Source organism: Pelodiscus sinensis, chromosome 2 (genome assembly GCF_052426305.1).
Source record: "Pelodiscus sinensis isolate ZL-2025 chromosome 2, ASM5242630v1, whole genome shotgun sequence".
NCBI lineage: Eukaryota > Metazoa > Chordata > Testudines > Trionychidae > Pelodiscus > Pelodiscus sinensis.
In genome coordinates, this window is record NC_143053.1 from 253,376,391 (window position 1) to 253,664,748 (window position 288,358).

A 288,358-nucleotide genomic window follows, 5' to 3' on the forward strand; every position below is an offset into this window, starting at 1 on the left:
TTGCAGAAAATCATGCCAGTCTAGACGTAGCCTAATTGTTTATGTCTGCTGCTGTCCCACGAGCAAGATGTGGCTACCGCGTCTGATCTGAGCTGGTGAAATCACATAATATCACTAATGGCTTCCATGTGCCCTTTCAAAGATTCCAAGTGGTGATTAGTAGAAGGTCTCTTTCACACAGCAGTTTTGGGAGGAAAAAAATCAGAAAACAGCAAGACTACTGCTACTATTGTAGAGATAAGCTAATAAGTGTAAGGCAAACCCAGACAGAAGCCAATCTGGTGTTCAAGGTCAGCATCTTTCCACAGATGTTAGACAAAATGCATTGAAAGATTTACAGCAACCATGGGCACTCTGAGCCAGAAGGCTTGCAGCTCTCCAAGCTAATGAGGATTAATAGACAAAACAGCGGGTTTTAATAACAAGCAATTAGAGTAAAGAAACTTTCTCAGTAACAGTCTTCTAATAGTTAGTCAGCAATCCCTCTGAGTTGGAGGCTGATTGTCTTCCATGAAAGGATAGACAGCTCTCGCTGATGGAGCTGCAGGTGGCTAATAAGAACAATCCGGGATCCATGGACCTTATCACAATTTGGGCAGATGTTTCCTGGAACAAGGGGCAGACCTGGATTGTTGCACTGGGTTGCAGCACATGTTTTCCTCCATTCACTGTTTCTTCATTTCCTCTTGTCTTTCATCATCATCAACAACCATGGGCTCAATGCCCATTGGTGTCCGATGCCTTCCTCACTATTTCCTTCCATCTTTCCCTGTACAGGGCAGAGTGGCTTAGTTTCTGTAGACTAGCTCCAAACCAATCTACTATATCAACTACCTATTCTCTGTGGGGTCTGCCTCTCCTATTTGGACCATCCATTATGTCGAATACCAACGTTTTAACTTTTCGCTCATAGTTCATTCTGCAGATATGCCCAAATAGCTGTAACTTCCGTGGTATAACCTCCTGCAGTAGGTTCTGTTTTGGCTGTATCTTCCTATATAATTCCTCATTGTTGACCTTCTGCATCCATCCTATTCTCAGGATCTTTCTATAGCAACTCCTCTCAAATGCCATTATCCTTCTCTTCGAATCTTTTGTTATCACCCATGTCTCACATCCATACAACATGCTGCTAAATACACACATTTTCAAGACTCTCAGCTTCATTCCTAAGCTAATCACTTTACTTTTCCAGATCTTATCCATCGTCTTCAGACTCGCTCTTGCTTTTGCTATTCTAGTCACTATTTCCTTCTTACAGCCTAGGTCCCCAAATATGTGAACATCTAGCTTCCCAAATATGTGAACTTCTCTACGTTCTCTAATTTGATCCCATCTACACTGATCTTCCTTCTTATTTCCTTATCTCTAAATATCATTGTCTTTGTTTTATCGATATTCATAGTCAGTCCATACCGCTTCCCTTCCTCATTTAGCACCTGCACTATTCTCGCTAACTTCTCTTCATCTTCTTTGTTGTTCTCTTCATCTTCATGTTGTCTTTGCTGGGTCTTAAAATGCTGGGATCCTTGCCACAAGGTCTTTCTCCGTCAGGCCATCAAGGGCTTGGGCTCCTTGTAAGTTTAGGCAAAGTTGTGTTTCTTCATGTTGGTTTTGAAGGGGTCTTTTTGTCCTTCCCCCGTGGTTCATTGACTTTGGCTCAGTTGTAAGAACATGATTTGCTTCAAGAGCCAATTTTCTGGCATTTGAAGAATATGACCAGCCCAAGGGAGTTGGTGACGGAAATTATCCCTTTGTCCACCTGCTCTCTGGAGGAGTTGTGCGGAAAGGGAACCAGATTGATGTTCATCTGGCACCTCACCTTCAACCTTGCTGCTTTGGACGACCCTGTGCCATTGCTGGACTCCCAATGATGTCGCTTCCAGGATCCTGGGACCACACAAGCTGCTCCACCACATCCAGGTCGCAATCTGCTGGGGCAGTTTCTAACAGCAGCAAAAGACCAATGACTTGCTAATATGCAACAATAGCATCACATTGGGCCAAGTCCTCAGCTGGTGCAAATTGGCTTAATGCCACTGACTTCAACAGGAGCTATGACAATCTACACCAACTACCAATCTGGCCCTAGTGAAGATCCTGCCAGGTTCTCCCTGCATCTGTTGGAGGCAGGAGATGCATGCTAGACATGGGCTAATTTTTTCAGATCTATACGGAACTGACCTGAACTTTCACCCTAATTTGCAACTAAGCCTTAAATGACAGATTTAGGCTACGGATAGATGGAAGGATGCACAGACCCAGGTCTTGAGCTAGGAAAAGACACAGAGTATAACAAAGCTAATTTTTGGCAGTCCAATATAAAAAAGGCCCGGTGTTGGGGCTGGGCCCATGACGCCTCTCACTAAGGGTGTATCTACATGGCAGGCGGGGGGAAATGTGTTCTTAGCTTAGTTACTGTGGGTTAAAATAGCAGTGCAGGAAGACAAATCAGCTTTTTTTAACACAATTTCAGGTCAAGTTCAACTCCAGTTTCTCCTAAAAGATTTAATTGAAGCTGCTAACTCGAGTTCAGAAACACTGGTATTTGCCTGACGTGTCTAGAGAGCGGCTAGCACAACAGGGTTCTGATCTCAGCTGGAGCTTCTTGGCGCTGTGGTAATAATTATCAAACTGAGCACCATTTGAAGGTCACAGCCGTGTAATACATTTACAGAAAGTGCCTCCCACCTGGTAGGACTACCCTAATGCACTCCAAATGCTAAGTAACAGCGGGGGAGAGGGGCTAGACTTGTTCCTCTGATGCAGATCTCTTGCTAACCAATTCCTCATTCAAGTGTCACTGTGTAATCACTCTTCCGATTATATTTCGTAGGGTTTTTTTAATTTCTCTTTGTTCCAAACTATTGGGGAACCCACTGGAGCTACTAATAAGCAGATCTTTCTTGGCCATAGTCTGCTGCTATCGAGGCTCTGTTTGCTGCTATATCTGTTCCTCCAAATTGTTATTAAGTCGTTTGCTTTCTCAGCTGAGACATCCGGTCTGTCGTGGGTATGGAATATGAATTTCTGCTGCTGGTAATGCATTCCCCTCTGCAGACATGTTGCTAGCTTGCAATCTGGGGTCATTTCTCCTGAACTGGTGCATTTCCAACATCTTTCAAATGGATCGATGTCAAACAGAATCTGTTAGGCAAGGATGGGAAGAGCCAGACCTTGATGCTTATATTACTGTATTTCATGAAAGAATCCCATTCTATGATAATAATAATAATAAATTATTAATATCTCAAACACTTTGATCCTCACCTATAGATCTCAGGGTGTTTTGAAAAGGTGAGTGAAGACCATTACTCCTATTTTACAGCGTGAGGCAGTGGGGGAGCTGGGAATAGAACCTGTATCCTCTTAGTCAGCCTCCCATCCCAGGCTGGTTTTACTCTAAGAGGAATATGGCCGGAGCTGAAAATCTTCTTTGAGTTCAAGGAAGGATCAGGGGAAGGTTGCTATGTGCCAGTCTGTCTCATCATGATTCATGCTCATGAGATGGCCGGGAAGTCCTCTGGCACAAGATGGAGACAGGACAGGAAGTAACAGAGGAAGATTCCATGCCCACCATACTGCAGCCTGATGAATTTTGCAAGTGCAAAATAGCATTTGTCCAAAAGACAGGTTCTTTAATTAGATGGCTGCTTAGAGTCGATTCAGAAGATGAAATTGGTGAAACAACAAAGAAACTTCAAGTTTTAGTTAACACGGACGATTATAATTGAAAAAATAGAAAAATGAATATGCAAGCTGGGTCTGAATCACTGCTTCCAACACAGCTGGCTGGAAGGGGAAAGGAATCCTAGGTATGGTTATGCTCACTCAGTTGTTTAGCCCTGTAAGGTATTCAACTGTTGGTATTCAACTGTTGTTATGGAAATACAGTTCATGCTAGAATAGGAAAGAAATCTGGGGTGTAGTTATGGAAATACAGTTCAGACAGTGCTATAGGCCTGATAATCAATTGTTTGAATGGTGTTTTGCCTATTGTAATTAATATGGCTGTTGTGGGCTCACAAACCATGTTAACCTTAAATGTAGGAATTGTAAAATATGGCCACCAGTGCATTCAGGAGAGACACTGTCATTGTCAGGGCTCGACAAATCCACTTATCTACTTGCCTGTGGTGAGTAGATTTCTGCCGGTTGCCTCGTTCACCGGCGGTTTGTGCATGCGGGTCTCGCGCATGCACAGTGCAGGACCGGCGAGTGGTTTTCGCCGTGATCGTCGAGCCCTGGTCATTGTAAAGAATCTTGGATGAACAAGGCTTTCCCTTCCAGACTCAATGAAGAGAATTGGGGGGAAGAGAAGAGCTCGGAACCAACAGGCTACATGCCTTGCAGGCATGAGCTGTAAGATTGGTTCAACCTCTTATTCCCCTCACCCTTTCTAATGATAGAACTAAAACAGACTCCGTAAGGAGTCTCTTTATTTTCTGCTGGCCTGTGCTGTGGGTCAAGAGCTGAAATCACCGAGCAGCTGGAATCACAGAGAGCTGAAATCACTAGGTTTGGCCCAGATCCAAACCCATCACAAGGCCAGTGGCAGCAGGCAGATGACTGGCAGGAGCAAGTGGCTAGTAGGCAGCCGGTGGGAGTGGCTAGCAGAAGCAAGCGGCCAGCAGGCAGCTGGCAGGGGCTGTGGCAGGTGGCCAGCAAAGTGGTGCCAGAGAGCAGCAAGCAGGTAGATGGCGAGGGACCAGTGGAGTGGGCAAGACGCCTCCTACCACCCTTCCCCTCTCCCCCCCAGAATGGGAGGTGAGCTCTGCAAATCACCTCTGAGCTCTGGTCTACCCTGACCAAGGGCAGCAACTGTGAGAGGGATGCAGAGAAGGATTGGGAATGTGAATGGGACGCTTACATTGCTGGACTTGTGGGTCTGAGAGGCAAAGGACATTGCCCAACTACTTGAGCTGGGAGGTTTACTCGAGGTTTGGTTATGAACTCCGTTGGAGGTGTTTTCCCAAGTTAATGCCACATTGCTTCTCTCCCTCTTTCATTAAAAGTTTCTTATCTATGCTCAGACTCTGTGCTGGCAAGAAGGGAAGCATTGCCTCTCAGAAACGGCCAGGGGTGTGTGTGAATTTTCCAGGTTACTGGGTGGGGGCTTGAGCCAGTTCTGTGTGGGATGGATGAAAAGGGACCCCTGGATATTGAACCCGGACCAGGCGGCTGCTAGCGCTACCTGGCAGAAGGGTTACAAATATATGCAAGTGTAAGAATTAGGTACATACACTAAAGTGGTTTCCTATATTACCCATATTTACAGCCTTACATTGTACATCCTCATAGAGACCATTAGAGACAACGATGAAAGAAAAAGTAAGTGGAGGCTGCTACTAAAGGAAGGTGCTATGCCAGGCTTAGTGCCCTGTTGTTCAGTGTTGTCATCCTGGTGTCTTAGCTAGGGATGGATATGACACTCTTTCATGTACCTTTTTCCATTCCAGCCTGGTACATCCAAGGTTATATCTGATCAAGTAATGTCTCAGCCTCCTACTCATATTTGTTATTTCAGAAAGTCAACTTCAGAGTTCCTGTTGTCCAGATGGGGTGTTCCAGTTCATCATAATTACATTTCCAGAAGTTAATCCAATCACTCGCATCCATCCATTTCCTAAGAGTTTCCATACATAAAATGCATTTAGCCCTTATTACAAAAAAGCTCCTAAAATGCTACCATCTGTTCATCTCCGGTTTCCCTATTTGTTGCAAGATACATTGCTGAACTATTACAAGATACAGATTGCTATTTTTAACCTTACACCAAGCGCATCTCATAAGCACATAAATACAGTTGCTAGGCCTTAGCACTTAATGCTTGTTTTGGTTCTTGTAGTTGCTGTGCTAGCTTCAATAACTTCCATTATTATTTTACCCACATCTATAGGGCCTCCTAGATCAAGGTTGGGGGTCGATGGTCAATAATACAATTGGCTATCGCTCTTGGTATGCCCTTTGCTCTTGGTGTAAACACAATATGAAGGCATCCCATAGTGAGTGATGGCCCACATACCCATGTTAGCTAGCTATACACAACATGAATGGCCTAGTGAAGGAAGTTTTTGAAGCTTGCACAGCTTCAATAGAAGCCATTAACCATAACGGTTGACATGGCTGATTTCTGATGGCTTCTGAAACATAGAACACAGTGGGTGTCACTAAAGGGCCAGAAACGATTTAAAGGAATCCTACCCGTTCCCATATGCTACCGTCCTGGTAGCATAGGCCCCTTTGTTGACTTCCACGTTGCCCCTGTCAGCCCCCTCAGTGCCACCAATCGACTTCCTGAGTCCGAGAGGCTCCCACCTCTCCCTATCTCAGACCTACTTCTGCTATGATGCTCCCAGGGAATTGAGATGGGGGTGGCAATAGAATACGTCTGTTAGTTCCCTTCTCCTCACCTTTGTCTGTCCATATACTGTGAGCATCTTGGATCTGGGACCACCCCCTGCCAATGGCCAGGACACATCTAGGACAGTGTGTGGGTGCTATCATAACATATCCTAAGAACGGCCATATTGGGTCAGACCAAAGGTCCATCTAGCCCAGTATCCTGTCTTCTGACAGTAGACAGTGCCCATTGCCCCAGCGGGAATGAGCAGAATGGGTAATCATAAAGTGATCCATCTCCTGTTGCCCATTCCTACCTTCTGACAAACAGAGGGCGGGGACACCATTCCTGACCATCTAATAGCCATTGATGATCCTATCCTCTATACATTTATCTAGTTCTTTTTTGCACCCTGTTATAGTCCTGGCCTTCACAACATCCACTGGCAGGGAGTTCCACAGATTGACTGCGTGTTGTGGGAAGAAAAAACTTCCTTCTGTTTGTTTTAAACCTGCTGCCTATTGATTTCATTTGGTGACACCCTACCCCCAGTTCTTGTGTGAAAAGGAGTAAATAGCACTCCCTTATCTACTTTCTCTACACAGTCATGATTTTATAGACCTCGACCATAACTCCCTTAGTTGTCTCTTTTCCAAACTGAAAAGTTCCAGCCTTATTCATCTCTTCTAAAATGGAAGCCGTCCCATGCCCCTAATCATTTTTGTGGCCCTTTTCTGAACCTTTTCCAACTCCAATATATCCTTATTGTGATGGGATGACCACATCTGCATGCAGTATTCAAGGGATTTATATAGAGGCAATATGACATTTTCTCTCTTATTATCTATCATTTTTTTAATGATTCCCAGTATTCAAACAAATCAGTAGTTAATCTTTCAACTTCCCCAGCCCTCTTTGGTCCTTCCAGCCACTCCACTGCATCCTCTGTGATTCCTTGGCCCTTTTCCTCTGAACCTCTTCCTTGCGGTCCCCAAACATATCCATAGCTTCACCCTATTGTGTCTTATAATAACTGGGATGCTCCCAGACCTCACCTTAATACTGACAAATGTGTAGCTGGGAATCAGGATAGTTCAATGATTGTTAAAATAGATATTAGATTTATCATAGAATCATAGAATCATAGAATAATAGGACTGGAAGGGACCTCGAGAGGTCATCGAGTCCAGCCCCCCCGCCCTCAAGGCAGGACCAAGCTCCGTCTACACCATCCCTGACAGATGTCTATCTAACCTGTTCTTAAATATCTCCAGAGAGGGAGATTCCACCATCTCTCTTGGCAATTTATTCCAATATTTGACCACCCTGACAGTTAGAAATTTTTTCCTAATATCCAATCTAAACCTCCCCTGCTTCACTTTAAGCCCATTACTCCTTGTCCTGTCCTCAGTAACCAAGAGGAACAAATTTTCTCCTTCCTCCTTGTGACACCCTTTTAGATATTTGAAAACCACTATCATGTCCCCCCTTAATCTTCTTTTTTCCAAACTAAACAAGCCCAGTTCATGAAGCCTGGCTTCATAGGTCATGTTCTCTAGGCCTTTAATCATTCTTGTCGCTCTTCTCTGTACCCTTTCCAATTTCTCCACATCTTTCTTGAAATGTGGCGCCCAGAACTGGACACAGTACTCCAGCTGAGGCCTAACTAGTGCAAAGTAGAGCGGCAGAATGACTTCACGAGTTTTGCTTACAACACACCTGTTGATACAACCTAGAATCATATTTGCTTTTTTTGCAACAGCATCACACTGTTGACTCATATTCAACTTGTGGTCCACTATGACCCCTAGATCCTTTTCCGCCATGCTCCTTCCTAGACAGTCGCTTCCCATCTTGTATGTATGGAACTGATTGTTCCTTCCTAAGTGGAGCACTTTGCATTTCTCTTTATTAAACCTCATCCTGTTTACCTCTGACCATTTCTCTAACTTGCTAAGGTCATTTTGAATTATGTCCCTATCCTCCAAAGAAGTTGAAACCCCACCCAGTTTGGTATCATCTGCAAACTTAATAAGCGTACTCTCTATCCCAATATCTACATCATTGATGAAGATATTGAACAGTACGGGTCCCAAAACAGACTCTTGAGGAACTCCACTTGTTATCCCTTTCCAGCAGGATTTAGAACCGTTAACAACAACTCTCTGACTACGGTTATCCAGCCAATTATGCACCCACCTTATCATGGCCCTATCTAAGATGTATTTGCCTAGTTTATCAATAAGAATATCATGTGAGACCGTATCAAATGCCTTACTAAAGTCTAGGTATATGACATCCACCGCTTCTCCCTTATCCACAAGGCTCGTTATCTTATCAAAGAAAGCTTATAAAAATGTGATTAGTGGCTAGACTTTATGAAATGCTTATAAGTCGCTGCAGATATTAATCTCACTTACAATATCTGTATCCCATGGTCTAAGATAATAATCAAGTGTTTGCTCTGTGACTATAAACCACCAGTCAGGAGAGAAGCATTACTAACCGTGACATACTAGTGTGCCACAGAAGGTGTTATCTCCCACGCATTAAAAAACCCCATTAACACCAGAGTAAAAAAGATTTTGTTGATTGCACCCATCGCCACCACATGGAGACTTGTCCCATCAGTGTGAATTCTGGGGGAAGGGAATACAGATCCCTGAAAAGAAGAAACTATATCTTTATGTTGTTTGAACTGTGAGAGACAAGGATTACTAAGCATAAGCAGAAACTTCCCCAGTGCTTGGCCTCCAGGACAAATAGCGCTTGCTTTTTGTGGAATCTAAGACTGTAACTCATCTGAGTTTTCATTATTTGCTTTAAACTTGTAAATAACTTTCATTGTTCTTTCTCGGTTAATAAATGCATATTGAGCGTTTATAGGATTGGCTACAAGTGTTGCCTTGGGTGTAAGATCTAAAACACAATAAGGCCAGGTCTATACTGCAGCAGATGGTCAACCTAAAATATGCAACTCCAGCTACGTTAATTGCATAGCTAGGGTTGATGTATCTTAAATCACCATCCAGACAGCAGGAGGCTGGTGGAAGCAAATGCTCCCATCAGCTCCCCTTACTCTTCGTAAGGAGCAGAAGTACTGCTGCCAATGAGGGCACCCTCTGAGTTTGATTTAGCGCATCTTCACTAGACCCGTTTAATCAAACCTTAGAAGATTGACCATGGCAGTATCGATCTTTCCCATAGTGTGGACATGCCCTAAGTGACTTTAGGATTGGGAGAACTATAATATTGCAATGATTCTCATTATAAGGGATCATTGTGGCAAGACAGACCAGAGCTCTCAAGGGGGACTGTCTGTGACTCCATGCAAAGGCTGTTTTAGTGCCTGAGGAGTTTACTCTTGATACTTGGTTGGTGAAATCTTGCAATGTTTCTTGGCAGTCCCCCCTGAGGTCACACTCCTGAGCCCTTCCAGAGAGCTTGACATTAACAGCTCTGCATTTATTAGGTGCTCACAATGTGCTCAACACACAGAAGAGGAGACTGTCATAACTACCTAAGGGAGTCGGGAGCATAAGCCCCATTGGTTTTCAGCAGCGTTTGTGCTCCTATGGACCTGAAATGCATTTTAACTTTTTCCTCAGGTCCTGATCCTGATGCAGCATGTACAAGACAAGACAGGCCTAGCTCAGGACTTTCTGCAAAGCTCAGAGGAGGGATTAATGAGGGAGTTTCATCATTCTGAATACAATTCTAGGCACTGATACGACTGACTGACTTTATGAGCATCACATAAGTCACGAGCCTGTAGGAGGCAGTTAAATGAAGAGACAGCTCTGTGCTGCCTCTTATGTCATTAAAAAGGGATAGAGAATCAGACAGAAAATATCTTATTGCCTCTATATAAAACGGTGGTACACACACATCTTGAATACTGCATACAGATGTGATCGCCTCAACTAAAAAAAAGATATATTGGCATTGGAAAAGGTTCAGAAAAGGGCAACAAAAATTATTAGGAATTTGGAACAGGTCCCATATGAAGAGAGATTAAAAAGACTTGGACTTTTCAGCTTAGAAAAGTGGAGACTAAGGGGGGTTATGATAGAGATCTGTAAAATCATGACTGGTGTGGAAAGAGCGAATAAGGAAAAATTACTTACTTAATCCCACAATATAAGAAGTAGGGGTCACCAAATAAAATTAATAGGCAGCAGTTTTAAAACAAACAAACAAAAGGAAGTTTTTCTTCTTGCAGTGCACAATCAATCTGTGGAACTCCTTGCCAGAGGATGTGCTGAATGCTAGGATTTTAACAGGGTTCCAGAAAGAGCTAGATAGATTCATGGAGGTTAGATCCATCAATGGCTATTAGCCATGATGGGTAGGAATGGTGCCCCTAGCCTTTGTTTGTCTGGAAACGGGTGACTGGAAAGGGATCATGTGAGGATTACCTGTTGTTCCCTCCCTCTGGGGCATCTGTTATTGGCCACTGTCAGCAGACAGGATACTGAGCTAGATGGACCTTTGGTGTGACCCAGAATGGACGTTCTTATGTTCTTATGTCTTTAGTGGTCTTCTTCATCCCTTTGCTGAATTTGGTCCAAAGATTCTCAGTATTATCCAAGGCAGCCGCTTCACATGAAAGACATCTCAATGGGGCAGCTTTCATTTACCTTTCCCTGTGTTTCAGTGCAGTCAGAGCTCTAACCCAAGCCTCCATTGTGGAAGATTATTCGTGCTTCTGGAAGCATGTTCATTGCTTAAAAAGAACAAAAAGGTCTGTTTTTGATTACTCTTTATACAATCCCTTTGCCGTTACTGAAGGACTGTTAAAAGAACAGGGCGGCATCCATAACCATCAGCTTGTGGTTTTCTATGAGTTACAAACCTGAAAGTGGGACAGGGCAGGAGTTGTTCTCTCCAGGAAAATATTGATGTCTTACCGTATTTTAAAATCTGCTTTCAAAGGTATTTGAATTGACCGGACTTCTGTAGCTGATCATTTCATTGCAATGAGTGGATTTATACCAGTGTCTCATGGCAGTGGTGATATTGTAGTGGTAAATCTGGCCTCGGATTCCAAGCATCCATGTTGGTCATATATTTCTATTCGTTCTTGTCTCGCTCTTTCAGTATGTGACAGGACAACTCGTGAAACAAGATTCTGGCCGTGATTTCAGTGTTTGCTTTGAAACCACGCCAAAGGGCAATACAGGCAGCAATGGGCTGTCTGAATTGGTTTTCACGTTCTGGCTGTGTTTATTTTAGCTTAACAAATCAATACTACACACTGTGAAAGCTGTACAATTGTTTGCCTCCATTCATTAAACACATCAAGTCAAATGTAAAGCCTGGAGGCCATGGGAGTTGCATGTCCTCAGGACCTCTCAGTATATGGGCATGTAGCCATGAGATACAGTAGCAAACTTGACACACCAGTCCAGGAGAAAGAGTAACCACTATGGCTGTGTCAACAATAGGGTTAAATGCACTAGGAATGCAAGAATTCACAGGCAGATTCAGACCAGTGGTCTATCTCATCTAAGATCCAGGCATAGTGGGTAGGATCCTAGCTGGGAAATCTGGTCCCTGCTTCTCTACAAATTACCTATGGGTGTGTCTACACAGCAGGGCTAAACTCAAAATAAGCTACTCAATTTGAGCTATGTCAATTGCAAATCTTATTTCAAAATAGTTTATTTCAAAATCGCGAGCGTCTACACAGCACTTATTTCAAAAGAGACCACTCTTCCGCGGACTTCTCTTATTCCTCATATAACGAGGGTTACAGGAGTTGGAGTAGGAAGTCCTCCAGCTTGACAGTATTTTGACATTATTTCAAAATAACTGCCTGCTGTGTAGATGCGGACTAAGTTATTCCAAAATAACACTAGTTATTTTGAAATACAGTTGCTGTGTAGACATTCCCTAGGTGATCTTAGGCAAGTAACTTTTCCATTCTGTGCCCAAGATTCCTATTGGTGAAATGAGGACAATAGCACTTCTTAACTTTACCTAGGTACTGTAGAAATAAATACATTAAAATTGTGAGGTGCTCAGCTACAATGGCCATGGAGACACGTAATTGCCATGGGTAGATATTCTAGCTCCAACAGTGGCTTAGTTCCGCACACTGTAAAGGAAGTTTCTTCCTGTCCCTTAGTGGTTGCTTTATGGCTTGAATCATAGAATCATAGAATAATAGGACTGGAAGGGACCTCAAGAGGTCAACGAGTCCAGCCCCCCGCCCTCAAGGCAGGACCAAGCTCCGTCTACACCATCCCTGACAGATGTCTATCTAACCTGTTCTTAAATATCTCCAGAGAGGGAGATTCCACCACCTCCCTTGGCAATTTATTCCAATATTTGACCACCCTGACAGTTAGGAATTTTTTCCTAATGTCCAATCTAAACCTCCCCTGCTGCACTTTAAGCCCATTACTCCTTGTCCTGTCCTCAGAAACCAAGAGGAACAAATTTTCTCCTTCCTCCTTGTGACACCCTTTTAGATATTTGAAAACTGCTATCATGTCCCCCCTTAATCTTCTTTTTTCCAAACTAAACAAGCCCAGTTCATGAAGCCTAGCTTCATAGGTCATGTTCTCTAAACCTTTAATCATTCTTGAAGTATGAGTGTTACCTTATCATTCTTTTTATTCTACATACTGTAACAGTGAATGTTCTTATTATTCACAGATTTTCAATGGGATTGAAAATCTGTGGATAATAAGAACATTAGATGTTTTAGAACATTAGATGTTTTAGAAATGCCACTCCTAAATGCTTAACCTTTTTTAAATCATGCTTCTGACTTCAGCATTAGCTTGTAGCTGTGAATTGCACAGGTTAGTTGTGGAGTGTATAATTAAAAAGTGCTTCCTAATATCAGTTTCAAATTAGTCACCTTTCAATTTTATTGGAATGTCCTTATTGTAGTATGAGCTATCGACAGATATATGCCTGATTTACCTTATACCTTACATTATTTTGTACTCTCCTATCATGTCTCTTCACATGCATTCCCCTCTAAACTCAAAAGTTCCTTTTTGTATCTCCTCTTTTGAACGTCTCTGCTTGGTGCTAATTTTGAGCAACCATTCCAGAACTCCCCTCTTTCTTCTGTAACTTTTTGCACATGGTAACCACAACCAGACATAATGTTTCCTCTTGATATGTATAATGGCCTTATAATATTTTCAGCAATATTGGCTGTCCCATCTTTTATGCAGCCTAACAATGTGTTAGCGTGTTTTGGCTCATGGCAAAAGGCTTTATAGGGATGATCATTTTACCCCTTTAATACAGTTCATTTAGAACTAACTTATCAGTGGATATAAGTAGTTCAAATTAACCTCTGTCAAATAAAACCTGAAAACCTCGGGTAAGCAGCATTAATCTTTCAAACAAGATGCTCCTTCAAAATCAAAAAGTCTTTTGACATGTTGCAGTCAAGGGAACAATCTCCTGCAATTTCAAGACAGTGGACACTAGACAATCTCTCTGTTAAGATGTGCTCCACATTATAACAATATATGTGACAACATGATGCAATGTTCCATAGCTTGGGATCTTTTACATCTCATCGGAAAGACAGCAAGTCCATGGGCATAATACTCTCAAGACCATAGCAGGTATTGACAGAGAGGAAAGAGCACAATCTGCCTTTTGACGCCCCATCACCATTGTGCAATAGTATGCCATTCGGGTTATGTCCTGCAATACTTGAGACTTGATATCCTTAATGATCTTGAGACGGGCTCTGCAAAAGCACAGCATGCCCGGCCATAACCCAGGGAGCCCATAGGGAAGCAATGTTCTAATGGGCACAGGGTATCTAATTAAATGATCTAAAATGCAAATTTCAGCACACACTTAGGGCGCCCTGTTTTGTTGCAAGCAAAAAAAGCATCTCATTGAAAGGGCTTCTGTGTGTGGCATCACAATCATGAATGTGTAAGCAAATATGGCCTTGTAATACACTGGGTCCTATTGTTAAATGAATAATGAAAGGAGAGTCACAGCACGCTGCCACACAAAAGGAACCGGGGCTTGTCTGGAAGGCATGGATGGTGTCCCTAGCCTCTACCAGAAGCTGGGAATGGGTGACGGGATGGATCACTTGACAGTTCCCTGTTCTGTTCATTCCCTCTGTGACACCTGGCGCTGGCCACTATCGGAAGTCAAGATCTTAGGCTAGATGGACTTTTGGTGTGACACAGGACAGACGTTCTTATGTTTGTGATGGTTCCCTCCACGGTGTTACCTGGGACTGGGGTACCTCTGAGGTCTCTGAGGCTACGTCTAGACTGCATGCCTTTTTCAACAGAGGCTTTTTCAACAGTATCTTTCGAAAAAGCCTCTGTCGGAAAAGAGCGTCTAGACAACAAGATTTTTTTAAAAAGCAGCTCGCTTTTTCGAAAGAGAGTCTAGACGTTCTCTTTCGAAAAAGCCCTGTTTTCATGCAATAGCGCCTTTTTTTTTTGAAAGATGACTTTCAAGAAAAGGCGTTATTCCTCGTAGAATGAGGTTTACCGCCTTCGACAAAACTGCCGCGTTCTGTCGATTTGCTGTCAACAGAACGTGGCAGTAGTCTAAACACAGGTATAGTTTTTTCAAAAAAACCCTGTAGTCTAGACACACCCTGACTCACCAGCCTGGACTCCCTCTGAGCACTCTGCTGCTTTGACAAGCTATAGACCACTCCTGGTGCTACACTCCCACCAGCATTCACACAGGCAGGGACACACACCCCCACAGCTGCATGCAGGCTTTGGCCTGCTTGTGCATGAACCAGAAATAGGCTACCGCTAAAGTACTCCCAACTTCCTAGCCTAAGACTCCAGAGCTGTACTGTCCTGTTGTGGTCAAAACCCGACCCGTGTGAATTTATTAACCAGTTCGTCACCTCTACAAAGGAAACTGTATGTGCACCAAGTCTTGTTCATGAGCTGAGATTCATCCCCTTTGTACTTCAAGCAACACAGTGTTTAAGGGTAAATCTACACTGCAACACTATTTCAAAACAACTAGCGCTATTTCGAAATAACTTAGTCCGCATCTACACAGCAGGTGGGGTTATTTTGAAATAATGTCAAAATACTGTCAAGCTGGAGGACTTCTTAGTCTGACTCCTGTAACCCTCATTGTATGAGGAGTAAGGGAAATTGAAGGAAGACTGCTCTATATCGAAATAAGTGCTGTGTAGATGCTCCCTATTTCGAAATAAGATACGCAATTGACGTAGATCAATTTATGTAGCTTATTTCGAGTTAAGCACCCTTAGGCAAAATCTAAAATATTTATTAACTACAGAAAAATAGCTTTTCAGTGATTACAAGAAATAGCAAACAGATCAAAGTAGATTACCATAAAAAAAACCTCACTGAGCCTAGAATACTTGATAGGATCTGAAGCAGTAATCATTGATTGGTGATACAAGCAATCCACCAAATTTCCATACCTATGCTAGAAATTCTTTTCAGCCTCTGACCAACAGTTCCCTCAGTTCAAGGTTTTATTTTGGGTGCTTTCAGGTCCATGATGGTAAGGAGAGTGAAGTGTAGGCATGATTCCATTTCCCCCCTTTTATATCTTCTTCCAACTTGCTGGTAAGTGCTTTTGCTGTGACCTGGGTCATGCAGTTCCCATTATGTGTGGCTGTCTCTGAGAAGTTTCTGTTGTACACAGTTTCTGGGTTAATCTTTTTGCTTGTGTGCATTTCCTTTTGTTTGGCCTTTTAATGTTTGTGCCTGCAAGGCTGCTTGAGGGTGTTCTCAGCCTCACAACACACTTCATTCAGTAGCACATACAGAAGCCAAACTCAATAATGTCACAAACAATGACGGCACATACAATCTGTGACAGATTGGGGGAGCATCCTGTAACCCCATATTCCTCATTTGTATATCATTGTGATTAGACATGTAAAGCATGCTGTGTAAGGTATCGGGGGGAAAGGTTATGATCTGCTAAAAGTCATTTCTCTAGCCACGTATCTATATTTTTAGTACATATGAAGTTATGAAATTGTGGTGTGTGGCTGTCATTAAAACATGCTGTACATTGCGGAATCATCCAGATATTAGCTCCCCAGAGACAAGAGAGTAAGGAGAGAAGCCAATGCCCAGGGAAGGTGTTGAGCAGCGCTCAACAGCCTTTGTCCAGCAAAAGAGATACAATGTGATGACTCCCTGCATGAGGCCCAACCAACTTTGCCTGGAAACTCCACAATGCCCCAGACATGCCTGGTTTGTGCTCCCTGTACACATGGGACTGAGGGTATAAAAACCAAACACAGGGGCCTGTGTGCTGGCTTTCTTCAGCCCTGCCATGCTGAAAACAACAAGGACACTCTGAAGAGGGGACTGGCCCAGATTTCAAGGGTGAAATTTGTGTAGTATGGACTACAGCATCCAGGGGGGTGAAAAGAACTGTTTAATCTACTTGTTGCCCAGTATAATAGGGTGAGAGTTTAGACTGCATGTCGATATTTTATTTTGGTAATTACTCTGAGTTTTGCCTAACACTTACGGTCACTTAGGGTATGTCTAGACTGCATCCCTCTATCTGCAGAGGGGTGCAGATTAGACAGGTCGACATTGCAAATGAGGCAGGGATTTAAATATCCTGCACCTAATTTGCATAAAAATGGCCACCGAGTTTTGCTGACTGAGCACTTTGTCGGCAAAAAGCGGCAGTTTTGACTGGGATCTGTCGAGAAAGAAAGACTTTTTCGACAGATCCTGTAAACCTCCTTGCAGGAGACTTAAGTGATCTGTCGAAAAAGGCTTTCTTTCATGTCAGAATCCCCTCTAGACTGCCGCTTTTTGCCAACAAAGGGCTGAGTCAGCAAAATGAGGAGGCCATTTTTATGCAAATTAGGCACCGGATAGTTAAATCCCTGCCTCATTTTCAATGTCAACCTGCCTAATCTGCATCCCTCTGATGACAGAGGGATGCAGTCTAGACATACCCTTAAATTCTATCATTGTAGTCAATAAACTTATTTTACTGTTTGTCTTTACCAGTGAGTTTGTGTGAAATTTGTGGCAAATCTGCTCAGGTTTTACAAAGGCTGGTGTAGGTCCACATTCCACTGATGCAGCGGTGAACCCATTAATAAATTAGGCGGTATATTCCTGAGGTATAGTGCTGGGAGCTAAGGGAGGGGAAGGGAATGGATTTGGCTCTGGTGCCTTACTCTGAGAGATTTGGGAGAGGCTCTGGGAGGCAGTCATGTGGTAATTCTTTTGCTTGAGTGCATTTCCTTGAAATGGGCACCACATATGGTTATGCTGAGCGATAGCAGCAACTGGAGGGTTTGCCGATGATCACGACCAAGGCATGGTGAAAGACAGTGCATGCTGCAGAGTGTTAAGGGGGCACAGTGGTCCCAGACTGCACCCTGAGACGGGGGTCCCTTCACACAACTTAATGAGATATTAATGTCTAGCAGGTCCAGATTTTAAAATGATACCACACAAAGCATGTTCGATAGAAAGTGTATTATAATTATATGATTGTGGTGAACATGGGAGTGTCAGGGTGTCACAATGTTCTTATGGAGTGGGTTGCGTATTTTGTGGTGTCACCCTTGTGAAGCCATTGGAATCCAATTGTGTGTATGCACAGAAAGAGAGAAAGAGGGAGAGAGAGAGAGAGAGAGAGAGAGAGCTGCACTGGCAAATCAAAGCATTTATTTTGCTGTGTTGTGTGGCACACCCACCCTGTCCTCCTTGTGGGTGGGTCAGGGTAGTGACACCACCACAGTTACAGTCTATCAGAATGTCCAGAGGCTGAGGGCAGCACGGTTTCAAGGCCAGAGTCAATCTGACAGCCCTCAACTACAGAGCTGTGTGGCCTAGTGGTCATAGTTTATGTGGCTGCCCTTGGAGTCAGGGTTCTGCAGCCTAGTGGCCAGAGTCTATGCAGCTACCCTTGGAGTCAAGTTGGTGCAGCGCAGTGGCCAGAGTCAGGGAAGTGGGCCACCACTTAGAGATGGGCGGCAGCGTGATAGAAATACGCAGGCCTTCCCTCCCCACCATGTCCCGGACCAGGTCTCTGTCAGAGACTGGAGTGGTCACCATCCGGTCAGTGGGGCGTCTATCCCAACAGGCCAGCCTTGCTCAGGTGGTAGGTGCCGCTCCTTCCCCTCCCTTGACCACTTCCTACCGCCTCTCCAGAGGTAGCAGTCCATAGAGTCTCAGGGCACCCAGGTCCCCTGGTGGGGCTAACTCCCTGGGAGTTCAACTCCCGGTGGCCTGCTGGAGACAGTGGTTCACTGGTCTGGTGCCTGGGTTCTCTGCCTCCAGCTGTCGGTGGCTGTAGTGCCCCTCCGTGATCAGCCTAGACGGTGGCTGTTGGAGCATGCTGAGCATGTTCTGAAGGGTGGAACTTCCTTCGCCCATAATGTGGGGCTCACCTTCTCTTGCCCTATGCAGGGAACACACACACTGCCAGAAGGAGCAACTGAATTCCCTTGTTGAGCAAAGCCTCAAAGCCAGGTTCATCTTGCTGAGGGCTTTCCTGGCCTACATCCTACCTGAGGGTCCACCAGTGGAAAGTCGATTACAAAAAGTAGTTGTGTTGGCAGCGGATGAGTGCTGAAGTGGTTGTCACTTCCCTGGAGCATGAAGCAACTGATGGTCCACCCATACGCACTAAAGAGCTAAGGGTCACCCCAATGGACTGTCCCTAACCTATGGGCTTCCTGGAGCTCTGCACTTGAACATGGTGACTGAGCATGGTTTGCTATAGCTATAGCCCTCATCGGAGGTGAGGGGACGCTGAGGGGGGGGGGGGGGAATGGTGCTAACAACACCTGCCCTCTCTTGGGGTGAATTCTATCCTGGGCCTTTCTGGGGCATGGAGATGTAATTATATTCGCCTGACGTGGACCATCTTTGAGTTTCAGTCAAGAATGCACCAAAGCACGTGTTTCAATTAATCTCTGCACAGGAAAGAATTGAACTATAAATACATGCTTCTGCCCCATGGACTTCAATAGAACCTGAGCAGGTATGTTATAACCATAAGGGTTAGCCAGCAGCCTGGGGACTAAGGGGTTAACTATGTCCCTTACCTAACCAGGTAACAGGCAGCCAATAGAAATGTAGAAAGGAATTTCAAACTGGGACAAAGGAATTTTGGGGTTTTCCCTTCTTTGTCCCTGGGCAGTTTCTCTCCAGCTACTGAGGGGGACAGACAAAATGTCTCACTCCAAGAAAAGACTCTTCACTATCTGTAAGTAGGGTACAGTTTAGATAAATCCATTAGGTTTTATTGTTCTATGGTTTGGGAATAGGAATCTGATGTCTGTGCATTTAAGAATGGGTTTTCCTCTCCTTTGAACTAAGCTCTTGGCCCATGGGAATTCCCCCCATGAGTATATTAATTGATGACTTTTCCATCTAGTCATTATGCTTGTAACAGGAGTATTGTGGTGATAATAAAAGTTATTTTTCTTTCTTTTTTATTAACCTGGTATTGGTTAATTTTTTTGTGTCCTGTTTTTACTGTAGGGCTGAGATTTCTCAAGTGATCTCTCCCCTCGCTTTCTTATCATTACTTGGGTGGTGGCAGCGGATTTTTATCCCCAAAATCTAGGTTTTTAAGATTTTGGGGGGACGTTTTATACCAAAGCCTGGAAAGATAAGGTTTTGGGTACTTTTGCGGGCCCCCACTTCTGCATTGACCATGCCAGAGAGGGGGGAAAGCCTTGAAAATGTGCCTAAAGCTGAAATAGGCTTAAATGCCTTCCTGAAATGGGGCTGTAAGTCACTATGCCCCAACAAGTGCGCTTTGATTTACACTGAATTCTTTCTGATCTTCAAAGTCTGTGCAGATTAATTTAATTTTTTATTCTCTTCTGTGCTGGTCTGTCCTGTGGATTTTGTTTGGGATCAAGGATGGAGTAATCTGGTCCACCCTTTGTGATGCTGGAAGGATAGAATCTTGGGCTATGTCTAGACTGCAGGCTTCTTTCGAAAGTGGCTCTTTCGAAAGCATCTTTCAAAAGAGCCTCTTTCGAAAGAGAGCGTCTAGACTGCACGGAGAAATTTCGAAAAAGCGGCTTGCTTTTTCGAAAGAAAGCATCCAGTGAGTCTGGATGCTCTCTTTTGAAGAAGCCCTATTTACATTGAAGAACTCCTTCTTTCGAAAGAGGAACTTTCGAAAGAAGGCGTTCTTCCTCGTGAAATGAGGTTTACCGCCATCGAAAGAAAAGCCGCGTTCTTTCGAATTAATTTCGAAAGAACGCGGCTTGAGTCTGGACGCAGGGGAAGTTTTTTCGAAAAAAGGCTACTTTTTTCGAAAAAACCCCTGAGTCTGGACACAGCCTTGGTTCCATCCACATGGAGTAACAAGGTAACTCAGAACTCTGGACAGCTGTGATCTGTAAAAGCTCTTTGCATACCTGGTACCCTGTAGTGTTATTGCTCTCCTATCCCTCCACCCAGAAGGGTTTTAATGGACAGTACAGAGAGCCAGTGCTTTGAGGTTTATGACCTGCATGCTTCACAGCTCTGAAACTCATAAATAAACAAAAAAAATTTACTGTGCAGTTTAACAGGATGGGGATGACTCACTGCGGAGAGAATACAACCCACTCACCTACCCAAAGGGGATGAGATATTGCAAGGCTGTCTTTGAAACCACCTTTGGAGAACCACAAGCATTAAAGAAGGAAAAGTTTCATTAAGCCATCTAGCCCAACACCTCCTGCTAATGTGTGCGTTTATGTGCAAAACACATTGCTGCTTGCCAACTCTTCCTGGTAACATTGTCTGCTCTTTTGAGTTCAGATGATGTGAAAGGCTGATGACGACAACATTTCCAAGGCAGCTTTCTATAAAATGTCTGGCGGCCACTGTCATTTCCTGTGACTGATGGGCTGTGTCTAGACTGCATCCCTTTTTTGTAAAAGGGATGGAAATTAGACATATCGCAATTGCAAACGAAGCGGGGATTTAAATCTCTCCCGCTTCATTAGCATAAAAATGGCTGCCGCTTTTTTCCGGCTCGGAGCTTTACCGGAAAAAAGCGCCAGTCTAGACGCGGACCTTTCGGAAAATAAAGCCTTTTCCGAAAGATCCCTTATCCCTCATTTTAAGAGCCGGCAAAGCTCCGAGCCGGAAAAAATCGGCAGCCATTTTTATGCTAATGAAGTGGGGGAGATTTAAATCCCCGCTTCATTTGCAATTGCGATATGTCTAATTTGCATCCCTTTTACGAAAAAGGGATGCAGTCTAGACACAGCCAAGAGGTATGGCACATTAAATCTGACTTTCTTCTCAATGTACCCAGGAAGGCTTAATTCCGTTCTACATTTCTCTGTGTGACACAGTGGCCCATTGTCAGGCCTGACATACTCATTACACCTACCACACTTGTCATAATCACTGTCTAAATGGTATTATCGTGTAAGAGATCTTTGAAAAACGAATTCACTGATCAATAACAGTCTTGTGTGATACGTGTATGGGGTACTTACAGAGTTATGAATATATGCTAGAATTATGTTCTTAATTATATTTGGCAGGCAACACATAAGCCCAGTCTGCCTTTGATAAAGTAATGTGTATTTGTTTGTCTCACCACTACGGTAATCAGGCAACGACAACAAAGGTACATTTATATAAAAGTCTCAAAGGGATAGCTGTGTTATTCTGTAACTTTAAAACAACATGCAGTCCCGTGGCACTTTAAAGACTAACAATTGCATTATATCACAAGCTTTCATAGGTAAAACCCATTTCATCAGATGAGTTTACATGAAAGCTCATATAATACATTTATATAAAACAATGTCTTCAACCTAGCAAGTAGGAGACAAAGCCTCTTGCAGGGGTCTGAAACTCAAATGGTAAGCAATTGAAGCAATGGATTGTGTACAATATCAATGTATGATACGTGTGTATCAAGTAAGGTCTTTTATGAAAGTTAATGCCCCATGAGTTATTATTATCATTGTGAAATGCAAGTATTAACACTATAAGAAGAACTATGATGCTTCAAAGTTTGTGACCAAACAAAAAGACAGACAAGTTTTCTTCCAGCCAGGAGGGAAGGCAGCTACCTATCTGTTTTCATTGCAACTGATCAAGGCAAGATAAAAATGCTGGAAGCCCTATTTCCATAAAAATCAACGGGGGCGTTAGAAGTCTACAGGAATGGAAGAACAACAGGAGGTCATCCTGGCTATGTCTACACTACGTTTCTTTTTCAGAAAAAAGTATGCAGATTTGCTCCGCAATTTGCGTACCTTTTTCTGATTGTTTTTACAGTAGAGGCTTTTCCAAAATTGGCCAAATTTCAGAAAAACCTCCTCTTTTGGAAGAGTCCTTCTTCCTCATAAAACGAGGTTTACGGGGCTTCTGAAAGAGCACATATGCTCTTCTGAAAAAAAATGGAAGAGCAGACGTCTTCCATGGACACAGCAGAAGAGGTCTGGAAGAGACCTCAGGAGGTCATCGAGTCCAGCCCCCTGCCTGAAGAAGGACCAACCCCAACTAAACCATCCCAGCCAGGGCTTTGTCAAGCTGGAACTTAAAAATCTCTAGGGATGGAGATTCCACCACCTCCCTAGGGAACCCATTCCAGTGCTTCCCCACCCTCCTAGTGAAATAGTTTTTCCTAATATCCAACCTAGACCTCCCCCACTGTAACTTGAGACCATTACTTCTTGTTCTGACATTTGTCACCACTGAGAACAGCTTTGCTCCATCTTCTCTGGAACCTCCCTTTAAGAAGTTGAAGGCTGCTATCAAATCTCCCCTCACTCTTCTCTTCTGCAGACTAAATAAGAGAGGCAGACCAAATCCCTCAGCCTCTCCTCATAGGTCATGTGCTCCAGCTCCCTAATCATTTTGGTTGCCCTCCAGTGGACCCTCTCCAATGCATCTACATCCTTTCTATAATGGGTGGGGGGGGGGGCAGAACTGGATGCGATACTCCAGATGTGGCCTCACCAGTGCCAAATAAAGGGGAATTATAACTTCTCTAGATCTGCTGAAAATGCTCCTCCTAATGCAATCTGAGAAAGATGGGTTCTTCAGAAGGAGCTGAAGTATCTGGGAACTCAGTATTGGTGTGAAACTTACTTGGGCAAAGAACTGTCACCTAGGAAAACCAGGGAAATCAGTGCCTTGTGCTTCTGTTGAAGAAAAAAACATCAACTAGGGTTGGAAGGAGAAACATTGGTAAGAAATCTACCTTGAACAAAGAGTGTAGCTTGAGTTAAGTCTTAGCCACCAGAAAGCTTTTCTTGGCCTCTAGCCATTTTGTTTTTATCCCTTGTACTTGAACTCACTTAAAACCACTCTCTTGTGCTTAATAAACTTGTTTTACTTTTTATTCCAAACCAGCCAGTGCTGTGTTTGAATCAAAGTGATTGTTAGCTCCAGTTAAAGCAACAAGCTGTGCAGACCTTGTTATGCCTCTGACCATTCCAGGTGAGGGCTAGACATTTCAGGGCAGATGACTTGGAGGGAATGCAGGACAGGGAGTGTGTTGGGGCCACGCGGTTAGTACTAACCTAGGCTGGTGGTGACAAGTATGTGACTTTGGTATAACAAGCAGGCCATTGGAGTCATTGCTGAATCAGAAGTGCTTGAGGTACACAGATGCTCAGTGAATGTTTTTAGGCTTGCTAAGGCTGTCCATACAGGAAGATACAGCAGCGGAACATTTGAAGGCACTCAGGTTTAGAGGACAAGAGGTGACACAACCTCTCACTGGTTTGGATCCAATCCCCAACATGTGACACTGGGTTATAAACACTGAAAGAGCATTCACCAGCTAAGCAGATAGTTCAACTTGTTGGACACCCCTAGCCTAACTGTATGAACTGGTATCAGAGGGGTCTCTGTGTTTGTCTGTATCCACTAAAACAAAGAGGAGGCCTGTGGCACCTTAAAGACTAAGTCTACGGCTACACTGTTCTCTCTTGCGCAAGAAAATATGCAAATGAGGCGAAGCGGTGAATATCGTTGCACCTCATTTGCACACTTAATGTGCCTGGGAGTCCAGGCTGGTAAGTCAGAGTGTGTATAGACTACAGCGTTTTTTCAAAAAAAAGTGGCCTTTTTTCGATAAAAAGTGGCAGAACGGCTCTTGCGAAAGAGGGAGTTTTTACACAAAAAGGAGCCGTGTAGAAGGCTCCTTTTTTGCACAAAAGCCCCTTGCGCAAAATGGCGGCTCATTAAGTATGCAAATGAGGCACAGCAATAGTCACCGCTACGCCTCATTTGCATATTTTCTTGTGCAAGAGAAGGCAATGTAGCCATAGCCCCAAAGTACATCTACGCAGCAGCGTTATTTTGGAATAACTGATGTTATTCCGAAATAACGTAGCATGCATCTACACTGCAAGTCATTATTTTGAAATATCAAGCTGGGTGACTTCTTACTCTGACTCCTGTAGCCTCATTTGACGAGGAGTAAGGGAAGTCTAAGGAAGAGTGTTCTTCCCTCAACTTCCTGCTGTGTAGACAGCGCTAAAAGCCGAATTAAGCTATTTCAACTTCATCTACATAATTGACGTAGCTGATGTTGCGTAGCTTAATTCGACTTTTGCCCTGCTAGGTAGACATGCCCGGACAGATTTATCTGGGCATCAACTTTCATGGGAAACCCCCCACTTTGTCAAACAAAGTGGATCTTTGCCCATGAAAGCTGCTGCCCAAATAAATCTGTTAGGGTATGTCTACACTGCCACCCTAGTTCAAACTAGGGTGGCTAATGTAGGCATTCGAAGTTGCAAATGAAGCCCAGGATTTAAATGTCCCGGGCTTCATTTGCATCTTGCCAAATTTTTAAATCCCTGTTAGTGCGGACTCTGTGCCTGCAGCTACACGCGGCATGGAGTAGGTAGTTTGAATTAGGCTCTCTAATTCGAACTACCAGTACACCTCGTTCCACGAGGAGTAACGGTAGTTTGAATTAGAGAGCCTAATTCGAACTACCTACTCCATGCCGCATGTAACCGCGGGCACGGAGTCCGAACTAACGGGGATTTAAAAATGGCGGCACCTGGCAAGATGCAATTGAAGCCTGGGATATTTAAATCCCGGACTTCATTTGCAATTTCGAATGCCTACATTAGCCACCCTAGTTTGAACTAGGGTGGCAGTGTAGACATACCCTTAGTCTTAGTAAGATTCCACAGGACTCCTTGTTGTTTTTTTATGAACGGGGACACAGATTTCATCCTTGGATACTGTAAAAAGTTCTGTAGCAATAGACCTTGCCATTGCAGCTACTGGAGGGTGGGAGAAGGGTGGCTGAAATTTAATTTTTGTGCTTAAGTCCGTACAATCAACCAATATAAAGGTAGTCTTTGCCCTGAAGAGTTTACAGCCTTAAAGACAAACATAGAAACCAGGGCACACTGTGAAACGCAGAGGTAGGGATATGTTTGTGTGTGTGGAGATTAACGTCTACATCATGTGTTATGCATTACAGTTTTATGCCCACCTCCTTAGATGGTGTCAACCAGCATAACCCTAAAGGAATTGCTTGAAATGATGCCAGTTGATGCCAGCTGAGGATGCGGCCAGGGAATCAGTCATTGGCACCAAAATGCAGCCACCTCTGAGGTGAAGCACAACAGTGTTGCCAACTCCTATGATCTTCAGAAATACCTGAGTGCCGGGTAAGCTTACAGGAGGACAAAAAGATTTTTGTTTCTCGTCACCAGATCCTGTGGTGGACGTCATTGTGGAGCCGGCCAGTGGGAAAAGTTCCTCAATCTTTCTATTTGTTCAAGGCTATTATTTGGATTCATAATCATTAAACAGCAGAGCCTGATAGTACTTACCCTATCTAGACATGCATTGTGACATCTTCTTTGGTAATACAGTAAATCTCTGTCACAGGACAGGGTTACTATTTAAGACTGATATTTGCTAACAGGCTGCCAAAACACCCATTTTGTAAACCCTTTTTGTTGACGCACAATGCGTGTGCAAGTCTTCCATTGATAGCTGTGATTCATGACCATCCCTGTCATGCCATACCCTTTTCTTGATTGACCCCTTGACTGTTACGTTCAGCCATGACTGGTGTGATGCAGCATAACACAATAAAATTCCTTTGAAAAGCCACCTGTCTCTGATAGGCCACTCGCTATTGAAATTGACATTTATTGCAGTGGAATTATAACAGCTTAAAACTGAAACAATACTGTGATTAATCAGTTCCAGTAAGGCTAGGCAAATCTGACATTATCTATCATGTATTTACCCACAGATTAGTAGAAGATTTCCCAGTCTAATAGAGTCTTCAGTCAAGTATTTCTTTTTAATGCAACACAAAATTTGTTGTCTTTCAAGAAAAAAAACAACAGTGACTTGGACAAATAAAGTTGACGAAATAAAAATGAAGTTCACAGAAGACAAATTCTCAGTCTATTCTCTTTCAAGGGAACAAATTGTCCACTCAACTGTTATTCATTCTCTGAAACTATTTTCACTGGTGCGTGTCAAGACTTTATTCATACCAAGCAATGTAAATCTATCAATGGGCATAATGGTTTGGTCCCATGTAATAGTAATGTTTTCTTTGCTCACGCAAGTATAGCCTATGGGCAGGAGCGACACCTAAGAAACAAATCGGTCAGTGTCAGCCAACGGTCAGGGCAGTGAGTGGTGTGTGTGTGTGTGCTATACACCCAAGACTTCAACTGCTGAGACCAGGGTCCCTTGCAGCGGGCAACCTGTAGGAGGTTGACGAGTGCCCCAATAAGTTTACAGGGAGAGCTTATTACACTTCAGATTTTAGCTGCTAGAAGCTGTGATTCCTTCGCAGCGGGCAGCCTGGGGGAGGCTGAGAAGTGCCCCAATGGATCTGCCACCTGGGAGTGACACAAATCCAAACGCCCAAGCTCTCCCTATATCTGTCCCTTAAGACCGGCTGAAGTTCTTTTAAATTGTGCCTGGTTCTGTTACAGCAACTGAAGGAGTCAGGTTAAAGCTTAAACAGTTACAGGTTTATTGAGGAAGCTTATAAATCATATGGTTGCAATGGCTATTGTTCTATTTCTTAACTGCTAGCAAAATATAGATCTTAAAAATGGTTACAAAGAAGATAAAGATAGGAAAACAGAAATAATAGTACCAAGTAACAGCTTAATCTTTAAAGAGCTCTAAGTCTGTGTACACTTAAGACAGAGGACCACATCCAGGTACAATTTTTAACCCCTTCTGTGCCTCTCGACTCCAGCGTGTCAGGCCAGGGCCAGTCCCTCAATTCCTAGGAAAGACGAAAATAAAGCCTCGGGAGGTCAAACACCTAACCCGACCAGCAGGTAGAGGGTAGATTAACACTCAAAAGTGAGTGTGCTGCTGTACCCATCTTTATACCCATGGGGTCACGTATTTCTCTTTCTTATCTATGATGCCAAATAGTGCTGGTCTGCCTTTTGTGAGACCCGTTCTTACCAGGGAGTTGTGAACTTAATTTACACTTGTAAGAGAAAGTTGAGAGGATTAAATTGGAAGTACTGGGCATTCTTTTCTCAGTGGGGGATTCCTCTCCCAGGGACGGCTGTGTGTGTTCGTATCAACATGGGTGCCAGCCGGGCACTTCTTGCAACCTCGAGCTCAGCTTATTGCCTTAATCGTTCTCTCCTCATATCCATGTTTTCAGCTTACTCAGAGTCAGAGAAAACACGCATATCCTGATCTCGCATCAAAGCAGATCAAAGCTTAATGGCTATGCTGATTTTCCTTATTGTTCCTTCTCTGCCCTGTATACAGACATCTCAGAGAGCAAGCAAGATTGATGAGATGGGGCGGGGGCTGTCTGGCTATAGTCAGAGAGACGTGGACTACTAGTGCTATATTCAGCATCTAAAAAGAATTGCATCGCAGCAGACGCTCAGCATTACTCTAAGATCTAATTCATGGCAAGCAGCTAACAATAAGCAGCCAGGCTATTTGCAACCACACCACATGGCAAATCCACATAATGCTACACCAGGTATTTACAGAACAGCTTTGAATGCTGCCCTCTTGTACACTTCATGCCGAGTGAAGATATAAGTGAGGAGGAAGCTGCCTGGTTGTCATTTCCTCATTGCAATAAAGGGAAAGAGGAATTTTGAATAGCAGGTTTGACTAGCAAACACAAGCCACCCACAGATAGGCAAATAGAGAGAATTCCAGTAGCCTTACAAAGGGGTGTTAACGGAGACTATCCACTGAATTTGGCACTGTAAAGGCTGTCTTCAATCACTCAAAGGTTGGGGGCTTACAGTGAGATTACGAATGCAGAAAACTGAGCTCACTGTGAAATCCAAAATGGAGGCAAAGCACTGGTAGTGTCTAGCCCAAGGTAATGAGGTGGGGTCAGCAGCTCCACACCCATCTGTAGCTACATTGGGACATGGATTCTACTAGCTCATTGAATCCAGTTCTCCACTATTATAGGGAAACCGAGCCTATAATCTCATTCGTCAAGCTCCATCTTGAAAGAAACTGGATCGGTTGAGCTCCTGTCCTGTTCCTTGCAGTCAGACGACGGTGCCTTGTCTCCATTGTGTTTCTAAAGTGGGATACCAAAGGTGTGGTAGTTCCCCCCAAAGTGAAAACATACCTTTCCTGCCAGGGAAGACCTAACCATGGGGGTTTCCATTCTGCTTCTAGCCCCATAGCCTCATCTTCGGCCATGCAGCAAAGTATGGGGATGAGCTTAATCTTTCAAAGTAGGAATAAGAGCCTCCGGAAAAGGGCGATTTTTCCGGAGGATCGGGGCCAGTGTAGACGCTCTTTTCCGGCTTTTCTAAAAGCCGGAAAAAAGCGGCGGACATTTTTATTTAAATGCCGCGGGGGATATTTAAATCCCCCGCGGATTTCCCTACTACGATAGCTGAAATTAACATGCCCCTTCCGGAAAAGGGGCCAGTGTAGACGTAGCCATCGTGTTTTCATCAGAGGAGACCTACAAATCTGTGGATACCTGTTTTATATCTGCAGGCCTCTGCCTCTGCGGATGTGGATGCAGCTATCCACAGCTCATTTTTGTGGTAATGGCCATGCCCTGTGGGTCCCAAACTTCTGACAGACAGACAGAGACTCACTGTGACCTTCCACACAGCCTCTTCTTTTTTTCTAGAGGCAAGGGTCACAGTCTAAGGTGCCATACTCATCATGGGCTAGTCCACAGTTTGGAGTGAAAACCCCTCTGTCATGTTACTGGAATTTGAGGGAAGCAGCCAGATCATGCTGGCCCCAACAATGGTATAAAAGGGGGCCATGTGGGGTGCTGAATAGAAGCTTATTATCTCATAATCCCATGTAAGCTATTTATGTGGTTGTATAATGTCTGTGTGTGTAGTTAGGAATCTGTAGTCTGTGTGGATACTGAATACTTCTCTGCATGTGGTTGAGCATTGGGCAGAGCCCGGGCCTGTGGACATGCTAATTAGCGAGGCCCTGTGGGACATTGGCACTCAATGGGCCAAGGACACACCTAAAGCATGAGGGCGGACACCTAAGAGCGGCCAGCAGAGAGAGGCTGAGGACCAGGTGACCTGCTGCATACCAGAAGAGGCCAGAAAGGAGGTATAAAGAGGCCATGTGGTCAATGTCATTGGGTTCTCAGCTCAGCACTTCATCCCAGAGGCAGCACTGCAGGGATCGAAGAGCCCGGAAGACCTGTGAACCCATCCTGATGCTAGGATGCGCAACAAGAACTTTTAAACCTGCAGCTGTAACATCTCTGCTAGAGCCTGCATCGAAGACTGGGCGATTCAGTGCATGTAACGTACTATTCTTTAGCAACCTTACTCCCATACTTTTCTTGCTTGTGATAATAAACCTTTAGATATAGATTCTAAAGGATTGGCCCAGCGTGATTTGTAGGTAAGATCCAGAGGGTAAATTGAACAGGGATCTGTGGCTGGTTTCTTGGGACCGGACAGAACTTGTTCGGGGTAGGTGGGATTGGGTGCTAGGACCCTCCTCCCCCCCACTACCTGTGTATGAGGCCCGGGGCCATCTGAGGCACGGATATTGCTGGGGTGTCGGAGGGGTTTTGCTCGTGAGGCTTCAGGCAGGCAGATGAAGCGCTCTGTGGGACTGGTTTGTGGCCTGTTTGGAGAGGTCACCAGTCTGGGGACTGTAAGGAGCCCCGAAGTTGAGCAATTCACCCTGAGCGGACACCCTCAGCTGTGCCCAGACATGGCCCGGTCCGTCACACCCTCCATAGTCTTGGTCTCCAGGGATATACTCTGTGATGGAGTGGGGAGGTCTGGGGGGAAGCTAGGCCCACGCACTACTCCAGGTTCCGGCCCACGGACCCTAAGGCGACAGCACTAGACAAGGTTCCTTTTACTCCCATTCTGGCAGCTTTTTCCCTGGATCACTTCCCCCAAATGATCCCTCCCAGTACCTTTCCTCTGGTACCACAGACAGACAGGGAATCCAACAGCCGGAGCCCCCTCCTATATCCCAAAACTCTCATCCTCAGCCCCACCCTGGAGTCCACCCACTAGTCAAATTATATCCGGTGATGGGCATCAACCATTTTCTTCAACTGGGTCATGAGAAAAAAAGTTTGAAAGCCGCTGCTCTAGATTCCCCTTCCTCCTGGTAATATGAATGGGCAGCCGCCAAGCTCTAATTATACCCATTGGACTCCGCTGAGCATCCTTGCTAGAGTCCTATAATCTGTGCAGCAGGGTTGAAGGAAATGCAGGATGGCTTGGAGGCTGATAGGCAGCAGGCCAATTGCCAACTAAGTGGCTGGAGCTCATACAGACAATGAACTTTAAAACTATTGGAAAAATACCAGGCACGGCCATCTTGCCTTCAGTCAAGAAGAGAAAGCTCCAGTCTGCTAAGAAAGCCCGGGGCTAGTGGTTAACACTGACAGAGACTGATGTCTACCCAGGAAATCGGAGAAATCAGAGAAACCTACGTGATAGAGGAATCCTAAAGAGAGGTGGCACCTCTCCTGTGACTATGGAGACCCCAGTAATGCACACCTCTGTGCTTCCTTCGTTTCGCTTCTCCCCTGCTCCTTGCCTGTTCACTCACCTGTTCTGTGTTGTTAAAATCTAAGATTGTGATACTCTGGAGTAGTGAGACAGGGTGGAGCAGGCCCTGAGGCCACTTGCCAGAGGCCTTGTGGTCCTGCCAAACTGCCCCAGAAAGATAATAGAGAGGTCCTCCAAGCAGCTAGAGTGGATGCAAAGGAAACAGCCAATCAGGGGCCAGGAAGGCCTTATAAAAGGAGCTTCAGGGTCTGAGACAGTAAGTTCCTCTGGAGACCTCAAGATATGTAGACCAGGTGACTGACTGACTGGCTGGGAGAGCAGAAGCACTGTGGGGACAGCTTATTGGAGACAGATGGACTATTTTGGGGCTCTGAGATAAAGCCCTGAGGTAAGGACGAGGATGCTGCCTCCAGAAGGGGAAGACCTGGGGGGCACCTCTCTATTCCAAAGTGGGGGGTCAGACTGAGGGATACTATTGGCGTATCAAGATAGGCCACTATCAGATATATTCCCTGAAGGAAGGAATTTGTGTGCTTTGCAACCAGAGTATGTGATTTGGCTGGCGGCCTGAGTTGCCTAAGAGACTTCAAACAAGAGAGTGCAAGCACACGCCCTCAGCCAAAGAGGGGGGCACTTGTGAGAGATGAGTGGCACCCCATTATAAGTAGGAACTGTCGAACGTGTTATCTGTTTGGGGCAGGACATGATACAGGCTCTGATCCTTGTTTGGAGTCCTCTGGGGTTGTGCAGTCAAAATATCAGTGACCTTTCAGTGTGGAGTGAACTAACACAAATGACATTTTCCTAATTCATTCTGCCTCGTTAAACTCTTTGGGCCAGATTCCTAGATGGTGTAAGTCAAGATCCCTACTAGGGAGCTACATTAATTACACCTACTGAGAATCCTACCTACCACTCACATCCACGTGACTTTTTCATGCTACGGTTTCTCTCCAGACTGGTTGTTCTCTTTCAAGTGAATGTGAAAACTCATGTGTTGTGGGAGCTGTGTCAGTCCCAGGATATTAGAGAGACAAGGTGGGCAAGGTAATCTCTTTTACTGGATCTCGAAAGCTGCTCTCTCTCACCAACAAAAATTGGGCCAATATAAGGTATGATCTTACCCTCTCCTTGTCTCTCTGCAAACTCATCTTCTTTTGGCTAGTTGTCCATCGACAGCTACTCTAATGACTTATCAGATATAACTGCAAGCTATGAAATATGTGAACATCCAACGGACTGCAGACAACACCGAAGCTCCCCAGTTTAGGATACTTTAATGATACCTCCCTTCTACCTATCTCAGTTTCTACACACACACACATTTAAACCCCCATTTTTCTGTGTCCTTGATGAACTGCTAAAATAAATCCCCATAGCTCCGCCTATTTGACACGACAAAATTGGATGTTGTTCTTGGGTTGGTTATGCAGATGTTGAAAATAGGATCATGGGATGCTCTTTTGTGTTCCTCAAGCTTGGCTCCTCCCCCCTAAGGCTCAGATGCTCTGTTTGGTCCCTTGAGCCTAGGTTCCCCTTGATAAGGTCTCAGGTACCCTGTCAGATCCAGTGGGGTTTGGTCCTTCTTGATTGGACACTCGTGGTGTCAGTCTGAGTAGACTGCAGAGAGCTTCATAGCATGATGATTCCTCTCAAGGGGGCTGATAGGATTGCCCGGCCCTTGGGCATTGTGGGGGAGGGGCTATGGCTGCAGTCCCAGAAGGGGTGGGACTTTGGGCAGAGGGGGTGGGGTCGGAGCAGGCAGCCCCCAATGCCACTCAGATGGTGCAGTGCCGTGCACACACACACACACACACACACACACACCCCGGCCCTCAGAGAGGCTGGAGCATATGGTGCGAGGCAATGCGGTGCTCCAGCAGCAATTTTAAGGGCCCGTTAGAATCACCAGGCCCCGGGACGTTTGCCCTCTTTGCGCCCCTCCTCCTTTGCGCCTGCTTCCTCTCCTTTGAACAGAGAAGTCATTAATAGCACTGGCATTTCAAGTGTCCCCTTTGCCATGTGAGTTAGCACCCACTGAGACAAACGGGGCAGTTCATGCCTCTCAGTGCTCTTGTTGCTGGTTGTCTGCACACCCTTCCCATTACACTGGGTTCATGCTTTCGAGATTTTTTGGCACACCCGGAACAGACACAGGCTGACTTCTCAAAGACTGCCGAAGCTGAGATTCCAGAGGATGAAAAAGGCACCATGGGAGAAATTAAGTTCTGTTTTTGTGTCCCATCTTGTGTGAGGTGACCCAGACCCACGGTGGATTTGAGTCTATCACAGCCGGGAGTCTGGAAGGAGACAGGTACCTTTCTCTGGTGATCCTCAGGGCAACTCCTCACATTGGACACAATGGCAGCCACCACACACTGGGGACTCACCTCAGCTTTGAACTGTTGTGGACCTCAGAGGCTCGGGTGAGCTTTCTCTGAGCAGAGAGGTATGTAACTCCCTGCCAGTGTGTGTTATGCTCTTCTCTGTTACAGGACCCAGCTAGCTCTGGAGGGCCCCAGTTTAATGCTTGGTGTTAGCCAAGATGGCTGCCACCATGTAAGTTTGCTGATTACAAGTCCAGCTGGGCACAATCCCTAGACATGATTCTGCAAGAGTACAAGCAGTTTCTCCTGGGCATCAATAAGCTAGGCAGGAAACCACTCCCCCTCTATGAGTATTATACCTTAATACAGTGGTTCTCAACCAGAGGTACATGTGCCACTGGGGATACGCAGTGGATGAGAAGCTGGATTTGAGTCAACAGTGTGCTCTTGTAGCCAAAAGTCTAATGGCATATTAGGGTGCATTCGGAGGAGTACTGCCAGCAGATCTAGGGAAGTGATTATTCCCCTCCATTTGGCACTGGTGAGACAACATTTGGAGCATTGTGTACAATTCTGGACCTCCCATTACAGAAAGGATGTGGAGAAGAGTCCAGCAGAGGGCAACAAAAATGATGAGGGGGCTAGACCACATAACCTACAAGGAAAGGCTGAGGGATTTGAGCTTATTTGGTCAACAGAAGAGAAGTGTGAGGGGGGATTTGAGAGCAGCCTTCAGCTTCCTGAAGGGGAGATTCCAAAGCGGCTGGAGAGAGGCTGTTCTTAGTGGTGGCAGATGATAGAATGAGGAGCAACGGTCTTAAGTTGCAGTGGGGGAGGTCTACTTGGATATTAGGAAAAGCTATTTCCCTAGGAGGGTGGGGAAGCACTGGGATGGGTTCCCTAGGGAGGTGGTGGAATCTCCATCCCTAGCGGTGTTTAAATCCCAGCTTGACAAAGTCCTGGGTGGGTTGATTTAGTTGAGATTGGTCCTGCTTTTAACAGGGGGCTGGCCTTGATGACCTCCTGAGGTCTCTTCCAGCTCTATGATTCTACACAGAGCCAGGCAAGGTGAGCAAGGTGGTTGCCTTTGGCCCCATGCCTTCAATACCCCGCGCTGCCCGGAGTCCGCCCACCCGGCTGCTCGCTCACTGCCCTGGCTGGGAGCCGCCTGGCCATGCGGTGCAGCCAAGCATGCTGCCTTGGGCCCCACAAACCCTTTGACTTAGCCTGCACAGAGCTTTCCCAAGGGGTCCATCCACAGAGCTGGATATTTGCCTGGTGTACAGCACACTACATGAAAAGCATTAGCAAAGTCAGTACAGACTGAAATGTCAGACAGTGACTGATTCAATCTTCTCTCTGTGGTACACACTGGAACCTAAGTACAATATTTACATTCCAATGGATTTATTTTATAACTATATGGCAAAAATGAGAAAGTCAGCAATTTTTCAGTGGCAGTGTGATGGGAGCCCTTTGTATTTCTAGGTCTGATTTTGTAAGCAAGCAGTTTTTAAGTGAGGTGATAGGTGGGTGCACAAGACAGATCAGACTCCTGCCAGGGAAACAGTCATCTGGTAAAGTTGAGAGGCATTAGGCCCACCATTGGGGAAGGGACAAAGGAGGCAGCAGAGGCGGCTGCAGTCAGAGCCCTGGACCCTTTAAATGGCCACTGGAGTGCTGTGGAACATGGTCTGTACGACTTTGAGGGCAGAAGAGGGGACCGTGTCTCACTCTGTTTCGTAAAGAGGGTGGGCTGCCCTGGCTCCGCCCCTTCTGCTTCAGGCCCCGCCCCTTCCATGAGCATGGAGCCGGGACCCATCCACCATGCCCAGGGGCCCACGGAGGCTGTTGGCTCCCCTGAGAGTCATTGCCTTCAAATAACTAGTGCTGCCTGCACGTAGGTGTTCTGTGTCTGACACAACACTGCCCCATCAGTACTAAGTCTCATTTCACTCTGAAAGATTTACGGGGCAGGGAGGTTGTTTTCTTCCTTATCTACACAGCACCATGAACACCCTGGGATTTGCACCCATGCCAAGGATATAAATAATACCAATAATGAATCATCAGCTACTTTGCCTGATCTGTTCAACTTCAAACTGTTGGGGATGTTGTGCAGAGAGGGAGTTGTTGTTGCTATATTAAGTCAGTCATGCCGGCTGAGGTATGTGATTTACATAGCTCCAACACCTTTTTTTAAAAAAAGGCCTAAAGAGAACAGTAGTTTTGGGCCAGAACCCAAATCGTTAAGGTGTTTTAAAATTATTTTTAAGGAAATGGTTTTGGCAAAGAACATTGCGAATGAATAGTCCCCAGTGAATGCATGATAATTGTAAGCTGATTCCTGCTACAGCTGGCATAGACTATGTGAAGATAAATATAGCGCAACAGGAACATTAAGTAATTAATCCTCACTGCCTTCTGAGGTAGAATAAGTAATTATTATCATCCCTAGATTACTGGATGGAAAATTGAGCCAGAGATGTTGAGGGGGCTGCCCAGCATCACAAAGATGGTTCTAAAATGCTGTATTTCCTTGGGCACAGTGTTGTGGGCAAATCTTTATTCCACCTTTTCTATTGAACTATTGGGTTACTGTGGTTTCATGCTGTTCCAGTGTGTTCCCTTATATCTTGGCTCTTTTGATGGAACTTCTTTCTTCTGGTATGGAGAGATAATGGGCCTTGAATAAAAGTGGGTTCTATGAGTTGTGACCAACACACCCTGTTATTATTTATTAGTAGCAGAACGCCTGTGTTGTCACACAGAGCTGGCAATCAGGCCAAGTAATCCAGCATCTGCCTTGTACAGCCAATGAAACTGCTGCATGCAAATGAGTTGTAGAAGAAGTGTGGTGATTGGCTGAGTTACCTCTGATGTCACAATGGGGTAGGACTCTGGGCAAAGCACAGACACATGCCTTGCTGCCTCACAATTCATAATGGCTAAATAATAATAATATATGGAGATATACCTATCTCATAGAGCTGGAAGGGACCTTGAGAGGTCATGGAGTCCAGTTCCTTGCCCTCATGGCAGGGCAAAGTACCATCCCTGGTAGATTTGCCCCAGATTCCTAAGTAGCTCTCTCAAGGATTGAACACACATCCCTGGGTTTAAGCAGGCCAATGTGCAAACCAATGAGCTATCCCTCCCCTTGGCCTTTAAAAAATTGGACAGTAAGGGGCCACAAACCCCATTGATGATTGAACCTGAAGCTATTCTGGGGGGAAAAAAGGAACCCTCGACCAAGCTTGGACCTGTACCGAGGACACCACATTGACTCGACTCCACAAACAATTTTAGGCTTCAGAGGAACACAGAGACAAGTGACAGTCCATAGGACCCCAGTGATGGCCTCAAACCTCATTGGACTTGTTCTTTGTGAATGGAGACCCCCACCTGGGAATTGTGGGTAATTTCCACTTGTTGAGCACCATGGGGTTCAGCCTGATGGCCAGGAGACAGAAGGACCTAGAGCATGTTCTCTCAAAAGACCAGAGCCTTTCCTGGTGCTCCCTCTTGTGGTGAATGTTCTGCTTCTGGAGTTACGTGTGGAGTACATAGATGCCCATGTACTGTTGTAAGATGCTTCACTTCTTCTTCAAAGCCATGGCATTGCCCTAGGTAAAATCCCCCCTTAAAACTCTCCTTGGCTAAGATACTTTGTGTTGCATCATTTGTTCTTTGCATAACAAACGTGAAGAAACCACCCGGCCACAGCTGGGTCCCAGACAACCATGTTTATTAGCTGTACACCTGCTGTTCTGAGTTTCCTGGCAGCTTTGCAACATAAAATGCCGTGTGCACAATGAGCGGATTCAGCACTATTTAAAGGGACACTACTCTATTCCTAGACACTGTCCCTTCAGAATACCTGACAATGGCTCAATTGCTGGTATCCTGAGACCGCTGCCCATCAGCGTTGTCTTGCTGTTTCTTTGTGTTCCCTGTCTTTATGTATCCACCGGTGCCTGGTCTTAGAATATAAGCTCTGCAGAGCAGGGAGTATCTTGTTTGTGCTCTACAATGGAGCCCTGGTGCATGACTGTGGCCCTGTATGTAATAATCATTATTACTCTGCAATAGTGCATGAAAAGAAAAGAAAGCTCAACCTAGATTCAAAAAACCATATCCCTAGCTAGTGTAAACTGGCAAAACTCCAGGAAAGCTTGCAGAGTTAGGTTGATTTAAACCAGGTAACAACCTGGCCTGATTCCTCGCCTTATTGTTGTTTGCTTCAGTTGCTCATTAGGAATCATTAATTACTGTGATTTTGTTAGTTCGAATCCAGGGTTTATTATTCATTCATTGGAACAACTAGTAGATGTTTGAGCTTCCTGCACATGGGTAGTGTTAACTGCTGCACGTACCATATAAAAGGGCTCTCAGTTGGGTTTTTTTATAACAGGTCCATGCACCTTGATACTTATGTACAAGAACACTAGACAGATAATTTTATTTAAATGGCTCATACAGTCTTTCCTTGCACTTAACAGCTTCTTCAACATAACACGGCCACTTACCGCACATTCATAAAAAAAATCTCAGTTAAGAACCATGGCCTGGGGTTCCAGTTCCTTCCACTTTCTCTTTACAAATGACAAACTTTGTATGGAATGGAAAGGACAGATAATTCTGCAGTGACTGGTTGAAGCACAACACCCAAGTTGCTGTAGAAAGCACGCCCGAATGGTGCACTTTGCTACTCTGTGTATAAATGCCCTCAGGGCTGCTGGCAAAAGGAGACAAAGGGGGCAGTTGCTCTGGGGTCAGCAGGCAATTCAAAAGTGCCCGGGGCTTTCAGCCATCATCACCATTACCACAGGAGCGCCCCTGCCCTTTTGAATTGCCGCTCTGAGGACTGGGGGGGAAGGAATGCAGCATGCTCCAGGCGACCCTGACAGTTGGCTGTTCAGCCCCACTCCCTCCACCCAAAGCCCTGCTCTTTCCAGGAGCACAGAGCCAGGTCCCACTCACTGGAGTTGTTGACTTGAGTCCCACGACTTGAACTCGAATCTGACTTAAGTCGCCGAGGTGACTCCACTTGACACTCGACTCGGGTTCATTGTTTGTGACTTGAGACTCTCTAATTTTGTTAAATCGATGTGGTGAAAAAATTGTCCAAAAATATCTATATTAATGGCTTGTACAAAAGTGACTTGACATTTTTTAAATTAAGACTTGAGACTCGACTTGGGACTTGACTCGAAAGTGACTTTAGGGACTCGAGACTCGACTTGAGACTTGAACTATAGTGACTTGAGACTCAACTTGGATTTGACAATGATGACTTGAAGACAACACTGCCACTGACTGTGCCCAGGTTCCCATTAGGTCTGTTAACCCTCACTGCAAGTCCTCATAGGCTATGTATAGACTACAGGTTTATTTCGGAAGAAGCTTTTTTCAGACAAGATCTTCCGAAAAAACTTCTTCTGAAAGAGAGCATCTAGACTGCAAAAATGCATCAAAAAAACAATCTGCTTTTTCAAAAAGAGAGTGTCCACACTGAATAGATGCTCTCTCGCATGTGAGCTGTGATTACTATGGATGGAGTGGCCACCAGGGCACCTGGCTTTTTCCTTTTTCCTCTTCTTCCAAAAGAACTTTCTTCTCTGTCCACACACGCCTTTTTGCAAAAGAACTATTTTGCAAAAAGGCTTCTTCCTCATAGAATGAGGGTTACCAATGCCAGAAAAAACACTTTTCTTTCGATTTTCTTGTGGAAGAACACAATTGCAGTATGGACATTCCTCAAATTTTGTCGGAAAAACACATGTTTTTCCGACAACTCTGTAGTGTAGACATACCCATAGATTCAGAATTTAAGGCCCATAGGGATCATTAGATCATGTAATCTTACCTCCTGCCTATCACAGGCCATTAAACTCAGTATTGAGCCCAAGAACTTATGTTTGGCTAAAGTGTATCTTCCTGTCATCAAAAGATGGAGAATCTACCACTTTCCCTGGTAGCTTGTTCCAAGAGCTAAGCAACCTCCCTATTAAAACTTTGTTCTTTGTTTCTAATTTGCATTTGTCTGGCTTCAGCTTCCGCCCACTGGTTGCTTTTCTGCCTTTCTCCACTGGACTAAAGACTTTGTATTTTCTCCTCATGAAGGCACTCCTACACTGTGATCAAGTCGCCTCTTCATCTTCTTTTGATCCACTGAACAGATGGAGCTGAATAGTTTCTCACTGCAATGCATTTTCTCCACATTTTGCATCACTTTTGTGGCCAGCGTATTATCCCATGTAAATAAGGGATTAGCAGCTGGCCACATGACACTAGAATCATAGAATACTAGAACTGGAGGGGACCTCAAGGGGTCATTAAATCCAATCCCCTGCCCTCACAGCAGGATCAAATGCCATCTAGATCATCCCCGATAGATGTCTATTTAACCAGTTTTATTCCAATGTTTAACCACCCTGACAGTTAGGAAGTTTTTCCTAATGTCCAACCTAAACCTCCCTTGCTGCAGTTTAAACCCATTGCTTCTTGTCCAATGTAGTGAAAATTAAACTTCATATGGGTTGGTGGGTATCTCTAGCTGAGCCTCCCATCAGGTTTGCAGACATGGTGACCTATTAGATTTTTCCCAGTCCCTTCTATGCTCTACTTTTTGGCAAAAATGTGCACAGAGATCTGTAGGTTTCTGCCACTGACGTTAATATGGCATCGGATCAGCCTGATCTGCTGATGATGAGCCTGATCTGGTATAAATCAATGTACACACGCTAAGGATCTGGCCCAAAATATAGTCAAAGATAGTGGGCATGTCTAGAAAAACCCACTGGAGAGAAATAAAATATATAGTCACCTTAGATCCATCATGTCTTTCATGGTACCTGAACCTTAGAAGAAGAAGAAGAAGAAGCCACCCTTCCCCTCACCTATAGTATGGCTAGTGTAGCTGCTACCATGCAGAATTGAACCAGAGACTTCTGGAGCTTAGTTTAGGAGCTTCTACAGCTTGAGCAATAAAGCCAGCTGAGCTCAGCTTATACTGTAGAGCTCCCTTGTTCTTATCTCTGGCTGTAAGCGGTCTAAGTGCCACTATATGGGACAATGAACCACACAAAGTATGTGGGTTACACTAGCCCTGTAGATGGGTTGACCCATTTTATTTATGAAATAGTATTGGCTGCTAGTCTTCTGTCTCTAACCTCCATGCATTGCACAAAATAAAACGCCATGGTTATCTTATGGAATGCTATGCTGCTCCAGATTAATATGCCCCACTACAAATGCTTGCCATACTATGGGGATGGCAGTCCATGCACAATAATGGGCAAGGCATCTGCAGTCAAAGGGGCATGGAACAGAGACCACAAACTTTAGCAATTGGATGATGATGCTATGTATGGTTCTGAAGCTCCTTGTGGGATCTTCTTTCTGGCTATCAGGAGCAGAACACGGTTTCGTCCAGGCCCTGTCCTCAAAACCAAAGAGTTTAAGCAGGACTAAGCAGGAGAGAAATCGATGACATGGGGGGGGGCGGGGATTTCAGCCCAATAGAGCCCTAGGATCTGTACTAGGGAAGGAAAGAAGATTGAGTTAAGTAACAGAGCTGGGGAAGCCGGCACTGGACACAACATGAAGGCTTGATCCAATGCCAGCTGGAGTCAGTGGAAAGTAGGGATGTTAAAATGTGTTTCAGTAATGGTGTAATGGCTGAAATTGTTCAGCAGTTACACGCCCCTTGGGCAGCGGGGGGAGAGGGGGCAGTGGCTGCCCCCTCCTCCGCCACTTTGCTGCTTTTCTTTATCAGTGCATGGAGAAGCCGGTGCTCATGGGGAGCCGGCTTTTAAGCCAGTCCCTGTGCATACTGGAGGTCTGTGTGTAACCGTGCACATTAACCAATGAGCTCAAGCTCATTGGTTAACTGAGTACACTGTTACATTTTCACATCCTTAGTGGAAAGGCTTATCGGTCCCTCACTGGAAGGTTCATAGTCTCAGAGAAGAAGTCATGTAAATCAGTAACTTTAAAAATAACAGGACTAACAAAATATATATATATGGAACCATGAGCTTTTGTGGGGAAACCCCAGTTCATCAGATGAGTTGGAAAGGTTCATAGGAAAGAAAGAGCTAGAAAAGGACATCTCCTTCACTAAACTCATCTCTTTCAAAAATGCCCCCTTGCCTCCATTGGGGGTCTTCTGCTTAAAAAGTTCGGATATTCTCTCCCAGTGATTCTGAAGAGCCACATTTGCCAGCCGCTCCCCAGTTTTCACAGCTTTATCAGGATGCCTCAGGCCCACAGTTGGATAGGTGCACTGAAATGGAAAAGTTTATTACAAACTTGCAGATACAGTTACTAGCTAACAGGCCATCCCCTTGTCATTTTATAAGCAGGCCTCATTATTATGTGTTCAAAGAACTGTGCAAATAATGCATGTGATTAATTTCTCATCTCTCTTTGCTGTGCCCATGATTGTTATCCTTGGTGCAATCTTCCAGGCAAAACAGAGCCAAAAAGGCTGGCATTTGTGATGTCAAACCCAAAAGGACAAATGGGAGGGGGAGACCCCTCTTGAAAAGGCACCTACAATTTCAAATTGTATTCATGCATCAGAAACTGGGGGGGAAAAAGTCACAAATAATATTGTTTCCCTCTTTGCAGGTCACCTTCAGGGAGAAAAGAGATTGTTTTTCTCAGCATGTCAGTCACAGGGTATAAAAGCAATTTAAAAAAAAACACCCATCTTTGTTGACCGGAGCCAGCAAAGCTATTTCTTCATTTCATCTGCTGAAGCACTTGGCTGCAGGAGAGCCCTGATCCACCAAAGCCCTTCCCCAATAAATCACACTGGCCGTGGGAGTCTCAGTATGTGTCAGTGAGTGGTGCTAAGGGGCCAGGCTTTGGGGCTTGCTGAGTGCATGGGAAGCATGGCTCCTGGGTCCGTCTCGCCGTGTGTTTACAGGAAGGCAGCGGTGTATCCATTAGCCTGAACTTGAGCCGGCAGCAACATATGAACAAAGAAACCATGTGAAATAGGGGAAGCGTCAGACAGTGGCTGGCCCTAGATGGAGGAGGGGAGGGAAGAAGCAGCAAGATGTGAGCTGTCTCTATGCTCAGCAGGGCCTCCTTCCTCCTAACCAGGTATTTCCCTGCACCCCCCTATGGGGGTGTATACCCCCCTGAATTTCCCCAACACCCCCCCAGTTTTGTGAACTATGGTGCCATACAGCCTACCTTCACCCTCACAGTCTCACCCCTCATCGGCCCTGACACCTCACCCTGTAAATTCGAACACACCCCTCCTCATTTCAATTCCTGGGGAGGCTAATGCTCCTAACCCCTTCTGAAGGGCAGATCACTCCAAGGGGCACAGGAAGAAAGTCGGGGGAGTGGCTGTTGTGTTGACTGCCCCCTTCAGTCTGAGGGGGACCATAAAATTGTCAATTGCACTGTGGGTGGTGGTATGGAAAACCTGGCTCCCCTTGGAGCTCCCCTTGGAGCCCTGTAGCTTGTCATCAAGGCACCCAAAGTACTGGACAAATGTTCACAGATTTGCCCAGTGCTGCTGGAAGTAACCCAGGATGCCTAGTGGTGTTTTCCCCCCTTCAAGTCCCAGCTCCTGGAGTCACGTGATGGAGACTCTCCACTTCATTTCTGATGGAAGTTTCCAGTTCTGCAGGCTGCCTGGGAATTGTACAGGCTGCTCCAAGAGAGAGACTCCCCCCACCCCTGTGCTTAATCGCTGGATTTTTAAGCCCATCTCTGGGCAATAGGGGGGAGGGAGGCTGCTTCACCAAATGCTTTGAGGTGCTGAAACTGAGATTTCAAAGAGAAAAGCTGCCCCCTGTTTCCTAGCTAAGTGGAGGCTCCCAAGGTCCCTCAAACCATGGAGTAACAGACAGGTGGTCTCTTGACCACAGCTCCCTCCCTTTCCCCACAGCACGTACTCCCTCTATGGGGGGAGACAGCCATGCCAGCCCACTGGGTAAGGTTTGGGGGGGACTGGCTCCACACTCCTGGAAGAGGCAGGGCCTCAGGTGGAAGGGCAAAGCTGGGAGTAGCCCACCCTCAGTGCTGCCCAGGCTGTGGCATCCCCTCAATGCTGCCTGGAGCGTGCCGCCCCCCCAGGCAGCCCTAAGAGGTGGCCAGAGCGTGCTGTGCAGCGCTCCGGCGGAGATTGAAAGTGGCTTGGGGCAGCAGTGGCCAGAGCTCTGGGCCCCTTTGCATAGCCAGGCCTGGGGGCAGTTGCTTCTTTGTCCTCCCTCCCTCCCCCTGCCTCTGTGTGGAAGGCCCCCGCCATCGCTCTCTGAAATGGGTAGAACCCACAGGTGACTGGGTTGCAGGTCCCACCGCCGTGCCCAAACCACAAGGCGCAGGCGTTCCCACGCTCACCCCCGCTCATCAGCTCAACTGCCGCAGCTTCTGCTTTGTTCCCTGGAGTGTGGGAAGGTCCCCGACACAGTCAGCCAAGAGGAGAGCTCAGGCCATCTCCTACCAATCTCCTGAGCCTAGAAATCCAGCTCAGCCCCGGGTCACTTACAGACCCAGCACCGTGCATCTGACAAGGGGGGGTTACCCCCAGAAGCTGATGCCCTAATACATGTTACCCTGGCAGGTGCCGCAGGACTCCCGATTGCTTTGGCAGACACAGACGAACAGGGCTCCCCATAGGGCTAGAAGGGTCACCCAGGCGAACCCACCCCCTCCAGATATGCGGGCCCTCCCTGCCTCAGTTTCCCCCGTTATAAAAGGGGAGGCTACCTGAGCGGCGTGCCCCGAGACGCTGGGCGCACGGCTAGAAGGAGGGCAAAGCGCAGCCGTGTCTCGGAGCCGCGCCCGGTCCCGGCTCCCACGTGGAGCGGGCGGGTCTGAAAAGGCGCCGGGGCGCGCCCGGCTCTGAATTGTCCGAACCTCCCCCTGCTCCGCGGCACTTGCCTGGCTCCAGCGCCTCTCCCCAGCCCGGCCCCTGTACCGCTGCCTCCCGGGCACCTGCCTGCCCCCAGCCTCCGCCATTGGCCGGCGCGGCGAGCCCCCAGCCCGAGGGCGGAGTCGCTGGGTTCGGCGTCCCCACCCCGGCCGCGGCGCTCGCTGGTCCCGGCTTCGCTGCGCGCCCGGAGCGGCTCCCGGTGGCCAGGCGCGGCGCAGATGGCTCGGGCAGGGCAGCGCTGAGCCGGGACCCTAGGACTGCACCGCCGCCAACTTCAGCCCGGGAGCCGCCTGGACAGGAAGGGAGCGGGACGGAGCCAGCGCCTCCGGCATGGAGCGCCCTGCCGCCTGCCTCTGGCTCTCGCTGGCCAGCTGCCTCCTCTCCTGGGTAAGTCCGCGGCGCAGTCCCTCCGCTCGTCTCGCTGCGGCGGCGAGAAACTTTGGCTGGGTCCGGAAGGAGGGCGCGACGGGGTCCCTCCCCCTGGGGCTCGCAGCGGGCCCCGCCGAGCCTCCGCTTCCCGAAGAGAAAGGGGCTCCGGGGCTCCCTTAGATTGCGGGGAGGGGGGGGGGGGCGAAGGCTGCTTTCGCGTCTGCAGCTTTCGCTTCTTGGGAAGAGCTCAGAGAAACCCTGGAGCGAGGAGCAACTGGGGGGAACCCGGAGGAGACTGAATATGGGGGCAGGAGGCGCGACCTGGTGGATGCCGGGCGGCGGAAAAGGCACTTCAGGGCCCCCCGGGAGCAAAGCAAATACAGGACCGGTGCGCAGGAGCCCCTGGGAACCCGGTAGGGCTTGTCCGTGGGAATTTCTACCAGCCTTTTCCCAGGGTCCAGCCACTTGTTCGCCTCCCGCCGCCCGGCGGAGAAACCCCCCCGTGAGGCTCTTTCGGATCCTAGCAAAGCCAGCCGGAACATGCGGCTTGGTTCGGGGGCTGGCTAGTGAACGTGGCACCAGGCGCCTTCCAGCTCCTCTCCTCGCCCTGCAGGAAGCCCCAGGCAGGGCGAACAGGAGTAGCTGGGGCTGCGTTGGCCCCTTTCCTTCAAACCCGGTCTTGCACCCCTTGCCTTTCCTCCCCAGTCGCACGCACATTCCTTCAGAGCGCCCTGCTGGGTTGGACAGGTTGCCCGGGGCGACTGATGTCAGAGGGGTCGCCCTGTTCGTCTGTATCAGCAGAAACAACGGGCCGTCCGGTGGCACCTTAGAGGCTAACAGATTTATTTGGGCATCCGCTTTCGAGGGTCCAAAACCCCTTCTCAGATGCGGGGGATTGGGGCTAGCCGGTTTGCTGGACGGCAGCCGGTTTCATTTGCTCTCGGCCCCTTCCATTCCCCGACCCTTGATGCAGGGTCCCTCTTCTGCTTCTGCCCGGGCCAAGTCAAAGGGACGAAATGGAATTTCACAGCACGGGAAAAGCCACCCAGCCCTGCCTTGGGTTCCCCCCACTCTGCGACAAAGGTGGTAAATTCTGGGTTACTTCAGCTCTGAAGAGCTGGTGCACCCCCCCCCCACCCCCCCAGCATCTTCAGTTCCAACGCCCAGGTTGGTCGGCTGGGGTTTAAGAACTAAATTAAAGCCAGTGTTTTCCTTCTGGGAAAGGACAAAACGCGCCTGTGTTCCCCGCTTGAGCTGGGGAGGAATTGGGGAGGGCAAACGAGGGGTTCATGGAAGCACAGAGATCAGAGACCGGTCCTGCTCCTATCCAGATGTAGGGCGCAATTCTCATGGATTTCAATCCTAGAGACACGAGGAAATCTTTTGGGGGCCTGATCCTGGAGACACATAGTCAGGGTAGCAGCTTGGCTCCTATGAGCACTCCAAGAAGCTGCTGGGGATGCTAGAGCCATTAAACCAAACCACTTCAAGCCAGGCGGTGAGACAGCAGCCAACACGTTTAGTTCCAGCTCCTATAGCGGCTGCCCTAGTTACTTGTGCAATGATTGGGCCCTTAGACTGTCAGCCCTGTGGGTTGAGAGAGGATCTTTTCCTGGGCTTTGTATCAGCACCTTCCTGGTCTCTCTGGTTAATAAGGACAGCCCATCAATTAGCTCTTCTTCTGGATCAAACTTGGCTTCATTGGTTATAATTGTTTCTTTGTTTTGCTGCTGCATCCCTGTTTATTATCTTGCTGTAGTGCAATGATTATTTTTCTGTCCTACTTTCCTTATATTCTATAAAACTTTGCTAGATCTCCGCTTCTCTTGGTGGGAGAGGCAGAGTAGGGCCAGAGATCAGCTTTTGCAACCACCTTTGCTAATGCTGCGCCTACTGCTGTAGAATCTGTTCATGAATGCTAAGAACTCCAGAGAGCCAAAGAGTTGCAGTGTTTCCAAACCAAAGTTCTGCAATGGGAGCTGGGATTGCTTAGGGTTGTTTTAATTTCACTAGCGACGAGGAGTCCTTTAATTTCACTAGCGATGAGCAGATTCAGACTAACACGGCTACCCCTCTGATACTTTAATTTCACTGTTGTGATTCACTGGTCTGTCCTGAAAAGTTTTCAGGAGCAGCCTTGGGCTGGTCAGGAGGGAACAAAACTACTTGTAGCCAGGTGTTTGAAGTGCTCTTAAACTTCCCCCTGGATGCTGCATAACTGACACAGGGAAACTAGGATACAGTATCAGCCATTGTACCTCAAACTGCGTTGATCCTGCCTCTTGCAAAAGCCGGTGCTGAAGGCTTCAGAGAAAAGCAATTAATGGGTTTTCCTCTACCTTTGATTGAAAACGAGAGTAATGTCACTGATTTCAGCTTGCCAGTGCTGTAACTAAGATTAGAATCTGGTCCACTGAGCCATGAACATGGTGGTGTTTCCGCACGTATGCTAGAATGAGATTTCAGTCCTTCCAATCGCTCTGCAAATCCCACTTTCTAGCAGATCAATCTGGACTGGCCCAGTCAGAGAATGTAGCTTAAACTGTTTTTCCTTGAGGGCCTGATTCTGCTACAATGAATGGAATTACACCAGTGTAAAATTGATGTAAGTGAATGCCAAATCAGGCTCTAACTTTTTCCAGTGTCCAAATTACCACATAGGTGACCTAGGATAATTCCATATATTTGTAAACTGCACATGTAGACCCCTGACTCTTTCATTCCACTCCTCATTGGTAGGGGAGTTGATGTAAATGTATATAAACAAAATCGACCCTTTCAGGGAAAACCCATTGTATTCACTGTTTATAGAAACCTTTATTGCCATTCCAGCGCTCTTTCTGAAGGTTGCCGTGCCATCTGCCGCACACACGATACCTTTAAAGGTAGCTTCATGGTAACAGAACTCCTCATGATACTTAAAATCCTTGACTTCTGACAGTGCTACAAAGCAGCTCCAGTAGGTACTCAGTGTATGCAAACATTGATAATACACAGTGCGTGGTTGAAGTTTTTCAAAGATAATTGAGCACCCAGTTCAATTAATGATGTGCCATGACCATTCCAACCTATATGTACATGCATTGAAAATTGTTTGCATCATACGTTTGCTTTTTAAAAAATTGTGGCTAGAGATTAACACCGTGATTGAAGGTTCGCTCTGAGAGAATGAAATGCAAAGCAGAGTGCTAGGGGTCACCTATGGAACAGCCATGACTGTTCTATTGACAGGAGGTTACTATAGTCTGCAGGCCCCTCAGTGCTGGTTTTCAAAAGGTGATCATCCATCTCCGGGGTTGTGAGCTTTGTTTTCTGGGTCAAGAACATGAAAAATGCTGACAGCTGAACAGGGGGAGGAGGGCAGATGTGATGGTTGGAACAGACCAGCAGAGGAGTGGGTCCATGCGAGCGGCTCTTTCAAGACGTGGTCTGCAGGATGGAAAAAGCGAGAGGGCTGCTGAATTGTAGTCTATTACTGCGCCACAGACCACTGGCGCCTGGAGTCAGATGGGACCATGGACAGAGCATCCTGGCTGGTCCTCTGGCTGGCACGTTCTGTGTATGTTTCTGGCTCCATTTCCTTTGTAGGATAGCTTGAAACCGTTGTGAACCAAATTCATCCCCAGTGTCCCTTCGGGGGTGGTGTCACTGGAGATACAGCTATGCCAATATGATAGTTTTGCCTGGAGTATTAATTTCGTGACTGAAAACGGTGAACAAAAATGAACCAATTTCCTCCTCCTCTTATGCGTATCAGTTTACACTGGTGTAAATCCATTGACTGCTGTCCAGCTATAAAGTCCTTAACGCTGCAGTCTGAGTACCTCACAGTCGTTAATAGATTTAAAGTACAAAAGTATTGTCCTCATTTGACAGACTGGGAACTGTGGCCCAGGGTAGACTTTGACCCAGATCCTCAGAGATATAGGCATCTAAATCCTCTGGGAATCAACAAGAATTAGGTGTCTAAATACCTTTGGTCATGCCACTTTAAGGCCCAGAAGCCTCAGTGTCATATAGGAATTCTGTTTGAGCTAGGAAGTGACCCCAGGATTTCTCATGGCCCAATCTAGTATCCCATTGTCTAGGGCATCTTTCCTACCCTCCTGTGAAATTAGTTCAGATTCTTCCCATTGTAAGAGAGAGGAACCTGTGGCTCCATAATAGAATAGAATAATGGAAAAGGGTTCTGGTGATGGAGCATGGAGGCTTCACCTCTAGACTCTGGTTCAAATGCAGCCCAGACAAGTAGTGACCCAACTTCGCAAAGCTGATCAGTGGCATATGTGATCTTCCAACTACAGCTGTAAAGATGTTCTTGCACTCAGGCCTCATAAATGGTCTCTATCAGCCTCTACATAAGAAACACTAAGGGTGGTCTGTATTCTCAATATTTAGCCTGTAAACTTTGCAGAACTGCATTTTCTGTCCACCACAATACGACAATGGGCAAATGTCCACCCAGGGAGAAAACATCCCATCGCAAATGGTACTTGGTCTTTTTTGTTGACATTCTTAGAAGGGGCAACCAACTACAAAATGAGCCAATGAGATCTGGGCTTCAGACTGGAGAATCTTTAACGCCTCGTGCAATGAGTGTCAGACTCGAATCCTTTTTACAGACCCAATGCTGCTGTCATGCCAGCTTCGCACTATTGCTGACTTGGTTGGAATAACTCCTGACCTACAGTGGGTGACAGGGAAAGCAGGTCATGTATACGCTCTGGAGAAGATTGATGCTGCTGCGATCGATTTTTCCAGAGTTGATTTAGTAGGTCTTAAGTAGATCTGCTAAATTGATCTCAGAGGACACCCCTGTCAGCAGCCAGTACTCCTGCTCCTGTGAGGAGTAAGGGAAGCCAACGGGAGCGTTTGCTCCTGTCGGCCTCCCTCTATCGGGATGGCGGGGAAAATCGAATCAAGGTACATTATTAACATAGCTGCAGTTGCATATCTTGATTCAACTTTCCTCTTTAGGAAGAATCAGAGGCTTAGTCATTTTGCCTTAAAAAGGGAGAGGTGGTAAATGTAACCAAGAATGTGTCCCCGAAATCTGTGGCCCACTTCATTCTGAGGCTGGGTGACCCTATTTCAGTGATGTGTAACCTAGGTTAGTGAGTGGGATGCAGGAGTACCCGTCCATCACTTCAGTGGGTCACAAGATTGTCCTAACCAAGATGGACTCCTGGGATAGGGCAGTTTTGCTAACTGCGCTTGCGTACTTGGAATTTGAGGGGTTGGGCCAGTTGAACCGTGGCAGTGCTTTGATTGGATGCTGAAGTAGCGCATGGCTCTGCACACGACACTGACAGCAAATCAGCACACGCCTCACCTCATGTGCCCTTGTTTTCTGCATGTCACTTCAGTAATACCGGCAGGAGAAAAACTGTGCAGATGGAAACCAGTGGAATCTGTTAACCCTGCACGTGGCCAACAGAAAGCAACATGTCTTGTGGGCTACACATAGACCCATGATGCGGTGGAGGTTGCCCATCACTCCCCTAGTCACTGTCTAGCTGACTCGGGATGAGAAGGTTTTTCCTACAGAGAAAAGTCCTTTGTGACCATTGAAATCTCTCTTGCTTAGCAGAACTGAAACTACTTTGCAACAAATGCTCTGGAGCATGCCGTGATCACCGGTAAAATCGTGATTGCAAAGAGGGAGAGGGGCCAGGAAACTTCTCTGCCCATTGAATCATCTGCCTAGTGCTATGCACAGGTTTAGGGGAGTTCTTTCATCGTCAGGTGAACGTTTTTCCTCCTAACATGTCCCCAGCCTTGCATTCTCCGGGCACTCAAACTGCAAGGGCCTGATTGTGAAAAGAATGAACTGCCCATAACGTCCGTGGAAGTAAGTGGGAGCTGCGAGCGCTCTGAGAAAGAGGCTTTGGTTGATTTGTCTGGAAGCAGGATCTGACCCAAGGTACTGGATTAATACCTAGGAAGGGAAATAACAATCAAGATGACATTGGCCCTTGTCCAATATTAAAGGAGCTAGCTGTTTAGTAGAGAAGTACAGAAAGTGTAGAATTTTGTTTATAGCTGAGTTGTCTTCTGTTCCTCACCACTCTTTGCTTGCAAGATGCGGCAGGTTCAGTTTGTTTTATGCTTGGCTGCCACAGATTGCTGCATGGTTTGCTTTGCTTCCCCATGCCTCAATTCCCTCTTCTATACAGTAGCGCACCGAGAGGACAAATTCATTAGTGTTCATAGAGTGCTTTGGAGGGAGGTGGGAGTTTGAAATGTGGACTGGTTTTCTGGGAACTGCTAATTTATTGATTACTTTGCCAAATGCTTCCTTAATCCCCGGGGCAATCCCTTTATTCACTTAACTTGGAGAAAATTAAATTGGATCAGGATTGTGTTTGAAATGTTCTAGAATTGTAGCTCTCCAGAAGTGCTAAGTTTTATTCTAATGAGGACGTTGTTGATATAATAAAGGCATTAGAGTTTCCGTTACTGAAACTGTAACATGATTAGATGTCTTGACAACCTCCTCTTTTTCACAAATTACTTTTAAACTGCTTAGTCCTGTGAATAAAACTGTGAGGTGGCAGAAGCACAATGCCAATTACATTATAATAAATGCCATCCCCTGTGCTGATGTAAATGGCTTGTCAGCACATTTATGTGGCTGGGGAAGTGATCTTGGTTTGAGATGTGACCCCACGTACAGTACTGCTGTGATGTGCTGCTGATACTCACTCCTCCCTGACCTAATTTTCCTTTCAGTGAAGATGGTGTAAATCAGGCACCACACCCTGGAAATCAGGGTAGTTGCGCTGGTGAGAAGTTAATGCAGTGAGATTAGAATTAGGTCCTGTAATTTTCAGGCTGTTGGTTTTAGGACGTGCTTTCAGGGATACAGTTCATGTGCAAGGAACCGTGTGTGTTTGTGCGGGTGTGGGTATGTGTGCGTGTAGGGCTGGCTTAAACTGGCATACAGGCATACGTCTGGGATGGCATTTATACCTACTGCAGCTCCGTCTGCCAGACACATATTTTGGCCCATAAGAACTACATGTACTACAGGATTTTTCAGCATGAAAAAGAGGAGACTAAGGGAGGATGTGATAGAGGTATATAAAATCATGAGTGGTGTGGAATAAGTGAATAAGGAAAAGTTATTTACTTGTTCCCACAATATAAGAACTAGGAGCCACCAAATAAAACTAGTGGGCAGCATGTTTAAAACAAATAAAAGGAAGTTCTTCTTCACACAGCGCATAGTCAACCTGTGGAACTCCTTGCCTGAGGAGGTTGTGAAGGCTAGGACTATAACAGGGTTTAAAAGAGAACTAGATTAATTCATGGAGGTTAAGTCCATTAATGGCTATTAGCCAGTATGGGCAAGGAGTGGTGTCCCTAGTTTCTGTTTTGTCAGAGGGTGGAGATGTATGGCAGGAGTGAGATCGCTTGATCAGTACCTGTTCAGTTCCCTCCCTCTGGGACACCTGGCATTGGTCATTGTCGGCAGACAGAGTACTGGGCTGGATGGACCTTTGGTCTGACCCAGTATGGCCATTCTTATGTTCTTAAAACCTACATACATATTATTCTAGCAATAGTCAGCTGAAACAAGGTTATTGTAAACATTACCAGACTGTGTCATTAGTTGCTTTACATGCATTCTCTTATACCCAGGGAGTTACCTGTCCTCCATCTTCATCCTAGCGTTCATGGGCAGACAGAGCTTTTTCTCTGGATTCACGTTCAGGTGTTTGAATCAAATCTGAGTCGAGTGGGATTTTTTCTGCTAACGGATTTCACAGATGGAATGGAGGACCGACATGGAGATCCTGATTCGACTTTGATAGCAAAATCCTCTGAACTCCAGTAGGCACAGGATCCAAGAAGAAAAAGCCTTAGGCAGGCCTGCTGACAGCAAGGGCAAAGGGGGCAGTTACCCAGCAGTCAGGCGATTCAAAGGGGAGTGGACCCCCGAGGACTTATTGCTGCACGATCTTCCAGAAGCACTAAATTCTCTTGTGGGGAAAATGGTTAAATGAAGGACTCCTAGATTAGAGCAGTCAAGAGGAAATCAGCCTTGGGCAAGTCATTGGGACTTATTAACTCTCAGGAAAAGCAATGTATGTAGAACGGAAAATAACTGAAAATGGGGACAGAAAAGAGAGAGGGGGTGGGGCTTGGAATGACACCAAGGAGACATTCTTTGTGGTATTTCAGCCCCTACATGCCAACGAATGCAGTCAGCAACGAGCTGTTGATGATCAGATCTAGGCACGTGTCCGCGAGGTGCCAGGTTTGTATGTGGTGTCTCCATTTGTTACGACTGGAATGCAATCTTCCTCCAGAGGAGCAAAGCTGAAACTCATCGGAGAGTATCTAACGGGAACTCTGTCCGCTCCAGCTACGCGGGCCCAGATTCTGAGCTGGTTTTGAGCTCAAACAGGGGCACAAATAGCTTTGCAATACTTGTGCTCCCCTGATTCTGGGCCCATCCCAGCACTGGCTTGATGCCCACCGGAATCCTCCCATAGCCAGATCTGCCCCCCTTAAGGACGGCTTAGCATTGGGAAATCAGTACTACCGGATGGGGGAACAGCCATCTGATTGACTGGATTTGTGTCCTGGCCACATTCCCAGCAGAAAAGTCAGCCTTTTATCCATCTAGGTGCTGATTACGGTTTGTTACAGACAAACCAAAAGGCAACTGTGTGTTTGATTCCTGTTCCCTTCTGCTCCCAGTGTTTGTTTGATGACAAATCTATGGCACATTTTTCTGTAGTTGCCTGGATTGGGTGTTACACTCCTGGCAGCACAAAGTCCCTGTGTTCTGTAATTATTTTCTCTCTCTGCCAATACCACATCACCTTCCTAGACTGTCAGCGGGGAAAACAAACATAAAATATAGAACACGGCCATTGGACACAGCCCAGCCGGCCGGAGGAGGATGCAACGGCAAATAATGCGCCCCATCCCCAATGCTTTCCAAAGTAGCCAACAGACAGAACTCAGCAGCACCCAGCAGAGGTGGGTTTTAATGAATAGAGAGGTTGAGTGCTGAGCTCAGCCATGCTAGGGCTGAAGAGGGTACTGGGCTGGGTCTCAGAAGCTGTGGGTTCGATTCCTGCCTCTGCCGCGGTATCTGTGCTTTGGGAGCAAGTAGCTTCACCTCCCTGTGCCTTGGTTCCTCTTCTGTAAGAGAGGCCTCACCATGCTTCCTTTCTCCTGGCTCTGGTTCAATGGCAGGAGCCGTGGTGCAGAACACGTACAGCACCTTGCATGACGGGGGGAGCCCCCATCTCTGTTGGGGCCTTTAGGATACGGCCACGCAGCCTGCAGCAGCAAGCCACCCTGCCCAGGTTAACAGACTTGAGTTCACGCTACGGTGCTAAAAATAGCTGTGTACACGTTGCAGCTGCGGGGAGCTTGGGCTCTGAAGCCTGCGGGGGAGGGGAGGTGCTGTCTCCAGAGCTATTTGTAATGTGCTCGCATGAGCCCAAGTCCATCAACTCGGGGTGAGAGGTTCGCTGCTGTAGGATGTGCACATGTGGTGCCGACAGGCAGAATCAAACCTAGGACCTCTGGATATCTGCTAAGGCTGTAGAGCAGACTCATTGTCTCTGGAAGCCAGCTCCGTGCCACGTGATGGGCAAGTCCACCACACCCAGTAGGTGTGTGGGTTGCATACGTTCCCTAGCTGAGGAAGCGCACTCTGAGCTTCAGAGCCCCCCCAGTTGAAATCCCGGATGAGTCCCCACTTGTAATGCGGACAGGCAGAATTGAACCTGGGACCTGTAGAGCTTAGTGCACGAGCTAAAAGCCAGCTGGATCTCAGCTAAGGCTGCAGAGTGCACTCATTCATTCTCTCTAAGGGTGTGTCTAGACTACAGAGTTTTGTCGACAAAAGTCCACTTTTGTCGACAAAACTATACCTGCGTCTACTCTATCGCTGAGTTCTGTCGACATAATGTCGACAGAACTCTGTCGACAGAATGCGTTATGCCTCGTAAAATGAGGTTTACCAGCGTCGACAAAACTGCTGAGTTCTGTCGACAGAAGGTGTTATTGCATGTAGCGTTGTGTCTAGACTACAGGGTTTTGTCGACAAAGCAGTTTGCTTTGTCGACAGAACTGAATGGAGTTTAGATGCTCTTTGTCGACAGAAGCTTTGTCGACAGTATCTGTCGACGAAACTTCTGTCGACAAAACCCTGTAGTCTAGACGTACCCTAAGTCAGTGTTTCACAATTATTTTTTGACTACGGTTTTAAACTCAGAAAAATTTCAAGGAACCCCTACAGCCAGAGAATAAATGTGTCGCTAAGTCCAGTGGTAAAAGCAGAGCGACATCAGGGAATGGGAGGTGTCTGAAAGGGCAGTGGGTAACCAGGGAAGGAGCCAGTGTCTTTGCTCCTCTCTGTCTCTCTCTTTAAGGGCAGGGTGGGGGAGTGTTCGGGTTCTCACGGAACCCTTACTTTCACTTTGCGGAACCCCAGGGTACTGCAGAGCTTCATTTGGGAAACACTGCTCTAAGTAATCTCCGTGCTACATGATGGGACAGCACACCCCACCCAGAAGATTTGTGTGTTATGTATTCATACACTTATGGCAGCCTTTCTGTATGGTGTCCCGTAGTCTCTGTTTGTCTGTAAATGGGTGACAGAAGAGGGATCATGTGAGGATTCCCTGTTGTGTTCTCTCCCTCTGGGGTATCTGGCATTGGCCGCTGTCGGCAGACAGGATACTGGGCTAGATGGACCTTTGGTCTGACCCAGTCTGGCCGTTCTTATGTAGTGTGGCTCCTCCACACAGCTAGACAGCATGTCAATCAAGTGTAACTTTAACACTTCTTACTTGGTCATTTCCACCATCAGCACATCAAGAGGATTTAGCTGCTGTGTTAAGTAGACTCTTGTCAGTGACATCACCAAGTTTGTCACTGACCATTTTGGCAGAGCTCACTGTCCCGCCCTTCCTCTCAAAGGGAGCGTTTCCGAGGCTAAAACTGCCCTTCCCCAAGGGTGGTGGTCATCCCTGTGCATCTAGACACCATGCCCTACCCCTCAAAATAAGACTGAGCAGGGACCCATCAACAGAGCTGACTGGGAACTTTTTAGCAAAACAGTTTTTCATTTACAAATGCCGATTCATTGAGATAGAAACATCACGTGGGGATGTACCCACTTCGACAAAGCTTCTGTTGGCAATGTTTTCTCAGTGCCGGGATGGAATTTCTGATCAAAGCAAGAGAGAGCATGTATACAACCCTCCCCCCCCCCACACACACACACACTCCTCCCAACCCAGAATGTCTTACCGCCTGGTGATTCAACATTGATATGGGAGATGTAAGTTAGAGTTCGATTCCTTCTATTACCCTGAGTCAGCCTGGCACTGGAACGTGGGTTTCCTACTCTGTGGCTACATGCTCTACCCAGATGACAGTTGGTGGCTCCAGTTTGGTTTTGCTTGACCAAAACCACCTTAATTTTTTTTTTTTTTTGGTTTTGTCCCAAATATCAAAGGGCAGGATGAAAAAAACATTTCCTGCCTAGCAATCCTAATTGGTTCATGGTTGCTGGTGTGGCCCCTGCCTAGGAATGGGTTTCACTCAAATACTCCCACTCCAGAAGTCATAGAATCATAGAATAATAGGACTGGAAGGGACCTCGAGAGGTCATCGAGTCCAGCCCCCCGCCCTCAAGGCAGGACCAAGCTCCGTCTACACCATCCCTGACAGATGTCTATCTAACCTGTTCTTAAATATCTCCAGAGAGGGAGATTCCACCACCTCCCTTGGCAATTTATTCCAATATTTGACCACCCTGACAGTTAGGAATTTTTTCCTAATATCCAATCTAAACCTCCCCTGCTGCACTTTAAGCCCATTACTCCTTGTCCTGTCCTCAGAAACCAAGAGGAACAAATTTTCTCCTTCCTCCTTGTGACACCCTTTTAGATATTTGAAAACCGCTATCATGTCCCCCCCTTAATCTTCTTTTTTCCAAACTAAACAAGCCCAGTTCATGAAGCCTGGCTTCATAGGTCATGTTCTCTAAGCCTTTAATCATTCTTGTTGCTCTTCTCTGTACCCTTTCCAATTTCTCCACATCTTTCTTGAAATGTGGCGCCCAGAACTGGACACAGTACTCCAGCTGAGGCCTAACTAGTGCAGAGTAGAGCGGCAGAATGACTTCACGAGTTTTGCTTACAACACACCTGTTGATACAACCTAGAATCATATTTGCTTTTTTTGCAACAGCATCACACTGTTGACTCATATTCAACTTGTGGTCCACTATGACCCCCTAGATCCCTTTCCGCCGTGCTCCTTCCTAGACAGTCGCTTCCCATCTTGTATGTATGGAACTGATTGTTCCTTCCTAAGTGGAGCACTTTGCATTTCTCTTTATTAAACCTCATCCTGTTTACCTCTGACCATTTCTCTAACTTGCTAAGGTCATTTTGAATTACATCCCTATCCTCCAAAGAAGTTGCAACCCCACCCAGTTTGGTGTCATCTGCAAACTTAATAAGCGTACTCTCTATCCCAATATCTACATCATTGATGAAGATATTGAACAGTACGGGTCCCAAAACAGACCCTTGCAGAACTCCACTTGTTATCCCTTTCCAGCAGGATTTAGCACCGTTAACAACAACTCTCTGACTACGGTTATCCAGCCAATTATGCACCCACCTTATCGTGGCCCTATCTAAGTTATATTTGCCTAGTTTATCAATAAGAATATCATGTAAGACCGTATCAAATGCCTTACTAAAGTCTAGGTATATGACATCCACCGCTTCTCCCTTATCCACAAGGCTCGGTATCCTATCAAAGAAAGCTATCAGATTAGTTTGGCATGACTTGTTCTTCACAAACCCATGCTGGCTATTCCCTATCACTTTATTACCTTCCAAGTGTTTGCATAGGATTTCCTTAATTACCTGCTCCATTATCTTCCCTGGGACAGACGTTAAACTGACCGGTCTGTAGTTTCCTGGGTTGTTCTTATTCCCCTTTTTATAGATGGGCACAATATTTGCCCTTTTCCAGTCTTCTGGAATCTCCCCTGTCTGCTATGATTTTTCAAAAATCATAGCTAAAGGCTCAGATACCTCCTCTATCAGCTCCTTGAGTATCCTGGGATGCATTTCATCAGGACCTGGTGACTTACTGACCTCTAACTTTCCTAAGTACCAGTCTTGATGGGAATTGGCAGAACAGGAAGGGGGATGCGAAAGAAAACAAGATTAGAGATACAAGCTAGAGTCAAGTGATGTAGGGCTTTAAGTTCCTTCACCTCAATGGAGAGGGAAGCCAATGGAGACATTGGAAGAGGAGAGATGAGCTGACAAGCAAGTTGGTTGGGGAATTTTCCATCAATATTTTTCTTCAGCAGGCAACATGGCTTCTGCAAAATGGAAATTTTCAGTGGAGAAAATGTTGATTTTTCTTTCCCCGTCAGGAACTGTGAAATATATTTTGGGCCCTGACATCCTTAATCTCTGCATCAGCCTGAGCTGCTATGGTGCCTTATAGGAGTTGTAGTTCAAGTGGCTCATGTCCCCATTCTGTCATGTAGACTGGGCACCATAGTTGGACTACATCTCCCATGATGCACAGTGGCTCACTGAGCTATTTCAGCCTTTTCAAACTGACTTTTCTTTCGGGGCTTTTCATTTTGTGGCAAATCTCAATATTTTGACTTTTCCTTCTGAGTAGGGAGGAAAACAAATGTGAAAGCAGCTGATGTTCACTTGGGATGGAAATTCTGAGTTTCGATCAACATCAATTGACAAGTTCAAAATGGAGGGAGGGGAGAGGATCTTAGTGGCAGCCTTTCTGTCAATCACCATTTACAATGAAGGCTTTTGTCTCATGATCACAATGAATCTATCGGTATCTTCCTGTCTACTTGAACTCAGGTCACCAAATCCCCAGTGTCTTGCTGCTGTTGTTCTGCTGGCTAAATCAAGAAGGGTTGGTTGCTTCATAAGTGGCTTGCTTATTGCAGCTGATACCCCAGAGTGTTATCTCTTTCTGTGACTGTTTTATAAACTGCAATCTTGCTAGGGCAGCAGCTCTCATCAGCTCTATTTTTCTGTGGCAGGAAATACATAAATATGACAGGCAAATGAATATGATGATCTAAAAACCTTGGTCATCCCAATCAGTGGGTCTTCAGATTTTAACACGTGGAATTTTTTCATTTTTAGTAGATGCAAGGTTTGTTCGGGACCCATATGCTAATAAGGCCGGTAAGACAGAATAGGTAGTTCAGGAGTGAATGAACCTCCTTTTTCACCACTTCTGAATTGAAATGCCATAGGTCAATCAGGGTACGTCTACACAGCGCTAATTTTAAAATATATCCCTACCTCAGCATTTTCCTTAAGCCTCGTGCAACAAGGTTTATAGGAAGCTGGAATAAGAAGCCCATTCTTTCAAATGTATTTTGAAATACTAGGAGTGCTGTTAAGACGTGCAGAACGCTATTTCAGGATAACAGATGTTATCCTGAAATAGCACAGCTGTGTAGACGTGCCCTCGGGTTCATGGGGCCTCCTAAATGTATCTCCAGGTCTTTCAGAGGCTGACACCATTGTTATGATTCACATTCTTTTGCTGGTGTAAACTTGTGCCAAACGAGCAGCTTGGCCTACTTCAAATCAACAAGTGCTCATGAATTCGATACAGCGCGCTCGTAGCGTGGCGAATGCACACTGTTTCCTGCAGCTAGTAGAATAAATATGTCCCTTCAGTTCTCTAAACTGTCTTCCCCCCCAGTCTCAATGGCTCTTTGAAGTTTAATTGCTTTTAGTGCAGAGTGTTTCATGTCGTCCAACTCCACTGCCTTTGTTGTCAGGCACGAAGTGCAGAATCCCAGAAATGTAGGACTGGAAGGGACCTGAAGAGGTCACCGAGGCTATTTCCTGTCTCCTGTAGCAATCTACCAGCATTCAGGGAATGTAGAAAGCTCCCTGTTTAGAGAGGGGTAATGTCGCAGTTCTCTACTTTCTTCAATGGCTACACAGTGCTGCAGCGTCTGAGGGTCTCCCATCAGTAAAAACATCAACAATCATAGACGTATAGGGTGTGATGGATATGAGCAGTGCTGACCAGCACCTGGTGACTAAGGGGTTAAACTCAGGTAGCTAGCAGGGGTGTTGGCAGGGGGCCAGAAGAATCAATGGAGATAGTGCTGAAATCTGAATTGGATATAGATACCTGGTCTGCTCTTCCTTTGTGTAGTCTAAGGATATATCTACACTGCACACTTATTTCAAAACAAGCCATTCTGGAATTGTTATTCCGAAATAGCGTATTTTGAAAGAGCACGTCTGCAGGGAAGCCACAAAATTAGTCCGAAGTAGGCTTCCCTAATGTAGACGTGCTATCTCGATTTAGAGCCACAGGAGGCACTGGAGAGGAATAACTTAGAATGGTTCTTGTGAGGCACTATTTCGAAATAGTAGCAGTGGTGCGTCTACACACACCTTATTCCGAAATAGCTCTTTCAGAATAGGCCTAATTCCTCGTAGAATGAGGTTTACAGATTTCGGAATAAGCCGTCCATTCTTTCGAAATGATTTCAAAAAAACAGAATGGCTGTGTAGACGCTCGCATTATTTCAAAATACCACTAGTTATCTCAAGATAATGGTGCAGCGTAGACTCACCCTAAGTTCGGGCTGGAGGGAGCAGATGCAGTAATTAGAATGACCATGCCCATGGACATGGGAGTGAACTGGGGCTTGAAGTATGGATCAGCCCAGATCGTGAGTAGAGGAAAAAAGTACATTTAGTTGTGACCAGGGTAGTTGTCTTTGTTTTGGTTGTTTTGTTAAACTTCTCTGCCTTCCTTCCCCATTCACTGTCTAAGATGTTCTCTGTGTTTTAATTTGTTTCACTCAGTTGCTCTGTAATACCCAGCAACTAAGTATGCTTTATCAAGTAGATCTTTTTGTTTTGTTAATAAAAATCACCCTTTTTAAAGCGAAGATTTAAGTCTTGTGTCCTGGAAAGAAAAAGGGTGTGTGTGTGTGTGTGTGTGTGTGTGTGTGTGTGTGTGTGTGTGTGTGTGTGTGTGTGTGTGTGTGTGTGTGTGTGTGTGTGTGTGTGTGTGTGCGCGCGCGCGCTTCAGACTAAGAGGTCAGCTACCAGAGACTGCAGTTGTTATCTCTTGTGGTAAAGGAGCTTGGGGGTGCCCCTTTGAAAGAACTCCAGTTGCTTTCTTTCTGGGTTCAAGAAGAAAAGGGTTTTCCTTTTATTTCTCTTGGTGGCAGCTACACCCTTCCCCCTCAGTCAGTGAATCTGTGACTCTGGAGAGTTTTTATAAGTAAAGCCTAAAGAGGCAAGATATTTAAGTTCTCTTGCGGGCCCCCATCTTCTGCACGTGGAGTGCTAGAGTGGGGAACAGCCCTGACCTAGGATTTTTGAAGCGACCCTAAGAGTCGTCTGGTTCATCCCCTTGTGCTGAGGCAGAACTCTGTGTACCGAGGCCGGTGGTTTTCAAACTCTGGATCACGACCCAGGACTGGGGGGTGAAATATCAGACACTGGGTCTTGTGTTGCAGGGGGATGAGGTGACCAGTGGGGGTGAGAAGGCAGCTGCCTGCCTGACCTGCACTACAGACTGCCGCAGAAGCAGCCGGCAAGAGGCCTGGCTCCTAGGTGAGTGTGGGAAGAGCGCACAGGGCTCCACGCACTGCCCCTACCCCAAGCACTAGCTCCGCACTCCCGTCGGCTGGGAACCTGCTGATGGCTGTTTCTGGGGCACAGCATGATCTGTAGTGGCAGGAGAGGCCGGAAGCTGCCTTAGCCCCCTCCCCCCCACACCGCTGACTGGGAGCTAGGGTTGCCAGGTGTCCGGTTTTCTACTGGACAGTCCGGTTTTTTGTGGCTCTGTCTGGTAAAATAATCCAGAAAATTTCGGACATGTGCAATGTCTGGTATTTTCTGGTTTTTCCGATTGGGTGCCCGGAAGCCTGGCCGGGGGGGGGGGAGGAGTGGCTGGGAGGTGGGGTGCAATCGGCGCTGGGAGCCCTGGTTGCATGTGAAGAGGAGGGGCCACCCGGTCCATGGTCAAGCGCGTGGTGGAGCTGCAGCCGGACTGACTTGCGCTTCACCTGGACCATGCGGGGGGCAGGAGCGCCCTGGGATCTGCACTGCCCGGGTCAGTCCCGCTCCCCACCGGCTGATATGCTCCTGCCCCCCCCCTCCACCCCCTCCTGGCCAGCCAGTTGGTTCTCTCCCACTTCTCCCGATCTTCCCTGGCCAGCCCCGCTGCTTCCGCCGCCAGCCCTGCTTCTGGCGGCCAGTTCTCCTCTCCTCTCTCGATCACCCCCGGCCAGTCCAACTGTATCCGACCTCCGCCCCTGCCACCAGCTCTACCTTCCGCTGGCCGGTTCCTCCTCCCGATCTCCCCCTGCCAGCCCTGCTCCTGCTGGCTGCCCCCCTCCCCCCACCGACCAGCTCTGCTTACCATTGGCCTCCCCCCAATCTCCCCAGGCCAGCCCCTCCCCCCCACCAGCTCTGCTTCCCGCCCCCCCTTCCTCCCGACCAGCCCGGCTCCCCTCCCGGCCAGTCCCTCCCTCCCTCCATCCCCCTCTCCCCCCCCATGCAGTATGTCCGGTATTTTTTTTTAAGACTACCTAGTAACCCTACTGGGAGCTGTTCAAGGTAAGGCCTTTCCAGCCCCAGCACTGGCATCTGCAGTGTCGGACCCCCCTCCTACACTGCAAAACTCTCACCCTCAGCCCCACTCTGGAGCCCCCACTCAAGTCAAATTCTGTTGGGTCGCTGCATCAACAATTTTCTTCAACTGGGTCACGAGAAAAAAAAGTTTGAAAACTGCTGGCCTAGACAACAATACAACACTGCGCCTTCTCTACAGCTTTTGAATGTGTGCATGTCTCCACAATCTCCTCACTCACTCACTCTATACAGTTGCTGGGCCCCTGGACAGGAAGGGGGGCTGCTCTGTGCCCCCAGAAGGGGGCTGCTCTGTGCCTCTGGCGGAAGGAAGAGATGGGGCAGGATCTAGCTTCAGTCAGCCAGCCATTCAGCACTGCAAAGTAAATGCCACTCAGGCCCCAAGGCAGCTGCCTCCTTTTCTGGCAGCTATATACATACAGGCTGTGTCTAGACTGGCCACTTTTTCCGAAAAAGCAGCCACTTTTCCAGAAAAACTTGCCAGCTGTCTCAAGTAAGATTGTCAGTGCTTTTGCGGAAATACTATGCTGCTCCCGTTCGGGCAAAAGTCTTTTTCCGAAAAACTTTTGTGCAAAAGGGCCAGTGTAGACAGCAGAGAGTTGTTTTCCGCAAGAAAGCCCAGATCGCGAAAATGGCGATCGGGGCTTTTTTGCGGAAAAGTGCATCTAGATTGGCCACGGATGCTTTTCCGCAAAAAGTGCTTTTGCGGAAAAGCATCCTGCCAATCTAGATGCGCTTTTCCGAAAATGCTTTTAACGGAAAACTTTTCAGTTAAAAGCATTTGCGGAAAACCATGCCAGTGTCAACGTAGCCACAGAGAGGATGAAAGCACTATTATGGGGAAAGCAGAGGCAAAGAGACTGGTTTCATAGTTAGCTCTGAATGGGTCCAGAGTCATTTTTATTAGACCTGAACAAATAACCAGTTTTTCCTTCTGATGGCTGAATCAAAGATTGGGGGGGGGGGGAAAGGATTGTTTTGTGTTCACAAAAAAAAAGAACATTTTTTTGGCAAACCAACACCATCAAAACCATTTAATTTTGGGATGAATGAAACGTTTCACTTTGGTTTGGAGAGGTTTTAATTTTTTTTTTCTAGTGCTAAAATATGAGTGAAATTTAAAACCAAATCCTAAACATTTTGATGAAAAAATGACCGTAGGAATCATTTCATCTCCCTGAATGTGCTTGGTAGTTTTCTTCAATGGAAACAATTTGGCAAATTAAAAAAAAAATTACAACATATTTTGATTGGCTCAAATCTGCATTTTTTGCCAAAAAAATTTCCGTCCAAACAACTACATAGACATGCTGGGCTTGGAATATCGGAACATAAGAATGGCCGTACTGGGTCAGACCAAAGGTCCATCTAGCCCAGTATCCTGTCTGCCGACAGTGGCCAGCACCAAGTGCCCCAGAGAGGGTGGACCGAAGACCGTGATCAAGTGATTTGTCTCCTGCCATCCCACTCCAGCCTCTGACAAACAGAAGCCAAGGACACCATTTTAGCCCCTGGCTAATAGCCTTTTATGGACCTAACCTCCATGAAATTATCTAGCTTCTCTTTAAACTCTATTATAGTCCTAGCCTTCACAGCCTCCTCTGGCAAGGAGTTCCACAGGTTGACTACACGCTGTGTGAAGAAGAACTTTCTTTTATTAGTTTCAAACCTGCTACTCATTAATTTCATTTGGTGTCCTCTAGTTCTTCTATTTAGGGAACTAATAAATAACTTTATCGGCCCTCTCCACACCACTCATGATTTTATAGACCTCTATCATATCCCCCCTCAGTATCCTCTTTTCTAAACTGAAAAGTCCCAGTCGCTTTAACCTCTCCTCATATGGGACCCGTTTCAAACCCCTAATCATTTTAGTTGCCCTTTTCTGAACCCTTTCCAAGGCCAAAATATCAGGATGGTAATTGTGGTTCTGAATGCTTTTCAGTGAGTTGTCAGCACAAAGAGTGGTGAATTGGGGTGATATTTCTGGCATTCTATGTTACTGAGCAGATGGGCTTTGTGTCTTGTAAACCTTATGTTTCTGGAAAGAAAATATGAATCTTACGGAGTTACTTCAGACTCTTTCAACCCCTTCATGTTGTTCCAAAATAACAGCAATCCAATTAAAAGCGCTTCCCTCTAGAGAAACATGTGTTTCTTCTTTTTCACTCAAACGTATCTGCACGGGCAGAAAAGTACTCCACTTCCGAGCTTGATGAACAGGTGGTGGTGTTATGAAATCCGCTCTTTCGTGTAACGTAGGGCCAAGATAAAAACAAACGTGGACAGAATACCTTACACTGGAGAAGCCAAACACTTTGTTGTTGTTGTCAAAACATTTTCCTTTTTAAATAAAAATGGCCTTTTATGGGACAGTTTGTGGAAACTTCTTGTTCGCTTGACAACCTTCCAGGTTTTTGATGAGGAATAAATATCTTTGGAGGTTTTGTTTAAAATTATTTTGGTTTGTTATTGATACACTGGAAAATTTTCACAATTTTGGGGGAGAAAAACTCTGACAACAAAACCCAATGGGCTTTGGTTTTCTTCCTTTTTTTCCCCCCAGAAAATATTAACAAGTCTCTACTTTTATATCTTTAAAATCACGGCTCAAACTGCAACTAACTTAAATTTCTTGGCTCTTTTATAAGGTAGGTAAGTGGGTATCAGCTGTTTCCATATTACAGGATAATATGGTGTCAGGTGGCAGCAGTTCATCTCAGTGCTTAGAACCAAATCGTGAGCCAGAAATTGGAGCTGGGAGTCAAAGGTTAGAGCCAAAGTTGGAAATCAGAGCCCTTGGTTGGTGCTAGTCAGTAACTGGGAGCCAGGACCAGATGGTGGAGCCAAGAACTGGGAATCGGAGATCAGGAGCCAGGAACCGGAGCCAAGGGTCACAGCTGAACTCGGACACTGGGAGCCAGACCCAACATCGAGTGGCAAGAACCCAAGCCAGGTGTCAGAGCTGCAGTCAGGAGCTAGGAACCAGAGCAAGGATCCAAGCTAGAAGCAGCAGCCAGGAAAGGAGCGCAGGGTTGGTGCTGGAATGGAGCAGGACAGGAGCAAGGCAGAGTCGATCACAGCTGCAGGCCGAAGCATTGGGCAGCTGGGGAATAGATGCTGCTACTGTGCCTTAAAAACACACCTGCTGGCTCCCTTCAGCCAATCAGGCAGGCTGTCCAGTCAGGTGATCCTGTGGCAACTCAGCTGAGCTCATTAACCTGCCTGGAGGCTGGCCTGGCTGGTCCTCAGTTCAGCTGCAGGGCTCAGTCCTGACCCCAAAGGGGTACGTGACTTGCTCAAGTGTGCAGGGAGCAGTAGTGAGCCAGGTTTAGACCCCAGATTCCATGGCTCCTTCCTTGCTATTTTCTCCACAGAACACAACACACTGTGCCAGGCAAAGTCACAACCCCAAGCTGTTGGCTCACTCTGCCCTGCCAGTAACAACCTTCCAGGACACAGCCAGCGTTTGCCCAAAGTTGGTAATGCCGCAAAGCAATTTGGAAGCTGTGTTGGTGTTCCCAACAGGCATGCCCACTGCATCATTGCATGCTGCTGTGCACTGGATGGAATCAGAATGATTGACCTATGTACCATAGGCCCTACACTGCTGAGACCCAAAGGAGATTCTCCTGTAGCACAGTAATAGCTCGCCTGTGTTTTAGGCAGAATTTGGCTCTAATCTCGCATATGTTGTGAAGGTCTGAGGGGCTAGAGAGTGCAGCACAAATGGGAAGCCTGGTGTGATTTGTTCTGATATCTAAGCTCTGCATTGAGAGGGTGCCGGTGGACCTCTTCCTGTTTCCCTCTCAAAGCAACCTGACTCATTTTTAATTATGTCAATACTTTAGTCTTTCTTGAACTGCATTGGGCCCCCCCGAGGGACGCTTAACTGCAATTCCGATCTTAATGGGACTGGGAAGGACATTTTAAAAAACATTTTGATCTAAGGCAGGAGATTAAAGAACATGGCTCCTAAGCAGAAAATGTTGTAGCATTAACCAGAATTGCAATTCCCTCAGGGGGCAGGGGAAGAGCTACATTATTAGGGTATGTCTACACTACCCTCCTATTTCGAAATAGAAGGGTAATGTATGCATACCGCAATTGCAAATGAAGCCCGGGATTTGAATTTCCCGGGCTTCATTTGCATAAGCCGGGCGCCGCCATTTTTAAATCCCGGCTGGTTCGAACCCCGTGCAGCGCGGCTACACGCGGCACGAACTAGGCAGTTCGAACTAGGCTTCCTAGTTCGAACTACCGTTACTCCTTGTGGAACAGGCAAACGGTAGTTCGAACTAGGCTTCCTAGTTCGAACTACCTAGTTCGTGCCGCGTGCAGCCGCGCGGCACGGGGTTCGAACCAGCGGGGTTTTAAAAATGGCGGCGCCCGGCTTATGCAAATGAAGCCCGGGAAATTCAAATCCCGGGTTTCATTTGCAATTGTGGTATGCATACATTACCCCGCTAGTTCGAACTAGCGGGGTAGTGTAGACATACCCTCATTGACGAATAAGAACATAAGAAGGGCCATACTGGGTCAGACCAAAGGTCCATCTAGCCCACCAGTATCCTGTCTGCTGACAGTGGCCAATACCAGATGTCCCAAAGAGAGTGAACAGAACAGGAAATCATCAAGAGATCCCTCTTCTGTCATCCATTTCCACCCTCTGACAAACAGACTAGGGACACCATTCCTAGCCATCCTGGCTAATAAGTATTGGTGGACCTAACCTCCATGAATTTATCTGGCTCTTTTTTGAACCCTGTTAAAGTCCTGGTCTTCACAACATCCTGTGGCAAGGAGTTCCACAGGTTGACTATGCACTGCATGAAGAAAAACTTCCTTTTGTTTTAAACCAGCTACCTATTAATTTCATTTGGTGACCCCTTGTTCTTGTTCCTACGTTATGGGTATATTGTGCGTATCCCACACTTAGGCCTGGATATTCAGAGTTACGGACCTCAACCAACTCCCGCAGACTTCAGTTAGAAAAGTGGAGTCTTGGATGCCCCCTTCAAATGAAGTCTTGACATTATGAATAGTTGCTGTTGCTTTTGCTTAGCAACAGTCACTGGGCCTATGGCGACTATGCCTAAGGGCCCTGCCAATGGGGGGGGGTGTGCGAAAAAGGAATGTTCCTGGAGTCTCTACTGGTTCTGCCGGCCCAGTGCTCCTGCAAGAGAGAGGGGTCAGGGTGTAGGGACTTGTCGTGCTTGCCCACCAGGCGCTGCTGTGGGAGAGTGAGTGAAGTCACCACACTCTTGTCGTCTTTCCTCAGGAGCACTGGGCAGGCGGGGCAAGCCGCTGCTTCCTGATCCCATTTCCATGGCAAGAAATCTAAGGGATATGGGGGGGGAGGGGCCCCTATTACTCTGGCCCATATACCCCAGATCTGCTTTGCCATCTCTATACAGCCGCCAGATGATAGTAGCTCGCTGCCACCGACAGATTCAGGGCGGAGGTGAAGCCGTAGTTTGATATCTTGTATAGAATCAGTTGGTGGAGAAACGTGCTAACGTTAGTGGTTTACGTCCCCATCTCAAACTGACACCAGCGAATCTCCTATGAGCGACAGAGGCCTGGGTGAGTTACCATGCTGAAATTATCCTGTCCTCACCAGGAGGGACCCTGGAACAAGAGGTGGATATTTTTATGGCTGCTCCCCCTTTTTAGACCTGTTTTGTGTAGCGGAAGAAGGCGCCGATCAGCAGGGCTCGGATCCTGGCATCTTGCACCTGCACCACACTTGCTAACGCAGAAAATGGGGAAGCGCAGCCGATGGTGGCAGCAGCAGCAGCGCCTTGTTTAAAGCAGACAGGAATATCACTGGATAGTGCCCTGGATAGTGCAAAGTCCCGTAAGATTGCCTGCGACCTCTAGGGCTCCTGGCCTCCAAACGTGTCTCAGAGGGTATGTCTACACTACCCTCCTAGTTCGAACTAGGAGGGTAATGTAGGCATACCGCACTTGCAAATGAAGCCCGGGATTTGAATTTCCGGGGCTTCATTTGCATAAGCGGGGACCCGCCATTTTTAAAACCCCGCTGGTTCGAACCCCGTGCAGCTCCTCGTGAAATGAGGAGTAACGGTAGTTCAAACTAGGAAGCCTAGTTCGAACTACCTAGTTCGAGCCCCGTGTAGCCGCGCTGCACGGGGTTCGAACCAGCGGGGTTTTAAAAATGGCGGCTCCCCGCTTAGGCAAATGAAGCCCGGGAAATTCAAATCCCGGGCTTCATTTGCAAGTGTGATATGCCTACATTACCCTGGTTGTTCGAATTAGCGGGGTAGTGTAGACATACCCAGACTCATTCCCTTGTTGCGTGGGAGCAGGCACTGAACATGACAAGGTGCAAACCCAGGCCCTGTAGTAGTTCAGCCATTCAGGCTAGGTCTACGCTGCTGGGTTTTCGCACAAAAACTCGGAGTGTCCACACCGAAAATGTACAGTGAATCGTTAGAACAGAGGAGTGAGTGAAGTCTCTACACTCTCGTCTTCCTTCCTCGGGAGCACTGGGCGGGCGGAGCAGTGTAGGTACTCCTCTTTCTACAAGGAATAACTCCTCTTTGTGCAAGAACTCTTGTGCAAAAAGGGGTGTGTGGATGGGAAACGGGGTTTTTTACACAAAAAAACCCGATCAAAAGAAGCACAGGTGCTCTGGTGGCTTTTCCGATGCGCTTTTGCAGCTTGGATGCGCTGTGCAAAAACTTCTTGTGCAAGAAGATCTCTTCCACAAAAAGCTTCTTGCGCTAGAAGCCTGCAGTGTAGACACAGCCTCAGATTTAACTCCTCATGGTACTTGGATATAACTGCCCTGACGTTATCCCAGTCAGCTGATGTTAAAGCAGTGTAGCTCCACCAGTGCTAATGGAGCTGTGCCGCCCCATCTGAATCTGGCCCTTTGTGTGACTTTGGTGCTTGTGAGAGGGCCACGGTAGCAGCCTTGGTAGCTTGAAACCCTGAGTACTTGGGATTAAGAAAGCAGCCATTTAAATGGATAATTGATAAGCTCAGGGAACTGATAAGCATGAGCTTATTGGTTAACCTAATGGCTACATGCAGCTCCTGGTCCGGCTCCTGGGAGTTGGCTGTCACCCTGCACTGCTGCCTCTGATACAGAAGCAGCAGCGCAGAGTGGCAGGCGGAAGCCGCTACATGCAGGGGAGTCATCTTGAAAGCCTGCTCCTGACGCTGCAGCTCCTGGGGAGCCATCTCCTCCATGCATTGCTGCCTCTGTGTCAGGCAGCAGGGCAGGGCAGCAGCCAACTACCTGGGAGCAGGGTACTGGGTGTGAGCCAGCACGCACCAGGTTCTGGGGATCCAGCTGCCTCCCTGCACTGCTGCTTCTGATACAGAGGCAGCATCATGGGGCAGCAGGTGGTGTGCAATGGGCGCTGGTTTAAAAGCCGGCTCCCGCCGCGCACTGGGTTCTGCTGCGCCTGTCACCGCTGTAAATTTCAGCTGTTACATTGTTAGCTAGTTAAATGCATTTTAACATCCCTACCATGCACAAGTACAGCAAAGGGGATGGGAGCCTCCCCATATCCTCTCCCCACTTTGCCTACGCTTTGACCTGGAGGGGCCATGAGTCAGTCCCTTAAGTCCTTGATCTCTGCCTACCCTGGCATCACTTAGCCTGGCCGTGACTTGGCTCACGGTACGTGGAGGAGAGACGTTCACTGGCCCATTAGAATGGGACTCCAGGGATTTATTTCACAGAGGCCAATACAAAGGTTTGACGAGAGAGGGTGGCAGCCAGAGCTGGCTCCACACAGGAGTGCTTCAGTAGGATCCCCAGGCCTACAAGGTCTCAGCTGCTTTTCCCAGCTCGTAATCAGAGGAACTGATGGTGAGGGCCCTACTAAGGGTTAAGGCGTGTTTTAGGAGGATGGGTTGGCATGCAGTCTGGCTGGGGAATTAGGACCAGGATGCCAGAGATTAGCACATTTCCCTTGTAATCCATTAGTGTTGTTATTCCTAGATGCGAGGTACAAGTTTAATTAAAAAGCCATTTAGCTGGATTTAAATCTGATGCCACAGAAGAAGCAAATCTTTCTGTCCACATCCGAAAAGGGATAATCTTGCCATTCCAATGGCTCTTAGTCCAGTGCCATTTGAATCCCGCAGTAGGGTGCCCGTCCGTCTCTGCTCTCCTTCGTGAGTTGCATTTTTCACATTGTATGGCGGGTTCAGCCAAGCGTCTCTTGTTAGCCCATAAAAAGCCAGGACCCTGAAGTTCTGTGGCTTTGTGTAGACTAGTGATACGCAGGCTGTGGTTTGCAAATCGAAGTGGCCCTTTCATGTGTTGCCTCCAGCTCTTCGCAGCCCAGGGTATTCAAGTACTGCTTGATTAAATCATTCGCTAGTCTAAGTTGTTAAGCAATCAGGAGGCTTTTGCTGTGTAATTAATCAATTGTAGTTAATGAAATAAGACTTTGTCAGTCATTTTGCTGTCTGAATAATCTCCCCATAGATTATTCTATAATAATAATCACTTATATTTTAGAAACATGCATCTGTCTGGCTGTGATTCTGTTTGCTCATGAACTCCCTCTAAACGGTAATATCTAGGACCACCACATTTGGTGGGCAGCTTCCTCTTCTCCTAACTTAAAGCAAGGTCAGAGGCCGGATATGCTAGGAAAATGGGAAGTGCCAGGAATGGGACTGTTTTCCACAATTTGGAAAGGGAGGGGCTGTTCAGTGGAATTCTATACTCAGTCACCACTAGGGGGGGCAGCTGTCCTGCAGTGTGGGGGTAGCCGTACCACCAGGGGAGTGGCCAGCAGGGCTATGGCTTGCCATCTTGCTCGCCACCAGTCCAGGTAAGTCAGTCCCCCTGTCTGGGAGACAGCCCTGACTGCCCCCCATACATGGAGCGGGCAGAGAGGAAGGAGAGCACCCCCCTCCACCCTAGAAGGGTGGAACCCCTGAGTGGGGGAAGGGAGCCCCCACTGGCTAACATGGACAAGCTGGAGGGCAGGATGCCCCCCGGGGAAGCCAGCAGCTACCCCCTTCCCCTTCCCTGAGCTCCTCCCTCGCCTAACCTTCACTCTCGCACCCCTTCACATCCTCACCTCCTGTCCTGAGCCCCTTCTCAACCTCCCCCACCCTTACTCCTGCACTCCCAATCCTCCAGCCTCCTGCCCTGAGCCCCCCCCCCCCACATCCCTATGGCCCTGCTGTGACTCTCGCACCCCTACACTGCCAGCCCCCTTGGGCAATACTGGTTAAACCTGCTAGCATATAATAAATAATATATAATCACATATAAAAGAATATATAATCAAATATATCCATTGTCCTACTGTTTAAATCAGAATACAGTGAACTCTAGTAAATCAAAAATGAGTTCACACCACTGTGGGGTTTTTTGGGTCATGTTCATCACTAACTTGGCTCCTGAACCATTGAGGTCTGCCTATCACTGCTGTAGATCACCTTGTTCATTCTGGCCAGATTCGACGGGTTTCTAAAGATCTGGGTGCGACAGAAGAAACGCATGTGAAACAGCAATGGTGTAGATAGGTTCTCCCCGCTAACTTCGTCCCCATGTTTTCCCATTTATTGAGTCCAGTCTCAACGCCGTCCTTGAGCCACATCGGTAGTTCTCTTTCATTTGGACTAATTCCCTTTCTCCGTCTGGTTCATCTGCACTTGTTTGTCACATGCATTATTGAAACTAACTTGACCTACTTTTCACAGGCAGCTCCCAAGCAAGCAAAAAAATGACAGGCCCTGTTCTCACAATGGTTCTTGTTCCGACGGGGTCTGATCAAGAGCAAATTCACGGGCGTTCCACATCCAGCAGCTTCGGCACCAGACCGATGGTCTATATGTGGATGCCCTCCGATGTTGACACAGCACGCTTGATAGTCCTATGAATGATCATGTTGTTTCTAGACCCTGCTACACCTTTTCCTTTCCAGTCTCTTAAATCACCCCTCTTACCTGCCTCTCCCCACCCCTTGCAATCGGTTGGTTTTTGCATGTGTCTCAATTTTTTTCGTTCTGAGAATTAGGAACTGGAAAAAGAGGCAGAATAATTATATAAACAGAAATGTCAGCTCTTGGGGAAGCCACTTCCTCTTCCTTTCAGTAACACTGCTCTCTTGATTGTTCCTGAGCACTGTGGGCAACAGAAACACGTCTTAACTCTGGATTTACTATGAGCATTTAGCAGCCCACGCTTAAAGACCGAGTTGAGTGCTAGTTAGTGTTCTATCCTTATTCGTCAGTACTGTTAACTCTTAATCACAGTATGCATCGGGTGGCAGGTGAGGTGACACTTACAGGAAAGGACTCAAATCCTCTGAGCAAGACGTAGCACTCAAGGGAGTTGACCGTTGGAAAGGGACTACGCCCACCATCATCCATTACTGTGGTAGTGGGTACCTGATAAATGGTTACAATGATAATTAATAAATGCTAGAATAATTGAGGTTACTTTGGGGACTCCATTCTTCTGCATTCTGAATTGTTTCAACACCATATACTCATAGGCTATACAGAAGAAAAGACCTGTTAACTAGCACTGGAGAAAAATAGGTTGTGGTGAACAGCTTATTGTCGGAGAAATTCGATTTTGATCAACCCAAAACTGTTCTTGAATTTGAAGCTAATTTGCTAAATAGGTTTCACCCCAAAAAATGTGTCCGGAGATTTAGGGTATGTCTAGTCCAGGGGTGGGCAATAGTTTTTGGTGGGGGAGGGGTCACTCCAAGATTTTTGGAAAGTGGTCAAGGGCTGCACTTTTCTGTGGGAGTGCAGGGGGTGGGTCTAGGATGGAGGGTGGGTAAAGAAGGGTGCACAGGATAAGGGTCTGGGGTGCAGGAGAGGGTGTGAGGTCTGGGTGAAGGAGGGGGTCTGTGACCTGGGCGAGGGGATTGAGGTGCAGGGTTTGGGAGGGGGTATGGGTGCAGGAGAGGATTCTGGCCTGGGAAAGGGGTTCAGGAGGGGGTGCAGGGTCTGGAAGGGAGTTGTAATCTGGGGCAGGGAGATGAAGAGGATTTGGATGGTGTCCTGGGGAAGGGAGTTGGGGTGTGGAAGGGGCTGGGGTGCCAAAGGAAGGCTCTGTCTGGCAGGCGTTTACCTAAGTGTCTCCTCACCAGCAGCCCTGTAGCACCCCACAGGCTGCACTCCTCCTCCTCCCCCCTCCCCCCCGACAGCTTGAAACTGCAGGCTGCTCCCTCTGCGTGGCGCTCAGCTCTGGGAGCAGGGAGAGGCTTCCACTTCCCATGAACGATGGGGAGAAGCGCACACGAGTGTTATTTACCCTTTCCCGCACTACGGATGCTAGAGATCACCCAAATAAATGAATAAGCAGCAAGTTTAATGCAAGCAAGGGAATGTGCTTTTCCCCAGCTAACCTGTGGAACTCATTGCAGTAGGATGTTGTGATGGCAAAAGTATAAACGGGTTCCATGTCTTTCCATGAGAAGTGCATGTCTGGCTGCTTTTTGTGCCTTGCCAATTGTGCCCCAGTGTCTGTATGTGTTTGTACAGCACCTAGCACAACAGGCCCCCATCCTGATTGGGTGCGATTGAAATATAGCTAAGAAAGTTACAGCTGAGCAAGGCACAAGTGTGCAAAAATCTTGAGTCGTTTATTTAAAAAAGCAACATTTTTAAAATATACATGTAGGTTCTTTTTAGTTGCTTTTTTGTCTTAGGCTGTGTTATAAAAGTTCAATCAAGCTTTTTCTCCACAACCAGAAGGGCTGTTAACTTTTTTTTTTAATGAAACCTTTGGTTTCCACATAATCCCAGGATTCCAGATGCTGGTGCTTTAGGGAAAGCACCAAGCATTGCTAGGTATGCTGCATTCAAGAGTTGGCAACACCAGTAGCACCTAACAAAGTCGAGGTAACGTTATTTCTCTCTTGCTCTGTCAGTTGCTCTGGAGTATTTTAAAGTTTGAACTCTTTGTTCTGCCTTGCAGGCTTATGTTTCCTGGTACAGCCGGTCGCTGTTTATGTAAAGACGTTAGTCAAACAATAAGGACCATAAGGTGCAATGTGTGAGCATCATTCATGTCGTCATTTCCTTAGCTTCGAGTTCCTGGCGTTCTCCTTTATTTGAAAGCTTCAGGGGGTAGCCGAGTTAGTCCGTACAGGATACATTTAAAAAACAACAAATGGTCTGGTAGCACTTTACAGACTTGGGAGCACCAGTTGCTATGTCCCTGACAACAGCTCAGTTGCTAAAACATGTAAATGGTATCATGAGCTTTCGTGGGCACAGCCCACTTCTTCAGATGACCTGAGTTTTATTTATTTGCGTTTCCTCCAGACATATGCCAACCTGGACAAGTGCTTTGGACTGTGTGGTCGGAGACTGGCAACTATATAAGGAAAGCCAGTCATGCTGTAACGTGATTTAAAAGTGTTTCTCAACACATGGGCTGAGATCAGACCTCAGAAGTGACAGGAAGGCAAAGTGTGTGCAACTATAATTCAATGAAGATAAGAAAGTAAAAGTCTTATGTGAGAGCTACTTAGAGGAGGCTCAGAACGAGTCAAGCCACTCCCTCTGCTGCTGGAGCTTCTGAAAGTCAGGCAACGCCTTTACTTCATATTTGTTTTTAACTCTGGACATCTGGGAGGCAATCAGCAGCCTACTAAACTGATGCACGAGTCAGGCCACCTGATAACGTCAGTTTGTCCCTATGCCGAGTAGTTCATAAGGCAGCAGTGAAGATGCTAGCCTGACACATCCCTCCCTTCCCCCCTCTTCCCCCCCCGCATTCAGCAGCAGTTCCTGAGGGCTTGTCTCCACTACGCCGGGGATCGCTGCTGCAGCAAACAATTCACCGGCCATTGATTCATCGCGCCTGCTCAGGCATGCTAAATCAATTTCCAAGCACTCTCCCATCAATGCCAGTACTCCACCAGGACAAGAAGAGTAGCCGGCATCCATGGGAGAGCAGCCCCCGCTGACGTTACCACACTCAAAACACGGCGGTAACTACGTCAACTTCAGCTACGCTATTTGCCATAGGTCGACGGTGGGGTTAGTGTAGACAAGGCCTTAGAGATATGTGAGTCCTATTTCCCTTCCTCACAGGGGAGCTGGAGGCTAAATTAGTTACTCTTAGTTACATTCTAATTTCTGTCACTCCCAATTAGCCTGAGCACCATGTGCCTGCCATGCATCAGTTCACTTCCATACGTAGTCAATGGCTTCTGGATGTTCTTCAAGGCCTTTGGCTTTATTAGCCATCATCTGTGTATGGAACAGAAATGACATTAGAAGAATGACCAGGTTCCCTGGCTGGACCGAAGAGCTTCAAAGGTAATCCTTAGGGATGCAGCACTTGTCTAACTCTTGGTTTACAGGGTTTGATTGTGGAGCATTATATACTTTTAGAAGGACCCTATTAAAGTATTTTTACATGGTACCCAGTCCCCTTTGGTCACAGCTCATCTTCTCCATCACCACCATGCAGTGACTTCATTTTGCCAAGACCTTACTCGATAGAGTCACACAAGGTTCTTGACTTCCTTGCTCTTTCTCGTTTCCTCTGGTCATTAACCTTGAGTAGTGGGCACTGGTGATACTAGCATGTACGACTCTTTCATTTCCTTAGTATTCTCATCTTCCCACCCCTGTAGATTCTTCTGTCTGATGTCCCATTCACCTGCCCCTCGTATCAGATCCCATCTGAAAATGCTCTTTGCCTATGTGTTGGCTTTCCACGTACCTCCATAGAATTAGATTGGTTTCTTTGTTCAAGCCAACTCTCATATATTACTCCTCCGGCATCTTATTGTTCCTCTCCTTGTGACACCCAATCCCAAACAGGGATTCAAACTACAGGAATTCAGTGCCCCTGAATCAGGATGGGACCGATCCCTAAACACTTCTGTATGCATTATGGGAAATCAGCTGAAGAGTCCTGGATAATAGAAGCAGAAACGGCATGCGTAACGAATCTACTGTGGGTGAATCAGTGGTTGCTCTTTCCCTGAACCACAGAATCATTAAACCACATGGTAAGAAGAGGCCACAAAAGTCATCTAGTCCTGTGGCTTTCAACCTACCCAGACTAATGAGCCGTTGGCAGGAGTCTGATTTGTCTTGTGTGCCTCCAAATTCCACCTCACTTAATAGCGACTTGCTTGCAAAATCAGACATAAAAATAGAAACCTATTCCAGCACACTGCTACTGAAAAATTGCTGACATTCTCATTTTTCCCATATAATTATACAATAAATCAATTGGAATATAAATGTTGTACTTACATTTCAGTGTGTCGTATATACTATACAGTGTACTGTACATACTATACAGTCATATAAACAAGCCATTGTCTGTGTGAAATTTTAGTTTCTATTGACTTTGCTAGGGCTTTTATGTAGCCTGTTGTAAAACTAGGCCAATATCAAGGTGAGTTGGTATATCCCCTGGAAGGCCTCTGTGTATTCCCAGAGATACACATTCCCCTGGCTGAGAATCACTGACCTAGTCCACACACACACACACACACACACACACACACACACACACACACACACTTTTTTGTGTCTAAACCAACCTCCTTTTAAAAAAAAAAAAAAATCCAGTGAAGGAGAATCCACCATTCCACAGTCTCGCTAGGCATCTGTTCAATTGTTCTACTGTTCTTACATTAGGACATTTTTCCTGAGATTTAATCTAAATCTGCTCTGCTGTAGTGTGGTTTGAACCCAATGCCTCTTGTCCTGCCCTTTGTGGCAAGAAAGAACAACTTTTCTCCATCTTTCTTAAGTAGGGTTGCCACGTAGACCCCGCCAAAAAACTGGACACACTTGATCGTGGGGGGGGGAAGCAGATTTGGGGTGGGAGGTGTCCTGGGGCCACGGGGCTAGACGGGAGGAGAGGGGGACAGGAAGCAGAGCTGGGGGAGGGGTCGGGGACCGCGGGGCTGGACGGAAGGAGAGGGGGCCCGGAGGAAGGGGGGCGGGAGCAGACCTGGTGGGGGGGGTGCAGCCACTGGCCACAGCTGGAGTCCTTCATGCCGTGCCCCCAGCAGGCACTCCCTCTAGTTGTGAGCAGAAGCCGGGCGGGGGCAGAGGAGGGGCTGGGAGTCACTCCCCCCGCCTGGCTTCTGCATGCAACCAGAGGTTCCCAGCTGGGAAGCGGGGCTGCGATTGGCACTGGGAGCCTCTGGTCATGTGCAGAAGCCGGGTGGGGGGAGTGTCTAGGAGTCCGGGCCCCTACCCCACCCCATCTGGCTTTTGTGTGCGGCCCTGCCTCCCAGTCGCTCCCCTGCCCCCGCCCCCGCCAGGCTTCCGTCCGGTGCCTAGCCGGGAATTCAGAAAATACCAGACATTGCACGTCTGGTATTTTCTGAATTTTTCTACTGGACAGATGGTGCAAATACCGGACTGTCCGGTAGAAAACCAGACACCTGGCAACTCCATAACTTAAGGCAGCCTTTCTAGTGTTTGAGGGCCACTATCACATCCCCGTCAAACACCTCTCTTCTCTTTCAGATGTAACTCTTTCTTTGCCTTGCCTTACTTAATGTGGTGCCTACATGCTCAGGCTGTTCCCATGGATGCTTCCTTGGTGACATGCCCCTCCTTCCATTTCCCTTTTGGTTTTTAGAGAGCTAAAAAGTTCCTTGGGCAGCCATATTGGCCTTGGGTGGCTGCTCTTATCTTTCCTCTGCATTAGAATGGCTTGATACTGAGTTTCTAGTATTGCACCTTTCAGCTTCATAATGGCATGCAGCCGGAACTCCTCGGGTTGTGACTTCTGTCCTGCCTCCTAAACTGAACTGCATTAGTTGTGGTCAGTAATTGCATTAGAGACTGCCAACACATCCTGGAACTGCAGAAAGTAGGTTCATTAGGTAGCTCTCTTCCCTCTAATTCCATCCAGGTTCCTGTCCATCAATGAGGTTCTAATGAGTGCTCGGTCTCTAGAGGTCTTCAGGAGAAGATAGAAAAATTGATTTCAAAAAGCTTATCCGACAGATAAAGGTCTAAAGTGCCCTGAGGTAGTAGGTCAAATATCATCATGGATTAGTAAAAGGCAAGAGTAGGACCAGTTGCTTGCTTTCCAGCTCGGTCAAGGTTACTAGAGGGAAGCCCCAGGGTTCTGCATGGTAGCTAATGTTTAAACTACTTGTTAATGATGTGGAAAATAGGGCTGAGCAGCGAGACAGCAACATTGGCAGATGAGACAAAATTATACGGAGAGACACAGTGGGTAAGAAAATATCTTTTATTGGACCGACTACTGCTGGTGAGGACGACAAGTTTTCAAGCTTACAGGGAGGTCTTCCGGTGTGGGAAATGTATTGAGAGTGTCGCTGTTAAATACAAGGATTGTTTAGCAGAAGTAATGAACGTATATTTCAAGGGACCATTTTAGTCATGCAAGGAAAGGAAGGGATGCGAGGGGAGAAAGTTGATTCGGGGAGTGGTTAGTGGGTTATAGATGGTTGTAATAAGCCATAACTCCACTGCCTCTGGTCACTCCATGATTTTTATTTTTGAGCAGTTATGAATATAAGCTCTGAGGCATGTCTTTTGAAAGGAATGCTGATACCACGGAACATGCTCTGAGGACAAACTCCAGGACATACATGTTAACACACTCAAAAACAAGGACACTCCATGAAAGACCAAGCTCTCCATAGACCAGGACATGCCAACTCAAAGTCACTCCTGATCAAAGTGACGCCAGAACAAAAGATGTAAAATCTGCAGACCTATCTCCACTGCTACAGCGACCAACCTCCACCACATCTTTCAAATTTGAAGGATCCTATCCATCTGGTGTACCACATACAGTGACATAAATGTCCCACGAACAACTGTGTGGGTGCAACCAATCACTACATGCTTGAATGAACTCTCACAGGAAAATGCTGTGACCAGTTGTGAACACTTTTCATAATGTGACACTCTGTGGTTGACCTCTCAGTCCTCATCCTCCAAGGAAACATATACAACATAGGGGGAAAGAGAGCTCAGTTGTTTGAGCATTAGCCTCCTAAACTGAAGGTTGTGAGTTCAATCCTTGAGGGGGCAAATCTGTCAGGGATTGTACTTGGTCCAGTCATGGGTGTAGGGGATTAGACTTGATGATCTTTCAAGGTCCCTTCCAGTTCTAATGTTTTATGATTCTACATCTTCAAAAGGATGAGCCTAAGGGCTTAAATTCACCCCTTTGCTAGACACTAAGGCTGCGTCTAGACTGGCATGATTTTGTGCAAATACTTTTAATGGAAAAGGTTTTCCGTTAAAAGTATTTGCACAAGAGTGCGTCTAGACTGGCATGTGCCTTTGTGCAAAAGATTTGCTTTTGCGCAAAAACATCCGTGCTAGGGTAGACGCTTTCTTGCGTATGAAAGCTCCGATGGCCATTTTAGCCATAGGGCTTTCTTGTGCAAGAAATTAACTTGGCTGTCTACACTGGCCCTCTTGCGCAAGAATACTTGCACAAAAGGGCTTATCCCTGAGCGGGAGCATCGGAATATTTGCGCAAGAACCACTGGTTTTGTACAGTACAAAGTCAGTGTTCTTGTGCAAATACTTGCGGCCAGTGTAGACAGGCGGCAAGATTTTGTGCAAACATGGCCGCTTTTGCGCAGAATCTTGCCAGTCTAGACACACCCTGACAATGGTGGACTAATGGAAATACTGCAAGTATGGCTTATTACAGCAATCTGTCACCCACTACCAACCTCTCGTTCTCCCCTCCCTGTGTCTTTCATTCCCCCTTCCCATGATTGGAAGAGTGTTAATGACCCCCTCACCTTGAAAGGCCTCTTGAAATATGTGCTCACTACTTATGCTAAAAAATTGGTTCCACTTTGTGTCACTGTTCCAGCTCTAACATGCTGGGTACATTTGAAGAAGAGCTCTGTGAGTTTGAAAGTTTGTGTCTCGCACCATAGGCACACCCTCTATGGGGGGGAAATTAGCGGGTACTCCGATATCCCAGCTCCCTCTCTGCCCTCCCACTCACAGCAAAACAGCTTTTTTGTGGCATTTGGGACCCTCCAGGAGGAAGAGGAAGGAGCAATGATGCTGCACACTCACAGGAGCAGGCAGGGGCTTTGGAGAGGGGATGGGGCAGAGCAGAGACAGGAAGAGGTAAGGTGGAGACTTGGGGAAAGGGGAGGAGTGAAGGTGCAGGGGAAGGAGTCTATCACCGGGTGGCCAGAGGAGAAGTCGGTGCCTATGTGTGTCTCCAACAAAAGTTGATCCAATGAAAGATATGACTTCATCTGTCTTGTCTCTCTAATACCCTGGGACCAACAGGGCTACAAGAATGCTAGATAAAATAGCACGTAGGAACTGTGAGGAACTTGAAAGGCTATGTCTACACAGTCTACAGCAGAGAGTTTCCTAGGTTGGGTCAACACGCTCAGGCTTGCACTGCTGTGAGGAAAAATAGCTGTGTGGACCTTGTGTCGCAGGGTGGAGCGTGGGCTCTGAATGAGCATCATGGTGGCCGAAGAAATCCATCGTGGACAAATGCCACGTTACTGCACCTTGGAACTACTGGTGTGCTTTGCTGGGTTCCCAACGGTAACCCCTCAGAAAAGGTCTTGACGGGTACTGCGGACACCTCAATGGAGACTTTGTCTTAAAGTTCAGTGGTGCTCAAAGAAACAACTTAAGGAAGGCACATAAGGGATGGGATGGTCATTTGGTCAGTATGACAAAGGCTGTAAAACACACAAAGGGAAGCACTTCTTCACACCATGCACAACCAACCTTTGGAACTCATTGCCGGAGGATCTTGTGAAGGCCCAAAATATCAGTGGGCTAAAAAATGAATTAGATAGGGTTGTGGCGGATAGACCATCAATGGCCATTTGCCAATAGGGTCAGGGATACAGCCCCATCCACTGGGGTCCCCTTAACATTTGAGTACCTGAGACTAGCACTGGATGACAGGGATTGGTCATTTGATAATGGCCCTGTTCTGTTCATTCCTTCTGAAGCATTTGGCACCATCCACTGTCAGAAGACAGGATAGTGGGTGAGAAGGGTGGTTGAGTCTGAATCCCTGATCATTCTTAGGTTCTTATGTCACACTGCGACATCTTTGGTTCATAACCCACCATAGCCCCTCAAAGTTTTTTCAGAAACTCTGTTTCCCAGGATAGTGTGTCCCACCAGATATGTATAGCCTGCACCCTTTGTTCCCAGATGCATACAGTTGCTTTGAGCTGTATTAAAACACATATTGTTTGCATGTGCTCAGTTTTCCAAGCAGTCCCCATTACTCCGTATGCATGACCTAGCCGCCTCCTCCTCATTTACCCCTCCCGCAAACTTGTGTCATCTGCACCAGAGGCGGACTGGCCCAGCGGGATACTGGGAATTTCCCGGTGGGCCCTCGTATCCACCCGTGACGGGCCACCTTTGTGGTGCACGGAGCCTGAACTGCCACTTGTACTGTGTGCCAGACGTGACACAGGGAAAGGGGGCGGAGCTTGAGGGGCACGCAGGGGTGACATCATAGGAAGGGCTGTTCCCAGGCCTATTTTGATTGCCCGTCCGCTCCTGATCTGCACACTTGGTTAGTGATGATTTTATGTTTTTCCTCCAACTCATTGATTAAAAAAATGCTAATCTCTGTGGAAACCCGCTGGAAACAGACATTGCTTGTGCCACACAAGAAGTTGAGTGGTGAAATATTTGGTTAAATTCCCATTGACATCAGTGGTGTCCGAATTTCGCCTACTGGGCTTAGGTCAAGCACCATGCATGGAAATCTACCTTGCAAGCAGTGGCTGCTCTGATATTTAGCACAAAGGTAGGGGCCCACGGACAGTGCCATTTCTCACATGCGATGTCCTAGTTCGATCTGATGTCCCATTGATCATTCCATCTCGGCTTCCAAGTGAGGTGACTGGAATTATGGTGCAGGACTGCCTGCGAGAGCATTGCATTCTGGGATCTGGAGCCTTCCCAGGTGGCTATAAAGATGCGAGTGGTTTTAGCAGGCTGCTTCAAATCAGGTGTGGCCCTCCAGCTGCTAGCCAATTGCCAGTGCTCCTCCCGGTGGGTTAAGCTTTATGCCTTCCTGGTCTCAGCAGGGTGTACGGCATAGGGTGTTGCAAGGAATATTGTGTAACAACCTGCTTAACCTCTAACTTTAAATTCCTCTATGTCGGTCAGCTCAGAACCCTGCAGCTGTGATGGAAAGTATTTTTATGAAGACAGTTAAGCAGCTGGAACACATACACAAATCCTGTCTCACAACAGCCCCCTGGAAAATCAGTGGCTGGGGGTTGATTTAAGATGCAGTTTGCGGTTCTCTTCCAATAAATTCAACCTTCCTAAAGCCTCCATTCTCAGTCATTAAATGCAGCTAGCAAATCCCCACCCCTTTCTCCTCGGGCTTGGTTAACTTCTCCGATATACGCACTCTGCTGAGATTCGCTAAAGGGCTCCACTGTCCATCGGGTGGATTCACTAGTGTCTCAGATTATGACTGAAGCGAAGAGCTGAATCCAAATGAAAACAAAGATAGTGTTCAAAGTCTACAACAGCCTGTGGGGCAGACCCGCCCCCTCTCCTCCCCCCCCCCCCACCTCTAGCAAGTCTGTCCACCCCCAATCAAAATCCAGCATGTACTCTCCTAGGCAAAGATTTTTTTCTGAGTGCAACCAAAATCTTTTTTGTGGGCTTTGAATTATGACTGCAGCATACATTCTCCGTGGCTATCGTACCATAAATTGCCTAACAGGTAGCTCGAAACATGAGTCTGGTCCCTTAAAGATGCCACTTTTGGTCTTCAAAAGGAGTCAGAATCATTTCACACGAAGCCTGATGCTAAGCAATTCTATGAATTCCAGTTTTAAATATAGAAAATCTGGGAACTTTTTGAGTGCCGTGGCATTGCTTTGAAAGAAGAGACTGGGAGATTATTTGGGCTCTGACTTGCCTTTCTAAAGAGTTTTGCTGCTTTATAAAGAAACAAAAGAGGAATCGTCAGTTAATAATGGAGTCACGTAGCCATGTAGATTAAGCAAGTTTTGTTCCGTTAAAAAGAAAGAGGCGATTCTTTTTTTTTTTTCTGGTGGCAGAATAAGAATGTATCAAGTGTACCTTATCTCTTGCCAACAGCTTTGTGTGTCTTGGCCTCTCTTTTGGAGTTAATTGCATCTTTTGAGTCAAATCTTTTCAAATAATTTGAAGCTATTTCAAATTAGCTTCATTTATGGATTGCGCCGGGCAGGTGCCTGAGTTTGGAAATGTTACTTTTTAAAGGGGAAAGGCACAAATGACCACAGGTCACTTTGCAGGTCATTTCAGTGGAAAATGCACAGTCAGGTCCTTGGCTTGCATCGCAGGCTTGCTTTATCAAGAGGCAATCTAATGTTGTTGCTGGAGGACGGGATGGGAATATTGAGTCCCAGTATCCTTCCTGCGATGGAAGTCTTGGCCACATTTGCAAGCGTTCACAAATGTTGCGAGGCACCACTTTTGGGTGTACAAGCCAAAAGTCGCTCCACTCATGGTTGGAAAATCTTAGCAGGAACATTTTTGGCAGCCCCCGGGGGACAGCGCCTCCCAGTGTTTGACTCCACCTGGCAGCTCAGAGCAGAGTTTGTGCATACCTGCAGCTGATGAGTGAAACACCATAGTCACCCCACTTCCCCTTGGTTTGGTTCTCTGACCACTTTGCAGAATGCTCTGTACTAGTTTCCGTGAACTCCCAGTTGAGTAAGGGATGGTGCAAGTGTAACCCACACACCTAGTGTGGTTACTGAGCAATGCAAGTGGCACCTAGACCACAGCAATAGTTAAGATCAAGAGACCTCTACAGCATGGGCTGGGAGCCAGCTGGCTTTTAGCTAAGAGGGTAGAGGCTCCTATAGTCAGCTCCCAAGGTCTCAGGTTCAAATCCACCTTGGTGGCAGTTACACAAGGATGTTGCATTCCTCAAAGCTGCAGGTTATTCGGGGCAAGCTACCTCTATTCAGCAAGTGTGTAGATTAGCAGGAAAAGTGTCTGTTCTCGGTGTCAAAGGAGATGAGCTCCATTCTGGCCCCTGGTCCCTGTAAGCTGTGTGCTGGTGCAGCTGCTGAGGAAAGAGTCCAATGTTGCCCAGCTAATTAGCAGAGCGCCCACAGCTAGGTTTTGTCACAGGCAGAGCTGTTGGTGTAGATTCCTGTGTTAGGAAGAGTACTATCTATTGACTTTGATTCTTATCTGCTTCCTTTTAACTACCCAATCTTCAGGTGCTTACTCTGCCTTCCTGTTTTTCCCTTTGATTTTCCATACTCTCTGCTCCTTGTTTCCCGCTCCCTTCCTTTTTTTCCTCCCCCTCCTCTCCTTTCTCTCCTATTTATTTTGGGTCTGTGCATCCTAAACTCCAAACTCCGGTCATCTGAAGAAGTGGGCAGGGCCCACGAAAGCTCATGATCCCATCGACATGTTTTGTTAGTCTAGAAAGTGCTACCAGACCATTTGTTGTATTTTAAGTTTATTTTTATTAAGCCACCGAAAGCTTTCAGGGGCATTAGAATGGGCCGTGTTATTGTTGCTACTGATCCTCGGCAAAGGTGTCCATCCAGGGGAAAGTATCTTTGTGTGGGGGCCCATCCACTGGGACCCCCTTCTTGACACTCCTGCTCTTGCACAGAACAAGATCTGGCTAAGGCAGAAGTTTGTAGAGTAAAACTGAACTTTGGAGCACGTTTGTAAGCGAGGAATGATAAAGCGGTATGGACAGGCTCGAAGGAAATCTAGGTCTGGATTTTCCTTGCTGTAGGTCAGCATAGATCCACTGAGCTATCCCTTTTATATAGCAATGGGGACTCCCCCCCTTCCCCCCATTGCTAAGTGTCTGATCTAAAACTCACTGGTCTCAATGGGCTTTGGACCCCTGTATTATTTCAGCCCACAGCTCCCAACAGGTGTATACATTGTTCTGTGGGTTACAGCTATTGACTAGATTGGTAGCCAGAGAACTCCATACGAAAAGTTGCCTGTGAAATGGTGGATTCCTCCTCACTCTGAATGTGAAACTGTCCAGAGAGTCCTCCCTCCGCAGACAGAATGGCTGATCACAACGTGACATTGGAACTGTTCTGAGGCTTCTGACTCTCTTATCTTTTTAATGCAATCTTCCTATTCCATTGTTAAGATCTATAAGAGGATCACTCGGATGATGCTTACCGAGAAAACCAGCAGCCCTCACATTGTGACAGTGGCAATAGGTAGCCAAACAGGACTTGAAGGCAGGAGGGATGCAGGCTGATATTTTCAGTTTTTTTTTTTTCAGATTTACTTTTTTTTTCCCCCTTCCCTCTGTAGCAGACCCCAAGCCACATCACTGCATGTCTCACTGGTTTCCCATGACAATCCTGCGGGTGTATTTAATTGCAAGCACATATAGAAGTGGTTTTCTTTTTCCTGCCGCAAGCAGCAGCCTGCACAATAATCTCCTGACAGCTGATGGGACCTAAAAGGAAGGAATACCCTCATCACACAGAGCTGCCGTCATGGCATGATTTTACATTGACTGCACTGCAGCGAAAGCTGGATTCTGAGCCACAGGAACTCAGTAAGTTCCCCTCTGCTTTCCTGCTCAGGACTTTGCAGTGGCTGCAGGAGAAGCAGTCCGCAAAGAATCCATCCCAGGTTTTACATGAGACCGCACACAAGTGCTGAGAAGGGACAACAGTGAGCTGTGAGTTGTCTGGAGCTGGAAGGTGCAATTTCCAGCTTGGGCAGACACACCCAGGCAAGCTCTGATGGAGCTAGTGTGCTCAAAAGGAGCAGGACAGCTGCAGCAGCACATGCAGCCCGAGAGGCAGGAGGCAAGGTACATCCCAAAGGCTTCAGATGAGATAGTACCGTTCCCACCGGCCATGCTGCTGCGGCTGCTCTCGTATTTCTAAGGCACTAGCTTGGTCACCTTACAGCTTTTGGCTCCAGCATATGCATAACCCTGAGCGAGTCCATGCTGGATTTATCCAAGAAAGTGGTTTATTCTTTAACAGCAAATAGGTCTATCTAATAGAGCAGGAAGGGACCTTGAGAGGTTATCAAGTCCACTCCCTTGCCCTCACAGCAGGCCCAAGTACCATCTCTGAGAGATTTGCCTTAGACCCCTAAATGACCCCCTCAAGAATTGAACTCACAACCCTGGGCTTAGTAGGCTCATGCTCAAACCACAGAGTTATCCCTCCCTCCTGGTGATGCAACAAATTCATGTCAATGTAACTGCAAGGCTCAGGGGGCATCCACACCCCTGCACAACACAGTCGTGAGGGATGCGCAATCCCGTTTAATTAGTTAACCAGTTAAAAGGTATGTTTAACCTATTAACTGATTAAACAGGGTTGGCCTGGGGCGTTGCTCCAGCACACTCACCCACCGTGGCCAAGCTAGAGCAGCTGCTGCTCCTTCCCCTCCTCCCCCCATGGGTGAAGGCTGCTCCAGCCTGGCTGGAGTGCCCCCTGCCCATGATGCAGAATGCTGACTGCCCAGATCCCTAGTTAACCAGCTCCTCTCTTGGGGTGCTCCCTGTCTCAGTGCAAGGTCCCAGAATGACAACTCCGAAGCGCACTGTATATCCACCGCATGGGAGCGCTTCTGGAAGCCATCAGTGTCCCACCCCGTCGCCCCGCCCACGGGTTTCAAACCTCTCCTGGAGGGCCTGCCTTCAGCTCCTCTCAAAGCTTGGTCTGCCTGCCAATTGTTGGAGCAGTGACACTGGAGATGGGAAGTCCAGTCCATTGGGAAATGGTGGGCGAGAACCCAGTGCTATTTGCCACTGAGCATCCCTTCCTTGGCAGCAGCTTTCGCTCCCGGCTCGCTTAACGTAGTGCTCCGCGGATGTGTGAGACGAAAGGCTGAACAGCCATTGACTCATCCCCTGCGCCATCTGCTCCTTGCTGTAGCCTTTCGTTTGACTAACCACCGAGCCTGACCTTACAAGGTCCGTAGTATGACTGGTGCTATACAGCTAGGGTATGTCTACACTACCACCCTAGTTTGAACTAGGGTGGTTAATGTAGGCAACCGAAGTTGCAAATGAAGCCTGGGATTTGAATTTCCCGGGCTTCATTTGCAACTTGCTGGGCACCGCCATTTTTAAATCCCCGCTAGTTCAGACTCCGTGCCCGCAGCTACACGTGGCATGGAGTAGGTAGTTTGGATTAGGCTTCCTATTCCGAACTACTGGTACACCTTGTTCCACAAGGAGTAACGGTAGTTTGGAATAGAAAGCCTAATCTGAACTACCTACTCCGTGCCACGTATAGCCGCGGGCACGGAGTCCGAACTAGCAGGGATTTAAAAATGGTGGCGCCCAGCAAGATGCAAATGAAGCCCGGGAAATTCAAATTCAAGTGGCTTCATTTGCAACTTCGGTTGCCTACATTAACCACCCTAGTTCGAACTAGGGTGGTAGTGTAGACATACCCACAGGGAAGACTGAGTGGAGAGCTAGGAAAAGGCTGGAAGACAATGGGAACTGGTAGAGATCACATCCCTTCACCCTCTCTCTTCCCTAGTCCTTCTCACGGGAACAGAGAACAGCAATTCCCAAAGTCCAGAGACACACACAAGCCAATGTTTATTGGCGGTGAGCTTCCAGCAAGCATAAGTCCAGTTTCCTTTCCTTTTTCCCTTTGGTTCTCTCCCTGGTTTTTCCCACCCTCTTTCTGTTTGTCCCCAATGTCTATAGTAATATTTTCAGGTATATCTTAACCAATCATTCTACTGACATTTAACTAACCAATCCTAACACAATGTCTCATGATTATCTCACCAATTATGGCCCACCACCTTAATTGGTAAACACCCAGCAAAATTAATTACACAGGGGATAATTAAATAAACAATAGAGAGATGGGGAGAGAAGACCGAAAGCTTATCAACCTTTGTATCAGTGACTGGCTTGGAATGTATTTTCCTAGCTAAAGAACAAGGCCTCAGACAGATAGACTCTGATATTGATCCTTTGTTCTTATACCCCTGTAACTAGTAAAATGGTAGGAACACACCTAAATTCTTAAAGTATAGGCTTTTACAGGCAGGCCTGAATATCTATGTAACAGGAATAGTTATCCTGACCTTGTGGAGTACTGGATTGGTCTCTAAAGCCCAATTTTTAATGGTATTTAGGAATTTGCAGAGTCTAAATGTCATTTTTAAATGGAAATTAAGCACTTGAGATCTTAAATCAAGGGGATTTAATCCCCTAAATGCCTAAATCCCTTTTGGAAATGAAATTCAGGCTCCTAATTAGGTTTTGCCACACACTGCAGCAATATCTATATACTTTTAAAAATCTGGGTCTAAGTGACATGTTTAAAATCGTACAGCAGCTCACTGGTAGAGCTGGAAAAAGTACCTGATTCTCACGCCTGTGCATAAACCACCAGATATGCCTCTTCTGTATCATATTTTTAAGTTATGGCTGGCCACTCGGAACAGGATTGAGAGAGAGCCTGCTTTAAAACTCCCTTTTTACATATTTGCCGAATTCTGTCAATAGTCTTTAGAATACTAAGTACATATTGACTTAAATTCTTCAAGTGGAAATGAAATATTCATTCAACGGGAAATGTCATGGCATGCTAAGTAAATATGCAAGCCACAAATTTAGGTAGGCATATCAGTTTTCAATAAAGAAAAAAGAAAACACAACAATTAAATACTGTGATCTCTAGCTTGCAGGCAGCAAAGGCTAGGGTTGATACAAAATCACTGCAGTAGCATCATAAATGTACACAGTGTTTCAATAATTTGACTCAAGTGCCATTCCTTGCCCCAAAGTAATTATCCAAATAGTGGTATATCTGTACGATAGCCACTATTTTGACATAGCTACAGAGTTGCAGCAGTGACACTGTAGTGCTGTACTACAAATGCTTCTTATGTTGATAGAAGGGGGTTTTCCATTGCTATAAGTCAATCCACGTCTCCAAGAAGTTGTAGCTAGGTTGATGGATTTAGCCGCATCTACACCAGAGATTAGGTCAACCTAACTATGGTGCTCTGGGGGTAAACTGTTTTACATCCCTGACTGATGTAGCTAGATCCATCTAATTTTGAATTGTAGACCATGGACAAGTCTATGCTACAAAACTAAGTCAGCCTAAATTGCATCAATGCATAGTCACTGCAGTAATTGAATTGGGTTTACACATTCACTCTACGCTCCTTGTATCAACAATGTGCATCCTCATGAGGATTTAACGGATTCAACTGCCAGTCTGCAGCCTTGTGGGACACCTTCTGAAAGCCCACAACAGTGTGTTAAACAGCGCAGTTTCTACACTGACACCACATTTGCCTAACTACATTGATTTAAGTGCTAGGGCTCTCGTGGCGGTGGAGTTAGTAAGTCGGTGGAGTAGGTGAGTTACCTCAGTGTGAGCCAAACGTTAGGGTGGACATTTTCAGACTTGGATCCGTAAATGCATTTAGAACGGCTGCCATATGAAAAGAGATTAAAAGGACTTTTCATCTTCGAAGAGAGGAGATTAAGGGGGGATATTATAGAGGTCTATAAAATCATGACAAGTTTGGAGAAAGTAAATAATGAAAAGTTATTTACTTGTAGCCATAACATAAGAACTAGGGGTCACCAAATTAAATGAATAGGTAGCAAGTTTAAAACAAACAAAAAGAAGTATTTCTTCATGCAGCACACAGTCAACCTGTGGAACTCCTTGCCAGAGGATGTTGTGAAAACCAGGACAGAGTTCAAAAAAGAACGATATAAATTCATGGAGGTTAGGTCCATCAATACTTATTGGCCAGGATGGGTCGGAATGGTATCCTTTGCCTCTGTTTGCCAGAGGCTGGAAATGAGTTACATGGGAGGGATCACTTGATGATTTCTTGTTCTAGTCACTCCTTCTGGAGCACTTGGCATTGGCCACTGTGGGCAGACAGGACAGTGGGCTAGATGGACCTTTGGTCTGACCCAGTGTGGCCATTCTTATGTAGATCAACATAAGCCACCATACCTTGGCCTAACTCTAAAGTGTAAACCAGGCCCAAGAGGGGACATTACAAAGCAGTTCAGGTGAGGGAGGATGAGAGAATGAGGAGAAAAGGGGAGTTAGCCTGACAAGTGATGTGTTAATTAATTTACTCCAAACTGCATTTCCCAGGACCACATGTTAGTTCAAAGAATTCACTAACTCTCTCAATTTATAAACTGCAATTGGAATCAGTAATATGGGGAAACAAATGTCAGATTTTGCCAGTGGAGCAAGTAAACATCATAAGACAATTTGTCCTCCAGATTTTATCTTTGTTTTTAAACAAATAAAACTATATATTTTTAAAGAGTATTATTGGGTTATTCAAATTGTGAGGTCAGCCGTTCCCCAGCTTTTCCTTCCTTCAATCCTCCCCTTTGTCCTTTTGCCTACAAAACACTTGGGAATAGCTAGGCAGCTAGTGGGCAGGGGCTGCTGTTCATCACATGTTTATGGTCGTCCTCTTTTTGTCACACTGGGCTTTATCCGGCTCGTGTGTTGTACCCATTTGTTTTCTGCCATTGTAGACTGTACACGAGTCTGGCTTTTCTTATGTGTTGGTACAACACCTAGCACAATGAGACTCCTTTGAGACCTGTAGGTGCTACAGCAATAGGAAGAATTAAATAAAGTTAGGGATTTCACCTAAATTGAGAAAGTGCTGGTAATGTCAATGTACCTCTGAGTGCATGTGTGTGTGTGTGTGTGTATCCAATTCCTTATTCCTTTGTTAAATATAAGCCTTCATGCAATATATTTAGCTGTTATTGTTGTACCTTATGAAATATACAGGGCTCAGGGTCTGTGATTCTTTACCCGATCCTTTAGACTCTCCTAAAATATAAATCACGGTTTTCAGAGTGGCCAAGTGAAAACTGCTGGAACCATCTTAATAGTGGGAATTTCCATTTTTTTTTTGGATGCTTGAGCTGCGGAGCTGAGGCAGTGAATTGCCGCTCCCTAAGTGAGCTATGTAAACGTGGAGAAAGTGTTGTGGCAGGCACAGGCTCAGCTTGAATTTGTGATTTCCCAGTGGAATCTCCTCAGCGCCATTGTTGGGTAGAGTAGGGCTCTGAGGCTGCACCTGCCCTGGAAGAAAACACCTGCGGGCTGGTTGGAAGTTAGCTGGCTCGGGCAAGTGGAGCTTGGACTTGTGGGGCTAAAAATTGCTATGCGGCCATTTGGGCGGAGGGCTCTGGGATCCTGTGAGGCCTAGTGCTCGGTGTGTAGCCCAAGCCTGTACACAGCAATTTTATAACCTAACAGGCCAAGTCAGAGGATTCTGACTAGTTGCAGGTGTTAGCTGCTGTATAGATGCTGCCCAGAGTCCGTGAACAGGGAAACGTGAGGGCTGTCAATCAATGACGCCTAAACAGACAGCTAGCCCTGTTTAAGGCAGACAGGTGCAAAGCTGCCTGTTCTGAGCCATATTCCTCTGACGGCCCGTCGGTTACTTGGCTATTTCTCCTAAACTCTCATCACTTGGTTCAATCTGATCTTTTTGACTTGGCTCTGAGGAATGTCTTTAGCGGTAAATGTGCTGTCAATGGTCAAACTCTCTTTGTTTCTCTCTCTCTCTGCCATTTCTGTAGGCATCAAGCATGTCGCCTGAGTGCTCCATCGTGCTGGAGATCGAATACGAGCGGGAGAAATGTCTGGAGGACACCAGCCTGGAGAATCAGACTACAGGTAAGGGGTGGATCTTTGCAGTGACCAGCTTGCCGAGTCCATGTTCCCTGCTCCTCTCTAGACATAGAAGGCCCAAAGCTCTTGCATTCATAGAATCCTAGGGTTGTCAAGCCGGGACTTAAAAACCTCTAGGGATGGAGATTCCACCACCTCCCTAGGTAACCTGTTCCAGTGCTTCATCACCCTCCTAGTGACATCGTTTTTCCTAATCTCCAATTTAGACCTCCCTCACTGCAACTTGAGACCATTGCTCCTCATTCTGCCACCTGCCACCACTGAGAACAGCCTCTCTCCATCCTCTTTGGACTGTCCCCTCAGGTAGCTGAAGGCTGCTCTCAAATCCCCCCTCACTCTTCTCTTCTGCAGACTAAATAAGCCCAAATCCTTCAGCCGTTCCTCATAAGTCATGTGCTCCAGCCCCCTAATCATTTCTGTTACCCTTCACTGGACTTTCATCTTTTCTGTATTGGGGGCTCCAGAACTGGATGCAATATTTCAGATGGAGCCTGAGCAGTGCCAAATAAAGGGGAATAATCACTTCCCTAGATCTGCTGGAAATGCTCCTAGTAATGCCACACCCCAATATGCCGAAATACGGTGTGGTGTGGAGTTTGAGTATATTGGCCTCCCCTAGTACGCTAGCTGCTTAAAGCAGCAGGCGTTAGTCCAGTGGGCTTCACTTGTCTTCCTGGAGCGCCTCGCTCAAGTCGCCAAACCTGTTCTCACGATGAAAAGAGCAGCACCCTGCATGCCCACAATGAACAATGGGATCATTGTGGAAGGGTGGGGAGTGGAAAGAAGAGTACCTGGCATGGAATTCACCTCTTGCGGTGTGTCTGTTGGAGCCTGTGAAGTCATCCGGGTGTCAACGGCTTCCTTTGCCGCTGGGGCTGCCACCTGAAACTCTGCTGTCCCTGCTAAAAACTCCTTTCTGCCTCTCCCTGTCTGGCCCTGGCCCTTCGTGAGGCTAACGCCAGAATGTGACATTCCGCACACTGATTTGCTATATAAAAATGTACACCACATGCCCGGGTCATCCTGGGCCTCGCTCCATTGACTTCAGGGATGAATTTGGAGTCTGCCGACACCCGCTCAGGTTTTCGCTAATACTGGAAACATTAGAAAACCACAGAGCAGATAAGGCCTCTACTGAGCCATGGGCCACACCAGTGTCTGTAGTTATTAACGAGACCCACCAGAGAAGGTGGGGGGCAAAGCGAGCAACTGCCCTCGAGCTCAGCAATTCAAAAGGGCCCGAAGTTCCTCGCTGCTACTGCCACTGCTGCCCAGAGCCTGGGGTGGCGAACTCCAGCAGCCTCTGCCCCGCCCCTTCTGCCTGAGGCCACACCCTTTCCGGGAGTGCGGAACACCCCCCCTCCCCCATTGTCCCCAGGGCCCAGCAATTCTGATGGCCGCCCTGCTAGGACAGCGTCTGAGATCACAGGGTGTGTGCAGCATGTAGTGTTTTCATCTACACAGCGTGCCTGCGTTGGGAGTGCATGTGGAATACTAGTATGCCTGCTTGGCATGGCAGGAGAGTGGGCAAGTAACTGATTTGCTGATCTGCTGTCTGGTCTGAAAAATGGAAAAACATTTCAGGCCAGGTCAAAGCAATTGTTCCAGGTGTTTGTAATAAAAATGAAGGAAATGTAGGACTTGAGTCACAAACCACTGCTAGAGAGGAACCTCAAGGCTCTGTGGCTATGGCCTGGGACCTGTTGATTTGAGTCTGTACTAGAGAGCAGGGATTTGAACTTGGCTCTCCCAGGGGCTCTCAAACTTCCCAGATGACAGTGCCCCTGGCAGGGATCTGATTTGTTTGGCGTACCCCAAGTTTCACCTCACTTAAGCACTACTTGCTGGCAAAATCAAACATAAGTACTAGGGTTGCCAAACGGTTTCAACAAAAATACCGGACACGCTTGACATTACATCACAATCGACTTTACATCTTATTTAGAAAATACTGGACATTTCTATTTTCTCACTTTGTTTCCTGAACAGAAAGCTCAAATACTGGACTGTCTGGTTCAAAACCGGACACCTGGCAACCCTAGTCAACACACACAAGTGTCCCAGCACTTGAGTACCAAAAAATGGCTTGCTTTCTCATTTTTACCATATCATTGTAAAATAAATCAACTGGAGTAGAAATCTTGTACTCTATCTTTCAGTGTATAATCTAGAGAGCAGTATAAACCCACCATTGTCTGTATGAAATTTGAGTTTGCAATGACTTTGCTAGTGCTTTTATGTAGCCTGTTGTAAAGATCTAAGGGCGTATCTATTCTGTGCAGAAAATCAACTCTCCAGAGGTTGATCTTCTGGCGTTCAATGTAGCAGACACAAACACTGAACACTAAGGGCAGCTCCAGTCTGGTGGTACCCCTTTAGTGAGGAGTAAGGGAAGCCAACAGAAGCGTATGCTCCTGTCGGCCTCCTGCTGTATGGACGGCACAGAGCCATGATTTAAGATACAGCGACTCTACGTAATTAACGTAGCTGGAGTTGCATATCTTATTTGATCTTCCTCTGTAGTGTAGACAAGCCCTAGATGGGCTGAGGTAACTCCTCACAAGCCTCTGCATACCCCTGGTTGAGAAGCACAGTTCTAGATTGTAGGTAAGTATCCTACATACCAGGCTATTGTCTACTTGGAGGTGGGGGCAGGGAAGCTCCCAGTTATTCCTGTAAAAGCTGTTCCAGTTGACATGAACCACTTTAGTCATTGGGCCAGCAAGAGAATGCCTTTATCACCTGGTAGGGGAAGCATTTACTAGCCACCCTAATCCCTGTTCCTGTGCCACTGAATATTTAAGCAAGCAGCAAGTGAGCGTGAGCTTCCATACAGTTTATGTATCCCTGTCAAATGTCTTTCCTTGTGTGTAGTGGTAGAGATGTAGCCGTGTTAGTCTGGGGTAGCTGAAGCAAAATGCAGGACAATGTAGCACTTTAAAGACCACTTTAAACCATCTTGTTAGTCTTTAAAGTGCTACATTGTCCTGCATTTTCCTTGTGTGTGTGCACTTCGGGGCTCTTCAGGGCTTAGTGTGCAGGCAGTGAGCAAAAAAGCTACCCTCCTAGACAGGTGCTATCACATCAATTATGTAACTGACGGTCACACCGCCAAAATGGACTGTGCGAGAGAAATCTAAAGCAGCAACCACTATGTCTAACAGCACCCCCCGATATTAAAATGATTGCCATTTCAACTAGACAGAGCAGCCACACACCAAAAAGAATCCTAGCACATAACATCTCTGTTAAACCCATCATCAGATGGCTCCTTAGCTAGCAGGATTCTGGCACATGGGAAAGGGAGAATGAAAGCGAATACAGCGCCTTGCTGTCTTTAATAGAATCCATTGATTTATGAGTGGCTTTGTGTGTTATCTGTCTTCAGCACACCCCGCATCCTGTTGGCAGCAGGAAAATCTGCTGTGGCTAAACAGCTAATTTATTATCCTTTCTAATTAAATGAGTGGAATTAAAAACACACAGGATCAGTGGGAGACTGGAAATAACAGGGGATGGGAGGGGCGTTATCCATGGTATTGATGAAAGGGGATTAATCTGTTTGACTTGTTGGATTAAGCCAGTGACAAATGATTCATCAAGAACACCCCGCGTTGGCACTTGTATTGATCACTGTCTCTTACCTCTAGATGTGCAAGTAGTTTTCCACCAAAAAACAACAAGGGCTGCATTAACGCGCTGCTGGCTTTGGCGGGTCAATCATTACGCTGGGGGGGAGAGAGGGCTGTTGTGGTTGAATTCAAGTGGTTGTTTACATTGCTCCCACCTATGTATTTTCAGTGCTGGGGGATGGTGTTTCATTGTCCAGCCTGGCAGCAAAAATCCTCTAGGTTTCCACAGAACAGGTACAGAATGGGTCAGAGCAGAGCACCAATGTATTCCCAATGGAAAGACCACCCTGAAAACAGAGAGCAATTCGGTTTCCGTTAGGGGTATGTCCACGCTGCAGCTGAAAGGTGTTGTGATGGACTGAGCCGGATCTGGGCACTGCTGAGGGCATCCACTCAGGGCGAATTGCTCAAACTCAGGGCTCCTTATAGCCCCTGACTGGAGACCCTTCCCATATAGGTCACAAACCAGTCACACCGAGCGCTTCAGCTGCCAATCCGACCAGCAGGAAACCTCACAAGCAAAACCCCTCAGACACCCCAGCTCTCCCTGTGCCACAATCAGCCCCGGGCCTAACACACAGGTAAGGGGTTATAGAACCCCATCTCACCTACCCCAAACAGGTCTTTCCAGTCCCAAAGAACCAGCCACAAATCCCCAGTCAATTTACACTTTTGATCTTACCCGCAAGAGCACGCTGAGCCAATCCTTTAGAATATAAAATTGAAAGGTTTATGAATAAAAGAAAGAAAAGCATGAGAGTAAGGTTGTTAAGGAGAATACATCACATGCATCGAATCACCAAGTTCTTGTTGCAGGCTCTTAGCAGAGAGGTTACAAACTGCTAGCTTAAAAGTCTCTGGTGCACATCCTATGTCAGGATGGGCCAACGATTCTTTCCGGCTCACTGTTCCTTGCAAGGCTGCATCTGGAATCAGTAGCAGAATTGAAGGCAAGATAGAGTCTGCCTCCTGGCATTTTTATAGCCATCCCTGGTATCTTCCAAGCTGGAGCAGGTCACATGGCCCAGTGACCAACCCTGCATCCCAAGTCAGCAGTTATGATATTGGCTGGTTTGCAGGTCTCCCACACATTCCTCAGCTGTGTTTTGGCCTCTCTGAAAGCCTTGGCCCCGGAGCCTTGCTAATTAGCATAGTCACTGACTGAACATTTCTGGCCCATTGCTCTGTCACAGACAGAGAATCTTCCAGCATCAAAAAAGAGTCCATATTTATAACTCCACATACAGATACCACGCAAGTACATGAATAACATACATAAAATCTGTAGAACATAAGCTTTCATTTGACATCTCATTTGGCCCCCTTTGTACAGACTTTGGGGCAACCCCCCTTGGGTGCAGCAGTGACCTGTCTGATCCCCTTAAAATCCAGTAATGTGACAGGTGTGTCTGCAGCATATGGAGACTTACCTGAGAGATTTTCCGTGTACCCCTGACAAAACCATTCCCCACTTTCTGAACCCTTTCACATTACACTTGCTCGTGCTCTTGAGGAACTGCTCCAAGCTAGCTCAGGCGTGTCACACCCCCTGATTGCAGGGAAGACACACCCCAAGTCTCGCTGGGGCATAGAGCTAATTGCAATTGTACTTTGAGGCATACGCAAAAAGTGCCTGGAGAAGTACTTATAAATACAAGGGTGTTGTGGAAATAGTACTTATGTATTTATATGTAAAAGTACCAGCATAAGCTCAAGTACTTTCAGCTTCCATATTCACTGCAATTGTCTGTGCCATATATGGACAACTATCTAAAGAACATAAGCACATAGTAGAAGAGAAGGAGAAGGGGTGACATTTAAACTTCATGCACAGACACACATAATCGTGGAATAGCAATGCAAAGAAAACCTCTTAAAATATAAACAAACGTATACATTTCCTTATGTGTGTGGCAGACAGCACATCATTCCATACAGTGGGTATTTTTCTTCAATAACAGCATACGGTAATTACAGACCTAGCATCCTGATTCTGGCCCCTGCCAGTCCTACGGAACAGTCTCCCCGCAGAAGCAGAGCTTGGGCAGTGTAGTATTAAATTAGATAAAAAGCTTAGCAACGGCTGGGCATCTTTTCAGTTGATACAGATCCTGCCAAGGATCACAGAGGAATTGCCTCCCCACAGTTCTTAAGGCTGAGTCATGCAAATGCCTCTCCCCTCCCCACTACCCCGATCAATCAAGTTACTGTCATTTGATCTATAGCAATTGGCAGGGTGTTGGGGCGGGGGAGAGACTGCTGGGGGGCTGGCCAGCAGTACCTCTGACTGGTAGTACTCGGGACTAAGATGCCCAACGTTGAAAACCATTTGCTGATTTGCATAGCGTCTAGAGTCAGTGTGTGTGAAAAACAGGAACACAAGAAAGGCCATGTTGGGTCAGACCAATGATCTGAGGACACAGACTATGGGGTTACATCCCTGATTTTCTTGGCAAATAGCCATTGATAGACCTGTCCTCCATAGACTTATCTAATTCTTTTTTGAACCCAGAACATAAGAACATGAGAATGGCCATACTGGGTCAGACCAAGGGATCATCTAGCCCAGTATCCTGTCTGCCCACAGTGGCCAATGCCAAGTGCTCCAGAAGGAGTGACTAGAACAAAAAATCATCAAGTGATCCCGCTCCTGTCCTCCATTTCCTGTCTCTGACAAACAGGCTAGGAACATCATTCCTACTCATCTTCGCTAATTGCCATTGACAAACCTAACCGCCATGAATTAACAAAGTCCTGGTGTTCACAAAATCCTCTAGCAAGGTGTTCCACAGGTTGACTGTGTGCTGTGGGAAGAAAATCTTCCTTTTATTTGTTTTAAACATGCTACCTATTCATATAATTTGGTGACCCCTAGTTCTTATGTTATGGGAACAAGTAAATAACTTTTCATTATTTACTTTCTCCATACCTGTCATGATTTTAAAGAGCTGTATCCTATCCCCCCCTTAGTCTCCTCTTTTCTAAGCTGAAAAATTCCAGTCTTTTTTCTCTCTCTTCATATGGCACCCGTTCCAAACTCCTCATCATTTTTGTTGCCCTTTTCTGAAACTTTCTGGTATGACAACGTTGCCAGCAATGAGTTGCAAAAGTTGATTGTGCATTGTATGAAGAAGTGCTCTCTTTTGTTTGTTTTAATATAGATGCCTATCAATTTCACTTGGGCTATGTCTAGACTGCAAGCCTCTTTCGAAAGAGGCTTTTTTGAAAGATACTTTCGAAAAAGAGCGTCTAGACTGCAAGCGAAACTTTCGAAAAAGCAAGCCGCTTTTTCGAAAGAAAGCAGCGAGTGAGTCTGGATGCTCTCTTTCTAAAAAGCCCTGTTGGCATTCAAGAACGCCTTTTTTCGAAAGAGCACTTTCGAAAAAAGGCGTTCTTCCTCGTGAAATGAGGTTTACCGCCGTCGAAAGAAAAGCCGCGTTCTTTCGATTTAATTTCGAAAGAACGCGGCTGTAGTCTAGATGCACGTGAAGTTTTTTCGAAAAAAGGCTACTTTTTTCGAAAAAAGCCCTGAGTCTGGACACAGCCTTGGTGACTCCTCATTCTCGGGCTCTGGGAAGGAGCAAATTCCTAATTCATTTTCTTCACACCTGTCATGATCAGACCTGCTGACAGAAATGGGGGCCAGAGGGAAGTTGCCCCAAACCTGGTGATTCAAAGGATCCCCAACATAAGCTAAAGTCATGTATCAAACATGCTGTAAATCTTGCTTGTGTCTGTGTTTTATTAATTAAATTAGAATAAATATGGTATTAAAAGCTTTTTCTGGCCTAGTAAACCACAAGTTTGGGAAATGGTTACAGCACTTGAAGTAAAAATAGAAAGAAATAATGAATATGTCCAACTGAGCTAGCAAAAATGGCATGAACCTTGTTGAATTAATAATACATAATGATTTACCTACTAGGGATGTGAAATCCCATTTAATTAGTTAAATGATTTGTTTAACCAGTTAACTGATTAGATGGGGAGGTGGATGAGGGGGCATGCCATCCCAGCTAAGCTGGAGCGCCCCCTCCCACACCTGCTGCAGCCAGGGCTGCCCAACCAGGCTGGAACGCCCCTGCCCAAGGTGTCATTGAGGGTACAGATACACTGTGCGGGGAGGGAGGAGGTTTCGGAAGAGGTATGCAAATAGCGCTAGCATTTGCATACCTTCTTCCGTTTCTTTTTTTTTTCCCTGAATAGGCTTTTCCGCCATTTGGCCCCATCTACACTGTAGGTTTACAGGGGCTTTCAAAAGAGGGTTTTTTCCCCGACGTTTGGCCACGTGTAGACAGGAGCCTGAGTCTAGTCAAATAATAATAACCAGTGTTGTTGCTGCTGTTTAAATACAAGCCACAATGTTCACCTATTGTGAGGGTTGGAAAGTAATTCCAAGTGTAAGTATGTCCAGCATTGACTCTCGTTATTAAGAGTGATTTCCTACCAACTCTTTGACCGTATCCTTTTAAACTTGGCAGCTCCGTTTCTTGAGGCGTCACTTCAAAGTCGTTTTTCATAATTTTTGGAATCCCTTTAGGAGCTTTAGAAGGAAAGCTGGCCCTATGGGGAACCCCTCTTCTCCCCTCCCCCCCCCCCATCATCCCTGCTTGCTGGTTATCATAGAAATGTAGGGCTGGGAGAGACCTCCAAAAAGTGATTAAGTCCACCCTCCCCCACCCCCACCCTACCTAGTAAACCTGGACTATTCCTGTCAGGTGTTTGTCCAGCCTGTTCTTAAAAACCTGCAGTGATGGAGATTCCATATTGGAAGGCTGTGCCAGAGTTTTGATGCCCTTATAGTGAGAAAAATTTCCCTCATATTTAACCTAAATCTCCCTGGCTGCACATTAGGCCCATCACTGCCTTCTGTGGACATGAAGAACAATTGATCACTGTCCTCTTAATAGCCATCCTTGACATATTTGAAGACTGCTATCAGTTACCTCTCAGTCTCTTTTTCTCAAAACTAAATATGCCCAGTATTTTTTATAATCTTTCCTCATAGGTCAGATTTTCTAAACCTTTCATCCTCGTCGTAGCTGTCCTCTGGCCTTTCCAATTCAACCCCAGTTTCAGGAAGTGAGGCACCCGGAGCCATAGGTCTCTGCAGTGCTGAGTAGAGTGGAACAGTAACCTCCCATATTTCCTGTTGGTGCATCTCAGAATGGTAATACAAGTAGGGAGGGACAACATTAGAAAGACCAAGGCACAAAATGAGCTCAAATTAGCTAGAGATATAAAGGGTAATAAGAAAACATTGTGCAAATATGTTAGAAGCAAGACAAAAACAAAGAACAGGGTAGGACTGTTAGGGTATGCCTATACTACAGGCTAAGGCTGAATAAAGATATGCAACTTCAGCTACGTTAATTGTGTAGCTGAAGTTGAAGTAGCTTAACTCAGCTTTTGGCACTGTCTACACTGCAGGAAGTTGAAGAACACTCTCCCTTCGACTTCCCTTTCTCCTCGTGAAAGCGAGGTTACCAGCATCAACCGGAGTGCCCCTCTCATTTCGCATTGGCCGTCTTAACTAATTTGAAACTGGAAGATCGACAGTGGCAGCTTCGATCTTCCTCTGTAGTGTAGACCTACCCTTACTCAATGAAGAGGGGGAAACAATAATAGAAAATGTGGAAATGGCAGAGGTGCATAATGTCCTCTTAGTTTTGGATTTCACCAAGAAGGTTGGTGGCACTTGGACAACTAATATAGTGAATGCCAGTGAAAATGGGGTCGGTTCAGAAGCTAAAATAAGAAAAGGACAAATTAAACATTACAAGTTAGATGTCTTTAAGTCACCAGTGTCTGATGAAATGCATCCTAGAATACTCAAGGAACCCAGTGAGGAGATATCTGAGCATTAGCTATTGTGTTTGAAAAATCACAGAAAATGCGAGAGATTCCAGAAGATTGTAAAAGGGCAAATATAATGCTATCTATAAAAAGGGAAATAATGACAGGGAATAAGAGACCAATCAGATTAACTTCTATACCAGAAAAGCTAATGGAGCAAATACTTAAAAATCCATTTACAAACATCTAGAAGATAATAAGGGGACAGGTAACAGCCAACATGGTTTTGTACAGAACAAATCATGTCAAACCAGCCTGATAGTTTTCTTTGACAGGGTAACATGCCTTGTGGATAAAGGGGAAGCTGTAGATGTGATATATAGAGATTTTAGTAAGGCGTTTGACATAGTGTCTTGTGATGTTCGTATTAATAAACTATGCAAGAACAACGTAGATGGAGCTACAGTAAGGTGGATGCATAACTGGCTGGATAATCCTTTACAGAGAGTTGTTATCAATGGATGACAATCAGGCCAGAAGCACATAATGAGTGGGATTCCACAGGGATTTGTTTTAGAACTGGATCAGTTCAGTATGTTCATCAACGATTTAGATAATGGCATGGAGAGAACACTTATAAAGTTTGAGGATGATATCAAGCTAGGAGGGGTTGCAAGTGCTTTGAAAGATAGTACTTTAAGATGATCTGGAGAAATGGTCTGAGGTAAATAGGATAAAATTCAGTAAGGTCAAATGCTATTGAAGAGGATTAAGGAAGGAGCTACAATAAGGACAGAAGGATTAGAAAACCTGCCTTCTAGTGATATACTCAAAGAGCTCAATGTGTTTAGATTAACAACGAGGAGATAAAGGGGTGACTTGGTCACAGTCTATGGTAACTACACGAGGAACAGAAATTTGATGATAGAGGACTCTTCCATCTAGCAGACCAACTATAACAAAATCCAATTGCCGGAAGTTGAAGCTAGAAAAACTCAGACTGGGAAACATGGTACAATTCTTTTAGCAATAAGGCTGTGTCTAGACTGACAAGTTTTTCCGCAAAATCATCTGCTTTTGTGGAAAAACTTGCCAGCTGTCTACACTGGCCGCTTGAATTTCCGGAAAAGCACTGACGAACTCATGTAAGATCATCAGTGCTTTTCTGGAAATACTATGCTGCTCCCATTCGGGCAAAAGTCTTTTTCTGAAAGACTTTTGCGGAAAAGGGCCAGTGTAGACAACACAGTACTGTTTTCCGCAAAAAAGCCCCAATCACGAAAATGGCGATCGGGGCTTTTTTGCGGAAAAGAGCGTCTAGATTGGCCACGGACGCTTTTCCGCAAAAAGTGCTTTTGCGGAAAAGCATCCTGCCAATCTAGATGTGCTTTTCCAAAAATGCTTTTAACAGAAAACTTTTCCATTAAAAGCATTTTCGGAAAATCATGCCAGTGTAGACGTAGCCTAAGAGTAATCAACCATTGGAACAATTTATCAGGCATATGGTGGATTCTCCATCTTTGGCCATTTTAAAGTGAAGATTGGATGTTTTCCTGGAAGATGTACGGTCTGTCTCAAACAGGATTGTATAAATAGCAATCCTATGGACTGGGTTAGACAGGTGATCAGACTAGATAAGCACAGTGGTCCCTTCTAGCCTCAGAATCTACAGCTTGCATTGCTAGTAATAACATTACCCACAGCAGCAACGTGCTTTCTCACAGTAGAACAAGAGGAACATTTTGTCCTTGTTTCACTTTTGGAGCCTATAGATGTCGGCAAATGTCTCTCCATGTGAAGTGCTCTGGAGCCCCTGAGGGTGTCCTGGGAGGTGCCCCGCATAGCCTTTAGCAAATCGCTGCCCACTGACTTGTTTTCGTTATGCAACGTGCCCAAAAAAACCAATTCCTCCCTCCTCCACTGTGGCTTGCAAACAGCTTGGTTTAATTGAAAGAGCTTATCTAAAAAACGGAGGGGATTTACCAGTGAGACAAGCCAAAGCAAGCAGGACTAGGTCAGTCGAGTGTGTTCCTAATCTGATTATCTCATTACTGATAATCAATTTCCTTTATAATCATTCTTTCCTTAAGCAACATGAAAATTAGCGACGGAGGCCTGAAATCTGGTGTAAGTAATTTGTCAGGCTTCTGCACAAGGCGCTGTCAGGCAAGCTGCTCTCTGATCTAAAGGTGCTGCGCAGCAAGCTGTAACGTCATAGAGTAAACAGAGTTTATTCGAGAGGGCTGGGCGTTGGAGGTAGCACACTCATGCTTAGAAAGCTTGCCCGCTGCTTGGAGGTTGCCTGGAAAGCGTGTATGTGGGTATGAATGAAGTGAGCAAGAAAACAGAGGCAGCCATTAAATCTCCAAAACTAGCAGAAGATCGGAACTAATAACCAGAGCAAATGGAATGTGATTTTCTGCACTAACAGGATTCTGCGGCTTCCCCTGTTTATGGCTTTTAAGTATCGAAAGCGCCAAGGGCCTGGTTGCAAGGACACTTGGCTTCCATTCACTACAGAGGGAGTTAAGTGAGTTCGGAATTTGACTGCCGGAGCTCAGCACCCCACAGGACCAGACCACTGGTTTCCACATTTCATCCTGGAGACCCATATTTTGAATCTCGGTTGTTTAATAGAAAAAGTGATTGGTGCTACTTTCATTAAAGCACAAGGGGAAAGAGTGGCCCAGATTTCAATCTCACAGGCGCTTCCTCACACACGCAAGGTGGGATCTGCAAGCTCATGGGTGCATATGACATCATGGCACACAAACCAGTTTTGCCCATTCTACATGTTCTTGGTGTGTGGGACTTGTAGGGGATCACTCGCGTCCGTGCCCCCAACTGCCAGGCAATATACCCTTCCAGACATGCTGGGTGTCTTATGGTTTATTAAGTTACATACAATATTCACAGCGTGCTCGGTTGCCCTCCACTCGCTGGGGAAGGGGGTCCGGGCCCACCCTCGCTCCAAACCCCGACCCAGGCCCTAAGGTCAGGACGCGTGTCCTTACCTAGCGGAGGGGGTCGAGACCCCTAAACTCCCCCGCTCTCGGGGTCCACGCCCCTGCCCTGGGCCACTTCTTCCCCAGCCACGAGGTCACGCTAGTCTGGGGTCCCCGGGTTAAAACTCACCCAGGGCCTCCAGTGTCCGGATCCATCTGCTGCGGCGCTCCCGCTCCCCGGGGATCCGTCCTTTCCTCCGGTCCGGAGTCCATTTTTAAAGCCCCCGCTGGTCGCGGGGGATGATGCTCCCCCCGGCACCATCACCCTGCACCGGTCTCGGGCGTTGCACCAGTGATGTCACTATGGACGTCCTCCCGGCCGGCCTCCCCTCTCCGCGGGTGCATTCCCCCGCGTCGCTGCCCCTCTGGGGCGCCACTGTTCCCCACCTGGGGCTTTCCGCGGCTTCTCGCCCCGGCGCGGTGCAGGTTCCGCTTCCCCGGCTCCACGGGGATGCGGGCATTTTCGGGGGGTCGGGGCCGCCCCGCCACAGGACGTACAAACTCTAACCTCAGTGAAGACCAGCTCTTGTTTCCAGCTACATGTACGGCTCACCGACGTTGGCTTGCAAGGCCGGATTTGAGTCCTGGGTTGTTTTGTCAGATTTTGAAGACATCAAGACGTGTTTTACAAGAGAAAAATGCAGTGAACATATGGAAATTAAAAATCCAACTGGGAGGAAGGTTAATGCAGTTTTAAATGAGGAGCTTGTTTATACATCACTCTCTGTTTATAGAATGTCAAGATAAGAGATAATGAATAGCTCTCTTCATGTAATGACGGAAGTGAAGTCTGACCCTCTGAACTGATTCCTTTTCCTCTGAACTGATTAAGTGTATAAAACAGTCCAAGAGGGGCTTTTATAAAAAGGGTTGGTGGCAGAGTGACAGCCCTGAGGTTGATGTCTTCCAAATCCAGTATGGATAGTAGTACTACAAGCTTATACAAGCCAGGTTGTTCAAATGCCTCACAATTTTCACCCCAGGCTGAAGGGACTTCCTCCAAGAGCTTCCATTAGAGATGACTTTTCCCCTGTCAGATGAACACTCAAATAAAACACAAAAATAAAATCAAAAAGCTTCAACTGTTGGCCTGTTTGCTGGGACTGTCAACAAAAGAGGGCCGATACTGAGGGCAGCTTTGTATAAATGTCCAATGGGAAGTAGATGCACTTCAAATAGGCCACGACACAGCACATGGAATAGGCAGCTGCCTTCAGTCACTACTGGCCTGCATAAGTTTTGAACCTGGAATCTGGGACAATCAATAATTCTCCAAGCTATTCAGTTCCCAAAAGTGTGTGTCTTTAGCTGGTAGACTGGGGTGGATTCATTGTCAAGAAATGCAGAGAAATTAAAGTTAGTCCCTCTTTTGTGGCCCAACTTAATTTTGTTGTCTTGCAGGAGCTATAAACATTTTGGGGCAGTGTGGTAGGGCGAAGGACCATAGAGAAGTCCTCCAAGGAGGTTAGAGTGGCTGTGGAGAAACAAGCCAATCAGGGGCTAGGAAAACCTATATAAGGAGCTGCAAAGCACAATAGTAGTCAAATGTGCTTATGTTTTAGGCCTTCATCTTACTACACCTGGTTTCACAAAGGGGTTTTTGCATTTAGGTGGTGGCAGCATACCATGCAGGGTCAGGGAATCTGAACCTTGGGGAGTTTTTTTTAAAGAGAAGCCTTTAGTTCAAGGTATTTTAGAGTCTTTTGCAGGCCTGCACCTTCTGCACTTGAAGTGCCAGACTGGAGAATGCCTTGACAGAGTCACAGATGAACAAGCAACAGGACTTAGTTGGACAGTTTCCTTGAATGATAATGAAAATGTCCTGACAGGGAAAGCCATTCGTTGTAACTTTTAAAAGTAATTTGCAATTACTTTTCATCTGAAAGACTTGAAAGGTTTCTTATGCCAGCAAGTACAAATTCCCAGTCTAAGGGTACGTATAGACTACAGAGCTTTTCGGAAAAGTTCTGCTGTGTCAGAAATGCCAACATGTTTTTCGGCATCCTTGTAAACCTCATTTTATGAGAAAGAAGGGATGTTCTGAAAGAGGGATTTTTGGGCCGTGTAAAAATGTCGGAAAAGCCTCTTTTGGAAGAAAAGCAGAAAAAGATACGTAAGTTCACAATTTGCATATATTTTCCGACTTTTCTTTGTAGTGTAGACACAGCCTAAGATTTGATGAATTGTTCCCCCTTACCTGTTTTAGAGTAGAATTCCCATTGTTGGTGATGGGAGGCTTGCATAGGAACTGATTACTGATGAAGATACGCATAGCACAATCTGCAATGTAAAGAGCTCGATTTTGCCCTAAACTTGCCCTCAGAAATGCATAAAAGGAACAACATTAAGTACCCTGTGGAATTCTCTTAGGATTTTGGTAGGCGTCTGTGCCATGCCTGTTGAGGTTTCCCCATGAGTATCTTGAGTTTGAAGAGCGATTCCATAAGAATGGCCATAATGGCTCAGACCAAAGGTCCATTTAGAGTTCTGTTTCTGGCAGTGGCCAATGTCAGGTGCCCCAGAGAGAATGAAGACAACAGGGGACCATCAAGTGGTCCATCCTCTGTTGCTCATTCCCAGCTTTTAGCAAATAGAGGCTAAGGGCACCTTCCCTGCTCAACTTGGCTAATAGCCATGGAAGATGGGTCCATCGATGAACTTATTTAGTCCTTTTTTTAACCCATTGTCATCTTGGATTGCAGTTCCATCTATTTTCTGTTTCACTGCATCATTGAGTATGAAACTTTAATTTTGTCTTGAGTGTTGTAGAAATGTTCAACTTCCAGCCTTTTTTAGAAATGCCAGTATTTATTCAATTTGGGAACAGATGTCTTCTAGCTTTTTGGGATTAACAACTATTTAATGAACACAAATCTTGTCCCCAAAAAAGGCATTTTACTTTAGAGACACGTAACATTTGGAAATGCCTTTTGGTTCTTTTGCTGGGATTTTTTTCCAATAGGATAATATGCAAATACGCACAGTGTTAGTTATGCAAAGATTATGAAACTAAACTGAAGAAAATGCCATTGCTACAGACTAATAGCATGTTTGAAGCACAGGGTAATTGCTCAGATGTAATCCCCAGATGAACAGCTTTAATTTGTTTTCTGTAATGACTTACATGTGTTTTTCCCCTTGTCAAACTTATGGTTAAGAAACCCCCTTTCTGATGATGATGGAAGATTTAACCGATCAAAGATATCTGTGCTTTGTGCCAGCTGATGGACACACTGGCAACTGGCAGGCATTCCGCAGGCTGTATCAAAGTCCCACTGGGACCTTTGGTCCTTATTCAAAGCCAACTGAAGTCAGTGGGGAATCTTTGCATTGACTTTATTGGGCATTAGATCAGGCCTTTCAGCAGAGGCGTCCTTACCAATATGCAGAATACGCAGTTGTGTAGGGCACTTGAAAATTTGGGGCATTGATGGCTCTTAGGGTGTGTCCAGACTACAGAGTTTTGTCGACAAAAGTGGACTTTTGTCAACAAAACTATTCCTGCATCTATACTACATAACGTCGACAGAACTCAGCAGTTTTGTCGATGGCGATAAACCTCATTCTACGAGGAATAATGGCTTTTGTCAACAGAGTTCTGTCGACAGAAGGCATTATTGCATCTACACTGTCCTTTGTATCTACACTCTCATGTCGACAGAACTGGATATAGTCTAGACGGTCTTTGTCGACAGAAGCCTCTACTGACAAAAGCCTGTAGTCTAGACGTACCCTAAATGTCCATCCACCCACCTCTTCCTATCCCTGTTCTGTGGCTCTGCTTTCTCTGGAGAAGATCTAGTAAAGTAAAAAAGCTTGTTAGAGCTATTAGCAAGACATTGAAATGGACATTCAAGTGGTAGTGAAGACATTTAATGGGCATTGCCAACCCCAGGTAAGTACTGTCCATTTCTGAATTGACTGTGTTAGTCGACAGGAACTTAGTTTAAAATTTGTTTTTAAAATATTTCAGTAGCATGTTGCTGAAAATTATAAAATCATATGTCTAAAAAATCATCATCTCCCCCAGCTGCCATCTGGTGTAAGGGCACCAGTTCCATAGTACAGCATAGAGCCTCATAAATCCTAAGAACATCCCTCCATTTAAGTGTCTTATGTGTGCCTAAGGACTTGTTTTCACTGCCTTTCACAGTTCTGCAGTGGTAGATCTTCTGGTGGTTGATTTAGCATGTCTAGTAAAGATCCACTAAATCAAACACGGATGGAGCTCTCAGTGGCCAGGGTTCTCCTCAAAGTCATGATGAGTAAGGGAAGTCAACGGGAGTACTTCTCCCATCGACCTCCCACAGTGGGGCTGCCCCAGAAAATCGATGTAAGGTACGTCAACTCCAGCTAGGTAATTGTCATAGCTGGAATTGCACATCTCCCATTAATTTTTTTCGCCAATGTAGACCTGGCCTAGGGAGCTTATCATGGGTAAGTCTACACTGTTTTAAAATGTGCAACAGTGAGTCTCAGAGCTCAGGTCTACAGACTTGGGCTTGTTCTAACGGCACCAGAAACAACCGTGTAGACATTGTAACTCGGGCTGGAACTCTGGCTCTGATACCTGGGGGAGGAGGAAACTCTAGCTCTGAAAACTTGGGTGGGGAGGAGGAAGCCCACCCCACTCACTACATTTCAGAGCACAAGTTCCATGCAGAGGTGCAACACCTACACATCTATTTGTAGCACCATAGCTTGAGCCCCGTGAGTTAGTTGGCAGACCTGGATTCTGAAATTTATTCCTGTGAATCTTTAAACACAGTGTAGACATAGCTTGGTGTCTAGAGATATGTAGGGATGGGACCATGAAGCTGTAGAGGGTGCCCATAAGGGGACAGAAGTTTCAAGATGCTCAATCTAATTGTGGCTTGTATGCAAAGAGATTCATGAACAAGGAATGTCTTTCAGAACATCATCTTAACTAACCGGTAAATATTTGCCTTCGTACAGGCGAGATGCTGAACACCAGATGACAGTAAAATCCACCCTCACCTGCACAGCCAGGGGGAGAGACATCCCGCAGTCATTCCACTAATCTGCTTTGTGGGCTGGAATACCAGCCTTCATAACACTTATAATAAGATAGAATCCGATCCTGGAGATTTTGCTTAGGGAAAGCTCACTCACTGTAGCCAGTTGGTGTTGAATAGGCATAAAGCCTCCAGGAGTAGACCAAGATGAGCTGTACAGCTCTCGTTATGGGAAGAGGAGTTTGTAACGGCAGTTCCTGGAACTGTTTTCCTTCTATGTAGCCTGATGTGTATGTCATTTTGTAATCCAAAAGAAAAAAAATAGTTGAGTTATGGAAAAATGAAAGATTTCCGTGTTGGCATAGTTTCTCACTCTGAAAGGCCATGATTATAGAGCAGCTGATAAAGCCACTGGTTATTTATATACCTTAGAAAGCCATTTATATTTAGTATGGTCTGGTAGAAACCTCTCTTTATATATAACAAATGGAATGACAGAGTGACGTCATCATGTCACAGGATCCATAGGCTGGGGGGTAGGCATGGGCGGATGAAGCCCAGCCTCCAACCCACCTGAGGCCACATCCCTGGAGCCAAGCTCCACACACTGCCAGCCCGGCCCTCTCCAGCAGCCATGTGGAAAGCTGGGGCTGGTATGGGCCTTCCCCGGCCATCAGGGACAGAGCCAGGGCGGGAGCCCTTCAGCCTCAGCCTTCCCCAGCTGCAAGGGGCAGAGCCAAGGCTGGCACGGCCTCAGCCAGGCTGCCGGGGGGGCAGTTAGGGGTAGGCCTCGGTTGGGAGGGGGAGAAAAGGCCGGGGCTGGAGTGGCCTGGCCCTCTCTGGTGGCTGAGGAAGAGCCAGGATTGCCTTCCCCCAGGGAGAGGGGGGTTGGCGAACGTAGGAAGCAGGGGGTGCAGCCCCCTTGTGTTCCTTAAGGATAACATTTTTATCAGCAGACAAGAAATCAATCTATATATTAGTCAGGCAATAGCCTTGCTAGAATGTCCCATTCCTGGTTCAGCATTTGTTAGCCATAGTCGTAGGGTTGCTGGTCCCTTGAAGGGAATCAGGATCCAATCTGTTTGTGACAGGCTTCCTTAAGGAGAACAGCTAGCTTGGCCCACGGGCAAATGATTAACTGCTGAGGTGGCTGGCTGGCAGCTAATTGACTAATGAGCCGCTGGGCCTGTCAGAAGCGGAGCTCTGTTGGAGGACTGTGCTCTGCGAGGCGGTTTCAGAGGAGGGACAGGCTCACAGGAAGAGGGTGTCCACGTGTTAACTTGCCCCAGCCACGCTGGGCAGGGGGCTGGACTTGATGACCTCCTGAGGTCTCTTCTAGCTCTATGATTCTATAAGCAGCCTGCTGGGAAGATGCTGACTGAGGGTTGTAGCTGTCCTGACGTATAACCCCGTTCGAGGAGGAGGGTGGGAGAGTGCTGAACTTGGGGAGGAGGCTTGCTGGCCTTAGCCCGAGGGTCAGAAGAAGGACCCATGGGCTAGTATTCCTGCAGTTGAGCCTGGAGCTAGCTGGCTCAGGTCAGTTAATGAGTCCAGCTGAGCGGCAGCAGAATGGCTTGATTGGCTGGCCTACCCCATTGATGGCAAGGAGCCAACCGTCCTGCTTTAAGCTTAGCAGCAGTGGTACTTGGCCAGCTGCTCTGTGCACATACCTGCCTTGGGCATGTTCACCTGCCTCGTTCCCAGCCTGTCTCCAGATCTGCTCCTGCCTCACTCCCATGTGCTCCAGCCCTGCTCCCTTGCCTGGCTTCTGACACCAGTTTTCTCCTTTGGTTTTGCCTCTAACCACTAGGCCAGGCTCTGGCGTAACCAATTGGTCCTCCTGCCCACATCCCAGTCTCTGACAAAGTGGTAAATAATGCAGGCGCCAAGAGGTAACTGAGAGCTGCCTGGCTGCCAGGCCATGCAGGACCACAAGAGAGCGTGTTTGACACAGGTGCCTTCTCCTTGGTCCCAGCCGTCCTTAAAATCTATTAATTAGATTGATATGAACTAACAACAGTCCAGCATTTTCAGGGGTGACTAATGATTTTGCATGTTTCCAGGCTTGCCAGCTAGGGAGGCAAAGGGGCCAGTTGACCCGGGCCCTTTAAACTGTTACTGGAGCACAACATGGCACACTCTGGGCAACTGGTGGGGAAGGAGCCACAGCATGGCATGCTCCAGGTGGTGCTGAGGACTCACAGCTCCAGCCCCACCCTTTCATGAAGTTCCTGGTGTTACTCAGATAAAAAAAAAATCAAGCTATCTCTATACATCATAAAAAAGCAAAAATCTTCTCTATCTTTTTCCTTTGCAATGTTTGCAAAGTGCCTTGGGAGCTTCTGATGAAAGCCATGGCAGAGATGTAAATCAAAAACATTTTTATTAGTAAGTGTTGCTTACCCATAAAGTGAAAAAAAATCAATTTCTGGCTGAACTGGGAGACAGCATGATAACACACTGTCTAAAGAAGTCTCCTATAATTAAGATCAGTCTTGGAATCCTTTCCGCTTGCTCTGAGTGGCTGAGTTAATCTCCTGCAGAATGTAGATTTCAGAGGTGGTTTGGAAGAAATAATTGGCATCTTCATGCTGCGAAGAGCTAATTAGTGGTGGAAGCCATGCGCTGTAGTAGCTGGTACCTTACATGCTCAATTAGTGTTCTTGTTTTCCTGTGGCAGACCGCTTTCCTGGCCACATCCTTCCATTGCCCATAGCACCAGGGTGATGCAAACCAATGCGACAGATGAGAGCACATGAAGTGAATGTGAGGCCATGCAGAGTTGAAATGCAAACCTCTGGACTGATGGGTTTGCTACGAATCTGAGTTGGCGCTGAGATCAAAAGAATGATGGGATGAAGGCAGGGGAGGGGAGGTCAGCATCTACTATCCTGTAAGAATCTGCACCTAGGGAGAGTGAAAAGGAAACAGAAAGATTTGAATTTTGTTGTTGGGGGAGGGAGGAGTGACTGCAACAAAGATTGGGCAATGCCTGTCGCTAGAGCCCTGTGTGGATATAACATTTGTATCTGCAAAAATGAGCAGAGGACACCCATATCCATATTCGCGGGTGCAGATATGCAGGGATATAAATGGGTCTCACAAATTTACAGGGTTCTAGATACATTTATATCTGCATCCGCAAAAACAAGCTGTGGATAGCCGCGTCCATATCTCCAGGTTTGGAATACCTATGGATATACATGGATTTACAGGGCACACTGCCAGCCCTGCTGCAAGCCGAACTAGCCAAAGGCTGCTTCTCAAAAAAAAATCAAAATAAACCCTAGCCTGCAGCTCCTGGGTAGGAAACTGCAGAGCTGGCTAGGTTAGGGGAGCTTATGTACACAAATCTAGGGCTGGTACCAGGGTCTTATACAATTAGGATGCCTGAGCGCTGATCCAGTATGCCCACTGTCTTGCTCTAGCTTTAGGAAGTCTTTAAATTAAAGTGTCAAGAGTCTGAGATCTAAATTCACAGGAAAAGTCCAGCTGCCCTCGAGCAGTGTCACCTCTGGCTGAGACATCTGCAGGGACTGAATCTGGGATCTCAAACCACAGCCCCGTACTGTGGAAGCTAAAGGGCCGGGGTTGTTAGTGCAGAAGTGGTAGCAGATTCATATGCCACTGTATGTGGTCTTGCCATTAGAGCGGGACAGAGACTCATTCTGTCAATGTGACTTAAGGCACTGGGACTGTACCACAGAAGCTGCCTCTGTGTTTTTTCACCTCTAAAATGTAGATTATTATTATGATGGTACATCTGTTACCTGGGGTTCCTTCAACCCAAACCTCTCGGTAAATTTTACTCTTTGCGAGGTGGTGTCAGGAGACCATTCAGGGGAGACACGGTCGTCCAACCGATAGATGGATGGTACGAACAGGACAACACAAGAGTGTTTTCACTTAAAGCTAAATTTTACTTAGTCTCAAGCACTTACACACGTCCACAACAAGTTAGTAAAACACCCCCACTTTCGATAGTTAATGAAGTTGAGTGTGGCTCGCGAGTGACAGGATTCTGATGGCCAGTCTTCCGTCTGTCGGTGGGGATGAAGATGTGTCCAGATGTGAGGCATCCCTCCAAGTGTCCCCCAAAATTGTGCCCCTAACTCAACTATTTATCCATAACTTCCCTATTTATCCATTAATATTACAATAACATGCCACTCAAAAACTTCTTAGGCAAGCACTTTTTTAAAGGTTAGGCAAGAGGTTTTCTTCCGATCATCACTTTTTTCTTTTTCAGAGTCTCCATGCCTGGGGGCCCTGATAGATATCTGTATTAGGGCATTTAGACAAACTTCCTGTTTTTCTAAATGAATAGCTCAGCAATTTCACTAGAGAATTGGGCCTCAGGAAGGACGCGGGGTCAAGCTACCCTCTCTGTTGCACTCAAACCCCCTTTCTTCCTCCCTCCCTGGGCTGGTCATGCTGAAGTTGCTGTCTAGGCCTATTTTGGGGCCTGTTAGCTTGGTTGCTCAAGTTTAAGCAGTAAGCAATAGTGGTTCAGGCACTTTACTGGATTTGCCGAAATCTCCCCGTACACATCCCTTCACAGTGAGGTCTCCCCAGCTCACCTCAGGTAGTGTGAGGTCGGAACTTGGGTCATTCCAAACTGGGATGCAACACTTCTTATTTTCAAAAGTAGATCCTTCTAGTTAGGCCCCTATATTAAAGTGGACTGATTCCCAGATGGGATGGTTACCTGAAGCTCCCTTTGATTTCCCCAGGCTCTGTTTCTACAGCTTGCAGACAATTATAGAAATCACCTCCTCGCAGGTTCCCCTACCTATCTGGCTGGAATTGATAGCTGCTTGTTTGCAGCTATCATAGATCATTAGAGCTGGAAGAGACCTTGAGAGGTCATCAAGTACAGTCCCCTGCCCTCCTGGCAGGACCAAGTACCATCCCTAACAGACTTGCCCCAGATTCCTAAATGGTCCCCTTCAAGGGTTGAGCTCACAATGCTGGGTTTAAGCATGCTAATGCTCAAACCACTGAGCTACCCTCCCCCTCCATTTTGTAGGCATCTCTTTTTAACAATATGGCAGCTGGTGGTTTTCTGCTGGCTGGGTTGGCTGAATTAAAGTCTGATTCTTCCAACTACAGCAGTAAACACTCTGAGGCAGGGACTATCACTCTGTGTTGTGTTTGTGTAGCACTCCACACAGTGGGAGGAGGGAGGTCCTGGTTCGTGACTCGGGATCATCTCAGGCACTGGTGTAAAATGTCCTGGTCTTGGAAAAATCTGAAGATGCAGCAATACAAGTTTTTACGTCCTGGCTTGACAAAGTCCTGGATGGGATGATTTAGTTAGGGTTGGTCCTACTTTTAGGATCATTAATAACCAGACTGGGCAAACCATTGGAAAACACACCCTAGGCAAAACTGCTGCAGTGGTAACAAGGGATGTAATAAATATGACACAGCAGATCTTTGGCAGCCCTGACTCCTGTGGCTATTAGCTCTGTTGGATAGTTCTGAAAACTGCCTGTTGATGTCAAACCAGAGCAAAAACGTGCTTATTACAAACAGCAAAAATATGCGTCATGCGCCTAAGGCCTTACTTACACACAACAATATCTTCTGGTAGCATCTCCCCCGTCAGCAGAGATTGAGGCGTATTTTGGAATCCAGAGGTACTAGAAGAATTCTATCACAATAGTCTTGTCTACACAGGGGCCTAATGTGCAGCAAGCTATGGTGTGAATTTACACCGCACTAGCTTGCTACCCACTAACTGGCTGTTTGAACCCTGCTAGCGTGCACTAAAAGTCCCCTTGTGTACGTTGGCCAACTGCTGTTCGGAAGCAGCACCTCAGGGAACTTTTAGTGTGCAGTAATAGAGTTCATGCAGCCAGTTATTGCATGACAAGCTGGTGCACAGTATATTTACACAGTATATTTGGCTGTGCACTATATCTCCATGTAGAAGAGTCCTAAGTCTCTGGAGGTATGTCTACACTTGCACCCTAGTTCAAACTAGGGATGCAACAAGCTTTCGAAATAGTCAATGAAGCGGGGATTTAAATATCCTGCGCTTCATTAGCATGATCTCGACGGTGTGCTAGTTCGAATCACAGCTGATTCGAACCAGGAAGTACACACCGGGATGTGTTAGTTCAAACCAAGGGGTTTGGTTCGAACTAACGTTACTCCTCATTTTTTGGAGTTCGAACTAGGATGCAAGTGTAGATACATACCCAGGGTAAATAAGGATATGAAGAGCTAAATTTTTCCTTGCAGTAAGTGCACTGGAATCTATGGAGATATACCAGGAATGATGAAATCCTTTTTAGGAAGCACTTAAATAAGACCAAAACACATACTTAAGTGCTTTCTTGAATCAGTGCCTCAAATAGCTCTAACAATTTAAAACTTAATTATACAAACAGTTATGTGATATAACTGTTCCCCACCCTTCTTATACAAACCCATTAGCATCACCAAAATATTCTGCAGCAAACTTTTTGCAGAAAAAGACCTGGGGATTCCAGTGGATGAGAAGCTGGATATGAGTCAACAGGGTGTCCTGGTAGCCAAGCAGGCTGACAGCATATTGAAGTGAATGAGTAGGAGCATTGCCAGCAGATCAAGGGAAGTGATTATTCTCCTCCATACAACACTGATGAGGCCACATCTGGAGTATTGTGTCCAATTCTGTCCCTCCCCCCAGACAGAAAGGGTGTGGACACATTGAAGAAAGTCCAGTGGAGGAAAACAAAAAAGATGAGGGGTTTGAAGGATTTGGGCTTATTTAGTCAACGGAAAAGGGGGAGGGAGATGTGATAGTAGCCTTCAGCTACCTGAAGGGGGGTTCCAAAGAGGATGGGGAGAGGCTGCTCTCATTGGTAGCAGATGACAGAACAAGGAGCAATGGTCTCAAACTGCAGTGGAGGAGGTCTAGTTTGGATATTAGGAAAACTGTTTCACTAGGAGGGGGATGAAACACTGGGCTGGGTTCCCTAGGGAGGTGGTGGAATCTCCATCCCTAGAGGTTTTTAAGTCTTGGCTTGACAAAGTCCTGGCTGGGATGATTTAGTTACGGTTGGTCCTGCTTTTAGCAGGGGGTTGGACTCAATGACCTCCTGAGGTCTCTTCCAACCCTAGGATTCTATAAAACAGGAGGTTTCACAAAAGGATTTTTCAATATCTAGGACTCTGCACCTTTCAACCTCAGTACCTACAATGTATTCACATCCATGGCACATATTATTTAAAACTCTGGGCTAAGATGGAATCCAATATAAAATACAAGATGAATGTTCTGGATGGCTTCCTAAAGGAGAAATATTTGTTCTGAGCTTAGTTTAAATGTCTTCATCTAATGCTTACATTACAGTTCACTTGTTCTTGTTTGAAAAGCAAAGCATAGAAAGAACCACTGCCCATGTCCTTCAGTAAATACTTTTAGAACTATACAAGAGATTAATATATATATATAATGGCATGCACATATCAATGCACATCTGACCATCGCACCTGTGCTCTGTCCACAAATCCATCTCCACTGGGACTGCTTCTGTGATTCCAAACCTCCAAGCAGCTCCTAAGACATGGTATGCTTTTGTAAAAAGACAGAGGTATAACAAACCCAGTGGCTGGAAGGTGAAGCTAGACTTATTCAGACTAGAAATAAGGTGTACATTTTTAATCACTAGGCTAATTTACCAAGAGATGCGGTGGATTCTCCACTCTGGGGCATTTTAAAATCAAGACTGGATATTTTTCTAAAAAGCAATGTTCTGGTTCAAACAGGAATTAATAAAGGGAAGTCCTATGGCCTTTGCTATACAGGCAGTCAGATTAGATGATCACAAAAAGTGGTTTCTTCTGGCCATGTGACTTATAAAACAGTCTGTTAGAGAAATGTTTCCTTTGCTCCTTAATATAGGGTTGCCAGTTTTGGTTGGGCTTATACCTGGAGGTTTCAGCACATGACATAATCTTTAATTAAAGATTAACCTGTAATTCTTGGAGCCTCTAAAACAGTGTTCCCTGTAAGCCACTCAGGAGAGATTCAGATGTTGCCCAGTTGATAAGCAGGGCACCCACGGTTAGGTTTTTTGTTGCCACTGGTGGTGCACATTCACTCATGCCTCAGTGCACGTAAAATTTATTCAACACGTGGTTGGAAAAAATCCACACATGGATGGAAACGATTAGAGGCAACATTGCTCCAAGACAATTCTGGAGGGTTGGCAACCCTAAGAAAGACTTTTACCCCAAGAATACGGCGATCTGAGGCCTGCAGCACTGTCTTCAGTCCACTGGTGACAAGTGAGGGGCCCTAGGGGCCGTGTGCCCCCCCATGCTGTGGGTGGGAGGGGCAAGGGGACAGAGCCTTTAGGCAGCCCAGGGGACTAATAAGGGGGGCTGCTCCCTGGCTCTCAGCCGTGTCACTCAGGGGCGGGGCAGGACTGCCCTTTCCCACACTCACCCGTGGGAAGTGCTACAATGCATTTGGGAGCCAGGGGAGTGGAGCTCTGTCCCTCCACTTCCCTCTGCTACAGACGGTGAGTGTGAGGGGGCCCGAACGCTGCTGAAAGTGCCAGCCCTCCATTAGTCCCTCAGGCCATGTTACTTGCTAGAGGAGGTTTGGGGGAAAGTAGAGGGGTGGGGACCGGTTGTGGCCTGGGGCTAACGGGGCATTATCCTGGAAAACATAGACAGTGCCCCATGTGTATCCTTCTTCTTCCGTCGCCCCTGGTTCAGTTCTCCACCAGTGACAAGTTTAAGCCCAACAGGCTATAAGCTGTCAGGGCTAAAAACAGGTGCTAAAAGCCGTTGGAAAGATTTACCATCTTCCCTAATGGCTGCAGAGCACAGGACTTTGCCCTGGCGAGGTCCTGAGATGCTGGGTGGCAAGGAAAAATTGGTGTTGTTCAGCGTGGAAAAATTGTTTTCGGCAATGTCTAGGGGTTTTAAAATGCATCTCTTTTCCTTTGAAGCCTGGCCAGATGGACTTGTGATAATATTTGCCCCCAAGGTCAATTCAAGTCAATGGGGAATCACCTTTTTACTTCAAGGAGCTCTGGATAAGTCCCTAAGAGTATGTCTACACTAGCCCCCTAGTTCGAACTAGGGAGGCTAATGTAGGCATTCGAACTTGCAAATGAAGCCTGGGATTTAACTATCCCGGGTTCATTTGCATGTTCCCGTCCAGTCGCCATTTTTAAATGCCACTAGTCTGGACTAACTGCCCGTGGCTACACGCGGCAGTTAAACGGTAATTCGAACTAAGTCCTTAGTTCAAATTACCTGTTACTCCTCCTGGAATGAGGTGTAACAGGACTTAATTCGAATTACCATTTAACTGCCGCGTGTAGCCGTTGGCAGTTAGTCCGGACTAGTGGCATTTAAAATGGCGACTGAACAGGAACATGCAAATAAAGCCCGGGATATTTAAATCCTGGGCTTCATTTGCAAGTTCAAATGCCTACATTAGCCTCCCTAGTTCGAACTAGGGGGCTAGTGTAGACATACCCTATGAGATCCAGTTCATATGAGGAGTCAGAAAATCCTAATTTTCATTACTCCATGTAATTAAATGGTACCAAACTATTTGCTGCTAAAATTGTTTTTTTTTTCCCTATAACACGTATGGCACGTACGCTCTTCGTGCTAGGGAAATGCAAAGGTTTTATCAGCGCTCGCCTGAGGTTATTTGCATCAGTCAGCCACGACTTCACCTCTCACGAATAATGTGACCTGATTAAATATATGCTAACAAACCACTTTCATAGATTGAAGGTCAAATGAAACCACTCCAATCGTCTTGTCTGACCCCTAGCAAAAGAGTGGACAGGGAATTTCATCCAGTCATTCCTCTAGGAGAGGGGAAACATTCCTTTCTATTAGGTAAATGCCTGCTATAAATACATCAGAAAGATAAACACCACGTAGGGAGAGGAGTTAGTCAAGGGAAGGGCCAGTGTTGGCATAAGAACAAATGGAAAGAACCTGGCCATGAATAAGTGTAGGTTTGAAATTAGCTGAAGGTTTCCAGCCATCAGAGGAGGGACATTCAGGAATAGCCTGAACAGAAGAATTTAACTTGTTTACATCTGAGTTTGACAGAGGCAACAGTATAATGAAGTTGCCCACAATCCAGCCATGACTGCTGTAACTAAATATCTCCAACAGCCAAAGATAGGACACAAAATGGGACGGCTCTGAGACCTGGTCTACACTACAGCGGAAGGAAGATTGAATTAAGGTACGCAACTCCAGCTGCGTCAATTATGTAGCTGGAGTTGATGTATTTTAAATGAGTTTCTGCGCCACCCACACAGTGGGAGGCCAACAGGAGCAAATGCTCCCGTCAGCTTCCCTTACTCCTCTGAATTTGATTTAGCAGGTCTTCACTAGACCTGCTAAATCGAACCCCGGAAGATCGACCATGGCAGCGTCGATCTTCTGCATAGTCTAGACATGGCCTGAGTTACTAGAGACAATTCTTTCCAAGGCATACAGAATGTGGGTCTTGCCCACATGCTCAGGGTTTAACTGACTGACATGCTTGGGATTGGAAAGAAATTTTCCTCCAGATCAGATTGTCCAAGATTCTGGGGGTTTTTCACCTTCGTCGGCAATGTGGGGACTGAGTCCCTTGCTGATCTGAACTAGAATAAATAGTGGATTCTCTATAAGCAGAAGTCTTGAAATCAAGATTTGAGGACTTCAGTATCTTATCCAGAGGTTAAGGATAAGGCCCTACCAAACTCATGGCCATGAAAAACACTTTCATGGACCATGAAATCTGGTCTCCCTCTGTGAAATCTGGTCTTGTGTGTGTTTTTACCCTTCACTGTATAGAAGGGTAGACCAGGGTTTCTCAAATTGAGGGTCATCATCCTAAAGGGAGTTGCAGGGGGTTGCTTCTAAACTGCCTTCAAAGAGAGAGGGTGGAGGCTTGAGAGCAGCAGCTGTTGGCTGGGTGCCCAGCTCTGAAGGTACCACCCCACCAGCAGCAGCACAGAAGTAAGAGTGGCAATATTACTTCTGTGCTGCCGATGGCGGTGGTTCTGCTTTCAGAGCTGAGCTCCTGGCCAGCAGCCACCACTTTCCAGCTATCTAGCTCAGTAGGCAGTGCCACCGCCAGCAACAGCAGTGCCAAAGTAAGGACAGCAGTACGGCACCCCCCCACCCCCAAACGTGCACACACTAACCTTGCAACCCCCCCACAACTCCTTTTGGGGTCAGGATCCTACAATTACAACACCATGCAAATTCAGATTTAAATAGTTCAAGTCAAGACATTGACTCTGTTTAAAATTCTAAGACCATAAAATGCCTCAAAATAGACTGTGAATTTGGTAAGACCCTCGTTATGAACCTATTGCAGAAGTGGGTGGATGAGGTTCTGTGTTCTGAGATATGCTGGAAATCAGGCTGGATGATCATCATTTTCCTGTTTGGTTTTAAAGATAAGGACGTGTGGTTGAAAGTTAGGGTGTAACTTGCAGAAAGACATCTGCTGTTGACACAGGGCCTAGCACAATGGGGGGCTTGGTCCATGGCAGGGGCCCCTAAGTGCTTCAGTAAAACAAATAAGTAATCGTGTAAATGCTCCATGCAATGGAGTCTTTATCACATTCCCTGATAATGTGTTCCATGATTAACTACTATAGCGGTTAAAAAGTTGCTTCTCATTTGAAATGTCCTCATGTCAACTTGCAGCCACTGGACCTTAATAGGCCTTTGTCCGTTATGCCTTTGTCACTTAAACTAATTGGCCTCCTACAGTTAGATATTTTCTCCCTGGGTGAAGACATATAGATGTTGCTTCTTAACTGTCTGTTTGATAAGATAACTAGATTGAGCTCCTTGCGGTCTCTCGTTGTAAGTCACGCAACTTTATTTATTTTTAGTGGGTTAAAAAATGACAACACACTGGTTAATTCATAGGGGGCACTATCTTTCTCTGTGGTTTGCATACCTGGTAGATTAAACCTGATAAATGGCTGTTTGAGAAATGTCCATATTTTTTAAAAAATACAGTTGGAGCTTAACTATGAAGCATCAGAAAATAATGTACAGAAGCCAGGCATAGAATCCTAGGGTTGGAAGAGACCTTAGGAGGTCATTGAGTCCAACCCCCTGCTAAAGGCAGGACCAATCCCAACTAAATTATCCCAGACAGGATTTTGTCAAGCCGGGACTTAAAAACATCTAAGGATGGAGATTCCACCACCTCCCTAGGGAAACCATTCCAGTGCATCAACACACTCCTAGTAAATAGTTTTTCCTAATCTCCAACCTAGACCTCCCGCACTGCAACTTGAGACCACTGCTCCTTGTTCACTGAAAACAGCCTCTCTCCATCCCCTTTGGAACCCCCCTTCAGATAGCTGAAGGCTGCTCTCACATCCATCCCTCACTCTTCTTTTCTGTAGACTAAATAAGCCCAAATCCCTCAGCCTCTCCTCGTAAGTCATGTGCTCCAGCCCCCTAATCATTTTTGTTGCCCTCTGCTGGACTCTCTCCAATGTGTCCACATCCTTTTTCCATGGGTGTAATTCTGGTGTCTTTATCTTTGGCTACTGGCCGCAACTTCATGGGAATTAAATATCAGCCCTTGAGAGCTGAGCTTTGTAGCTTACATTAAATTGGAAAAATGAGTTTTAATTAATCTAAAAGCAGAGGTTACAAGAAGAAGATATTCTCAGTTATTTTCTTTACAATCTCCAATAATCCTACTTCAGAGTGGCATTTGAAAATTTCTATTGATCTCAGTAAAAACAAAGATACAGCTTTGGTTATAATGTCCAAAGGGAGTAGAGATTGCTTTTCTGCTTTCTGGTTGTTCAAAGCATTCTCGTTTGCTCTCTCCATATTGATCTGTGGTATCAATGATGCTGATGCAGTCTTGGCAGATCGATTGTGAAGGCAGACTCTTGGGTAACGTGAGTGAAAAAGTGTGGTATAAAGGAGCAGTTTCACATCAGTACATAATATTTATTGAAGAAATCTGCCTCAAAAGTGGTTTTCCTAGTTCCTTTTACTATAATTGGAAGTATATTTTATTAAGTGCCATTTTTGTTTGCAACCCAAGGATTCTACCTTCCGGAATGTTGGACTTAACCAGAGTCTTTTCCTAGCCTTTGGGGAATTGTTCTTTGCCACATCATGGGTAACTCCCAAACAGGATTGCTAGTGGGAAATGGCTCCAGCATTTTCATTCTCTGTATGAAATTCGGAGGGTTTTTATCTCATTACAAATCAAACTAAAAGGCAAAAATGTTCAACCCTCCCAGGAAACAAAAATTCTGAAAATGTTCAATTCAGGAACTTTGAAATATCTTGTTTCAATTGTGACAAAATGTTTATTTTAATGCCATTTTGCCATTTATGCTAAGAATAAATAGAACAATCTAGAAATTACATGAATTACATATTATATACAGGCAGTCCCCGAGTTACGCGGATCCGACTTATGTCGGATCCGCAGTTACGAACGGGGATTTTCTCGCCCCGGAGGACTGGAGCGGCGGGACGCCTGGTCCCGCCGCCCGCCTTCTCCGGGGCGAGAAAAGCTGCTCCCCGTCTCCCTGGTCTGCTGGGGGAGCCAGCAGACCAGGGAGACGGGGAGCAAAGCGGCGGAGGACCAAGGCCGGACCCGCGGCGCTGATCTGGAAGCACCATGGTCCGGCCCGGGTCCTCTGCCGCATTGCTCCGCGTCTCCCTGGTCTGCTGGGGGGGGACACAGCTAGTACCCCCCCCCAGCAGACCAGGGAGACGTGGAGCAAAGCCCGGGGCCTGTGATAGAGCAGGTGGGGTGCTGCCGGTTGGTCCCGAAGCACTGCTCCTTGGTGCTACTGGACCAATCCGGCAGCACCCCAGATGCTTTGCTGGGGTGCTGCTGGGTTGGTCCAGTAGCGCCAAGGAGTGGCCGCGCTACTGGACCAACCCAGCAGCACCCGAGCTGCTCTGCCCCAGGCGTCCCCAAGTCAGCCACTGCTGAAACTGACCAGTGGCTGACTACAGGAAGCCCGAGGCAGAGTTGCTCTGCCCCGGGCTTCCTGGAATCAGCTGCTGATCAGTTTCAGCAGCAGCTTAATCTGGATGCCAGTTCCGATTTACATACAGATTCAATTTAAGAAAAAACCTACAGTCCCTATCTTGTATGTAACCCGGGGACTGCCTGTAATACGTTAAAACATAATTGTTATAAAATATGCAAGTCAAAACAAAATGAGTTGAATTGGTGCATCAAAATGAAACATTTTAACATTCTCAAAATGAGACATGCTATCAAAATGTTGAAATCGACTTATTCTCACAAAATATTTTTGTTTCGATAAAGCTGCAATTGCAGTAGCAAAATCCTAATTGGACTTCTTGCACATCTCTGGTTTGGGGGATTAAAAATAATCTGCTTTGGACATAATTTGCGCTTTCCATCCAACACAGCTGCTGCGTCAACCAGCCTGGTAATTGGTAACTGGGTGGAGTTTGATTTTGCACCTGATTGTGTGGCAACTTCAGTGGCTTGGGGGATGGGGCAGTTAGAAAGAAATAGAAACAGCTTGTGCACAGCTTGGTGTGTTCAGATCAGGTGCTTTAATTTGGAGTGGGGGAGTGTGTGACTTAATCTGAGCATCTCTAGCATTTCCATCTCTAAAATGCATCATTCCCCAGTAATCCAGATTTGTCTCAGTCCTACACAGATCTGTCCTGTTTCTCCCTGCCAATTCCTGAAAATGTTGGATACCACAAATGCTTGATCTTGGGAGTGTGGTTATTGAAAACTGTGTGTTTAAAGAAAATAATCCCACGATATTTCACTCATTTCTCTCCGTTTGTCTGAGTTAAGTCCCTCATTCTGAGTTTTTAGCACACATTTCTGATAATGCCTTTTTGGTTTTGATCTAAGAGAAAGTGTAGTATTGTGAGAGAACCTCCATTTAGAGCACTAGCATGGGGGTGATATCAGTAATCTAAATAGCATTTTCCAGCTCTTACTTCTGTAATCATATGGTCTAGGTTTGGAAATTGATTGACAGAGTAAGAAACCGGAGGGAGCCACGGGAGGTCTAGGTTGGATATTAGGAAAAACTACTTCACTAGGAGGGCGGTGAGGCACTGGAATAGGTTGCCTAGGGAGGTGGTGGAATCTACATCCCTAGAGGTTTTCAAGTCCCAGTTTGACAAAGCCCTGGCTGGGATGATTTAGTTGGGGTTGATCCTGCTTTGGGCAGGGGGCTGGACTTGATTACCTCTGAAGTCTCTTCCAACCCTGGGATTCTATCATTCTATGGTTAGCCACAAGGTTGCCAGGAATATTGCCCGACAATGATTTTGTCTGCGTATTTAGCTCTACAGCTCAGACAGAGCAATCCCTGAACGTTGCAATTTGGTCACCTCTTTCTCTTCCCTTTCTGCAGGTTGCAGAAGTATGTGGGACAACGTAACCTGCTGGCCCTCCTCAGCAGTGGGAGAAGTTGTGGTGATGCCGTGTCCGACATTTTTTAGCTACTTCACCACTTCTTTAGGTAAGAGAATCTGCACAGTTCCTTTAGTAGAAGTGTCACTTGGTATTTTCAAACTGGATTCCCTCCACCTTCCTTCTGATGAACGGTGATCTTGCTGTTGTTTGAAAATTTCATGACATCTGTTCAGAAGTAATGGACATGAGCTACTCTCCAGTGACTTCAGCTGGAGTTGAAAAAATAAGAGGGGCTGTCAAGGGCTATCATGTTTGAATCTAAGCCAGGTTATCGATAACTGGGTGGTGTTTAATAGCCAAGGATAGGCAGCAGGTCAGGCTAGATGACTGGGTGCTCCCTTCTGGTCTGAAATGCTCTCATTCTGTATTAGTTAGAGATGAGTAAGTACTTCAGTAGCTAAGCTGCTTGACTACACTCTGGGATCTATCTCCTCACTGGTATGCCCAAATCCCCAGCTTACTGACAGGGATTCATGGTTATTATTTTTTCATTGTTTCTTTACATTACAATAGTGACCAGACACAAGACACAGTGACAGTTGATGCCCCCTTTGCTAGGTCCTATATAAAATATACAGAGTCCCCAAACCTTGTACTCCATGCATGGGATTATTACTGAACATTGGCCTAACTCTGCTGCCGCTGAAGTCAGTGGGAGTTTAACCAGTGACTTCAATGAGCAGTTATGTCAATGCTGTTCATTTTGAAAATCCCATTCTAAGGGTACGTCTACACTGTAATGCTATTTCAGGATACCTCAGGGTATCCCGAAATAGCTACCACGCACCTTTTGAACGCATCCGCTATTGTGAAATATAGCTGACGCGCTATTCTGGCATCCCTGTAAACCTCATTCCACAAGGGATAAGGGATGTCTTGAAATAGTGCTTTATTTTGAAATTTGATGCCATGTAGACGCACCAAATTTCAAAATAGCCTATTTAAAAAAATAATCAAAGTAAGCTACATAATTTATGTAGCGCAAGTTGCATATCTTATTTCGAGCTAAGGGTGCAGTGTAACACATCCTAAGAAGTCACGTATGAAGAAGAGATAAAAGAAAAATGTTTTCCCCTTCCCCTTAGAAAATTTTGACAAAAATGGAAAATTTAGTTTCCCTCTAAATTCTCCTCAGAAAATCTGGAGGTTGAAATGTTGCTGATGTGCTTCATGAGAGTTGTAGTTTTGGTACCTCATGTTCCCATTCTCCTCTTGAGACCAGGGTCTCTGGTCAGACTTCATCTCCCATGATGCTCCACAATCTTCTCTCATGGACTGGGGAGGCAATCTATCATGTGAGAGGTTGGTAATAATGCATCTTGGGAGATGTAGTCTGGCCAAAGTGACTGGCCAAGAGAGGAGATGGGGGATATGAGACAATTGAACTACAACTCCCACAAGACACTGCAGCAGCAGCATCAAATCAAAATATTTCTGGTTTTGAAAGAAATTTTGGGGCTTTAAGCATTTGACTTTTTGACTAAAATATTTATTTTCCACAGAAAGCAGATGCTTTTCTTAAAAATGATGTTCAATTGGAAACCGAGTTTTCCACTGCAAAGCACTTTTCTGGAAAATGTTCAGGTAGCCTTTGACAGAGCGGGAGTAGTTTACGGCTGGCTCAGCACTCTGCAAGAGAGATGTTAACTAACGAATAATTTACCACTCGAGTAGTTGATGGTATGTTGACTACTCGACTAGTCGATAGGCACTTCCGCATTCCTCCTTTAAAATGTATGAGCCCCCAGTGAGGCTCGTGTACATTTCAAAGGAGGAATGCGGAACTTTGCGAGCAGCTTGGGACCAGTGGGAAATCCTGCTCCACCAGAACGCTTACACTTTGAAATGAACAAGAGCCCCCGGGGGCTCATGTGCATTTCAAAGAGAAAGCACCTGTGTGGAGCCCGGAGTCAGCGGGACTTCCTGCTGGCCCTGGGCTGCATCCAGCGTGCCAGCTTTGAAACGTACAAGAGTCCCCGGGGGAGCGGGGGCTCTGGTGCATTTCAAAACAGAAGTGCCCTCATGGAGCCCGGGGTCAGCAGGGAACTCTGAGTTCCCCGCTGACCCTAGGCTCCATGCTGTACTGCCACTTTGAAATGCCACGCAGAGCCTGGGATCAGTTGACCCCGGGCTCTGTGTGGCATTTCGGCAGAACCCAGGATCAGCTGGGGACTCCCCAGCTGACCCAGGGCTCTGCTTGGCATTTCAAAGCGGCAGCACTGCACAGAGCCTGGGATCAGCTCAGGACTCCCCAGAGTGGCTCCGGGTTCCATGGAAATGCCACAGGGAACCCGAGGTCAGGCAGGGACTCTCCAGCTGACGTTGGGCTCCATGCGGCACTGCCGCTTTGAAATGCTGCCGTGGTGTTTCAAAGGAGCAGTTCCGCACAGCTGATCATGGGCTCTGTGCAGCGCTGCCCCTTTGGAACGCCGCTGCGGTGTTTCAACGGGGCAGCACCTCCTGGAGCCTGGGTGTGGGCTCTGTGCAGAGCTTCCTCTTTGAAGTACCTTCTCTTCCTGCCCCGTCTTGCTGCCTCTGTTAGAAGCAGCAAGGGCGGAGGAGGAATCAACTAGTCAGCTTGACTATCGGATAAGCATTTGCTTATCAGATAGTTAAGTAGTCGACTAGTCCTTAGCATCCCTACTTTGCATACTTTCTGTATATCCTGACCTGGGCCAAATAGGGAGATAAATGATTAAGTCTGGGTGATTAACTGGTTAACAAGTGTATTCAGCTCATCATTTGGGGTCTGTGAATTGGAGGCAGAAAGGGAGGTGAATGACAAAGAAGACCAGGATCTCAGAGAGGTACGAGCTCTTTTCCCCTTTACCTCCCCTCTGTGTGCCTAGTAGAAACTTGAGGAAAACCTTGTAGTGAGGGACCATGAAGTTGTGTAAGACACTTAGCACACTGTGATGAACTTACGTAAGAAAGCCCGAGGACTGCTTGCGAAGAGGAATCTTGTGTTAAATAGCCCATCCCGTGACAAAATATTGACACACAGGTTCAATAATGGACTAGAGAGGATGCATATTTCAAAATACACACAAGCTGAATGCATGCTTACATGCTTCTCCCCAACATTGTAAACAAATGAGGTAAGAGCCACTTGTCCCGCCCGGCCGTTAACAACCAGGCTGTTCCTGTATGAGGGCTGACGCAGAAGAAGACCTGGCAGGAGATGCTTGCACACAAAGTTGGCAAATGAGCGGTTATAACTGGCACCATTGCGGGAGCTGAGGCAGTGTGAGAGAGGCAGAAACAGGAGTGGACGGGTAGAGTTTGCGATGGGCCTCGAAGGGAAGGACGAGAAACTGACCTTGATGCCGTGAAATTTGGGAGCCTCTGCAGGGGCTCAAAGGAGGTCGTATGGTTGGAGCAAGACACAGGCAAGATAATCTTAGCAGCTGTGGATTATTGGACTGGAGGCCGGTGGGTGATAGACATGCAATCTTTGAGCCATATTCTGCTCTTGGTTACTCTGGAAACTGCACTGAAGACAGAACAGAACTGGACTACTGTTTCCAACTCATTGTAGTTCAAGGAATACTGTAACTACAGCGACCATTTGCAAAGATTGTTGTTTCAGGACTTAGATGTCATGGTGATGGGCTCCTGTGTAAGAACTTAGTTTGGGAGAGAGATCTGTATTTCTATAGGTAATATCATTTCAAGATGGAGCCTGCTGTGGATTCGGAAGAAGGGTCAGATAAAGGCTGGGATGCTGCCCTGCTGGAGGCTAATTTAAGGACAAGCATAAAAAAGTGGGAAATTCCCTGGTTTCCATTCACTGTCTTTGGGGGTAATGAGATGGATACAGCTCTGCCTGGCTGCCATATAAATGTCATTGCATTGCTAGGACAACTGCTTTCTAATGAAGGCGAAAGAATACATTTCACAGGATAGGCATTCCTCAACTATCTGTCTCTGTAAGTAAGTTTTTCTTCACTCAGCACACAGTCAACCTGTGAAACTCCTTGCCAGAGGATTTTGTGAAGACTAGGACTTTATCAGGGTTCAAAAGAGAGCTAGGTAGATTCATGGAGGTTAGGTCCATCAATGGCTATTAGCCAGGGTGGGTAGGGGTGGTGTTCCTAGCCTCTGTTTGTCTGGAATGGATGACAGGAGAGGGATTACATGATGATTACCTGTTGTGTTCCTTCCCTCTGGGGCATCTGGCATTGGCCACAGTTGGCAGACAAGATACTGGGCTAGATAGACCTTTGGTCTGACCCAGTATGGATGTTCTTATGTTCTTGTGTTCTTATGTAAAGGGTAGCTCTTGTTTTACTGCAGAGAGACTCAAGCCTTGTCTATAATAGAAGGAAGGCCGCCACTGCTGTAATCTATCTTCTGGAGTTCAGTTTAGCGAGTCTGGTATTAGACACTGTTGGCAGAGAGGATACTGGGCTACATGGACATTTGATCTGGCCCAGTATGGCTGTTCTTATGATACCAATGTGATGATCCCCATGACCGTAATATCTGAAGCTTCAGAGAGGTAGCTGAGTTAGTCTGTACAGGATAAACTTAAAAAACAATAAATAGCCTGGTAGCACTTTAAAGACCAATAAAACATGTAGATGGTATCATGAACTTTCATGGGCACGGCCCATTTCTTCAGATAACCCGTCATCTGAAGAAGTGGGCCGTGCCCACAAAAGCTCATGATACCATCTACATGGTTTTTTAATCTTTAAAGTGCTACCAGACTATTTGTTGTTTTTTAAATTGATCCTAATATGTGAGTGCCTCACAATCTTTACTGTGTTTATTCTCACAACACCACAGTGAGGCGGGGCAGTGTTGTTATCTCCACTTCACAGAAGAAGGAGGAGTCACAGAGAAGTGGTGTGACAAGCCATAGCAGGAAGTCTGTGACCGATCAGGCATTTGAACCCACGTTTCCCAAGTAGCAAGGAAATACCCTCCCACGGAGTCATACTTCATCTCTTCTCTGACCTGGGAAAAGCTACTCTGAAGTAGTTCTGACTCCAACTGGCTTTCAGTGAGACTCTCTAGTACAGCGGATCCCAACCTTTTCCAAATAGGGACCCAATTTGACAATTCAGGAAGACTTGGTGACCCAAGGCAATTAAAAAATTGGGGTAGGGAGCAGAGCCACCTGTGGAGACACTTGGCGACCGTTTTGAAATGTAATGGTGACCCTTATTTGGGTCCTGACCCGTAGGTTGGGAAACCCTGCTCTAGTATAACAATGATGCCATGAAAATAAAATTAGTATATGTAATAACACTTTATACAAGACCGATAACCAGGGCCTCTAGTTAATTAACTCTCTGATGTATAAAATGGACAAGCTGCTGTGGTCTGTAATAAAATCTTTTTTATAACAGATAGAAAAGGTGTTAACTTGACAGGTAACGAGCACAAGAAGGCCAAACGGGAAAATGGGTTAGTTCTCTGGTCTACAAGTTCTGAAAAGCTGAGTTTAGAGCATGACTCATGGGCAAATAAATTTATAAGCCTGTTGGTTAGTGTGTTGTTATTTTCTCTACAGAAACCCCTGCAGGCCTCAAATGAGTTATGCTGTTGGTTTCATATCTATTTAGGCTATGTCTACACTGCACAGTTACTCCAGAATGAGCTATTCTGGAATAGTTATTCCGAAATAGCTTAATTTGAAATAGCACATCTACCCTGCAGGGAAGCCTCAAAATGAGTCTGAGGCAGGCTTCCCTAATATAGTCGTGCTATCTCAATTTAGAGCCCCAGGAGGGATAACTTAGAATGGCCCTGGGGACGGGCTATTTCAAAATAGCAGCAGTGGAGCATCTACACGTGCCTTATTTCGAAAAAGCTATTACGGAATAAGCATTATTCTTCATAGAATGAGGTTTACAGAAGTCATCATAAGCCATCTGTTATTTCAAAATTACAGAACTGCTGTGTAGACACTCGCATAGTTATTTCAGAATAACAGCCATTATTCTAAAATAACTTTGCTGTGTAGATACACCTTTAGTAAGTGACAGTCCCTGCTATTAAAGGCATACAGCCTGAATAGACAAGACAAAGGGTAGGAGAAAGGAATCATTATTTCTTTTTGTTGCTGGTCAACTGAGGAAGAGGTGCTATGACTTGCCCAAGGTCACAAAGGAATTGTGTGTTAAAGGCAGGAACTGAATGCATATCTCCTGAGTCCCACTCAAGTGCTTTCAACACAAAACCAGCTTCTATAGATTTTTCCCCATGACTCAGAAACTTCCCTAAATTTTGCCATTGGTTAGCATGTCAGTTCCTAGGAAAAAGCAACAGCCAAAGTAGCAAAATGTGTCACTACACAGCTGTCCTGAGCTACAAGACTGTTTTGAGAAACTGTCTCCAAACAATGCTCTAAGCCAGTGGTCTCCAACCTTTTTACACCCAAGATCACTTTTTAAATGACAGACCAAGCCAAGATCTACTGTCCCGCCCCTTCCTTGAAGCCCCGCCCCTTCCTTGAAGCCCCGCCCTCTCTATTCTCCTCCTCTCCATCACTTGCTATCCCCAATCCTTATACTACTGCTTATTTTTTTTATTCTTCTGTAGGAAGAGGTTTTTCCAACATTTGGCCTGTCTACACTGGACCAAATGTCAGAAAAAAAAACCCTTCTTTTGGAAGCCACCTTATTCCTTGTGGAAAGAGGAATATAGGGGTGACCAAAAGAGCCTGTTTGCTCTTCCACTAAAAAAGCGGAAGAACAATCGCAACTCTGGATGCAGAAGAGTTTTTCTGGGATATCTCCAGAATCCTGAAAAACTCCTGCAGTCTAGCTGGACCCTTGCTGTGTTGAGACAGGATGTGTAGGCTCTGGGGTGGGAATGAGGGATTTGGGTGTGGGAAGGGGTGAGAGGTGCTAGCTCTGGGAGGAAATCTGGATGCAGGAGGAGGTGGAGAAAGGGACACTGGCTTGGGGAGGGGACTCCAGGCTGGGCAGTTTTGGGATACTAAGCAAGCCATAGGCTTGCGGATGTGAGGGTGCAGGAATTTGGGTTGGGGTATGTGAGGGGCTGAGGGCAGGAGGTTCCAGTGTTTGATAGGCTCAGATCTAGGGTCTGGGGAAGGGGGAGTGCAGGGCTATGTCTAGACTGCAGGCTTCTTTCGAAAGAGGCTCTTTCGAAAGCATCTTTCGAAAGAGCCTCTTTCAAAAGATCGCGTCTAGACTGCAGGCAGATCTTTCGAAAGAGAAATCCGCTTTTTCGAAAGAGAGCACCCAGCGAGTCTGGATGCTCTCTTTCGAAGACGGCCTCTTTACATTGAAGAACGCCTTCCTTCGAAAGAGGAACTTTCGAAAGAAGGCGTTCTTCCTCGTGAAACGAGGTTTACCGCCATCGAAAGAAAAGCCGCGTTCTTTCGAAATAATTTCGAAAGAACGCGGCTTGAGTCTGGACGCAGGGGAAGTTTCTTCGGGAAAAGGCTACTTTTCCCGAAAAAACCCCTGAGTCTGGACACGGCCCAGGAGTGGTTGTGGCCAGATGGGGGCTTGGCCCCAATTGGGGGTTTGTTGGCCAGGCTTCATTTTTAAATAGAATACTATGTTAAACACAAAAAGTTTCTGCATTGTCTTTATTTATGAGAATGGCAGGGGTCACTGACCCATAGAAAAGTCATTTGGGAGCAGGGGACACAGTACTGGGGAGGGGTGCTAGTGGATTCTGGGGCAGGGAACAGGGTGCCAGTAGGGGCAGGGGAGAGGGGGCAGGGTGCCAGGACAGGTTTCTGCAGCAGGGGACAGGGTGCTGGGGGGGACAGGTTTCTGCAGAGGGGAGCAGGGGGACAGGTTTCTGTAGTAGGAGACAGGGTGCCAGAAGGAACTGGTTTCTGCAGGGGGGGCAGGGTGCCGTGGGACAAGTTTCTGCAGGGGGGGGCAGGTTTCTGCAGCGGGGTCGGGGGGCAAGGGAGAGGGAACAGGTGGCCAGGAGGGCGGGGGACAAGTTTGGGGCAGAGGAGAGGGAACAAGGTTGGGGGCAGGGAGTTCCCTACACCAGCCACGGAGGGAAACCTCCGACCCGCGCTCCCTCCGGACTGACCGCAGGGCAGCCAGGCTGGAGCGAAGAAAAGCGGCTGCCCAGCCAGCTGGCCATGGAGCTCAGCCAGGGTGCCACCAAGCTCCACGTAGGCAGGCGCAGAGGGGAAGCCGCCCAATCAGCTGGAGCACAGTTCAGCCTCCTCTGGGCTGAACGCCACAGCCAGCAGGCCAGGCAGCTTCTCCTCTGCGCCAGCCCACGTGGAGCGTGGTGCACCCCGGCTGAGCGCCATGGCCAGCTGGCTGGGCAGCTGCTTCTCTTCCCTCCAGTCCGGCTGCCCTGCGCTTAGCCCAGGGAGGCTGCTCCTAGCTCCAGCTGTGGAAGCCACAGTCAGCTGGCTGGGGTGTTTCATCCCTCCCGATCTCCCAGCTCCCACCATTCCTGGCAGCTACTCACCTGTGTTGTTGCTCAGTGAGTAGCTGCTCCTCAAATGAGGAAATCTAATGTAAATGTACTGCGCAGGTGCGCCGTTCAGAGAGGGCTCAAGAGCTACTCTTAGAGCCCCTGAGATCTACCGGTAGCTCACGATCTATTGGTTGGTGACCACGGCTCTAAGCCTTCACCCTCGAAAATACAAAATTCACTCACTGTTGTTTTTTTAAAGACACTCAAGAGAATTAGTAAAACTGAGCTCAGATTACCTGCTTCTTGGAAATTATGAGACAATTTCAATGAAGAAAACTTCCAACTAGCATAGCCCCTGAGGGCGGAGCAAAGCAAATGTGTCTGACTTCATGTTTCCTCTTACATGGCAGAGGCTGGGGAGAACCTCATCTTACAAAAGTAAGATTGCTTGTGACTACATAATTGGATTGTCAGGGGAATGATCAGAATTCATTAAGAACATAAGAATGACCATACTGGGTCAGACCAAAGGTCCAACCAGCTCAGTATCCTGTCTGCTAACAGTGGCTAATACCAGATGCCCCAGAGGGAGGGAACAACAGGTAATCATCATGTGATCCCCCTCCTGTCATCCATTTCCAGACAAACAGAGGCTAGGTACACCATTCCTACCTACCCTGGCTAATAGCCATTGATGGACCTAACTTCCATGAATCTATCTAGCTCTTTTTTGAACCCTTATTGTAGGAATAAGTAAGTAACTTTTCCTTATTCACTTTTTCCAACCAGTCATGATTTTATAGATCTCTGTCATATCCCCCCTTAGTCTCCTTTTTTCTAAGTTGTTACGTCCAAGTCTTTTTAATCTGTCTTCACATGGGACCCATTCTAAACCCCTAATCATTTTATTGCCCTTTTCTGAACCTTTTCCAATGTCACTATTTTTTTTTGAGATGAGGCAATCACATCTGTATGCAGTATTCAAGATGTGGGCATACCATGATTTTATATAGAGGCAATAAAATATTCTCTGTCTTATTTTCTATCTCTTTTTTAATGATTCCTAATATTCTATTTGCTTTTTTGACTGCCGCTGCACACTGAGTGGATGTTTTCAGAGAACTATCCACAGTGACTCCAAGATCTCTCTCTTGATAAGTTGTAATTAAATTAGTCCCTGTCATATTGTATATATGGTTGGGATTATGTTTTCCAATATGCATTACTTTTTCATTTGACATTTTGTTGCCCAATCACTTAGTTTGGTGAGATCTTTTTGAAGCTCTTCACAGTCTGCTTTGGTCTTAACTATCTTGAGCAGTTTGGTATCATCTCCAAACTTTGCCACCTCACTGTTTATCCCTTTCTCTAGATCATTTATAAAAAAGTTGAATAGGATTGGTCTCAGGACAGACTCTTGTGGGACCCCACTACTTACCTGTCTCCACCCGGAAAACTTACCATTTATTCCTACCCTTTGTTTTCTCTCTTTTAACCTGTTATCAATCCATGAAAGAACCTTCCCTCTTATCCCATGACAACTTACTTTACTTAACAGCCTTTGGTGAGGGACCTTGTCAAAGGCTTTCTGTAAATCTAAGTATACTATATCCACTGTCTCCCCCTTGTCCATATGTTTGTTGACCCTCTCAAAGAACTCTAGCAGATTGGTAAGGCATGATTTCCCTTTACAGAAACCATGTTCACTTTCCCCCAGCAAATTATGTTTATCTATGTGTCTGACAATTTTATTCTTTACTATAGTTTCAACTAATTTGTCTGGTACTGACATTAGACTTACTGTCTCTAATTGCCAGGATCACCTCTAGAGCCCTTTTTAAATATTGGCATCATGTTAGCTATCTTCCAGTCATTAGGTAGGGAAGCTGATTTAAAGGATAGGTTATAAACCACAGTTAATAGTTCTGCAATTTCCCTTTGAGATCTTTCAGAACTCTTGGGTGAATGCCATCTGGTCCCGGTGACTTGTTACTGTTAAGTTTATCAATTTGTTTCCTCTAATGACACCTCAATCTGGGACAATTCCTCAGATTTGTCACCTAAAAAGAATGGCTTAGGTTTGGGAATCTCCCCAATATCCTCAGCCGTAAAGACTGAAGCAAATAATTCATTTAGCTTTGCTGCAACTACGTTATCATCTTTGAGTGCTCCTTTAGCATCTCGGTCATCTAAAGGCCCCACTGGTCAATTAGCTGTCTTCCTGCTTCTGATGTACTTAAAAAACATTTAGGTATTACTTTTTTAGGTTTTGGCTTGCTGTTCTTCAAACTCCTTTTCTTATTATATTTTTACACTTAATTTGACAAAGTTTATGCCCCTTTCTATTTTTCTCACCAGGATTTGACTTCCACTTTTTAAATATGCCTTTTTACCTCTCACTGCTTCTTTTACTTGGTTGTTAAGCCACGATGGCACTTTTTTGGGTCTCTTACTGTGTTTTTTAATTTGGGATATACATTTAAGTTAGGCCTCTATTATGGTGTCTTTGAAAAGTTTCCATGCAGCTTGCAGAGATTTTACTTTTGTCATTGTACCTTTTAATTTCTGTTTAACTAACTTCCTCATTTTTGTGTAGTTCCCCTTTTCCTGCCACAGGGATGTTAAACTTTATAACATTATGGTCACTATTTCCAAACGGTCCAGTTATATTTACTTCTTGAACCAGATCCTGTGCTCCACTTAGGACTAAAACAAGAATAGACTCTCCCATTTTGGGTTCCAGAACCAGCTGCTCCAAGAAGCATTGATTTAAGGTATCGAGGAATGTTATCTCTGCATCCCATCCTGAGGTGAAATGTACCCATTCAATATGAGGAAATCCCCCACTATTACTACGTTTTTTATTTTGATAGCCTCCCTAATCTCCCTTGCCATTTCATACTCATTATCACTGTCCTGATCAGGTGGTTGATAATATATCCCTACTGCTATATTCTTATTATTGGAGCATGGAATTACTATCCATAGAGATTCTATGGAACAGTTTGGCTCATTTAAGAGTTTTACCTCATTTGAGTCTACATTTTCTTTCACATATAGTGCCACTGCCCCACCAGCAAGACCTGTTCTGTCCTTCCGATATATTTTGTACCCTGGTGTGACTGTGTCCCATTGATAGTCCTCATTTCACCAAGTTTCCGTAATGCCTATTACAGTAGACTTTCAATAATCCGGCACCTTTGGGACCCAGGTGGTGCCGGATTATTGGATATGCCGGAGTACCAGCAGGTACAATAAGGGGGCATACTCCCAACCCAATCCCTCTTCCCACCCCCAGAGCCACCGGTACAGCTGCGCATCACTCTCCAGGCACTGGGGCACCTGCGTTGAGTGACTAGCTTTTCAATGAGTTGGCTGGGTTGCCATGCGCAACCCAATCCCCTCTCCTTCCCTTCCCCAGAGCCAAACACCTCCCATCCCTGCTGTCGCCCAATCCTCCTTCTCCCACAACCTTATGTCTGGGTCCCAAAGCAGCTGCCTGTGCTCAGTGGCCGGCTGCTAGTATGTGCAGGCTGGACTTGTGTGCGCTGGGGACCGTGAGTGGAATGGTACGGGCCGTGAGCATGCATGCGGCTCACAGTGGCTAAGCCGTGACAGTGGCTGACCTGAGCAGTTCCGGGTTCCAGTTGATTCCGGACTATCAGGAGTGCCGGATAACTGGATACCGAACTATTGGAGTTTTACTGTATATCAATATCCTCCTTTAAAAGTAGGCACTCTAGTTCACCCATTTTATTATTTAGACTTCTAGTACTTGTGTATAAGCACTTAAATGATGTGTCACTGTTTATCTGTCTGCCATTTCCTGATGTTAGACTCTTTTTCATTTGATTGTGTCTCATCTGATCTGACCCATACTTCCATCCTCTACTCCTGACTAGAACATAGAGCATCTCTATTAATAGAACTTCCCCTAATAAATGTCTGTGTCTGATCCATGTGCTCCTCCGCACCCGTTGGCCTTCTCCCAGCCCTTAATTTAAAAACTGCCCTGCAAACTTTTTAATGTTAAGTGCCAGCAGTCTGGTTCCATTTTGGTTTGGTATAGTCTCCTCTTATCCCAAAAGTTTCCCCAGTTCCTAATAAATCTAAACCCCTCATCTGTACAGCATCATCTCATCCACGCATTGGAACTCTGAAGCTCTGCCTGCCTATCTGGCCCTGTGCGTGGAACTGGAAGCATTTCAGAGAATGCCACCATAGAGGTCCTGGATTTCAATCTCCTTCCTAGCAGCCTTAATTTGGCCTCCAGAACCTCTCTCCTACCCTTCCCTATGTCATTGGTATCTACATGTAACACAACCACCAGCTCCTCCCTAGCACTACAGATTAGTCTATCCAGATGTCTTGAGAGATCCTCAACCTTCACACTAGGGGTGTGTCTAGACTACATGCCTCCTTCGACGGAGGCATGTAGATTAGCCAGATCGGAAGAGGGAAATGAAGCCGCGATTAAAATAATCGCGGCTTCATTTAAATTTAAATGGCTGCCCCGATCTGCCGATTAGCTGTTTGTCGGCAGATCGGGGGAGTCTGGACGCGATGCCCCGACAAAGAAGCCTTTCTTCATCGACACAGGTAAGCCTCGTGAAACCAGGTTTACCTGTGTCGATGAAGAAAGGCTTCTTTGTCGGGGCATCGCGTCCAGACTCCCCCGATCTGCCGACAAACAGCTGATCGGCAGATCGGGGCAGCCATTTAAATTTAAATGAAGCCGCGATTATTTTAATCGCGGCTTCATTTCCCTCTTCCAATCTGGCTAATCTACATGCCTCCGTCGAAGGAGGCATGTAGTCTAGACACACCCTAAGAGTAGCCTGAAAGTGACAACCTAATAACCCAGGGAGGTTTTCTTTCAGGTTCGCAGCTGTGTTGGAGATAAACTAGTGATCCAAGCCCCACCTAGACCCCTCGGCAGTTTGGCCTGTGGTTGTTCATGAAAACCCAAGGGTGAAATGTCAGCAGAGCCTGGAATGGGTTAATTGTCTTGAGTGGCAATGCAACTGGGGTTCAATAGCACACAAGGACAACCTGGTGTACATGAAAGAAGGAAGGAGAAAATAAGTGACCACAAGGCAGGGGAGGATGAGGATGGACATAGCTGAGGAAGAGGTATTGATGTCTCACTTGGATCTCAGAGCAGGTTCAGTTTGGTACCTGTTTGTGTTTTAGGAAGAGGTGGAACTAGAACTTCAGGGCGTGCTCTGTTCGCACTCATGAGATGGGAAAACTCCCTTGGTAACAATGTTATGGACAGATGAAAGTGGCCTGTTATCCCCAAGGGTAAGGAAATACACTGAAATTGTTTCCAAGTAGAAACAGTGGGCCATGCATTCTTCATAGATTGTTCATGGCCATGCATTTTATATAGTTACTGACACTCGTGCAAAGTGAATGTAAAAATACCACCATTTCCCTCTGTAAAGTGGGTATAGCAATACCTCACTGCCTCACACAGGTGCTAAATTTTTTGAGGATGATTGTGAAGTACTCACAACACGGTGACAAAGCCCCATAAAAAAGCCAAGGAGAAAATTAATAACTGGGCAGCATTTTATGTCCATTCTGGGTCTCTTTGCAGTGATATAAATGCTAAACCAAGGTACAGGGCAGTGGAGAATCAGAGTCATCTGTGTTTACAGTTGCAGTGGAAAATGTCAGGAAGCCAATATTTAGTGAATGAAATTTCCTCCTTGATAAAGAACTGTTTGCTTCCAGTGTCTCATATCCTGGCTTGTGGCAGATACAAGATGGAAACCATAAAATGTCTCGCACTGCGTTTATCTCACTTGTCACTTAGGGTATGTCTACACTACAGAGTTAGTTCGAACTAACGGATGTTAGTTTGAACTAACTTTCATAGGCGCTACACTAGCGTCTCCGCTAGTTCGAACTTAATTCGCGGAGTGCTTAGTTCGAACTAGGTAATCCTCATTTTACGAGGATTAAGCCTAGTTCGAACTAGTGGGAGGCTAGCCCTCCCCAGGTTTCCCTGGTGGCCACTCTGGCCAACACCAGGGAAACTCTATTGCCCCCCTCCCGGCCCCGGACCCCTTAAAGGGGCACGGGCTGGCTACGGTGCCCGTGCCAAGTGCAAGCCTGCCAGCACCCAGCCAGCAGACCCTGCACCTGGCACGGCTCGAGCCAGTCACCCGATGCCCCCCAGCCCTCCCCCTCTTCCCGGGACCAGGCTGGCGGCTCCCGGGAGCTTGCCCGGGATCGCAAGAGGCAGGCACCCGCCTGGGTTAGTGTGGACATCGTGGACTTCATCCACGATCTCCGCACTAGGCACAGGAAAGTGGCCGTCTAGGGCAGGAGAGCTGCCAGCCTGGCCACCCAGGAGCAGGTGTGCATGAAAATCAAGGGGGTCCACTGAGACCCCCGACCCTGAGCCCTGAGCTTACAATGGCCGTCCTGGGTCAGACCAAAGGTCCATCTAGCCCAGTAGCCTGTCTGCCAACAGTGGCCAACCCTAGGGACCTTGGAGGGGATGGACCGAAGACAGTGACCAAGCCATTTGTCTTGTGCCATCCCTCTCCAGCCTTCCACAAACCTGGGGCAGGGATACCACTCCTACCCCCTGGCTAATAGCACTCCATGGACCCAACCTCCATGACTTGATCTCACGTCCCTTTAAATTCTGTTCCAGTTCTAGCCTTCACAGCCTCCTGCAGCAAGGAGTTCCACAGGTAGACTCTTTGCTTTGTGAAGAACAACTTTCTGTTACTAGTTTGAAGCCTGCTACCCATTCCTTTCCTTTGGTGTCCTCTAGTCCTTCTTTATGGGAACTAATGAAGAACTTTTCTATATGCACCGTCTCCACCCAACTCCTGCTTTTAGAGACCTCTATCCTGTCCCCCCTCCGTCTCCTCTTTTCTAAGCTGAAAAGTCCCAGTCTCTTTAGCCTCTCTTCATATGGGACCTGTTCCCAACCCCTGATCATTGTAGTTGCCCTCCCCTCTCCCAGCCTCTCTCTTCCCCTCTCCCACCTCCTTTTCCCAGTCTCCCCCAGTTTTGTACAATAAAGACAGATTCCATTTTTGAACACAATTGTCCTTTATTTTGTACATCAAGAAAAGGGGCTAGGGAAGGGTAAGTGGAAGGAGGTGAGGGAGGAATGGGGTACGAGCCCCCGATGGGCGCCTAGTCCTGGATTTGGCCCTGTTGCTATGCACAGCCCCCCTGCCATACCGTGGCGGCACCTAAAGTTGCTCAGCCCCTACGTTTTTGCAGTCCGGGTTCCCTCATTGCCAATGGCTCTGCCTTTGGAATGTGCGTTGGTGCCTCCTTCTAGACATGCAGACGGCTGTCTCCCACCGAAGCATTTCCTAAATCAGGGTGAGAGAGGCATTCGGAGGCCGACATCGGGGGTGTGGCCTGATCCAGGAAGCGTGCTCATAGGCCCCCTCCTGGATCAGGTGAGTTCACACACGCAACAGGGGGCAGGAAAGGGAGGAGGGTTTACTTCATTATGTCTAGTCCCATGTTCAGAGAACCCACATGGGATATGGGAGACACCCCCCACACCTGCACGGGAGAAGGGATTTGATCTGCCTCTGTAACCAGTGGGCCACGTTTGGCAACATAAGGCTCTCTCAGCCACTTCAGCTGTTGCACTCTGGACACGTCGTTAAAGAGTCGTTTAGAAGCACGACTGGATCCAAAATTTCCCACCTCCTGAGTGAAATGTTCTACGCCCCCTCTCCTGCCCACTGTAGAGTCACTCGCATGCTTACACGCACACACACACACACACACACACACACACACACACACACTCTTACTTAATCTGGGACAAACTAATGCCTAACTCCATGTGTGCATTCAGGCCTAGCGAGTATATTTTCTTCTTCATTACGTGAGTTATTTCTGCTGGTGCCCTACACTAGCCTCTCCATCTGAAAATGGAATGCCCAAGTGTTCTTTTCAGCTGCTATTTGCTTGTACTGGTTAGGCCTTCCAAGCCCGGTATATTATCATTAGTTCTAGTGGTTTTGCTGCCTCGAATTACATTAGCATCTAGAGAGACTCTTGGAGACTTTGGTCAGATCCAGTGTTCCCTGTAAGCTGTGCGGCACAAAGCCCTGAGCCTCTGATTGGGCAGGTCTGATTAATCACCTGTGAAGCTTTGCTGCTACACAGATTAGAGGGAACACCTGTCAGATCCCTTTCTCCCACCACAATAGATGCAACCCTTGTGTTTCTCGCTTCTGTTCCCTTTCCCTCGTTCTTGCTGCTCATTTCTAGCCCTTTCAGATTTTCTCAGATACCTTTCCTGAAATATGGCCCTTAGCATTGAGCATGAGTGGTTCTAGGGCCTTGATCTGCATAGGGGGATAGGAGATTTTTAGCATTAAGGGAACCAACAAATTAAAATTTGACTAGATAATGGAAAATAAAACAATTAATGTTGTTCGTCAGTTTGTTCATGGTAGCACGGTAGCTCTCAGGTGATCCCCTGTATTCTTGGGTGTAGGCAGGCATCCCCCCCGTCTAGCAAGTTCTAGAGAGCACAACCAGCCAGCGAGAGCCAACATGCTCCCCATTTCACATCGTATTTAGAAGCACTGCCTCCAGCAGGTGGTTATTGTAGGAAGTGTCACAACAAGCCGAGCCTGAGAGTGATGCCACAGAAATGTATTCTTTGCAAGAAGGAAATAACGCAAGAAGGACATTGGGAAATTGATCCGGAGGCTGGCCTGATCTGTCAGACTAAGAAGCCTAATCCGAACTAGCTACTCCGTGCCGCGTGTAGCCGCGCGGCACGGGGTTTGAACTGCCGGCATTTAAAAATGGCGCCGGCCGGCTTTATGCAAATGAAGGCCCGGGAAATTCAAATCCCGGGCTTCATTTGCAAATGCGGTATGACTACATTACCCTCCTATTTCGAATTAGGAGGGTAGTGTAGACATACTCTGACAGATTCTTTAAAGCATTTGAATGTACCAAATCTACGACACTGCGCCTGTTCCCTCAGCTTTTACTTGGGTCGGCAAATATTTGCCTGCACATAGCAACGGCCCAACCCTGGTAGGCTGTCCCCACTGATGAACAAAGGAAGCCAGTGAGGGTAACGATCAAAATCACTAATGAACTCTGGACACTTGCACATGTCCCTGCTGTGGGAACCCAGAGTTAAACAAGGCAGCAGGAAAAAGTGATAATGGGATGGGGTTACCACAGAGCTGATAAAAAATGAACGCAGAAGGCATTCTAGGTCTGAATCATCCTTAGCAGCTTCACATCGATAATACCCTTGCAGTCTTCTGACCAACAGGGATGGTGACGCATGTTGAGAAGGCAATGGATATTCATAGCAAGTCTCCAGGGAAGGTTCATGAGCAGACCAGGGTTTGTGTTTTAGTGCAGGAAGTCTTACCGGGACAGTCCAGTAGAAAGATGCTGAGATACTACAGAAAGGAGAAGGATAAGAATCTACATACAATAGAACGGTGCTAGACCACTGTGGACAGACAGAGCCTTAGTCTGGAATATAGACCACCTCCTGACACCCGTTGTTGCAAATTTTTCCTCTTGGGTATATAGCCTAAGCTGCTCCTTAGCTTCGGGCCACTGCTCTTTGTCCTAGGAAACAGCCCAAACTCCCAGAGTGCTGGGATGCCTGCTCCAAGAAGCACCCAAAATACCAGCATGCTGAGGAGCCTGCTCCTCTTCTTTCTCTTCTTTCCTTTCCTTCTTACCCAAAGACGGGCTCTGGTTATGCTTGGAGGTGATGCTCTTGCTGACTGTATTGAAACCCAGCCAGTCTAAATGGATGACTGTCTTTCCCACCTCACTTTTACTCGATAGCTTAGGCTGTTTTTATTCCTCTTAATGGTGTGTGCACCTGATTTACATGAAAACGTAAGAGGGGCCATACTGAGTCAGACCAAAGGTCTATCTAGCCCAGTATCCTGTCTTCCAACAGTGGCCGGTGCCAGATACCCCTGAGGGAGTGAACAGAACAGGAAATCCTCATGGGATCCTTCCCCTGTCATCTTCTCTCCTGACAAACAGAGGCTAGGGACCTCATTCCTACACATTCTGGCTAATAAATATTGATGGACCTAACATCCATGAATGTATCCAGTTCTTTTTTGAACCCTGTTAAAGTCCTACTCTTCACCACATCCTCCGGCAAGGAGTTCCACAGTTTGATTACGTGCTGTGTGAAGAAAAACTTCCTTTTGTTTGTTTTAAACCTGCTGCCTATTCATTTCATTTGATGAGCTCTTGTTTTTATGTTATGGGAACAAATACATAACTTTTCCTTATTCACTTTTTCCACACCAGTCATGATTTTATAGACCTCTATCGTATCCCCCGCTTAGTCTCCTCTTTTCTAAGCTGAAACGTCCCAGTCTTTTTAATCTCTTTTCATTTCCATAGTGATTATCCTGGAGGCGTTGTGCAGTACTTTACCCAAAAAAACCAAAACAGTCAAAGGCCTGTGGGTACCCGCTGCATAAATTAGCAATCATATTGCACAGCAGCTCTGGGGTGTATAGGTGGGCCAATTAAATGCTTATGTGGCTCACGTTTTCTTTGTCGGCTTTTTTATCTGGACTGAAGCATTTTTATCAACAGTGATTGATGGTGGCAGGCCCCATGACTTTTCTGCAGAGGAAGCATGAGCGAGTGGTCAACCTAGCCAACTAAAGCCTCGTCCGTGGCTGCATCTACACTCTGTTGTGAGTATGATTTGCAGCACCTGTGCTAGCTTTCACCTTGCTCGCTTGCTAAAAATAGCCATGAGGGCGTGGTGGCACAGGCATCCGCACAGTCAAGCAGCGTGTGTACATACCCAGGGGCATGTTGCACAGCCCACACGGCTGTATCCTCCTCACGACTATTTTTAGCAAGCTAGATAGATCACAGCTAGCATGCAAATGTCCACAAGAGCTGCATATCACACTCATCCATTGCCACGTGGACATAAACTATGCTAGAAAAATGCACTACCGTAACTAAATTAATTAATAGTAATGGGTCTAATTAAACCCCAATGAAGAGGCACTTAAATGAATTTTACCCTCACTTATTTCTGTTTAGCTTATGTTGGTAGCTTACCAAGTTATGGAAAATCTATATATGCAACAGTCACCTTGGTTTAAGTACTTCAACATTAGGAGTTTCCTCTAGTTTAATTAGATTGAGTGTGAAGTCAGTTTAGTTACTCTGGTGCACTTTTAAGGCCTAGACAAGCTCTTATTCCTATACAGTGATTGCTAGGGGCATGTGTACACTGGTGGTAGTGTGTAGGGTATATGCAGTTTCATGCCACTAGGCGTGTGAACTGGTAACCGGTTACTCTGTAAGCATCATGGGGGTCAGGAGCCAGCTGCCTCATGCACAGGAGGGGGGGGGGGGGTCAGGCGCAGATGCAGGCACCTGCGGATATAAATTGGATATCCATGGATTTGCGGGGCTCTAATGATAGGGCAGCACAGGTTGCCTGGCACTTTTGATTATAAGCCCCTAGGTTTGATTGGGTATAACTTTGCCAAATTTTAAACCTCTGGGCTGAAATTTTCTATACTGGTTGCCAGCTCTCAAATTCCTCCTATCCTTGCATCCTACTTCCTCTGCTTCTGCACCCCTCCTCCAGCGTGTAGTCCCCAATGAGCTCCTGCCCCCGAGCCTCGCCCATTATCTCTTGCGTCTTTATCTTCACCCACATGTGGCAAGGCTGTTTCTTCCTCCTTTTATGTCTCCACATAATTACATTGGTCATTTTCAAAAGACAAAGAAAAGAAACAGAACAGAGTCCCCCCTTCATTCTTTTGATCACACCAACAGTCCCAGTTGCTCCTGATGTTTATATGCCCTTCAGAATGCTTTGTACCAGCTGTGCCCTCTTTGACGACTTACTGGAGCTGATGCAAAGAATTCTGGGAATTATCCATGACTGAAGGGCATTGGACCAGGGCATGGGTGGGCTGGCAGAGTGGGTGGCAAACAAGAAGGGACGGGAATGGAGAGCTGAGACTGGGTCAAAGAATACCCCAGATGCCTATTTGGCAAGAGTATCTACACAACCAGACCAATGCTGCTCAAGGCACAAACAAAATGAGAATTCATAACATTTTCAAACGGCCTATGAGGGGACTTCTCAACCCAGCTTTATCATTCTCCATCTCTCCGGGCCAATGGCTACACCACAGTGGATGAATACTTAGCCGCTAGGCCAGAAAGAGGGAAAGACGCTCGTTGAATGGGAAGGGCACCCACCTGGAAGATGGGACACCCGAGGTCCACTCCCCCTTCTCCAATCCCGTGTTCCTTCCTTTGCAGCTTCAGGAGAGATTGAGGAGTGCCCCCCACAGAATATCCCATATCTCAATGCATATAGTGAGTGAGCCTCTTCTGAGAAGTAGGAGACTCCCACCCCCCATTCAAGTGCTATCCCCCCCTGCTGGCAGAGAGGTGGGAATTGAACGTGGGTCTCTCACATCACAGCTAAATGTGCTACCCACTGGCTCAAAGATATAAGGTGGCCACCACAACCTCCTGCTGTTTTTTTGTGGAGCAAGGCAGGTGCCTGTCTCCTTTGTGGATCACTAAAAGAAAACCCTTTCGGCACCTGAGCCACCTAACTCCCGGTGGTAGGTCCCCCATTTGTGGATCACTAAGCAAAGCTAGGCACCTTCCTGCAACCTAGACTTCATCTCCCAGGGGCTGCCTCAGGCCACTCCTCTCCTCGTGTGCTGGTTTGTGTGGATCACATTGCTAGGCACCTCTCTCTCTCTCCAGCCACTGTCCAAGAGCCAAAGAGCTTAACTCAGGCTGCGCGGCTTGCAATGCGTTCCTGGGATTTTCTAGAGACCTAAAATTAGATTCTGTAAATCTGAGTGTTGCAATGCAACACTTTGTGGATCCCACCCTACGTGGCCAGAGGCAGGTCTGCCCTGAAAAGATTTGCTGGCATAGATGTGATGATCCAGAGCATGAAAAAAAATCCCCATTGCCGACATCACTATAGCTAAGGCTGGAGCCTTGCAAACCTGTGGCTCTCTGCTTTTTATCTGCATCTACTGTTGCAGATATCCATGGACAGGCCTGCCTAAGGAGGTGAGGGGGACAGGTCAAAGGGGCAACTGCCCCAGGTCTCAGTGATTCAAAAGGGCCCGAGTCTCCCAGCTGTCACCACTGCTACTGCAGCAGCCATGGAGGACGGAGCCCTGGCCTCTTTAAATCACCGCTGGAGCTCCACACCACATGCTCTGAGCAGCGCTGAGGACGGCCTGGGGGGGGGGGGGGTGGTGTGCTCCAAGCAGTGCTGAAGCTTCCTGGTGGAGGCTAGCCTCATCCCCATCCCTTCCACCTAAGGCTCCACCCCTTCTAGAGGCTCAGAGCCACGCCCCCTCTGCCTTCTTCAGAGGCCCTGCAAGTCTGTCCATGGACCATTTTTGCAGATTGCAACTGGATGTGGATGGCAATTTGGGATGCACACGAAGGTGGAGCAATCTCCTGTGTCAGCGCAGCTATTCCAGCAAAGAAGTCCATTTGCCGGTCTAGGTTTTGTCGTTCAGGGAGGTGGTTTGACTCTGTAGGTAGAAGAGCCAGTGTAAACTGGGTCTCCACGCAGAGGCGGGTTGCCAGTATAGATACACCAGCAAAAAGTGTGTCACCCCTTTGGATCTGGTATGTGCCAGAAGCTATTTTTAATGCATTCAGCCCACGTATCCTGGGAGCCTGTCTTCATGCCACACATCATGCTATTTTGGGTTTCTTACTCAGCGCTTTAAAACAAGCATAGAATGATTGATGGAAAGGAACTGCGTCTGTCATAACACACCTGCAACATGGCACTTCTCTGGAAATGGCGTCCTCTCCCTGCACTTGCTGTTTGTACTGCAGAGCTGAGTCATCCCACATAGCATTATCTAGCTTCACTATGCAGGGGAGAACGGTGCCAAGTTGAATATTATGTGAGAAGACCCTTCAGATATGAGTCAGTTACTGTTAGTGGCTGTCCCCACAAACACCTGACAGGCATGTCCACACTGCAGGGCAAAAGTCAAATGAAGCTACGCATCTTCAGCTGCGTAGCTGAAGTCGAAATAGCTTAATTCGGCTATTGGCGCTGTCTACGGAGCAGGAAGTCGAAGGAAGAACGCTCTTCCTTCAACTTCCCTTACTCCTTGAGGAATGAGGGCTACAGGAGTCAGAGTAAGAAGTCCTCCAGCTTGCCATTATTTCGAAATGAGGCTTGCATTGTAAAGACGCACTGTTATTTCGAAGTAATGTCAGTTATTGCAAAATAATGCTGCTGGATAGATGTACCTTTACAAGCTATATGCAAAGCAAAGGACCTAGCATGGAAGTACATGATATTAAGACCCTAACCCTGCAACCAGTTAGCCATGTGCTTATCTTTACCACTGTGCGTTGCCCTGTGAAATCAAGGGAACTGCTCAAGGTGGTTACATAGAAGCCTTTGATCAGGATCAGGGCCTCATGGCCTCAGTCTCCTTTGCTTTCTGTATTAGTTTACTCTTGTGCAAAGTGGATGGGAAATTGATCTGGTCAAAACATGGGTAAAGATTTGTATTGTATTTATTTTGCGCTATCATTTTCAATCCCAGCTTTCCAAAAGGGACAATTTTTCATATATTTGAGAACTTCCTCCTTTTTTCACTTAAAAAAATGTTGATTTAAAAAACGATCATTTTGAGGGTAGGTGTTGCTGATGATGCTAAGAACTCTTCATAGCCCCCTTTTTATTTTGCCACTTGAATGGGAAAGGGGGAGCAAGGGAAAGGGATGAGATGGAAGAGGAAAGAAAGGGCAAGTGAGCCCACAAAATATTTCATTCTCATAGAGAAAGTCAAAAATATTAAACACATTCTTTAGTAACATTTTTATTTTGGGGGGGGGGGAGGTAAATTTTTAGAAAAAACAATTCAATTGAAAATTTGCGACCTGCTGTAACACAAAGGGAAACCCTCTTGTTGCACAGATGTCAATGACTACCGCAGGCTCCAGGCAGTGCAGACTCAGACCCCAGATCTATAGATGAATGCTGATTTGTATAGTCCCATCTATCCTGGATCAGCACAGCACCCAAACCTGTGACCTGCTGCTCCTACACTGCACAGTATAGTTGAGGAGCTAGGTAGCTCTGGGTGCTTAACCTGTGTTATGGCCTTAGAGCTGTGGGATTTGTTTGTAACAAAGCCTGTTACGTTGCATTTGTCAGATTTCTTGGGAACTTTGGCAATCGGAATGTCCATTGTTTTGTTAAATGCATTTGTATGGAGCCACTAGAACATGCCTGTAAACTGGGCTATGCGCTGCCATTCAATGGTTAGCCACCATGAAATAGAGCAGCCTAGGTATACCTCCAGCAACTTGCGTTTCTCCTTTGGATCAAGTGGTAGATGTGTGCTTCTGGATATGAAAGTCCAGGATTCAAATCCCACTGACCTCATTGGGGGAGGAGGGAATTGTTATTCTTCCAGTTGGTAAGCACTCGTGACTTTGCACTTGTTAATATTATTATTTATTATTTCGTTGCGCTAGAGTGTAAAAACGCGCATCAAAATTGAGTTGCTGTTAGCTAGTTGCCATTAAATCCCTTCAAACCCAGGATAAACTTGGCTTGAAGTTTTATAGGGTAGGTAATTTAATATGAAGCAAACGTGCAGTTTTCAGATGGGGGGGGGAGTTATGTATATTTATTGAAAGAGCAGAGATCTTGTCCATTAGCGACACAAAACTGTATGGGAAGGATAGAGAAAGCAGATAAACAGCTTAAAAATTCACCAAAGCAGGGATGTAGCAAGGAACTGTGTGTTTGGTTAAGGTCAGTGCCATGAAGCATGGTTGTGATAATGATTAGTGGAGACCCAAATGATTTTAAAAAAACAATGACAATTGAAGATGTCTGTATGCCCTGCAATGTTTTGATTCCATATAATTAAGCTTGGCAGAATCTGATTTTTATTTTTGTATAATTTTGACAGATACTATTGCTGTTTAGTTCTTTAAACATACTTTTACATGCTTGTTGATTTTAAATGTTCATAGTTGGATAAATTCTCAGTGGGAATCAGACAATAATTATTTAGTGGCAATAGACTTTGGTCTTCAAAAATTTAAAGGTTTAAAACTGTCAAAGCACAAGCTGTCGATATCTCATGTCAAAATATACGAAGTAAACAGCCTTAGATTGAACCGTAATAAGTTCTCCAGCACAATTTTAATACAGCCGCTCCCCGAATTGACAACAGTTGAGTTATGACCGTTCACACTTACGACCAAAGCTCCCATGGAGCGGTCGTAAAGACGGTCCCCGAGTTTTGAATGTGACCCGTGCTTACGAACAGCGCAGTCACATATAACTCAATGGGGTCTGAGTTACGAACGGATCAAGTTACGGGCAAGTGTTTGGTCCGTAACTCGTTCATAACTCGGAGAGAGGCTGTACTTTGCCTGTCTGTACATTTTGATTATTATTGATGGAAATACTTTTTGTCAAATTGTAGCTGTACAGCGAAATCGATGTTTACTAATATTTACCAATAAGAATCTGTCTTCAACGCCAACATACTTTCTTGTTTTGCTTACATCAGCTATACCTAAGGAATGATTCAGTCAGAGATAGAAACAGTTTTACTGGTAGGAGGCATAGCTTCTGAAAATAACTTCTAACCCTATCTAACCCTAAGCATTTTTTCCAAGATCTAACTATCTCTGCATATGATTTCCAACCTTTTTATTATTGTGGGTCACATATGCAGCTCTCTGTGTGTTATGTGGGTCACAGAGAGGTTGAATCACTCTGGCCTGCCACTCTCTGGTCTGGCAACCGCTCTAGTCCAGCACTCTCTAGTCTGGCAACAGCTGTGATCTGGCATGATTGTAGTTAAGCGGATGTCCATGTATCATGGGTGTGGTCAAGTTTCCTAAAGCCCCATAAAGTTTGTTTACAGTTTTCTGAAACCTCATAATGTCAAGTTTTCTGAAGCCCTATAATGTCAAGTTTTCTGAAGCCCATAAAGTTTGTTTACAGCCACCTGGACCTCAGTGTTCTGTGCTATTATTTAGCTCTAATTTACCTGCCTTCTAAGAGCCCAGTAAGCAGTGGGAGTGTTGGTAATGCTGCTAGACAATACTGACTTTCCGCAGTTCAGCAAATTCTCTGGTTCAGCCCCAGTCAGGTCCAGAAGGTGCTTGACAAGAGAGGTTCAACCTGTACCTGTATGGCTCTGAGGATGTCACATGGGCTGCAGCTGTGTGCTGATTGGGCAGCAAGTGGACCACAGGCTGAGAACCACTGACTTACATACTCACTTTTACAAGTTCTGCTTAATTATCTGCAAATATTACCTGGTGGTTCCTAATAGTATTACAACTCCCTGGTGATAAAATTCCAGCTATAAAGTTAGTAAAGGACTCAATATAATCCAAAGAATCTGGAAGAATAAGTAGTAAAAAGTACCATTAATGTGGGTGCAACTGTATGGAGAAATATATTTCAGCTAAGGGGAATACAATGGTGGGGAAACAACAGAGACAGCAGTTAAGACAGGACTTCTGCTGTTATTCAGAGGCTATTACAGAAAGGACCAGGAGGAGTAAGAAGAGAAAAACATACTTAGAGCCATTGTAATGCCAGCAGCAGAACCAAACCTGGGACCTCTGAGCTTAGTCCATGAGCCTCTACAGCAGTGGTCACTGACCAGTAGATTGGGATCTACTGGAAGATCTTGGAGCCTCTGACAGGGGATCTTCACTGATTTGGCCAAGAGGCTACCAAGTGCCAGCACTTCAGCTGCCCCTCCCCCCACTGCTGTGCATCTCCTGCCCTTTGCCTTGGAGCTGACCGCTTCTGCCCCCCCACTTGCTGGGCAGGAGAGGGAAGAGGAGGGCACTGATGTCAGGGTGCCCCCTCTCCCACCCTGTAGTCTGTTCCCACAGAATGAAGGGGGCACAACAGCGCTTGGGATGGAGGACGTTTGCTGGCTCCTTTTGAGAGTGCTGTAGCGCCAGGACAGGGGTGAACCTACCTTAGCCCCACTGCACCACCTGAGGTAAGCAGTGTCCAACTGCATCCTGAACCCCTGCCCCAGTCATGAACCCCCCCATTCTGCACCTTAAGCCCCTCCCCTAGCTCTCAGCCCCCCTCCCCATCCAAACTCCCTTAGAGCCTGTACCCTGAACCTCTGCCCCAGGCTTAGCTCAGAGCCCCTCACACTCCAAATCCTTTAGCCCAAGACCAGAACCTGCATCCCAACCCTCTGCCCCTGCCTGGTAAAAGGGAATGAAGATGGAGGAGGGAGGGAGGATGGAGTGAGAAAGGTCGGGGCCTTGGAGAAGGGGCACAAAGGAGGCGGAGCAAGGGTGTTCGGGTTTGAGGTAGATCCTGGATTGCACATAAATTCAAAAAAGTGATCTCGTGCTTAAAAAGGTTGGAGACCCCTGCTCTACAGCTCGAGCTACAAGCCGGCTGGCTCTCAGCTAAGGCTATAGAGCAGGCTCATTCTCTCGCTCTGTAAGTGGCCTAAGTGGCATTACATGGGACAGTGCACAACACCCAGGAGGGACTGACCTAGACTGGACTGACCTAGACTGACTTCCTAGTAGGAAATCCTGCAGAGTTGTTGACTCGAGTCCACAGCTTGAACTCAAGTCCGACTTAAGTCGCTGAGGTGACTCTACTTGAGACTCGACTCGGGTTCATTGTTTGTGACTTGAGACTCGGCTTGAGACTTGCTAATTTTGTTAAATCGACGTGGTGAAAAAATTGTCCAAAAATGCCGATATTGATGGCTTGTACAAAAGTGACTTGACATTTTTTAAATTAAGACTCGAGACTCGACTTGGGACTTGACCCGAAAGTGACTTTAGGGACTCGAGACTCGACTTGAGACTTGAACTGTGGTGACTTGAGACTCGACTTGGACTTGACAATGACAACTTGAAGACAACACTGAAATCCTGGCCTCATTCCAGTTTTGGGGGGGTTTACCTTTAACTTCAGTGGAACCAGGATTTCACCGATTGCACAGCGAGGGTTTTCTTAGACCTATTAGTAGGGGTGACATGGTACTTCCTAACAGCTGAGAGACTGGAAAAAAGATTGGAGCTGAGGAAAGCTGTGAGAGAACCTGACATGCATATACAATGAATTGTTTTTAACTCTGAACTACTATCTTATCCACTTTTCCTGGCTTTATCTGCTCAGCATTTAGCTCCCAATTAGCTCAGGCACCTTTTTATCAGACCCTCTCTGTCATCATCTCACTACCACGGACATTTCTCTAGCTGACTTCCCTTCTACAATCTTTCCATTACGCCTTCAACAAATCACTTCACTCCTGACTCACGCTCTTTAGCAGTCCGTAGAAGCTGTTAGCAAAGCCACTTCAATTCCTATCTTTCACATTCACTCCCAATTAAGTTTATACTCCAAGAAATTCAATTACAACTTTTGCTCTCAGGAGTTTCTGTCCCAGAAAGCCTTTGCTCTAGATAATAAAGTGACAGTATTCACCAATGTTTAATTCATCAACCTTCTATTCCAATCAGATTCCCTAACAGAAGGATTCATGCTTTTTCCTTCATGCTGCCACTACCTCACTCCACGCTGGCTTCTGAGCCATCCAAGTAATTTATAGAGATAAAATGCAGCCAAGAAATGCCTCTTTAGGTTAGCATTCTACATTCTGTTCTGTAGGCTAGTCATTAATTGATTTAATTACGTTTCCACCTGTGGTCCTTTGTCTCTCCCAGCTTCAACCCATGGAGAGAATTGTTTGTGCAGGGTTTTGTTTTAGTGTCGGCTCTTGTTGTTGTCTTTTTAAATATGCCCGCTGCTCCGAATTTATGGTAGAGAAGGCAAGTTGAAGACCTGCACCTTGAACTTGGAGTGGAAAGCCTCACTGCTTTGTGATTGTGCTTTGATTGGAAGAATTGATTCCAAAATCTGGGGCCCTCCCCCAAGACAGTTCAATTTCTGCACAGGTGAGCTTTACCCTTATGGCAGAAAGTTCCATTGTGCCAGAGAAGAGTCATCAATTATGGTCTTCATCCTGGAGCTTGAGTAGGTCACTTGGATATGCAGAGCCTAGGCTATTGAGTGGCGTGAAGGTAGGGAAGAGACATTGCCATGGCTCTGCGTATATGGTATCTCACATTGCTCACATGCTTCCAGATCAAAAGTGTGTGTCACTGAGGGTACATCTAGACTGCAGTGCTATTTCAGGATACCGGAAGTATCCCAAAATAGCTACCCCACCCCACGTCCAAGGATAATTTTTGAAATAACAGATGTTCTATTTTGGCATCCCTGTAAACTTCATTCTACAAGGAATAAGGGATGTCTCAAAATAGTGTTTTATTTTGAAACTTGGCGGCACGTAGATGAACCCAATTTTGAAATAGCCTATTTTGAAATAAAATCAAACTAAGATACACAATTTGTGTAGCACAAATTGCATATCTTATTCCAATTTTAGAGTGCAGCCTAGATGTGCCCTGAGACCATGTCATCATCCACCGGCATGGGAAGGAGTCTCTTAGCCAATGAGAGATGGTAGCAAGTGATGCTCACAAGTGCTGCTATGCGAGAAAGAGAGGATAAAAAGGAAGTGTCTATTTGGAGACCAGTATGTCCATGGCCAAGACAAGGATCCTATGAATCATTATTGTATGCTAGAGTTATCCTCCTGTTGATGGATTGTTGCTGTTTTTTAGCAGGCTTTGGAACTTGGTGGAGTTTGAGTCTTTGTGGTTGGATCAGGAAGGTCATGAGCCTGTCTTGTTGCCTGGTGGTGGAAGTGATGGTCTGCTCTAAAGAGCAGCTGGGTTGTGATGTCTTTGATACTGACATCCTCCAAAGACCCAGTTTCAGGTGTGGCCAGCTGTGTGGGTTGGACCAGAGGTGGCTTGGGCAAAGAGGCAAGTGATGAGCTGGGTTTTTGCATCTGTGTCCTTGTCAACGTGAATGTTGAAATCTCCGAACATGACCAGCCAAAGGTATTTCACCACCATCGTTGACAAAATCAGTGAGCTCCTTTGTGACACTGTTAGTCTGTTAGTCTGTAAATGAGCATAAAATCTCTCAGCATTGGCTCTGGTTTCTACTGCTGGACGAATGGATGTGAATAGGAAGGAACAATCAGTTTCACACATACAGAATGGGAAGCAACTGTCTAGAAAGGAGCACGGCAGAAAGGGATCTAGGGGTTATAGTGGACCACAAACTGAATATGAGTCAGCAGGGTGATGCTGTTGCAAAAAAGCAAACATGATTCTGGGATTCACTAACAGGTGTGTTGTAAGCAAGACATGAGATGTCATTCTTCCGCTCTACTCTGCGCTGGTTAGGCCTCAGTTGGAGTATTGTGTCTAGTTCTGGGCACCGCATTTCAAGAAGAATGTGGAGAAATTGGAGAGGGTCCAGAGAAGAGCAACAAGAATCATTAAAGGTCTAGAGAACATGACCTATGAAGGAAGGCTGAAAGAATTGGGTTTGTTTAGTTTAGAAAAGAGAAGATTGAGGGGGGACATGATAGCCGTTTTCAGGTATCTAAGAGGATGTCATAAGGAGGAGGGAGAAAATTTGTTCATCTTGGCCTCTGAGGATAGAACAAGAAGCAATGGGCTTAAACTGCAGCAAGGGAGGTTTAGGTTGGACATTAGGAAAAAGTTCTTAACTGTCAGGATAGTCAAACACTGGAATAAATTGCCCAGGGAGGTTGTGGAATCTCCATCTGTGGAGATATTTAAGAGTAGGTTAGATAAATGTCTAACAGGGATGGTCTAGACAGTATTTGGTCCTGCCATGAGGGCAGGGGACTGGACTCGATGACCTCTCGAGGTCACTTCCAGTCCTAGTATTCTATGATTCTATGAAAGAAGTGGCCTTACCTGAGGCATCTCTCTTGGACTGGTTGTTTGCAGAGATTATGAATTCTGTGCTGCTTGCCTTTGTGACCTAGGTGGGCTGACAATCCTGTAGGGACTGTCATCCAGACAGGTCTTGGCAATTAGGTTACTGGATGCTTCCTGGCTTTGTGGTCATTTATTATTTCCTGGGGCGGATCTCTTATTGCTCAGCCAGTATTTTCTGAATTTTTTTTACCAGACAGGAGGTGAAAATACTGAACAGTCCGGTTCAATACCGGACACCTGGCAACCCTAATTGGCTTATGCCACAGTGTCATGTGATGTGTGTAGGCAGGACACACATACACCCCAGTCACCTGTCCCATGCTGAGTTATGGTGAGCTCAATAAAATGATCTGGCTGGCCGGATGAGGAACTAAAACATCTTGGGGAAGCTTCTCTGTGAGACAAAAGTGCTCGGTTTAAAATATATATATATATTTTAGTAAGTCTCTTCAGTGCTTCTGAAAGTTGAGATCTGCCACTAGTTTGCTACTGCAGCAGCAACTCCTTCAGTGTAAGCCTACCCGGCTCAGGCTAACGTGACAAAGTGATTGTGCAATGGAAAGTTTTCCGCTGGCTTCCTACAGCACTTGGAGGTCATTGCGAGTACAAAAGGCTGCCGAAAAGTAGCACGCAGAGTGTTAGAATGAGTTTATTGAGTCACTGAACTCTAATGTACCTGCCCCAAGAGTGGAACCACATGGAAAAATCAAGCTCATTGCTGTCACCTTTGTCACCTTTCTGTTCCTTTACAATATGTCCCATTGGCACTAGAATCCTACTCATTTTGGGGTGCTGCTCCTGAATCACTCCTCAGAGGGAGTGAATGCAGAGTAGAGAAAAAAAAATGTCTATAGTTAAGGTTCTATTCTCCATCCCACTCGTCCCTCCAGTTCTGCACCTCAGCTATGGCTGGAGGTCCCAACTCTGGGCCTGTCCTAGAATCTGTCAGTTTTCCTTAAGAGTAGGTTTGGAAATTGGTGCTTGACCCTTCATTCCATTTTCTTTGCCAGCACTTGATGCAGTTAGTTTTATGGAGACTGACATGTCCATATAAAAAGTAGTGAAGTCAATTTGTTTAATCTGTGGTGTTGCAAAAAAAAAAAAAAAAAAAGAAGAAGAAGAAGGGGGAAAGGAGCTGTTTAGATTTGTAAAGTGCCTAGTTAAATTTGTTTGCATCACTCTGCTATGCACTAATGCTTTTAATGAGTTACTAAGGGACTGTGCCCACTGTTCGCTATGATCGCCAATCCCCCTCCACACCCTTTGGGGGCTTTCATGGCCAGAGAGCTTGATGACGTCATTCTGTTGTGTGGCAGGAAAAAGAGAGAGAGAAAATGTAGGAATTGGAGAGTGAAAAGAAGATACAAAACACTGGTTAGCTAATCTGTCCCATTGCATGTAATGCTGGATTTTTTCACACAAAAGGGTTTCTGGCAGAACTAAGGGTACGGCTAGACTACAAGAGTTCTTCTGGGATATCGGAGGTATCCCAGAAAAACTCTTTCAGATCCAGGGACGCATTTGCTCTTCCACTTTTTTTTCTGGGATACCAAACGCACTCTTTTGGAAGCCCCTGTATTCATTGTTCCACAAGAATAAGGGGGCTTCCAAAAGAGGGGTTTTTTCAACATTTGGCTCAGTCTAGATGGGCCAAATGTCGGAAAAGCCTCTTCTGACAAAAGGATCTAAAAAAGCGGCAGTGTAGCCATATCCTGAGTGAATAGTGAAAAGTTATTTTGCAGTTCTTTTTGCAAACGTGAGACTTGTTTCTGTCTGGGCGCATTTGCATAGTATTACATTTGCTTTTTGTGCATATTTGTACTACCTAGGTGAATTTTCACAGAAGACAAAGTTACCGCACTGTAGCAATGAGTCATTTAAATAAAGAAAAGAGATGACTAAATGAAATTACTTTCAGGTGGAAGTAGTTTATGCAGGTCAGGCTATATAATCCTGGAGCAGAAACAACACCACGTGACTTAGGCGACTGGTGAACTTTAAATAATCGGCTGAACTTTCACAGAATTGATTGGTATTAAGATGAATTATTTAGAAATTGATAAAAGTTGGGATCAGTTCATTGACAGTTCCTCCAATAAAATGGCTACCAGTAAATTGGCCAGGTGTCTTCTCCAGTATTTCCTCCAATGTAGATGGGAAATGATTCAACAGATCTAATGATTACTAAATCCATTCTACCTAATTTCTGCTCTGCTCTCTCTCTTCCCATAACTATTGTTGGAACCCCCTAAATTTTTTCTTTCCTCTTTTTGATATTTACATTTTTCCAATGTGCAAATATGGCTATTCATTGAATTTAAGGCCATTTGATCATCTAATCAGATCTCCTCTGTATCACAGGCCATGAAATTTAACTCAGTTACCGCTCTATTCAGCCCAGTAATTTGTCGCATCCACTAATACTGCGTTACAAATGTGGTCGCCTCATCTCAAAAAAGATATACTGGCATTGAAAAAGGTTCAGAAAAGGGCAACAAAAATGATGAGTTGTTTGGAGCGGTCCCATATGAAGAGAAATTAAAAAGACTCGGACTTTTCAGCTTAGAAAAGAAGAGACTAAGGGAGGATATGATAGAGGTCTATAAAATCATGGCTGATGTGGGAAAAGTGAATAAAGAAAAATGTTTTACTTATTCCCACAGCATAAGAACTAGGGGTCACCAAATGAAATTAATACTCAGCAAGCTTAAAACAAACAAAGGTAGTTTTTCTTCACTCAGTGCACAGTCAACTTGTGAAACTCAAGACCAGAGGATGTGGTGAAGACCAGGACTTTAACAGGGTTCAAAAAAGTAATAGAGAGGTAGCAGTGTTAGTCTGATATTGCTAAATCAAAAGGAAAAACTATGTAACACTTTATAGACTAACAAGATGGTTTAAAAGGTGATGAACTGTCGTGGGCCAGACCCACTTCCTCAGATCATATTCTGGAAGAGAATTGGCATGACCTTATATACCAAAAGAATACAATGAAAAAGTGAACATATTATTAAACTGACAAATCAGATTTAGTACAAAAGGTGGGGAGAGGGAGAGGGAAGGAGGAAATAGCTATTTATGAGTAAATGAATGGCTAATCAAGGGTGATAAGTGGGGAAGCTGTCTTTGTAATGGTTAAGGTAATTAGCATCTTTGTTAAGGCCAAAAAAGAGCTAGATAGATTCATGGGGGTTAGGTCCATCAATGGCTATTAGCCAGGATGGGTAGGAATGGTGTCTCTAGCCTCTGTTTCTCTGCAGGTGGGTGACAGGGGAGGGATCATGTGAGGATTACCTGTTGTGTTCCCTCTCTCTGGGGCATCTGGTATTGGCCACTGTCAGCAGACAGAAGACTGGGCTGGATGGACCGTTGGTCTAACCCCGTATGGCCGTTCTTATGTTCTCATGTTCAGTATTAACCAATTAGCCAAGGTGCACATACTTGTATGTGCAAAGGGGCCGAACAAGCCTTTTCCCTGGGTCCATGCAGGAAGCAATAAGTTCTCTTTCTACCTCTCCAAATCTGATTACAGAGAGCTCTGCTCCACATTCCTGTGCTCCTGGAAGACAAAGATGGGGAATGTTAACACTACCCATAGCACAAGACACTTCAGAACCAGGTGGATCAGAATGGGATCCTCTTCTCCACTGGATTGTCCTTCATATAAGGGCTGGGTGGTATCTCAGAGGAATGGCTCTAGACATGTTTCCATTTCTTGTAGCCATATTCATACAGCTTCCCTCCTTCACGTTCATCTCCCCCATGGTTTCAGTTACACAGTAGCCTCCCTCGTGTTGACACTTTCTTTGACAGTCTCCCATGCTATGTAAGTCGCTGTATGATAATGGAAACCAGACGATATTCCTGCACACTTTGTCTTCCTGCTCTTGACCCTGGGATAGGAGCATTGTACATGACTTTTCGTCTCTCATTCCATATCAGAAGATTGGCGTCTTCCTTCAATCAGCCCATGATATCACCCTCCATAGATCACTAGTTGAATTTTCAAACAAGAACTTTCTTGATTTCTCCAGAACCACCCCTCTCACTTGGAGGAAACTTCTCATAAACATCTGGCAAAGCATCTGCAAAAACATCATTGTCCTCCTTCAAAACCTTCCTTAAAACTCTGGGTGACTGGGCAACAAAATGGCAGATGAAATTCAATGTTGAAAATTGCCAAGTAATGAACATCAGAAAGCATAATACCGAGGATACATAAAATAATGGGATCTAAATTAGCTGTTACCACTCAAGAGAGAGAGATCTCTGGAAACATCCACACAATGTGCAACATCAATTGAAAAAACAAACAGTATGTTGGGAATAATTAAAAAACAGATAGGCTGCATCTAGACTGGCATGATTTTGCGGAAATATTTTTAACGGAAAAGTTTTTCTGTTAAAAGTATTTCCGCAAAAGAGCGTCTAGATTGTAACGGATGCTTTTGCGCAAAAAGTGCTCTTGCGCAAAAGCATCTGTGCCCAGTATAGATGCGCTTTTGTGCAAGAAAGCTCCGATGGCCATTTTAGCCATTGGCCTTTCTTGCGCAAAAAATTAAGGTACCTGTCTACACTGGCCCACTTGCGCAAGTATTCTTGCGCAAGAGGGCTTATCCCTGAGCGGGAGCATCAAAGTATTTGTGCAAGAAGCACTGAATTCTTACATTAGAACGTCATTGCTCTTGCACAAATTCAAGTGGCCAGTGTAGACAGCTGGCAAGTTTTTGCGCAAAATCTTGCCAGTCTAGATGCACCCTATATAGAGAAAGCGACGAGGAGTCCTGTGTCACCTTATAGACTAACTGAAGTGTAGGAGCATAAGCTTTCGTGGGCAAAGACCCACTTCGTCAGATGCATGTCATGCATCTGACGAAGTGGGTCTTTGCCCACGAAAGCTTATGCTCCTATACTTCAGTTAGTCTATAAGGTGCCACAGGACTCCTCGTCGCTTTTGCAGATTCAGACTAACACGGCTACCCCTCTGATACTTGACACCCTATATAGAGAATAAGACAGAAAATGTTGCACTGTGTACACCCACCTTTTGAATGATATGTACAAATGTCATTCCCCCAGCTCAAAAAGATACGTTGGCATTGGAAAAAAGTTCAGAAAAGAGCAACAAATATGAGGAGAGATGAATAAAACTGGGACTTTGTTTCAAAAAGAGATGACTATGGGGGTATAATAGAAGTCTATAATGTCATGACTGATGTGGAGACAGTAAATGAGGAAGGGTTATTTACTCCTTCTCATAAAACAGAAACTAAGGATCACCAAATGAAATTAATAAGCAGATTAATAAGCAGAAGTTAACAAACAAGAAGTATTTCTTGACACAATGCATAATGAATCTGTGGAACTCCTTGCCAGAGAATACTGTGAAGGCCAAGGCTGTAACAGCTCAAAAAAGAAGCAGATAAATTCATGGAGGTTAGGTCCAGCAATGGCTATCAGCCAGCATAGGCTGGGATGTTGTCCCTAGTCTCTGTTTGCTAGACACTGGGAATGGGTGACAGCTGATGAATCTCTTGTCGATTACCTGGATTGGTGCCTGTGGGGCACCTGGCATTGGCCACTGTTGAAAGACAGAATACTGGGCTAAATGGACTTTGGTCTAACCCAGTATGGTCGTTCTTATATACTTATGTTCTTACTTCTTATATATCTAGGCCTATATGTATCTTGCATTCCTGCCTAATTTTCCTATTCTATTAGCTTATCATAGAATCATAGAAGATTAGGGTTGGAAGAGACCTCGGGAGTCATCTAGTCCAACCCCTGCTCAAAGCTGGACTAACCCAAACTAAATCATCCCAGCCAGGGCTTTGTCAAACGTGGCTTTTTATCATCCTAATGTAAATTTGCCGGCTACATTGTCCTTCAAATCCCTTCCTAAAAGTCATTTGCCTACAGAACAACTGGGCCACACACTTAGCAACGTTTTCTCGTTGCTTCCTTGAGTTCCACCATCGGCCTGTGTCTATCTTTTGTCTCTTGTCATACACAGAGGTTACATCTAGACTGCAGGCTTCTTTTGGAAGAAGCTTTTCCGGAAGAGATCTTCTGAAAAAACTTCTTCCGAAGAGCATGTCCACACTGCCAAAGTGCATTGAAAAAGCCATCTGCTTTTTTGAAAGATAGCATCCACACTGAACGGACACTCTCTCGCATTTAAACTGTGATTACTATGAACGGAATGGCCACCAGGGCACTTGAGCTTTTTCCTCTTTCCTCTTCTTCCGAAAGAACTCCCTCTTCCCTGAAAGACCTCTTTCAGAAAAAGTCTTCTTCCTCATAGAAAGAGGATTACTAATGCTGGGAAAATCCCTTAGTTCTTTTGATTTTCTTTTGAAAGATTGCGATTGCAGTGTGGACATAATTGAAGTTTTTTCAGAAAAACGGCCGTTTTTCCGAAAAAAAAACCCTGTAGTGTAGACATACCCTTAGACTGTAAACTCCATGAGGTATGGGCCTCCTTTTGGTTCTGTGTTTTGCACAGCACCTAGGACACTGGGGGTCCTGACCCATAACTGGGGGTGCTAGTCCCTTCTGTATTGCAAAATAAATAATAACAATAAGAATTAATTATAATAATAAATCATTATTACTATGGTATTTATGTTTGTGCTGCATTGCCTTTCTGTAGCTCTGGCCAACATAGGAAGTTGTACGATTGCAAAACACGTTGTGGTTTCATTCTGTGCACCAAAGCCAGTCATACCAGAAATGTCAGCCTTTCTTTGTGAGTTATTTCCAGCTGAAGTTTGCAGACCCAAGACATTCAGTTAGTTTATCATGGATAATATTTAAATTATACTGGCACAGGCAGGGGGAGCTGTGGAGACCAAAGCCCCTCTGTGCCAGCCACCGTATAAACACTCTAATCCCTGCCCAGAATGGTTTATGATTTAACAACCCACCCGCTGTTTATTCAGAGGGGACACTGAGACACAGACAGATCCAGTGGTGACAGAGGAAGTCAGCCCAGACTGCCTAAATGCCATCCTTCTTCTCCAGGGATAAGGTCAAGAATAAGCATTACGATGTAGGGGTTCTTTATCCAAACAGAGCCTAGATTTGGAATCTTTCAAAATTAATCCCTCATTGTAAGGCCACCCTGCTAGCAAATACTGATCCAGCTTGGTGTCCAATGCAGGGAGAGACTTTGCGCATTGCTTTCGTTTGCAGGACTACAGAAGTGAGGTAAGACCCAGGCAGTGGGGGATTAGCCACTGGACCAATAGGGCCTTTGCCCAGGGGATGGGCAAAAAATGGCTGCTTCTGTGCCCCAACCCTCTCTGCCCACCCAGCACTCCTGCTGAGGAATGGCGGAAGTCCCCCGCCCCCCAACTCCACTCCCTGGCAGGAGCACGGGGTGGAGCAGGGCAAGCCCCCACATCCTAGCCCTGCTCCTCAGCAAGAGTTGATGGGGAGTGGCCCCTACTTGGTGTGGCCCACAAAGGCTTAATCCGCCTCTGGACCGAGACTAAAACACAATAAAATCAGGTATTTCTTGTACACCCTGAGCTGCTGTTACAGAAAAAAAGAGCCTTTGGAATCCTGAGGGATTAGAGGCTTGGCTTTGTGAATGCCTAAAATGGGTGAGCTACACAAGGAAGCAAAGAAAACTTTGAAGGAAGTGAGATTCTCTGAAATGGAGAGAGAGAATTCTTGGCCCTGGGCATCTATCCCCAGACCTCCAAGTCTGATGTCTGACTCAGAGGTCCAGCTGCTACCGTGACCTGCACGCAGCAGCAGCTTTTTGCAGATTGTTTTGTTCTTTTCCCGGCTGATCACAGCAGAATCAGTCACTCCCCCTCCCAGCCCTTGAACAAAGTGGTAAAAATAAACGTCTCTTTACAACTTCGCCTCCAGCCTGTGTTTGTGCGCATCTCTGGGAATAAATGCCATGTCTTTGAGCCCCCTGTATCTGTACTAGTCAGCAAAGCCTGATAAAAACTTAGCTCAGAAGTGCAAATGTGAACTGAGTGTAGTGAGTCACTGTGTGGAGGGAAAACCAGTGTTAAATAAACATGCCACAGTCTCCAGTTGTCCCCTTATTTATTGACTATATTAACAGTGTATTTGGATTACAATACAAAGAAGCCCCATCTTGTTGTGCAGCTCCTTTGTGCGAGTGCCATTCTGCCTCAGTTTCCCTCTCTGTTGAAAGGGAAAAGTGTTGTCTGAGGGGCCGGTGTTACTGTTGCCTGATGGGACAACAGTAAAACAGAACAGTCAGAAGTGTTGTCTGATGAGAAGTGATGTCTGAGGAACCACGGTTACTGTTAAAATGGCAATAAAGAGTAACAACCAAACAAAAAATTAGAGACTCCAGAGGGTGGGGAAATGACCCAAGCACACCACAGAATGAAACAAGCAGCAGTCACTTCAGTTAATAAGATAAGAGACAAGAAACGGAAACCACCAAAAAAACCACTCAAGAATGGAGGTGATGAGCCGTTAGCAGGAAATACAAGACCCAGTAGTTCAGGCACTAGAATCTATGACAATGCTGCGCATATGAAGAAGTGCTAAAATGTGCCTGTCACTCAGCAGGTGAGAGACAGCATTGCATGCTGACTGTAGTTCCACTGAGCATTGGGTGTGTCGCCTCCAAGTGAAATGTCACCATTGTAATTTAAACCCCTATAAAAAGAAATGGGAATAATGAACGTGCAGGCATGGCCTGACTTCTAGATGGCAGGGAAGGAGAAATCATTTGTGTTTTGCAATCTGCATGCAGCTTCCAGAGGCTAAGTATCCCAAATTAGCTATTCTGCATCTTTTGAGCAAGCCCGTTATTTCGAAATATAACAGGCTCACTATTCCGACATCCGTGTAAACCTCATTCCACCAGGAGTAAGGAACAATTCTGAATAGCGCTGTAGACAGTGCCAAATTTCGAAATAAGCTATTTTGAAATTAATTCAACAAAAGTGATGCAATTTGCGTAGCTCAAATTGCATAGCTTATTTTGAGCTCCAGGTGCAGTGTAGACACACCCACAGAGTGGTAGGGAACAACAGTTTCAGATTGGTCCAAGTGAATCACAGCTTGTGCAGGGTGACTCGGAGCTAGTGAAATACAAATACATAATAATAATAATAATTAATAGTAGATTATTTGATTGTTACTAATGAGTAGTAGATATCTCCACGAAGCCAGGATCAGTTTGCGAATACTTCAAAAACAGGAATTTGCAAAAAGTAGTATTGACAGTTAATAATTTGCTCAGCTGTGCTCAGATGCTGTAATGATTCTGCAAGATAATGAACACCTGTTTGTGCGTTGCGGGGGTTCCATGTTTTGTGAGCCAGGACCTGACTTTGAGGATTTGATGCTATTTTCTGTTCAATGTTCTGTTCAGACATTTGTTCACATCAGCTTAAACTCTTGTTCTGGAAGGCCTGATGGAATAGGCTATAGGTATCTGGAAGCGTGAAACACTAGTGAGGCAAGAAATACTATGAGAGTTGTTTTCCTTGGGATATATTGGGCACTTCTGTAGCCAGTCCCAGCTGGACCCCAGTGAAAACTAAGTAGACATGTTGAACCTCTAACAAAGATCACTCTGAGGCTGTGTCTACACTATGGGGTTTTTTGCAGAAGAGGTAATGCAAATGAAGAGTTCATTAGCAATTTCTCATGCTTCATCTGCATAATCTCTTCCGATCTGTTTTGCGGAAAAGGTTTTCGTGCACAAAAAAAGCAGTGTAGACGGGTTCATTTTACGCAAAAAAAAAAAACTTTTGCGCAAGATCGTGTATAGCTCCTTTTTTGAGGCATAAGGGATCTTGTGCAAAAGGGTTTGGGGTTTTTTTGCGCAAAATGGACCCGTCTACACTGCTTTTTTTTGTGCAAAAACCTCTTCCGCAAAATGGATCAGATGAGATTATGCAAATGAAGCACAAGAAAATGCTAAATACTAACGAGTGCTTCATTTGCAATGCCTCTTCTGCAAAAAAAGTAGTGTAGACATAGCCTGTTATCTAGTTTGAGTGAAAATTGGAAAGGATGGCTTTTAAGTTTCCCGAACCTGTTCCCCCAGCTCAAAAGATTGGCTAGCACATGACTTCCTTACAGCAGTCTGTCACCGGGCATCTGGGATAGACCCTCCCCCCTGAAAATGCCACACTCAGGTCAGACAGCAAGAAACAGGACAGGCTATCCCCAGAAACGGGGGGTTAGTCTATAATTCGATTCACCAAATCACTAACAAAAACTTCTGTATCACCACACTAGTGAATAAGAAGCCTTTAGGCATTCCCACCTTTGGTTCCCCAGCAAACAGACATGTCTAATATAGTGAGAGGTTACTGAAAATCCAATTCCACATATGTGAGATTTACCATTCCCAAATGATCAGACACTTACCCCAGATATATTTCAGCTCTTACCCAAATATCACACTGCCTGCCAATCCTTAGTAAACTAAAGATTTATTAATCAGAGAGTTGTTAAATGGTGGAAAGATTATATCCATTACAAACATTTGCAAGGTTCTTATAGCAGATTTGTAGCAGTGATGGTTGCAAAAGTCTCTCTGGGAATATCCCAAAAGGTTAGCATCCAAGGGCAGTTCAGATGCAGAGTCTGTTAAAATCTGTCCAGGCATTTTCCAGGGCATTCTAAGTGACTAGTTGGAAGATCTCTGTCCCTCATCTAAAACTATCCCTGTTCAAAGTTCAGCAGAGTAGAGATGCAGGATATTATGTCCAAAGTTCAGTATTTATAGCTTTCTAGCAGGCTGACAAGACATTGTCACTGTGAGGTTTTCCTCCAGAGAAGAATATGAAATGCAGATAGTTTGTGGACTTTCATTGTTAAATTATGACCCTTACTTTGAAGTTAATCTTCCATTTCCTATGCATCTACAGGTAAACTAGTTACACACATTTGCATAAGGCAATAAGCCAATCCTTCATTATAGCAGAGATCAATAAATTGAAGACAATATGGCTGCGTCTACACTGGCTTGATTTTGTGCAAATACTTTTAACGGAAGAGTTTTTCTGTTAAAAGTATTTGCGCAAGAGAGTGTCTATACTGGCATGTGCCTTTGCGCAAAAGATTTGCTTTTGCGCAAAAGCATCCATGCTAGTGTAGATGCTCTCTTGTGCAAGAAAGCTCCGATGGCCATTTTAGCCATCGGGCTTTCTTGTGCAAGAAATTGATGTTACCTGTCTACTCTGGCCTCTTGCGCAAGAACACTTGCGCAAGAGGACTTATCCCTGAGCAGGAGCATCAGAATATTTGTGCAAGAAGCACTGATTTTGTACATTACAACGTCAATGTTCTTGCGCAAATACTAGCAGCCAGTGTAGACAGGCTTGCCAATGTAGACACAGCCTATAAGTAATATGATTAATTCCCTGTCGTGTCACATCTTTGATCTTAAGGTTAACTGATCACAGTTGCGTAGGTAATTAAGACATGAAAAGGCTTTAGCATCTACAAGGTAAATTGGTTAGCTTGGTAAACTTCTAACAGGATAGAAGTAAACACAGACACATATACTTAGCAGCTATTCTTTGCTTCATATCAGTGCAAAGAGAATGAGTTGGGGATTGCTAGCCTGTTTAACCTCTCTTTGATATCCATACCTAAGCAGATTGTTTGGATTACAATTGCAGTGCATCTTTCTAAGTTGCTGTAGGTCATACACAGGTTAGACGGTTTGCCAGCACCACAGTATCCAGAAATTCTTTCCCGCCCAGAACACACGTAAAGCACATGGGACCCCCTGAGGATGGCTGGAGTTTTTATATGTATCACTCCAGCAACACTCCCGTTGATTGGAATGTTTTTTTTCCTTGAGTAAAACAGAAGGCAGGGTGTATAAGTTAGGCCCTGGAAGGTGGGTACAATGCTGAACGCCATCACAAACCTTTTTTATAACTGTCATCTAGGACATAGTTCTTCCTTTAGCTCTCCATCTGCACAGTGGAAACAGTATTGTTTCTCCCATCTTTTTAGATCAGGGATGGGCAATAATTTTTGATGGCGGGTGGGGGGCACTCCAGGAATTTGGTAAGTGGTCAAGTGCTGCACCCTTCCATGATATTAGTGGAGGAGGTGTGTGGTCTGGGATGAAGGTTAGATGCAGAAGGGAGCTTGGGGGAAGGGACTGGGGTGAGGGATCTAGGAGGGATTTGGGGTGAAGAAGGGGGATGTGACCTGGAGCCAGGGACTGGGATGCAGGGGTCTGGGTTGTGACCTGGGCCAGGGGATTGGGGTGCAGGGCCTGGGAAGGAGTTTGTGTGTGTGGGGGGGGGGGGATAGTAGGTTTGGGTTATGTGGGGTAGTGGGGCAGGAGTAGGAAGGCAGAGGGTTGGAGGGAGGAGGGGCTGGGGTGCCAGAGGCAGGTTTTGGCCAGGAGATGCTTACCTGGGCAACTCCCAGCCAGCAGCCCATCAGGTTTTCTGCCTTCCATGCTCTGGCAGGCCGCTCAGAGCAGCCAGCTGCTGGGCCAGGTGAGCCTGTGAACAGCTGCAAATCCATAGGGAGAGGGAGGAGCACTTTGCATGCTGCCTGTTCTTCAAACAGGCAGCTCCCATTGGCTGGAGCTGCAAGACTATGTTGGTGGCAGGGGCAACACACAAAGCCTCTGCCCCGTCCTCTCATGCTCAGATTTGTTCACAGACAAACAGGGCCCCACAGCCGACTTTTCTGAGCAGCGTGTGGGGGCGGGGCAGGCAGGGGGCCTGACTGAGGATCCCACTGCACCTATGGGCCAGATCCAGCCAGATCCAGGGGCCGTAGTTTGCTTGGCCGTGGTTTAGATATAGAAACCTTCCGGGGAAGAGACTTGCAAACCATGTGTCTGTACAATGCCTTGCACAGTGCAGCCTGGTCTACATGCTCTAGTACAATACCAGTGCTAAATAATAACAACAGAGATTAATATTTTTGATCTGGAATTTAAATGTGCAAGTGATGCCTTTTTTGAACATCAACTCAACATGCCCATTATTTCATTCTGCTTTTTTCCTTCTAGGTAATGTGACCAGGAACTGTACAAGCCAAGGCTGGGCTGACATGTATCCTGCCCCCTATGCAGTAGCTTGTGGATATGATGCCAACAGCACTCCAATCGAAGAGGTCTGTATAGCCCTGAGGGGTAGAATTCAATAGGGCTGTTTCCTCTAGGGTGCATAGAGAAATCCCCTGGCCCCTCACCTCATTGTTCCCTTTCACTCCTTGGCCCTCAGGGTCAAACAAGAAGGTCCTGACCGAGTTCATCTGGAAATAGAGCTGAAGTATTCCTGATAGTTAGGTTTGCCAGATACTTTCACAAAAAATCCCGAACGTGGCAGGAAAAAAAATTGGTTAAACAAACAAACAAACAAAAAGGAGCCAAAGTTGTTGAGCAAAAAATAAAAAGTTGCCGCACCTTTAAATATCCCCGTGTTCCTTGCTCCCCCCACCCTCATCAGATGCGGCAGGGGAAAAAAGTTCCTGCCAGCCTTCTGTCCGACAGAAACAGAAAATACCAGACATTTGATATGTCTGGTATTTTCTGGGTTTTTTTTAATGGACAGAGGCCAGAAATAATGGACTGTCCGGGAGAAAACTGGACACTTGGCAACCCTATTGATAGTCGGTGTTGACACTGAAGAGCCAGGTGTTGAGCACCTCCCAAATCTCATTGATGTCAGTGGGAGTTGCAGGTACTCGGCACCTTTGGAAATCAGACGCCTGCCGATGTATAGATAGAGCGGTCTCACTTTAGTTTGAAAATGTTCAGCCATAATCTCTTTCCCCCTAAAGAATCTCCAGAGTATTTAGCAAACTATGGTCGCCCCCTAGACAGCGTCCAATTGCCAGCTTCACCTTTGTTAAGAAGATCAGGTGAACTCTGTATTTGCAAACGCAGTGAGGAGTCCTGTGACACCTTAAACACTACCCGATTTTTGGGGACATAAGCGTTTGTGGGTAAAACCTAGTTTGTCAGATGCGTGCAGTGCATTTTTAACCGCAAACTCTCATGCCCAAATAAATCTCTAAGGCTATGTCTACACTTGCACCCTCTTTCGAGAGAGGGATGCAAATAAAGACATTCAAAATTGCAAATGAAGCCGGAATTTAAATATCCCGTGCTTCATTTGCATATTCGTGTTATGGCGCTATTTAGAAATAGTGCTATTTCTAAATAACAGACGCTGTTAAGACACGGTTATTTTGAGAGAAAACCCTTCTCTCGAAATAACCCTTATTCCTCATACAATGAGGTTTACCAGTTATTTCGAGAGAAGGGTTTTCTTTCAAAATAACCACGTCTTAACAGCATCTGTTATTTAGAACTAGCGCTATTTCGAAATAGCGCCATAACACGAATATGCAAGTGAAGCACAGGATATTTAAATCCCGACTTCATTTGCAATTTTGAATGTCTTCATTTGCATCCCTCTCTCAAAAGGGTGCAAGTGTAGACATAGCCTTAGTCTTTAAGGTGCCACGCGACGCCTCATAGTTGTTGCAGATACAGACTAACACAGAGGATCCTCCGAGACACAGTATTTGCAGCATTCCCTAAATGTCCTACACTTACAGGGGCTGCTGAAGGTGTACGTTGTCACAGGTCTATTGACATCAGTGGAGTTATGCTGATTTATGTTAGCCATGGATCTAGGAAGCTCTAGGGAATACATCGGGCATGGCAAATACTCGAGTAGCATTATTTCGTTTTCTAAGAAAACTGACATGTTTAAGAGTGAGTAATTAACAACGACATATCATTAATATAAGTGTGTGTGTGTGTGTGTGTGTGTGTGTGTGTTACATAGGAATTATACAGACCAATATGGAGCATTGCACTGTATATGCAGGGACCGATGGTCTCTACATGCCACACCTCTTGTGTTAAAAGTGAGGGAGGTCACATATAACGCACTGAAGACGTCCATGTGCAGCATTTTACCAAAGGGTTGAATATTGGCCCTCCCTGGAATAAGTCAATCAGCATCAGCTGATAGCTCAGGGATAGCTCAGTGGTTTGAGCATTGGCCTGCTAAATCCAGGGTTATGAGTTCAATCCTTGCGGAGGGGGTTTGGGGCAAAAAAATTCATCAGGGATGGTACTTGGTCCTGCTGTGAAGGCAGGGAACCGGACTTGATGACCTTGCAAGGTCCCTTCCGGTTCTAGGAGATAGGCAATCTCCCTTATTATATTATAGCCTACACAGGGAGATATGGATTGAGCATTTCAAAGCTGCCTAGGAGAGGTAGCCATCTAACTCCCATTGAAATTAACAGGAGCTGTGTGGCTAAATCCCCTCGTTAACTTTGAAGTTCTTAGCATTGGGGCCGGTTGGCATGCTGTACTCCCAACACGTGAGACAGGACTGGATCCTTGCTTTTGTGTCACCTAAACACAGCTCCACTGTGTGCATGTCTTTCCCCTCATTGCAGGATGCTGAGTAATACAAGTATCTCTATATTGAAAGACACTTGTATCCACTCCATACTGTTCCTAAGTCTCTCCCAGTATTCCCACATTACAGGGACAATCAAGCGATCACATGGAAAATCTCAAGAGGGCTTAGCCCGCCTTAATAATGGACAGATCAGAAAATCCTAAAGAAGTGTTGAACAAAAAACATCAATGCCTATTGAAGTGGGAGCTTTAGTCAGCTGCTGGGGCCAGCCACGACTTCGCCTCTTCGAGGGGTTTGTTTCTAAGATCAAAATCTAAGGCCTGGGCTTCACCTTTTGAAACCCATTGTTTCGGCGCAGGAATGCGAAGGGCCTCCTCGAAGAGCTCTAGTTTGTGTTCTGACCACAAGGGGATTTGAGGAATTCCGGCTTTGAAGACCCAGTGGTTTTCAGCATTGCACAAATGCCTCGTTACCAAGAGAACACACACTGGGTTCTTTTAATTCTCTCTTAATTATTTTCTTTTGATTCGCGCAAGTTTGTGATGAGGCTTGAGTCAAAACATGGCTTAGGCCGTAACATGCTGTACGTTACTCGGGTGTGGAGGCGAACAAACGTGATTTGTTGAGTTGGCTATCTCTTTGTGGAGGGGCAGGAAGAGAGAGGATTAGAAAGAGGGAGGAAGGCAGAGTCTATCAGCCAGTGAGATGTGAGGTCTGCCCTCGGGTGATAGTCATGCATGCTTGAAACGTCTCCTGAATTTTTAATGTCTGCTAAGCACAACTCCAAAACAACATGAAAAGTATGAAATATGCATAAGCGCTTTTTGGAAGACTTTATTCCTGAACTCTAGCCAGCCCATGGAATGTGCAAGCATCCAAGTGGCACACACGTGATATCTGTGGCTTTACAGGATATATCTATGGTCTGATTCTTCAAAATGCTTGTATTGATAAACACAAGCCCATTTTGCATTCATTACGTGGAAGGGTGCGTGCAAATTCCCATTTTTGTGCAAATAAGAGAGGCATGGGATAGATCATTCAATAATGGCCTGTTCTGTTCATTCCCTCTGGTGCACCTGGCATTGGTCAGAAAACAAGATACTGGGCTCAATGATATTTTGGTCTGACCCAGTGTGGCTGTTCAGATGTTCTTATGGAGTTAGATTCATAGATTCCAAAGCTAGAACCAACCATTGTGATCATCTAGTCTGACTTCTTAGATCACACAGGCCAGAAATATGCCCCAAAGTAATTCCTTTGCAACTCGCACATCTATTTAAAAAAAAATGCAGTCTTCGTCTAAAACTTGCCAATGACAGAGAAACCACCATGACCTTTGGGGAATTGTTTTGGTGATGAATCACTCTCACTGTTAGATAGGCACCTAAGTGTGCAAATTGTAGATGCATTGGATGTCCGTGTAAACGTGGCCTAGAAATGTAGAGCAAATCGGTCTCCTGGTGTTCTACAGAACCGTGCATTTGGGGAGCAACACTGCACAAAAAGTTAATACTGACACTGTTATGTCCTCAAAGCTCTTTACAAGTATCAGTGGAATCATTCTGATCTCCATTAGCCTGGGGTAAACATGGAAATTACTCAACTGAAGTCAATGTCGTTATCTTGGCAACTACCGTGGCATAGAGATCAGAGTCTGGTCCAAACTAATTAATTTCATAAACGTCCCATGATATTAGTGGTGGTGTTCGTGAGGAATTGGGAAGATATGGAGAGATTAAACAAATTGCCTCGCAACACACAGAGAATCAATGGCAGAGCGAGGGTCAGAACTCTTGACCTGCAGTCCCTAGCTTTCATTAATAAAATATAATCCCTTTCTTTTTTAGTCTGAGTAATGGATTAGTGACCCAAGCACAGGACTCAGTCAAGTTCCCAATTCCCTCTGTGACATGGAGTAGATTATGTAAACTCTATCTTAGTATCCTCCTCTGTACCTGGGGACAAGGGCGGGAAAGCCCACACACCTCCCCACCTGGACTACATCTCCCACTATGCAGCAGGACCATGAACTCTTGGAATATGCCACCTTCCTTCTCCAGGAGGGAGAGACTGTGGTGCATCATGGACGATGTAGTCCAATCGAGGAGTCCAGCCTATAGAGGAGAATAGAATCCTGAAGCCCCCAAACTACAACTCCCATGAACCACCACACAAACATTTCTGAATCAAAATATGTGTGTGTTCAGGTGAAGTATTCTGGGGTTTCATTTTTTTTTCCAAAAGTCTTTTTTTTTTCCTGAAGAAATAAAGCTCATTTTCATCCTTCTCTATCTCCACCCTGTGTTCTCTCTTGCCAATACCCTAGTATTACTGAATATAAAGCATTCCCCTTCGGCATTAATATCACCATGTAGCCACTTCTATGGGTAAATAAATAACACTACACCCTGGATAACTCTCTTCTTTATAAAATCACTGTATAATTATGGTCTGATCCAAGACTTCTTGAGATCAATGGGATTGTTTCCATTTACTTCCCTGGGTTTTAGATCATGCCTTCTGTCATGTGACACTTGAAAGGGGTAGTTTTACCCAGGTGAGCTAGTTTTTGTAGGAAGTGTTTGTTTCGGAGGAATCTTTGATGGCTCCTAAAAAGTTCTAATCGCTGCCTCTTTTCTCCATGTTGGCAGACAAATTTCTACGGCACGGTGAAGACAGGTTACACCATCGGACACAGTCTCTCTCTCGTCGCTCTGACTGCTGCCATGATCATTTTGTGCCTCTTCAGGTGAGAATCTGGGAGTGGAGGGGGAGAGAAAGTGCCGGAAGGGGGGAACAGATGAGGAACTCCGAGGACCTCAGCAGATTCCTGGCTATACACTGGGAGTGGCTTGCACTTGGAACACCCAGCCACCCCTTTCAAGAGTGACATGACTCATGGCAGTGCAGGGATATATAAAGTTGAAGTTCCTCCAAGATTGACATAGTCACACATTTCGGGGTGTCACATCCGTGTGGCGCTGGAACTGAGCCATTGGCATTGGGGCATGCAAGACCTACCCTTTGCTCCCCATAGCTCAGTGAAACAGAAACAGGCAGCATGGCTCTCCAGCATGCTCTGACCTACTTTCACTGCTGAATATTGAGCCACCTCTAATATTACGGTGATGGGGTGTTAGGCCAACCCAGGAGGAATCGAGGCTCGAGCTGCTTTTGGGAGCCCGGGGACCAGTTTTAGTGCCCGGTTTGCAGCTTTTTCCTGTAGGACAATGGGCCGAGATCTTAAAGGTTTGTGATGTCTGCCGTGCTTTCAGGCTACGTCTACACTACGAGTTTTCTTGGCAAAAATATGCTAATGAGGGACTCATTTGCATAAGTAGCAACCTCATTTGCATATTTTCTGCCGATCCGGTTTTTCGCTGGGGTGTTTGCACAAAAACAAGCAGAGTGGACGTTTCCTTTTTGCGCAAAAACCCCTTTTTCCGCAAGATCGGTATACCTCCTTTTTTGGGGCATAAAGATCTTGCAGAAAAGGGGGGTTTTGCACAAAAAGAAAACATCCACCCTGCTTGTTTTTGTGCAAAAGCCCTTAGCGCAAAAAATGGATCGGCAGAAAGTATACAAATGAGATTGTGACTTTAGAGAATGGAGAAAAGACCAGAGAACCAAAAATCTAGAGAGAGAAAAGATTTGCTAGATTCTCTAGTCCATCCCCTCCAGCCAATGCCGAAGAGTGTCTCATTTTAATGCTTTTCCCCAGTCTTGTACCAAACAATGGGGCTTCCACCGTTGCCCGGGTGAAAGTATTTCACAAGCTAAAATATCTCCTCCCAGGAATGAGATATTTAAATGCTCCAGAGTATTCTGTCCACTGCTTCCAAATGACTTTGCCCAGCACTACCAGACAAGTGTATGGCTGAAGTATATAGCAAGGTGTCCCCTGCAGCCATCCATGCAACGTTCCTTAAGGGTGCTGTTTACAGTTGGCTGATTAGACCCGATTCTTAGTTAAGCTAAGACCCATTTAGGTCACAGTGGCAGCACAAATAAAGCTTTCAGGAATAACCCCCAGAGAATATCCCCTCTCACAAGGCCTCCCTGACAGACACAGAACTGAGTTAGGGGCTCTCCATCAGCTCTGCCCCCAGCCCACTGCTTTGGGGATGGATTTTAAGTGCACCCATGTCACCCTGCACTAGAAGCTACCAGGAATTGTAAGACTCAGAATGCAAATTAGAGCAGCCCCAAGACTGTTGTCAATTACACCTGGGTTGGACAGACACCTTCATGGCCCCAAAAGACGGAGAACCATCTTTGCTGCACATTCACTTTACCTCCACCCCTCCAAAGCGCAGGAACAGATTAACTGAGAATCAAGCCCATTATGTTGTTTAGAGCTGTAAAACTTGTCCATCTCCAGGCTAGGAGGCCTGTTGCTTTTAATTGCTGGGAAATACCACTTGAAAACCAGAGTTCCTCAATCCGATTGCTTCACAATCTGCTGAAGCCGAGGGGACAGAACAAGAACAGGGTTGCTCTTCATGTCAGTTACCCTCACTTATATCTTACAAGTGGAAATAGAATCCACATTGCCGTACAAAGTATGCAACAATTTATAAATTCTGGCCAGAGCAGTTCAGAAAATGGAGCTTGTCCTGAGGAAAATGTCAACTTTTTGGCAAAATATGGACAGCAGAAACCTTCTGCATAAAGCAGAAGTTTTTTCACAACAAAATCCAGTCAAAAGAGTAATATCTTTTGAGGAAGCCCTGATGTTTAAAAATGCTTCTTTCTTGATCTCCCCTCCCAACAGAAAACTGCACTGCACACGAAATTACATCCACATGCATCTCTTCATGTCTTTCATCATGAGAGCCATCGCTGTCTTCGTCAAAGACGTCATTCTCTTTGAGAACAGCGAATCGGACCACTGCTCTGTGAGCTCAGTAAGTAGTTGACTTTTGCTCTGGCTCCCTCGATGGGGGGAACAGAGTCATGACCACGGAAAGGCAGGCGGGGAAAAGCTGGGGGAAGTTTTCAGTTGTTGTCGCGCGGCCCTAGCAAGGAAACCCAAACCTGCTGGTTTCAGCACAATGGGGAGGAAGAGGTCACAACATAAATTCCTCTTTCAGCAGATGTTGCTTTTTAATTGTCAGTGCCCGGGTCTGTCTGCGGAGGTGATGAAGCAGAGTAATACATGATTAGATGACTCTGGGATCTTCTTTACTCTGCACACTGGAGCTACTGAAAAATAGTTTGCTGGCCAAACTCCACGGAGCAGACAGGATTTCCTGTTCTCTGCCCATAGCACATAATAGTCTTGCTGTCAGCCTCATAGACTTTGGTCTCATTTCCATTGTCATGGTTGTACGGCCTGGTGCTGATGGCCTGTGATGTAGATGTGGCCCCTCCTGTTCACTAGCCCAGCAAGAGGTTATTCCACATAGGGGGAGCCTGGTGACTTTTTACACAGCTGTGGGAGGCCAGGCCTTGAGGCTCCTTGGTGTGCTCTGCATTGTGTGTCAGGGTGTGTGCACCTCAGACCAGGCCCACTCAGACAAACCATCAGGAACGGGCTTTATTCTGTAAGAAACACAGAACAGGATCACAGTTCAGCAGCTCCTCCTCTGCATGCAGCCTACATGCCCCCAGCACACTCCCTGATGAGACCCTGCTGGGGGGCAGAGGGCACATCCTGGCAGGAACCAGGAAGTTCTCTCCATGTCACAGTTTGTAGTCCACAACTTGTGGTTTGCAGGGCTGGTTCTGAAGCACCCTGGACCTTGGGCTACATGGAGAAGGTGGGATTAGAGGTCTGACGGGTCCCTTCTGGCCTTAAACTCTGTGACTGTGAAAACGTACTTTCGTCCCTGTCCACCCACCCGCCGCTTCCATCGTCCGCTCTAGCCCCATGCCTTCTTTCACGTGGTCCCCTTCATGCTTGGAACAGCCTCCCAATTAATAGTTGGCAAGCAAGTTTCTTCCTAGACCACCCTGAGACCCGTCTGTCCCTTGAATTCATTCCAGCTACTAGAATGACCACCCAGGACTAAGGTTTGCTCTCAGAGTGGTTACCCATTTCTGCCTCTGAGCAGTAGGCTCTTTGAGGGTGGGGGTAAGGGTATTGTAAGCATCCTGAATGGTTACAGTGAGATATAAATAGTAATAAAGTGGCCAGAGCCGTCTGCAGCAAATAGCTGATAACGTTAATTGGAAAAGAAGCCAAAGAGCCATGAAGAGTAAGCTAACCTCCTACCCCTTCTAGCTCGGGAGGTCTCCTTCTAGCTCAGGAGTGGGCAATAATTTCTGACGGGGGGGCATTCCAAGATTTTGGAAAGTGGTCGAGGGCTGCATTCTTTTATGATATTAATGGAGGAGATGTGGGGTCTGGGATGGAGGTTGGGTGTAGAGGGGAGTTTGGGTAAGGGACTGGGGTGCAGTATGGAGATTGGAGTCTGGGAGGGAGTTTGGGTGAAGGAGGTGATTGTGACTGAGGGCAGGGGACTGGAGTGAAGGGGGTTGGGATGTGACCTAGGTTAAGAGGGGATTGTGATCTGGGGCAGGAGATTGGGGTGCCAGATCTGGGAGGGAGTATGGGTGCAAGAGGGAGACAGAGGGTTTGGGTATGTCGAGTGGAGGTAGCAGAGGGTATGGGCAGGAAGGGGATGGGGTGTCAGAGGCAGGCTGTGGTCATGAGACTTACCAGCCAGCAGCCAGCCTGACTGACTGCAAAGCTAAGGCTTGCAGAGCTTAAAATGTCTCCCAGCCAGCCAGTCTGCCTGGCCATGTGTTTCAGTGAATAACCGAACGGAGGAAAGGGGGCGTAATTCTTCTTGGCTGCCTGTTATTCAAACAAACAGCTCCCATTGGCTACTTTCTGGCCAGAAACTGGCTAATGGGATTATGCTGGGAGCGGTTCCTGAAGCTTTCCCCCTCCCCTCCAGTTTTGAAACAGGAACAGCGCCCATCAGCGCATGACACGCAGGGCTCTGGGGAAGCAGAGGAGCCTGCGTGGGGCTCCCCACTGCATCCACAAGCCGAATCCAGTGACTTGGTGGGCCAGATGCAGCCCGTGGGCCATATTTTTCCCAGGGCTGTTCTAGCCCATGAATGAGGCTAGCTGGTGGGAGACAACGTGGAAAACTTCTCCTATAACTACCCTTCCAGGAACCATTCTCTAGCTATCGGAAAGCCGCTAACCTGCTGAGGTCTTAGTTCGGCACCTTTAGAAACGTGACTGGACCAAAAGAGAAGATCATTGTGCCCACCAGCCACAAGGGCTTTTCACCCCAAGCCCTTGGCAGTTGCTGTTAGATGTTGTATTTCCAGCCGCGTCTCTTCAGAGTCAGTTCACAAGCAAGCGAAAGGCTGGATGCAACGCCCGTGTTACAAAACCATGTGGAGCAAAATTCTCCCTGCTGCCCTGGACTTCCGGTTGCCAGTTCTGCATCCACCCTGCCACCGCTGCTTGTACTGCCCGAGGCAGGAAGGTTCACTCACGCATACCCACCCACGTGCACAGATAAAAGCTGCTTTCCAAGCATTCCTATGGCTGCCTGACCACTGGCAGAGAATCCAATGAAAAGGGGCCCCAGCGCTATTGCATGGAAGGGGGATTTAGATTTGTGGAACACATTTTCCCTGTGGTAAACTCTTATGTGTGAAGAAAAAAAGTGGGAAAAAACTATTTTTAATTCCTGTTTTAATGGAAATGATATAGCAAATCGGCCTTTTCCAAAGCCTTGTACACCACAGTCCTCACTCTGGCTACAACAAGGTTATTGTGCCAAAGCAGCCGGTTTTGTGTAAAAACTGGCAGAGCGTACATGTCTCAAGCACATTTTTTGCAAGATAATTGACAGAACAGAAGGCTTTTTGTGCTACAGTTATTCCTCTCCCCACAAGGCATACTCCTTTTTGCGCTACAGCTCTTGTGCAAAAAGGCAAGTGTGGACACTCCAGAGGGGTTTTTGCACAAGAAACCCCTATCGGCAAAAGCACAGGTGCTCTGATGGCCATTCTGATGGCCAAGCAGTGTGGATGCTCTTTTGGGCAAAAGCACATTGCTTTGGCGATGCGCTTTGAGGTCTCGACGCGCTTTTGCGCAAGACATTTTTGTGCAAGAATTCTCCTGCAAAAGGCTTCTTGCGCAAAAACCCTGCAGGGTAGACGTAGCCTCCCAGTGCAACTCACTGGTCAGCACGTGACTTGACTCTGAGTTAGGCTCCAACCCTCAAAGGTGCCTAATGCTGGTTGATTTCAGTGACATTTAGGTGACTGAATGTCTCGTGGCCTACGAGCCTTACCACTGTAGAGCCAAGGTCCCAGGTTCAATCCCCAGCGGCCAGAAAAATGGTAGTTTTCACACCCATGCAAGGAGGAAATCTTTAGGGCCCACTAGTCCCTTCATAAACACCTCCAAATGCTGCAGGGAATGTGAATGGCATTTTAGGTACATATCTCATTTTAAAACCACTCTGTCCATTTGATTTGCTGCAATGGGGTGGTGTGGGTTATTTAGCCCCCAGTGGGAAACCTCAATTCCAAACTACCAGGTTTCTCATCGAGTGGGAGCAGAAAAGGAAGGACACCGGTGGCGCCAGGCAGCTGGCTTTCCGCGTGTGCTGTCGCTAAGCAGGTTTGTTGGTCTTTTCCCTGCGTGACAACCGCTGTTGTTATGGGTAAAAGAATTTTGGAGAGTAGGGAAGAGAAAAGTATTCCCAGCTCGATACACCCCGGTGCACTCAGGCCTTGGCAAACGAGACTTGTTGTCATAAGTAAATGTAGCAGGCTAAATTGACCGTGGCTTGCAGCAATTGTGGAAAGAAGCGGTGCCCCTTTGGCCTGCGTGAGGGAGATTCAATAATGAAAGCTTTACAAATGTTTCTTATGTGACAGCTGCCCAAAGCAATTAGGCACGTCACGAAACACAACGGCGAGGAGCTCTTCTAGCACACAGCAATGTGGAAGCTTGACCCTCAGGAGCAGGCTTTACTTTCCAGAGATTTTCAGCCAGGATTTCGGCTGACAGCCTGCTTTCCTTCAGTAGCTCTGGGGGAGAGGCGTTAGATAAGAAATCTAAAGATTTGCGCTAGAAATGACTTGGCAGGGGAAGTCTTGCAGTCTGTGTTATATGGGAGACCAGGCCAGGTGATCGCAGGGGTCCCTTCTGGCCCAGCAATCTACAAATAATGACTGTACACACCCACTGCTTATTGCTTCAGCTACCCAACTTCCAGTTCATTTTGAAGCTGCAAAGGAACACCTAATCGCCACTGGGCAGATTTGAACCTGAGACCTCTGGACCTTAGCGGAGGAATCTCTACAGCTTGAGCAATAGTCAGCTGGCTCTGAGCTTGGGCTGTAGAGCTCCCTTGCTCTTAGCTCTCTCTGTAAGTGGTCTAAATGCCACTGCATGGGACAGTGAACCACACTAGGACTATGTCTACACTGGCGCGATCTTGTGCTAGAGATATGCAAATGAGACTAAGCGTGGAATATCGCCACACCTCATTTGCATATCTAATGAGCCACCATTTTTGCAGAAGAGGCTCTTGCGCCAGAAGGAGCTGTCTACACTGCCCCTTTTTGCACAAGAAAAACCCTCTTGCGCAATGCTGTTATTCCTGAAAATAATCAGCGTAGCGGCCTGCGCAAGAGGGTGCAGTCAGCTCCTTCTGGCGCAAGACCCTCTTCTGCAAAAATGGTGGCTCATTAGATATGCAAATGAGGCTCGGCGATATTCCAAGCTTAGCCTCATTTGCATATCTCTGGGGCAAGATGGCGCCAGTGTAGACATAGCCGAGGTGTGTGGGTTACATACCTATCTTCTTTTTTTCACCTAGGCTCCAATTTTTTCAAGTTATTTAAGCTATGTGTAATTGTAAGCCCCTAAGTAATCACATTGACTTAGTCAGGCCACTCACATCCTTAAAGATGTGTATATGCTCACACATCTGGCTGAATCTGGGCCTAAACCTGCTATATTCTTAGACTCCAAGGCCAGAAGGGGCCTTTGTGATCATCTCATCTGGCCTCCTGCATAATCCAGCCCATTGATCTCCCCTGAGTTAATTTCTTTTGAACTAGAGCATAGATCTTCTGGCAAAGGGGGAAGAAAGCTGCTGCCTTTCAGGGGTTACAGTAACTCCTGTATCCCCATCCCATCCCGAGAGCATGCGGTCCCCAGGGAAGGATCACTGGAGATTTTTAAGAGCAGGTTAAGACTCCTGTCAGGGATGGTCTAGATGGTGCTTGGTCCTGCCGGGAGGGCAGGGGACTGGACTCGATGACCTCTTGAGGTTTCTTCCAGTTCTATGATTCTGTGACTGGGAGCCAATCTTATGGTACCCATTTGTACCCGCCGGTTTCTTGGCGTCTACGCCCCCTCCTTGCCTCACACTACAGCCATGCTGTCACTGACCGGCCTGCTCTTGCTGCTCTGCCCTTTGCAAATTGGATGGGGAGCAGCCGTGGTGGGAACGTCCCTGTTGCAGGGAGCAGCATTAGCATGGAGCAGACGTCCAGTGCAAATACAGAGCGAAGATTCCCCAAAGAAGATGTTTTGTGGAGCTGCCCCGATTCGCTCCAAACCCTGAACTGCTGTACAACACCCACCAAGCTGTTCCCACTAATGCAGAAAGGAGGAGAGGTTTGCACAGTCCTGCCTGCACTTCCCTTGTCCATGCTGAACGGACACCTTTGGCCGCTTCTTTCTGCGCGAGTGCAGTGAGCCCGAGTGGGCGCCCTGAGTGGAATATGCTCCACGGCCTCTCTGAATGAGGCCCCCTTCTTCAGGCTACATCAGGAAAGCCCTAGCTGCCTTGCAGCTGTCCCTGGCATGAGATCGGCGCCCGCAGCAAATCCTGCAGGTAACACATTTGGTCTAAACAAGCAGGATGTGTTAGACACAACAAATCCTGAATCCTGGAAGGGGTTTAGACCAGACGACCTTTGTCATGACTTCTAACCCTACGACTCTATTATTCCAAAAAGAGCCACACGGCTGTTGGTTTCCTGCGTCGCAGTAACATACCCCCGGCCATCGCATGTGTTTGTCAGGAGAAGGAAAGGAAAGCGGGAGAGAGAGAGAGAGATCCCACAAATACACGAGAAGGACAAACCCACCAAGTGAAAGGGGGTGGAGAGGGGGACATAGCGTGCTTGCCAATTTCCTTTCAAATCTCACACTAGCACTTTAAGGTTCACTTCACTAGAGTCACTGGGCCGCTGCAGAAAGGACCGGCGAGAGAGAGGAAAACAGGCTGAGACCAGAGCCCTTAATGAATGGCGTCCCTAATGATCCAAAAAAAATCGACCCTTGTTTTTAAAAAGGTGACTCTCCTGGGCGCCGGTGCCTGGGGCCCGCTGGGGATTCTGAGGGGTCCCAGAGGACTTTGGTGAGTGACACTCGCACGAGGCAACAAGCAGCTACACAAAAAGAAGGGGCTGAATGTCACAGCTCTTGCCCGTTTGCTCCGTTTGCGGCGTCGGCTCTTGTGGGGAAGAGCAGGGGCTCTGGCGTGAGCAAATGGGCAAGGACGGACAGAGAGGGCAGGTAGTGGAAGGAGCCCTCGCTTTGTCCTCTTCCCATTCGCCAGCCAGAGCAGTGAGACGGATGCACAACGCAAGGCACAAGCTGCCCTAACGAAACAGGGCAAGCAAATTCCTCCGCCTGCAGCACAATGGGAGGAGCGGTGAATTCGAGCTGCACTTTGCACTGTGGCAAGTTAGCGCAGCTGCCAACCAGCCTGACTGCAGCCGTGTTGTAAGACTGTGCTCTAGCCTAGGGAGAACACCCAACTGTGCATGCCCTTTTGGATTTTCCTTTGCTGATGCTTTTCATCCAGGCAACACGAGATCGTGTGCAGTTTGAGGCCAGGCTTGTCTTCTGAATAAATGGTTGTATAGCACCAAGCACACAGGGGTTTTGATTGCTGCCGCTAGGCATCGCTGTATTGTAAATACTTGCCCATAATAATGGTGAGGGACAATAAGAGACCCAAGGAAAAGACACGGATTATATAGGGATCCAACCGTAGGGTCTTGACCATTTTTCCCATTAAAACCATCGTGCCACTTTACCAGAACACCACGTCTACGTCTACACTGGGATGATTTTCCGGAAATGCTTTTAACGGAAAAGTTTTCCGTTAAAAGCATTTTTGGAAAAGCACGTCTAGATTGGCAGGATGCTTTTCCGCAAAAGCACTTTTTGCGGAAAAGAGTCCGTGGCCAATCTAGACGTGGTTTTCCGCAAAAAAGCCCCGATCGCCATTTTCGCGATCGGGGCTTTTTTGCGGAAAACAGTACTGTGCTGGCCCTTTTGCGCAAAAGTCTTTCGGAAAAAGACTTTTGCCCGAACGGGAGCAGCATAGCATTTCCGGAAAAGCACTGATGATTTTACAGGAGATCGTCAGTGATTTTCCGGAAATTCAAGCGGCCAGTGTAGACAGTTGGCAAGTTTTTCCGCAAAATCATCTGATTTTGTGGAAAAACTTGCCAGTCTAGATACAGCCCACTTGTCATCACCTACGGCTCCCAACTTAAACCTGTCCAACACATTATCAATAAACTACAGCGTATACTGGAACAGGATACTAAACTCCGAGAGGCTCCGGGAGACAGACCCATAGTATCCTATAGACAACCACCTAACCTCAAGATGATTCTTACCAACAATCACAGGACATACCACACTAATACCAACCCTGGTACCTTCCCTTGCAACAAACCCTGTTGCCGGCTTTGTCCACATATTCACTCTGCTGATACCATTATTGGACCTAACCAAGTGAGTTATAAGATCAAGAACACATATTCCTGCGCATCCAGAAATATAATTTATGCAATCATGTGCCGAAAGTGTCCGTCTGCTATGTACATTGGACAAACTTCCCAGACACTTCGCCAAAGAATCAATGCCCACAAAACAGATATCAGACAGGATCACAAAGAAAAAACAGTTTCTTGCCATTTCAACCAGAAAGGACATTGTCTCAATGACTTGATTACCTGCATCCTGCTTCAAAGACCTTTTAAGACTACACTTGAAAGAGAATCCTCTGAACTGTCATTCATGCTTAAATTCGACACTTTACACCGAAGCTTAAACAGACATTAATTATCTTACCCATTACAAAGATAGCTTCCCCAATTATCACCTCTAATATCATTAGCTCACAGACATTTACCTCCCCCAGCATCCCCCTTCTGTTCTGAAATCAGATTTGGCCTTTTCATATGTGTTCATTTTTTTTAATTGTATCCTTTGGTATATATGGTTGTGACAGTTTTCTTCCACTATTTGATCTGAGGAAGTGGGTCTGGCCCACGAAAGCTCATCACCTAATAAACCATCTTGTTAGTCTTTAAAGTGCTACATAGTCCTGTTTTTTGTTTCAGCGCCAGAGAGAGTGCATCAGTGTCGCGACTTGGCTTTCTCGTGTAGAAATTAGAGCTGGGCACTTTGGAGGGTTTTCTAGTCCTTTGTTTATTTTAAAAGCTTTCACGTGACAAACAGGTATTGGGCAAGAAGCTCGTTATAAAGATGTGCTTTGTTCTGGAGCTAAAGGAAGGACAAGGAGCCCCATTCCTGCCGGTTATTACCGAGGTCTTTCTGTTTTTATTGCAGTTTCTAAACTTGGCTTTCTGTTAAACTAGTCAACTCGAGAGCCAGCCAGTTCTAGACGCAACTCTGGGTACAGTCATGTGACTTGTCAGCAGAACCCACACTCTTTTTCATAACGGCCAATTCCACAAGGCCTAATTCTCTTCTCACATGGTCTGAATCCGGAGAAGCTAACTCCACGGAAGCCAATGGAATGAGGAAACCACTGTGGGAAGCTAACTGGGCCCAAGGAAGGGAGGGCAAAGAGCCTTAGCTGATGCAAACTGGCATCGCTCCACTGACTTTACTAGAGTCCCACGGCTTTGTGCCTGCTGAGGAACTTGCCCTGACCTGGGTGTATGGATGGGATGCTCGTGCAATGCCGGAAGCCACACTGGGTTGTCTGGCCTGAGCTGTGTATTAATAGAGACGGATTTTAAATGTCTTGACATTTAAATCCTTTGGGCTGACGCGAGGAGGATTAAATAAGAAAGAAAGGGCACAGTTGCACAATGGGGCCTACAGCTCCATTTGGGTCAGGCTGCCGCCTACAGCGTCATATGAATCAGCGGCAAAACTCCCATTCACTTTAGTGGGACCAGGATCGAGGTCTCTTCCCAGTCGCCCCAGTCCCTGTGCTGCAGAGGGCACGGTTTGGCCTACTCCCTGTCTCTCTGTAGACGTCCTGTGTCTCTCGTGACAGCAGTAATGAACCCGTATCTCTGCACCAGAGACGGCCCTGAGCATGGGCCTCCAGCTGGACCCTGCGGCACAAACCTGTCTCTCAAGCATCTCATCTAGGATGGAGGAGATTGGGGACCCCGTGGGAGAGCGACCGCAAAGGCTGAGCCACGTGGGACCATGAAGCATACCTGCCCCCGGCGTACCAAGACTCCTGATCCCAGGGAGTTCCTTGAAGTCTTTTCATGGGTGATGCAAAATTCCCTCTTGGCGGAAGAATCTCCGCGCTTCATCTGTCACATGCTGAAGCCCATGGGAGCTGCAGCGTAAGGGGCTCAGTTAGAAGCCTCTTTGCTTGTATCAGCACCACATTTTAAGGGCCTCTGGGGGCTCTGTGGACACGCACAGATACTAATCTCCCCTCCTCAGTGGCCTACTGTGCAGGCCCCGGGCAGGCAAACGCTGAGAATTCAGCGAGCTCAGCCATTCAGCTCTTACTGTCTCGTGACCTTAAAATGCCAAGGGGGAGTTTTCTGAAGCACCTGGGAGATTTAGGTGCATGAGTCCCATTGAACTGGACCTGGCTTCCCCTTTATCATAGGACAGAGGACGTTAAGTCAGGACAGGGGGAGTTGTAAACCCATTGAATCCAGGTTACAGCAGCAATAAAGGAAGACAGGGAATAAAGAGAGGGGTTTTCCCAGCTCTTTCTAATTTGCTTGGATTTGTAGTTTACTTTTGCTGCCGATATCCAAGAGCGGAGATGGGGTAGGGCGGGCTCTGCTATTTTTCAATCCGTTGGAAGCTCAGCCCCTGGAAACTAACAGTCTCAGGAACTGAACACCCTCAGCTCCCATCAACCTCATCAGGAATTTCTGAAAATTAGTCCCTGGAGGTGAAATCTTGAAGTCGATGGAGTTTTGCCACTGGCTTCAGGAAGAAAGGATTCCCTCCCCGGTGGCCAGGCTTGGCTCTGCCACAAAGGGCAGAGCAGACCAGTGGCTCAGGGGAGCAATAGACGGGAGGCAGCCGTGGGGTGAGAGCCTCATTTTCAGAAGCGCTCCCTAGCCTTGCTGTCCAGACTGCTGGAGACACATCACTTCCATATGAGCATCGACAGAGCAGGAGTTTTGCTGCCCACCCTCCCAAGCCAAGCACCCAAGGGTTAGGAGATGGCAGCTCATAGTCAGCCACCCCTAAAGTGGACGAGAAGGGAATAGTACCTGAGATGGTACAGATTCAATGGGGCTCTTTTTAGGCCACCTATTCAAGAGAGGACCATACCAGAATCAGCAATCCTGGCTGGACTTCCAACCCACGTTCCCCAGTAAGGACACCCTGTGGGTTTGCAAATGTGAACCGCTCTGACATCCTCCAGTTGGTGAGAGCTCGCCCTGCCCCCAGGACCCATCTGCTAGGTAAGCAGAGCCACAGCACAACAAACTCCACTCCTGCCTCCCTCCCACCCCCAGCCCGACTCCTGACAGGCCTCTTCTGCAGGTGGCTGGCTGAGGAGCTGGTTACACTGGCTCTGTGCTGGCGGAGATCTGATCCGTTTGCCTTCCACTGTGTCTCCTGCATGGGCTTAGTACGCACACAGAAAGGACGGCGTGGACTGCTCCTCAGTGTTTTCAGAAAGGAACTAGGAACATAATGCCAGGCTCATCTGCCCCATCAGCCTTCCCTCAGGACAGACAGTAACGCCCTGGCTAATAAGCCATAGTGCCCCATCAGTACAGATTGGACCTCCCTGGTCCGGCACCCTCGGAACCTGACTGGTCTCAGAAGAGGGATTTTGCTGGACCAAGGGAGGTCACTGCTGCTGGTCCTACCCCCTGCACTGTACCCCCACAGGCTTCCTAGCTGCCCCCTCAGAATTCAGCTGAGCCTCCCCTCCCCCCTTTCACCCCCAGCCCAGCTGAGTCGCACACTCGGCTTCCAGGCTCCCACGCCGCCCCTCTCCACAGCCCACCTGAGCTACCTGCTGCTCCTCCCTCCCTGGAACATCTGTGGTCCGGCTGGATCACGGATGTTGCTGGATCAAAGAATTCTGGTTAATAGAAGTGCAACCCGTACCTCATCCAAAAGAAAACCTACCCTATGGAATGCAACCCTAGCAAGAGCCAAGCAGAAGGTATTGTCCCACTAGGAGAGAAAAATCTGTATATGGAATCTAATTCTAATCGGATACCTAGGTGCAACTCTAATTGAACTCAGTGGAAGATGCCTTATGTCGCTGAATGCAGTATGGACGTTTATACAGTGGTTGGTGCTCTATTGGTATATTGATTCCTTAGATCTGAGGCTGAAATAATGAGATCACACCATGTCACACCACTTTTTCACACCATAAAATCTGATGAGCAGCCCAGCGCTCCAGTTATGACAGCCCTGTTATTATTTAGTACCATAATACCTCGAGGCCTCCCTCGCAGGGCAGACACACCACGAAAAGACACTCTCTGTCTCAAACAGCATGTAATACCCATGTAAGATGAGAGCCAACAAGTGGCTACCACGGGGGAGAAAAGATAAACAGCAAAAGTATAAATGTTCCCCTGATGCATTTGAACATGGGGAGAATTTGCAGACCCAAATGCAGAGCAATATAATCCTTGACATGCAAAACCTAATAATTACCTCTTGTTACACCCCAAATCTACCACCCACTTCCTGCACTCCTAAGCGTACATCTGGAGTGTTGAAATTAACTAGTGTCACCAACTGTGATCTATACTTAGGATAACAGCAGAAGGGGAAGTATCTAGTGTCTTCCCAGTTGATAGCAATCTGTGCATTAAATCTGCCTTTTTAACCTTTTTTTTTTCCTCAAGCCTTGCACCTGACTTGCCGATATCATAGAAATCTCTTCTTGGTTCGCTGGTTGATCAGGTTAATTCAGAAGGCAGCAGCTTAAACAGCTGGGTCCAAAGGGACGGCTTGTCAGATGAAAGCCAGCGCGGTCTGTGAAAAGCCATCGGGAAGGTGTGAATCACGCAGCCCCTCTCAAAGGCATCCATTCATCTTCTGGGGAGGGTTGAGAGCTGTGGCCGGTGCCACGTGAGTGCTCCATGTTCAGAAAAGAGCATCGTCTCTTCCCCCTGGGATGCTGCCTTGTTCAATATCTGCAATTACAAAATGCCAAGAGCCTGCTGAATCAGCCTGTGGAATCCAAGAACCAGCTGAGCCAGAGCATTTCTCCCACACTTACCTGATTGCTCCTGGCAGCGGTTCACAAAATAGGTTACATTGCAGGCACGCAGACATGGGCAAATAAGGCTTCAGCTGGCCTCCTGGCTGGGAAGGAAGTTAACACTTTGCCTGCTTGCTGTGTTCTAGGCATAGCCCAGCAACAGGGACACCAATGAGGAAACAATAGTAAGCATCTAAGTAAAATGTAGGAAGCAAAAGCAACTTGGTCTAGGGCAGTGATGGGCAGCCTGCAGCTGTTCGGGCTTCTGCGTCATCCTGCAAGACGTTTAGTTTGCCAATGGCCCATGAGCAAAGTTGCTAGATTCTTGCGGATTTCCTTCCACGTGGTTTTTTCCCTACTGGTATGACTACAGTGGTGCACACCTAAAGCAAGGCCACGTGAAGTGAGGTTCATGCTCATTGTACACAGCGATGACTGTGAGAGCCCTGTGCATCCAGTCTAAGCGCTGCCATGGTTCAGTCGGCGCACCCTGCAAATTCTCGGTACACAAGTGCAGTGAGCAAAACTACCCCGTCCCGGGAGACTGTCTTGGTTGCAACAATCTTGTGACCCATGGAGATGATGAGAGGCACGCATGTGGCCACTCACTAGCCTCGGTTGCCTATCACTGGTCTAGAAAAAAGAGCAGCATCCACTATGGGCAAATGCAGAGCGAGTCTTTTTAATTTGTGGTTGATGCCTCGGTGCTTTGGGGTGGGTCCCCGTGAAATAGTTTAGTCTGGATAGAGTTTACTTGCTGAGACTACATGAGCCAGTTGTGTCCAGTTCAAGGAAGACTGCTGCCGTAATGGGCATTGCAGGCAGATTACGCTGTGATACATGCGGTGGGCACTTCCAGGTTCAGCCCACCAGCTCTACTGCTGCACATAGCATGGGCAGAGCTCACCTGCCGTGCTGCCAAATGAGTCAGGTTCATCCAGATTGCAATTAACGGCCAGGTGCTTCCAGGTGGAATGTGCCTGCGGGAAGGAAAGCTTAGACTAAATGTGGCTCTATCCATATGATTCTGCATCCACGAGTGTTAAGTACCATTCATGGAGCACTCTCATTGGTCACAGTAAGACGAACATTGTCTGCAAGTACAGGTTGAACCTCTCTAATCGGCTACCCTCAGGACCAGACAGCAGGTCAATGTTGTCTAGCAGCATTGTCAACACTTCCACTGCTTACTGGGCTCTTAGAAGACATTTAGGGGTAAATTAGAGCTAAATAACAGCACAGAACACTGAGAGCCAGGATAGGTGGCTGTAAGCAAACCTAATGGGACTGCGGGAAACTTGGTCACACCCATAGTAAGTAGACATCTGGCTAACTAAAATCATGCTGGACCATGGATGTTGCCAGACCAGAGAGTCCCGGACTAGAGAGGTTCAACCTGTAACAGAGCCATCTAGAAGTAAATGGTTCCGGGCCATTTACACTGAAGTGAAGCAGGAGAAATTCTAATGAATCTTGTGTGAATGAGACGGACATTTTGGTCCATGATATATAGCAAGCGGATCATTTCTGTTCACCCTAAGTTTTAATCTGGATTCCAGCACTAACTCCATTGGTGACCTTTAGGAAGTCACCTAATGCCCACATTTTCAAAGTAGACTCAGTTTGTGTCTCAGTTATTGGGTGTCCTGCTTCAGACATAGTTATCATAGCAGTTGCATCCAGGGAAAAGGGTTTGTGTGATGCAAATGGCAATTCTAGCTGTTGGTTCTAGAGGAAGGTTTTGCATGTCGCACACAACAATAACGGTAGATACTGAGGCACATAGCTCTCCTTGAAAACAATGGGAGTTAAGCCTCAACTTCTGTCACTTGCTCCCTGAGGGTCTGGTTTTCAAATATGCTGAGCGTCCAGATTCCATCAACGTGGCTTGGGGTCACGGGAGCTCAGAACCTTTGATAATCAGGTTTAGTTAACTAAAATCAAGCGCCTAAAAACTGCTTGCTCCCTTGCAAAAGCCTGGCTGAGTGGCGCAGAAGTCAGCCGAGTGCCATGGCGGGAGGCGAAGGGGGACAGGGTGGTGACGTACATGGCCAGGGGGTGGGGCCTGGACCTGGGCGAGCGTGCATCCCCGACGGAGACAGAGGAGAGCGGAGAGAGAGTGAGAGGCAGGAGGGGGAGAAGAAAAAGAGAGAGAGACAGAAGGTGGAGGAGAGCTGAGAGAGAGAGGGGGAGGCAGTAGGAGGAGGAGAGAGAGAGAGACATAGAGCAAGAGACCAGAGGCTCAGGAGAGAAGACCAACATGGAGGAGAGACCTGAAAATCCCGTCTTATGACGGGCTAATTGGCTAGTATACTAATAGTTGTCAACGAACAGACTCGCCGCTGCACCACTGCGCCTTATGTAAGCCATGGCAAGGTGCTAACACCCATTAAGTGCCCTGGATTTCCAGTGCCCCGCCATGGTCAGTAGGCAATCACCCTTCGAGGTGCACTGTTATACATAGGTACAAACAAGTCATACATCACTGATGTATCAGGTTGCCACCTTCTGTTACATGGTTATCGCCCCTTACCTCGTACAAGGGGGTTACTTACTGTTTTTCATGCTTTCAACTTACTATCATGCTGTCAACTTCAACCCGGTCCTGAACCTAGGTCAGTATGTACTTTATTTGTGGGGATGCGGTTGGTACCAAGATGTTTCTTAGTGAGACATTCTTCTATGACCCCTCTGGCATGTGCTTGCAGCCTGTGCTTGGTACCTGTACCTGGTACTTTATGCTTGACCTGGCTTATATTATTTCTCTTTAGTCAAGCCTCTTTCCTGCCTGCAGTTTCACTGAGCAAAAATCTTGCTCACTCGATTTCAGGCCTGCTGATTTTATGTTACTAACCCACAACTTACTACATCTGCCACACTGGGCTGGAGTTCTGTTTAGCTGGCCTCACCCATTATTCCTTAAACACTTTGGGCCAAACACTGATTGGCAGCAACACAATTGATTTCAACAGTGTTGCCCCTGTTTACACTAGGTATGGATTTGGCCTTGTTTGCTCTCTGTTACAGCCCCATCTGCACAGCCGGGCGTGTCAGTCAGGCTGTAGAGACTCTTCTATTCCACTGCAGGTAGGTTCTCAGGCCTCCGGGAGCGCTTTGCTGTGACTCCTCTGTCAGCCCAGGAGGGTCCCTATTCAATCAGCAGTCACGATTCCACCACACAAACCAGAGAGCTCACCCCTACCACGGTTAGCAAACATAACCCTAACCCCACCAGGACCAAACCTGGTCCTGCCATGAGGGCAGGGGACTGGACTCGATGACCTCTCCCTTCCAGTCCTAGTATTCTATGGGTATGTCTACACTACAAAGTTAATTCGAACTTACAGCCGTTCATTCGAATTAACTTTCATGGGGGCTACACATGCAAACAGCTATTTCGAATTTAATTCGAAATAGCGGAGCACTTAATTCGAACTAGGTAAACCTCATTCTACGAGGAGTAACGCCTAGTTCGAATTAAGTAGTTCAAATTAAGGGCTGTGTAGCCACTTAATTCGAACTAGTTGGAGGGTAGCCCTCCCCAGGTTGCTCTGGTGGCCACTCTGGGCCAAACCAAGAAAACTCTTCTGCCCCCCTCCTGGCCACGGTCTGGCTACGGTGCTTGTGCCAGTTGCAAGCCTGCCAGCACCCAGCCAGCAGACCCTACACCTGGCACGGCATGAGCCAGCCACCCGCTGCCACCCAGCCCTCCGCCTCTTCCCAGGACCAGGCTGATGGCTCCCAGGAGCCTGCCCGGGGCCACAAGAGGCGGGCGTCCGCCTGGTCTAGTGTGGAGATCGTGGACCTCATCAAGGTTTGGGGAGAGGCCTCCTACGTCCACAATCTCCGCACTAGGTACAGGAATACAGCTGTCTACAGCCGCCTACAGCTGCATGGCAGACAGCCTGTCCCCCAGAGGCCACATGCAAACCCGGGAGCAGGTCCACTGCAAAATAAAGGACCTGTGGCAGACCTACTCCAGGGTCTCCCAGCGAGGGGCCAACCCAGAGGCATGCCCTCATTATGAGTCCCTGGACCGCATCCTGGGGGTTCACGCAGTCCATGCCCCCCGGGTGGTGATTGACCCCAGAGCAGAGGGACCCGTCCCAGACACGGAGGAGGAGGAAGAGGATGCCGAGAGCCAGGAGACTGCAAGGAGCCTGCCCAGGACCCAGGACCCCCGAGGCACCCCACGGAGCACATTGGCTGTGTCGTCCGAGGCCGGGGAGGGCTCCACATGTGAGTGCCATCATGCTCCCCTTATGTGTATGGGGAGGTGGGGGGAAAGGGATCCCAGGGACTGTGTGCCTGGGCCTTGCCCACCCTGGAGCAGCAGCTGGGTGTCATGCAGGGGCTTTGGCCCGTTCCCCACAGGACGACCTCGCCTTGCAGAGGGGGGCTGGATTTCACCCACTGTGTCCCCAGGGAGAACTGACCACTGCTCTTGTTTCACCACAGCCGCAGCACCTGGGACTGCAGGGTGCACCATCCCACCTGCAACAGCCACCCGCACCTGGACCAGCAGGTGCACCAGGAACCTGGAGGACTACCAGCGGCAGCACCTGCGGCTACTGGAGCACCAGCTCTGCACCCAGGACCACTGGATCCGGGAGGACCTGCAGCAGCAGCAGTGGAGCTTGGAGGTGCTGGAGGAGCAGGGCCGTGCCCTCAGAGGTCACCTCCAGACTTTGGTGGACAGGTTCCTGCCTCCTCCTGCTTCAGCCCCTGTGGCCGCCCCAGCTCTCATTCCTCCTCCCACCCCTGCTCCCCCTCCCGCTTCCTCCACACCCCCAGTCCCTCCTGCCCCACCCTCCACACCCACTCCCCCCTGACGCCACCACACCCGCAGTGCTGTGAGATGGCAGAGCCAGCAGGACCCCCAACCCTGAGCTTTCCCTTCCCTTCCTCAACTTCCTCCCCCTTCCAGATCCCTCCTCCCAGGTTTCCCCCTCCCCTCTCCCACCCTCATTCTTCCCTCCCCCCACCCCAGTTATGTACAATAAAGAGAAGGTTTTTTGGCAAAACGTGTGTGTTTATTTTACATTAGGAAGGGGGGTTAGAGAGGGGAAAGGGGAAGGAGGGGAGGGTAGAAGAAGGCCCCAGTGGGGCATGCAGGGAGAGTTCAGTCCTCCTCTACCTGGAAGCTCTCCCGCAGAGCTTCCCTGATCTGGGTGGCCCCCCCCCCGCTGGGCCTCCCAAACTGCAGCGGTGCAGGGCTGCATGTACTGGCCAGCCATGCGCTCAGCCTCAGCCATCCAGGCTGGCAGGAAAGCCTCCCCCTTACGCTCACATAAATTATGCAGCGCACAACATGCTGCCACCACGGGAGGGATATTGTGCTTGGTGAGGTCGAGGCAGGTGAGGAGACATCTAAATCAGGCTTTCAGGCATCCGAAGGCCCCCTCAACCTCGATGTGGGCCCTGGTCAGCCTGCCAATGAAGGCCTGCCGGGAGGGGTTCAGGTGCCCCGTGTACGGCTTCATCAGCCAGGGCTCTGGAGGGTAGGCTGCATCCCCCACCAGGCAGACAGGCATGTCCACATCCCCGACCCTGATGTGGCGGTCGGGGAAGAAGGTCCCGGCGTGCAGCCTTTGACACATGGAGGAGTTCCGGAACACCCTGGCGTCGTGTGCCTTGCCAGACTAGCCCACATTAATGTCCGTGAACTGGCCCCGGTGGCCAGACACGGCCTGCAGGAGGATGGAGAAGTACCCCTTGTAGTTGATGTACTGGGAGGCCTGCTGTTCCGGGGCACGGATGGGGATGTGCATCTCATCAATGGCCCCCCCACAGTTGGTGAAGCCGAGGGCGCCGAACCCCTGGATGACCTCATACGGGTCGGCGAGGCGGACCACCCTGCAGAGCAGCACCCAGTTGATGGCCTTGACCACCTGCAGAGAGATATACAAAACCGTGAATCACTGAGGCGCCTGGATGGCTGGGAGTGTTCATTCCCTGACACTGCCCCGTGCCCCACTTCCGGAAGTGACCCCCGCTGTGATCCTGGCCGCCGCAGGCGGTGTTAGTACTGCCGAGACAGACCGAACCCTCCCGTGCAGGGCACTTTCACCTCCTCCCTGCCGTTTTCCTTGGGGCGGCTCATCCCCTCCTTGCAGCCCTCCTCCCCCCCGGCCCAGTGGCTGGTGAGTGCCGTACCTGCATGAGCACTGCTCCGACGGTGGATTTTCCCACGCCGAACTGGTTCCCGACGGATCCTTAGCTGTCCGGCATGGAGAGCTTCCACAGGGCGATGGCCACACGCTTCTGGAGGGGGATGGCGGGCCTCATGCGAGTGTCCCGTCACCACAGACCAGGGGTAAGCCACTCACAGAGCTCCAGGAAGGTGTCCTTCTTCATCCTGAAGTTCTGAGTCCACTGGTGGTCTCCCCTGCGCTCCAGGATGATGCGGTCCCAACAGTCACTGCTGGTGTCCAGACGCCAGATGCAGTGGGGCACACTGGCATCTGGGCACTGCTGCAGCTCCTCCACAACCCCCAAGGAGGCCAGGGGGAGAGGCAGGGAGCTGACGTGCACCAGATGGTGTCAGGCAGCCTCCAGCCATTGCTGGCAGGCTTGCAGCAGCAAGTCCAAAAACTGGAGCAGCATGCCCAGGGCGAGCTCTGGCTCCATGGTGTGAACTGCGTCGGCATTCCCAATGGGAACCACTGACACAGGCAGGCAGAGAGGACAACGCTTTGCTGTCCCTCGGCGAGGTAGGCAAGCAAGCGGAAAAGCTGAGAACCGGCTTTCCAGGGGGGTCCCTTTAAGCACGAGCCTCAGATAGCCTCAGACAGCAGCCACACAAAGCAACTACTGACCTGATGCCCTGCCAGAACCGGTTTCAGCTGCCCTTAAATGCCCCCCTGCGTCCAATCAGTGTGGACGCGCTAGTTCGAATTAGCAAAACGCTAATTCGAATTTGGTTTTGGGTCTAGATGCGTTATTTCGAATTAGCTTATTTCGAATTAACTAATTCGAAATAAGTTAGTTCCAATTAGCACTGTAGTGTAGACATACCCTATGATTCTATGATTCAAAGCAGCGCCCCTGGATGCCAGTGGTAGGTAAATAGAACGTGTTTCCCTTTCCTGCAATTGTTGATTTTTCTCCTTTTCCAGTCGTACAGCCAGATGGGGGGAAATCACCTAGGACATCGAGAATAAGTTCTAATTGTGCATCCTGGGAGGAAGACTCGTTTTCCCTGTGAGGGGAGCATGAGTCATCGGGCGCTGTGTATTCCCGTCAGGCAGCTCTGTGATCTATCACGCACCCACATTCTGTAAACATGTCAAAGAGGCTCTAAAAATGGCAGGTCTGCTTCTTCCTGCTGTCTGAGCAGCGCCGCACAGGCCGGGACGCGGCCTCAGTGCGGCAGAGCCTGGAGTCAGAAGGAAATACTGAAAGGCTCCTGAAAGAGCAGGACGTCTCAAGGCTGGGCCAGGTCCCTGGGGAGTCCAGCCCAGCAGGACCTGGAGTAGCTAAGCACCAACGAGGTAGAAGTAACTAGCCAGGGCCTGTCCCTGCTCCCTCCTCACACCCAGACTAGACAGGCAGACCCCACCACCCATCCCCAGCAGGCTCCAGGCTGTCCCTGCTACCCCAGACACATGGAGGGGAAGCATCCCTGGGACAGAGCTAACCTGTAAGCACAGAGATTCCCCCACCAGGCAGGCTGTTTATTGCAGGGCTAACATACTTCCTCAGAGCAGCAAACCCAGGAGTGTGTCCATTATGTATCCCTGCGGGGCCCCTTGAAAGCATTCCAGTTCCCACTTATATGCAGCCCCTGGTGTGTGCTTGTTGAGCTACTCAAACAGAAAGCTCAGGAAGATGGCAGGGCTTGAAAACAGTCTCCCCTGAGTGGATGCACCAACGTGAAAGCGCACAGAGCAGACTGGGCTTTGCGGCCATTCGAGAAAGCCTGACAGCATCAAACTAACTCCCCCACACTTCCTGGGGCCCCGAGGATACCGGCCATGTGCCAGCTGCCGCATTAGGGCCAAATCTTGCTCACTTGGCTCACTCCTGTAATCCCCACCGGCCATGCAACTGAGTCTAGCGAACAGGGCTTGGCCCTTCCCTTCCGCGGCCCGGGGTGTGAATCAAGCAAGCCATCTGGCTGCCAACCCACCAGGTGTGCTGCGAGATTGCAGAGAAGCGAACAGATGCGTGGTGCTTTGGCTGCCGCAGATGGTGCCTTGTCACATCCGCTCTTCATCACCTTCCTTTCCCTGAAAGTTAGCTGCCTGCTTCCCCTCCGCCTGCCCCGTGTTCCTGGCACCTTCTGGATCTCAGGAGGGTGTTGAAGCACTGATCTGTCATCATTAGTATGACGTTTAAAGACAGAAACAAAGGGCCAGATCACCTCAGCTGGTGTAACACTCTGCTGAGGTCAGGGAAATGGAGATTTACACCAGCCGAGAGTCAGGCCCTATGTACAGCTTGACAATGTAGTGACTAGGGGACAATTGTCTACAACGATCTGGAGGGTGTCAACTCCTCTGACTTATGATGAGTGGCACTGTATGTGGTGAGGGGGTCTCTCTGGGTATGTCTACACTACCCCGCTAGTTCGAACTAGCGGGGTAATGTATGCATACCGAACTTGCTAATGAAGCCCGGGATTTGAATTTCCCGGGCTTCATTAGCATAAAGCTGGCGCCGCCATTTTTAAAAGCCGGCTAGTGCAAACCCCGTGCCGCGCGGCTACACGCGGCACGGGCTAGATAGTTCGAACTAGCTAGCTATTCCGAACTATCTGTACGCCTCGTGGAACGAGGTGTTCGCACTAGCCGGCTTTTAAAAATGGCGGCGCCGGCTTTATGCTAATGAAGCCCGGGAAATTCAAATCCCAGGCTTCATTAGCAAGTTCGGTATGCATACATTACCCCGCTAGTTCGAACTAGCGGGGTAGTGTAGACATACCCTCTGACACTAATGGATGTATTTCCAAAGTATGTCAAGAGAGCCTACAGCATATTGATAGATGTCCTTTTCAGCATTGCCATAAATCTAATTTACTATATATCTGAGAGAGTTTGTCTGTCCATAAGCAGGTGAGTGCGTCTGTCTGTCTGTCTGTCTGTTTGTTGAAGAACTCCTAAACAGTAAGAGCTAGGACCACCACATTTGATACACAGCTTCGTCAGGGTTTGGTTGTGCCAGGAAAATGGGATGTGCCCAGAATGGGACTGTTTCTCATAAAACATAAAGGGAGGGTTCTGTTAGCAGGGATAGTTATACTGTAGAATGACCACAGAAGGGCAGCAAGGGGCCAGAGATGGGTTCTGGGAGAGCTATAACCCCATTGGGGAAGCAGGGAACAAGGTTAGAGAAAGGGACAGCTATCTACTGTATATTTGACAGTTTGTCTGTTTGTGTGTCCGTCTGTCTGTCCGTCCCTCAGCCAGGGGACATGCACTCCTCCCCCAGCTGTGCCTTCTGGAGCCGCAGTAGCCATGGAGAGGTGCTTCTCACCTGGCCCCAAGCTGCTGCGTTAAGAGAGAGCTGGGGTTGTTCTCTTTCCCTGAAGCAGCCTGAATACTGAACTCCTCATCCCAGCCCCATCCTAGAACAATGGTTTAAATGAAGAAAAATAAAAAATATTTGAGTTAAAGGACGTGAGCAATACTGGGTAAATCTTCCAATAAATGGTGCATTACAGCAAAATGCAGGCTGGAGGGATACAAGTTCTTTGCTACAGGAAGCCAGGAATTGCCTACCAGTGCAGCCCAGTGATCAGTGAAGTCTGATATACTTTTTTCAGTAATGGTCATTACCAGATGTTTGAGGACAAGAGGTTTGTAATACCCTTTTTGGGCAGTTTTGCTTACCCCTGGGCAGTTAGCAGTTAACATATACTCCAAGCACAAGTGTTGATATCACTTACAGTTTTTATCTTCTGTGACTGTTCTCATTGTCCACATAAATGGTCGATTTCTTTGCTTCAATGACATCTTGTGGCAGTGAGTTCCACAGGCTAATTTTGAAGTGTATTTGAGGGGAGGAAGTCCTTTCAGTTTGAAATCTGCTGTCTTTCAGTTTCATTGGCTGTTCCCTTCATCTGGCATTATGACAGCAAGTGTTCCCATTCAGCTTGTTACCCTGCTTTACACTGTGGGGAGAGCAGACCTCCAGGCAGCAGTGGGGCAGCCAGGAGGAAAGATGGAGCCCCCTGGTGCATTGATCTCCCTTGGTCCAGCAAATTCTCTGGTTCAGGACCAATCAGGGTGCTGGACCAGGGAGGTTCAACCTGTATATATATATTGCCCAGGGAGGTTTTGGAATCTCCATCTGTGGAGATATTTAAGAGTAGGTTAGATAAATGTCTATCAGGGATGGTCTAGACAGTATTTGTTCCTGCCAGACTGGATTCGATGACCTCTCGAGGTCCCTTCCAGTCCTAGTATTCTATGATTCTATGCTCACAACCCCTCTTATTCATCTCCTTTCTGAACAATTGTGATCCTTCTAAGATCTCAGATTTGGAAGACTTTCCATTCCCACAGCCTTTTTTGTCACTCGTCTCTGAACATCCCCCTCCCCCTTTCTGCTACATCTCTCAGGTACTGGAGGACCAGCAAAAGGCAGAGCATTGAAGGCTGATTTAGACTGGTCTCGCTTATGTAGCTTATGGTAGCTTATGTAGTCTTAGGGTCTCTGTCCCTCTCTTATTCCGGGGACTAGTAATTTGTTTCTATCTCAATAGAAAATTGCTACCCTCCCCATGCTGGCTCAGGATTGCATGTTGGGAGAAGGCAAAAGTGTCCCCCATTTGCGCCATGGTAGGGAACAGTGGGTAGAAGTGCCCGTTTACCCCTACATGACCAAATCCACTGGACCGGCCAAATGCGCATAAACCACACAGCTATCTTAGTCTCCCAGGCTGTGCGGTTCCAGGGACAATCTTGACACAATGAATACAGATTCTGCATTTTGGGTTAGGTAGAAAACCAGCCTTAACAGCAAATCTGTTTGTTTCCTCTGAATCTCTTCCGCTACAAAATGCCTCCGCAGTTCACCCATGTTATTGTCTTCTCTTCAAGGTTGGCTGCAAGGCCGTCATGGTTTTCTTTCAGTACTGCATCATGGCCAACTTCTTCTGGCTGCTGGTGGAAGGCTTGTACCTGCGCACCCTCCTAGTCATCTCTTTCTTTTCCGAGAGGAAGTACTTCTGGTGGTATATCCTGATTGGCTGGGGTACGCATCTTTGTGACTGTGAATGGTAGGGAAAATGAACTTAAGGTGGCCTGGAGCGGTTTCTGACAGTGATGTAGCCCCTTAGCATGTGGGATCAGATAGGACTGAGAGGTAATATTTGTGTATCATCTTTCTGCCAGGTGTTATTAGTGGCAGTGAGGGTCAGATTCCAATGAAGGTACCTGGGATTTCTGTTTAAAATAAATAAATAAGTTGATTTGAGGGTTTCTCCCCTCATCTAAAAAAAAAGTATTCTGTCCCAGCTTTCAGACACTTAGAATTTAAAGGAACTGGGCACCTTTATAGGGTCTGGTCTCCACTAGCGTGGAAGGTTGACTTAAGATACGCAACTCCAGCTACGTTAATTACATAGCTGGAGTCAATGTATCTTAAATCGCTGTCCACACAGCGGGAGGTCGACAGGAGCAAACGGGCCCATTGGCTTCCCTTACTCCTTGTGAGGAGCAGGAGTACTGGTACTGACGGGGATGCTCTCTGAGTTCAATTTAGCAGGTCTTCACTAGGCCCACTAAATCAAATGCCAGAAGACTGACCGCATCAATCTTCCATGTAGTGTAGACATGGCCCAGGTGTTTCCTCCTTACTCCCATACATGCAGGAGCCCTTCAGAAACTAAAACCATAAGTAACCCTTAGTTGAGGAAGCAAATAAACCATCTGTTTATACAGTGAAATGAAATCAGCAAAAAACAGACAGCCTATGAACCAACCCCACAGTCTGAGTTCATAACTGCTCTTTTTAGTGAGGACTCAGGACTCTGGTTTGTAAAACAGTCCTTCCCTGCCCAAAACACTGTTATGATTGGCATTGACGTCTTGTGGGGACAGGCCTGGAAGGGCCTTGACAGGGAAAACAAGTAGCCACTGTGCCACTAACCTTGTCCTCTACTGATAGGTGCACCATCGGTATTCATCACAGCGTGGACTCTCGTCCGGGTTTACTATGAAGATACCGGGTAAGTCTCAGAAGTCAACTTAATGTCTTTGATTTTAAGATACCTTAAAAGGAAATGTATCTGCAGCTAACTTAACACTCTGCTCAGCAAAAATGAATTGTAAAAAGTCCTTGCAAATCAATCTTTTCCTTTAGAATTGCCTGTCTGAGAGGAGATGCTGGTATAACTAGTCTAAAAAAACCTGTCTTCACAAGCTATAAATAACTTTCACTTTTAAACCCAATGAATGAAAGGAATGGCTTTTAGGCTACGTCTACAAGGCACAGTTATTTCGGAATAAGCTATTCCAGAATAGTTATTTCAAAATAGCTTATTTCGAAACAGCACGTCTACACTGCAGGGAAGCCTCAAACTAAGTCCGAGGCAAATTCCCCTCATGTAGATGTGTTTGCTCAATTTAGAGCTCCAGGAAGAATAACTTAAAATGGCCCTGGTGAGGGGCTATTTTGAAATGGCAGAAGTGTAGTGTCTATACACGCCTTATTTCGAAATAGCTATTTCGAAAGAGGCATTATTCTTCAGAGAATGAGGTTGACAGAAGTCAGAATAAGCCTCCCATTATTTTGAAATAATTTCAAAATAACGGAATTGCTGCGTAGATCCATGCATAGTTATTTCAGAATAACGGCCGTTATTCCAAAATAACTTTGCTGTGTAGACACAGCCTTAAAGCCCAAGGCTGGGATCCCCAACATCTGAGATCTAATCTGGGTTCTGCCATTTGCTCCCCCTTTGATTCACTTTCCTCATCTGTGCACAGAGGTAATAATAGTAACCTAATTCGCAAGGGATTGGTGAGGTTTTGACCCGTTCATTAATGCATCTCAAGGACTTTGGGATGCTTGGGTGGCAGCTGCTTTGGAAGTCTTGGCCAAATTCAGCCATGACGTACCAGAGATGCTGATAGAGATCCGTGCAGTTATCCCAGACACGAATTCACCCCAGGATGTGCCCATTGGGACCCATAGTTAGCCAACGGGAGTTGCATTTGATGTATGTGTACAGTTTAGTTCGATGGGTTCATGTTTATTGTTGATCATCAGACTCTGCCATCAAGGTTGAAAACTGCCTTCTAGCCTCCTCACATCGCAAGTCAGAAGTGACAATGTTGTTATCACTGCTGCTGTGCTGAGGCAGGGCTCAAGTCTCACCTCCCCTCTGCAAATTACAACGCTGACTGTCTTCTCATTTCCCTCTGATGTGACAGGCCCTGGGAGAGCCCAGCCACCACAAGATCTCTGCTCCCAGCACAGCTCTGTTCCCATGGGGGGCTTTCTGGGACTCCACAGAGAGTTAATGAAGGTCAAAACCGACCAAAGATGCCATTTTGGGGCTGGGTCTTGTGAGACTGCAGAGCTCCTTTGCTGTCTGTTTCAGTGGGAGGGGGGCATCTTGCTGGACTGAGTGTTATTGTGACCTCCACACTTACTCGTGGCACTGAGACCACTCACAGGGGGAAAGAATGAGTCTGCTCTACAGCCTGAGCAGGTTCCAGCTGTAGAAGCTCATGATTGGCGGTCCCAAGTTCCGTTCCGCCTGTGGGCATTACACTATATTTGTGAACGCCATACGTGTGTCTCTCACCAGTTTCCAGCCAGATTCTTTGAGTCTGTGCTCCACCCTCATCCTCCATGGTCAGTGCTTATATTAATCTTCTTTAAATCTGGATCAGATACATTGTAGATAACAAGGTGGAAGTTTCCACTCCCTTCCCCTTCCATTGCTCTCTGAAATGGCACGACATTAATGTGCACTAGGGAACGTTTAGTGTGCACCAGCAAGTTCTCCAGGGGCCAGAGGGCATGCAACTCAATGGTGCACTTCACAATTCACTCCCTTCTAGCGCACAGTGCCACGCAGTACAGGCAATCCTGAGACACTTCTGTCTTTTCCGATTCACGTATTGGGAGGGGGCGTCTCAGTGTCTCAGCAACTGTGTGACGATGCACCCTTCAGCTCCGTCACCTTTTCCAGATGCCTGAGCCCAGGACTGGGACCTAGTCATTACTCTAGTCTGCCAGCCGTTGACTCTCCTTGCAATCGCTGAACAAATCACTGAGCCTCCCTGCCTCAGTTTCTCTCATTTTGTAAATTGGGAATAACGATCCCGAGCTCACATGGGTATCATGAGCATTCACTGGTTGCTAGTCCCAGCGCGCTTTGAGGAAAAGAAGCACTGAGTGTTATCTTCTCCTTTATTCCCATTTTTGGGGCAAGTCTATGCATCAAACACTGTGTGGGCACGGCTGTACTGGAGCACTTTAAAGGAGCTCCTCTGTACCGATGGGAGAGAACTCTTCCATCAGCATCATTAAGCCATCTCCACACGAGGCAATAGATGTGTGGGTCTCCCGCCAACATAGTGCTGTCTACACTTGGGGGGGAGGTTAGGTCAGGGGATGTTTCACACTGGGGCCTGCCAGGAAGGTGGGGAAGGAAGCAATTGCCCCATGGCGATTCTAAAGGGCCAGGAGCCCCGCGTCTTTCAAATCATGGGTATTCCAGACAGCTCTTAGGACTGGGTGGGGAGCCGGCTTGCTGAGGGCTGGCTGCCCTGTCCCTACCTCTTCTGCCTGAAGCCCCACCCCTTCCACAAGTGTGGAGCTGGGCTCCTCCATCTTGCCCATCGGCCTGGCCAGGCTGTGAGCTCCCCTGTTCACCCCCAAGCGATGTAGTTCTGCTGTGATAAGTGTGTCATGTAAACCACACGGCTACATCTACACTGGCATGATTTTCCAGAAACACTTATACCGGAAAAGTTTTCCGTTAAAAGTATTTTCGGAAAAAGCGCGTCTAGATTGGCAGGATGCTTTTCCGGAAAAGTACTTTTTGCGGAAAAGTGTCCGTGCCAATCTAGACGCGCTTTTCCGCAAAAAAGCCCCGATCGTCATTTTCGCGATCGGGGCTTTTTTGCGGAAAACACTACTGGGCTGTCTACACTGGCCCTTTTCTGGAACAGTTTTCCGGAAAAAGACTTTTGCCCGAACGGGAGCAGCATAGTTTTTCCAGAAAAGCACTGATGATTTTACATTAGATCATCAATGCTCTTCCAGAAATTCAAGGGGCCAGTGTAGACAGCTGGCAAGTTATTCCGGAAAAGCGGCTGATTTTCCGGAATAAGTGGCCAGTGTAGACACAGCCCACCTGTCTCTTCCTTTCGCCTTTTGTGGCCTTCAAACATGTTGCCTCCTGAACTGTGTGAAAAGAAAGATTCACGGGTCAGTATGTGCCAAACACCTCTCTTTAGTAGGGCCATTCTTAATTTTTGAAAAATAACCCACCACTGTCTCTTTAAATCTCTGTTTTCCCTGAAATACCACAGGGTTTCCCCAAAACCATAACTCATTCCAAGCTTGCTGGGAGCTTGATGAACCTGTGACATGCACAGGATCCCTGCTAACTTCCCCTGAGAGCTCCTCTTAATTGTGTTCCTCCATTGATATCTCAGGACAGTCATTTGCACAGTCTCTCACTGCAGGATTCTAGACTATACCGGAAGGCTGCAAAAATTACTAAGAATGGTCAGACTCTCTAAGGGGCGGTTTTGAGAGCAGTTCATCATGAGCCTGATGGAGCCATTCAGATTTAGAATACAGAGCATTGCATCCTAGGCACAATAGCAGATAACCCACAAGCATGATTATGACGGTGCTTTCTGGCTATACAATCTCTTAAGCTTTGAGAGGTTTGCTGGCTAGAGTTTATCTGCAAAGCAGAAGCTATCATTTGAGTGTCTCATGAGCCAATTTGGGATGTTACAGCTTTTATTCACAGTGGTATACGTTTTGCAAGAATTAAGTGAGTTCCCCTAATAGCCAGATGTGCCCATTTATAGAATCGGGGGTCAGCATCCCTAAAAGAACCGACAAATGCACTCATGTAATAAAATAAATATTTTTATTGGTGTTTCTGTCCTGCAGGGCTGGGCAAAAACTGTGATAAAGTTGGTTCTCTTTAGAATGTACTATGTCTTCTCTATGTCTCTGGTTAAGAAGTAACGTGTTGGTTAAGATGATTAGAGCTGTTAAAAAGAGGAACAAATTATGAATGTGTCCCTCTGTTAATAACAAAACCAAACACTTCCACACAAGGGGGAAAAATGAAAAAATGTTTCTGATGAATGTTCTTAATTCCATTTAAAATGTTATAAGGGGCATTTCTCATTTCCAACCAAATGTTGACCAACTAAAGCCAACCCATATCACCACACCTGGGTTGAAATCTTTCATCCCACTGAAGCAGAGATTGGCAATAATTTTGGGCCAGGGGCCACTTCAGAAATGTTTGATGTGGCCCCGGGCAATCCAGAAGGGGTGGGGCCTAAATCAGAAGGGGGCGGGGCCAGGATTCTTCTGGACTACCCCACCCCCAGACCATGATTGGTCTGGGGGTGGGGAAGCCCCTTTGTCCCCCCTTCCCACTAGGCATCCATGCCCTTGGCAGGGTGGGAAGAGGCTTCACACGCTCCCCCACCCACAGGCCAATCATGGTCTGGGGGTGGGGTAGTCCAGAAGAATCCTGGCCCCTCCTCACAGGGCCAGGGCAAGGTGAAGAAAGTTTTGCGCAGCTCCCATGCCCCCAGGTCCTGATTGGCCTGGGGGCAGGGGGAGTACAAAGCCTCCTCCCACCCTACCCCCACACTGCAAGGAACATGCAGCACTTCAAAGTGCCACGTGCTCCTGGCAACGCAGGAGGAGGCTTCGCATGTTCCCCCCACCCACAGGCCAATCAGGGCCTGGGGGCAGGGGAGCTGCATGAAGCTTCCTTTGCCCTGCCCCCGCCCTGCATGAGCGTACGGCACTGTGCGCTTCTTGCAGGGCGGAGGAAACTTTGTGCAGCTCCCCCGCCCCCAGGTCAATCAGGGCATGGGGGTGGGGGAGTGTGTGCCGTCTCCTCCTGCCCTGCGAGGAGCACGTAGCACTTTGAAGTGCCATGTGCTCTTCGCAGAGTGGGAATAAGTTTTGTGCACGCCCCCACCCGCAGACCTTAATTGGCCTGGGGGCGGGGGAGCAGCAGTGCCTTGGCAGGCCGGATCCGACCCGCAAAGGCCCTTTTGCCCCACCCCTGCACTAAAGCCAATGGGGGAGTTTTGTCATGACCTTCAGTTGGGCCAGCGTTCCACCCAGCAGGGTTTTACTGTTCTTTGCTCTGTGAAATCCCTGTCCTGAAAGCTTTGCAGCTGAAATATTGGTAGTTGCCCAGATCTGGAGCTTTCACCTGCCTAACAGCCTGCTTGCACCAATTTGGTTGTTGGTTTTGTTTATTTTCAGGTGTTGGGAGGACATACGCAAGTCCCCGTCTTGGTGGATCATCAAAATTCCTGTTGTGGGTTCTATTTCGGTAACGTATCAGCCACCTCCACTGGCTGCAAAAGCCCTCGTTAGTGAAAGCTCAGTGCCGAGGTTATGCACTGGTGTGTGTTCCGTAAACGGCATATGCCAATAGTCAGACATAGCTGGAGAGACTCACTAGAAACCAGCATTGCCAAGCATTGTCTTCAGGGCATGGGCCAACCTAACTAATGAGGGGGAGAGTTAGAAAGTAAGTTTCTTGGGGAGCAGGTTATCTGAAACTGGCTACTGAAGGGCTTGTTGTACGATCCCCTGGGACAGCTGGTGCTGGCCATTCTCAGAGCCAGGATACTGGGTTAGTGGAACCACAAGCCGGATCCTGTCTGGCAATTCCGGTCTCCTACTGGAACTAATACAAGAAGAACAGATGTGTCTTTAGGGGAGTCCCATTTGCAAAACCAGTCCACACTTTAAGAAATGAGTCTGTTCCTGCAAGGTGTTGAGCCCTGCCTGAGTGCGACAGCCTTCCCAAAGGAGACTTTGGGTAAACTAGACTCCAGTAAGAGTTGAGGACTCTTGGGAAGTGTCATGAGGCATGTTGCACTTCGGTCCTCAAGCTCCCTTAACACTTCATCCGGCAGCATCTGGGAGGAATGGAAGAGAGCTCAGATACTGCAGTGGTGGGCGAGGAAACCTCTGATAGCTGGAGGAGCCTTTCAGCTCAGTCTCATCCTGAGATATTTAAGCCTTCCCCTGATGGAAATGTCCTAAAGATTTTAATTTTTAAAAAATCACTTTTCCGTAAGTGTTTTGCATCATCCGTTGGAGTCTAATAGGAAACCTGCTATAGGTTTTGTAGGTTAATTTCTCAAGGGGCTTGATCTAATTGCCACTGAAGGCAATGGGAGACTCTGACTTTTTGGTCTTTTTGTGAGAGCCAGAAAAGGCCGTAGAGTCCCACCATGTTTCTAAAGAATCCATCCTTGGTTCCATCCTTGTTCCATCCTTGTTGATTCCATATAACGTCTCTGTTTGGGTCTCCAACGAACATGGGTACATTTGTGAGCAAGGGTCTGATAGACTCCTAGAGCTGAAAGAGACCTTAGTAGGTCATCGAATCCAACCCCTGCCCAAGGCAGGACCAACTTAAACTAAATCATCCCAGCCAGGGCTTTGTCAAGCCAGGACTTAAAAACCTCTAGGGATGGATATTCCACCATCTCCCTAGGTAACCCATCCCAGTGCTTCCCCATCCTCCTGGTGAAAGAGTTTTTCCTAATATCCAACCTAGACCTCCCCCACTGCAACTTGAGACCATTGCTCCTCATTCTGTCATCTGTCACTACTGAGAACAGCCTCTCTCCATCCTCTTTGGAACCCCCCTTCAGGAAGTTGAAGGCTGATGAACTTCAGTTCAATATGGCTTTGAGTTTATTCCCCAAATGCCAGGCAAACACATGGGAGGGAAAGGGAAAAGGAAAGAACAGCAAGCCCTGGTCAGCACTAGGGAGTTATTTTGAAATAACTCCCCTTATTCTGAAATAATAAGCAAAGCGTCCCCGCTACCAACTCTGTTATTTTGAAATAACAGATGGGTTATTGTGAAATCTGAGTTCCTGCTTTCATTAGGGAACAATGCTTATTTTGAGATAGTGGTAGTGTGGACATTCTGTTGCTGTTATTTCAAAATAACTACTCCCCAGAGTTATTTGAATTTATTACTCGCTAATGCTCTCTTAAGTCAAGGTAGCACATCCATAATAAGGGCATGTTTACACAGCAGGGTTAAACTCAAAATAAGCTACGCAACTTGAGTTACGCTAATTGTGTAGTTTAAGTCAAAATAGCTTATTTTGACTTTTGGCCCTGTCTACACAGTAGTTATTTCAAGACAGAGCACTCTTCCCCTGACTTCCCTTACTCCTCATACAATAAGGGTTACAGAAGTCAAAGTAAGAAGTCCTCCGCCTCAACATTATTTCAACATTATGTCAAAATAACTGCTTGTGTGTAGACATAGACTATGTTATTTCGGAATAACGTCGGTTATTCTGAAATAATGCTGCTGTATAGACATAGCCTAACAGAGCCTGCCTCAGACTAATTTGTATATTTCGCTATTTCGATTTTGTTGTTTCAGGAGTTATTATTTCAATTTTAATTCTTATCTGATGTGTGTCAAGATATTAGTCCTGCTTTTCACAAGGGGTTGGACTCGATGACCTGAGGTCCCTTCCAATCCTGTGATTCTATGATATTTGTCTTTCAGAACGACTGGTAGATCCGTTTTTCTCTTTTCCAGCCTATGTCTAGACTACAGGGTTTTATTGGAAAAAGATACACAAATTGCGCTCTGCAATTTGTGTACCTTTTTCCAATAGTTTTGTCAGAAGAGTCTTTTCCAAAATTTGGCCCATCTACACTGGGCCAAATTTCAGAGAAACCTCCTCTTTTGGAAGAGCCCTCTTCCTTCTGGAAAAAGGAAGACAGGTCTTCCAAAAGAGAGCATCTACTCTTCTGCAAAAACAAGTGGAAGAGCAGGCACATTCCCTGGATGTGGCAGAGTTTTTCCAGGATACCTCCTGGAAAAACCGCATAATCTAGACATAGCTTCAGTGTAATCTCCTTTAGAGAGAAATACACTCTATTCTCCTGAAATGGAAGGACTACTACTTTGACTGTTTTATTCAATAAAACAAGTTTAAACCTTTTTTCTCAACACAAAACAGACCCTGTCCAGTAATTATTACTTCTTTTTGCACTCATCAAATAAATAATCACTAAATCCTGTCCACTTGCATTTAACGGTGCCTTCCCTGTTCATTCTCTCAGCCACCCGGGGCTTGACACAGTCAATGCTATATGCTGCAGAGATGTTTGGGAAGCTGCTCAGGTCTTCTGTTCAGTTGCTATAATTCGCATGGTCCTGGAGCTGATTAGAATGCGCTCCCGTATCTAAGTGCCTGCGTGTCTGGGACAAGTCTCTTTTCTTCTAGCTAGGAAACATGATCAGAGACAATGATGAGCAAAGTAGGACAGATAAGATTAGGGTAATTAACCATTGGCACAGCTTGACCAAGGGCTGTGATAAATTCTCCATGCCTTAGATAATTTAAATTAAGAGTGGATAACTGTCTCGAGCCACATCTTCACTACGTGGAAGATCAACGCTGCCAGGGTCGATCTATCAGAGTTTCATTTAGTGAGTCTAATAAAGTCCTGCTAAATCAAACTCAGAGGGTGCCCCCATCAGTACCAGTACTCCTCCTCCTCACAAGGAGTAAGGGAAGTTGAGGGAAGCATTTCTCCTGTTGACCTCCCAAAGTGGAGAACACGCAGAAACTCAAATTAAGGTACGTCGACTCCAACTATGTAATTAACATAGTTTGTGTTGCGTATCTTAATTTGACCTTCCCCTGTAATGTAGACCTGGCCTAAAAGAGAGGTTCTCTGGCTCATGCACAAGTTGATGAGTGAGATCTAGGAATCTCTAGCCTGTGCTATGCAGGGCTCAGACAAGATGAGCACAATGCTTCCTTTTGGCCTTTCCATCTGTAATTTAAGAATCACTTGGGAGGTCAATCATAGTAAAGGAAAAGGAAGGAGATTTTGTGCCCTTGAAATTCACATCTGGGTTTCAAGTTTTCACTGGTATGTATCATCTACTACGTCTCAGTTACACCAAGCAGCAGCGTTTGGTGGTTAGGGCACGGGTGTGGAAGTTGGAGAAACCTGAGTTCTAGTCCTGCCAATGACTGTGTGACTTTGGGTGAATCCCCACCTGCCTGTACCTCAATTTCCCCTGTCTGCCTTTACAGATCACTTTACGGAACTCCTTGCCAGCGGATGTGGTGATGGCTAGGACTTTAACAGGATTCAAAAAAGAGCTAGATAGATTCAAGGAGGTTAGATCTATCGATGGTTATTATCCAGGATGGGTAGGAATGGTTCCCTAGCCTCTGTTTCTCTGGAAATGGGTGACAGGGGAGGGATCACGTGAGAATTACCTCTTGTGTTCCCTCCCTCTGGGGCATCTGGTATTGGCCACTGTCAGAAGACTGGGCTAGATGGACCATTGGTCCGACCCAATATGGCTGTTCTTATGGCCTTGTGATCCTCAGATGAAGATCAGAGTTGGGATTATAAAGATAACTCAGGGACACCAATAGTTTTATACTTTTACCTAGTCTGGATTCAAAGGCAGTGTACCAGTATTACCCATGATGTTCATAGGTAGCAGGTTTAAAACAAACAAAAAGACATATCTCTTCATGCAGCGCACAATCAACCTGTGGAACTCCTTGCCAGAGGATGTTGTGAAGGCCAGGACTTTAACTGAGTTCAAAAAAGAGCTAGGAAAAGCCCTGGAGAATAGGTCCATCAATGGCTATTAGCCAGGATGAATAAGAATGGTGTTCCTAGCCTCTGTTTGTCAGAGGCTGGAAATGGGTGAAAGGGGAGGGATCAATTGATGATTACCGGTTCTGTTCATTCCCTCTGGGGGCACCTGGCATTGGCCACTGTCAGAAGACAATATACTGGGCTAGATGGACCTTTGGTCTGACCCAGTATCACTGTTCTTATGTTCATTCCTTGCTGCCTAGCTCACCAACATGTACATGGAGAAGGCACACCTCGCGAGGCAGACCAGAAGCCTGTTTTCAGTTCTCTCTGATCCCATGCCATGTATCTAGTTTTTGGTGCACTGCCCCATTCCCAGTCTGTGACGTGCCCAGCAGAGAGCCCCGTACTGCCGTCTACCGCAGGCTGTGACCTCCGTCGCTCAACTAACCGAAAGCTCTAATCCCGCCCCATCGCCGTCCCCCGCGCAGCAGGACGTCGTGCATAGCTGTGCTCTATGGGCTTGACATCATCATACTTGAGATGTATGACACAAAGTCCCAAGCAGGCTGATGTCAGGTCCAAAATGGCTGCCATCCTGTCTCGGTTTACCATGGGCACACAGAGTGGGGTTTTCTGCCTGTAGCTTGTTAACAACGGCTCATTCCATGGCCTGATCCTTGAGGCAAAAGGAATGTCCTCTAACAACCAGCTCTTTTCATGGCAGAAAGCGAACTGGTTGGTTTAACCCTGTTTTTTTCTCTCTCTCTCTCTTCTCCTCCCCATCAGGTGAACTTCATCCTCTTCATTTGCATTATCCAAATCCTCGTCCAGAAGCTGCACTCTCCAGATGTCGGGCACAACGAAACCAGTCAGTACTCGTAAGTCCCAGAATTGTTTTTGCCTCAACCATACAGCATTGATGAGACTTGTCAGGCAAGGCTGTTTGCTTCCCCAGAACCATGCTCTCTGCCTCCCTTTGATTGATCACAATCAGAAATGAGCTGAGTCGATCAAAGGTGTCTGAGAGTAGGGGATTGGGAGAAATGCTAAAATAATCAAGCGTATTGCTGTCAGACTGATCTTTTAGAAGAGTCAAGAGCCTCGCTCCTAGGAATAGCAATGAACAAGTGAACTGCATGATGATGCTTCATGAGAAGAAAACAGGTGCTTCATTTGTATATTCCCCATTAGCTAGCTTCAATTACAGCGAGGGGGGGGGTGGCTAAAAGATTCCTGAGGCTATGGAGCAAATATCCAAAGCCTCCGTTGGTGTCTTGAAAGGACAAAAGTTCCCACCTTGCATTGTTGAGCATGCAAGAATGAGTTTGGCGTCATACCTGAAATGTTCTTGCACCGAACTACACGGTGTTTCAAATTCCATGCTTGAGCTGTATCCTTTTGGACAGTTTGGGTTGATAAAAGTGGGTGCCCTTCCCATCCAAGTCGCTGGATTTGTGCCTTCGTACACCATGGCTGAATTTGTCCCATAGCGCGAAATATGACCCTCAGGTACATCAGTGCAACCTGAGGGACGTCAGTGGAGTTGTGCAAGTGAAGCTGATGGCAGGATTTGGCCGTCAGTATCCAGACGGCTTCAGCCAACTTCAGGGGTTTGGTCTAGATGACCCAAGAGGCCAGTTGCTCATCATACTGGTGAATTCTTCCTGCCAAATCTGAGATAAGGATTTGTTTCAGTCTAACAGATTCTGGGATTTCACCCTCCTCTCTCCCGCACCCCCAAGTCAGCACTGTTAATTGAAGAAATAACTTGTTGGCACATTGACAGTGACGTTTGATGCTTGCCAGTCACATCCGAGTCCAAATCCCAAAGCCCAGGAGCGCTGCTGGCTCATTCATTAATGCCACAGCCATGGAGCTGCACTTCAATGGATTGTAAAACGGGAAGAGACTCCTCCTGGAAGAGCCTTTTGCAGCGGACAAAGCCCCGTGTTTTCTTTAACTTCACACTAAATTAGTTCCATTGTCATTCTATTCTGCAGAACCTGGCTAGTCATTCAGTCATAGATTTAAAAGTAGCCATTTTCCTACAAAGGAATTTCACCACCCAATTACAGCGAGAGAGTGCAGAACTAAAATTCATCTACAAATTTAACACTGTTACCCTGGGCTTGAATAAAGACATTAACTGGTTAACACATTACAAACCTAATTTCCCCCGCCTTTAACATCTTCATTTTCACATCAAAAGCTATGAATGGAATACATCCAGCCCACTTAATTAGCCTCGTTAATATGAGTCCTACAATTGGCATGTATTTCTTTTGCTAATATAAATATATATCTTGGTTTCTGTTATTTTCACTTCAACTCATCTGATGAAGTGGGTCTTACCCACAAAAGCTCATAATACTGTACATTTCTGTTAGGCTCAAAGCTGCCACAGGACCACTCATTATTTTTAAAATTAGACTAACACAGCTACCCCTCTGAGACTATTCTACATAGGTTCTTATACCACTTTCATTCATGCAAGCAACCAACTTTAATATCTGGCATGTGAGGGTCATTTTTTTCCTCCTCCTCTCCCGCAGGGGGCTGGGAGCAGGGAATTGTGTGTGCAGTGTAGTGTGGTGGTAGGGTAGGGGGAGGTTAATGCACACACTGCTATGTGTGTGCGCTAGACAAGGCAGATGGAAAAAGTGTTCCTTGTACTTGCAGTGGAAGGTGGTGAGGGTTATGATGGTCCAATGGTCCTTAGCCCCAGGGGGAGTTCATGCCACAGTGTGGGCCCGGCCCCTGAGAAAGCTCTGTCTCCTGCACACATGAGTTTTATTCTTAGGCTATGTCTATGCTACAAGGTTTTTGCACAAAAACTTGTGGAGCGTCCACACCTCAAGCACGTTTTTGTGCAAGAAAATCGACAGAACTGAGGGCTTTTGCCAGTAGAGTTATTCCCTCTCCCTACGAGGCATAACTCCTTTTTGCACTACAGTTCTTGTACAAAAAGGCTGGCGAGGATGCTCCTGAGGGGTTTTTGCACAAGAGACCCCTATCAGCAAAAGCATAGGTGCTCTGATGGCCATTCTGCGAATGGCCATCAGAACTGTCTTGTGCAAGAGTGTCCATGCAATGTGGACGCTCTCTGGCACAAAAGCACATCGCTTTTGCAATGCACTTTGAGGTCTGGACATGCTTTTGCTCAAGATGCTTTTGTGCAAGAACTCTTCTGCCAAAGGCTTCTTGTGCAAAAACCCTGCAGTATAGACAAAGCCTAGAAATTGCATTGTGCCAGAATTGTCTGCCACTATATTTATCCCAGGGCATTAGTCAATCTTTTGGATATCCTGGATTCAGGCCATTGAGTGCCTTAACAAGAAGGACTGAGACTGAGAACTTGGCTCAGTATAGGAAGCAGAGGCCAGGTCTGGTGGCTTGTGTTAGCGCATCCTGCTGAGAAGAAGCACTGTTGTTTTCTGCGCCATTGGAGTTTCTCTAAAGCAGATGTTCTCATCCCGTGGCCATAGTCCAACCAGATGGTGACAAAGGTGTGTATAACCGAGGCCACAGCATCACCTGTCAGAAGGGGGTGGAGTTTCCTAGTCACTGGAGGTGACAGCAAGTGGTATTCTAGGGAACGGTGACTGACGTCCATGGAATTCTACCGCTTCTAGCTTCATGGCCCAGAGAGGGAGGGGAAAAAGCTGGGACTCCTCGCTCTTAAGCCACAGCGCACATTTTTCTTTCTGACAGGAGGCTGGCCAAATCCACCCTGCTGTTGATCCCGCTCTTTGGCGTCCACTACATCATGTTCGCCTTCTTCCCTGACAACTTCAAAATGGAAATAAAGTTGGTCTTTGAGCTTGTGCTCGGCTCCTTCCAGGTGGGTCGTCCCGGGGGCCTTGTCCCAGGCCACCAAAAAGCGGGGGGAGTCTCTCAGAATAGGGGGGGCCTTCATAAGGAAATGGAGGAACAGGGCTTCACCAGTAGATGCCCAATCTTGCTCCCACTGGAGTCTGTAGAGGTTTTGCCTAGGACTTCACTGAAGGCACGGGGTGCTACGGTTGTGCATTCTCACACCATCTTTCCCTCCTGGCATCCCAATATGTTTTAGTAGCATTTATTATTTATTACTCCAATAGCTTTATTGGCTAAATCCTCTGGTCTGTATTCAGATACCACTCAGGCTGCACTCTGTTAGCTCCAAAGGGAGGCAGAATTTCAATTGATGGCAATGAGGCTTGTTGCATGAGCTAATCCAGAAGGAGATGGTGAGAGGCAGTGTGGCCTAGTGGATAAGGCACTAACCTGGGATTCAGGAGCCCCAAGCACCAGTCACTGTTCTGCTGTGGTACAACTTTGGACACGACACTTCCCTGCCGGTGCCTCAGTCTTCCCAGCTGTGAAAGGGGGAGAATGATACAACCTTCCTTTGAGGCCTGAGGCTGGTGTGAGATAGGGATGAAAAAAAGCTGTGGGATATTTCCATTATTTGACACCTACATACACGGATGTCACTTCAACCGCCCTCAGCATTCTGCTCCCCAGGCAGGTCCCCAGTACTGCACAGAGATTGGCATTCACTGATGGACTTCCTCCCAGTGTGCAATTGGCTTCACCCAGCCTACTGCCTTCAGAACTGCCTACGTGCTTTATCACGTACTATACCATGAAATCACTAGCAATGCAGACACACGACTCACCATTTCACAGCTGAATTAGTGTAACCCACACACCTAGGCTATGTCTACACTCGCAGCTTCTTGCGCGAGTAATATGCAAATGAGGCTAAGCATGGAATATCACTGAGCTTCATTTGCAGACCTAATGAGCTAACATTTTTTTCAGAAGAGACTCTTGCACAAGATGGTGCATCTACACTGTCCCTTCTTGCACAAGAAAAACCCTCTTGTGCAATGCCATTCTTCCTGAAAAGTAATAGGTATAACGGCATTGCGCAAGAGGGTTTTTCTTGTGCAAGAAGGGGCAGTGTAGACACTTCTTCTTGTGAAAGAGCCTCTTCTGAAAAAAATGGTGGCTCATTAGGTATGCAAATGATGCTCGGCGATATTCCACTCTTAGCCTCATTTGCATATTACTCACGCAAGAAGCCATGAGTGTGGACATAGCCTTAGTGTGGCTACTGAGCAATGCAAGTGGTACCTAGACCACAGCAGCAGTTAAGACCAAGAGACCTCTACAGCATGGGCTGGGAGCCAGCTGGCTTTTTTTAGCTCAGAGGGTAGAGGCTCCATACTCTGCTTCAGAGGTCCCAGGTTCAAATCCACCTGGTGGCAGTTCCATATGGTGATGGGTGGGGCAGTTCAGAGCTCTCATTCCAGGCTGCCTGCAGACTCAGGTATACATCCTGAATCGGTTCGCCAGCTGTTCGCATTTGCAGTGTTATCTCCGCAATTGTAAGGGCCAGAAAGTGACTTTTTTTTTTAAAAGAAAGCCAAGATTCAGAAGAATCTAATGTCACTGTCACAAAAAAGTCACAAAGTCACCCCCTGGGCATGACACAGCCTGAGTCCAGTCCTGCATGTTAGTAAAGGAGCTACAATCAAGCTGCCTCTATCTATAATGGGGGGACTGTTAGCAATTTCCAGTGTCCAAGGTTCTGACCAATTTAAATGTTGCCGTTCGGGTGGTTAGATTCTAAGTGCTTGTTCTCTCTTCCCTCCTCCCAGGGCTTTGGGGTGTCCGTTCTGTACTGTTTCCTCAATGGGGAGGTAAGAGCCACAGGGTGACGTGAGTGATGGAGATGGGCAGACTGAGCAAGGTTCCCTTCCTTGCATCAGCGCACTGGGGCAAAGCTCCAAAAGAATTGCATGTTGAAGCAAACCAGCCAGGCCATTTCCAGCTGTGGCCAGCAGATACGGGCTTGGCATGTGAACTGCAGTTCTCTGAGGCCGTATCCAGAACAGGCAGCAAGCGGAGGGTTCCCTCCCCCCCCCCCGATGTGCCTCCGTTCTGACACTGTGTGACCACGGTTGGGGGTGAGGGTGTGGCCACTCTCCAGCACCCTCAGGACTTGGCCTCTTTGCCGAGCCTGGCTCTGATCCTGTTGAAGCCAAGCAGGCTTTTGCCCTTGACTTCTGAGCAGCAGGATGAGCCCCAGGCTGGGGAGTGCAGTGAATTTTGTAGCATGGAGCGTGTGTCCTCTGGAAACTGGTCTGAAACTCACCAAATGTATCTCATAAAAGCCCCTGCGCAGATGTGGGCTGGTAAGAACTTTTACTTTGAGCAGCAATCAAGCCAGCAAAGAGCGCAATGAAGAGATGGGGACAGCTATACAACTGAGAGCAGAGTTTATATCCCACCCTCCCTATTAGCTCAGGGACATTTGGGGATCCCTCTATAGTTCATCCTATGATTTCTGGCCTGAGAGTGCTGAAAGCCCCCTATAATTCAATCCATAGTTGACAACTGCATCCCCTAGGGCAGGGGTGGGGAATTTCAGGCCTGGGGGCTGGATGCAGGGAAAAAATGTGTTCTTGAAGCTCAATAGTTAAGGTCATTAGAGGCTCTTCATTGTAGTAGCCACCCAGCCCAAAGATGGCTCTGTCCCTTCCTGGTGTGTTTCTTCATTGCAGGCCACTTAACTATAAAGGTCTTACTCACCGATATAGTTCAGAGCCATTTGTGAATGGGTCCCTTTTGGTCCTTAAAAGAGAGGGTGGTTCTCTTTATCCAACTCAGTGCCAGTTTTCCTTCTCCAAAGCACCATCCTTGACTTCCCACATTCAAGGTATGACTCATTCACACTTCCATCATAGTCATAGACTCAGAGCCAGTTATCAGCTTCCAGTAGGAATTTAAGGACACTTAAGGCTACGTCTAGACAGCAGGGCTATTTTGGGATACCGGAAGTATCCCGCAATTGCAATTCCACGTCTTTAAACACGCCCGTTATTTCGAAATATCCTTCAAGGGTTCCACAAGGGTTAAGAGATCTGTCAGAAATAGCGTTTTATTTCCAAACGTGGCACTGTGTAGACAGCGCCAAATTTCGAAATAAGCTATTTTGAATTTACCTCGAAATAAGCGACGCCATGTGTGCAGTGCAAATGGCGTTGCTTATTTCAAGGGAAGGGTGCTGTGTAGACGCCGCCTGAGGAAGGCAGCTTCCCCATTGCTGCTCAGAAAATGAAACCTGAGCCACAGGAAGGGGTCCTGTCCACTAACGTGCTTCTCTGCCCCCACTTAGGTGCAAGCTGAGCTGAAGCGGAAGTGGCGCAGGTGGCACATGGAGAGGTTCCTGGGCTCTGACATGAAGTATCACCACCCGTCCGTAGGGAGCAACGGCACCAACTTCAGCACTCAGATCTCCATGCTCACCAAGAGCTCGCCTAAGACTCAGAGGGGCTCTAGCTTCCAAGCAGACTTCTCTCTGGTCTGAGGGGGAGAAATGCTCATGCACCGAACCCAGGAGAGAGAGAGAGAGAGAAACGACCCAGGACTTTGTTGGAAGCTGAAGAGTTGTTTTTAAACAAGACGCTCCCCATGGGTCAAACAAAGGACACGCAACTGGAAACGCTGCTGAGCTCCTGAACAAGAAGAGACAAGTCAGGACACGGAGAATTTTTTTCTTCTTTCCAGACCTTCAACTACAGGCTTATCCCTGGGTGACGGGGGAACATATGCAAACTGGCTAGTAAATGTGTGCATGACTCCGTCTTGCCTGAGAGGGCCTAGGAAATTCTGAAAGGCTCGTGAATGGGGGGAGCGTGGGGGATAATTATTGGCTTCCCCAGGGCCAACCTCTCGGAAATGGATAGACACCAAGCACTTCAAAATGAGCCAATGAGGGAAAAAATTGCTTTCAATGTGCCAAGAGTCCGACCTGTAAAGGACAGCAGTGAGACAAGAAGGGGCTACAAACCAGAGGGGGAAAATGTAGCAGGGCACAGCTCTGTGCACTTCCATATGCATTTCACGTTGCTACGAATCAGCTGAAAGGCCAGAAAGTCATCTCATCGGCTCCGGAATCGGAGTGGAATCTGCAGCTCCCCGACAATCTGTATAGCCCTTGTTAATAAAAAGCTTTCAGAGTTACCTCCTCCATCGACAATGCCTCCGAAATGTAGCTTGCTGAGGAGCTAAAATGTAAATGCCCTTTTCTGCACTATTCTCATTACGGTGTCTTTTTAAAAAATGGGACATGATAAACTTGCATGTCTAGGGCATGAAAACAAAGGATCAGTGCCAAACATGGCTGTGTTTCCCACAAAAGAAACCCCCCTGTGATTAAGCTTGCTATAAGACTTTGCATATTTGCATAGCAGGAGTCTTTTGGGGATTTGTAGGAAGGAGATTGGTTTATAATACATTGGTACCTGAATAATGCACACAGTGGGGAGTGGAGATTTCAAACTCGTGTAGTGCTTGATTGAATCTGACCCTCTGTCAGGAACCACTAACCAGAATGAAGAATTAGCTTAATAGCAGTTGGCAGAATTGGCCTCAACTTAGGTCCACCAGTAACTGGTGCTGCCGGACTTTGAAATAGTCAAGGGGGAAGAGTGACACTCTCAAATCGATCCCTCCTTCAGTTATTCCGGTCGGCTTTTATCCGCCAATGAAGATGTTTCAGTGAAAATCATTTGATTTTCAATAAGTGTGATACCATGTCGGCTGCCTGCTTTTTAACCACCTTTTCGTGTACATATCAGGGAATGAGCCCCATTTGAAGTGTGTACATAGCTCGCAAAAACACTCGTGAGAATTTTCCTTTTCTTTACATTTTTTTGGGGTGAATTTAAAGCTGCTCCAAAGTGACAGATCGACAGCCCTGGAAACCCAAAGTCCTCTACTTACACTCTGGGTACATCTAGACTGCAAGCTTCTTTCGAAAGACAGTGTCCACACCTCAAAACCGGATCAAAAAACCAATCTGCTTTTTCAAAAGAGAGCATCCAGACTGCATGGACACACTCTTGAAAGAAAGCCCTGATTGCTATTCACAGAATGGTCACCAGGGCACCTGTGCTTTTCTTGACTGCCTCTTCTTTCGAAAAATGTCCCTGTTCTGCGTCCGCACACGCCTTTTTTTGAAAGAGCTCTTTCAAAAAAGGCATTCTTTCTCATAATTTGAGGTTTACCAATGATGAAAAAAACCCTACATTCTTTCAATTTAATTTTGAAAGAATGCGCTTGCAGTGTGGGCGCAAGTGAAGTTTTTTCGAAAAAAGGTCTTTTTTTTTTCAAAAAAACCAGTGTAGTCTAGACATACCCCTAGAGAATCATAGAAACCATAGGGTTAGAAGGAACCTCAAGGGTCATCTAGTCCAACCCTTGGCCAAGAGGTAGGATTTGTTGTGTCTAAACCAGTGTTCCCCAACACGGTGCCCACGGGCGACATGGTGCCTGCGAGGGCATTTGTGTGCACCTGCCAAGTGTTCAGGGCTGGCCTGGCCCCAGGCGCGCGGCGCTTGCGGAGAGGGGGAGCGCCAGCCCCGGGCGTGCGGCCTTTGCGGGGGAGCGCCGGCCCCGGGCGTGCAGTGCTTGGGGGGGGCACCGGCCCTGGGCACACGGCATTTGGGGGGGAACGCCAGCCCCGGGGGCGTGGTGCTTGGAGGGGGCACCTGCCCCGGGCGCGCGGTGCTTGGGTGGAGGGGGTGCCAGCCCCGGGTGCCGGCCCCGGGTGTGCGGCGCTTGGGGGGGGCTGCCCCCAGGCATGCGGCTATGGGGGGGCCCCGCCCTCAGGCACGCAAGTGTCCCCACCCTCTGGCACCCAGCCGGTGAACGGCCACGCCCCCTGGCACCCGGCAACCACAAATGGTTGGGGACCACTGGTCTAAAGCATCCAAGACAGATGGATCGCCAGCCTCTCCTTAAAAACTTCCAGTGAAGGAGCTTCCACAAGGTCCCTAGGCAATGTGTCCCATTTTGCTGCTGTTCTTATAGTTAGAACAAAGACCAGGTAGGACAATCTTTTCCCTTGAGATTTAATCTAAAGCTGCTTTGCTGCCATTTGAACCCACTGCCTTTTGTCCTGCCCTCTGTAGCATGGGAAAAATGTTCTGCTTCCCCTTAGCTCCTTTCTCAGAGCAACATCAGCAATGACGGTGCCGACTTCCTCCTTCCGCACGGCTGAGGCAGAGCAGCAGCTACAATTTTGCCTGTAGCTGATCGAGCCAAATGGCTCTGTCAGGAGTAGCAGGATTTATTCAAGTGATGGCTCCTTCATATTTATAATTGAGCAGTAGGGGGTGCTATGTTTGATGGTCTGTCATGGGGCGCACACCTGCGTATTTGGGGGGGAGGAGTCCTTGATTTTCTATGTCTGCCTATGACATCCACATCTACCATGGTTGGTTCAGCTTCAGTTCAGAGTTGACCCAAAGTCAACCTGTGCAAGGTTGAACCCAGAAACCTTCTGCCAGAGATCTGGCACAAGATGCTTCCTCCTACCCTCTCCTCAGCCCAACCCTCTCGTCATAAAGAACCATTTGCAGTGATCTTTGTTGTAATGTCTATTGTTCCAATCTCATTCACCCAGCTTTTACATCAGTGTAACATGATTGACTGAAATAGGGTATGGCTACACTAGCTTGTTAGTTCGAGGTAGGTAGAGTAATGATGGCAAGCGGAGTCATAAGAACTCTGCGTGCATGTGGAGGGGAAGATGTAATTGTCTTTCCATGTTTGGTTTACCACGGGGCTGAGAACAAGAAATCTCCAATTGTACTTAAAAAAAAGCTTCAAGTCCTGAACGGGGTGCTGCATCACTGGGCTTTATTACGAAAGGGGAATGCCATTATTCATCTTTGTCTGGAAGCAATTGCAATTCTGTGCCAGGCAACCCCTCCACTTCCCATTGTAAACCTGAACTCATTGGGCCGGATTCTGCCTTCAGTTAGGTGGCACGATGTTGGGACAAAGTAATCCCTGGAGTTGTGCCAGCTAGTGCTTGTGCTGGGTTTGGCCCATGAACTTCTTCAAGGGAGTAATTCTGGGCACCACTTAATCATTGCATGGAATTTCCCTGTCCTCTGTGTTCCCCTAGGCTACGTCTAGATTACATCCCTTTTTCGTAAAAGGGATGCAAATTAGACGTATCGCAATTGCTAATGAAGCGGGGATTTAAATCTCCCCCGCTTCATTAGCATAAAAATGGCTGCCACTTTTTTTCGGCACAGAGGTTTGCCGGAAAAAAGCGCCAGTCTAGACGCGGATCTTTCGGAAAATAAAGCCTTTTCCGAAAGATCCCCTATCCCTCTTATCTGTGTCTAGACTGGCCAGTTTTTCCGGAAAATCAGCCGCTTTTCCAGAAAAACTTGCCAGCTGTCTACACTGACTGCTTGAATTTCCGCAAAAGCACTGACGATCTCATGTAAGACTGTCAGTGTTCTTGCGGAAATACTATGCTGTTCCCATGCGGGCAAAAGTCCTTTTGCGCAAAACTTTTGCGCAAAAGGGCCAGTGTAGACAGCTCAGATTTGTTTTCTGCAAAAATGCCCCGATCGTGAAAATGGCAATTGGCGCTTTTTTGCGGAAAAGCGCGTCTAGATTGGCACTGATGCTTTTCCGCAAAAGGTGCTTTTGCGGAAAAGCATCCGTGCCAATCTAGACGCTCTGTTCCGAAAATGCTTTTAACGGAAAACTTTTCCATTAAAAGCATTTCTGGAAAATCATGCCAGTCTAGACGTAGCCCTAGTGTTCAGCTCAGAGAGGGTGAAAGATATCAGCAAGGGCAAATTCAGCCTCCTATGCTTGTACATTCACAGAGGGCAGAAAAGAAAGGTAGGCAAAGTCAGGAGATAGGGACTGATATTTGAACCAAGCCCATGTTTGTGTAACAAAAAACAGGACTATGTAGCACTTTAAAGACTAACAAGATGGTTTTTAAACCATCTTGTTAGACTTTAAAGTGCTACATAGTCCTGTTTTTTGTTTCAGCTACACCAGACAAACACGGCTACATTTCTATCACTATTCTACATGTTTGTGTAAAGTACTGTGGGTGGGTGTCGATGGTAGAGATCTCTTAGACCAGATCCTACGATGCTGCACATGGGTAGCGCTCTTTGCAATGAATAGACCGCACGGCTCAATAGCTACACCATCTTAGGCGCTAGAAGTAGCTTATCCTTAGATGAGGCTCTGATCACTTCCCCTCGAACGGAGTTCCGGGATGCGCCCTGCACTCATTCCATGCAGGTCACTTCCACAGATGGCAATGGGTTGCGGGGAAAGCACAGAAAATGCAACCGGGAAGGAAGCTTTGCAGCGCACCAGCGCGTACCGAGCAAGCGCAGGTATCAGTAGCGGTGAAGCCCTAGCCATCTGGGCTGCACAACCCATCCAGGTCCCTGAGTATTTAGGCAGCTAGCATGTCCTCAAGTCCACGCTGCTATGGCTTCACTGCTACCACAACCTGAACTAGCCAAATTGCGTCCAACTCATGTGGCCACACCTGTTGCAATCACACCCAGACTCCAGTACAGACTTACCTATAGGTGTAACCACAGAGACCGTTTGGAGAAGTGTCCTATTGACGACCCAAGATTGTATTACCTTCTTGGGGCCCCCAGCATCATGACTAGGCCCTTCAACTCTTTATGTTGTAATAGGGTTGTACCAGGGCAAAGCAAGAAGACAATTAATCCTGCTCTCTATCTGCAAAACCGCTATAAGCTAATGTGTCAACCTCAGCAACTGATCTTCGCTGGCACTACCCGTATCACGAGGGCAGCATGAATGGGCTTGCCCGGAGCAGAGGCCATAAACAAGATGTTTGTTATGAATCGAAGCTAAAGGCCCATAGCCAGACCCTGATCTGCACACAGGATTCCCAGTACTAATTGCAGGGGAGCTCTGCAAGGGAAACTGACAAGATATGACTTGAAGTCAGTACTCAGTGACCGTACATTTCTGCAAATGTTATCCTAAGGGCATCAAGTGGAACTGAACTAGGAACCTCTGGAGCTTAGTGCATGAGCCGTGTCTGTTTGAGTTAACAGCCAGCTGGCTCTGAGTGAAGGCTGTAGAGGACACTCCTTCTTTCTCACTGTAGGTGCTCTAAGTGCCATTACATGGGACAGTGACCCACACCCAGCAGATGTGTGGGTTACAGCATCAGACTTGCGGTACCACCCATACAATGCCACCAAAAGTCATATTTAAAATGGTTTCATCATAGAATTAGACATGGTGGACTTCTTGTTCTTTTAATCATTTTGATGGTTAACTTTGTCTTCTTTTTCAACTTTATTCGTTTACATTTTCACACTTGTGTGTGATTATCAAGGGGGCCAGACAATAGAGAGGCGGTCAAGAAAACAATGATTCCAACATATTAAAGCTTTATAACCATTAAAACACAAATTGTCACCATCACATCGCAAACGCCAAAAAGTAAATATCCTGAAATCAAGCTCGAAACAAATTCTCAAGTAGCATCTTTGTTACTTTGCCTATATTACCGTTAGATGATAATTGGTGGGAATATTTTTGTCAGCTTGTGTGTACACGGTGACATTGACCGATCAACAGCAAATCCTTCTCAGGCTACATCCCATTTACAAGTGCATTACTATTAGATTCTGGGCCTGACACAGCATGTCCTCGATAGGCTGTCTAACGATAAAATTCTGAAAAGAAATTATTGTTTTGTTTGTCACCTTTGACAGAAATAGCAATATTTGTGGTGCAGGCAATGCAAAGCTGTCAGAGCAGCAGTGTTTGCATCACTTTAAAGGAGGACATAAGATACAGTGCTTATGTACAAGTATATGAACAAGGAGGGCATGATCCAATGGCCATTAAAACCAATGGAACGATGTTTGTTGGCAGAAGTGGGCTTTGGCTTAAGGCCTAAAATTTGGGCTGAGTCATTGATTCATCATGAGACCTTGGATAGATGACCTTGAGTGACCAACTTCAAGTCTGACGATGAGCTCTGAAGAGCCCGAAAGCATGTCTCTTTCACCAACACAGATTGGTCCAGTAAAAGCTTTGACCTCCTGCACTTTGTCACGCTCATATCCTGGCACCACCTCTGTGACAGCTTTGCCTTCATCAGTCACTCAGACAGGGCATATCTGATAAACAAGAAAATGGAGCCAAAGTCGGGCACCTCACAGTAACCCAGATGTACCGTCCAAACAGCACTATCCTGCACAAATACAGGATTAGGATGCAACCCAATGTTCTTAAATATAATAACCCCTCAGAGGGTCCCACTCTGATCTCATTTACTTTGGTGTAAAGCAGGATTAACTCTGCTGGTGCCTATCAAGTAACACTTGTAAATAGGACGCATAATAGATGTGCAGTCTACAAAGCCCTTTGCAAACACTGAACAAAATCCTACTCCTGGTTAAGCAAATGCCATTTATTGTCACTGCTGTCAATAGAATCTAGGTATTCTTGGCTCCCAACCCTGAGGGATGACCATTAGACTATATCCCTCTCTCATGCAGTAACAAATGAAGAAATGGGCATGTCCTGGGCTTGATAACTTTCTGTGAAGAAATAATAAAGGAAAACTTGCAATCATTAACCTTACCTGGTCCTTAGGCCCCTGAACAACAATGTGGTGTGAGACGAAAATGGGGCAAAAACGAGACACGTATAAACATACAAAAGTTTGTGGGGTTTTTTGCATGGATGCAGCTGCACTTTATACCTGTTCGTGAAGGTGCTACCAGTGAATTAACCCCTTGTAAGGCAGCCAATCAGATTGCGTGAGTTAGGTCTGAACATTCCATTTACTTTACCAGATGGCAGGCCTGTCGCGGTGATGAGGTGAACACCACAATGCTACGTCAGTACCCAAATCCTATGGTGAGAGGTGGCTTAGAAAGTCCAAAGAGAGATACATCCATGCAGACAGGTGAAATCTGGCAGCTCATTTTACTAAGTGAGGTGTTTACAAGATGGATAAAACTGATTTTCCCTTTCTCCACCTCAAGGCGGCGGTGACCTTCCACATGGTTTGGGTGAGGCAACATCTCATCGTCACTACTGCTATTTTGCCACCAGCCCTCCCACCATCTGGACACCTGATTCTTCAGCTCCTACAAGCACCCGCTGACTTCAGTGGCAGGCCTATGTGTAGAGCATCTATGTAGTCGGCCTCTATAAATAGTAACCAAGCTTTAAAACTTGCCAGTTGCCTTAAATAACTATATGATGTTAGCTCAGAAAACTCAGAAAGCTAACGAGACGAAAACGAGTTACATCTAGCAAGGGACACAACGGGCAATAAGAAGAGGTTCTGTAAAAGCATTAAGAGCAAGAGAAAGATGACAATGTACTTGATCTTGCTCCATCACAGGGAGACTAGATTAGATGGCCTCTTGAGGCACATTCTCCATTTCTATGCTTCTCCATAGTAAACTCTATGGGCTGTGTCGAAACTGGCAAGTTTTTCCAGAAAATCAGCAGCTTTTCCGGAAAAACTTGCCAGCTGTCTACACTGGCCACTTGAATTTCCAGAAAAGCACTGACGATCTCATGTAAAATCATCAGTGCTTTTCCGGAAAAACTATGCTGCTCCCGTTCGGGCAAAAGTCTTTTTCCGAAAGACTTTTGCCTAAAAGGGCTAGTGTAGACAGCATAGTGCTGTTTTCTGCAAAAAAGCCCCGATTGCGAAAATGGCGATCGGGGCTTTTTTGCGGAAAAGCGCGTCTAGATTGGCCACGGACGCTTTTCCGCGAAAATTGCTTTTGTGAAAAAGCATCCTGCCAAGCTAGACGCGCTTTTCCGAAAATGCTTTCAATGGAAAACTTTTCCATTAAAAGCATTTTCGGAAATTCATGCCAGTGTAGACGTAGCCTGCGTAGTACAGGCATTCCCCGAGTTACGCGGATCCGACTTATGTCGGATCCGCAGTTACGAACGAGGCCCGTCTCCCTGGTCTCCAGCAGACCAGGGAGAGGAAGCAAAGCCGCGGAGCATGTGGGCAGCGGACAGCCCAGACGCGTCTGGGCTGTCCGCTGCCCGCGTGTTCCGCGGCTTTGCTCCCCATCCCCCTGGTCTGCAGACCAGGGAGAGGGGGAGCAAAGCAGAGCAAAGCCACGGAGCCCGAGGGCAGCAGGACAGCCACGGCGCGTCTGGGCTGTCCCGCTGCCCCCGTGCTCCGCGGCTTTGCTCCCCATCCCCCTGGTCTGCAGACCAGGGAGAGGGGGAGCAAAGCAGAGCAAAGCCGCGGAGTCCGAGGGCAGCAGGATAGCCACGACGCGTCTGGGCTGTCCCGCTGCCCCCGTGCTCCGCGGCTTTGCTCCAGACGCCTGTGGTACAGCAGCTGGGGCGCTGCCGGTTGGTCCCGTAGCGCCGCTCTGGGCGCTACTGGACCAACCCGGCAGCACCCCAGCTGCTCTGCCCCAGGCGTCCTGATTCAGCCACTGCTGGTCAGTTTCAGCAGCGGCTGAATCAGGACGCCTGAGACAGAGCAGCTTGGGTGCTGCTGGGTTGGTCCAGTAGCGCTGAGGAGCGGCGGAGCTACTGGACAAACCCAGCAGCACCCCAGCTGCTCTGCCCCAGGCGTCCCCAAGTCAGCTGCTGCTGAAACTGACCAGTGGCTGACTACAGGAAGCCCCTACCCCCGGCTTCCTGGAATCAGCCGCTGATCAGTTTCAGCAGCAGCTGACTTGGGGATGCCTGGGGTTCTTAAGTTGAATCTGTATGTAAGTCAGAACTGGCGTCCAGATTCAGCCGCTGTTGAAACTAATCAGTTTCAGCAGCGGCTGACGCCAGTTCCGACTTACATAAGATTCAACTTAAGAACAAACCTACAGTCCCTATCTTGTACATAACCCGGGGACTGCCTGTATAACAACAGAACACTGAATAAAGCTGGGGGGGGGGCAGGTATCTAGCTGAGGCAAAAACTGACAAAGTTTTATAAAGCCGCTTCCCTTTATGATCTGACCTAAAGAATGTTCTGCAAACCTGGAAACGGCAACACTCTTCTTTGTTGGGAGCGTTTTCTTGCTTTCCTGCTGGTTCACGTGGCCCTCTGTTTGTTGGCGTGTCTTCTCGGCTGTGCTTTTTGTATCGTAAGCAACACTTCTGAGCTGTGACATTTATTCTCTGTACTTCCAGAGGGCTGAGCCCAGATTTAAAACTACAGTTTTAAAAATATGTTCCATCCCACTACTCCGATTCCCAGCTTTTCGGTAGCACCATTGTTCAATGCTTCTGAGTAGAGCTATTCCCACAAAATCCACGTGTGCATAAAGAACTTTTGCCTGCCGTGATGCTCTGCTCTCTTCCCTCCCCTCCCCCTGGACTCTCAGCAGTGATCATGGGTGTACTAAGCTTTCTCTGGACCGAGTAAAATCCAGAGCTCCTTGCTTCACAGTGCAATCTGGCCCTTCTCATGGACAGGCGTTCAACCCTGCTTGGAAGCAAAGGTCTATATTTTCCTTTCCATTGTAGATGGGTGTGGCAGAGTGGGTACCCACCTCTCGTGGCATCCTCTCTGGTTGGGTGCATCTGCATTCTTTGGTTCTGGTGAGCCCTTGTGGTACTTCTCAGGTTTTTTTTTCAAGGACACGGAGACAGTATCATCTTCCTGTAGCCCTCCAGCCAGACTCAGTCCTTATTCAATCCCAGTAGCCAGTCCCTGCTAGCAAACTCTTGGGATCGGTCTTTAGAGTCCACCAGGAGCCTCTCACTTCTCCGATCTCTGTCCCCACTGTCTGCCTGTGAACAGACCCTCTTCTAGGGTGTACAGTCCACCAGGGCCTGTCTCAGTACTCTTCTAATGTTGTCCCTTTGGTCCTTCCTGGGCTCAGACTTTAAATATTCTTGGCCCTATGGAGCCCCAGGGCTTCCTTCCTGTTAGCTGTCCATAATCCAGCTATTCTCCCTCCCAGGCATGCACTCCTTTCTTCTCCAGCTCCAAGCAGCAACTAACTACTGCTCTGTTCTGCACCTCCTTTTATATGGGTCTGCTGGACCCTGATGGGCTGTTCCAGCAGCCCCTCTGATTGGTAGCTTCCTCACAATCGTTGTGGGCCGCTTGAAGAACCTCTCCACTGCTTTTTTCCTGGGAGGAGTGTGACAGAACCCTGAGACCTCCTACTTGAGGCCTTTGGGTCTAATCTACCCTCCACAATAGGCTCCAAATCTCCAGGGACTAAATTCTTGTTCTCGTTTACACTAGTATAAATCTGGAGTGACTCCACTGGTGTCCATGGTGTCACTCCACAGTTACACTAGAAGCTGGCAAGAGAAGAAGTGAATCCCAGTCCCAGATCCATATTCTGCTCCAGACATCTCAAAGGGTGTGTCTAGACTACATGCCTCCATCGATGGAGGCATGTAGATTAGACAGATTGGTAGAGGGAAATGAAGCCGCGATTTAAATAATCACGGCTTCATTTAAATTTACATGGCTGCCACGCTGAGCCGACAAACAGCTGATCAGCTGTTTGTCGGCTCAGCCTGCTAGTCTGGACGCTCCGCGCCGAACTGAAAGCCTTTTATCGACATCCCCATTATGCCTCGCAGGATGAGGTTTACCGGGGATGTCGATAAAAGGCTTTCATTTTGACAGGGGAATGTCCAGACTAGCGCGCTGAGCCAACAAACAGCTGATCAGCTGTTTGTCGGCTCAGCGTGGCAGCCATGTAAATTTAAATGAAGCCGCGATTATTTAAATCGCAGCTTCATTTCCCTTTGCCAAACAAACAAATCTACATGGCTCCGTCAACGGAGCCATGTAGTTTAGACGTACCCAAAATGACCTGGAAGGAATGGCTTTACCCATCTCGCCTTCCAACTTCAGCGACCTCTTTTCACCGCTCCAGAAACAGTATTTAATGCACAGCCTTGTGACAACCTGCTAAAATTAAAGTGGCATAACATGTTAATTTTTTCCTTAGAAAATACCACAGAACTGGATCGTGGTCCATGGGGGAGGGTCAACAGAGTGTCTCTTCCACTTCCTACCAGATGAAAAAGCTGGCTCTTCATTCACATGCAATAGCCAGCAGTGAGTTTCCTCATATACTTAAGACCCTTATTTTTCAAAGTCTTGTTATTTCAAATACCCGGCATCACACAGGACTCTAAAGGGCAGAATTAGAGCACTCAAAATAAACAAAACAGAGGCAGTGGGGCCAGAAACCCCTTCAGATGAGCTCTTGGAGGAACCGTGACATGGATTCTGCAGGTTACATCTTCAATAGGTGCCAATTGACTGAAAAGTAGCACAACAGAGTCCCACCACCTTAGAACCAGGCCCAGATTTCTGTACTATCAACAGGTGCACAAAGGTGCTTGGAAGGGCTCATAAAACAGAATGCACCTTTTTGACACCACCTGGATTCTAAATACACCTTTTCAAAGGTGTTTGGGATTCAAGAGCCTCTCCCCAGTTTCCAAGCATGACGTTCACGTCAAAACTCAACTTGTTCATTAGCTGGTATAATGTGACCTTTCCCCGTCTTGTGCACACTCTTAGCATCCCTGCTCAGCTGGCCTGTAAATAGTCTTTAAATGTAAAGCATGCTAGCTGAAAGTGATGCTGACCGTGACCAGAGACTCCGTGATGTCTCTAAGGACTTCTATTCATCTACATTAAGACACCTCATATGCCCCATGACCGGGAGATTCAGCCATTTCAGTTGGTGCCAGCAAAACGCTGCCTTGTGTTATGACCTTTTACCCAGTGTTATTTATTACGTTCCAGTACTGTACTGTAAACACTCAATGGCATGTGCCCTCCTCGTTTCCTTTGTATTTGGTTCATCTCAGAAGTACCTCCTTGTGTCCAAGGGGCTCCTTCCTCTTCCATGGCTACCACTGCTGAAACCAAGCAATAAACCATCATAAAGGCATTGCCTCCATATTCTTTGTGAACTGATTTCTCTCAATGCGCAGAGGGGACATTTTCCATTGATTAGCAACTGATTCAGCAACTCAACGGATGAAGGCAACAGATGCCCAGGTGGTGATGCAATTGTACCTTGCAGGAGGGGCATGGTCACTGTCAGCTAGGGGCACGCCCCATGTTAACGAAAGACATGGTTTTTCAGCACAAGTGATGCTCCAAGTTATAATTGTCAGTGTGCCTTTATATGTCACTGGGAGTCTAACCTTGGGACACTATAATGGGTGTTTGTATCTTTTGGATGACGAATAAAACCACAATGTCCTGACTCTTGAGCCCTTATCATTAGAAAGATCCCATAATATTTTTCCTAATTGTTAGTGGTATTAAACGCAGGTGTCCAGGGCAAGTTCCACACCGAGTCATGCCACATCTCCAACACCTCCCCTTCAGGGTCAGATGGTAGTTTGCTATTCCACTTGCTGTCTGGTACGGCTGGGTAAAGCAGCTATGTTCTGTTCCGCAATAGCTGTGTTACATCCCTGCTATGCCAGTGGTGTGTGAAGGGATCCCTGTACATGTGCAGGGAGGTACATATATATGTACTGCTAATGAGTTAGAGCCAGATGTGAGCTCATGTGCGAGCTGCCCTGTCCTGCTGTCACAAAAGAAAAACCTAGTGGATTCATTTCCATGGGGCCGGGGCAGCTGGACATAATTTAGAGCAGCCCTAAGTCTACTATAACTTATACTACGGAGTAAGCCAGTCCCTGGCCTTCCCACAGGGCTGGGTGGTCACACAGATTGTGTAAAACCACTTTGTCTTCTTCTTTGCTGACACCATAGTCCTCTAGTGAAAACAGCTCAGCCAGCCAGGAGTACCTTGCCCTTGCAGTGATACAAATCAGATCTTCAAAGGCAGGCATGCTGGGTATGTTTCACCTGCAAAAACCCACATTTGTGAATGCTGCTGTTGTGCAATTTTAAAGAAATACACACATGTGCTGCAAGCCACTGTTCTGGTAACATTAGGGGTCAGAGTGGACCACAAGCTAAATATGAGACAACAGTGTGATGCGGTTGCAAAAAAAGCAAACCTGATTCTGGGAGGCATTAACAGGAGTGTTGTCAGCAAGACACGAGAAGTCATTCTTCTGCTCTACTCTGCGCTGATTAGGCCTCAATTAGAGTATTGTGTCCAGTTCTGGGCACCGCATTTCAAGAAAGATGTGGAGAAATTGGAGAAAGTCTAGAGAAGAGCAACAAGAATGATTAACGGTCTAAAGAACATGACCTATGAAGGAAGGCTGAAAGAAATGGGCTTGTTTAGTTTGGAAAGAAGACTGAGAGGGGACATGACAGCACTTATCAAGTATCTAAAAGAGCGTCACAAGGAGAAGGGAGAAAAACTGTCCTTCTGGACCTCTGAGGATAGGACAAGAAGCAATGGGCTTAAACTGCAGCAAGGGAGGCTTAGGTTGGACATTAGGAAAAACTTCCTACCTGTCAGTGTAGTCAAACACTGGAATAAATTGCTTAGAGGGGCTGTGGAAGCTCCATCACTGGAGCTATTTAAGAGCAGGTTGGATAGACATCTGTCAGGGATGGTCTAGATGGTACTGGGTCCAGCCATGAAGGCAGGGGACTGGACTCGATGACCTCTCGAAGTCCCTTCCAGTTCTAGTGTTCTCTGGTTCCATGATTAGCGTTAATAGGGGCGTGCGTAATTTGTACATCATTTTTGCAACTCCATCCAATGGCCTTAACTGTGCACTCAAATGGCCAGTTGCCCGAAATGGCTCTTTTTGCTCACAAAGGCCTGCTCTTACAGCCACAATCACTGGCAATTGCACAAGTCTAACAAAATGCAGACCCGGATGTGCAGAAATAATAACCAGAGCGATAAATCAACTGACTGACAAATTCCAGAGGGAGTCATTCTCCCTATCTAAAATCCCCCCCTCACGTAGGTGGATACTGTTTTCTTTTTCCCCTCCTGGCCTCTATTGATGTGTAATGTGGCTGGCAGCAAGGTCTGGAATTAGCAATTAAATAATGGCATTTGTGAGAGCAGCAGAGGAGTCTGGGATTGCCCACGTTCCTAAAAAATTGCCCCTTCATTTTGCCTGTCAGTCATAATTCTAGGCCGAGCATCACTCCTAACTATATAGGAAAAAGTACCTTGATTTTTTTTCAAAGTACTGGGCAAGGAGAGCGTGGGGGGACTATTGGATCCTCTGCACCAATTGAAAACCAGCCCATTTATCTGTGTATTTAAATAAGGATGTAGGAGCCTAACGTCAGGCTTCTAATTTAGAAAACCTTGGTCCACGTCTTCATATGGCTTGTCCATTTTATTGGGATCCTCTAAGGCTGCAGGGGTATTCACCACTGTATTTTGGTGCCGTAACAAAGTCTTTTCTTATCAGTTCATTATCATGTCCCTTTTCCTTCATCCATCAGGATCTTTTCAGGCTACATGCTCATCAGAGCAGGGTTTGCATCTTCCTCTGGGTATATAAAACACTTGGCTTGTGCCTGACAATGTAAGTAGCAATGGATACAATATCAAGTGGTGAAAACAGATCACAGGAAGTGACCTGCTTTTTCACCGGGCCGCATCTTCAGCGCCTGGGTTTCCACAGAGTTTTCCCCCTTGACACCAGCCAAGAATATGGCCCATGAAATGGAGTGAGCCTGGTCACCACCGAGAACATATTTCATGATGACATTCTGCTGCAGCAGCCCCTGTTTCCTGGCAGGATAAGATTGAAGGGCCCGTACTTAAGAGGAGTAGAGCAGGTGGGCTCTCTCGACCTGAGTGCAGTCCTTGTGAGGCGTGAGACACGAGGAAAAAGCATCGCATGCTCGGAGACTGAGGAGAGATCAGCAAAACTCATTCAATCTGTCCTCGGCCATAATTCTAGACTTGTACACCCCATCTGCCTTTTGATGAGCTCTCTGCGTGCGGTACCGTGAGTGGCTTTTCCGGAGGGCACGCAGGCAAGTCGGCCGCAATACAACCCACATTTTCTGATTCCCAACCACATGCCTTACGTAGCAGACCATCTCTCCAGTTCTTCGAAGAGCCAGTGTGTCAGTTAACTGCACCCGGTGAGGTTTTCTTTTGATGCTGAGGGCAGTTCCACAGAGTCTGAGGTAACACAAAGCAGGGACCCCTCCCGAAACAGGCTTCACAGCTCAGCTCCGGTGTCCCGGTTCAGTGACAAAGTGGCTTGTCCCAGTTGGGCTCTGAACAAAATGGACAAAGAGTGAGTGCGAGTGTCTGCCACAGAGACTCATTTGGTTGGCTCTCTCAGTCCTCATAAGCATCTGACTGGTAACATTTGCCTATGGGGAATGCAGGGCATGATCCCAAGATGGCTGCAGCGCATGGAAACACCCCCCCCCCCATCTCTCCCTGAGCTCCAAGCAAATTGGGATCACTTTGGATTCTCACGGGATCCCAAATGAGTTAGGACACCTACTTAAATACAATGGAAGTGGGACACAATTTTCCTGGGCTCCTATGAAAATCCCATCCTAAGGGCTTGCCTGTCTGATCCTAATTGACAGGAGTCCCACGGAAGTTATTGGAAGTCCAAGGGACTGTTTGCATAAGTGAGGATCAGTCCACAGAGTTCATTTACCCAGATGTGGCCTCAACCTCTTTCCCAGCCTCACACAAAACCCCCTTAGCTGAGGTAAAATGCAGGACAATGTAGCACTTTAAAGACTAACAAGATGGTTTATTAGATGATGAGCTTTCGTGGGCCAGACCCACTTCCTCAGATCATGCCAGACTAGCAAAGCTGCAGCAGGTTAGGGCTTGGACAGAGGTTTCCCTCAGGTTGGTAACCTGACCGCTTTGCTGTGAGGATGCCAGTTATATCACTGAAGTGTTGACAGTCCTCCACTGCCTTCCCACAACCGTGCCCAGAAGGACAAAGTCCTCCCACAGTTCACTGTGCAAGAATTACCAAGCAGCTCTGCTTACGGCAGAGCAAAGATCTGAGTAGGGTTGCTGACTTTCTAGTGGCACAAAACTGAACACCTTTCCTGGTCCCGTCCTGCTCCTTCCCTGAGACTTCACCCTTGCTCCACTCCTTTCTCCAGGCCCCAGCTCCCCCCTTTCTCCAGGATGTTGGAGTGCAGGGAGCAGAGGGCTCCAGTTAAGGGTGCAGATTCTGGGGTGGGGCTGGGGCTGAGGGATTTGGGCTGTGGAAAGGGGTTGGGAGCAAAGGCGGGAGTGTGGAGTCCGGCAGTGCTTACCTAAGGCAACTCCCAGGAAATGGCCAGAAGATACCTGTGGCTTCTAGGTATGTGGGGGACCAAGGAGGCTCCACACACTTCCTGTGCCCTCAGGCACCAGCCCTGCAACTCCCATTGGTTGCAGTTCCCAGCCAATGGGAGCTATGGAATCAGAGTGTGTGGAGGGGGCAGCACACTGAGTGTCACTGAAGCCCTATATGCCTAGGAGCGGCAGGGATCTACCTGTTGCTTCCCAGAAGCCACGCGGAGTCAGGGCAGGTAAGGTATCTATCTACCTTAGCTCTACTGGGCCTACCTTAGCTCTACTGGGCTACGACTGGACTGTTAAGGTCCCAGTCAGTGGCACTGCCAGGATCCCTTTTTGACCAGGCATTCCAGTTGAAAACCGGACACCTGGCCACCCTCAATCAATGGGACCCTCAAAGATGGGTTTGCTGTGAGGTTGCTCACACCTGGGCGATGCTCATCCGGGTGCTGATCACCCAGGCTAACTCTGCAGTGAAGACTTATGCTGAGTACCACTCAGCGTGAATGAGGCCTTCAGAATTAGGCTCTAAAAAGCTCCAGCCTGTGACAGCTGGGGAACAATTTACCCTTGATATAGTTCCATTTACGGCACTGGAGTTCAATGAGGGGTTGATTCCGTCCTGAGTGTTTCCTTGGTCACCAAAGGCCTGAGAGAATGAAAACATAGAACAGAATTATAGAAATGGAAGGGACCTCGAGAAGTCAAGTCCAGCCCCCTGCCCTCATGGCAGGACCATGCAACATCTAGACCACCCCTGACAGGTGTTTGTCTAACCTGCTCTTAAATATCTCCAATGATGGAGATTCCACCACCTCCCTAGCCAACTTATTCCTTATTTGGGCTGCAGGTGTGCTTAACCACCCTTTGCTACAATTTAAGCCCGTTGCTACTTGTCCTATCATCATAGATCAAGGAGAACAATTTTCCTCCCTTTTCCTTGTAACAACCTTTTAGGTGTTTGAAAACAGTCATCATGTTCCTTCTCAATCTCCTCTTTTCTAAATGGGAAAAATGAGGAAGAATGGCTCTTGCACAAGAGGGGTTTTTGCGCAAAAAGGAGCAGTCTACACAGCTCCTTTTTGCGCAAAAGCCTCTTGCGCCAAAACGGTCCCTAATTAATTATGCAAATGAAGTGTGGCAATATGCTAATCTGCATCTCATTTGCATAGGCTTTTGCGCAAGAAGGAAGCCGTATAGATGCGTAGCCCTTCTTAGGTGGTTCTCATTTTGGATGTGTGCAACTAATTGTTCTTTCCTATTTATGAAGAGAGGTTAAAACGACTGAGACTTTTCAGTATAGAAAAAAGGAGACTGAGGGGAGGATATGAATCCCTCTTTTTGGTCAGGACTCCAGTTTGAGAAACACGGAGTCTTAAGGGATTTCTCTGTTTATATATTTTCCATTTTAAGTACATATTCATGGTTTGTGACAACACTGTGAAATTTAAGATTTAAACATCTGAAACCATGAAAGTCATGGTTTTTTAAACGCACTGACCGTGAAATTGATGAAAATGGACTGCGGATTTGGTAGGGCCCTAACCATTATCTAAGGAAAAGGGGGTGTAGGAATGAGAGGACAAGGTCACACTATACCCAGCAACACTTGGCAAAGGAAGTTGAAATCTCAGCCACCCTGTGTCAACCGAGTGGCCTAAACAGAATAAAAAAGAAACCGTGGAAAGTAAGTGTGTCACACAAATACCCACATGTAATCAATCCCCCAGCCCTGCCTCCGACAGCTTTTGCCAACACAGACTGCACACAAACAGTGATTGTCGCTTTGGGCTTTTGCCAATCACATGCAAACAATTGAACTGCCAATGACAGACTTCTAGCAAAGAAAGAAGGTGGAAATGAAATACATTCAGTAATGACACAGCCTAGTGCTGTCTGAGTCCCGCTTCCTTTACTCTTAACAGAGGAAGATTATTTATGCAAATAGACAGCCCTGAAGGGTTGCATAATCAATAGCAGGCATCTTGTCAAAACTTTAATTTCCAGTTCTTCAGCATAGACCTGTTCAACGCCCGTACACTTGATTATGTGCATGCAATTCATTATGCCATTTGATGGGAAAATGCCTCTTTTCTGCATCTAGGCAAGAATTTATTAGGGGACCCAGCATACATCTCCAGCTCCCAACGATAGTACAGAGCGCCGTCAAATACATTTCCAAGGTAAAACCATCCACGCATTTTGGGGGGGAAGGGAGGTTCAGCTGTGATGCTCTGGGTTGGCCCATTACTAATATAATGAAAAATGACCCAAGTAATAGATTTCAGTGACATGTTATGTTGGAGACAATGGGTCACGTTTTTTAAGGCATCAAAGCCCGGTTTCCAAACCACAGAGCCGACGTTGTACTCTGACTCTTTAGGCAAATTGCTACAATTTAGGACACTCCAGCAACGGTGCTAGTCACAGGCTAATGAGAGTTGTCTTTGCAAAGAGGCTGATTTCCTGGATGGGTGGGCCAGTGGGTATGGCAAAGTCCTGGGCATGCAGAGCTATGGGATCTGCAACCTGCTCTATCACTGGTCCTAATGCATGAGTTTTCACAAGGCTTTTCCCCTCCCACTCTATATCTCTGCAGGCCACATCTACACTGCTGGACGCTCTTGCAGAAGAAAGCTCTAACGGCCATTTACAGAATGGCCAGCAGAGCACCTGTGCTTTTTCCCATAGGGGTTTCCTGTGCAAGAAACCCCTCTGGAGCGTTCACACTGGCCTTTTTGCACAAGAGCTGTAGTGCTAAAAGCAGTTATGCCTCAGAAAAGGAGGTTCACCTGCGGTGGAAATAGCTCTCTGTTCTGCCGATTAACTGCCCATTTAATTGCACAAGAGCTCATTTGAGATGTGGCCGCTCCCCAGGTTTTTGCACAAAAAACTTGTAGTGTAGATGTAGCCGTAGACTATAAGCCAGAGATGGGCAGCCTAGACTAGGGAGCGAGCCACACGAGTAGCCCTCCATCTCAGTGGGCCCCAAGACTGTCATAACTCAGACGGTCTCCCGGGATAGGGTAGTTTTCCTAATGGCACCTCCCTACCTACAATGTGCTGGGGTGCCGACTGACCCGTAGCAGGGCTTTGGTTGGATGTGGTATGCGATCAGCACGCCCCTCACTTCACATGGCCTGGCTTTCTGTGTGTGCCGCTTCAGTAATCCCAGTAGGAAAAAATAACTGTGCAGATGGAAACTAGAAGAATCTGAGAACCCTGCACGTGGGCAACGGTACATAAAATGTGTCTCATGCCGCACCTGGAACCGCGATGGGCCGCATGCAGCCCCCCGGGCAGCGGGTTGCCCACTGCTGGGTAAGCGCTTCAGGACAGGACCAGTGTCACAGGGTATGTGCGCGGCAAATGGAGGCAGCTCAGGCAGGCGTACCACTAGCTTTACTCCAGCTAGCATGGCTAAAAATGTCACTGAAGGTGGCATATGACATACTTGGCACTCTAGGTATGTACACACGGCACTGCCCTGTAACAGGGTGGAGCTGCCTCATATTTGCTGCAATTTTAGCCATACTAACGACAGGTCGGAGCACCCTGATCTGACTGGTCCCAGATAAGGGAATTCTCAGGACTAAGGGAGGTCGTTTCTGAACCCTCCCCCGCCCACTGCTGGCCCTCCCTCCCCCATCCTGCCCTCCCACCAGGCTTCCCAGCTCCTCCTGCAGCCCAGCTGAGCCATGAGCTGACTCCTGGCCCTTCCTGCCCCCCCCTCGCCCCCACCACAGCCCAGCCATGCCACATCCTGTGCTTCCCAGCTCTTGCACCCTCCCCACAGCCCAACTGGGTCACCTGTCACACACACCCTCTGCATAGCATGGGGCTCCTGATACCCTCCCCCCTGTAGCTGACTGGGACTCTCTGATCCTGGAACATCTGTGCTCCTTCCAGACCACGGATGTTGCCAGACCAGAGAGTTCCAGTTTACAGAGGTGCAACCTGTAGATTAAAGGTAAAAAGTCTCAGGGCATAGCCATGTTAGGTTATGTCTACACTACAGCACTAATTCGAACTAACTTAATTTGAATTAGTTAATTCGAACTAAGCTAATTCAAATTAGCGCATCTAGATTTAAAACCTAATTCGAACTAGCGTTTTGCTAATTCGAACTAGCGCAACCACACTGATTGGACGCTGGGTCACATTTAAGGGCAGCTGAAACTGGTTCCGGTTGGGCATCAGGTCAGTAGTTGCTTTGTGTGGCTGTTGTCTGAGGCTAATGCTTAAAGGGACCCCCCTGGACAGCTGGTTCTCAGCTTTTCCGCTTGCTTGACTACCTCGCCGAAGGACAGCAAAGCGTTTTCCTCTCCGCCTGCCTGTGTCGGTGCTTCCCATTGGGGACGCCACAGCAGTTGGAAACATGGAGCCAGAGCTCACCCTGGGCATGCTGCTCCAGTTTTTGAACTTGCCGCTGCAAGCCTGCCAGCAATGGCTGGAGGCTGCCTTGCACCACCTGGTGCACATCAGCCCCCTACCTCTCCACCTGGCCTCCCTGGGGGCCGTGGAGGAGCCGCAGCAGTGCCCGGACGCTAGTGTACCCCACCGCATCTGGCGTCTGGACACCAGCAGCGACTGGTGAGACCACATCATCCTGGAGCGCTGGGGAGACCACCAGTGGACCCAGAACTTCAGGATGAAGAAGGACACCTTCCTGGAGCTCTGCGAGTGGCTCGCCCCTGCTCTGTGGCGACAGGACACTCGCATGAGGCCCGCCATCCCCCTCCAGAAGAGTATGGCCATTGCCCCGTGGAAGCTCTCCATGCCGGACAGCTAAGGATCTGTCGGGAACCAGTTCGGCGTGGGGAAATCCACCGTCGGGGCAGTGCTCATGCAGGTATGGCACCCACCGGTCACTGGGCCGGGGGGGGGGAGAGGGGCTGCAAGGAAGGGATGGGCCGCCCTAGGGAAAACAGGAGGGGGGGGAGGAGGCGAAAGTGCCCCACACCGGAGGGTTCGGTCTGTCCTGGCCGTGCTACACGCCGCCCGTGGGCGTTGCTTCTGGGAGTGGGGTGCTGGCAGGCTTGCAACTGGCACAGGCACTGTAGCCAGACCGTGCCCCTTTAAGGGCTCCGGGGCCAGGAGGGGGGGCAGAAGAGTTTCCCTGGTTGTGCACAGAGTGGCCACCAGGGCAACCTGGGAAGGGCTAGCCTCCAACTAGTTTGAATTAAGTGGCTACACAGCCCTTAATTTGAACTACTTAATTCGAACTAGGAGTTAGTCCTCATAGAATGAGGTTTACCTAGTTCGAATTAAGTGCTCCGCTAGTTCGAATTAAGTTTGAACTAGCGGTTTGCCTGTGTAGCGCCTATGAAAGTTAATTTGAACTAACGGCTATTAGTTCAAATTAACATTGTAGTGTAGACATACCCTTAGTCTGTAGCTTTAAAAACAACGAGCAGCCCAGTGGTATCTTAGAACAGAGTCTGTCAAAGACTTCGGCCCGTGGCCCATCCCACTCAACACAGTCGTTTCTGCGGACCATCAGGCAACCACCCTCGATGACAAAATAGGAGCAGGAGCAGGTGGGGTGAGGTCTTTGTGGGAGGGAGGGTGCAGGAGTGGGGTGGAGGGCTGGCTGAGAGGTTGGGTGCAGGAGTAAGCTGTGGGTGGGGGGTATTTCTTTGTGGGCAGGAGGGTGCAGGAGTGGAGTGGGTGTGCGGGATCTTGGCAGGGGAGGGGTGCATGACGAGTATGGGGGTGTAGGGTCTGGGCATGAAGGGGATGAGGAGGTGCTTACCTGGCTTTGTACCTCCCACCACTTCCAGGCTCCACCCCTTGCTACTCCCATTGGCTGTCATTCCAGCCAATAGGAGCAGTGGGGAAAGCCTCCAGAGGAGCAGTTTCCTGCGCTGCCATTCCTCCAGCCAGGGGGAGGAAAAGACGCAACTCCTGGAGTTGTTTCCTTTCCCCACAAGCCAGATCTGGCTCATGAGGCTCACTCTCCCCCCACTCTGCAGTGGGAACCTAGTGCTAAAACCTCAGGGGGGGAGTGTGGAACCAGAGCACCAGCGCAGCTTCCCCGCTGCGGGAGGGGCAAGCCTCAAGCCTGTGGCCACCTGCAAGATGGTCGCAGATCACACTTTGACAACCCCGGCCTTAGAGACTAGCATCAAAGGTCAAGATTAAAGGTAGTGCAGGTCCGTCTTCTCACGCTGCGACTCGCCCTTTTCATTGCAATGTAAATGCCTCCTTACTATGGATTTACATGGGCCCACTGGACTCATTAGGAGTGAAGTGCCTACACAGATTGGAAAATCTGAGCCACAGAACAGTGCAGCCCTGAGCTGAGCCCTTTTTGCTCGGCCACAGTTGAAATAATAATAATAATAAAATTGGGGGCACTGACAGAATTTACATCCGCCCAACCAAAATGTTTGTATCGCCACTGAAGACTAAAAAGGTGCAGAAACTGCCCCAGACTGATACACTTTAGATCAGCCTCAAAAAATTATCCAAAATCTCCGCTCCTCCCCAGGCTTCTTCTACCACACTGACAAGCAAAGCAACTCATTTTGTGTGTGGGTCACAACATATTCTTTCCCTCCTGGAAAATGGGGTGACTTTTGCAAGGCTGCTTTTGGTCTGTCAGCTTTTTCAACCACCTGGGCTCTGAGTTTGTGCTTTGTTTGTTTACTGGCTTAAAATACGGACACCGCAACTGAATCAATTGAAACGATTTCCTCAGGATGGCTATTTAGAATGACTAAGTCTCCCCTTTCGGTGGAACCCAAAACTAATTTCTTTTGCTAGTTGATTTAGCATAAAGAAACTCTCGCTGCAGGTCTGCTTTGCAATCCATTGCTTCTGGCAGATAGAAATGTCAAGCTCACCCTCCCGACAGGAGCAAACATAAATTAGACCTTTGCTCACTCCATTCTGTGTGCATGATGAGAGCTATGTGCTTCTGTGGCCAAGTCTATATATTTGCAGAGCTTTTTCACCTTGTCAGTGTATGGGCAACATATAGGCATGATTTTCCGGAAATGCTTTAAACGGAAAAGTTTTCTGTTAAAAGCATTTTCGGAACAGAGCGTCTAGATTGGCACAGACGCTTTTCCGCAAAAGCACTTTTTGCAGAAAAGCGTCTGTGCCAATCTAGACGTGCTTTTCCGCAAAAAAAGCCTCGATCACCATTTTCGCGATCGGGGCTTTTTTGCGGAAAACAAATCTGAGCTATCTACACTGGCCCTTTTGTGCAAAAGCTTTTACGCAAAAGGGACTTTTGCCTGAATGGGTGCAGCATAGTATTTCCACAAGAAGCACTGATTTCTTACAGTAGGAAGTCAGTGCTTTTGCAGAAATTCAAGCGGCCAGTGTAGACAGTTGGCAAGTTTTTCCAGAAAAGCAGCTGATTTTCCAGAAAATCTGGCCAGTCTAGACACAGCCATAGATTACTATCAGAAGGGCAGTGTGTCTATTAGCGAGGGTTCTGGACAGGGCATCAACACCCTAACTTTAAGGTGCTATTCACAGTATTGGTACTAACTTGTTGTGTGACTCAGCGCACATCTCTTCCACATTCTGAGTCTCTTGTTGGCCTTTATCTGCAAGTTCTCTGAGGAAAGGACTGACTCTAATCCTGTGTAAGTACAGTGCCTAGCACAATAGGGCCTTGAACTAAGTTTTGGGCCTCTACTAGAATACCAGTCTTCTTACTATATATTTTAGAAATGTCCATCTGTCTGTCTGTCCATCTGTGACTCAGTTCAAAAACTCCTCCTAAATGGGAAGAGCTAGGACCACCAAATTCAGTATACAGCTTCCTCTTATTAAAACTTAAAGCAACGTCGGGGGTTGGTTGTGCCAGGACAATGGGATGTGCCTGGAATTTGATTGGTTCTCATAAAATGGAAAAGAAGGGGTCTGGTAGGAGGGGCAGTTATACTGTATAATGACCACAGGGGGCAGCAAGGGGCAAGCGATGGGGACGGAGACAGCTATAACCCCATTGGGCAGGCAGGGATGGAGAAAGAGACAGCTATCTACTATATATTTCAAGGAGTTTGGGTGTTTGTGTGTCTGAGTGTGTGTCTGTCTCCCACCTGGAGGACATGCACACTTTCTTCAGCTATGCTGCAGCTACAGTGGCCATAGAGAGACACTTCACACCTGGTCTCAAGTTGCTGCAGTGATAGAGGGCTGGGATAGTCCTCTCTCCCCAGTGCACCCTGCATACTGAACCCCTTATCCCAAGAACAACGATTTAAATGAACAATAAAACGTATTTGAATTAAGAATGTGAGCAATGCTGGGTAAATCTCCTAGTGATTGATGCAACTGATATACATGCTAAAGGCCACACCATCGCTTTTCAAGCCTATGAATGGGAAAAAGCTGACTTCAAACAATACATAGGACCTAGAGAGGCTCTGCTAATGAGGACGAGGCAGAGTTGTGGCCTGCTAGTTGCAGAGTCATATGAAATGCTTGGCCAAACCCTATGGATCGTGGGACATCCACATGGATCTGCTGGCCCAACATGTGATGCTCCGCCTCCTCCATTCCCAGCAACGTGGCTGTGATGCTGTTAACCCACCTACCATACCTGCGTGGCCATGTGCCTTCCTCTTCCTCCACAGTCAACCTATGGAACTCCTTGCCAGAGGATGTTGTGAAGGCCAAGACTATAACAGGGTTAAAAAAAAGAAGTAGATAAGTTCATGGAGGACGGGTCCATCAGTGGCTATTAGCCAGTGATGGTGTCCCAACCTCTGTGTCAGAAGCTGGGAATGGGTGACAGTGGGACGGATCACTTGATGTTTACCTGTTCTGTTCATTTCCTTGAAGGCATTTGGCACTGGCCACTGTTGGCAGACAGGATACAGGGCTGGATGGACCTTTGACCTGACCCAGTATGGCCGTTTTTATGGTCTCTGGTGTCTGGATGCTCTGAAAGGGGAGTTAATAGGAATCATTGACATTATCAGCATGGGCATGGGCAATGACCAGCAGACAGACCTCAATTGCTGACTCTTCCTATTCCACCTGGGAGCACTCCCCTGGTTTTTGGCAGCTGCACCAACACGATCTTTGATCCCAAAGGTGAGGTCAATGATTGGTGCTGGGGGGAACGTGGTTTATTCTCTGCTTGCTCACTGCCGTCGAGGTGGTGAAGTGACACTGCTGGAATTGCAACTTACCTGCATTTTATTTCCTAGGGCATCCCCAGGCTGTCATGGGCATGCAGAGCTCATAGATCAGTGTTTCTTAAACTGTGTTCTGGGGTACACCGGTGTGCCATGAGGCAGTTGGAGGTGTGCCACAGAGAACAACAGAGTTCAAAATGGCCGCCCTTAAAGGGGCAGCCAAATTTTTTTTTTTTTTTTTTTTTGGTCAGTAACTCCCTCTCTCCCCCCCCCCCTTTTTTTCTCAACAAAAAATCCTCGGTGTTCCTCATTAAAAAAATTATTGTTTGGTGTTCCTCAATCTTAAAAGGTTTCAGAAACACTGTCATAGAGCTACTCGTGATACTGCTCCCAGCAACTGAGAATGCAGTAGGAGAACTCAGAGAGAATCCCAAGCTGTGCAGGGATCAAACACCTCTGCCCTCCCACAACATGGCACTGTGGCCTGCTTACCCACATTGCTTTGCTCTATCTATCAACAGGGGAGCTAGCCATGTGGCCATGAAATGTTGACAGTTGGAGGCAGAAAATCCAGTTTGACACTTTTGCCTACTTTTGCACGTCGACAGCACTTCTGTCGCCAAACCTTCCCAGCAGAGACAGAGCCTGCGTCCCATCACTGCTACTATAGGTTAGATTTGAACCATTGGCCTATGCTAATTCTCTGAGCCACCTAGCCCCTTGCTCTGGCCTTCATCTGGCCCACATCTGCTGCCTGGCGTGTCCCCAGTAAGCACAAGCCTGCATCACCCTCCCCTGCAACCTGGGTGTATGTCAGAGGCCTGACCAGTGCACTGTGTGATCTAGCTATCAGCTGATCAATAATCCCCTGGGCACTGTTACTAGCTGGGGCTCTTTAGAGACCAATAAGACAGACCAATAAGAAACAGACCAATAAGAAACTGTAGATGTTAAAGTCCTCACCCCTCTTCTGGATGATACCTTTGCAGCCTGAACAGATTTGGCTGGGACCAGCCGTAGTGTGTGCATTGTGGCTCGGGACTTCTAAGTACACACAAGAAAAAGGCACTTCATGAATTGCTACCTGGTGGATCGATACCATTAGAGAGCAGCCTTTGGTTCTGACTTGGAAATACGAGGCCTGTCATCCTTCCACCACTTCTGGTGGTTTCCCGCTGCTCTAACTTCAGGGCCTGGGACAGAATTACTCCTGATTCGTGCCAGAGCAAGACAGGGAAGAAACAGGCTCCGTATCTTTCCTAAGACCTTTCTGGAATCTTAAAAGCCGCTCTTCTGACAAGCCAGAAGATAAAGGAAATAACACACTCAGGGCCAAGCTCAGCTATTCACGGCTCCCCTCGTTTATTTCCAAGATAAGCAGGGTGGTTCCCTGTTTGTAGGAATGGGTTACTTGCAAGACTTTTCAGGAGGTGGATCAGCTGCTCATGCCAACTCTGCATTTTGAGCTAGCAACTGGATCCCACATGAGACACCGTTTGTCTAAATTAGGGCAGTGTGTTCAGATCTGTGCTGAAGGCAAACCATTTGCATTTTTTGTGGCATGGTGTTTTCAGAAACCACCCTGAATGTGGCCTCCAGCTGAAGAACTCAGTATCCTTATTACCGTGATAACCGGGGAGGCACAGTGACACTTTGGGTATGTTTTCACTACCGGCTAGATCAATGGGCAGTGATTGCCCCAGTGGGGGTCGATTTAGCATATCTAGACATGATAAATTGATTGCCAAGTGTTCTCCTGTCAACTCTGGTAATCCTTCAGATGGAGAAGAATAATGGCAATCGATAAGAGAGCATCAGCTGTCCACTTGCCGCAGTAAAGTCACTGCAGTAAGTCGGTCTAAGTACATCAATTTCAGCTACATTATTCACAGAGCTGAAGTTGTGTAACTTAGAATGCCAGTCAGCAATTGTGTAGACGAGGCCTTCGGATGCCTACTGCTACTTCATATTGAGGGCTTCTGATTTTAAGTTTTAACAAATAGACACTTCCAGACTCAAAAAACAAATTAAATTGGTATTTATCCAATAAATACCAGAAAAACACTGGAAATAGCTAATTGTACATCAGGGCTTGTCTCTGCGGAGCAGTAATGTGGATTTTTACAGGGGTGTGATTTCTCAAGTACATTCACGCATCATGCATTAACAGGTCTGTGTAGACTTACTGGTGTGTACTAAAGGTTCCCCAATGTACATAGATGCAGTGCTGTTTGAAATAGGACTCCATTAAGACGCACTAGGGAGCATTACAAAGAGATTACTCATTACAGTATATGTGACAGTACAGGCAGTCCCCGGGTTACATGGATCCGACTTACATCAGATCCCTACTTACAAACGGGGTGAGGCAACCCCACACTAGCTGCTTCCCCCCAGCAGACCAGGGAGACGCGGAGCAGCTTTTCTCAGCAGACACCTCAGCTTGAGAATAAAGGACTGAGGGAAGTGAGGTGTGGGAGAATAAAACTGAGCTCTGGAGAAATGTTTGGCCAGAGTTTCCCCTACAATATGTACCAGTTCCGACTTACATACAGTTTCAACTTAAGAACAAACCTACAGTCCCTATCTTGTACGTAACCCGGGGACTGCCTGTAATGAGTAAGGTATATAAAATTACTCATCCAGACTACCTAAAGAGAAAACCCCAAAAAACACCAATTTTTGATCATCCACATAAAATTCAGGAGAAAAGTCAACGCATCTTCTCTTTGCTGATGACTGTTTATTGGCAATAGACACAGCAGAACTGGAGAACAAATCACAGCGGGTGAAAGTGTAAGACATCACTCCAGGATCACATACCGAATGAGGAGATCAGATAAACAGAGTCACCAAAGTAGTGCAGGTGATATAGGATGCAAAGAGGAGAAGGGCGGGTCATGTAGCCCACAGACAAGACACTAGGTGGACAACCGTCATCGGTGAATGGATCCCTAGACACCACAAGTGACCTCTGGGCAGACTGAAATACACTGGGCCAATCTCTTTGGCCAGAAACAGAAAGACCACGTCCACAACCAAACGGAATGGTATGGCGTCAATGTGCATTCATGAAGGGGAAGACAAGGACAAGCCAGGCAAAGGTGACATAAAACCTTCCAGTTCTAGGAGATAGGCAATCGCCATTAATTTAATTTAAAAAACTCAAGAATTGCTGGAGATAAAGCCCCAAAATAAGATTAACAAACCTTCAAAAACAGAAACCTAATTCCTTTCATACCACTCATTTTAAGAAACCATCGTTGCCAGGAATTGCCAGGAATTTGGGCCTATATCTGGGCATGAACAACCACTGTATTGGGACAATGTGCCCTTAAGCAGAGATGAGAAAGCCAGGAGGGCCCGGTACACCATACCAGCAAGAACATGGCCAGCAATGGGCCAGTATGCCATACCAGCTATTTGTAGCCAGCATGGGGTATTGGGAAGACACCACAGGGTCAGATTAAGATCTTGGTAGGCCTCAAGCACTCTCATCATCATAGGCCTTTAAATTAAATTATGTATAAATATAAGGGAGAAATGCCCTATCAATAGTTAATTATATGCTATATGCTATACCTGCATGTTGTTTGTTGACTAAAGACAGCAAATTATTATTAGGTTTGATTGAGCAGTTTTCTTATTTTCAAATCAATTGTGAATTTTTTGGTAGGCCCTAGGCACTGTACCTGTTGGATAATCCAGCTCTGCCACACCACTCCAAGCCCCTCCACAGAACTGCCTCTCCCAGCCCACAGGAGAACAGGGCTGGGAGAGGGGACTAGGAGCGCTAGGCGTTCTGCTGCTGCCCCTCCCAGCAGGGAAAGGATCACAACCTCCAGCTCCACCTCACCCCGCAGAGCTGCTGCAGTACAGACGCAGCCCTCAGAAGGGCAGGAGTCTCTATTCTTCCTCCCACTGGGAGGGGCAGAGCAAGGAAAGCAGCAGACCCCCGCTGGCAACTCCTTCTGCCGTTGCAGTACCAGCTCCACCCTCAGGTAACATGGAATGGGGAGATATGAGATGAATGGAGATTGACTACCTCCTAGAACTGGAAGGGACCTCGAAAGGTCATCGAGTCCAGCCCCCTGCCTTCACAGCAGGACCCAGTACCATCCCTGACAGATTTTTGCCCCAAATCCCTAAATGGCCTCCTCAAGGATTGAGCTCACCACCCTGGGTTTAACAGGCCAATGCTCAAACCACTGAGCTAGCCCTCATAAGGTTGCCAGGTGTCCGGACAGCCCAGTATTTTTGCCTCGTGTCTGGTAAAAAAATTCAGAAAATACCAGACATCTAAAATGTTCGGTATTTTCTGTTTTTCCCGGGGCCCAGCTCAGTGTGTTTTTTTGTTTTTTTGTTTGTTTTGTTTTGGTTCAGTATTTTTTGGGAAACCATCTGGCAACCCTAGGAGGGGAGGCAAAGAGCCTGGGAGTCCGGGTATGTCTGCACTGCCACCCTAGTTCAAATTAGGGTGGCTAATGTAGGCATTCGAACTTGCAAATGAAGCCCGGGATTTAAATATCCCGGGCTTCATTTGCATGTTCCCGGGCGGGCGCCATTTTTAAATGCCTGTAGTTCGAACTACCTGCCCGCGGCTACACACAGCACGGACTAGGTAGTTCGAATTAAAGCTCCTAATTTGAACTACCGTTAAACCTCCTTGCAGGAGGAATAACACTTTACAGACCGCTATACTCTGTGCCACACAATGTTCCATGTTAAAGTGTCACCCCCATTTCACCGATGAGGAATCTGGGGCATACAGATGGTAGAGGGGCCTTTTGCCAACTCAAAAGGCCTGGGTCACAGTCTCCTCTTCCTTATCCTGGTGTACTTCAGGAGGAGCCAGGCTGAGGTTGATGGGGCTACTGAGGACAACTGCATCCATTCCTGCTAAGCCCCATATTGTCCTCTGAGCAATCGTACCATCTTTTCACTTGTCCGCACACTGGCTACATCTACACTGGCAGCTTCTTGCACAAGAACTCTTTTGCAGAAGAGTTCTTGTGCAAAAACTCTTCCAGAAGAGAGCATTTACACTGACATGTGCTTTTGCACAAGAGATGTGCTTTTGCACAAGAGCATCCATGCCGGTGTAGACACTCTTGCGCAAGAAAGCTCTGATGGCCATTTTAACCATAGGGCTTTCTTGTGCAAGAAATTCATGTTGCCTGTCTACACTGGCCTCTTGCTCAAGAACAGTTGCGCAAAAGGACTTATTCCTGAGCAGGAAAGTCAGAGCTCTGGCGCAAGAAGCCCTGATTTCATACATTAGAACGTCAGTTTACTGGCGCAAGAACATGCGGCCAGTGTAGACAGGCAGCACGTTTTTGCGCAAGAGCGGCCGCTTTTGCACAAGATCGCGCCAGAGTAGACACAGTGTTTGGGGCAGGAGGCTATTCCAGGATGGCTCCTGAAGCACCGTCATAGGCTGAGCGTGTGTGTGTGGAAAGTGACCTACATCGAGATGTGCCTGGGCTGCTCCTGCGGGAATCCCTGGAGAACAGGAAACATCTCTACCTGATGCACCTCATCTCCATATGCAGCTTCTTCAGGGGATATATCTCAGAGCTCCCCCACCCCAGGAAAACCTGGCTGCTTTCTAGATCTTGCAACTATTGCCTGTAAATATATTTTCCTCTCCTTCCTGTCTGTAAGCATCAGCTGGAAGCAATCATCCTCCAGACACCCTATTCCTGGAGCAGGAACAGGTGATGTCTGAGCAGCGCACAGGTGCGATGGTGCCACCCGGCTGTGGCGTGTGAGGAGAAAGCATCAGGATGTGCCAACAAACTATCTTGAGTTTGCCCAAGGATCAGTGCGTGGAGACGAGCTATGTGCATGAAGAAAGTCGGATCTGATGGACAAACAAACTCTGCCCTGACATTTGGACGGTGCGACCACAGTCCTCGATGAGGGCAAGACATGAGGGAAGAGCTTACAAAGCCACATGCCTGATGTCGGGCTTCTCAATGACATGAATGATTATTTGTTATTTGTATTATCACAGTGCCTAGGAGTCCCTGTCATTGACCAGGACCCCAGTGTGCAAGGCACTGTACAAACCCAGAACCCTTCCCCCAAAGTCCGTATTGAGGCACCTACATGTGACTGCAATAGGGGGGGCAGCTCTTTTGAAAACAAAGACATGTTTTTAGGACCCTCGAACCAGGATTTAGGAGCCTATGCGTAAGCAGCCTTTTTTTTTTTTTAAAGTCCTGGCCCTGGTTTTGAAGTGGATGTTGTCCCTTCGAGTGCTGTACCCAAGCTCACACAGCAGCTCAACGCAGACCAGCCGAATCCCAGCCTGGCCCCTCAGCCGCCAGACCACATTCTCTCCTCCCCAGGCCTTGGCGAGGTGGGGGGACGGGCTCCACACGCTCAGAAGGGGCAGGATCTGAGGCAAAAGGGGCAGAGCTGGGGCCATCAGCCCTTCGCGCTGCCCAGAGCATGGCACACGCTCCCTCCCAGCCACGCTCTCAGAGCTGCACGGAGCATGTGGCGCAGGGCTCTGGAATGCCCCGCCCTGCGCTCCGGGTGAGGCTTTAACGAGCCCAAGGCTCCAGCGGTCACCACTGCCACAGTCAAGCCAGGATCTCCGGGTTCTTTAGAATCACCAGGCCCCAGGGCAACTGCCCCCTTTGCCCTCCCCACTGTTGCCAGGCCCGTCCCCATAGCGTAATAACTGCTAATTATGAAAGACAAAACCAATTGCTCTGATCCACCCACAGTACAATCGAAAGCGCCTGGTCTCTGAGCAGTGTAATCATCCTTAGCAATTCAACACTGTAGGACTGTGCTGCTAAGACCACCACCTTTGCCCTGACGACACCATTCACCTCGGCCTCTCTGTAACAATATTCGCAGCCTGTTTCTCAGTACTCTTGTGCTCTGAAGTGGTGTCATTAGAGATGTTCAGACTCACAGTGCAGACCTGATCCATGGCTAAGAACGTAAGTATGGCCATACTGGGTCAGACCAAAGGTCCTTCTATAGCCCATATCCTGTCTTCTGACAGTGGCCAATGCCAGGTGCCCCAAAGGGAGTTAACAGAACCTGTGGTCATCACGTGATCCATCCCCCTGTCTCCATTCCCAGCTGCTGAGCAACAGAGGCTAGGGACATCATCCCTGCCCATCCTGGCTAATAGTCATAGATGGACCTATTCTCTATGAATTTATCTAGCTCTTTTTTGAATCCTGTTATACTCCTGGCTTTCACAACATCCACTGGCAAGGAGTTCCACAGGTTGACTGTGTGTTGTGTGAAGAAATACTTTTGTTTGTTTTTAACCTGCTACCTATTAATTTCATTTGGTGACCCCTCATTGTTGTGTTATGGGAACTCTTCCTTATATACTTTCTCCACACCAGTCATGATTTTATAGTCCTCAATCATATCCCCCATTAGTTGTCTCTTTTCCAAAATGAAAAGTCCCAGTTGGAAAAGATAAAAGCAATCAAGAGGCCCTACAAATAATACAAATAATAGCTCATTAAGAATTCAGTCCCATTGAAAGTTAAAGGTTTCACAATACTGTGTCAGTTTTGCCATTTGGAGAAAAACTAGGAGGGAGAGAGAAATTCCAACAGTGTCACAATGTCACATTCCAACATTTTTGGATTGAAAATGTTTCATTTTGACAATTTCAATTTTTCACTTTGACACTATTTTCCAATTTGAAATGGAACATTTCAGCAGAATCCAAACTAATTGTTTTTCCTCTGAGTTATCTTCCGTAGGGGATTTGCACATTTCTGGGTTTCATTCCAATTCAGAATAAAGCCAAAGTACAAAAAGCTTTTGTGAAGCAGAATTTGCATTCTTCACACAGCTCTATCATTACCAGTGGGGAAACTGAGGCATAGAAAAGTGAAGCTGAATATTTTTTAATATGGGTGATTAAAGGGCACCTAAATAGTGATGAGATTCTCTGGTCAATTGCATATCTGCAGCTCTTAATGAGTTGAAAATCAGGATTCTTATTTACGTATCTACCTTTCTGCTCAAGCTCAAAATTATGACCTAATTGACTCGTTCTACCATCACAGGTGATTCATAAAAACCAGTGTTCCCTGTAAGCTATCGCTTGTGCAACTGCTCAGGAGAGCTTCAAATGCTGCCCACTTAATTATCAGTGCATCTTAAACTAGGTTTTTTGTTTCTATTGCTGGTGTACATTCCAACATGCCTCGATGCACATTTAAAATTATTCTGCACATGAACGGAAAACATCTGCACATGGATGGAAAAGATTAGAGGGAACATTGACCAGAAGTCCTGATTCTGAGGGTTCCACAGCTCACCACATCTATGCCCAACTAAAGCTAGTTGAAATGTTCAGAAACTAGTTTTTTTCGATTTTTTCCATCAAAATTTCAAATGTCATGAGATCTTTTTTGCCTCTTTCAACCAGCTGTACTCAGTGCCTATTCTCAGATGCTACTGACTGTGCAATGGAAACTATATGGTTCTCTCCTAAGCCTTTCAGCGCCTCAACACTTGATTTTAGCCAAAAGGAATAGCTTTCCAGCTTGTTTACAAATGTTTTTTCATTGACTCCAGAAAGTACGGATTCCCATTTCTGTATGGCTTCCTAGGGCCTCTAAAAGTAAACAGCCAGGAGATAAGCAAATATCCCTGCCCCTGCGTGTTCTGCCTTTTTCACTCCGTCTGTCAAGAATATGACAACAAAAATACTGCCAAGGATGACAACTCACCCTGTCTATTTTGGGCGAAGCTGTTATCTTATCTCTCCTCACCTGCTTCCTGACAGGCAGATGGAAAAGTTTGAAGCCGGATGTTTAAAAAAGCTAAGATGTTTGAAAAAAAAGGGCCAAGAGATTGCACATCATGCCCTTCAAAACCTGAGCTTGATCTCCATGTTGTCTCCTCATGCTGAGCCCACCTCAGAGCTTAGAGACTCCCCAACTTTTTAGCTCAAGGGAGCTTTACTGACTTACACCAGCTGTGGATCAAACACAGGACTAGGATGCCAGAGGCTGGTAGGGAGGAAGAGAGAAGGATCCACCAGCCATTTTGAACAGCCTTGGGGGCTCGGCAGGTCATGCCACGAGCCAGATCAAACAGCTTGGCGGGCCGGATTCAGCCCCCAGGCCGTATCTTGATGATCCGGCATTAGATGATCACAAAAATAGCTGGACGTCAGTCCCAGAGAGCTGCATCCGCCCACCCTTGTGAGATTAGCTACCTACTGGTAGGAGCATGTAGGCCCTGATCCAACGCCCCCGAAAGGCAGCACAAATCCTCTAGTTGACTTCCGTGGCCTCTGGATCTGACCCATGGCCCTCTCCGTTGGAGCAGAAGGCTGCTGTATCTTGGAAAACACCCCGGCTGGAAGGAGCCGCAGCGATATTTACTTGAAACTAGTCTGCCAGTGTGATTCCTGCTGGTTTACTGTTGGGTCGTTAGGTCAATACGGCTCTGGTCTGGTTTATTTAAAGGATGAGCGGCTCAGTGTGGGAGCCTGCCAGCATTCAAGAAACACTCTTTCCTTCCAGCGCAAACAAGTGCTCACATGGCACTCCCCACAGAGCGTCTTACTTTCCAACAGAGTTACCGAGAGGCTGCAAACACAGAGCTTCAGCGTCCATGGGCCAGTCCGGCTCCTTCCCGAAAGAAGGGTTCCCATTGACTCCAGTGTAGACTGGGGTTCTACAGTACATCGGCGTAGCCTATGGCAACGAGTCTCAGAGCAGACAGGCTCTAGCACCACTGCACTATAAGCAGGCCCCCCAGCAGGGGGATAAAGAGAAACTGCTCTGGGGCCCAACAATTCAAAGGGACACGGGTCTCCCAGCTGCCGCTACTGCCCTGGCCCTTTTAAATCACCGCCGGAGCCCCACAGCAAGCTCTGGATGGTGCTGAGGGGATGGGCGGTGCTGAGGGCTGACTGCCCGGCCCTGCCCCTTGTATCCCAAACCCTGCCTCTTCCAGGAGCGTGGAACTGTGTCCCCCCCCCCCATTTTGCCCAGGGGCCCAGCCAGTCGGTCAGCTCCCCTGGCTATAAATAGACATATAAATAATGCTTTGAAGTTGAGTCCCATCTCAGGCATCAATAGCCCAAGCTCCAGCCCAAACCACAGTGTCTACATGGGTGTTTTTAGCACAGTTGTGTAAGGCCCAGTCTCAGGCCAGGCGTGGAAGCTCACTGCCGTGGGCTGGGCTAATGCATGCTTAGTGTGCTAACGCACTCTCTCACAGCAATGCCTTCACACCACACATTCAACGACTCTAGATCGATTCCGAGAAACCAGAAGTTCAAATCCCAGCAGTCACCTCCATCCTGAAAGTCTACAGAGTTGACCAGGGCAAAATATAGTGAACGGGTCATGTTTCCATTTCAGTTACACTGATGTAGGTCTGTAGTAACAACTCAGAGGTGCCTGGCCCTTACTTCAATTTCAGAGCGTTATTCTGCACATCCTCGGGCAAGAATTCGGAGAGGGACCCTGCAGCATGTGAGGACCCAAGGGAAGTGGTTAAAGATCTAATGATACCGATGTATGCTTCAGTACTTAGGAGAAGGCAAAGAGTGGTAACCAGGCTGGGGGGACGGGTCTTCCTATGGCAGGGCCACCCAGAGGATTCAGGAGGCCTGGGGCAAAGCAAATTTCGGGGGCCCCTTCCATAAAAAAATGCTATAGACCTCAGACTTCAGACATGCTCGTGGGGGCCCCTGCGAGGTCCGGGGACTGGGGCAAATTGCCCCCCTTGTTCTCCCTCCCGGGGTGGCTCTGTGCTGAGGACATTTTTTGGAACTAGTCATTTGCCAGATTCTGACACTTTTAATAGTTCCACTTAGGACTTACACTGGTGGAGAAAATCTATGCAAGATACACAGCGTCGACTGGGGGTTCTACACTGGCAGAGAACATCAATGCAAGATACACAACCCCAACTACATGAATTGCATAACTGGAGCTGAAGTACCTTGCATCAATTTTCTGGGGTGGCCCACAGCAGGAAGTCAATGGGAGAAACTCTCCCGTCAACTTTCTGAACTCCTTGCAACTGCAAGGAGTTCCAGAGTTGACTGGGGGGGGAGGGGGCAGGAAGGGGAGGTGCTCAGTATTTGATTTACTGGGTCCTTATCAGACTTGCTAAATCAAGTGCTGAAAGATCAATCTCCAGAGCATCGATCTTCCTGGAAATGTAAATGTGCCCTAAGTGTGGCCAAATGCAGGCCGATCTGATGTCAGATACAAAATGGAGGTTCTCACACTCTGACTGTGGGCACCCAGACTGGCACCAGCCACAAATGATGTCATACAACATCAGGCCAGCTGCCACCACAGAGAGGTTGACAAGGAACCACTTTAAGACAACTACTCGTTTCCAACTTGTTTGTGCTGTGTGCACATAGCGATAATTAAAATGACTGAGTGATGTATCTCAGTTCTCTGTGGGGTCAAATAACAAGACTTTAATCTTTCAGGAATCTACATTTCTCCCAAAGGGAAGAAGGGCTGATGGATTGTACGGTAAGTTTTTTTCAATTATTAGGGGGGTTTGGGGTTTTTTTTAAGGAGAGTTGTCTCATTTATTTTCTGCTAAGATTTCATTAGAAAGAATTTTAGCTGGAAGCATCTTACTGCATGGCTGAAATTGCACAAAGTATCCAGTTTAGATTCATTTTCAAGCGGCACCTCAAGTGAGGCTCTTCGCCAATAAGAAGAGCAAAGGACAATGGGCCAAGTCTCCTTTTATTCTTAGCTGTATTACACTGGTAATTGTATCAATCAAGCTCAGGGCCATTTTGTGCTAGATGCTGTACACACCTAGAGGAAGAGATCATCATTGCCCCCAAAAAAGCTCACTTCCCTTACTCCTCGCAACTGCAACAACTCCAGGTTTGACAGGGATGCCCGCAGCAGTTGATTTAGTGGGTCATTGCCAGACCTGCTAAATCAAATGCTGGAAAATCAACCTCCAGCTCATCGATTTTTGCAGGTGGAAGGTAGCACAGATTGTGCCATTTTACAGGTATAGGGACCCGAGAGCAGGAGAGATTAATCAGTTTACCCAAAGTAATACAGGGAGCAGATGCAGAACCCTGGGCCAGTGCCTTAATCACAGTCCCTTGGTTTATGTTTGTGACACTGACACTGCGCAAATCACTTCAATTGCCTGAGTTTCGACACATACAGCACTCTATGATCTCAGGGAGGTGGGATCTATCTAGCTCCATATTTCATTGCTACCAGACACTCTCCCACTTTCTGCTGCCATCTGCACTGAACAATTGCTTGCTGTGTTTACTCATTCCCTTGAACGCATTTGTTGGCCAGGGATTTAAAATAAATCTGTCTCGCTTATTACGTTTATTGAGCGGCTTAATGATGGGTCATTTAGAAATCATTTTATGGCTGCGCAACTTCCCATGAGAGAGAGCAGGCGTGTGAGCCATGGTAGAGGTGAAGGAGTTGCTTGCGATCGCCTCCGAAGCCTCTTCGAGGTGATTTGTGGGGAGGAAAGTTGCATTTAGCCTTGTTCTGGTGCATAACACCTGGTTACATTGTCTGTAGTAGAGGTTCCGTTCTCTGATTGCTCTGCTTTGCCTGAAGGCTGACCTGGAGTTCAGAGCCATCGGTTCCTTGAGTGTATTCTCCAGGGGCTCCCCAGTCCACCTAGATGCTGCCCTAAGGGTCAGCTGAAGAATATGTCAGACGTGACCAAGAGTGAAGGGTGCCTCCGTTAGGAGGGGCAGGTGCATCGCACCCTCTGGCTGTGCTCAGTTCCTGCTCACATCACACACTCTATTTGCAGGCCTGGGGTTAACAGATGTTGACTACTCCACAGCCTTCAAGCGAGTTGCAGGTAGTAAGGACCTAGGATATTCAGTTCCTGACCAGTGGTTTGCCATGATCAAAGAAGAGGCTGTTCCCAGCTCACCCAAACAGGATTCATACCAAGCCTAGTACGTGCTCAAACGCAGCTCTGAGAGTTTAGCACAAGGGTGGGGAATCTAATGCATGGGGCTGGATACAGTCCCTGACTTGCCTGGATCTGGCCTCTGGGGCTCAGAGTTCACCCCCCAGTATTGGCGTTACAGACCCAACCACCCCACGGTGTGGCTGGAGAATACAAATCAACTAACCCGGGGCCCCCTAGGCTACGTCTAGACTACAGGGTTTTTGCAAGGTACCGGAGGTATCCCGCAAAAACCCCGCCATGTCCAAGGAATGTGTTTGCTCTTCCGCTCTTTTTCACAGACGAGCAAACGCACTTCCGGGGAGCCCTGTGTACCTCGTTTCATGAGGCATAAGGGCTCCACCAAAAGAGGAGGCTTTACTGCCATTTGACCCCATCTAGACGGGGCCAAATGGCGGAAAAGCCGCTTCCGGAAAAGCTATCGGAAAAAGTTACACAAATTGCAGAGTGCAATTTGCGTAGCTCTTTCGGATAAAGCCCTGTAGTCTAGACCTAGCCCTGGGCTCTGGTGTGTGAGGGAAATACGGGAGTGGCTTTCTCCTTCTCAGTAGGGGGCCACATCAGTGAGGGATTTTTTTTCTCAGTTGTGTGTGGCCCCCAACTGATTTTTTTGTGGTCAGTGGCCCCCGACCCAAAAAAGGTTCCCTGCCCCTGGTTTGGCAGCTGCTCAGCAGAGCGATGAATGGCCACTAAGGACTCAGAACAGCTATCCCTATTCGTGTCCAGGAGCGCTTTATGCTGCAAGCTGATTTCCGTGGTACTACATCCTAGTGAGATGCTGCACAAGTGGCGCAAAAACTGAAATTTCCACCCCTTCAGATGTGGCAATATCGACAGGTTTGGGGTCGTACAGAATCAGGGTGCAAAGCCGACATAGCAAATATTTCTTGTGGAACGAAAAGTTTTTAAAAACCCCCAAGTCCCCTTGGGTTTGGAAACGTAAAAAAGTTTGCCATCCAAACCCAGTGTTCTGAGAGTGCTGAATTGAAACCTCTTCACTTTGGTCTCTTGAACAGACCCAAGCCACCGCCTCTCAGTTGCCATAAAACTGTATCCGCTATAGCACTGTGGGGTCTCATAGGAGGTATAGTTTGGTGGACTCGTGATGCTGTTCCTCCTCTAGGCCAGGCCTCGCCGCTAGACGGCATCCCCTAGGATATTCTCCCAGTCATGTGACTCCCAGGGGCAGGGCCGGCCCATATTTTGGCACCTGAGGCAGGGAGCTCAAATGATGCCCCCATGCCTCCTCGCTTGGGCCAAATTTGGAAAGATCTCAATTCTCTGGGTCCTAGTGGCACCCTCCCCCCACACACAGTCTGGCACCTGAGGCAGCCACCGTAGTTCGCCTCATGGTAAGGCCAGCCCTGCCCAGGGGGCTCTACCTAGTTTGGACAGAGGGGAGACCACAATGCATCACAGGCAGATGGAGTCTGGCTAAGGGGCACAGCCCATAGAGAAGAATGGAGACACAAGACCCATGAACTATAACTCCCACAGGCCGACATAAGTTTATTGTCAAACTGACTCAAAACAAACCATTTCCGTTCAACAACTGATTTTGTTTCCATTCAAGTCAAGCCAACCAAAAATGAAATCCACCCGACTCTCTTTAATCCGGCAACCCTGGGAAGCAGGGTATGCTGGGTTTATGATTTTGCGAGGCCAGGGAGAGCACTGGGGGGTGAGGGTGGGCACTTATCTGGTGCCCCACTCCCAGGGGCACACATGGCTCACACCCCCTCCCTTCCCATTTCTATGGGAACTGGGGGGGAAAGCCGCTGGGGGAGCATGTTCCCCCTGCTGGTGGGGAGAAGGAGTGGCAGCACACAGAGTCTCCTCCGGACCATGGGTGTTCCCGGATTAGGGACACCTGTAGTACGGAGGTTCGAGTGTATTTAGTTTGATTTGCCTGATGGAAAAGCAAAAGCAATTCTACAAAACTGACCTCATCCCAGGGAAAATTTCAGCAAATACCATTTACCAGTAAAGAAATTGCTGACCAAAAATGTCCAAGTAGCTCTAGACTGAGAGCGTGGCAGAGTCTGACCATGAATTATTCAGCTCATTGATCTAAGGCATTTCCCATAATGAGGGACAGCTGAACTTGGCCCCGCTAAACAAGATTTAAGCTGTTCCTTAAATTGCTCCTCTCTTCCCTCACCCTCAGGAGCTGGTAAGTCAGCTACCGTTCGGTTGCTGAATTCCAAACAAAATTTCAATGTACTTCTGCAAGTCACATGACTACAAAGTAACACCTGCTGTGGACATTTGATCGATCTGCGTGTCGGGGCCTGATTTTCAGTTAACCTTTATCTGAGTGTCGGGGTCAGAATGGGGCAAGGGGAAATGTGAAATTAAACCATTTTTATGTTCCCCATCGTCCAGTGCCTGCCCTGATCCTAGTGTAGAGTTAGAGCAGCTTTAAGGCTGCTCTAACTTACTGCATGCGTCCTATGGCTCCCTCTGAACACAGATAATAACCCTGATTCATCATTCTCTAGCCAGGCCCACTGCACTGGCTAGGAAGACCCTACTCCTGGGGCCAAGAGAGAGGACCCATGGGCGGGTGATAATTATAGGGCCTGATTCACCACAATTGGGCTATGTCTCCAGCCTGGAGCCCCCTCCTGCATTTAAATCCCTTATTTATGGCTTCAATCCAGGGCCTCCACCCCCAGTTAGAGCCCTCTTGCACCCCAATCCCCACCCCAGCCCAGTGAAGTGAGGGAGGGCTGGGGAGAGCAAGCCACCAAGGGAGGGGGGATGCAGTGGGTGGGGATGGGGCCTCAGGGAGGGGGCAGGACCAGGGTGTTCAATTTTGTGTGATGAGAAAATTGGCAGCCCTAGCACTGGCTGTGGAAAGGCGCACCTGCTATGGATGTGAAGCCTAGTCCAATATCTCATAAGCAAATGCTTCTGGGATAGTCGACTAGTCGCTTTCCCCCACCTCCCCTTGCTGGCTCTCTTAGAAAGAGGCAGCAGGGGAGGGGGAAGAGGAGGAATATTTGCTGCATCTGAAGGGGTGGAAATTTCAGTTTTTCCCACAATCTGGACTACTTCAGAGCGGCAGCGCCACTTGGAGCCTAGAGCCAGACCCTGGGTTCCACATGGCTCTGCCGCTTTGAAACGCCACATGCAGCCCTGGGCAGGCTCCTCGCAGCGTTTCAAACCGGCAGTGCCGCGTGGAGCCTGGGGCCAGCAGGAGTCCCCAGCTGACCTTGAGCTAAGCGCCTTTGAAGTGTAGCCACAGCCCTAGGTCTATTGCTACGCTTCAAAGGTGGAGGAGCCCTATTGACTCATCGAACGGTCGATGCAAAAGCTGCCTCCTTGCCCACCACCCCTCCCCACACCACGGAGAGGCAGGGCCGTGTCCCAGCCCCCAGCCCAGCATGGGGAGGGTGGGTGGGTGCATGGCCCCAGCCTCCCCAGACAATGGGGAAGGGGGAGGGAGTACAGCCCCAGCCCGGGAGAAAGTGGAGGAAAAGCGCTTGAGTGGCAACAACACCCCACCCCCCGATATACCTACAGCAGGTGTTCTGGGGGTGGAGTGTGGGCACGGCCAGGCTGGAGGTTTGGGAAGACAGTGCCTTCCCCTGACTAGCATATCCACCGCCCAGGCTGCACAGCTTACAGGAAATAGGCTGGAGGGAACCTCGAGAGGTCGCCAAGTCGAGCCCCCTGCATTGTGGCAGGACCAAGTAAACCCGAACCACCCATGACAGGGTCTGTTTTCCAGCCTGTTCTTAAAAACCTCCAATGGTGCAGATTCCATGACTTCCTGTGGAGCCCATTCCATGGCTTAACCACCCGGAGGTTACATCTAGACTGGCATGATTTTCTGCAAATGCTTTTAATGGAAAAGTTTTCCGTTAAACGCATTTGCGGAAAAGAGCGTCTAGATTGGCAGAGATGCTTTTCCGCAAAAGATTGGCCATGGACGCTTTTCTGCAAAAAAGCCCCGATCGCCATTTTCGCCATTGGGGCTTTTTTGCGCAAAACAAATCTGAGCTGTCTACACTGGCCCTTTTGCGCAAAAGCACTTTTGCCCGAATGGGAGCAGCATAGTATTTCCGCAAGAAGCCCTGATTTCTTACAGTAGGAAGTCAGTGTTCTTGTGGAAATTCAAGCGGCCAGTGTAGACAGCTAGCAAGTTTTTCCTCAAAAGCAGTTGCTTTTGCGGAAAAACTTGCCAGTCTAGACACAGGCTGAGAGTTTGAAAGTCTTTCTAGTATCTCGCCTAACTCTCTCTCTTGCTGCAGACTAAGGGTGTGTCTAGACTACCTAGTTTTGTCGACAAAAGTGGACTTTTGTCGACAAAACTATACCAGCGTCTACACTACCGCTGAGTTCTGTCGACATAACGTCGACAGAACTCAGCAGTTTTGTCGACGCTGGTATACCTCATTTTACGAGGCTTAACACCTTCTGTCGACAGAACTCTGTCGACAGAAGGTGTTATTGCCTGTAACGTTGCGTCCAGACTACGGAGTTCTGTCGACAAAGCAGCTTGCTTTGTCGACAGAACTCAATGTGTCTGGACGCTCTTTGTCGACGGAAGTTTTGTCGACAGTATCTGTCAACAAAACTTCCGTCGACAAAACGCGGTAGTCTAGACGTACCCAAAGCCCATGATTTTTTGTCCTACCTTCCATGAACCTGGAGAACAATCCATCTCCATCCTCTTGATAGCAGCCCTGCACATATTTGAAGACTCTTCTAAGCTTTCCCCTCTCCCCCACCAGTCAGTCGTCTTTTCTCAAGCCTAACCATGCCCCATTTCTTTAATCTTTCCTCATACGTTAGGGTTTCTGAAACAGCAGTTATCAAACTTTCCAAACTTCTGTACCTCTGTCGGGAGTTTGATTTGTCTTGCATACCCCACATTTCACCTCATTTAAAAAACGACTTGTGGACAAACTCAGTCCCAAAAAGACAAAAGTGTCACAGCACAACTGTTACTGAAAAATTGCTTGCTTGCGTTTTTCCCACCCTATCGTTATAAAATAGATCCATTGGAATGTAAATATTGTACTTGCATTTCAGGGTAGTATATAGAGCTGTATAAACAAGTCTGAAATTTTAGTTTGCACTGACTTCATTAGCGCTTTGTGGGTAGCCTGCTCAGAGCTGTCCTAGGGATTTATGGGGCCCAACGCAGCACTATAAAACTGGTGCCCCTATGCCCGATGGCAGACCGGGAGTAGGGGGAGTGATGATTTTTTAAGGATGTCATTTTAGCAACACACTCCTGCAGTATTTTAAACTAAGGTGCTGTCGACTAACAGTCCGTTCAGACACTGACAGGATAGACCTGGGATTGGCAAATGCCTGTTAAAAGGCTTCATTGCCACTTGAATGGCTCTTTCATAGGTTCAGTGTTTTGCAAATAGGTCTGGAAGGCTTTGTCACTTTTAAGTTAACTAGATCCAGGGTGGGGAAATTTGTTGAGTCGGGAGTCACTGACCCACAGAAAAATCCGTCGGGGGCCACACACAAGTGAGAAGCGAAAACAAAACAAACTGTCACCGACATGGCCCCTGACTGAGAGAGAGAAAAACGCTCCCAACATTTCCCTCACACATCAGAGCTTAAGAGGGCCCAGCCTAGTAGATTTTGTGTGTACAACCCCGCAAGGGGCTGCAGCGCCAGTGTGGACTCCCTAATGCTGGGAGGTAGAGAGCCCTGAACCTCAGGGACCGGATCCAAACAAGCCGGCCACTGGCTTTAGGTTCCCCATCCCTGAACTAGATCGTCTCCGAAGGAAGCGGAGCCACTGAACAGGGATAGGAAGAGGCAGGTAGGTGGACATTTAGGGTACGTCTAGACTACAGGCTTTTGTCGACAGAAGTTTTGTCGACAGATACTGTCGACAAAGCTTCTGTTGACAAAGAGCGTCTAGATTACATTCAGTTCTGTCGACAAAGCAAGCTGCTTTGTCGACATGGCAGTGTAGACGCAAAGGACAGTTTAGATGCAATAATGCCTTCTGTTGACAGAAGGCGTTATTCCTCGTAAAATTAGGTTTACCAGCGTCGACAAAACTGCTGAGTTCTGTCGACGTTATGTCGACAGAACTCAGCGGTAGTGTAGATGCAGGTTTAGTTTTGTCGACAAAAGTCCACTTTTGTCAACAAAACCCTGTAGTCTAGACACACCCTAAGACCAAATGGTGTCCCACATTTTTGGGTGTCCTACGCAGCTGCATATTCTGTATGGGTATGTCTACATTGCATTCCTCCTTCGAGAGAGGAATGCAAATGCAGACAAACAAAATGGCAAATAAAGCGCAGATTTGAATTTCCCACGCTTCATTTGCATAATGATGTCAGGCTGCTTTTCTGAAATACCGCATTTCGAGAAAAAAATGGGGTTATTTCAAAAAGAAACCCTTCCTTCGAAATAACCCTTACTCCTTAAAAAATGAGGCTTAAGGGTTATTTCAAAGGAAGGGTTTCTTTTTGAAATAACCCTATGTGGACCACATTTTTTTTCTCGAAATATGATATTTCGGAAAAGTGGCCAGACGCCATTATGCAAATGAAGCATGGGAAATTAAAAGCCGCACTTCATTTGCAATTTCATTTGTCTGCATTTGCATTCCCCTCTCAAAGGAGGAATGTCATGTAGACATACCCTATCTGACTCTGAGCCTGCTATAAGGCAACCAGAGGAGCTGATGTAACCCTGGAAGATCTCTGCATCCTCCCAGAGCTACACATATTCTGATTGCGAACAAGTGTCGCACCCAGTCCTGTGCTCAGTCCTTCAGCTGAGCCCTTCAGTGTTAAGGAGAGAAAGGCAACTACCTTCCATATGTCTTACCTACAATCCCAGAATGCCAGGGTAAGCGGGCATTGTCACTGTTTTGTGGTAACCACTTCTCAGGGCTGTTCCCCACTCTGGCACTCCAAGTGCAGAAGGTGGGGACCCACAAAAGCCCTTAAATACCTCACCTCTATAGGCTCTGCTTACAAAACGCTCGCCAGAGTCACAGAGGCACTGACTCCGGAAGCAAGGCTGCCACCGAGTGATTTTTAAAGAACCCTAAAAAAACCAGAAGGAACATTTGAATTCCTTCCCCAGGGGTACCCCAAGCTCTTCTGCCACAAGAGCGCTTGAAAAAAAAACAAAAGAAAACACAGACAACAAACTGTGTCTTTGATAGCTGTGTCTCAGGCTAGGCAGGCCCACACACAGACCTGTCACCTTCCGGGACACAAGAATCATACTGTTGCCTTAAAAAGGGTGATTTTATTAACAAAACAAAACAAAAAGATACACCTGATAAAGCATATTTGGTTGCTAGGTGTCACAGAGCAACTAAGAAAAGAACAGATCACAACACAATCTCTTCGGGCTGTAGATTAAAATATGGTGAGTGGGGGCAGGAAGGCACAGAGAAGTTCAATCAAACAACCAAAACAAAGAAAAATACCCTGGTCACAACTAAATATACATTTCCCCCTTATTTACTCATGATCCCTTCATGGTCCAGTCCACTTCCATGCCCCGAATCCTTTGGAGGCATGGTAGTTCTGATTATGGCATATTGCTCCCTCCAGACCTTAATTTAGAACTCACACAAAAGAGGAGCAGACAGGTATCTATATACAATTCAAATGTCAATAGTCTTTCCCATTGGCTTTCTGCCAACACCCCAGCTAGCTACCTGAGTTAAACCATTTAGTCACCAGGTGCTGGACAGCATTCCTCCTATCCATCACACCACTCTCATGCTTTTCTCCTCTCTTTGGGTATGTCTACACTACCCCGCTAGTTCTAGCGGGGTAATGTATGCATACCGCACTTGCTAATGAAGCCCGGGATTTGAATTTCCCGGGCTTCATTAGCATAAGCGGGGAGCCGCCATTTTTAAATCCCCGCTGCTTCGAACCCCGTGCAGCGCGGCTACACGGGGCTCGAACTAGGTAGTTCGGACTAGGGTCCTATTCCGAACTACCGGTACTCCTCGTGAAACGAGGTGTACCGGTAGTTCGGAATAGGCACCCTAGTCCGAACTACCTAGTTCGAGCCCCGTGTAGCCGCGCTGCACGGGGTTCGAAGCAGCGGGGATTTAAAAATGGCGGCTCCCCGCTTATGCTAATGAAGCCCGGGAAATTCAAATCCCGGGCTTCATTAGCAAGTGCGGTATGCATACATTACCCCGCTAGTTCGAACTAGCGGGGTAGTGTAGACATACCCTTTGAGAGGATGTAGGACTCAAGTATAGAGCAGAAAAGAAGCATAAAGAATCTTTGCATAGGTGGAAGTGAGAGTACTTCTATTGCTAAGGTTGCCTTACAGTTTCCATTATAAGACTCTGTTTTCAGTTGCTTAGAACTTCGCAAAACTTCAGGCATTCCTTCTAAATTCTATTATGCCTGCTGTCTGCCTCAGGCTGAATTCCTTCCAAAAATTTCAGCCAAAACATTCTCTTTTCAGAAAAGCTCCTATATAAATCTGAGGGCTTTTAACACCCTTTTACTCTGAAGCAAGTGGTGGGTGCTCTGAAGGTTCCAGGATGGGCCCATTCCACATATGCCTCATATAAGTTAAGCACCCGGTATGTTGCTCACATGTTCTCATACCCACAGAGTTGTGCGATAATGGATTGTTCGGCTAGTTGGCAGTTTTGAAAAATAAAGAAGAAAAATGGTTTTGGCTAGGACCTGTTGTGGGCCTGATCTGTCCTTTTTTTCCCTTTTTCACCATATTCAAATTTCCAGCAACTCAACAAGGTGAAAAAATATCATTTTACGCAGGAACATCATTTCCATTTCACCCAAAACATTTTGTTTTGCTTCTGACCACTTTTTCAATTAAAAAAAAAATTAAAAGAACTTCTGAAACCAAAAAAATGGCATTTTAAACAGGAAAATCTCAAACATTTTGTTGTGAAAATGAAAAACACTAAGGCTGCGTCTAGACTGGCAAGTTTTTCCACAAAAGCACTTGCTTTTGCAGAAAAACTTGCCAGCTGTCTGCACTGGCCGCTTGAATTTCTGCAAGAACACTGACGATCTAATGTAAGATTGTCAGTGTTCTTGTGCAAATACTATGATGCTCCTGTTCGGGAAAAAGCCCTCTTGTGCAAATGTATTTGCGCAAGAGGGCCAGTGTAGACAGCTAAAAACTGTTTTGTGCAAAAAAGGCCCGATGGCAAAAATGGCAATTGGGGTTTTCTTGCGCAAAACCGCGTCTAGATTGGCACGGACGCTTTTCCGCAAAAAGTGCTTTTGCGCAAAAGCGTCCGTGCCAATCTAGACGCTCTTTTCCGCAAATGCTTTTAACAGAAAAACTTTTCCATTAAAAGCATTTGCGGAAAATCATGCCAGTCTAGACGCAGCCTAGGGTTTTTTTCGGGGAAGGATAATTATTAGAGGCTTAATTTGTTTTAAAATGAACATTTCTGCCAAACCAACACAAATCTGCAAAACATTCTGGTGTTGCTGAGTCTGCATGTTTCATCAAAAAAGTTTTTTTTTTTCCTCCCAGCAAGATGCTGTAGAGATTATATTCAGGCCACCCTGGATTTTAAAGTAGGCCAGCTGGGTTGACAACATGATAGAGAATTGGAGCCAGAGGAATGGAGCTACTGAAGTTATATAGCAAAAGATGAACTAAGTGCAGTATTAGGTGAATACGGTCCTCTTGTGTCTTGCAGACCCAGGCCTAAGGTAGTCACAAATGAAGATGAATTTACTGATTTCATCTTGGTCTTTAGTGGACATTTGGCCACGTGAGGAAAGACAATCACCTCTGGCTTGACGGGCAGGCTGCATTCTGGAGAAGATGTGGAAATACAGGCCGGATGTAGTTCAAGAGTCAGGTGCATTGGAAGCTTGCAACGAGGCAGGTTCATTGCTTCAGTTACCTTTACCTCCACCAACAGAAGGAACCCCCTAGAATGATGCCGCAGGGTTCCATAGTGAGGGGGGACGAGCAATGAGACTTTTCCTACGTTTATAGCCATTTGCATCCTACACCATAGAATCCTCGGGCATGGAAGAGACCTCAGGAGTCATCTAATCCATACCCCTGTTCAAAGCAGAACCAACCCCAACTAACTCATCTCAGACAGGACTTTGTCAAGCCAAGATTTAAAAACCTCTAGGGATGGAGATTCTTCCACTTCCCTAGGTAACCCATCCCAGTGCTTCCCCACCCTCCTAGTGAAATAGTTTTTTCCTAATATCCAACCTAGACGTCCCCCACTGTAACTTGGACCATTGCTCCTTGTTCTGTCATCCGCCACTACTGAGAACAGCCTCTCTCCTTACTCTATGGAACCCCCCTTCAGGAAGTTGAAGGCTGCTATCAAATCCCCCCTCACTCTTCCCTTATCTAGATAAGCCCAAATCCCTCAGCCTCTCATAAAATCATGTGTACCAGCCTCCTCATCATTTTTATTGCCCTTTGCTGGACTTTCTCCAATGTGTCCACATTGTAACAGGGGCCCCGGAATTGGATGCTATACTCCAGATGTGGCCTCAGCGGTGCTGAATAAAGGGGAATAATCACTTCCCTAGGTCTGCTGGCAATGCTCCTGCTAATGCACCCCAATATGCCATTAGCCTTCTTGGCTACAAGGGCACCCTGTTGACTCATATCCAGCTTCTCATCCATTGTGATCTCCATCCAGGTCCTTTTCTGCAGCATCCCCAGATCCTTTTCTACAGAGCTGGAACGATGTTGTGAAAATATGTGCAGCCAATTAAGGAATGTGCTTTGATCTCTTCTTTGACACAGCCTGCTTTCAAGTGCATCTCTTTAGTGCTGGCACTTCCCAGTAGCTGACTGACAGAATTTCACTGAATAAAAAGAAGCAGGGTGTTATACATATTAAAATGTTATTGTCTCAGAGCGCATCAGTGAAGTGATGAGGCAATGTTTCCTCAGGGTATCACTCTGGGGAATTCTGCCTGGACACAAAGACACCCCAGTAAACCTAATTGCTGCAACAGGGAATGCAAAAGTGTCACTGACTGATCATTTCCATACCTTTTTATTCTTGACAATAATCAGCTAGACATAATAAAACCAACAAGATTGAATCCCTTCCCAATGCGGTATTTCAATCTTCTTACCCAATCCAGAGCTCCTTCCCATCATTAATAGATTCCATTCCTGCCCTAGCAGGTAGGGAAGGATTATTCCCAATCCACAGCTCAGGAACTAAGGCACAGAGTACACTAGGGGTATGTCTAGACTACATGGCTCCATCGAGGGAGCCATGTAGATGAGTCTACTAGACATAGGAAAATGAAGCAGCGATTTAAATAATAATAAATAATTGCATCTACACAACTAGCCCATTATTTTGAAAGAATTTCGAAATAACGGGTGGCTTATTTTGGTATTTGTAAACCCCATTCCACGAGGAACAATGCCTCTTCTGAAATAGCTATTACGGAATAGCCGTAGTGTGGACGCTCCACTGCTGCTATTTCGAAATAGCTCCTCCCCTGGGCCATTCAAATTAATTACTCCCCAGTGCTTCCTGGGGTTCTTAATTGAGGTAGCGCATCCACATTAGGGGAGCCTGCCTTGGACTAATTCCCAGGTTTCCCTGTAGTGTAGATGTGCTATTTTGAAATCAACTATTTCCGAGTATTTCTTCCGGAATAGCTTATTCTGAAATAATTGTGTCGTGTAGATGTAGCCTTAGAGACTAACAAAAGTTTATAGATTCATGAGCTTTCAGGGGTAAAATCCACTTCTTCAGCTGAATTGGACACATAGCTACATCAGAATATTAAAAATCTACAAGGAATAAGAAACTTAATTCTTCAAGGCACAAGTCAACTATTGACTGCCTGAAGTTAGGTAGAAACTTGTAGGTTATTCCATAGTTCCCAGAGCTATGGGATTTCTTGCACTTTTCTCCCAGGCAGACAGGCCACTGAGGCTACGTCTACACTGCGGGTGTTTTGCGGAAGAGGAAATGCAAATGGAGCCCTCATTTGCATATCTCACGCTCTCATTTGCGTATTTTTTTCCAATCCTTTTTGCAGAAGAGATTTTTACAATCAAAAGCCCTGGGTAGATGGGGCCCTTTGTTGGGAAAAAAAAACAACCTTTTTGCGCAAGAGCCCTTATTCCTCAAAAAATGAGGTTTATAGGTTCTTACGCAAAAGGTTGGGGTTTTTTTCCCGACAAATGGCCCCATCTACACAGGGCTTTTTATCACAAAAACCTCTTTCACAAAAAGGATCGGAAGAAGAAATGCAAATGAGAGCACGAGATATGCAAATGAGTGCTCCATTTGCATTTCCTCTTCCGCAAAACACCCGCAGTGTAGACGTAGCCTCAGTGTAGACGCAGCCCCGCAGTGTAGACATAGCCTGAGCTCCACAGACCACCTGGCTTCTCTGACATGGCAAGTCCAGCTGCATCTTCAAAGCACCTCTTGCTCTATTGCTTCCTTCAGGGGGCCAGGGTGAAATTGAAGACACTTTCTGGCACATTCCTGTGGTTTTCTAGGGTGGCAGAATCACAGACTCATGGGACTGGAGGGGACCTCAAGAGGTCATTTGCTCCAGTGTCCTTCACTGATGGCACCTTCTATTCTAGACCATCCCTGACAGGTGTTTGTCTAACCTGCTGTTAAAAATCTCTAATGATAATTACTCTTTGGGCACAATTTTCCAGCCAGCTATGCACCCACTTTATAGTAGCTCCATCTAGATTGTATTTCTCTAGTTTGTTTATGAGAAAGCCGGTATTAAAAGCCTCACTGAAGTCAAAGTATACTGTATGTATTACTTCCCCTCTAACCGCAAGGCATGTTACGCTGTCAAAGAAAGCTATTAGTTGGATTTGACGTGATTTGTTCTTGACAAATCCATGCTATTACTTATCACCTCATTATCTTTTAAGTGTCTGCAAATTGATTACTTAATTATTTGCTCTATTATCTTTCTGGGTGCAGCAGTTAAACTGACTGGTCTGTAATTCCATGGGTTATCTTTATTTCCCTTTCGGATTGACAGTGTGTTTGCCCTTTTCCAGTGCTTTGGAATTTCTCCCCTCTTCTTTTCAAAGATCATCTCTGATGGCTCAGATATCTCCTCAGTCAGCCCCTACAGTAGCCCAGGATTTATTTTTATCAGCCCCTGGTATCTTAAAGACTCCTACATTGGGTTCAAGTAATTTTTAACTTGTTCTTGCCCTATGTCAACCTCTGATCCTACCTCATTTTCATTGGCATTCACTGGGTTAGACACCGAGTTGCTGCTAAGCGATTGGAACCATGCAAGACCCTGCAAACGCTGTTCTTGAGGACAACTTAGGGTACACAGATGCCCCTGACTTGCTGGGTACACAGGTGTGCAGCTAGTTTGAGGTTAGGACCATCGATACTTATTAGCCAGGATGGCCAGGAATGGTGTCCCTAGCCTCTGTTTGTCAGAGGCTGGAAATGAATGACAGGGGAGGGATCACTTGATGATTTCCTGTTCTGTTCACTCCCTCTGGGGAACCTGGCATTGGCCACTGTCGGCAGACAGGACCCTGGGCTAGATGGACTTTTGGTCTGACCCAGTGTGGCTGTTCCTATGTTATGTTCACTAGTCCAGCTACATTGCTTGTATTAGCCCCCTACCTGAGCAAAGCTAGCAGGGTACGTCTCCACTTCTGTGCTGAAAAGCACAAGTCCCCAGAATGCCTCTGAGGATGTGGACAGAGGCTGGTTTTCAACCTTACAATCACATTTACACGTCAGGGTTGCAATCAGATTTAGCGCTCAAAATACAAGCCTGTGTCACAATCGTGATCTCAGACACGCTAAGCCAAATTCAGAATCTAGGCTGATGTCGCTTACACCTTCTGGTTCCCATAGCATATTCTGGACTCTTTGTACCAGATAAAATCATTTAAGCTCGTACCCATGGGCTGTCTTATGACTTACACCCTTTTCCACATCTGTCAGGCTATCTAGAGGAGCTCACAGCCGAGAGTGCCATCTCAGGGCAGGGGGGTCGGAAAACACGGCAGACACCCAAACAGGTGGTACAATCTACCATTAGATTTCACTAAGGCAGGAACAAAATGTGTCCTCCTGGATTATTATATTAGTCTTGCCAGGGAGTCCTAGATAGTCCCCTTATGCTGCACAGCACATCCTTCCTCCCAGTCTTTATGATATTGGTCATAGAGATGTAGCCGTGTTAGTCTAGTCTAACTGAAACAAAAAACAGGACTATGTAGCACTTTAAAGACTAACAAGATGGTTTATTAGGTGATGAGCTTTCGTGGGCCAGACCCACTTCCTCAGATCAAATAGTGGAAGAAAATAGGCATGACCATATATACCAAAGGATACAATCAAAAAAAGTGAACACATATAAAAAGGACAAATCAAATTTCAGAACAGAGGGAGGATTGGGGGGCAGGTAAATGTCTATGAGCTAATGATATTAGAGGTGATAATTGGGGAAGCTATCTTTGTAATGGGTAAGGTAATTAGCGTCTTTGTTAAGACCCCAGCGTAAAGTGTCAAATTTAAGCATGAACGACAGTTCAGAGGTTTCTCTTTCAAGTCTGGTGTTCAAATGCCTTTGAAGCAGGATGCAGGTAATCACGTTCTTGAGACAATGCCCTTTCTGGTTGAAATGGCAAGAAACTGTTTTTTCTTTGTGATCCTGTCTGATATCCGTTTTGTGGGCATTGATTCTTTGGCGAAGCGTCTGAGACGTTTGTCCAATGTACACAGCAGTATATATGGTCGTGCCAATTTTCTTCCACTATTTGATCTGAGGAAGTGGGTCTGGCTCACGAAAGCTCATCCCCTAATAAATCATCTTGTTAGTCTTTAAAGTGCTACATAGCCCTGTTTTTTTATATTGGGCACTACACCCAACACTGCATCACATCAGGTGTTGCATCAGTTAGCACGAATAGGTGCTTAGAAGCACCACACGCTGTTTTCAGGGCGGGGAGGAGAGCGGAGGAAGTTTCGCTACCTCCCCCGCCCCCAGGCCAATCAGGGCATGTGGGCGGGGGAGCTGCATGAAACTTCCTTCGCCCTGTCCCAGCCCTGCAAGGAGCCTGTGACACTTTTGCTCCTTGCAGGACAGAAGGAGGCTTCCCGTGCTCCTCCGCCCACACGCCCTGATTGGCCTGGGGGTGGGGGAGCACGCCAAGCCCATCCCCAAAGGGCCAGTCACTTACCCCAGGTCAGATTAATTCTCTGGCTCTCACCAAAGCTAATGCTGAAGTCAATTTCTGTCATAAACTAACAAAATGTTTATCAGCTAAGAAAAAGATTGTGTGTTAAGGAGAGGTTAAAGCAGGTAAATACACGAAGAGGTGAGTCTGAGTTTGTAAGTCCAAAATGTAGACAAAGCTGTAGTAATCTGCTAGATTTCCAAAAGTTTCTCAGGGTTCCCCAGGAATATTTTGGGGATCTCTGTCCACCGGTTCGGTATTCCATTCTGTTAGAATCCAAAACAGTTCTGAGATGTCGGATTATGCTCTTAAACCTGCATTTGTACATCCAGCTCAGGGAAGACAAGCTAACAGTTGTCCCCCATGTGGGTCCTTCCTTTGATGAAGGATAAGGAATTCAGACAGTCTTTGAATTCCCATTGTTGCTTCATGACCCTGGCTTTGAAGTGAACTGTCTTCATTTACAGCCCTTCAGTCCTTCATTAACATACACAAGATTTCTTTGAGGAACAACAGCAAACACGTGAAGTTTACACATCAAACTTTAACCCTAAAGCACACTTTAACCCAGGGGTATCTAATTACGGTAGTGGTCCCCAACTTGGTGCCGGCGGGTGTCATGGCACCTGCCGAGGCATTTATGTGCACCAGACAAATGATCTGGGCCAGCCCTGCCCCCGGCGCACAGCACATACATGGTGCCAGTCCTGCCCCCAGATGCATGGCACATGCATGGTGCCGGCCCCGGGCGCACGGCACATGGGCGGCCCCCGCCCCGGGCGTGCGGCACATGCATGGTGTCGGCCCCAGGCGTGCGGCGCGTGGGTGGCCCCTACCCCGGGTGCGCGGCACATGCGTGGTGCCGGCCCCGGGCGCGCAGCACATGAGCGACCCTGCCCCCCGACACCAGGCGCGGGAGCGGCCCCACCCCCAGGCACCCGGCAGCCCTGAAAGGTTTGGGACCACTGAATTATGGGGTGTATATAAGGCATGAGCCAACAAAAGTTTACAGATACGTGAAGATAATAACATTTATATTGCACTAGTTTTCATTAATTCAGAGCAAATGTAATTACTGGGACATATACCGTGTAAATGTAATGTAATAACATCCCCGTTTGTTCTAGTGAGTCTAACAAAGTGAACTGGCCTATGCCCTCTATCCACCCCACCCCCTGCCCTTAATGTCTCTTTGATAGTCACACACAAGTGAATTGGCCTCTGGATTTGATTTGAGCCGGCAACCTTCTACAGGCCTGTACGTGGGGGAGGGTGAAGGGCGCAAACTCACTCCCCAATGGTCCTTCATGGTCCACCATAGGGCCAATTCCAGCCAGCCTAGGGGAAGCAGGGGTGGCGCATTTCCCCAACCTCCCTACCCTGTGCTCCGGCCAGCCAGAGGAAGCTGGGACTGACACCCCACTTCCTCACCCAGGAGCGAGGCCAAGGGTGGGCCAGAAGGGGTAGGGCAGGGCCGCAAAGTGCGGGGCTGGGCTGCAAGGGGCAGGGCTGGATTGCAGGGGGTCAGCCACCAGCCTCCCCCACAGCTCACTCACGCACACACCCATTGAAGAAGTGGGTTGTGCCCACGAAAGCTAATGATCCCGTCTACGTTTTGTGTTAGTCTCTAAGGTGCTGCAAGACTATTCATTGTTTTTTAAGTTTCTCCAGTTACAGACTAACACGGCTACCCCTCTGAAACCTCTCCCATTCCACCCCGCATAGAAATTCCTGCATAGGGCCTGTTCTAGATAGTATCACAACACCATCTGTGGCTTCATCCCTTTGCATACCTTTCCTGTCACTGGAGAGATGCCAAACTTCCAAGGGCAGTAGCACAGGGGATCATTCACCGGGATGTATTCCTATAGATAAGGATTGCCACTGGGCCCAATTTTGATACTTATTTGTGTCACTAGAGTTCTTCTTATTCCCATCTTCACCTTGCTCAGTTCATTATTCGGAGAGATGGGGAACTCAGGGACATACTGAAAAGACCATCACCGTCCCACACTGCAGAAAGTTGAGAAAGGCTTTGCGCTATCAGAATTTTGCAAGTCATTCGTAAGTGAGAGCTGAGGCTAGAACCTAAACAAATGACGGTATCACAGCGGTGGGAAGTATCGACCCTCCACTAAAATCCTGATCACCACCATCTAAATGCAGTAATGACTATTACTTTCACCAAGCCAGTTGGATGTTTTCCTTTCCAGTAAAGGGCTGTGAAATGAGACGAGTGGGATGAAGAGGGAATTAGGAAACCGAAGGGGAACAAAAGGACGGCATTTGCCAAGGAGGTTGACACCACAAAGAATACCAGACCTCCTTTCCACCAAACGTCTCCTCTTTTTCCCTCTTTTCCTGTTTACGTACATTTTCTCCCATCTTTCTTCTTTAGCCTCAACCCTAATATGTGCCGGCTGTGGAGTACAGTTTGGTTTTATAGGTCTGGTCTGGAAGCTTTGACAAGTTGTATAATTGTTGTAAGACTCCTGGACAGACCATAAACATGTGGTTTTCGGAAACACAGGCAAGCTGCAAGTCATTTTTCTTTTTGGCATCTTTTATTGTTTGTTTTATACATAAAAAAAAATCTCAAAAAAGATTCATCACCAAAAAGTGTCTATTTGTCACATACCATATTGGCCTGAACTTGTGAGATACTGCGTCCGTCCTGAGATGCTCAGGGCCTTGGAGAACTGAGCCAGTTATTACAGTGAGTTGTTGGGCCTTGTCAGCATACTCACTGCTAAACTCTTACTGCCTCACACAGTGCAATAAGTCTCAACCCACGCAAGGACAACTTCTTGGCCCTGTTCTGGTCCCAGTGCCAAGTGGCCTCCAACCCGAACAGCTTCCCAGAAAATAGAGAACGCCCAGCACCTTACAGGAAGGCATTCAGCACTCTGCAGGACGTGCCTTGCCTCTCTGTAAAGTGGGGGTCCGGAGATTCATTCCACAGGCCTACTGCCAGGATCAGTCCAGGCATGAAAATACAACAGAGATGTGAGATGTTGCTTGGGTCTGCTCCAGAGCACACTGAAGTCAGTGGAAAGGCTCCAGTTGGTGTCAATCTAGGCTTTAGATCAGGTGCAGAGCCAAATTACAGCTGCCATCCTGCCCCACACATCCCCAAGGGGCTGGGTGGATCTGAGGGCAGAATTTGACCCTAAGTGTGATTATTACAGAAGCTCCCTGTCGATGCAGGTCCTTCTGTGTCCAGCATCACCATAATACCTCACAATCCTTACCAGAGTTACCTTCACAGTGCTCCTGAGAGGTAGGGGCGTGCTACCATCCTCTTGTTCAGATCATCTGCCATGCCCCAGGTCCCCAAGTGGCAAGCACCTGGTCACACATGGAGTCCATGGCAGAGCTGGGAACTGAACCCGGGTCTCACGGCACATTCCAGTGTGCTAGCCAACCAACATTGGTGGTTGGTGGAGGTAGGGCTGGGGGAGACAAGCCTTTAGCCCCACCTCCAGCTCTGCTTCTTCTGATGAGGCCCCGCCCTTCCTGGTTACCCCACACATACCCCTAACCTCCAGTGAAGGACTTGCCTGGGCTTAACCAGTTGTAAGCTCCATGGTACCTCCAGCCGTTTGCCACCCAAACAATCTCTTCAGGGACATGCCAGCCTTCTTTTTGGTTAACCTGCAAGGCAGAGGTGTACCCCCGGCCCTGAGCGCCGTCGAAGTGTTCCCTTGGAGCATCCAACTACTTATCCACTGACACTCCCAGCATTCCTGGGCCTGCTGACCCCAGAGTCCACACCAAACTACCTGGGTCAACAGGATCCACACTTAATGACACCGCACTGAGATATTTAGAGTAGAACCAATCACAAGTTTATTCTCAATGTAAGAGATCGTAGGCAAGGATGTAAGAACCAAGCAATTTACATAATACAAAAGTCTAAACATATTTTCTAGAGACTAAACTCAACAGGTTAATCTTCTGTCTAAAGAAGTTTTTCTCACCCCAGAAGTTTCTGTAGCGTTTTGACCAGGGCTGGCTGGGATCCTATTTTCATTAATGTAATTGCACTGCCCAATTACTACCAGGGTGCAGGTTCAGGGAGTGTCTTTTTGCCTTTTTTCTTATATTCCCCAAAATTCATTATCAGAGACTGGGCAACCCTTGAAGTTCATTCTCCAGTATATGCCCCCCCCCTTCAAACTTCACACCCCTTGCTGATTTTGTATGTAAATGGGATGTCTATTGTGCTGGCTTCTCATGCTTCATTTATATGTAAGTCAAGAAGTCATAAGCCAGTTTTTCAGCCCGAGCTTGACATAGACATAGGAACATATTTTCATTATATAAACATAACTTCTTACATAGTGGTTGTACACATGTGTCACCAATGCTGTTAGTGACCAACGGGCCCCTGCCTTTCATTTAAGATCTTCCCAAATATTCTTTGGTGCAACATAATGTACATAGATAGATCAGGATATTGCTATCACATCCCCCACCCCCACCCCGCCACCCTTGCCAGGTGGCACTGAAGGATTTTTAGAGTCCCATGACAGTAAAAGCAACTTTCATGGACTTGAGAACCGATTTGTAGAATTGTTATGGAGGAAAGTTCTATAGTTTTAATGAAAAACAGTCCCAAAGTTGGTAAACCATTACTGCTAATAGGATGCATACAGGACTGAATCCAGAGCGATCCTCTATTCTAACATGATCATTGATCCTTTGAGGAAAAAGGGGAAGCACAATTACAGCAAATAGTAGCGTCTTCCGCATATTATCTTCTTAACGCCTTTGGGTGCGTCTAGACAGCACCCTTCTGTCGGAATAAGCTACGCAATTTGCAGGACACAGATTTCAAAATAAGGCACTATCCCAACAAATCCCTTAACCCTCATGGAATGAGGGTTACAGGGACGCTGGAATAGTGCGCCCCCTATTTCGGGAAATAGTGCGAGCTTTTAAAGACGTGGCGTTGCTATTTCAGGATACTGCTGATATCCTGAAAGAGCAACACAGTCTAGACGTATCCTTTGTGATTAAATACATTGATTTCCTTGCCCCATTTCCATGTAGGTCAAGAGGCAGCTGAATGCACAACCTTTGACTGGGAAAAGCCTGTCTGTCAGCCCTAGTTTGATGTAGGCAAAGAATTACATTGGGCTCAGGTTGTAGTTTTATATTCCAATACCGCAGACCACTTACCGCAACTTCTGAGTCACATGAAAAAAAAATGTTCTGTAGCTGCAGTGAACTTTTGACCATAACATTTACCTAGTTGTTTCTCCCACCCACACCACTAAAAACAGCAAATTGTGTTTCATCACAGCAATAGATTAATATAGCTTTCTTTATTCCAGGGAGGGATCACTGCTTCCTGACAGAGTTGTTGATGAAGGTTGGAGAATGCTGGGCTGGAGACGGTTGGAATGCACGGAAAAAGATTATAAAATATAAACTTCTCCCTTTGAAGACTGCTAAAAGGATGGCTGTCGGCAGAACACGATTCAACTGGAGCTCTGCAGAGTTGAACTGTGCACAGCAAGCTTCGAGAAATAGGTCAAGAGAATATTAAGCATTTTTCTTCCCACAAGAACAGGTCTAATGGTTATGTTCCTTCATTTTAAAAAAGACAGTTTATGGCTTGAAATATCAGCCATAAAATTAGGGTGAATGCCAATCTTTGATCGCTGTTATTAATCCCTCACTACCTGTGGCTACAGGTCACCTTGGTACATCAAATTTCCCTGCAGCAACAAAAGTCTGATCTTAGGCTATATCCTATACTCCTTCAAAAAAGGGTTATTGGGTTTTTTTCCAAAGACCTGCGAATAGACGGCGGTTTCACTTTTGAAATACCCTTTTTCAAAAGAACACAGTGACGCGATTATGCAAATGAAGCGTGGGATGTTTAAATCCCTGCTTCATTTGCACTTTTGATCTGCCTAATTTACATCCCTCTTTCGAAAGAGGGATGTAGTTCAGACATAGCCTTAGAGGCTGGTTTGCTGCAAAGGAGGATGCAACCAGTAGGGTTCAAGAGCTATCAGACGGCCAATGATAGATCCTCAAAGGTAATTAGATGCCCTCAGAAATCGAACCCTTACTGTATGCCGTGTTGCTGTAGCCATGTCGGTAGCAGGATATTAGGGGGACAAGGCCGATGAGGTCAGATCTTTTATTGGACCAAGATCTGCTAGCAAGAGAGACAAGCTTGTGAGCTTTGAGAACAACAGGAGGTAGGCACCTAACTACCTTTGAAGATCTAGGCCAGTGGTCCCCAACGTTTTGGAGTTGCCGGGTGCCTAGGGGCGGGGCCACTCACGGGCCCAGGGGCAGGGCCAAGCATGCGCTGTGCGCCTGGGGCCGGCACAGGCATGTGCCGCGACCCCGGGATGGGGCTGCCCAGATGCCACGCGTCCGGGGCCGGCACCAGCATGTGCTGCGTCCCCAGGCAGGGGCTGCCCAGGCACTGTGCACCCGGGGCCGGCACAGGCATGTGCCACACACCCAGGGCCAGGGCTGGCACCAGCATGTGCTGCAACCCTGGGCAGGGGCCGCCCATGCGCCCAGGGCTGGCACCTGCTGCACACCTGGGGGCGGGGCCAGCCCAGATTGCTCTGCGGGCGCACATAAATGGCCCAGCGGGCGCCATGGCGCCTGCAGACACCGCATTGGGGACCACTGATTTCTAGGCCAAAGAGACCAGTGGAAGAACCACAACAACCATTAGGGTTGTTTGGTCTAAACCAACCCCTGGAGCTCAGTTGTGTTAATTTGTATTGTGATTCCCCCAGCTCAGGGGGCCAGACCTGTGCTGGCTCTGTTCAAGCTAGGGTGCTCAAAAGAGCAGCATTGCATGGGGAGTGGCTCTGTCTGGCTGCTCTAGTACGTACCGCGTACATTGGAGATAACATGTCCCGGATCAACTGCAGATGCATCCTTACAGTCTAAAAAAACAACACAGAAAGAATCACTCTCTGTTTCACAGCCTGGCACAGGCTAAGGGATTTGCCAAAGGTCCCACAGAGAGTCTGAGGCACAGCCGGAATTTGAACCTACATCTGCAGCTTCTGCGTCCAATGTCTTAACCACAAATCCATGCTCCAAATCCAAAGAACCACCAGACTGGGTCAGACCAAAGGTCCATCTAGCCCAGCGTCCTGTCTTCTGCCAGTGGCCAATGCCATGTGCCCCATGAACAGGGAATCATCAAGCCATTGATGGACCATGAGTTTATCTAGCTCTTTTTGGAATTCATGAATGATCTGAAAAAAGGAGTAAACGGTGATGCGGCAAAATTTGCCGATGATACTAAACTGCTCAAGATGGTTAAGTCCAAAGCAGACTCTGCAGTTTCAAAAGGATCTAAAGGACAAGATGACAGGGCAACAAAATAGTAGATGAATTTTAAGACTGATTATTGCAAAGTAGTGCACATTGGAAACCATAATCCCAACTATACCTATAAAATGATGGGGACTAGATCAGCTGCTACCGTTCAAGGGAAAGTGGAAAGGTTGGGAGTCATTGTGGCTAGTTCTCTGAAAACATCTATTTGGTGTGCAGTGGCAGTCAAAAAAGTAACAATGTTAGGAATCATTGCAAAAGGGTTAGAGAACACGACAGAGAATATCTTACTGCCTCTCTATAAAACCAAGGTAAGCCCACATCTTGAATATTGCATACAGATGTGGTCGCCTTGTCTCAAAAAAGATATATTGGCATTGGAAAGGGTTCAGAAAACGGCAACACATTGATGAGGGGTTTGGAACAACTGCCATATGGGTAAAAATTAGTAAGACTGGAACTTTTCAGCTTCAAAAAGAGACAATTGAGAGGTGACATGATAGAGGTATACAGAATCATGACTGGTATGGAGAAAGTAAATAAGGAAAAGCGTGTTCTCACAACACAAGAACTAGGGGGTTACCAGATGAAATTCATAGGTAACAGGTTTAAAACAAACAAAAGTATTTCTTCACACAACATATAGTCAACCTGTGGAACTCCTTGCCAGAGGATGTTGTGAAGATGAGGACTTTAATAGAGTTCAAGAAAGAGCTAGATAGATTCATGGAGGGTAGGTCCCTCAATGGCTGTTAGCCAAGATGGGCAAGAATGGTGTCCCTAGCCTCTGTTTGTTAAAAGATGGGAATAGGCCAGTGGAGGTGGATCACTTGATGATTCCCTGTTCCGTTAATTCCCAAACACCTGGCAGTTACCACTGTCGGCAGACTGGATACTAGCCTAGATGGACCTCTGGTATGAGCCAGTCTGACCATCCTTATGTTCATTTCATCCTGGCTCTCCCCTCCAGTTCTACAGGTAGGAAAGCAGCTTAATAGGATCACCAAATAGACCTTCTTAATTCCAGAGGATGCTTTGTTCAACTGAAAAGGGACGTAGGGATGCATTTCACTAGACACCCTGTTTGTACGGGAGAGAGAAAGAGGACACCATTTTTCTGTGATATCCTCCACTGGTGTAGTCAAGGGTAAACACAGGGATAAGAGGTTTAACCACTTTTCATTTGAGGAGTATGGAGCTTGGTTTAGGTTAATTTGCCCCCTTTATTTTATTAACCCCTGCCTCACTGGTTTCTACCCCCTTTAAAGTGCTACCGCTCACTGTTCTTTAATGTATTTCCTCTAACACAGTGGTTCTCAAACTTTTTGGCCCCCTTTTTGATTTTTGAGAAACCCTCATGTCCCCCCATCCCCCCCCCCCCCCCCCCCCCCCCATAGCAACAAAACTTGTTGAGCAAAAAACAAAAGGAGGGAACTGACCGGGGCCGAAAAACAAAAATAGCAGTGAAACTTGAGGGGGGGATTGACAGGGGTGAGGAACTGGATTGCCTTGCGCCCCCCCTGGAATTTCTTCCTGCCCCCCCAGAGGGGCACACCCCCCAGTTTGGGAACCCATGCTCTAACAGGACCTCTCGGACAGGCCCGGAGGCGAACATGGCTTTAACTGGAGCTGCTGCTAAGGCCGTCCTCAACCATGATGAGCATTTACAAAGTCCCTTCCGGGGAGGAGGTGGACTTTTACAACCCTTTGCGGAACAATGCACCTCTCCTTAGGGCAGGCCCAGGGTGCTTCCGGTGGCGCCCACCCAGGATTCCTCACTGAATTTGGTCTGCTGGTTGGAACGTTAGTTTCCCCAGCGTGGGCCAAGCGTGCAGAGGGAGTCCAATGTGAGCGCTGACCCATGCCCCTATCAAGGGGTGCTTCATGTGCCTGCGCAAGGCAGCCACTTACAGTGTGAGCGGGAACAGCTGTTAACAATGCACAGTAACACTGCACCGCTGTCCAGGACATGTGAAGGCCCAGGAGCAGCTCAGCGTGGAGGCAGGAGAAGGTGGCTTTGAACCCATTATACGCTCCCCTGCTCATTATGCGGATCAACCTCCAGCCAGCTCCTCTGTGTAAATTAGAGCAGCTTCGTTTACTGTAGGGCAGCTGGTGTGCTCAGCGCCCCAGGTGACATGGCCGGAGCCCAGCAAAACCCAGGCAAGCTAGAGACTGTTTCTCCCTGGCTGAAGGGGTTCAGCTGCACAGTGGGTTTCCAGTGGCTGAGCGTTTTCAGGAAATAATGCTAGTCCTGCCACTTGACAGAGCTTCACTACCACAGCCAGTTGTAATGGTGGGGGGAAGGGGGCAGGAATGAAGAATAACTGAGACACAGAAGAACGGGAATGAGGAATAATTGAGATGCAGAAGAACAAACAAGGAATTAGATCCCCCAACCCTGCATGTTAAATGCACACCCAGCCTCCTCTAGCATGGAAGAAGTTTCTCAAAGTCCACTACAGACCTCACCATGCCTGGGAAGTAGTCAGATCCTATGGTAATGGGTGCTACAGATGGAGAGAAATAACACCGGAAGGAACATAGACCAGGTCAACACTAAAAGGGAACATTAAATCAAGATACGCAACTCCAGCTGCATTCATTACATAGCTAAGTTGATATACCTTGTTTTGCATTTCCCCACCCTCCCCACAGGGGGAGGTTGATGGGAGCAAACACTCCCATCAGTTTCCCTTATTCTTGCAGAAGCAGGAGTACTGGACACCAATGGGGGCACCCTCAGAGTTCGATTTAGCAAGTCTTAACTAGACTCGCTAAATCAAACTCCAGAAGATCAATCATGGCAGAGTCAATCTTCCATTTAGTGAAATCATGGCCTCCGTTTGTATCCTAGTGTGGCACTGTCCTCTAACAGGTGGTGCATGAAGCCGGCCTACTTGGCTCTAGCTTTGCCTCTCTCTCTCTCTCTCTACTCCTTGGGGCTGCAGGTGTGAAGGGTGTATTAGCCCTGCTGGAAATTCTCATGCAGCTCCAATGTCAGAGCCACTGTATAAGCCGTTGCTGCTGGGGAATATCAATGCAACGTGTCCTTCTCCTGCTATTTACTCCTTCATTCATTAAGCTAATGGAGATCTCTTTCACTTGGTTAAAGGACACAGAGAAAGAAATATTATAGCAAAGCACTTCCAATAAAACCCTATTTTTTAATTCAGTACTTGCAATGAATCATCTTCCACCTGGTTTTGAAGCAGCCAACTCTATATATGGCAGCAAGCCCTCTGAAATGTTAGAAAGGGGAAGTTAGCTTCATTCCATATGCTTGTGTCATCATCCAATTAAGCCTACAATGGATTACTTTCCCCTCACTATAAAAGGCCTTGGACGATCTCTTATGAGCTCGCCTGCTTGCTTGGTTCTCCAAGATTCAATTCTGCCGCCTCATCCACTGCTCACGAAGAGAGTTGGAGACTAGTGTAGCAGCCACTGCAATCACAGCAGAGGAGGTAAACCGGACTGGATTTGTCACAATTGGCAAGTCTAGAAAAGGCTGGCTCCAATTCGCCGGTGAGGCCACTTGTGGCTGCATCGGCCCCAACATCAAGAGCTCAGGGTTTGGGGCTATTTCTCAAATGCTTATGAATCTGAAAAGCTGGCAGGCAGGTCTCCCCAGAAAGCCTTCCAGCAAGATGTACTCTATTCTCTTTCCGGCACTGGATGAACTGGTGTCACAAGAGTGACTTGAAACAGATCCCTGATGGAACCAGCTTCCAGCAAAGAACCAGAATCACATCCCTGTGGGGCCCTTTTGAAACGCCGATGAAAGTTTGGAGAGACTCTAGAGAGTCTAATTTCTTTTTAAACCACGGCCCCCTCTCCAGTGAAGTACAGAAGCAGGTAAGCAACTTGAAGCAAAGGAGTAGCCCCTTTCACTACCAGTGGAATTGCTTGCATGCTTAAGTAATTTGCTAAATCCGGGCAGTTTTTTTCTCCTTAATTAAGATGCATAAAGGGCCAAATTTTCAGAAAGGGCCGCTGAAGATTTGACAGCCATGTCTGCTGGTATTTTGGTGCATCCCCCAGTACAGCAGTGCTATGAGCCGGCTTGGGACTAGGCCACACTGAAGACTAACAAAAAGATAACCCTTTGATTCCTGAAGATGGATGCTGTGCATGGTGCTACATAAGATACAAGAGTCAAAGGAGCCTGATGGGAATCCAGGGCTGATTTAGACCCAAGCCTGCAGCCCCTATTGCAGGGTGGGCAATAGTTTTTGGCAGGGGGCCACTCCAAGATTTTGGAAAGTGGTCAAGGGCCTCACTTTTCTGTGGACAGGGTGCGGGGTCTAGGATGGAGGTTGGGTGCAGAAGGGCACACGGGTAAGGGACTGGGGTGCAGGAGACAGTGTGCTGTGGATTTATACAGGGGCAATAAGAGTCAGAACTAGAACGCAGTTCCAGGCCAGAATGCGCCTCACCAGTCAAGCTTTGCAGATATTAGGGAGGGATTCCTGGGGAGAGTTTTCCTATTGACTCTGCTAGGTTTTGGATCCACAGAAAATCTCTGCTCTCCTCTTCTTACACGTTCCCCTACTCTAGTCTACTCTTCCTTACATGTCCCCAGTGGGGAAATGCTTTTAAAAGCTTCTTACAAATAAGGTGCATATATTAAATTTCCACTGCTTGAGGCACCAGGATGCTTCACACACTTTGGGCAAACCCTGACTTTAACAGGAAAGAGGCGAGAGGGAGACCAGATGATTTTTTTTAACACAGATCCAGAGAGAAACAGATTGAATAAATCAGTGCCTTCTAAGCCTCCTTTGTCAAGCCCCTGTCTCCCTCTGCTTTTGCAAGCAGCTCTCTGACTGTGCCGATTTGTTAATGAGACGGTCACCTGGATTGCTCTTCTCTGGCTAATCGTCAGCCCGAGCTGTTCTGGACAGAAGCCGAGTTCTGCGAATACTTTTACTTTCGGAAGGAAGCTGCAGAGAAGTCTCTTGTGATATGTCAGCGTTCAGTGCGCTGAGATTTTTTTTTTAAGTCAGTGAATTAGGGATGGTTTGAAAGCCCACAGGGCTGCTTAACGGGCAGAGTGAAGGAAAGCCAGTTCACCCACCCGCCCGTGTGCCTCAAAGTCTACTTAATAGAATTCCCAAAGACGCTAAGCTAGGAGTGGGGAGGATCAAGAAAGTGACTAAGAGTCATGAATCCTCCATTCTGGACTTGATTCTGTAAATGACCTTCTGGGAGAAAGTGCACAAATCACTTTGGCCCAGATTCTGAAAGGTTCTGCTCAGCATGACCACTCCTCATGGCCACAGGACCCTGCTAAGCCTTTCAAAAGTGGCTTAGGCACTTGAGAGCTCAGCTTCATTGCCAAGTAATGGGAGTGAAGCTCCTTAAGGCCTGGGTCAGTTTCAAAGTGAGACTCTGGCTCTTACGTTGTAGCGACACGGAGTGGAACACCACCTATTGCCTCTCTCCGTTGGTCCTCTTGACTGTGTAGAGTGTAAACTCCTCGGGGCAGGACTGCCATATTACACGAATGTGCAGCACAATCAGGTCCTGAGCCCAGTTGTGTAACGTGCACATCCCAATTGCAACAGCTATCAGCCGCGTATCTTTATTCAGCTAAAGCAGTGGTCCCCAATGTTTTGGGGCTGCCGGGCGCCTGGGGGCGGGGCCAAGAATGCGCTGCGCGCCCGGGGCCGGCACCGGCATGTGCCACGCACCCAGGACCAGGGCTGGCACCGGCATGTGCTGCGACCCCGGGCAGGGGCTGCCCAGGCACTGTGCGCCTGGGGTCGGCACTGGCATGTGCCACGCACCCAGGGCCAGGGCTGGCACCGGCATATGCTGCAACCCTGGGCAGGGGCTGCCCATGCGCCCGGGACTGGCACCTGCTGCACGTCTGCCCAGATTGCTCCATGGGCACACATTAATGGCCCGGCGGGCGCCATGTTGGAGACCACTGTGCTAAAGGACCAGACCTGTCCCTTTTATACCAAGTCACTGATTAAAGGTTTTGAAACCATGACCTATGAGAGAAGAGTGAAAGAACTGGGTTTGTTTAGTATGGAAAAGAGAAGACTGGGAGGGAACATGATAGCCACTTTCAAACATCTAAAAGGTTGTTACGAGGAGAAGGGTGAAAAATTATTGTCCTTGGCCTCTGAGGACAGGACAAGAAGCAATGGGCTTAAATTGCAGAAAGGCAGGTTTAGGTTGGACATTAGGAAAAAACCTCCTAACTGTCAGGGTGGTTAAACACAGGAATAAATTGCCGAGGGACGTTGTGGAATCTCTGTCACTGGAGATTTTTAAGAGCAGGTTAAACAAACACCTGACAAGGATGGTCTAGATGGTGCTTGGTCCTGCTGTGAGTGCAGGGGACTGTAATTGATAATTTTGTGAGGTCCCTTCTAGCTCTATGATTCTATTATGTGGAGTTGCGGGGCTAATACCACTTCCATACATGTGCCCACAATGGACAGACAAGTTTGCCCATGATACACTATGAAACAGCCCAGTTTCACTGCAAACTTACACCCACCACATGCAAGAGAGCACTGGGCCAAAGCCCATACAATGCATGACAGCAGCTCGAGAGTTACTTTCCAGTATTGGCATGCTCACCCATGCAGGCCTAGCATGAGAGAAGCAACATGAGTGTAGATCAATAAAGAGAAAGCTGCAGCAAAGACGCATGGCCCAGTGTGTTCAAATAGTCAATGCATTTGGGCTCTGATGGGCTGGTGGGAGACAGCTGCTGCCTATTCTGTACTTAGGAGATCTCTTTCTCCATGGCAGCAAAACAATACTTACACTGGCACTAAACTAGAACAAGAAATAAATGATACGCAGTATAATAGTGGCTGAAGGAATTTCAAGCCTAGGTCCCAGTGGAAGAGTTATAATCACTATATAATCTACTCCTACTACAGCGAGTAGCAGATCTATCTAACCGTAGCGAGATCAGGGCCTTTTCTCACTATTATTTGTATCACTGGAACGCATAGGAGGCTTAGTCATAGGCCAGGACTCCATTGTGCTAAGCCTTGCACAAACACAAAGAACAGATGACTTTGGCTGTAGAGGGTTTGAGCTCTCTCATCTTTGCTTTACGTAGCCAATCACCTGCCCAAGTTGTGAAGGATGTTGATTACAACGGGAAAGGCATCCAAACACTAGGAGCTTATCCTGCTGCCAGTGAAGTCACATGCAAGTCTCAACGGACTTTTATGGGACTAAGTGTGGGGCCATAAAACCTGATCCAGAGTGGGGCTGAGTACCTGCAATTCCTGGTGAATTCAGTGGGCATCTTTACCAGGTGTGCTGCCCCTTTCTAGATGCAACTTTGGAAGGTTGGGGCCTCACATCATCCCTAGAGAGTCCATGCTTAAATAAATGCAGAGCTGGACAAAATATGTTTATATACCATAAGACACAGGTTGTGGAGACAGACATTGGTGGTAAGATTGCCAGATGGTTTAACAAAAAATACCAAACCCCCCCCACCCCCCAAAAAAACCCAACACCATGAAAAAATTCTGTGGAGTAAAAAAAAGGTGGGGGGGAGACCAAAGGTATTAAGCAAACAAAAAAAAAAAAGGCCGCTGTGCCTTTAAATTACCCCACTCTTCACTCCCCCCCACCCTCGCAGCTGCTGCCAGCCTTCTGTCCAAGAAAATCAGAAAAAATACGGACATATAAAATGTCCGGTATTCTCTGGGTTTTTTTACCAGATGGAAGGCCAAAATACCGAACTGTCTGGATGAAAACCGGACAATTGTCAACCCTAATTGATGGTAAAGTGGGGACTGTATGTGGAAACTCCATTGATACAAGAGCTCAGAAGCGAGAGGGGAGGAAGTGAAGGCCACGGACACCCCGGAACGCCAGGTGTCACTTCAAATTACCTGACTATTGCTTCTTGTGTTGCAGCCTGGCCTTTTGGCACCACTGTTCTCTTGCTGAAATTGTGTCATGGCCGCTGGCATTCCTAGGGGACGGCTTCCTTAAAATGGAGAAAGATTAAAGAGGAATCTCCCCTCCTGAAGTTAGTTTTCTAGTTTTTGTAAGGGAGGATGGTGATAAAAAAATAGACTGACGTGCCCTGATCCTACAGCAAAATGCATTTTCTCATGTCTCCTCTTCGTCACCAGTTCTTCTATCTCCAAAGATTGTAAATGTTCCTTTGGCCTCCATGGTCTGTGTCCTGACAGAGCCTGAAAGCAGAGCCCAGTGGAGTGACTCACAATGCTCTGATTATAGGCGCTTTGCTCATGCTCCCGGTGAATCCTTAGGCAAATAGTAATTCCTCCCTTCCTGGCACCAGTGTTCCCTCTAAGGTGTATGGCAGCTCAGCTTCACAGGTGATTAAACAGTCGCACCCAGTCAGTGAGCTCCCTTCATGGAGTCCTGAGCCTCTGACTGGGCGCGACTAATTAATCACCTGTGAAGCTGGGCTGCCTCATAGCTTAGACTTAGAGGGAACACTGCCTGGCACTAATTCCAAAGAATCAGGTGATCAAGAAAGTCCCTTAGCGGATCCTTGAGCTACAGAGCCTGCAGCTAGTTCAACTCCATTGCTCTGGGGCTGGTGATGAGAAACAAGGTGACATTCAGTCTTTAGACAAGTGTGCGTAGCAGAAACTCATCACCAAACCTGGCCCCGCACAGCAGCCATTTTGGTGACTGCACTCAGACCAGGAGAGCAACAAGCATGAGCGGCTACAGCTTGAGCTAGAAGAGCAAGCTCCTGAGGTGGCAGCGTTAACAGATTCACAGCCTCTCTGAGGACTAGGCCTAGAGTGCAACATGCACTGACCAGCTGGTTATGCCTGGAAGCCTAAGGACAGGTCTACCGTCATAGGGAATGTCAAAGCAAAATACTCAATTCCAGCTATGTTAATTATGTGGCTGGAGTCGATGTGCCTTGTTTCATGTTTCCCCACCATCCCCACAATGGGAGGCCAACAGGAGCAAATGCTCCCGTTAGCTTCTCTTACTCCTTGCAGGAGCAGGAGCAGGAGTTTTGGCCCCCAATGGGGATGCCCTCTGAGTTCGATTTAGCGAGTCTTAACTAGACTCGCTAAATCAAACTCCGGAAGATCAATTGCAGCAGCGGCAATCTTCTGCTTAGTGTAGACATGGCCTAAGAGTACATTTACACCACAAGAAAACTACCTGTGGCCTCAAGTCTCAGAGCCCTGATCTGCATACTCGGACGAGGGCACTAAAAATGGCAATGTAGACATTCCCATTCGGACCTGAGCTCAGGCTCTGATACATGGCGAGGAAGTGGGTTGCAGAGCCTGCCTACATGGGTATTTTTAGTGCCATAGCACAGCCCCACAGTCTGTAGAACAGAGCTCTGAAACTCGCTGCTGCGGGTTGTTGGTATGGGGTGTTTGTTTTTTTGTTTTGTTTCACAGTGCAAACGTAACTTAGGCTGCCTTCTTAGTGCTTCAGGAGTGTTGGTGAAGTTTTCCCAACTCTAACCATGGCTACACAGAGATCTCCAGCCTTTCAGTTCAGTACTTTTCAAAAGCAATTGATGCTCTCTTGCTTTAGACCCGTGTTAGTCTGTTTCAGCAAAAACAAGGAGCCCTGTGGCAACTTAAAGCCTAACATGTTTATTAAGGCCTAAGCTTTTGTGGGTTGCACTGCAGCTTGCTTCATCAGATGTATACATCTTCATCTTCACATT

The 288,358-nt window shown here is 47.0% G+C and overlaps 1 protein-coding gene and 1 long non-coding RNA gene across 2 annotated transcripts; one reads left to right on the forward strand and one right to left on the reverse strand.

The window, feature by feature from the left end:
- Positions 1-44,433: 44,433 nt before the first annotated feature.
- VIPR1 (vasoactive intestinal peptide receptor 1) lies at positions 44,434-223,819 on the forward strand. Its single transcript, XM_075922882.2, has 13 exons — positions 44,434-44,924; positions 92,157-92,253; positions 125,070-125,177; positions 168,438-168,541; positions 173,472-173,569; positions 175,595-175,727; positions 199,310-199,463; positions 200,379-200,439; positions 205,710-205,779; positions 210,861-210,952; positions 213,786-213,915; positions 215,723-215,764; positions 217,243-223,819. The coding sequence occupies exons 1-13, from the start codon at positions 44,868-44,870 to the stop codon at positions 217,432-217,434; spliced, it is 1,338 nt and encodes a 445-aa protein (XP_075778997.1). The 5' UTR covers positions 44,434-44,867; the 3' UTR covers positions 217,435-223,819.
- Positions 112,446-155,542, reverse strand: LOC112545381 (uncharacterized). The gene is made up of 3 exons (XR_012902135.2): positions 155,408-155,542; positions 150,053-150,111; positions 112,446-112,584 (listed from the first exon to the last, which is right to left on the reverse strand). It is a non-coding gene; the product is annotated as an uncharacterized LOC112545381 (long non-coding RNA).
- Positions 223,820-288,358: the final 64,539 nt, after the last annotated feature.

Excerpts from the sequence above, each read along its gene's own strand:
- VIPR1 (XM_075922882.2), top strand. The coding sequence starts at position 44,868 with ATGGAGCGCCCTGCCGCCTGCCTCTGGCTCTCGCTGGCCAGCTGCCTC. Across the intron at positions 92,254-125,069 it reads CCTGGAGAATCAGACTACAG|GTTGCAGAAGTATGTGGGAC; the intron begins GTAAGGGGTGGA and ends CCCTTTCTGCAG. Across the intron at positions 215,765-217,242 it reads ACTGTTTCCTCAATGGGGAG|GTGCAAGCTGAGCTGAAGCG; the intron begins GTAAGAGCCACA and ends GCCCCCACTTAG.